Here is a 288,358-nt window from a genome sequence, read left to right as displayed (position 1 = left end):
TTTAAAAAACTGCTTACAACAATTACCTTAGTATTATCTGCCAGTCTGCTAGTTGGATTAGAAATGTAGTGAAGCTGAGAAAAAAGGATGATTTTTATTCTGATTTGATTGTAATCAATAGGTCTACATTCTTCTGCCAGCTAAAGAGTAGATAAAAGTTAGATAATTCTATCTCAGCCTGTTCCATCCCTCAAAGAGATGGAAATATTCCTCCTGTTTCTGTAAATTTAAATTTAACTCAAATTTCAATTCCATTCCATTTCAAAGCCTTCAGATAAAGAAGGCAGATTGTAGGTTTTATATAGAAATATATGTACTTATGCACCTTTCAATCAGATTATCTTGGCACATTCTCCTTTAATTTTTTTGGTTTTCTCCTTCAATACCTCTCTGCTTTGCATACCTCCTGGGGTGTAAGAGCTAGGATATATCAATTATACTTTACCTGTTTTCACTTTTCCCTCTGACTTACTGTTATGAAATCAGTAAATTAGCTATTGAGGTTTTGTATGTTTTGTTTAGTTTTATCAAATATTTTGAAAACCATAAATCTCAGATATGACTCCAAGATTAATTAAATGTCTTGCCTTCAAAATTAATAATGAAATTTTTATTTAGTGTTTTCTGGAGTGATTAAATATTGTTCTGGCCCATAAAAGTACATTGCATTTTTTCATTAACTGTGACAGATGAGAAATGCTGCTTGCAGTTGACTGTCTTTTGATGAAAGTGTAATGCAAGTGTTAAAGCTATGCTGGAATCCATTTACAGAGATTTAACAAAATAAATATTAGAGTATGCAGTAAAGCATATACATTTAATGCATAGGTAGGGGAGTTCTGTAAGAAAGGAATTGTGTGAATACTTTGGTTCAGATGGCAACTACTTCTTTGGTTCAGATGGTTAAGGAGGTGTGAAGGGAAAAATTTTTGACTATTTGCCATAGAATAAGTGTTCAGAAGAAGCGAAAAGAAATGCTGCTGAACATTAGTGACATGAAAAATAAAATAGGATTTTGGGTTTTCTTTTTGTTGTTTTTTTAGACTGTAAAGGCCAAGAGCTCATAGAGAAAACATCCCTGTTTTCAGAAGAAATGTGGTGACTAGGAAGTTCACTGGGCTCACACAGAATCATGGAATGGCTGAAGTTGGAGTGGACTTCTGGAGGTCATCTAGTCCAAGCCTCCTGCTCAAGCAGGACCATCTAGAGCTGTTTGCCCAGGACCAGGTCCTTGTGGCTTTTAAATATCTCCAAGAACAGAGACTCCACATTCCCCCTGAGCAGCCTGTGGCCATGCTCACAGTCAATAAATACTTCCTGAGGTTCAGAGGGAACTTCTTGTGTTCCACTTTCTGCTCTTTACCTGTGGTTCTGTCAGTGGGCACAGCTGAGCCTGGTTCTTGTAAGGCTGGCTCTAACATCTGTGCACTCTCCCTTCAGGTATTTATATATATTCATAAGATTCTCTTCTGAGCCCTCTTTTCTCCAGGCTGAACAGTCCCATCTCTTTCATCCTTTCCTCACAGGAGAGATGCTTCAGCCCCTTAATGATATCTATGGCCCTTTACTGGAGCATTTGCAGTATGGAGCCCAGAACTGAACATGGTGATCCAGATGAGGTCTCACCAGTGCTGAGTAAAGGGGAAGGAGCACCTCCCTCAACCTGCTGGCACTTTCTGGCCTAAGTCAGATGAGGATACCATGAGCCTTCTTTGCCACAAGGGTACACCATTGGCTCATGTCCAGCATGGTGTCCATCAGGACCCTAAGTCCTTTTTTGCCAATTCTTTTCCATCTGGGTGGCCCCCAGCACGTACTGCTGCGAGGGGTTGTCTTCTACCAGATGCAGGACTTTGCATTTGCTATGGCTGAATTTCATTAGGTCAGCCCATCTCTCCAGCTTATCAAGGTCCCTGCACATAGCAGCAAAACCCTCTGGTCTATCAGCTACTCCTCACTTTTGTGTCAGCAGCAAACTTGCAGAGACTATGCTCTGCCCCACTATTAGGTCATTAATGAAGATGTTAAACTGGACTGGATCCAGTACAGATGTCTGAGGTACACTTATAGTTACTGGCCTCCAACTCAGGCTCATGACACTAATTACCATGCTCAGGGCACAGACATTCAGCCAGTTTCCAATCTACCTCACCATCTGCCTGTCCAAGCCCTGCTTAACAGCTTCTGTATAAGAAGCTGCTATCTTATGGGATACAGCTGAATCCAGGTAAGGAACATTCACTGCCTTCTCCTCACCTACAAGACCACTCATTTACTGTAGAATGTTGTCAGATTGACTAAGCATGGCTTTTCCTTGGTGAAGCCCTACTGACTACTCCTGACAACTGCCTTGTCCTTCACGAGCCTGGAAATTGTTTTCAGGATTAGCTGCTCAGTAACTGTTCCAAGGCTCAAAATAAGAATGGCCTGTAGTTCCCTGGATCCTCTTGCTTTCCCTTTTTGAAGATAGGGGTGATATTTGCTGTTTTCCTCACTGCTCAGAGTTACCACAATGAATCAAAGATTATCAAGAGTGGCCTCACAATGACAGTCAGCTCCCTCAGTGCTTGATGGTGCATCCCATCACAGTCCATGGGCTTTTGTATGTCTAGTTCTATTCTCTGATGTGATACTCTTTCACCAAAAGTACATTATCCTTGCACCAGTCTTCTTTGTTCTCTGGGGCCTGGGATCCCTGAAGGTCGATCTTCCCAATAAAGACAGACATGAAGAACACATGGAGTACCTGTGTAATCAGGACCTCTGTCCCATTCAAGAATGTGCCCACAATTTTCCAAATCTTCATTTTGTCATCTATGTGCTCACAAAATCTCTTCTTGCTGCCTTTGACATCCCTGCCCAGATCCAATCTCACTTTGGCTTTGACTTTCCTAGCCACATGTTTGTATGCTTAAACAGCATCTCTGTATTATTCCCAGGCTACCTGCCCCTGCTTTCTCCTTCTGAGGTTTTCCATAATTTTTTTTTCTGTTTTGTTTTGCCAGGAGCATGTTGTTCATCACTAGGACAGACTACTATTGAGCTCAGACAAGGAGACTCTTGACTATAAAGCAGCCTTCTTGGTCCCCTTCTCTCCCCAAGCCCCTTATCCTGCATAACTGTACCAAGCAGATCCCTAAAGAGGACAAAGTCTGCACTCTTGAAATCCAGCACTGTGATCTTGCTTTTTCCAAGTTTCCTTTCCTCAGGGTCTGATCTCCAACATCTCACGATCACTGCATTCAAGACTCCTGTCAACCTTCACATCCACAAGGAACCTCAACATTTCCATTAGCATGTCTGCCCATAGCAGACACCCACTACAATGCCATTAATGCAGTCTGTTTTTAAATCCATACTCAGAAGCTTTCACTTTGTTCAGCATGCATCCCCAGGAAAAGCTCTATGCTCTCCAGCTGCTCTCTCACACAAAGGGAAATCTCCCCTTCCTCGTCTTCCTGGCCTCCAGGAAGTTTGTATTCCTCCACCTCAACCCTCCAGTCATGGGAGCCATCCTACCACATCTCCATGAATATTAAGATCCTGTAGCTGCACAGAGATCTAGAATTAATTTTATTTATTATCCATGTTATGTGTACGAGTGTGCAGGTGCTTTAGAGATGCACTCTAGCATGAGCAACATAAGTTGATTTCCCAGAAAGAATTTTAGGAACTTCCCCATAATGATGCCTTTTAGACACTTCCTTGTTTCCATGCAATCACTAGAGGTGGCCTCCCTTCAGCCCTGTTTTCCTAGTTCTCTGATCTTTTTCTGTCATATCACTCCAGTCCTTTCCATCACTTCCACTAAGGGTTCTGGTAATTTTCTCCCTCCACATAATTTCTAGTTTAAAGCCCTCCTTACCAGGTCAGCAGGCTGGGTGGAAAGGATGCCCAGAAAACAGCTGGAGAGCTGGCTGCTGGGCAGCTCTTAGTGGCTTCAAAATTGTTCTTCCACTAAAGAGTAAGAATATTGTACACACAAAAGGGATGTACATGGACTTTAAACAAAACAAAACAATTTCTGCTAATACTGCAAAGCTGTTACTTAAGCACACACATATTTACAGGAGTATTTACCTGACATTTCATGGCATCATTAGTGCGGTGGAGAAGATTTAAAAGAAAAAGCAAACAAACACAAAACAAATGCATCTGCATGAGTCTGCATATATGTGTAAAGATAAAGTCTCAGACAACTGAGTTCAGTGCAGGTCTCATAGCTTCTGTGACTCCTGAGAGCATGAGACTGTCTTTACTGGTGAGGACCAAAGGTCTGTCTGTGTGGTTTCTTAGACTAGCAACGGAGTTGATTCCCAGGACAGAGTGAGAACAGAACAGCCATATATGACACATCTCCTGACTGTTCTCCTAATCTCTGGCTGTTTTTAGCTCAGGGGATTTTCTCTAGCTCATGTGGTTTGGCTCTTTAGCAGCCCTCAGTAGACCTAACTTCCAAGTGCTTTTCCCATCTGTCCTTGAACTCGTGCAACCCTTTTGCATGCAGAAGAGTCTAAGTCTGTGTTTATACTATTAAACTAAACAGAGCCAGTTCACAAGTCCAAGCCTCGTCCTGTGGTTCTTGATTCTGTAAAACTGTTAGCAAGGGCTGTGGCACAAGCTGATTGTTACTCTGCCCAGAGACAAGGCAGTCTGAAGCATCAGCACACAGAACAGTCACTGGTCTCCCTCCTGTCTGGGGCAGCAAGGCAATTGCCCACTGGGGCCATTCCTGAAGCTGTAATCTCAGTGAGGCTCTGTGGTTTTGTGGTGATCTGGAGGAGATCTATGTGGCAGTTTGGACGTGACTGCTCTGCTTGAGGGGATAGGAAAGCTTAGCACTGCAGATATGTCTTGTCCTCCCAGGGCCAGAGAATGGTTTTACTTTCTAGCACTGGTATAGCTAGGAGACTGGCATCATCTTATGGGCCTCAAAGGTGCTTAGAAACTCTCTTGCCCTAGAGCCAGGAGCAGGATATTTTGTCTTGAAAGAACACGTGTAATACAAGCATCTCAGAAGTTTTCACTATATCCCAGAGACTGGTTCTCCTGATTCTTTAAGGTAAATAAGAATAATTTCTTAATCTTAGTAACAAGCCCTTCTTGTTAAACAATGAAGTGAAATTGTCAGGAGTTCTAGTGCAAGGAAGGAGTGAGATATCCTGCTCAGCTTTGTTGGTGCTTCTGCTTGCAATAGTATTTTGCACCTCAGCCTCCAAACCCCTTCACTTTACTTTTTTCTCTGTGTGAATCCCCAAGTTGGGGTGTCAGAGAATCAATCACTCAGCTTTCCTGTTGCAGTTTTTTATTACCACTTTAAATGTTATAATAAAATAATAAAAATATTATTTTATTGGTTTTGTTCTTTTATTATAATAATAAAAAATTATTATTTTATTGTTAATAAAATCCACAGGCCTACTTCATACCTTGAAGAGATTGATACTATTGGTGCAGACTCTTACATTTACAAAAGGAAGGAACCTGGATTCCTGGTGGCACAGGGCAAGTACCACATATAGCAGCATCTCTGCTTTACTGCTCTTTCTTTAACATGAGATCACATCAAGAGTGAGAAAAAACCTGACCGTGTGCATGCAGTGTTTGTTCAATGTTACGATGTGCCAACAAAGATGCCAGTCAGCTTTTTGCTACATAGATGTTTCTTAACTAAAATCAGAACCTTGTTGACCAGCAGCTCATACCCCATCTGGCTCCATGCTGCCATCAAATACTATAGCTTTATGCCTGTCAGTGAAAGACTGTGCAAACAGAAACCAGCCTATAACACTCTGCTTGTGTAAGAAGACAGTATTTTTGTTTAATAAAAAAAATTCACACATTGTGGCCAATACAGTTTTCCTAAAGAGAACCCCTGCTCTGGTCACAGCCATGCTGACAGAAGGCAGCTTTTGTCAATTCAGGTGAAGTCTTTGAGAGAGCTTGTGTAATTACTAGCAGAAAAATTCTGTTCTGTGTTGAGGCACTTTAAAAAATACATATATATACTTACTTACCTATATTTATAAATGTATAAACTGAAGATGCAGTTTAACATTGCAGTCCCCTGGCAACAAAACCTCTTTATGAAGCTCCTACCCCAGCACCCCCAGCACAGTTTGCTTCCCCTCTCAGCTGTGCTGTTGAAAATGATGGCAGCCCACCATGGAAACGGTACAGCTGCTTTGACTGAAGCTGAGTGCCCAGGTAATCCAATGCTCCCAATCTAGTCCAGTAAGACAGTTTCACTAAACCGTTTTGTATTGTGAACAAACAATATAATCTATGCTTCTGACCTACTGACAAACTGCTCTGCTCATATAGAAACAATGACTTGTTGAGAAATAAGTCAATTTTCATGTAAGGAAGAAGGCCTTTGTATACAGCTGTACATAAAATTTAGCCTCTGATTTAGAGTTTGGAGGGCTCTAAAATTAGTGTACCACAGGCAACCTCTTTAATTTCTCTTCCTTCTGTTATTTGTAGGAAGCCCATGACAAGGATTGTCTCTTTTCTTGTGTTTATACATGCACCCAACAAAACCAAGCTGCCTGGTTCAATTTCAGAACTCACTGTTATTGTTATGGGAATAATAATGAGGCCACTATTACCTGGTTGAGCAAATTGCCTTCCTTTTAAATCTCTCCCTTGTTTACATGGAAGTCATGAAAGACTCTTGTTAAAACAATCTCATATTTAAGATTATGCAATTTGTAAATAAAAGATCTGAGGGTTCAAATTTTGGTGCAAGTATGAAAACAAAGTGGTGCATAAATTCTGTCCGTGGGGGTCAATTATCTTTTTCTAATGATGTGGGCAGGAGCTCTGGAGCTTGTGGTGGCAGCAACAATCAAGAATGAAGGTAGATTTGTAAATGCCATTTTATTTATCCTATTTTAAAGAATCCCTGGGCAAGAAACTCTGACAGTTTAATCTGAATTACACTGATCACAAATAAGCTGGTCTAAACAGCAAATGCTGACTTTGCACAGTGTTTATTTTAAAATGGAGTAGTAGTTTCAAACATAATGTAGGTAATGGAGGTCACCAACCAATTTCATCTGCACATTGAGTTAGAAGTTCATGTGGGTTTTTTTTAATAAAATACTATTATTCTCTCCAGAAATGTCACATGCAGTCATATTCAAAGTCCAATAGCCATCATCAAATCCCAAATATACGAAAGCAGTGGTCTTAGCATGAAAGAATTTCTAAGGATTTCAATATTTTGTGAGCTATTTATAGGATTAAGCAGCAGACAAAATATTTAAAATTGGACCTTAGTGGGACAACTTCAGGTGATTTTTTTTTAAATTTATGTAATGTGGCCATGAAATTATCTCCTCATCGCTATTTACCTCATATTCTTCTATTGATACCCAATCTAAAATCAATCACTTGCATGAATTTCAGACCCTTGCCAATTTGATCAGGCATCTTTCTAAGTATCATTCTGTATTTAGAAACATTGGCATGGGCTCAGAACTATCCACTTTCTTTGACTGGGAGGAAAGGGAAAGGCACAGCTTAGCACTAACCTAGCCAAGCCTGATCCCCCATCAAACAAGTGTTTAAGTACTGATTCATTGCAGCAGGGAGGGGGCTGGCTTCATAAAAGGAGTTAATTTGCTCTAGGAAATAAAGCATACAGTCTTTAAGACATGAAAATTAATCACTCTTGAGTATCTGATTATTTGGTAGAAGGCTAATTGGATTTGTGGGCTAGTGGTTTTTTTGACTGGCTGATGATTCTTATTTCTGAGGCACATGGAGCTAAATCCTTTATTCCTTTGGATTTTTGCACACACTCCCGAAAAGGAGCAGAAAATACAATTTTGAAAGAACCTGTCCTTCCACTCACTGTACATAGTGTTTCCATCCACTGTCTCCAGGAATAATTGTCTGTCATTTAGGCTGCTTGTTTTCCTTCTGAGCACATGCACAACCCTACTCCAGCAATGTCCAACCCATGCATTTGTGCTAAGCTCCCAGAGAAACCTCTCCACCCACACAGCATCTGACCAGCCGTGCATGTGGCCTGTGTTTTGGGAGGTGGCTCCCTATTACCCCCACAGTTTTGTTGAATAAGGAAATTTCAGTGCTCCTGGTGTGCACCCTGATGGAGGATAATTGTTGCACTCAGCAGCTTTAGCTGCGTTTCATTCAGTGTTAACAGCATTTTACATTGAAAGTAATGCAAGGATTATCTGATTTCTAATGCTTCCGCCTGTTGTTGTATTTTATAACAATGGAATTAAATGATACTAAAAGTTTAATCCAGCTCCCATTTGTTCAGAGTACTGTAAGCCTCTCTATTCTGTACTGGACTATTGCAGTGTATAAACAGTATTTATAGTATCTAATCCTTGGCATTTAAAGTTGTATATTATTTAGAGAGTTGTAATACACTAAATTAGGGAAGGCACAGTTACCATAGCAATCAGTATTATAGTACATCATAATTGAATGAAAGGTATTGCACCATATGGAAATAATAATGCCTCCAGAAGACATAAAATACTGCCTTCATCTTACTACTACTAGCATATTTTTAATGCATGGTTGAAAATCATGGTGCTGTTGCTTTTGAAAGTGCAAAATTCACAGCTTAACAAATTATTTCCAAATGTAGATTTCTTCTAAGAACGTTGTGTTATTGTATCATTTGCTATTGCCACATCTTGTAGATCCCACAACATAGGACAACAGATGACTTAGTTCAAATGATTCTCAATTGTTTTTAATATTTTTAACATCCCAAGGAGGGAGCTGAGTGGTATTTATACGTTTAATAATTTCCAGATTTTTGAGCTGCTAGTTGGTTCGTTTGTCTGGAAAAAATATCTAATGGCTATTATTCATGTTTCTCAGTCAATGATTGTTTTGGACCTCTGGTTAGATTATTAAAGCAAAACTGCTCCATTTGTTGGGGTCTATTTTCACTTTTTGCTTACCTCTAACAGAGAATAATGAAAAAAATAGTTTTTAATAGCATTCCATTGAGTGCCTTCTTTTGGTCACACATGCGGATGTGGGACTGACTTTGTGGCCCACATTTTCTGGTGGAAAGTTTAATATAAGTGTCTATACTTGCATACATTTATCAATATGGATTATTCTATTATATATCATCTTTATTGTATTATATATAATAATATGCTATTTCCATAATAATAAGTATTTTGTGGGTCAAGTCCTTAGATTTATAGAGAGGTAACCTAGCTTAGAAAATGTGATCTAGTCTCTCTCCAAAGTGACTTTTGATTAACTTCTCATCTGAGCAAGCTTTTGGTGTCGATTGTTATAAGGCATTTTAGTCATTAAGCAGATTTAATTTAAAATTCTAAACAAGAAAAAAGTTGTAAAAAAGAAAAATTAAAGTCATGCACCTCATTCAGATGAGCTGATTTTGTGCAATGCTAAGAATTTGGTGGAGCAATGACAATTTCCAGGAGAGTATATGCTGAATGAAACAGGTAGTGTTAGCAAAAGTCTTAAGCTATGGTGGTATGTGTTATTAACAGCAAGACTGCAGTAGGCTTTTTATTGAACTTATTATTCTCATAATTGGGGTTTGAGAGACCTTGTATGTCAATAAACAATTAATATTTGTTTTAATTATAACATGCTGCTTAGGTTCTTCTTTTAAAAATCAAATAAATAGGGATAAAATTGTACATGTGGTCCATAGAAGACAGTGACTGTAATTTTCATGCTGTACTTTCCTTCGAGAGTCATTTATGAATTAGAAGCAATTTAAGGAAATTAATTAAGTTGGTTAAAATTAAGAGTAACATTTTAAATGGGAACATGAAAAGAGATGGCCTTTAGCTTCTGTCTGAAATAAAAATTCTTTCTAAGAAATTTGATTGTAGATGAGGCCAGAAAGCTCAGGAAGCATCTGCTTGAAATCACTTTTCTAGCAGGCTGAAACAGTTGTTACTGTAATAAAAAAACTATATATGATTATTTAAAAGTCTATCATCCATCTGTCTATCTATCTATCTATCTATCTATCTATCTATCTATCTATCTATCTCTCTACCTATCTATCCATCTGTAAAACTGCTGAAGTTATCATACTTCTGACCAATCTGGCTGAATTCAATGAAGATTTTTAGTGCAGAAATAGTCTAAACTGTAGACTAAAATATAGAAGTCAGTAAGGACAGAGATAGCCTCATCTTTCTGCAAGTGTGGGAAAATTTCCTTGTTTTTTGGGGTGAGGAACTGCTGTGCAATGCAAGAAGTTACATCAGATTCTGCCAGTTTTCATCCATAATTTAGAATTTTTCTAAGGCAGACTTCAGAAGTCTTCCTTCAAAATTGAATTCTGGTTTCAAACTCAGCATCCCATACTTGTTACGTATTGAACAGGTTACACTTGGAATACCAAAATATAATAATAATGCCTAATGTCCTTTACATTTTCTAGATGGTAGGGGGAGAGATGTATTCATTCCTTAAATCTCCCAGTGAAGTGTTGTGTGCCAAGGTTTACTGCCAAGTGAGGTCTAATATGCAGGACTTCGTTTTCTCTCTCCTCCTGCCAACTTTTCAACATTCTAGTTCCATTGATTCTTGTCAGAGCTATGAAAGGACAACCAAACCAGTGGGAGCACAAGGTGAAATGGATTCCACAAGTTATAGGACTGTCATATACTACCTTCCCAAAAGTAAATCCCCATGAGAGATTATTTTGTTTAACTGAAAACTAGTAGTGTTTCTTGTAGACATTCTCCACAATTACTTCTGTTCAGATATCATATAAAGACAGAATCATTTAGGTTGGAAAAGACCCTTAAGATCATTGACTCCAGCCATAAACAATACTCAAAGCCCACTCCTAAACCATGTCCCTAAGTGCTACATCTACACATTTTTTAAATGCCTCCATGGTGACTCAACCTCTTCCCTCAATAGCCTGTTCTAGCCCTTGAGAATCCTTTTGGTGAAGAAATTTTTCCTAATATCCAATTTAAATCTCATCTAGCACAACTTGTGGCCTTGTTCTCTCATCCTAAATTTTGAGGTGAGCCTCAAATGCCCACATTTTCAAATTACTTTAAATATGATGTTCAATTGTAAATAGATCACAGTCTTTTTCTTCTAGTAAACAACAGAAAATTTCCAGGGATGGTGTTGTTACTCTGGGCCTATAAAATCTACATGATCAAGTAGTTTGTTGTAGTGATACCAGATCAGTAAGTTGAAGTAGTGAGTACAGAAGCTCCTGTTTCCATATTGGATGCACTTCAAAACTCTGTTTTGAGCTAGCCTGCTAAATGTAAAGTCATTTGTTCAGACCCAAATGCTTCTAGATCATCAGGAATATTGTCAATGACTTCAGCAGCAAGAATGGGATTTCATTTAGCTCCCTTCTTTTTTTGGTCACACCCATATGTATAATGTCTTTTGTTAGGAGATGTACATGCATCATTTGTGACATTTATCCTTCTGAGAAACTACTGTATACAGAAGAGCAGAATGTTTGTTTATATGCTATGATTTGACTTTCAAAATTCTCCTAAGAGCTGACTGAGTTTGTGACTCAGAGCCAAAACCAAGATATACAATACTCTTGTGAATTGCAGAGATAGGCTTTGTGCAATGATAACCATGCTGAAATTTGCAACCAGCCTTATTTAAGATCTGTTTAAAAAGTCATGCCAAATTTCTAAATAACCCTCAGGGAGATGGAATTTTGAAAAACAGAAAAACAAGAAGCGTCAGACAGCATGTGATATTAAGCATGTGTTATCAAATACGTCATATGTGTTTCTGTTCTCTTTCTAGGTATGGGATTTTTGAAACAAAGTAATTTTCCATAATTTTTACTGTGAAATTCTTCCTTTCAGTCTATAGCAAATCTGAGGATACTTTTCTAAAGTTTTCACATCCAGAGGCCAAATTCATGCCTGAAACTATGCTCCTGCTAGAGACCCTAACTAGACCCTAGCTTCTAAAAGGACACAGATTCTCATTATACTTGATGGATTTAGGATCAGATTGCTCACAGTGGTACTACTGCATTGTTCCAATCTTCTGCCATAAAGAGATATTGCACTGGGGTAAAATAATTTGAATTTTCCAGCAAGTATTGTTATCTATGTTTGGATTTCTTTATTCCTGTTCTGTTTTGGGAATAGGTAGATATGCCCACCAAAGACATATTTGCAAAAGAACAAACCATCTATCAAACAAAACTTGCCTGTGAAGCAAGCAATTAAGCACCCAAGAGAATTTCTCTTTTATTTTAAAGTGTCTACACTAATCCTAATAAGTACAGGGAACTTAATTTAGTACAGGAAGCTACAGTTTTTGTACTCTGATTTTGACCCTTTATAAATTTGTGCATGGTCCTGCACAAATCCTATTCCAAGCCATTGTAAGGAAAATGGACTGAAAACCTTACAGACTGGTTGGACACAAATTGTGAGATACAGACTACGAAGTGCATAAAGCTTCTGAATATACAAATTAGTATATTTTGTTGAAATTATGCCCTGCACGTCAAAGAAAACAATACTATTTCTGAAGTCCTCTTAAAAATATGGGCCTGCATTGTGAAAAAAATTAAAAAACAACATAAATTAGAATTAATGTTTGAGCCATTTTAAAAGAGGTTTGCTAATCAGAAATTATGTACTACTTGTTCTCAGTCACTGTATCTATGATGGACATAAATAATATCTAATTAATTAGAAGAGGTACTCAAAATTATAAACGGCTTATAAAATGGAAAATATGAATACTGTTGTCTTCCTAGAGATTCAAATCCTAGTTGAATAAATGCAATGGTGAAGTAAATTGAAGCAGAGTGGGAACTGATGGCAGATAATGTGAGTGGGTTTCCTGGTATTAATGGTGTATCTCAGTTATTTTAAAAAAAAATGTGTGTAATATTCGGTTATTGGTGGACCTGAGACCTGCCCAGTGTGTGATCATCAGCAGGATGGGACCAAAAAGGCTTTGCCCAATGCTGGACCAAGATGCATAGTCTGAATCTAAGATAAAACAAAACCAGTAGAGTTGAAAAGAGAGGAGGTGTGACCAATATTGACAATTTACAATCAATAGTTAATCAGCTGGGACAATATATAGGATATTAGAGATACCATTCTCACCTGGAAATGATTGAGATATGTGATTTGAACTTCTGTAATTTATAAAATAGACTCCAAACTACTAATCTTTTTTTCTTTTTTTCTTCTTTTCGTACAGACTGTCCCAGAACACTTCATGCTTTTTGTAGAAGGAAACTTCTCAACACAATTCACAGCATATGCTTTTAGCTCCAACAGCAGTCTGTGATTTTAAAACTTGGTATTTTTTTTGCTCAACTTACATCCTGCAAAGGTTTTAAGAGGGTTTTTTTTTTTTCTTATTCTGAAGGCCACATGGTAAAAAAAGCATCTAGATTGACAGGTATTAAGATTACTGCTTTTTTTCTGCAACATATAGGTGACACTTTATAATGAGCTATTGTTCTACTGTTACATAGTGTCATGAAGCTGTGAGAGTGATGAATGGAGAGAAGAATCAGCTTGTGCTAAATTAATTTATCACTTATTTTCTTACACTTTTTGTCTTCTGACCTTGATTGTAAATCTATCTTAACATGAGGTATGTTCATGACCGAGTGGCATAAAGCATAGTGTATTAATTCAAAATCCAATATGCATAAAGGTCAGTTCTCCATTCACTTCTTAGCTGTATTCTTCTTCCAGTAATCTAAAGTCTTTCCACTTCACCATCTTACTGAGATTTTAAGGAAGGATATGATTTTTTTTTATTAAAGCTGTTTTTTTTTTTTTTTGTTTCTGTTTTTGTTTTTGTTTTTGATTTTTTACTCGTGGACAGAAGTTTAACTGTGTCAGTAAGTCTATCTTCAGCAAACTGTACACTTTGAAGCAGCAGCATTTCTCTTTTCATCTCTTATGACATCTGCATTTTGGAACGTGTACAATACCCAGATTGCTGACTGCAGGGTGGGTGTGGAGAACATCTGGGCAAGCAGCAATCTCTTCTCTTTTTATGAAGAAGTCCTGGGAGCTAGATTTTTTCCCTTCATTTCCACCTCCCTCTAATCCCCCTGTTCTCTTTAAATTTAATAGGATTTTGATTGCCAGATCACTATATAATGTCTAACTAGTACATAAAAGATATGAACACATCTCTGGATAAGAACTTTGTAAAAGGAAACCTATCAGCTATCTACCCTTCCTCTATTTATATTTAACAAGATGTCTTAATTAGTAAAGGGAAGTGTTTGGTAACTGTTTCTGTAATACTATCAGTATATATCCTTTCATTATGTATGTCTCTGGTAGAAAAGAAATGTCTCAATTCAGTTGACTTCCCAGCAAAGCATTTGTTATTTCTCCTTTGGTTTCCTAATTTTATCTGCTTTCAAATTCAGTTTGTTACATCACACTCAATTCAGACTGCCATCTTCAGACAAGCAGCACAGGGTAGCATTAGGGAGGAATCCAGTAGAATTTGTTCTTTTTAAACCTGTACAGCTGGCATAAGATTCTAAAGAGCTGGAAAACACCTGAAGCGTTCACATCTAGCCCCAAACCAGAAGGAGGTCTGCAAGAAACTTTCATTAAACTATGTTTTTACAGGCAGTTGACAAATAATGCTGAGATTTTACTCCTTGACTTCGAGAAAGCAGTGATTTGCAAAGTGTCTTTTCGATTTAGTATTGTATCAACTGACTTCATTCTTCCTCTGAAAAACAAGAACATATTTAGGAAATTCAACTTTCTATTTTCTTCAGAAGTTTATTGTACATAAAATTTCAAGGCTGGCAAAAAGAAAAGCAGAGATACCAAAATTAAGGGATGCTTTGTAAATGAGGATTTAGCCCTCAACCCAAGATGAGCTATGTATGTATCTCTAGATTTCTGTAAAGTTTTTTCATTGGGTTGTGGTTTTTTGGTTTTGTTTTTATTTGTTTGTTCTATTTTTGTTAGTTTTGTTTGGTTGTTTTGTTTTTTGTTTTGTTTTTGTTTGTTTGTCTGTCTGAAAAAGGGAAAGGTTTGTGAAGTAACACAAATTTTAGAATGGCATTATAAGGCAAGCTCACATTCTTGACAGTTATATTTTAGGTGCAATAACCACACATACTACAAGGAATTACACTAAAAATTTGGGATTGCTCCATCAAGTGACCATGAAGCTGAAAGTAGAGCTACTTCAACCATAGCTCTATTTTCCATGTTTTGTCCCTGTAGCAAACACAGCCACCACAAAAACATACCAAAAAGTATGAATTCAGTTAAGGCACTAGAGAAGAGAGCTGATTGTGAAGAAGGTGGGAGGATGAAGTGGAAGGGGAAATAAAATACATTCTTTTTGTGCTTCCATAATATGGGAGGACATGGGATTTGCTGAAGCACAGTGCCTCTCAGTTGTTTCTCTTCTGCTTTCTGTTGTTTAGAACTGACTGTAGAGTTTCTCCCTCTCCTCCCAGTAAAACTGAATAAACAGGAAAAAATGCAAAGGCCCTAGAATAAACAGTACATGTAAATGTGAAAATTTAGATTTGGTACAGCTTTATGAAAATTGCTACTTTGCATATTTAGTGCTTGGTCTTGAGTTAAACAGTTCCATCAATAATACTAGAGTTTGGGATATAAAGTGTAATTCAGCTGTTAGCTATAGATGCATATTGGGGGTTTTGAGCTATAGGTGCATGCTGAGGTTTTTGGTTTTAGTTTTCTTCTTTATAAATTTCTAATCTGGCTGTCCAGATTCATTGGCATCCATCTTGTGGTTGCCAAGTACAACTCTGAACCAAATTCTGTAATTCATATAACTGTATTTTCATGCAGTGTCCATGGATTAAGACAGTGCAAATCGTTGTGTTTTTAGCAGAAACTGTTAGACCAGCCTGGCCTCCAACATATCACTGTCTTTCTCCTTGCAAAGGTGATCCAGCCACACCTTTGTTGGTGTTAATTTCTCATTTACAGTGCTTTTGGTCAAAGCACTTTCATCTTGCATTAATCTTGATTAATGCTATTTAAAAATACATACTAAGTTCAACAATTGTGTGCTAAAATAGGGAAATTCCTTCTATTTTGTGACATTGAAGATATCTCCTTGGATTAACAGGAGTTCAAAATGGTGCACCACAGCTTGTGTAACATTATAAAAGAAAGTAGAGAAAGGAAAAGAAAGTCATTCTGACTGCGAGAATAAAAATTCAGCTTGATGAAAATGCTCCTGCCACAGTCTGAAATGCAAGTTACACTGGTATTGGTGTGTGAGAGATGCACAACTCTGGTGAAGGAAAAGCTTGTTCTCTTTCATTCCTCCCATCCCCTTTGCCCCATTTTACTTATGTTCTCTCAGCATTTCCTATGCATTTTTGTCTCAGTTTTGAAGGCAATATGCTATAAAACCTCACCCCAAATGAGAAGATACCTGTATACATAAAGTGTGAAAGGAAGCTGGCCTTCTCTTTCTGCTAGACCTAACCTGACACATGCTGCCAGACAACCCCAAGGATTTTTTGACTTCATCACCTACAAACAGTTATTAAAATTTACCAAAAAAATTTACAAAATTTACAAAAAAAGTAACAGCAAGTTTTCCTGGAATAGTCTGGGGGAAAACCAAACCAAACCAAACCAAACCAAACCAAAAAAACAATCTGAAACAAAACCTCAAAAATAAAACAAAACAAACAAAACAAAAACCAAAAAACCAGAACAAAACCCACAGTGAAACCAAACATGCAGGATATTGGGCTTGATCAATTCCCCCTTTGTAGATCGGCTCCTGCAGATAGGGAATCTGTAATTCAACCCTGGACAACCTGCGACCTCTTTTGGTCAATTAACAAAATGAACACAAGGACAAAAGAATACTGAAAAGCCTTGGTAGTCAACTCCCCTTCGGGGAGTTAAGGAAGGCTGGTCTGTCTTCTAAAGCATCTTTAATTACCCAAGGAAAAGTGTCTACTCTTGCACCATATTATTCACAAATAAAACCAGATATTTTTTTTTTTATCCTGCTATGTACGATGCTCCTTTCTAGGTGTTATTTGCAAGGTATAAGTACTGAATTAAGAATAGAGAAAACTGAATAGGTAATTCTAATTATCTAAAAAATATGACTTGCAAAAAGTGCAGCTTTCAAGATTAACAGCATCATGACCCTGAGCGATAACATATATACTTCTCTCTTCCACTTGAATTTTGACACATTTGAACAGCTGATGAATTAGTGGAAGGTGAGCTTCAGTGTTAATGATGAAGGGGTCGAAAGCAGAACAGTAGTCTGGCTCATCATTCCCACTGTATAAGCCAGTGAGCATTGCTGTTTTTATTTTTCATGAGGGACAAGCTTCTCTGATTGAAACACCATGTTTTTGTCCATACATACACCTCACCATCCACTTCCCACTGAGGATGCAGTAGAGCTTCAGAAAGAATGCTCACAAAATCTGGCACTGCTAATTCAGATTTTCTCAATCTGTTAAAATCAAGTTAACAGGGGGAGCAAAACATGCCTGGCCAAGTGGGAAGAGATTTGCAGTGGCCTGAAGACAAATACAAGCACTGTATTTGTATAGAGCACTGTATTTGTACAGAATTATTGCAAAGAATTTAGATGTTGGGAGTTTGGGGGAACGGATTGTCTTTTTTATCCTGGATTTGTGAGGACATTGCAATGGAAATATATAGGGAAGGAAAAGTTTAAAAAGTACAGAGAACACTTAAAAAAAAAAAAAAAAAATCAGGGAGGCATATCCGTGAAGATGGGGCAAGATACGGACCGAGTCCTGGGCCAGAAGCAACACCTTGGCGAACGCGGCTGTGGTGGCGCCCATACATTCCCCCCGGTGACCCTTGGGGACGCGGCTGCCGTGTGAGCCGCAAGCCGGTCCCAAGGTACGCCCAAGGTATAACCTGTGCGAGCGCAGGCACATGCTGCAGCCGGGAGCCCGCGAAAGGGCGCTCCTCTCCCGGCGCCAAGGAAACGCACGCGGGGAAGCGCACACGCACGGAGAGACCACTTCTCGAAACTGGAGACGCGCGACGTGGCCCTCCGGCCGGAGCCCTACCCCTCGCAGCTGGTTTCTCAGAAGCGCCCGCAACCCCCCGGCAGCGCCGCGCCCCCCGCCCGCTCCCCCGCCCTCGCAGCCGCGGGCGAGCGAGCCGCGGATCCGGCGAGGGCCGGCGCTGCGCTGGGCGCGGGGCGGGCCGGGCCGCGCTATATAGGGCGGGCGGACGGGCGGCACGGGGACGGCTGGCTGCGGAGCGCCGGGAGCGCGGCGGGCAGGCAGCGCGGGGAGTAAAACCAAGGGAACCTCGCTTTTTTTTTTTTTTTTTTTTTTTTTTTCTTCTTTTCCCCCCCATCTCTGTTTTTCCCTTCTCGGTACTTTCTCCTTTTCTGCAACGTTTTTTGGACTAAGTTTTCTTCAGACCGTCTGGGCTTGGCTTTTTTTAAATCTTTTTTTTTTTTTCGCTTTTAACTTTTGCAAAGGCTTTTTTTTTTTTTTTTTTAATTTTTTTTTTCTGAGTGTTGTGTGTGGCAAAAAAAAAAAAAGAGAAAAGTTACTGTCGAGCCAAGTAATTCAGGCGCTGTGCAGGGAGGAGCGGGGAGAAGAGAAGGAAAAAGTTGCCTTTGTTGCTAGCGAGCTTTTGGTGCCTGGATGTGAGGCGGGCAGGCGGCTGCAGAGAGCGCCGGCAGCGCGGCTCCCGCCTCCTCCTCGCCCGGGCAGGCTCCGCTCGGCCCCGCCGCGCTCCCCGGCCGCGCTGCGCGGGGGCGGCTCCCGGCGGCCCCCTCCGCCCGTTGCCATGGTGCCGCGGCCCGGCGTGCTGTGGGCAGTGGCGGCGGCGGCGCTGGCGCTGCTGGTCCGGCGGGCGGCGGCGGCGCTGGCGGGGCCGGTGGTCCGCTGCGAGCCGTGCGACGCGCGGGCGCTGCAGCAGTGCAAGCCCCTGCGGCCCGACTGCGCCGAGCGGGTGCGGGAGCCGGGCTGCGGCTGCTGCCTGACGTGCGCGCTGCGGCCGGGGCAGCCCTGCGGCATCTACACGGAGCGCTGCGGCGCGGGGCTCAGCTGCCAGCCGCGGCGGGAGGAGGCGCGGCCGCTGCAGGCGCTGCTCGAGGGCCGCGGGCTCTGCACCAACGCCACGGCGGGCGGCAAGCTGCGGGCCCTGCTGCTGCCGGCGCCGCACGCTGCAGGTAAGGGGCTGAGGGGAGGCGGGAGGCTGGGCTGGTTTTCCGCTGTTGTTTTATTTTTCGAAGCGCGCGTGTCGCTTTCTTTTGTTCCGAGTGCCGAGGGAGCGGGAGGCGGGGGCGTCGCGGCCGCGTCTCCGGAAGCGGCCCTCGCTCGCCGTCCGCCCGCTGCCGGCCTGCGCGGGGGCTCCGAGCCACGTAGCCGGGCCTGGGATCCGCGGGAAAGGACAGCTTACCTCTTCAGCCTTAGTTATGTGTATCCCGGTTTTCTTCGACGCCGATGCTGAGAAGTAGCTCCTCGCCGAAAAGGCAGAGCTGCCTTTTTTTTTTTTTTTTTTTTTTTTTTTTTTTTTTTTTTTTTTTTTAATAGGAGTTGGGGAGGGATCGCATGTGGCTTCTGCGGGTGCATGGGACTGGCAGGCTACAGAGCCTGAATGGAGAGAGAGAGAGAGAGGGTGTAATCCTCGCCATTTGTCCCCGGTGTACCTGGAAAGAGAGTGAGCAAAAAACTGGAGAGAGTGGGCTCTGAATCCTGCGTGGGCAAGTCAGGGAAGTCTAAGCACAGAGAGGAAAAGACAAAAGACAAATTTAAATATCCCTTTGGCCTGGAAAAGTGGTTGCTCAGAACAAAGCGTTAGCACGACAGTGTTTAAGAGCACCTTGTTTTTTGTCTCTGCTGCAAATAAATCCTTGGTCAAACGAAGATTTCCTGTACCTCTTCCATGTCTTGAAAGTGAGATGTTCACAGAACAAGTTTTGTTTGAAAAGGAAGGGACGGTTGGAAAAAGTTCTGTTAGCATGTAGATTTTAATACTTAAAACAGGGAAATTTGGGATTCAGATCAAGACAGCACAGTCCTTCTATGCAAGCATTAATTAAACTGTTTCCTAACCAACAGCAAGTATGTTACCATGTGTTTAATAAAAAAGTGTGTCAAAAGGCTTTCCACTATTTGCATTTTTAAAAAGCCCGAAGATTTTTCTGCCAGGTTATAGGGACTCTTTCATAGCCATTCCTTAGCTGAGAAAGTGGCACCAATGCTCCAGTTAACTGCCTGTTAGAATAATAGGAGATGCCTTATTATAATTATTTATGTGCTGCTTCCAAGCTGTGACACTTTGAAGGAGAGTTTGGAGGTATTAACTGAAATTTTTAATCTCCTTGGAACATTAAGTAGCTTTCTTCATCACATGAGCTTGGCTCATCCTGTACATTCTTGGAGTAACACTGGAAACAAGAAAAGTCTCCTTGGTACTTAGGAGTTGGTGGTGTTTAATCTAGGGATAGTGCTTTCAACAGTGGCAGAGAAGGAGAAAGAGAGAATTGTACTTAGCCAAGAGTGCAGAAATAAGAATTCAGCGGAAAACGGGAAGACTTTCAGCTAAGGGAGAACTAAGTTTTTAAATCAGTAGTAGTTTTGATTCCTTAAAAACTGCATAGTGAGACCACTACAGTTCACGTTCAAGGAGTGAAGCTTGCAAACCTGGTGTGCAGGAAGGAAGCAGTACCCAAAACCTGTATGACACATGGTGCCCTCTGCCTCATGAGGACCACTCCACTCCCAGCTGCCAAACCAACGCTCCCTGGTGCACATCTCTCTGAGCAGGATCACATCATCTCCTTTCATGCAGCTGGGTCCTGCATCACGTGCTATTCTGTTGGTCCTTCCTAGTTCACAGAAATTGCTAGAAGCTGGTATAGGGCAGAGTATATTACAGTAGGATCTTAACAGAAACTGCAGTAGGCCACTGACTTTCCAGTTGGTTTTTTTGGGCACAAAAGTGTTAAATAGTAGTTGCAACCTTGTTAATCTCTTACCAAAAAAAAAAAAAAAAAGGGTCGTTCTCATGGCAGTTCTGTTCCTCTTATGAGGATGTAAAAGCTAGCATAGCACCAAGTTTTGTGAAATGGAGTTAATCAAATATGCTTTACAGTTTAAAATGTGGCAATATGACCATTTTAATCTGAAGTGCAAGAAGTGCTATTGAACTATGGTGGCCTCTCTAAACTGAAGTGACCAGACATGGACATGGATACTCAGTGCATGTTAAGAATATCTTCTGCTTATTCTTTGGTAGAAGAGAAAAACTAATGAACTGGACTGATTGCAGAAAACCTAGATTCGGGTTTATATCATTTTAGTGACTCACTTCTTGCAAATTTCATTGAGAGTGTGGGGGAAAAATACTACTGTTTCAGAACAGGACATTAAACCACCAAAAATATGTTCAAATACCGCTGAGAGTCTGAGTTAAACCCACAAAAGCCAGGAAATTTGGACTTAGGACTTAAACTTCCTTAATCCATTTGCACTGTGATTTGGATTTTCCTAGTCAATTATGTCCATTGCCAGCAGTGGCTGCACTAAAACCACCAGTACCAAAATGTTAACTCAGAATCCTCTTCCTCTTACGTTCCTTCCCCCATTCCTGTGTATTGGCAGTGCCACTGTACTCTGTGTGTTGAAATATTTAGCATCAACCAACTATGTGAATGTGGACTTTTATCACTGAATTTCTCATCTCTCGTGATTTTTTTTTTTTTTTTTTTTGGTGAGTCATCAAGTATAATTTTAGTATTGGATGTTATCATTGTTCACTCCTAATAGGATTTCCTTTAAGAAAAAAACAAAAAACCAAGAAGGTGGTCAGCTGCTAAGACAGCAACTGGTGGGGGCTCGGCTATTACTTAGCTGTTAGGAATACCTTAACTGGAAAAATTCCCTGGAGGAAATGCAAGTAGTTACTGTTGCACTGCAGGAGTCTCCTAACAGAGAGAAATGCAGAATAGGCAAATACCCTAGAAGGCCAGGAGGACTGAACTTATGAAGTATGTTAGAAAAATGTGCTTTTCCTGACTTTTTGTGGATGGTAGTTTAAAGAGAAAATATTTTTGAAGCTGAAGATGAAAACAGTGTTTGTCCTTGGAACCACTGGAGAATGAATGGCGGGTTTTGTCCATTACCTTTAAAATGAGTTTTGTACACCCAGAAATGTCGGTTTGTTTTTTTTAACAGCAGACAAATGAGAGTGTGCTGTTCGTTTTCTTTCCCGTTCTGTGTTGAATAAAGTTAAGGGGGAGGATAAAAAGCCCCAACAGGCTAATTAGAACCAGGAAACTTAGCGGGCTAGAGTTGATGGTGCTAACGTCTTTTAAAAAAAAAAAAAAAAAAAAATTAGGGCTGCAGCCCGTAAGTGGCCGAGGCCGGCGTTGATGTGGGGGTGAAGAAGTCAGCGCTGCCCCCTGCCGCCGGCGGGCGGCACTGCAGCAAAGGCGCTGACACGCGGAGTGCTGCGCTGTTAATCTTTTCTATATGGCTGTTTTGTAAAAAAGGAAAATTAAACACATAGACTAGTGGTTTGCTGATTGAGGGAAGACCTCATCATGCTCTACAGCTTCCTTACAAGAGGAAGCAGAAGGGCAGGCACTACTGTCTTCTTGCTTGTGACCAGTGATAGGATCTGAGGGAATGGCGTGAAGCTGTGTCAGGGGAGGTAGAGCTTAGATATTAAGGAAAGGTCCTTCACTCAGACGGTGGATGGGCTCTGCAGGGACGTGGTCGCTGCAGCAAGACTGACAGCATTCAAGAAACCTTTGGACAATACTGTCAGGCACGTGGTCTGATTCTTGGTGTGTCCTGTGCAGGGTCACGAGTTGGACTTGACGAGCCTTGAGGGTCTTATCCAGCTCAAGATATTCTATAATTCTATGTTTCTATGCCCTTGCAGACACAGCTGGTAGCCAAATAACATTATTTCTTCTGCATTTGTTCTTTTTGAAGGAAATTTCAGTGATTCAGAAGAAGACAGGAGTACCAGCAGCGTAGAAAATCAGGCAATTCCGAACTCTCACAGGGTGCCAGATTCCAAGTCTCATCCACCACACATCAAAATAGATATCATCAGGAAAGTGCAAGCCAAAGATACACAACGCTATAAAGTCGAATATGATTCGCAGAGTACGGATACATTGAATTTCTCTTCTGAATCCAAACAAGAGACTGAATATGTAAGTATTTTTGTAAATAGGAAGGCATTTGCGAGTATGTGAATGTGTGCATATATATATGTGTTGTCCATATGACAAGATAAATATTTACACTAAGTAGCTAAAGAGTAGTAATTGTTGCAGCCTTTTAGTACATTTTAACCGGTAAATCACTTAACTCTGCAAATGCACACACAATCAGCAGACCAAGAAGATTGTGTTCAGGAAACACGTAGGACTAACATAATGATGTTTACATCAATACAAGCATTACTTTCACTAAAGTTTCTTAGAGGTTGAAAGTTCTTGTTCCTCCCTGTAATTGTCACATGTTTGTATGAGTGGACTTGGGACAGGTTTAATAGTGTCATCATTAAACTTGGTTGCAAGCAGTGTAATTAAGTTGCAGTAATGGAGAAAGATGTTTCACATTGAGCCTTGTGGCACTGTGTTCATACGCTGCCTGGTGCAAATCAAGGGAGATAAACTTAGGCTGAGCTGAGGATTAGGATCTTGACTAGTCAGTCACTGTATGACTGACTAATCACTGCTAAGCACCGCCTCCACTTGTAGTTGATGTTTGGTGCTACTGCCTAAATGCAAAGTCTCGTGGTTGCATGAGCTGCCATTGCTTCCTATTGACTGTGCCCAGTGAATTTGCAGGGCAGTGGGAGTGTGGTTAATCTGAGGGCAAGAATAATTTTATTCCTGGACATCCATCTGATAACGTGTGCCTTAGGCCAGATGGCTTGAAAAATGCATCTGGATATTTTTTGGCATTTTATCAGAACAGGCATGGTGAAAGCAGACATGGCTTGTCTTCAAAAGGTTTTGAAACTTTTATCAGGTGAAAATCTCTGCCAGAAGAGAGTGTGGCTTCCAAGAGAAGCTTCATTTTTAGTTTGTCACTGATGTCCAGCCATCTAGTTATGTCACTTCAGTATCTGTCTTCCAGTGTGTCCTCCTTCCAAAAATGGGAAGTAAAAGTGCCATCACTAAAAGAATGAAGGTTTGTTGCTCTGAGAAAACAGATTCTTAACTAGGATGAGTAGTGATAGTTGGGTCCATAAGCAGAGGTATATCAGTTCACCAGGGCTGCTGCTGTCTTTAAGAATCTGAAATAAGTCCATCAGGGACAGGTGGCTTTGTCAGCAAATGCTCTTCTAGCTGTGTCTGAATGTTAGCTTTTGATACTAGTCTGGCTGACTTTGGAAGCTTGCTTAAAATAAAAATTTTTAAAAAGCTGTTGACCTTTTTGTAGGCCTAATTTGGGACCAAATCTCTGAATGTGTGTCACTTGCAGTCTGCGTTTGAGCAGTAAGGGAAGCCATTTAAAGCCCATGTTTAGAAGCTGTGAGACTGGTAGAGAAAAAAAATATGAAGAAAAAAAAAGGAAGATCTTTATTGACCAAAAAACTCCATTTTAATCTCCAACAGTACTATGGAGATTTGTATGCTTTCAGACGCTCACATTAAAGGCCTTTTACATGAGCAAACTATTAATATTACCACTTGAAAGTAAACATGTCATTACTTCACTAATTAAAAACAGCACCAAATGAGTCTTTGTGTCAATGCAGCAACTTAAATATTTTTAAACCATGAAACCATGCAAAGAAATTTTTTCTTGTCTCTGCTGAAGAAGGGGGCTGGTGGCAGAAGTCAGTGATATATCCAGATAGAAGCGTAGCTAAGCACAGAGTTTGTGGGCTGTGACTCTTTAATCCTGATCCCACTGCTGACAATGACTGCCTTCTTGGCCTCTGGAAAAATGTGAAGTTCTCTGCTCTTGATTTTCTGACTGCAAAGTGGAGCTCATAACGCTTTACTCCCTTCCCTGAAGGGCTGCTGTGAGATATAATTAGTTAGTGTTTGAGACTTGCTCTTAGAAGTGCTTCTGGAAGGTCTTTTTGGCTCATTGTCCTAGAGCTAATCCTCACTACCTTGTTGTCAGCCTTTTGCAAATGAACAAAGTGAGGAAAAAAGTGACGTACTTGTCTAATGAGACTGTTGTGTGCAACTGGTCCTCTATATGACTGCATCTATTTCATTCAGTTGAAATTGGGAATTGTGCAAAGTTGAGGTATTTGATATATACGTTATGCCAAGCCACTTATTTTCAATTGAATCAATTTCATTTAAGCTTTCAAATCCAGCAGAATCACAAAAAAACAAGTGTCATTGGGGAAGGCCTGTCTAGTCATGTATTTCCAGTGGCCTACTTTCTTCTTTTCCCACTTGGTGCAAGGCCAGCTTTTCCAAACTCAAGTTATATGTGACTTACATACTGGTTAAGCCTTCCCAAAGACACATGTGACTGTGATTTCAACTGGAAATGCCAATATGTGCCTCAGCATTAGTGTAGGGCCTTCAGTCTTTAGAAATCAGTTCATCTTGAATAGAGCAGAATTGTCGGAATTATTTTTTTTGTGAATGGTCTGCTTTTGACATATTCAGCCATCTCTTCATTTTAATGGATTAGTTTGGGTTTGTGGTTTTTTGCCCTTTAAAGATTTATTAACTCTTGAGTGAAAGATGGAATTTGGGAGTGAAATTTCATCTGTGTTTTCTAAAATGTGCTTGTTAACAGGGTCCATGTCGTAGAGAAATGGAAGACACTTTAAACCACCTAAAGATCCTGAATGTCTTGAGTCCCAGGGGCTTTCATATTCCAAATTGTGACAAGAAGGGATTTTACAAGAAAAAGCAAGTAAGTATAGAGTTTTGAGCATTTCAATGAATGCATTTCACCTTTTCTGTATCTTTGTTGAAGGATCTTGCCAGCAAGGTGCATTATATATCATTTTGCAGAGGAACTAGTTAATTTCCAGTTTTAGGACCTGATCTGATAGTGGTGAACCTTGTCAAGGGGGGATAGTATTTTTATTTTTTGTTGATCATGACAACAGATTAGTTTGAGAAACTTCATACCTAGTCACACATGGGTTGACTGGTGTCCTAGATACTAATGCCCTTTGGTTTAAAAAAAGCAGTGCCTCTACAATAACCCACAGAGCTAATGTTGCAGTCACCATATGACTGCAATAGATCAATGCTTTGAATTGTAAATAGCTGCTTGAGAGTTCCTAGAAGAACTACACTGTATCATATTACATAAAGCAACTTGAGAAAGGTATGTATCTGTCCTTTATGTGCTACACAGATCACTTCCAAAATCCAAGTTGTATTATCGTGAAAAAGATACTTCTAGGAGTTACTCTGCAGCAAGGATGGCTTCTCAGCCCTTTCTGATTCTGGGATTGTGACCTTTCTTGACAAATGCTGACCAAAACTGTGGGTATTTATGCTTTAGTTGTGTTGGATTGAACTACAGCAGCATTCTCTGTTCAGAGCTGCCACTGAAGCTCATTCAGAGCTTGGGGAAGTGCAAGATGTGCCAGGTTCTTTGTTTAGTGTGTACATCCCATCTAATTTCATTGTTTAGTTAGCGGCCTGCCTCCAAATATATATTTCTTGGTATAATTCCAAAATTTTCTGAATTCAAAAGTTTCTTTAAGACTTTTCTCAAGGACAGATTTTGTTTGTGGACCATCATGTCTTTCCCTTTGGATTTATATGAATCAGCCTCTCTATCTCTGGTAACCAAAGGAGTGGTTGACTCTACTGCTAGCTAATGCAGTTCATTGGTTGGAAGTGAGAGGTCTGACCTCTGACCAGGCAACCTTATTTTAGGAATGCTATCTCTCCATTTTCTGGCTTTCAACTTTCTTAGAAACAGTCTTTCCCTTTCTAGTATTCCCTGGAGCTCTGCAATAAGCTGTCAGTGTCAGGCAGGGCATTTATAACAGGGGTGAGATTTCCAGTCTTCCTTTCTGCTATCAGTCCAGCATTGACAGTGCTGTTTGACCTTTGGTACATGCTGCTGAGCTTTTCTATGCTTCCCAGCTTTTCCTGAGCAGGTGGTGGCAACTCCCAAGCAGGGAAAGTTTCTTTTTATTGCCTGGAGCTTTGAGAAACCTGCTCAGCCATGTTGTGCTGTGTGTAAACTTGCAGAGAGCAATGCTTACATCTCAATCTGCTTGTTTTCAGAAAATGTATTGGACTGCTATGCAGAGAGAGACTGGGATTGTGTTTTGTGCCTGTACATAAAAGTATTTTCTTAGCTGCTCTAGAACAGCACATCATTTGACTGTCTTCGAGGCACTCAAGTGTGCTGTAGCTGTTTTCTTTCTCTATGTGTTATAGAAGACTGCAGGCTGGTATTTACTTTGCTCAGTAGACCTTCCTTTCATCTTTCTTTAGACACTGATGCTTTTGCTTTGTCTGCAAAAATATGGTGGTTTGCAAATAATCTCTGGTATTGTGTTAGTAAATCAGATCCACAGTAATCATGGATTAAAGTGGCTTACTTGAAAGGAGGACTGTACTTTAAAGTGCAGTCATAGATCTATCACCAAGGCAAAAAAACAAAGTACTAAGAAAAAATAGGAAAGACAGAAAATAATCTTACCTAGTATTTGTTCCTAGAAGCTGATTTATGAGAATAAGGTGTTAGTACAAAGCAAATAGACACTTTTGTCCTCTGTGTATTGTCTGTGCTGCCTGGAAGCTTTTAAAACTTCTTTAGGAAAGGTTCCTGCAGTATGTGCAATAGCCTGTCTGGTCAGCATTCTCATACATAGAGAATGAGGGGACACTTTCATACCTAGCCAGCCTTGTCAAGCACTGTGCCATTTTACACAGGTCCAGTAGTGTCAATGTTAGTTTGAGATGACTCAGGGTCTTGCAGGAGATGCCCACAAATGGAGCCCACCTGAGTGAACCTTCTACATGAAATTCACTTGGGCTGCTGGTTCTGTAAATGAACCTTGATCAACCCTGGGAACAAGCCCTCAGATATGGAACTTACAGAGGCAGCCTGCTTTTCTCACCAACAAAGTACAAACCAAAAATAATAGTTGCCTAGGAGTAAATAGAATTAACTCCTAGGAAAAAAACCCGTCAGTTTGAGAAGTGAGTCCTGTCCAGATCAAATTAACTGTCCACAAGGAATTGTGACAATTGTGTTTGTTTGGTTTTCTTTTTGAAGCATCATCATGCAGATCTGGTATTTTAGATACTGTGAGCAGATGTCTAATCTCATTAACAGAAAGCTGTGCTGTTTTATTAATTCCCTTCATGCCATTATTAGCTATGTTCAATCTGTAATTGAATTATATTTTGTTGTCAAAAAATTCAAGATAATAGGTTAAGAAGTAGACAGTAAATCCACTTAAAAATGAATGCAAGCTAGACATTTTGAATTCTAGAAACAGTTGCCAAAACCACTGTCTAGGATGAGAATGTAATAGGTTTGGGATGGTAGGAATCTGATAAATTATGATCATTCAGGAGGCACTCTCATATTCTGCCTTCCTGGCTATCTGGTCTTCCAGTCAAGTTGAATGCACTTATTTTTCATGACATTTGTGGATATTTACAAACTGACTTTTCAGGAACAACCATGGAGAATGATTTGCATACATGAAACATTTCTAGGAACATAAATTCATATGTCAGGGTATAACTTGAAAGACATTTCACACCTTTTGTTTATATATAAACTTTAAAATAGACCCATTAAAATTTATAATTCTTTGTCTTAATCATACATGTAAGGCTGTACTATTCAACTGTGCTATATAGGTATATTTATGCATAATTAGTTGATACAGGCACATTCCTACCTCAAGCATGGGAAAAAAGGTTTTGATGAAATTAGAATTATTATATGGGGCAATTACTAGAATTGCCCCATGTTTGTATACTGGAGCCAGATACCTAAATGTGAGCTGGCATCATTCCACTGAAAACAGAGCTGTGCTTGCCAGGAGCCAGAAGGGCCTGAGGTATATGTCAAGGTTGTCTGCAGTCTGTTCCTGAAGGCCATGGTTGTAGCTCCATGGAGCCCTCTGGACTGACCAGGAATTCAATGGGATACCCTATGCTTTGCTGTGCCCCATAAATGCCTCTGTGGCATTTCTTTGTGGAAGGGAGAGGGGCAGGTGGCATGGAAGATGGCAGCTGGTGTTCCCATCAGAAGTAATTACTGTCTCCACTGCTTGGGCAGTTTTCCAACTTTTTAAACTTATGAAGTCATACAGAATAGCTGGGCAGAGCCTAGAAATGTATGTGGAATACAAAATTCGTAAGAACAAATGTTTAGATCTATATGTTTTTCCATATGATCTGTCTGCCCCTTATGTAGGGAGTGTTGGCTGTTTCAGAATCAAAGCATTACTTTTTAATCAGAAGTGCTCTATTATAGACAGCATGGCTGAGTGGGTAGGAAAAAAATCACTTGGAAAAGATAAATTGTTTTCTCATAGAGTGTTATTTCAGCTGTAGATGATCTAAGGGTTTTGCTTTCCATATGGATTTTCTAGAAGTAAAAAAAAACAGTAAGAAAGGTGTTTCTGCAGATTGACTTCATGTAGTAATTAATTCTGAAAATTGTTTGTGCAACTGTTAAAAGCAATCAAAGGCTCCAACAACATGAGAATTTTAATTGATCATTTGTTTTTAGAGTGATGCAAGCCTATGAATCAGCGAGAGTTGTGTAACATACTTCATATAGTACTTCTAAAAGGGGAGGCTATGTTACTATTATTAGAAGAAATGTAGTTTCATTGCCAGAGCACCAGGCTGGCAGCCAGATGCCCTGTGCTCTTTGGGCTCCATCTGTGCCTACTTTGTTGGGAAAACAACTCTAGAACTGCTGGCTAAGTTTTCTTTTTGTAAAATTATATTGTGCAAAGGCTGTTGTTTATTAATTCCTCTGTTTTGAGCATGAAGAATTTAAGTCATTAAATGTTAATAATACTTAAGCTAGAGTCCAGTCCATTCACTACCAAAACTGAAGAAAAATTTCCCTTAACATCAGTGGATGTTGAGTAGTCATCCATGGAAATCCTGGAGAATGCATGTAAGTTCCAGTCAGGCTTTTGAGACAATAAATATAAGTTGTAGGAGTTATGTTTAAAGATTTAGTAATAGATAAGAACTGAAGTGCAGGTGACCATTTAGTTCAGTGAATTATTAATGTAGCTGTTCTCTCAGTAGGTTTAAACTTCTTTATCCTCTCCTAAAATTAAGCTGATATGTATGTTTAGCTGGATCTTGTCATCCTGCTGCTGTCCATTTTCATAGGGCTTATGCAGAAGGACTACAGATTTGTAGAAGAGACGACATTGCACTATTTCTGCATAGGGCTTTTTTACTCAATAATATATCAGAAGGGTGGATTAATTTGCAGTTATGCTGAATGTTACTTAAGTCACCATTTGCTTATTTTATTTTACTGTAAATTGTTTGAAGAATTTGTACCTAATGTGTGGCCTGCTCCCATCTCTCTTTCACAAGGTCTTGGTGAAGAGTCTGTCTACCCTGTTCCATGCTGCCACAAATTAGTTGGCTTATGGGCCAGTGTGGTGGTGCAAGCTGTTCCAAAGTGATCTCTATTCCCAGATCTGTCCAAAGTAGCACTGTCACCTGAGATACCAAACTAGACATGGAAAGGATCAGTCACTTTGAGCAGCATGTGAAGCCCAACACCTGATTCATGTTTTCTTGTGTACCTGCACATGGAAAAGGCACTTAGGTGAACAATTGCCATAGCCTCCTGAGGCATTGGGCCATGCCTATGAGACTCTGGAGAACAAAAAGTAGAGGGATAGTGGTGATGTTTACCAGATTGTACCAGCCTGAACCTCTGAAAACTTGAATTACTCTGAATGTGATCTCAGAGGCAACAATTGCTCTGCTTGAATGACAGACTTGAGAGTGTTGAGGGACATAAGTAGCACCAGTCTAGCCAATCTTCCTTCATATTGGCAATGCAACAGACAAAACTGCAGGAAACTGGGTGTACTGGTGTCACTGGGTCTTTTGTCAGTGTGTCCTGAGTAAACAGCCACCTTTCTTTGCATTTGTAGCAAATCCTGTATCACCAAATCTCAATACATGAGCTGCCAGGGAGGCTGTGTCTTGACAGTGAGGCTGACCATTGCAAACCCATTGAGATTCTGTGTATGTCTTACAAGTGGGTAAAACCCTTGCAAGGTCACAGAGCTTCATGGTAGTGTAACTGTCCAGGGTTGCATACTGAATGCAGCCTGCAGCATGTCATCCCCTTTAGTCTAGTTTTTGCCATTCTTGGTTCCTTGGGATGAGCATTATTACTTATAATACTTAAATAGACTTTACAATGTGTATTTATTGCATTGCTGCTTTGAAAGAGGTTCAGTGTTACTGCCTGTGATAGTTTCAGGTTGGTAAGCATTGCTGGAAAAGTCCAGCAGCTAACTTAAAGCTAACATGTTACAGACTAGTAGATACACAAACTTTTTTTAATAGGAAAATATGCCTGTAAAGTTCTAGTCCACCTAGCAGTTTCTGGAATAACTACACTACAGAAGGATTATGTATCTGTTAATAAGTGTCAGCTACACTGTTGAATTTCCTCCAGTAAACAGATGCAAACCAAGTGTGTTTCTTGCCTTTGCCAGACCTGTGCTTTAGTGTAGAACATATCTGCTAGATTTTTTTTCTAAAGATGGGTCCCAGTCACTAGCCTATACTGTTGTATGGTATTCAAAGGGGGCAGCTGTGCTGCCAAAAATGATAGGGAGCACTTTATAAGCCTATTTTCTGGTAGTTCTCAGTGCAGTGTTATTATAGAGTAGTTAGATCCAGAGGGTTTGGTGGGGAGAGAAGGTAAGTTTTATTGGAAAACTTTGTAGTGGTTACAAATATTCTGTTTGATTTCTGTCAGATATGGTGAGGATATTGAAGTGCAGCTATCAAAGGAGCAGGAATCCCTGCTGTCTAATAGTGCAAGTGGAGAAAACAAAATTCATGCTAACTGGGTCTTGTATTATGTTTCAGTGTCGCCCATCCAAAGGCCGAAAAAGAGGTTATTGCTGGTGCGTGGATAAATATGGACAGCCACTTCCTGGGTATGATGGGAAGGAAAAGGGAGATGTCCACTGCTATAACTTGGAAAGCAAATGAGGGCTGGGTGCCAGCTCTTCTGGCATCTGTGCATGGCCACTGGACCTCACAGAGACCTTGGAGGGGCTGCGCAAACACTGTGGGACTGCACTGTGTGTGGAGAAACAAGCTCTGCCTCCTGCAGCAGATGGGGAGCTCCAGCCCCTGTGGGTGCTGCTGTGGCTGCACCCTGCCACCGACACACATGGAGCTTCCATGGGATGTGTGAGGAGCTCTGAATTCCCATGTAAACCTGCACTGTTCACACCCAGAGAGAAAAACAAAAGGCACTTCAGAATGGAATCAGGGAGTCTCCACTGACTTTTTAAAGAATGGCCTGTGACCAATTTGATCCCAAAAGATAATGGGTTTTTTATTTTAAAGAATTTATAGACATTAAGCTTGTAAAAGTATTACAAAGAAAAACAAAACCAAAAACCCACAAGGATTTAAAGGTAAAGCTTTTTTTTACAGGTCTGATGGGAAACTTGTCTTCACGGGTAAAAAGTTTTATAGAAGTCTCAAAGAACTTTTTAAAAAAATGTATTTCTAAAATAAAGACATGGCTATTTTTTTCTGTAAAATATATTATGAATATTCTCTTAGTCTGTATTTAATATAATTGTGTTTTTAAATAAACTTTATTTAAATGTAACATGTGAATACCAAATATTACACAGTAATTCTAGTGTATACATCTGTATACAAAGAAAGAGTAAGGTTATGGAATGATTTACAAATATGTATAAATCTGTATGCATATACACTGACCTATTCTAGGTAAGAGAAATGAATTTTTGGAGCAAAGGAAGTGTTTCCAGAAGGGATTGAGTTTTATTATTTGATATAACTACAAATACCAAGATAATATTTTTTTTAATTATTTTATTGATAATTCTAATATACCCATCACTGAATTATGCCACTGGAAAGGATAACAGTCGCACTGAAGCTCTTGGTAAAGCTTTCCTCTGTCTGTTCATTGCTTCAGTTTGTGCAACAGGGCTTGCATTTCCTCCACTTACTGCTCACACTAATACAGAATATTCATGGACAAAAAACTGCCATTAGAGTACTACTCTTTGTATTTGCTTATTTATTTTGAAAAGGTGTATCTATTCTGTGTTGTCTTGGTACATTCTACCAAAGCACTTACTCTGTATGAGGAACTCCTGTTGAAAACAATGTCAACAAGACGGGGGGATTGTGGACCTTGGGTGTTGAGACCCACACGTTTCATTTAGTCGACACGCAACTGTTGCTTGCTTTGACTATGGTAGAAATCATTTGCCAGCATTTAAACATAAAAAAGAACCATTGGGTTTAAGCAGTTAAACTCACTGTCTGCCATGGTGTTATGTGTCTTTTTAATTGGAAGAGAAGTGATTTGGTTTTGTTGTGGTATGTGATGCTTTCACATAAGGAAGGCTTTATCAACTTTTTTTTTTTTTTTGAGGCTCATTGTTTAATGTACTTTGTGAAAAATTCTGTATGACAATGAAATATGGATAAGGAAAGGTGGCCTGTGAAATGTATCATCTCTCTGGAAAATAATGCCATATTTTGTATATGTATTTATTTATATATTTTATATAAATATTTTATATATTTATATAAATATATATATTCTTATATGTCTCACTATAAATGTTTGATGTCACTGTAGAAAAAAGAAGCCATCAGCACTGTAACTTCTTGATGGGTTGGGAACTCCATGAAGACTGAGGACAGTGGGTTTTTGGATGCTGGGGCTGAGTATTGTGTTGATGGAGGAGGGACTGTGGTGGTGAGGAGCCCATTCTTCTCCCACTGCATGAATTACAGCCATCCCTGTTCCTGCCAGCAGTGGCAAATGTCTAGAAACTCTGACATGGAAGGATTTCGATATACAGCTTGCTGGTTTAGGGGCAGCCTATCACCATAACTCAGATGTTTAAAGCCTTACCTAGAAATATATTAGCTGAACAGCACTATGAGTGTTCTCCACATCTTTCCAATTTCTGTCTAATGAAATGAGTTCATATCATCATTAAAACTGAAATTTTATAATCTCATGGTAAGAAAAGAATTGTACATGAAGTGATGCCTATTCCAGGATAATACAGATCTCCTGACACATGGTTACACAAAGCTTTATATATTTTTATTGCTAAAGCAAATCTAATGCCTGCAAAGATTTGTTGGCAGAATAATAAATGCTGGGGTTTTTTGTTTTTGGGGTTTTTTTAGAGTTCTAAACGAGTACCAGATCTTTTCAAATAATTTCATAGAGAGAAGAAAGTTGTAATATGCCAGTATTTGGGCATTAATCATAGATAAGAAAAGAAGAGTTGGATTCATTGAAGTGAGTTATTATGTTGCCTCTATTTTTTTTTTTTTAATGACTATCTGGTGAGCCTTCTGAAAACAAAAATCAGTTTCATGTTGAAAGTAATAGATAGCTGCTTTGCAAGGCACATTTTGCAAGTATGTAAGATGTTTTAACAGCCTGTGACAGGCTTTATGATTCAGGTATTTTATCAAGTATTTTAATTTTTCATGTTTTCTTCCTACCATTAAAAACAAAAGAAATATAGAAGAAGCTGGCTAGTAGAGGTCTTAAGTCATATATTTTATGAAAAAAACCCAAACTAACTACATCTCAAGGAGTTAAACCTGATTTAAGCATACAGTCTGTCACATGAATATTTAAGAAATGGCATTCAGTTCCTTTATTAGTATTAATGGTCTTTAGTTATGTAACAGAGAAAACATACAACCATAAGGGGAGATAAAAAAGATCTGTGTGTAAATCAGTTTTGTTATTTTTCTTCCAACAGACGTCTTTAAAACAGAAATCGTGTTTAAAAATTGCCCCAAAAATAAAGTGTCATCTGTAATTTAAAGCTTCATCCTTTTCAGAAGTTGCCTTTTAAATATTTTTTACCAGCACAGTTGCTTGCACTAATATTGGATACTTGCCATTGTCAATCTGCTGTCCCTGTCAGTTGTAATTGGTATGAAATGCAAAATAACATATTTATATATTTATCTCTCTCCAAAAAGATGACTTTTATAAAATGAAAGAATCAGTGGTGGCTTTTTCCTTTTTTATGGAGAACTTTGGGTTTGGGGATAGAAATTAAGCCAAAGCATTAGGAAAATCCCTTATGTCTTAGTGCCTTCACTGTCTTCAGCTTCAGTATTTGATTAAGTTAACAACTTCAGCTTTTTTCTAGTTTTTAATAAGCTCTTCCAAGAAACTAAGGTGATCTGAGTTAATACTAAGAAACCTCAGAAAAAAATTTATAACATAACATAACATTGTTTACACTTCAAATATTTGCATGGCAAGGCATGATAGAAGATCAAAATATGTATTGCAAAACTTGCTGATTTCTTCTTGAGCATGTTCTGTCCCTAGATAGTACATGGGTACCATATGTAGCCCAGATGAATGTTGTAAGAATTTATTTAATAAGTGTGATAAATAGCTTCATAAATCTCTGTAACTGACCAATACACAAGTTAAAGCTGCCTGCAGACAGCTCTATTATCTTAAAAACTCTGAGAAAGTTCACTTTTTTAATAGAGCTACTGTACTATAGTTTTTGGAGCCCAGAATATCCTTTTCCACCTTTTTGACATGCCTGCCTTCCAGGGCATAGTGTTAGCTATTTGTGCACGAGGAAAGGAGGCTTCATTGAATACCAAAACCACAGAATTAATTCATTTTTAGTACAGTCTGAACTTTTTATGACTAAATTCCATAGAAACCCTACATAGAAACCTACCTTATTGAACTGAGCCCTAAATTTAAGTAGTGGTTTTTCAAACTATTTGGGAAATCGTCTTTGTGTATCTCTAGTCACTCTCAAACTGTGTAAGCAAGCATGGCTCCACAGAAGAGTTTACATATTAGCAATAGGAATTTTATTTAAAGTATGAACAGTACTGAGCAATTTTCCTGGATGCCAAAGTGTATTAGTATACAAAATGAAATATTTATATATGTAGCTGTTTTCTCTGTGGTCCTGCTGTGTCTTTAGAAATCCTTTAATTCTATTAATTTCTACCAGAATATGCTTTCTTCCTCATTAGAAAGGACTCCTTTTTATTTCCCAGCTCCCACTTTTTTTTTTTTTTCTGGGAGATCAAAAAATAAGATCCAAAAAGGATATCAGAGTATTCCAAATACAAGATTTCTGTGATCAGCATCAGAAGTGACCTCATCTGCAAGCATGCAAAACAGGTTCAAGGCCTTTAGAAGAGAAATCTTTTGGTAAGTCCAGTGGACCTGGGTATCTTCTAGCTAGAACATATTTAGCCATTTGTTTATGGAGTCTCCATCCTTGGAGATACTCAAAAGCCATCTGGTCACTTTCCCAGGCACCATTCCTTGGTGGCCCTGCTTGAGCAGGAGGGGTGGACCAGTTCACTTCCAGAGATCCCTTCCAACCTCAACCATCCTTTGAGCCCATGGGCCTATGAGCCTATCACTAGCAGTTTGGAGTCCCAAGTTCCAGCATGTGAGATTGTCTACATTATGCAATGTATTGATTGAGATGATGTTACAACTTTTTTTTTTGCCCAAAAAAGAATTCTCTGGTAAAATAACAAGTAGTACAAATTTATTGTTCACCAGAAAAAGCTTTAGTTTTAAAACTGCATTTTATTTACTCCATCCAGTTCAGATTTTGCAGGAGTCTTAGAGAAAATCCCATTAAAAAAACCCTTGCTTTCTGCTTTTACCCTATACATATGTTAAGAAATGCAAATTACTTCAAGGCAGAGTGTTGCTGCTAAAAAAAAATAGAGACCAGGTATTAGCAAAAGCAGAGGGCAATGCTGCAAATCTCAGTTTATCCTTGCAGAATTCGTGTCCTGCTGCTGTATGCATTCTGGCTTTCCACTTCTGCTGACCTATCCAAATTCCTTAGGAGCCTTTCTCTGTCAAGGCTAATTTTATCCCACTGCTCTCTCCATGAGTGGGGATGGAAAGAAAGGTAGCAAGATTCTCTCTGCAGAAGGAAGCTGAAGTTTCATGCAAATAATTGCCTAATCTGAAAAGCTCTAAAGAAAATGTCATTGAGAAGGGCTGTTTCCCATAGCCATTTGTGGTAATTCCTTCTGAAAGTGGAGTAGTGCATTTCCCTCACTCCTTACAACTAGAGAGCAGAGGCTATTTTTGCCTGCTTGTGCCATATTGAGAATATTCAGGGTGAAACATGTTTCCTACGTCTCCTAATTTGCACTCAGTAGAAAACACCAAACTGAGCTTGGAAAGTTGATTATTGTTTTATCACAGGGGTGCTGCACACAACCTTCAGCCCTCAGATCCTCACACACATTTCTACAGCTGCTATTACCAAACTATCAGTAATATGTTGCTGATCTTCTTTTTCTGTTCCCTTGCTGGGGCTAAATGGTAAGGGCTCAGCTGCCAAAGCAGCAATAAACAGACAGCAATAAACTGCAGGCAAAGAAAATATATGAAAGAAGATTATTATAGCTATGATTTGCTCTAGGCCTCCACAGACATCCCACACTCAGATGCTTTTCCAAAGAACCTTTAGCATCTCCACATCAGCCTGGTGAACTACAAAGCATTGTCAGTCAGAGAGAGAAAAAAATCACCTGTCACCATTTGCATAAATATGCAATTAAAAGCCTCAGTATAGGCACAAATCAACTGCTCTTTGTCAGCTTATGTCTTGGTTGGAGGAGACAGAGCAAGAGGAAGACTGCCTGTGCTGTCTCAGCACAGCAGGACTGCAGCACAAAGGCTCTGCTAGAAGAGCTGTTGGTCAGGCACTGTCCCCGATGGAAAAGTGGCTGGTGATGAAGCAGCAAGGAGTCCAAGCATGTGCACAGCCCCTGCCCTCCCTTGCCTGCCCTTGTCTCTGCTGGGCTGCCTGTGCTGCCACTCAGACTTGATAATCCAAGAGGGAGTCTGAAAAGATGAGCAGAAACTTTTTCGAAATAAAACAGCCATGATCCGGAACGGACTAAATTTAAATTTATTCATTTAATCTTGCTGCAACATCCACCCTTGCTCCCACATCTTTCTCATGGGATGCTGCCCCTCTCCCTGCACCCTCACCATAACTTCCTTGCAGATGAACTTTGCTCTCTGGGGGCAGTTTTAAGTCAAGGAAGGAGAAAAGGAGGGAAAATAAAACCTTTGTTGGCAGAGCTATCATCAGAGCTATTTTCAAGTGCTGGTATGTCTGGGCTTCTTCTGCAATGCTGGGTTTATGGTACTTACTGGTAATACAGAACAAAGCAGCTGTACTCCCAAAAGATTCTCTCCTTCTTTGTCCCCTCCCAGTTTCAACATAAAAATGGCTAGGTAATATAGGCTGGTCAGTCAGTAAGAAAAAAACAGAAAACATGAGACCTGTCTTCAGTGCAGCCTGGTTCAGGCTAGTAGTTTATAGTGGAGTAATAGCTGAGAAAAAGTAGACCTACTTCAAAACTGTTGTCTAAAGATATACATAGAACTTGACCACCCAATTTGCAGCATGATCAGAGAGTCTAGCTTGGAGTGAGTAGTTTGGATCTTTTTTTTTTAAAGGCTTTTTATTTATTATTTTTAGTGTATTATTATTATTATTATTATTATTATTATTATTATTATTATTATTATTATTATTATTATGGGTTGAGCAGGGGTTAGACATCACTGTTGTTCTTCAATAGCAAAGCAATAATGTGTGTAGAAAAATAACATAATTCTGAAAAGTCAGTGCTGCAAGACTGTTGGTAGGGCACAAGCATCTTTACTTACGACTTTGCAGAAAAAAAACCTGCTCTGTTTAGCATTTTTTTAGGTTCCCTTGTATTATCTAGTGCTATGGGGGCTGAGTTCTTTCCAGAAGTGCATTAAATCCTGTGACAAGTCTCTGCCAAGGGCCATTCCATTTCATCCCACTTTTCTTCTCCCTGAGGAAAGAAAGCTATATATGATGCATTTTCAGTTTACCTTTTAATATTTTTCTGTGTTTAAGACTCACATTAGCAAGTGCAAGATCAAAGGAATATGTTTGTTTGTAAAGTAAAAGGCTAAATTTTCATGTGCTTTATATCTAAGTGCATTTTGGACTGGGTCTGCAGGTAGTTGTTCCCTGACTAAGTTTTCCTTTTCCAAAGCACTTGCTGTTATGGTAGAGAAGTAACAGAGATGCTGATGAGCTTTCAGTGTTAGGGTTGGCTGCCCTTTGCCACCATTTTCCTTCTCTCTCCCCTCACTTTCTGCCAGCTCTAGCTGACACAAATGTGTCTCTGCTGTTCAGCAAAGCAACGAGCAGAACTGACTCAGTATGAGCAGAGCCCACTACCAGGTGGTTTTTGGTTGCCTTTGGACAGCTTTGGGGGAAACAATGGGTAGAAAATGAAATGCAGAGGGCAGTGACCTCATTTCTGTGCTATGAGCATTTTGCAGCTGGCAGTAAGCCATGGGCAGGAGGAGGCATGGCTGGAAAAAACTCTGCTGCAGCAAACCTGACAGGGTTTTGGCAGGAAGAAGCACAAGCTGGGTAGGTAGGGTTCTCAGGTGACATGAACCAAACATCACAGATGCTCATCTAAGACCTTCCCACCAACTAATTTCTTTTTAGGTAGAGTAGGAGGAATGCAAGTGAATATGAAGGGAGGGGCAAAAATAACAAGGATCAGTAGATACCCTTTATACATCCAGCTACACAGGAGGCAACTCAAGCTGCTAAGTAAGTAACCTGTGGCACTTTCCTTGTTTGCCCACTCATTTCCACTAGGCTTGGCTAGCTGGCACAGGAGGAACAACTGGAAAAGAAAAGGAAAAAGAAAAAGAAAAAGAAAAAGAAAAAGAAAAAGAAAAAGAAAAAGAAAAAGAAAAAGAAAAAGAAAAAGAAAAAGAAAAAGAAAAAGAAAAAGAAAAAGAAAAAAGAAAAAAGAAAAAGAAGAAATCAACACAAAGAAACCCACCCAAAAAAAAATCCAAAAATCCCCAAAAAACAAACCACCAAAACAAAAAAAAAACCAAAGTGCTCCTCAAACAGAAAAAATAAAACAAGAAAAACTGAAGACCTTTGATTTTTCACCCTGATGTTTGAGGCTGATCGTAAAAATTAGGACAAAGCAAGGTGTGTGTCATCTATGGTGTAAATGTAGTCAAAGTTCCCAGCAGCATTTTTTATAGGGAAGATAAAATTTGCCTGTTTTTCCTCCTTGCATTAGTCTTAATCCCAGTATACAGAAGAGTGTGGTCCTAGTCAGACAGCTCACCCCAGAGCAGCTGAGCAGATGTCTGTCCCAGTGAGTCCTGGCAAGATGTCATAGCAGGCCAGATTGCAGATAAGGAGGCACTCCTCCCCTGCCACTTTCAGTGGGAAGTAAGGGGCTAAACACTTCTGAGAATTGGCCAGTCATTCCTGAATGTTGTGCAAAGTAACTTCTGCTCCTGGCACCTAACAATTAGAGGAAAGAGTAACTCCTAAATCTCTGCCCCCACTGAAAACTCCCAATTTCTTACAGCTAGGATGGGAACCTTCCACCCTGTAAAACATTAGCTGTCCACTGGATTGCTATTCTGCAAATAGACTATTGTCACATAAACTATGAATGTTTCCCTTATATATATAATTATCCCAACAAAAAGAATCAATTTCTACTCTTTAAAGATAAACCTTTACACGAGTTCTGTGGGGTGAGAGCAGTCAGACTACTCTTAAGAGTGTGCTGTAGCTGTGAGAGATTTCCCCTCCTTCCTTTGCCATTTTCCCTTGGCAATGCCATGACAATTGTTCAGTGCTGGCTAGACTCCCTGAAAAGGACTCCAAAACTTGCTGCTTCTTCATTATTTTGATACAATGACTGACAAGCATTTGGACATAGTGAATGTGGCGCTGTAACACGGATTTAGCCAGGTCTCACAGTAGAAAATTACAGGGATGTTAGCCATTAGTTACTTACAATACCAACCATCAACTGCTTTTTTGCAGTGCTTTCTGTGGGAAGATCTCAAAATACTTACTCAGTAGTATATCCATACTTGTAAATCTAGAGCAGTTCAATAGACCCCCATGAGACTGGCAGACATTGGTGAGCAGATACAGCCAACACAATCAGCAAGCACAACGTATGAAGCCACAGAAACGGGACAGGGAGAGCAGAGATCTCCACGCCTTCGCTTTGCAGTCTCAACAAGCAGCTTCCCTCTCCCATTTAAAACTCAAAGCTTGTGCCAACAAACAGCAAGAGGATTTTAGGCTTTCACTTCTGCCAGACTCTTAGAAAATGTTATCCCTCTTCTCCCCAGCTGTTTTCATAGGCAGGGTTGGTGCAGACTGTTTTCACCTGTGGGACTTGCTACTCCCACACCAGTTTCTCCATGGACAAAATCAGCTTGGGGCCAGAAGGGCAGTCACTTACATTCTCTTTTTCTCTGCAATCAGTAAGTCAAAGGAACATGTAGGGGAGGGAAATGGACCATATCCCAAGCCAAGAGCACCTTCTTCTCTATTTTCAGAGAAAAGTGTAAGGTTGGGTTTTTCCCAGCCTCCTTTTTATAACCTCTGACTTTCTGCGCAGGAAATGGCTCTTTCTAGTCTTGATGTTATCTTGTAAATGTATTAATGCTGCTGCCCTGGGCTTTTGAGTGGAGAAAGGAATCCAGCTTTCCTTTCCAGAAAATCTTTTAATAACTTCCCTTGGAGGCTGCTATTTTGCCCAAGGCAGAGACTTGCATGGCACAGCTGGGACTGGAGAGGACAGGACTAGGGGAATGGGGCAGGGAGACCAAAAGAAGGAAGCTCACTGAAGGGAAAAGGAACAGGCATTCAGGAGGCAGATTTGCAAGACTTTTGCCTGTTTTCCTGCTGAGGTCAGACTGTTGAATGGAAACAAGCAAAAAACAAGAGACAAAGGCAGCGCAGAAGACTTTTAATAGCTCATTTTAAATTATATTGTCAACATTGTGAACGACTTACACCTGTCAAAGGTGGTGCAGAATATCATATTGTATTTTGCCATTTATCCAGTGCATATGTTTAAAAAATAGATACAAACACTGTCCCATCAGGAGCTTCAGTACAGAATTGTTCTTTTTTAAGAAACAGTTTGGCATTGAAACAGAGGTGCAAAAGTAACACAATATGTTCACAAAACAGGTTTTAAATAAGTTTCTAAGCATGCTTTCTACTGAAATCTATTTTTTAAAATTCAGTTTTACATCTATAAATATGCAGTACAAAAATGCAAGTTTACAAGCCATTTTTCCTAATAGCTATGCCATTTGAAGTCTTAAGTTGCAACATTCCTCCAACATGATGCATATATTTAAGCACAATAATATTAAGTATTTAAATATAAAGTTATGAAGTGTTTGAGAATATAAATTAGTAACAACACAAAAATACATGCAGTGTGAAATAAATAATTCATCAGCTTTACATATGAGGTTATATATAATATTATACAAACAAAATATACAAGGTTATAGGATTTGATCTTGAAGTTGCTCACATTTGTCACTTCAACATGTGGGCAATCTCAGTGCAGTAAAAATGTTACTTTATGGGGTTACTCATGCACTCAAAATCAGGTGCACAAGACTACCTTAGTGAAATGGCTCCTGACTGGAATGGTTCCTGGCTATAACAGGCCAAACAGGAAACTTGGTGTGGAAAACTTTGGAGTTTAGTTGTAGTCTTGTGAGCTGAGATACTGTTGGCATTCTGGGTCTCCTTTAATTTCTGGAGATCCAGGAATTCTTCTGCCATTTTTTGGATAGACACACCAGCATTCAGCAGATTCTCCATCCAGTAAAGTTTCACACTAGAATATTATTAGACAAAAAAAAAAAAAAATCACAATGAGTAACTGTAAGATTACCTGTGAGGTACTGCCAACAGAGGTGTTGGACAGAATTAGGATCAGAAGGTGGGGACCTGCCATGCACAGGCTTGTTCTGAATGCAGTGGTCTGCAGAGCCTCTAAACAACACACTTGTTTAGGGAACCAAGACCTAAGCTCAGCTATCACAAGAGCAACTTCAGATTTAAGACTGTCCAGTCCTTGGTGAACAGCAGTAGAAAACAGCAATATCTTCCTGTGCCAGTGTGAGAAATGGAAGGATGGCAGAATACACAATCTCATAGGGTGAGAGCAGTGATTGACTTTTCTGTCTCTTCACACAAGGATGTTTTGGGTTTTTTCTTGGGGAGGTGCTTAAACAGGTTTCTGTTTGTGCTTGATTAGATCCCAGGTCACAGTGTCTGTGAGTCACACCGTGATGCCATGCCCAAAACCAAGGAGTCTTGGTGACACAGATTTATGCAGACCTACTAAATTTGTGTGCATGACCTGTGGTTACAGGGTGTGGCTTGAGGTTCAGAGCTTTAGTTAGTTTTGCAGATTACTCTCACTGTAACTTGCAATAGGTTTTTTCGAGGGTATAATGGAAATGAGCAAATAACCTAATCCACAGGTGACAAAAATCAGTATTTTTGTTAGGCTTTCAGAAGGTTAATATTGCTCCAAAGAGGTTTTTTTTTTTTTTTCCACTGCCTATGCAGGTTTTCCACTGCATGCAAGCTGAGAGCCCACTTTTTACTTAGTGATTATCATATATTTAATGGGTTTTGGCAGGTAATATGGCAGATATTATGAAATAATGTCAACTGAATGTATGCTAACAAATCAAGTACATGGGAGCAGACAGGGTTAAAATATTTTGTAAAAGACTTTGAGTGCACCTGTTCTGTGAAGGGAAAAGACTCCTGCCCCTATTGCACACAGCCAACAGCATGCAGCTCACCTCAAAGAGAAGGATGGGCCATCTGCTCTCACTACTAAGTATCCCTGTTTTCACAACCTGCTGAAAACTTGTGAGCTGGGGAGCTGAGGGCTGTGAAAGGGCTGGCTGTATCAGGCTAGTCACTACTGAGAGCAGAGATGGGGGGAAAAGGCACGCACCTGTTTACTGTGGTAAAATCCATTCTTGTTGCAGTTGGGCAAGTAAAATTTGTAAATCTCCCCTCTGCTTCTCTGCCGGGCCTTCACCAATTTATACAGGGCTCTGTAGAGCTCCTTCTGACAAGGACCCTGCAAGAATACCAGGATAATGAATCCCAAAATCACAAGGACATCAGCTACACAAAAGATGATCAGAATATAGACAGCAAAAAGCTGAAAATATTTATTAGGCATAAAGTCTACACCAGACTGTTTTGCATGTAGTTTTTTTTTCCTTCTGCAGGAGCACAGCCAGAAAACTCTGGTGTTGCATTTAGACCTTTGTTTTTACTCTTTGAGGTTTTTTCTGTTCTCATAAACATGAGGATTTTAGTCCTTAAATTGCCACTCAAGAAAATTTAACCTGTACTAAGTAAACACATTACTGCTCAGAGAATACAATCTCTCCTGTTATGGGCAGATGGGCGTTAGAAGACTGGTACGTGAGATCGGTCACGTTTTCCAGGTTGCCATGACCCTGTGCTCTGTTGATATATGGAGGATAGGTGCAAGACATATATAGATGGTGCAAGAACAAACATCTGAATGTTTGTTATCTTTTGTACAGGACAGAACCGTTGCCAAAGCAACATGGAGCCGTTCTGTAGCTCTGGAACCAAACCCCAAAGTTCTTGGAACTGGGAATGAAGAACTGTTTGCAATATTCACTGTTTTCAGTGAATTGGCTCTCTTTTTCAAAGTCATAATTTCTGTACATCAACAGTACCTAACATGTTTGACTCAGTACAAGACAGGAAAAGTGATGGAACAAATATTTCTACTTTTGAGTGAAAACATAACTTCTGCTTTTGCAAAACCTCTCCATGTTAGCATCTCACATAAACTGTCATATTCCAGTCTGTGGGTTTATCTGTGTCTCTGGGTGAGAAAAGCAGAAGCCTTAAAAATCACAACTGCAGCTAACAGCATATGTGCATAACAGTTAAAACTAAATCAGTGATTAAGTCCTGTCTGGATATGGAATGAGGCTTCCTATGGTAGGGCAGTGATTAGTATGTTTTTTCTTTTTCTTTTCCATTTTGTCAGTGACCATTATGAACCCAGGCCACTAACCCAGCTCCATAATGCAGGGTGCTGCTGCCCAGGACTGCTCCAACCGTGGTTCTCTGGTGCCCTCAAGTGGAACACAGACCTGCTTGCAGAGGCCCTACACCCTCCTTACCCACTAGGGTTCTGCAGTGTCGAATCCCACTTCAATTATTGAGCTTTTTGTTTTTCTACATGAATGTACTTAATAGTGCTTCCTTGTGATCAGAGAGAATTAAATTTTGTCTTGCATTGGTGTTTCATCAATAACTACATGGAAGGACTCCCTTTTATTTCTCTGTGTTTTGGACCAGTGACAAATGCCTTAACTAAACAAAAAAAGAAGTACAAGAATTTAATATAAATTCCTGTAAATTAAGGGGCCAGGTTCTGATCATAAATATGGTGAAACATTCTGCATGAACTCTGTGTAGGAGATACCCAATGCATGGCTGTTATTGCTCCAGATCTTTTGTCTGTTCCTCAAGCATCTGATGAGCACATTCTAAAAGCTGGTTTGCCAGCTGCCCAAAATACTGACATCTCAATGTTGCTGATAGAATTTTTTTTGTGAGGCTCTACTGAAATGTTCTCTGAAAGTTTTACAAAGAAAGCCCACCTTCTCTTTCAATTTCTTCAGTTCAGATATTCTCTTCGCTTTCATGTTTTCATATGCAGTGATGGAATTCCAGGGAATGGATTTATCCTGGCCTATGGGAAACATCAACTGATAGTTCAGCAGCTGATCCTGGGTTATTTCAGTGCTTTCCAAAGGCATATCATCAGGTTCTATAGAATCTGGAAAAGAATGATATTAAGGTGAACATCTTCAGTGAAATTTTGTATTTATTTCTCAAAGTTTAAAAAGATGAAGAGAAAGATCAACCAAAAGGAAAAAAAAAGTAATATATAAGACAAATCCATTATTAAGAATAAATAACATGTGCAGCATGGCAAATTATACATTGGTAGTAAGTTCATAGAAGGGCTCAGCAGCTATTCTCTAACAAGCTGGTTATTTTATGATCTTTCAAAATTACTTGAATCCCAAAGATGAAGCTGCAGCCAATCTGTTAGAAGAGAAAAAAACTTTCTTGACTATGGTGGGTTGTAGAAACTTGGCTAAATAAGAAAAGACTGAAGCTAAACTTGTAATGAATTTAGATTTTTGTCAGCATGATGTATTTCTGGTTTTATTCATGAGAGGAAATGGTCAAGACCTCATCCCATGGCATCCTGTGCTTTGTTCTTGCCTCAAAAATAAGAAAGGGTAGCAATTCACAGGAGCCAGAAGCAGCTCATGCTGGCCTGCAGTAGACTGAATAGCAAAGGACTGGCAGAAAATATTTGGTTCTGCCTGATCATGGCCTTCATGCCTAAATTAATATGGGTGAACTCTTCCACTGAAAGCTCCTTGCAATTGCATACAATTCATTATAGGATAAATTTTTTATGTGTCTAAATTACTTGCTGGATAAAGGCTATAAATAGGCAAGGGACTAAAAAACACCCTTTGACAATGTTCAAGAAAAAAATGAAGATGAGAAATTGAGGAGGGAAAGAAAGGAAGAAAGAAAGGGAGGAAGGAACGAAGCAAGCAAACTCTGGAAAGAATCAAACCAAATCGAATGCAGGTAGCTTAAATACTTGGTTTAGTCACAGTTCTCTGCCTTCCCCACCCCCTCAAGTAGAGAAACTCCACTTACTTCTACAAATGGCTATTGTTATTTCGAGACAATGATTATTTTTGTAATGCTACTGAGTTACCTTAACCACCACTTCATGGACATAGCAGTAGTGATGATGAAAACAGTAATAACAATAATAATAATTGGAAAATAATGATATAACACTTAAGAAATTGCAGCCCATTATATACTCAAAGATGCTTCTAGCACTCCACTACTCCAGGTATATTTTATTCATGAAATGAACTCAAGCACAAAGCCTTTTCATTCTCTGTCACGACTTTTAGAGTTGGACATAACCAAAACCTAGAAAGCATTTGTCCTACTCCAGCTACTGTCTGCAACCTCCCAGATACTTTACTGCAGTTATTCTGCATTGTCCCATCACTGTGCTTTGGGGTTTCTGAGCTTTCAGGCTGTGCCGTACCAGCTTGCTGCGAACACCTCAGGCCCGGCACCGGGATGCACCTCACCGGGAGCGGGTCAGAGCACGTTTCCCTGGAAAGCGCATTCCAAGCCTCCCTATTTTTCAGACGCCTGCCCAGCTTCCCTCATTGTTCCCATTCCTGGCCCCGAGATCCCGCGCCCCGCTGCCCGCAGCTCCCGGCCCCTGAGCGACGCGGCGGGGCCGCGATGGCGCCGTACCTGCCGGCTCCTCGGAGCGCATCCCTCCGGCCTCGCTGGCGGGCAGGCACGTCCCGTGCCCCCGGATGAGGGCGGAGAGCGGCCGGGGCTCCCCGGGCGGGACGTGGCAGCGCAGCCCCAGGCGGCAGCGGGCGGTGTAGACGCCGCAGGGCTGGCCCGGCCCGAGGGCGCAGGCCTGGCAGCAGCCGCAGCCGGGCTGCCGGGCGGGCTCCGGGCACTCGGGCGGCACGGGCGGGCACAGGGCGAGCCTCTCCGGGGTGCAGGGCGCGCAGAGCACGGGCTGGGAGCCGCGGGCCGGCGCCGGCAGCAGCGGCAGCAGCAGCGGGAGCAGCGGGAGCAGCAGGCGGGCCGCGGAGCAGCCCCGGCACAGCGCGCACCGCGGGCCGCTCATGCCGCTTGGCAGGGCCCGGGGAAGGGCAGCTCGGCGGCCTGGGGAGCAGGAGGCACTTCACACGCACTCGCCTTGCCCGGGCCATTTATACCGTGCTTTGCCCGGGTATTAATCTTTAACCCCGAGTTAACTATTATCTGAGCAGGAGGGCCGGAGAAGCATCGTTTCACTGGCAGTTCAAGTCCCCGGCCACTCTTCCCCTCCCCTTTCACTTTCCCCCTTTATCTATTTTCTTTCCTCCAGACATGCAGGAATGCTTTTATTCCCTCACTCCCACCTCTTTGCCCCAACACAGTTAACAAGGGAAAAATGTGGCGGGGGCTGGAGACAGACTTGGCAGAAGGGAGTGGATGAGTGGGGGCTATCCCCTCCCCTTTGCTTGTCACACACGTCTCCTGTTCTTGACTTTTCACAAAGATGTAAATGTTCAAAAAACAAGGGGAGGGGAGAGAGGAGGAGGGAAATCCCATTGAAACTGAAGCAACTGGATACATATTTCCCCAGCAACACATGCAACAAACCCTTGTTTAATTTTCGTCATGTGGCTGCAGGTTAGGAGTACACTGGCATACCGAAGAGGAGCCTCCGGGGCAATAAAGCCATCGGGATCTCGTAAGTGCTGCACACATGCACGTACGAGTCCCTGCACTCAGCCTGGGAGCGGCTGAGCACCATCTCCTGCGCCTGGGCTCGGTGTTGCTGCTGCTCCAGGGTGAGAGGAGGATCAGCCCCCAAAGCACGCACTTCAGGGAAACCAGTGTTTGTCAAACAGTTCGAAAATGAGCGAGATATCTGCTTTTCTGTCTATCCTTTCAACCCTCTCCATCTCCTCACGTATCACCTAGGGGAGGTGGAGGTGGGAAATCTTTGGTTTTCTCCTTTGCCTGCAACAGTTCTCACCCCAGTACAAGTACTCAAACTTCGCTGTGCTGAACAGATTATTTTATCCTGGTATTCACAGTATGTACCAAGCTTGAAATAGCACATTCCACTGCAAAGTCATCTAATGCAGCATGATTTTTCGTTTAGTTGGTTTTTCTGTTGTTTTTGTTTTGTTTTTCTTTGCATTTATTTATCTTTTTTTTGTAAACACATCATTTATGTGAAAGTGAAGCAGAACTGCATGTTTAATGTCGTTATTCATTCTCTTCTCTAATATTGATGCCAAAGGTTTTATTTATAATTTAGTGATTTTTTACTCCTCTATATTCATAAGTCAGTTCTTAAAAGCATTCTAATTGATTACAGACTGAAATTTTCACTTAACTACTTTTTTAAATTTTATTTTTCTTTTAAATTCCAATAGTTTTGGGCATCTCTATCTAGATACCCCAAAGTTGAAACTCATTTGCATTTTAAAGTACTTTAAAGAATTCTGATTTTACAGATTTTAAAACAATTCCGTGGACTTTGCATGTCTGACTGGGAGTAAACTTTGGCATGACAATTGCAATTAGACTTTTCAAACTCTTTCCCCCCTTGCATTTCTACTTTTTCTTGTACGTCTGTCTTGGAAAACCAGGACTTTCTTCCCATTCAAAATGAAGTGGAAAATATACAGAAATATGTCTAATTCCTCTCCCAAAGAGAAAAAGGAAGCAATACAAAGCAAAGTCTCTTTCATGAAGAAACATGAAAAAAAATATGAATGGAAAGTAGGCCAAGTTGGAAAGTGACAAAAACCTAAAGAACTCATATGCATTTGTATATGTGTATGCATGTATTCATTCACTTATCTATTTATGGATTTTTCTGTTTAGACAGCTTTTTATGAGCAGAATTGAGGATCATTGACTGTCTGCTTAACATAAGCTACTTGTCTCTGAAATTACTGTACTCCAGCCTGCCACTGTCCTGCCAGCAGTTTTTCTGTCTAAAAAAACTGAGGTGAACTGAGACTAAATAGCTTTTAATGATATATGTGAAATGATTTTTAAAAAGGATTTTTTAACTCATCACCATCATTTTTAGGTAACCAGATAAAGACACAATGCAAGAACATCATGCTTGTCTGATATATAGGCCTACATAACAGAACTCCTATTGGTTTAAAAAAAAATCTCATCCTTCCCAAGCACCATCATGTTTTCAGGTCTTTGGCAAGTTTTTCTTTGCTGTCAGGCAGCTGGCAGTTTTTTAACTGTTCAGGCAATTCCTAACAACTTGCAGACTTTTACAAGTCAGATCTTCTCCTTGTACCCAGTAAGATAAATAAAAGATAAACAACACTCCTCCCCACAGATTATAAAACACTTTGAAAGTGTTGGTTTGTTTCCTTTGTGGTTCCACTTGAAATCATGGCCCAGCCCTTTTTTCACTTGCTATCTTTTGTGAAATCAAATTGAGGAAACCTAAAAGCCTGCTAAAGCAGACTTTGTAAGATGTACTTCTGTACAAAAGGTGGACCCATAAAAATCAGTCCCTCCATATTTCATTTATGTAAATGTAATGAACATATGTTAGAACAGGTTCTGATAACCTAGGGCAGTATCAATCAACCAGGCAATGCTTTTGTATAGGCCATGTGACATCAATGAAGTGAAAGTAGTGTATATGTTTATGTAGACTCTGTTTGATGTAATACTACAACTCATCTACCAATCTCCATCTCTGACCCTGACCTTGCTTTAAAGAACACAAACAGATAAGAGTCAGGAGGTTAAAAACATTCATGATGTAAAGTTGTGTTTACTAAAGGCTTGATGGTAATTTTTAGGTGTTACAACTGTTGACTCCTAACTTGAACCACTTGTCAAAAGACACCACATGAATCCTAGGCAAGGGTTACTTTTTCTGCAAGACTTTCTCTTTGGTTTCTTAATAATTCTTAGCCAATGACCGCACTTTGAATGATAAATAAAGTTTGGGATTTCAAAATCATTTTTTTAAAGTCATATGGACTGACTCACAGAATGTAAAGTTTTGTATACACTTGGGTACAAATTTATAAAAATTCACTTTTATCCACTAATTACCAAAAATACAAGTAACTTGCCAAACAATTTCCTACTGAGACTGCGTATCTGGATATGTTTTAAAAAACCCAACTAACCAGTGGAATATCCTAATATTTTTTTAGGTAAGAAACTAATTCTGAATTTTAAGCTTAACATCCAAAACCTCTATGATGCACGTGCACACACACACCCCCCCACACACAAATGGCTTCAAGCATATGAAGAGAAACAGCTATGATAGAAATATAAACCCCCTCATTTCTTCTCTGAATTTATTCCATATTAAGAAATGCTTTATTTCAGCTGTGTGGATTTTTAGGAATTCCAGTCAATTGTGCTTAGGTTATTGATGAATAATTTGATTCACACTTTTGTTAATTGATTGATTTATTGATTTGTAGCAATAAGCCATTTGGTATTATTTATCTATCTGGATTGGGTAAATATGACTTTTAGAAACAAATTCTGGGTGCAGAGAAGGATATGTTCCAAGTTTGTGTTGCACTAACTTTTGGGTGCAGACTGACTTTTGCTATTTTGGCCCAGCAACTAATTTAGCTAAAATGTGAGAAATAGCTTATAAATAGCTAAAACTAAATCTGCAGAAACTCAAGTGAGAGGCAGTCTCATGGCAAGTCTAGCTAGGGAAGGCTTTTATGGATTTTCTGCATTAAATCATGGGTCATGAGAAAAAGAGAGGCAAAAGTAGTTAATTTCCTTAGTGGCACCCAGAGTATCTGGGCACTGACTAAAACACCTTGTTTGCAATGTGCATACATAGACCAGCCAGAAAACTATTTTCTACAAACTGTTGTGCTCTTCTGGCAAGAGAGGTTAAAGTCCTTTAGTCATCCTACCACGGGCCAGCTGCTTTTTCAGTTTGCCTAGCTGGAGAAATAATACAGAAACATTTTGACTTACTGTGATATGACAAAGCTGAAGGCATATTGCAGAGTATGAGTTCCTGTGTGGACAGTTAATATAAAAAAAGCCTTCTACTTCACTGCTTCTGCTATGGTCAGCATTACTAAACTCAGGTAAGGGTATTTCTGTGACCACCCATGAAATAAAGGCTTTTCAGTGCCTACTGTAGTGAGCTATAGCTTAGAAGGGACTTCAAAAAATGTAAATTACCCCCTTAGCGCTGGCTCTAGGCATCTAAACCAGGATAAGCTGTTTAAATCTCTTTGTATTTTTCAGCCACTGTGTCTCTCTGGGCCCAGAAACAGAAAAGAACACCACTAACCCTATGATATGCCCTTCAGTCCCTGAAGGCTGTGGAACTCCAGCCCTCACCACCATTAGGTTACTTAATGAAGTTGTTGCTACCTTATGCCAATAAAGGAAAAGGTAAATTCCCCAGGGATTTATTCTTAAAGCAATTTAAACATTATAGCACTTTCAAGTACATGTTCAAGCATCTCATGTGAAGTTTGAGAGAGTAACAGAAGACTGCCACTTACTTTAATGTCTGGGTCTGTCACATGGGTTAAATGCCAGGATTCACATGGAACTCCCCTTTCTCCCTGAACTAATACGTTGCTTTCCAGGCACAAGCATTTCTACATGTAGTAAGCAGAAAAGTAAGCAGTACTGATGGAGTAAAAGGGAGATCCAGACCCAGACCAGGGCCATCAGTCACAGCCAGTTGCACAACTTAGAGGAAAAGTGCCTGGAGGCCAACAGCCAGCAATAATTAATGTATATTGGTTTCTACCTTATCAAGTACAACAGTGGATATTCTCTTTGACAGTAGATAGACTGGATGTTGAAAGAAACTTACTGTTAAAACCCAAAACTGGAAGAGACCCTGATGTTTCAAATTCCTGATCTTTTCTTTTAAGGTTTTATGTAGACTCTGAACCTCCATGAATATATTTAGCTCTTAATACTTGAATCTTAAGTGTTATTCTTTCATCTTTTCATCTTTTAAAAAATGCTAAGAAAAAATAGGAGTAGTCATAGGACTCAGATCAGAGTAAGTCAAGAGGTCTGTTTTCTCTGGTCATCTGTCCCATGAAGTGGGAGCCAAAACTGGAGGACAAACATGCCAGAACTGTGCTTGCTAAAGGAACAGGGCCTGGGCTGCAGGCAGAGCAGAATACAGCAGCCTGGGATTCTTAGCAAGAGAGCAAGAGGGTTGTTACTGACAGCAAAATGATAAATGCTGTTAAAACACGACAACACATTTCTCTTTATCATTTAAAATTGTTTTTCACATTTAGGCTATTCACTTCTGCACTGGTTCTTACGAAAATAAAAGTTTGCTCGGCTGCTTTTGTCAGGAAATCAGTCCTTGCCTTTCGTCTTGGGGCATTTCTGATTTCAGCAGTGTTATTTGTATCAATAATAATTATTATCATATCGTTGACAGTAATACCAAGAGCATACCAACTTTTTTCAGGTTTCAGAGCCTCTCCTGTTTCCTCAGAGGTCCAAAGACACGAGTCTGGGACTTCAGTCAGTTCTAGAGAGCCTGAGGCTTGTACAGAGAGCTGAAATCAGATAAACTGCTACTGGGAATAAGGTTTGCCTGAGCCTTAGTGTCTGATAGTGTCATGTTTCACACTGGCCAAATGCCAGGCACCCACAAAAGCCAGTAACTCACCCTCCCCTGCCACAGCTGGGCAGAGGAGAGAAAAAATTAACAAAGGGTTTATAAGTTGAGATAAGGACAGGGAGAAAACACTCCAAGGGCAAAACAGGCTCAGCTTAGAGGTATAAAATGAACTTATTACTAACAAAATCAGGGGAGGATAAATAGAAGTAAAATAAGCTCTTAAAATCACCTTTTCTTCCCCAAACCCTGCCTCCTTCCCACTGACACACAGGAAGACAGGGCATGGGACTTGGGTCAGTTCGTCCACTGATATATTTGACTGCTCAGGGAGAGGAATCTTTCTCCTGGGAGACTGTGGGGCCCCTCCCATGGGAGACAGTTCTCCATTAACTTCTCCAGCATAGATCCACTTCGGGAGGAGCAGCAGTCCTCCCAAAACTGCTGCAGTGTGGGTCACTCTTCCAGGGGTGCAGTCCTCCAAGGACAGGCTGCTCCAGCCTGGAAGCAGGGACCCCTCTCTCCATCGGGTCTCCCACTGGATCACAGCCTCCTCCAGGCATCCACCTGCTCCAGTGTGGGCACCTCCCCATGGGCTGTGGGTGGATCTCTGCATCCCCCATGGATCCCATGGGCTGTGGGTGGATCTCTGCATCCCCCATGGATCCCATGGGCTGTGGGTGGATCTCTGCATCCCCCATGGATCCCATGGGCTGCAGGGGCACAGCTGCTTCACCATGGTCTCACCACATCCTGCAGAGGAATCTCAGCTCTGGCAGCTGGAGCACCTCCTGCCCCTCCTTCTGCACTGACCTTGGTGTCTGCAGAGTTGTTTCTCTCACATGTTCTCACCTCCTCCTCTTCTCTGGCTAGAAGAAAAACCTGCAACTTTGTTTTGATTTAAAATATGTTATCACAGAGGCATTACCATCATCTCTAACTGGCCCAGTTTTGGCCAGTGACATGTCCATCTTCAGAGCCAGCAGGGATTGGCTCTGCCAGACATGGTGGAAGCTTCCAGCAGCTTCCCAGAGGAACCACTTCTATGGCCCCCACTGTTACCAAAAACCAAGTTGTGCAAAACCAATACAAGGGGTTAATACAAATTGTTATTATATCAAAATCACACTGGAGATAAGATTGAATGTCACTTGAATATTTGCCTACCCACTGTATAAATAATCTCTGCCATCAAACACAAAGATCACACAGAGTTACTGGATTTTTTAAAAAATCAATTTAATTAATGTATAATCAAACAAAGCAAAAAGCCAAGATTAGATTGTTAAAGCACTTTGTTACAGATGATAGTAGAATGCCTCTCCTTACAAATAAGATTTTCTACCTTTGGTAAACCACCATGATTTTGCCTTCTATAACAAAGTCGCATGGAAAGGAATCAAGTGACCCATAGCTTGGTGATGATGGGGCAGTTGTAAAAACTAAGATAATAATGAATTATTAAGTGTGTCAAAGACTTTTCTCTTGAGGAATCTGATTAATCAAGCTGTTGTAGAAATGCTTGTATAGATATCTATAAAAGTAGGACTTAAATTTTATTTTTGTTGCTGCTGTAAATACAGTCAGACCGCTTAACAGTCAACATAACAAAAATAAACAATCCCCTCAGCACATCCTTCTTTTTAATGTAATTTTCTACATTTTTGTATATAGTACATTTCCCCTATGAGCTGATATTTTTCTCAAAGATATCTATCATGTGAAAAAACCTGTTTTACAAACTTATTAAGTATATGCAAAAAAAAGACACCTTTTAAAATATCAAATTCGAGACTTATTTTCCTTTAACTCACTGATTTTTGCACTCTGAGAAACTATATTAGCCAACAGACCTTTTTGGTGCGATGAGCCTGCCATAGTGATTTTTCTTCTCTTATTCATCTCTTCTCCAAATGTGATCATCATATACTTTTTGTTTTGGTGGTCTTACACAAGGAATTTTCTCTGTGATTTGTTTTCTTTCATCAATTTTTATCGTCTCCCAGCTGTGGCTAAAAAAATCTGCTACCAAATATAATTGTAGAGGTCAGGATACACTGTTGATTTGCATGCTTGCATCATAACCTTTGTGGTATAATTGCCTACAGTCTTAGTGAACTTTTTCTCAGCTATCCAGAGGTATTCAGGATGCCATATAGCACTTCCTTTCTCCTCTATTCCAGTTCCACCCCTTCTTTCTTCCTTCTAATTACGATTCTAATTACAATTACAGTTGTAATTATGACATGTATCCACAGTAGCGTGTAAATAAAGATTTTGATTGCAATTTCAAGCCTTCTATCTAATTGCAATGTTTTCCCTCTCATGGTGGCAAAGCTTCTTCCTGTTGCTGAGCTATAGTTTGTGCAGGTTTTGGGGTTTTTTTTTTCTTCTAGAGGAGTAACAAACCCTAAAGAATCCCTGACCTTTGTATGAATATTCTCACACAACAGCAATTTGATTTGAGTGCATGCCTTATGATGCAATTAATTGCTTGTGCTCTCTTGGCTGAGAAGAATACTTTGAAACCCATTTTACCTGGACATCTTGAAAGTGCCTTTTTTGCATCCAGTTCCTCTTTGAGTAAATTTGTCAGCAATCCTGCATGTACTTTCTTTCCTATATTTGAATTTGCATCAGCTTTCCATATTATAAAATTGAATTATTCCATTTATATTTTCCTATCTTAGAGGTATGAGATATTTCTTTTCCCTTATCGTTGCTGGCACCTCCTCTTTAGGAGAGTAAGCTTTAGGAGTATTATGGTATCTGCTCATAAAAGAGAGTCACTGCAAAAGACAAACCTGCAATAGCATGAAGATCTGAAAGTAGAAGGCAATTATAATAGGATATGCAGAGCTAGGAAAGAGCAAAAGTATGAAGTGGAGGACAACAAAAGGGGTCAAAATGGCAAAAACAGTAAGAAGCAGAAAAGATATGAAGGATATTTCCCCCCTTTCTTCTTTCCATTTCTGCTATAAAAATGAAGAAAAACAGGAAAAAAATCCCCACAAATCCACAAAGAAATGAAAAAAGCACAGATGCAGGACAATGAGTGACAATGTGTGAGAACAATGAGTGAGTGGGAGCAGTGATGCAAGATCAGTCTTATTTTTAATATACACTTAGGCAAAGTGAAACTACTTTGACAGGTAACACTTCAAGGCACTGACTTCACAGTAAGACTAAAGAAGCAATGGCTACTGCCTTGTGAGCTAGGACATTTGGTTTCAAGCTCCTATCTCACATGAGAAGGGGATTTGAAATGCAGTCTGTCCTTCCAGAGTTCTATACTGTGGGCTGCTGGAATTGAAATCAGGTAGACAGAGCTCCTATCCCACTGCTATCTGCCCATGTACCACTTCATGATGGAGGAGTGGGGCTGCTGGAAGTGCTGCAAAGCCACATGCATGAGCATGCCCAGGGGACTGGAACTGTCAGACTCTATGGGATTTGCATGCCTGTTGGGACTGACTGCACTGTTAAACACCATTTAATTGCACAAAAGCATTAGGTACCTAGATAGTAGTGGGAAGCCTGAGCAAGGTTTGGTCAGGGTGAGGATGAGCAGCTCATGTCCCCATCCTAAAGGAGGTGGTAAGGTCTGTGCCTAGCTCAAGATTTTAGCAACATTTGAAAATGCTACCCAATTGCTTCAACTGATCTAACTTTTCTGGGTGCTGCTAGGCTCAGTGTTTGTTCCTCTGTTTCTAAGAAGTTGGAAATGTTGAGGAGGGAGCTGTTTTAATAGGCATAGTAGAGTGCATCAACAGATGGAGCAAAGGGAGACTTTTGTGTTTGTATGTCTTATAGAACAAAACACAACCAACTACAGGTCAGTGACACTGTTGTGTGATTTATTACTTGTGTGATATTAGGGTTTTGTCCATAGCAGGAATGTAACTATGTTGTAACTCAGAGAGAGGAAAAAAAAAAAATCTGTTTTTATTTAAAAGTTTTCCACTTTTCCTAGTAATTCTAAAATTGTTCAGTTGTGATGAGCAAAGGAAGGACCTAGTTTCCATTTGTCTGTTACATAAATCTAAAACATGTTAAATGCATATGCTAAATATTTTTCTCTTCAAACTGACCCCCTACAGAAGCACCACAGCTGGGCAGAGCACTCCCAGCTCTGTCAACAGAAATATTACCATTGCTTCAGTGGGAACAAGGCCGAGCTCATAAATCCAGGGTGAAGACATTTCTGTCTCTTTCCTCTGTTCTTGGTAATGTTTTTGTTCTTCTCCCTCCAACATCATGCTTAGTCACCATCAGCAGGTAGGTTGTGTAATATCTATTCAGGGACAAGTGCACTGAAAACAGTTCCATAGGTCAAGGTCATAGCTTCACTCCAAAAGGAAAAATACTGCCCTAAAAGAACACTCTCAATGGGAAGGCTGCTCTGAACTTACAAAGGTGTTCATGTTGTATTCGAAAGTCAGGACAACACCAAAGCTCAAGAGCATCTTGCAACTCTGATTCACAATCATTGATGCAGGAAAAGGGCTTTTATTTTACAGAACAGGATGTCTCAGGGATTACCTTCTCTTAAGGATCTGGTGTCTGTAGCCACTAACCATTTTCAGCCTCAGCACCCAAAATCCATTCTTAAACTCTGCAATAATTAGGAAGATTTCCTTTTTAGAGGTGTTGGATTTTACAGCTCCCTTTAAGAATTTATTTTTGCTTTGCACTGTGATATTGTAATATAAATATTCATAAAGGAACTTTGCATATGAAGAGAAACACTAACCAAACAGTTTTGCCATTGTTGCCACTAGAGGACGGACATTAAAAAAGAGTGAAACTCACTAATTTCAAAGTATTTTCTTGTATGACAGAAAACTAGCCATATGATTTAAACTTAAAAACTTAATTCCAGTAGATTTTTGAGTCTGCTGGAGAAGTGAAAGGAAGTTCAAGCTCTGCAAACAAAAGAAATACTAGTTGTATTTTTTTATTTGTTTTTGGCTTATGAATATTCTTACATGTGAAGTATAATAATAGCAGTATAGTTTTCTAAGTGCGATTTGATACATGTAGTTTCATAGTTTCCAACATACTAATTTTATTAATTTGAGTAAAGTGAATGGGAGCACCATTCACCATGGTCTGTACCATATAGGCCTGGTTGAAGTCCTTTGGGATTGTTGCACACAATTAACTGTTGATACTGTGGTTGTAGACCATCAGAAACATGTTGGAAAAACTCTGAAAAACCAGTTGATGATATTACGTCTCATTTAATACTATAAGCAGTTTTATAACTTTTGCAAACTCATGAACACCTAAATTATTAAAAAAAAATACTATAGAGTAATTTCTATTTATTTTTAAACATTCTAGAGAAGAAGTAGAAGTAGTTTCCAAAACCATGAAACCCCTTGGTTTTTTGCATCCGTTTGCCTGATACAGCTTGAAAACTTGGAAAGAACCAAAGTCAGCTCTGTGTTACCATTTGGTACAATTTGTTTTCCTCAACTAAAGAAAGTTTTTGGAATACTATTGGCACCAACTAGTTCCATGAACCTGACAGGGTGGCAAGCCTTGCTCCCTGAAGAACCTTCCCATCATTTACTGTGTTCTGAATTTCAGAAATTTTGCGTTGCACTTGGAATGAAGCCAAAGATACCTTACATATTAAGTAGTCATATTCCCTGGATTCCTTTTGCTTTTAATGTAGCCCAAAGCAAGGGCCTTAGAAGGCATTTTGTAGCAGCTACGCCCCTGGCCTCCTAAGGTCTGGAATTGGTCCCACATGACCTTTCCACTTGGCCTAGCATCATGGAGGGCATCGACCTAAGTAGACAAGGCACTTTGGGGTGTGACAACAGAGTCTGAATTTTGGCAGGAGATCAGTGTCAGATATCAGAGAGTATCAGATGGGCAAGGAATCCAGCAGTGAAGAGCAGGCACTAAAGACAAAAGATGGCTGTGTCTTAGAAGAAAGGAAAGAGCTCAAGGGCAGATTGGAGAAGACATTAGATAAAGACATTAGAAGACCAAGAAACTAGATGGGCAGGAGCCAAAAGTGACTTTGAGAGGCAACAGTGAGAAAGAAAAGCAGAAGCAGTATCAAGGCTTCCTGAGACTAGGATGAGAAGCCTGAAGAAGGAACAACTGGAACCAACTATCTGGGAAGGTACAAATAAACAAGAGGCAGAACTGGGTCATTTGGATTAAGCATTGGGTCATGCAGCCAAACTAATCTGTGCTTTTCCCAGGGGTAGAGGAGGGTTTTACGCTAACCTTGCACTTGCCTGATCTTAGTTCAGCCCCTGGCACAAATCACAGATACTGATGAAATGCCTGCAGGCTCAAGGGGAATAGCAGCACATCTGCAACCATGCCTATTTTATCTCAAAAGCAGCTTGGGATATCTACGCCAGCCAGGAGCTCTCCGGTTGCCAGAGGAACCTGTGGAGGCCAGACAAGCAGCCCGGGTAACACACACAAACAAATTCCAGAACATTAACTAAACATGAAACCAAGTGAGCGTGACTTGGCTCATGACCTGAAGGACAGCATCAACCCACTGCCTGGCTGCACAGAAAGCCAGGTCTGAGGATAAGGCTCTTCTCCTGAGAAACTCTGAAGAATTTCACTTCAAGAATCATTAGCAAAAACATCCTAATTCCTTTTAAATCCTGAGAGAGGTTGTAAAACCACAACTCCACTCTTAGGTTTTGGAATGTAACACAGATGCTATTGATTGGCCTGTCTCAATGTTGGCATGGGACAACCTTCTCTGCCACCTTGGATGTGAGATATTACAAGTTACAGTTTGTAACTGTAAGGAAGGAAAAGCAAACATGTTCTTTGCCTCCATTCTTAACTGGCAGCTTTGTTTAAATGCAACCTCTCCCCTTTGGAGTAATTAGTGCCTAGAACAGCTGCAAAACCAGTATAAGCCAGGAAAGTGCACATGCTAGAGCCACACAAGCACAGAAATACGTGCATGTAGATGGTAAATCTGTTCTGGATTCCTGCTGCTGACACTCCACAGATAACTTAGAAGTGATAAACTTAGTGTTATTAAATCTAAAGATTAAATAATAGAAAGCAGTAGGAACTAATATGAATATTGTGCTTTCTGCATTAATTCTTGACTGATGCTTCAGAAAGCTCCTTTGAGCTAAATTACCATTTTGACAATACAGCTGTCAGGTAAGACATCCTTCTTGACCTCCATGCAGCAGCTCCAGATGAAAAAAAAAAAAAAAAACCAACAAAAACCCAGAAACAAACAAACCCTATACTACCTCAAAACACACGGCCAAGGATTAACTATCTCCAATGCAACAGTGAGTTGCATTTACAATCTAAGGCTGGGACAAATTGATTTTGAACCAAAACTTCAAAATAAGCTGTCATTAATTAGTAATCTCTAAAGAATGGCCTATGTCCTTGGTGCCTCTCAGTATTTCCTCATCTCACCAGGTAGAAGCAAAAACATTCCAGATTGCATCAGCTTTGATTACCCTTCAGATGAAGAGAGTCCCCTTTGGCTATCCAGGATTATACTCTATGTGGCCACTAGGACTTTGTCTAGTGACTTCTTGTTAAGAAAGATCAGCAATCCTGTAAGACTTGAATGCTACACAAAAGATTAAGGCCAGGAAGAGCTATGGCAAGATGAAAATTGATTCTTGAACATTAAGTTCTTCCTCCCTTCTTTCTTCTAGGCCTTTCAGCCATTATAAATTACCATTGAGTCTTGTGTAGAGGCTCTTAACTTATACCTGACTTCTCCTAGATTAAGAGGAAAGAATGGAAAAACAAATAAACAGCAGAAAAAGAACATTTTGGAAAGAAAGAGGAAGTCTAGCAGACACTATAATGAAGAGTGTGATTTATTGGAACTCTCATTCCCCAATGATGGATGTGACAGCAGTTATCCCACAAGTTGCTCATTCAAGCTTCTTCAATTGTCAGTTCATGTTTGACTGCCTCCTCAATGTTTCTAAGTTGACGAAGCAGCCATTCTCTTTCTTTCTTTCTCTGTTATAGAAGAAAAAAAATGTTATTTAATCAACTTAGTCCATTCAGATACCAACTGCTTTCAAAAACAATCTACACAAAGGACTTATGGCCCAACTTAATTTTGACTGAAGTCTTCCATTTAAGCAAAGAAGTTTTTAGTCTTAAAGCTGGCAAATTTTCTTGGGTTTTCAACACACTCAAGAGCAATATGGCACAGAGAAAATACCAACACAGAACAGAATTTTTATTGCTTCACACTGATGCTACAATCTCCAGAGTCTAACTCTGCTGCCTTCCTATTCTTTCTATGGGCTTTCCTCAGGCCCTTAGCAAATAATTAAAATTTCAGAAAGTTGAGTTCTTGCGCACCACAGACAAACAACATCTTCAGAACATCTATTAATCTAAGCTTTCCCCAGGAAACCCTACATTAGTCAAAAGGATTGCTCACAAGATCCATTTGCAATGACTGTCATTCTTTTTATAAAGCATTACTGTTTGGATTTAACAGAAAAAGGAGTATAATATTTATTACTTGAGTTTGAGCTATCAATAATTTAAATTATTGATTTCTTCCTATTCTTAAATATATTCTAGATAAAGATATATTAAAAAATATACTTTCCCACCAGAGTACACAGTGAGTTGTACCAGCTCACAAGCTGAAGAAAATGCTAGTTTGGAAGTTTGCATGGTGTCCCATTTGTGATTAGAAATGGTATCACAGAATCTGCCAGGTTATGACCCAGTTCATAAACAGATGTCCTCACTGCTAAAGTTATGGAAATGTTCTTTTAGTAGAACTATTCCCACTTTCTATACTAGAAAGATCTGTATATATTCTGCTTTAGTAGAAGTTTGTGTAACTTAGCTATTGAATAACTAAATGAAAGCCTTTACCTGAAGAGCTTTATCAATTTTCTTCTTTTTGGGTTTTGCTACCGGGGGATCTTTTATCCCTGGCAATCCAGAAACGAGCCAAGAAGGTCCACTCTTAGGAGTTACTGCAGCATCCACAGGTGCTTTGGTGGTAGCTTGAGTTTCTATGTTTGGGACAACCTTGTGAGGTGGCTCTTGGTTTGATTCATCAGAGGCCAACACAGTGGAAAGCCTCCTTCTAGAAAACACAAGCCGAGAGCTTTGGCTTTTCTCTTTACTTTGCTCTTGCAAGTCAAATGCTGTTGAAAGCCTTCTTGGGGATGTATGAGGGAAGTAAGCATCAACACCAACTAATGATATTTGAGATATTGATCTACTTCGATTTAATTTTGGTATAGGAGATCCATAAACTCTCTTTGTGGCATCTTGGTCCTTGATTGACTGATTTGTCAGATCTGTAAGAGATGGATTTGTTCTTGAAAGCATTGAATCCACTGGGGTGCTGTGTTTCACCATTGTCTTTCTCAGAGATCTTTTAACATTCAGAATAGAATCATCTTCCTCTGACATCTTGAAATCAGGTTTGTTGCCTTAAGAAAATAAAAAGATTGTGTCATTGTTCACACTGTGAGAGATGCAATGCAAGCTGCTTTTTAGCAGCAAGTTGTTAAATCAAATCTGAAGTTCCTATTTTCAGATATATATTCTGTTTCTACATGGAATTTTTCCTATATATAGAACAGTTTTCAAGCACTTGGAAGAGCCATGTTGAAAGCAGAAAATGAGAACACAGCTGGTCACACATCCAACACTTACTCCTCTCCCAGCCTTCTGCATGAGGGGCTCTAAGTGTGCTAGAATTTTTAAAGATCTTTCATTAACTGCAGCATCATTAAGATGCTGTTTTCTCCATCCAAGTATATAAATAATATACTTTTGGGGTTTCAGCTGCTAACACTCCTTATGTAGCTGAAAACTATTAGATGGCAGAGGGACTAGCATTGTGTAGCAAAAAATCAAGTGCTCTAAAGAGATAGGCAGAGAATTTCTGGATTCACCAATGATCTCTTAATCAAACTGCCATCCTTAATTCCTTGAAAGTGGGCTCACAAACCTCTAATTCCCTCCTATTTACTTGACATTTGTCTTAATTGAGCTGACCCTAAGCTTTGATTCTAAAAAAATATATTTTCTTTGGAAATCTATTTTCAACTGAATTTACAATGGTAAGGTTGCTTTTATTAGTAGCATTATTCCTATCCTTTTGCAAACCCCCAATAAAAGGAAACTCCACTTCTTACACTTGCTACTTTTGGGCACAGAAGCCCAGGATAAAAATATCCAATTCAAGATAGATATCTAAATCAGGTGAGCAGTTAAGTGTTACTAGTAATTGTTGAACACTTTGCTTTCATGAGGTTCCTCAGATATTTCATGCAGGGTGATTGCCCCATATTCTAAGCTGTATATAGATTGTGGCCTTGGAGGGGCAAGACAACAGGACTACCATGAAGCAGGGCCCAAGAAAACAGGGAGGTATATTTGCTTAAGTAAAAGGTAATAGTTTTCCATTCCTTGTCAATGCTTTGTACCTGTGTAGCATCTAAGTTTACTAGTAGAGTTTTAAGTTCACTTTTGTGTTTCTAAACACAAAGGCAGCAAGAAATAGAACACTGACTCTTTAAGACAGCAGAAGTCAGGTGTTTTGTGGCTTTTTTTCCCCTTAGAAAGAGATGTGCTCCATAATAATTTTTATTTGGATGCCTGTTTCTTCTCTCACTTCTTAGCAGTGCTAGCTTGTGTGACACCTAGGCAGCATTCAGTCTACAGAAACTGCCTTTTTCCTTTCCTGTTTAGACAGATTAACTTCATTTAGTCTTTATCATAGAAGCTTACATGATTAAGCTCAGAAAAGGAATAAGGAGTTTGCAGCTACCACCCCATCCCCAAACATATCATCAGCTATATATTTTAATGCTTTCTCCTTCATCATTAAATAGTAAATTAAAAGCTATTTTTTATTTAAGTTAGTTTTCAGCAATTTTTTTCAACCAAAGCTTTTGGATTTTTTTTTTTTTTATTTCACATTTCCCTATGCCTTAGAAAGACAAATATGTATAAGCAACAGTTTTTTTCTGCTCTAACACCACTATAGATAAAGGAAAAAAAAGTCTAAAAACAACAGAGAAATACAAACTATTTGAGACTATCAAATCACATCACAGAGAATGCATTTTGCAGGAAATTTGACAAAATATAGCAGACTTACCAGAACTACCAGGCTCTGTCTGATATCTTTCTTGCCTCCTTTTTAAAGTAATCTGGCTTCAGCTGCTACTTCCCTTCTTATAGACCCGTTAACCTTGGCCATCCTTTGCTGCAGACACTCCCTAATTAACACACTTAGCATTTTTTGGGAGTAGCAGGCATTGCTTCTAACTGAATAAATAACTAAACAGAAATCTAGGATTAATTAATCATAGGAAAATGGGCCAGTCAACTTATCCATGTTTATTGCTATTTAATCTCTGCTGTTTGCTGCCTACTTCAATCACAAATATACTGTAGTGGTTAATTAGCTTCACCTGGCTGCTTAAGGCCCATTGGGGATCTGCTGCAAGATAGGTGTATGTTGATGAAGTATATTGCCATCCTGATTTTATTTCTCACTGCTTTTCTTGCTCAAAAAATACATGGGAAATTAATGTTAAATCTGCTATGAAAAACCTCTTCTTTTAAGAAAACAGAAGGTTAGAATAAACTGAAAAACTGGGAGTTTCAGTGTGAATTTCATGGTGTTTGCAGCTAACAGCTAATGACAGCATTTTATCTTGAATCATGTGTTTTTAAAGTATCATCTCTTAGATTAGAATTCCATGGGTTTAAAATGGTATGGTTTAGGTGGAGGACTGTAATTTTTACCAACTGAGAAGCAGCTGGACTACACCAGTCCTGGGCTGCAAGTCAGCTGTGTGGTAGCTGACAGCAATCAGCTGTTATCACAATGCTGGAGAGCAAGAGCAGGTGTGGGGAAGCATGTGCACAGGCAGTGGGGTAGCCCCCTGTGACAAAGCATGACCTGTGGACCTTTAAGCTGATCAGACAGAGCTAATTTCATGTCTTTCTGTGGATGACCTGGGGTTGTAGAGTGCACCTAGCACAGACAGAGGGGCAAAAGCACTGATCTCGCAGGAATTTGAACTTTTGGTTCCAGGGAGTCTGGGTATTTCAAACCTAATCATAAACCACTCTCTCTTGCCACATTAATAGTTGTGCTATGAATAGAGAATTGGAGCTACTAGTTCAGTATTTAGAAGCAACAGCCTGTCAGTATATGGATGAAGTTGCTAGGCTTAAGTTATGTGCCCCTAAGGAGCTGAAAGAGAGCTTGAGAAATGGAGGCACATTACAATCACATGGATTGCATGAGTAAACATCTTGGAAATAAATAGTCTCTCCAGGATAAGCTATTTATTTCCTAAACTCCCAGGGGAAGTTCCTACAGGAATATTTTGAGAATTAAACAAAAACTATTTTGAGATACTTGTGGCTGGGAGGGGAAAAAAAAAAAAGTCCCAGTCCTTTATACACATACACCAATCTTTACCTCATTTTGAGTATTTGTAGTTAGTTTTCATACCTTGTGGCTTGGTGAACAAACCCAGCAAGCCAGCCATACTGTGCCTTGCAGGCCTGGCAAGCCAGTTCCTTATATAGTACAGAGCACAGAGTGATGTCTTGACATGGTGTCACAATATTTGTGCTGTCCCCTGGCACATAGCATCACCTCTCCCAGCAAGGCAGTGATGCAGGCAACACTGAGCAGCATGGACCTGCATGAGAAGCTTTTTGGGGTGCTGAGAAAACTGAGATAATTTCATTGGACCCCTTCAAAACCTCTTGGCCTTCCCTCTCAGCTGGTTCTTGGCACTCCTTGCTGTGCTTGTCCTCGCTTTTTGCATCCTTTCCCATGGTATTTCACAGTCTGTAGCTGCATCATCTTTATGTCTACCTTTCATGGCCTTTTCTGCAAAACTCATAAAAAACAACCTTCCCTTTTCCTAAAAGTTTTTTTTCTTGCTAAATATTCTCAAGGTACAAATTAGGAGATTTGCAAGTTGTCCTTGCTGTTAATAATGGTTTATCTTACATCCTACAGATTCATCTCTTTATCAGGTGGTGGCAGGATGTTACATAGAATAGGAAAGACATAACTGTACAGAGATAAGACAGAAAAGAATCCAATATTAATGTAAGAATCAGAGCTCAGCAGAACATCTGCAGTGATGATATTACCTTGATCTCAGTGTATGTGTAGCCATGTTCTATATCTTAACAGGAAACACCCAAACTGTGACTTGAGTGACACCTTGAAAGCTTCTTACATCTTCCAAAGCATGATATACTGTGTCCTGCACTCAGACTTATTCATTATGAATAATTTCTTCACTAAATTTACATTCCTTAGAATGATCATCTTTATCCTCAGCATTGTGTACTTGATATTTTGAGCAATAACTTCAAAAGTTTGGCTACAGCCTTTTGGCCTGTGTTTACACACAATTCCTCTCATTTGTTGTATAATGCAAGATGGCACTCAATTCTAGCAGTGTTATTATGTGTCTCAATATACATTGTGTCAAACTCTCTCACTGCTTTAGTTTTATGTCTCAAAAGATTCTTTTGTTGATCTCATTTTAGGAGATAATTTAATCTTCTTTCTAAATTTCTTCCAAAAATGCAAAATCTACTTAGGTTACTGCATTCCCTTAAATGAAACATTAATTCTTACAATTTTTACTTCCAAAACCAGCAAAAGTGGGGAATATATTAACAGCACAGTGCTTTGTTCAAATTTCAGCGCCTTCATTCCAGTTCAAATACACAAATTCACTTCAAAGACATGGAATTTTGAGGGGACTTCATCTGGAAAAGGGAAATACTGGAATTACTTTTCAGTTTACCAAGGAATAACATACATAGAGGGACAAAAATGGACACCTTTCTCCCTTTGTCTTCTGATTTGAAAGACTGCAATGTCAATTTTAATTTCTTCATTTTCTACTCGGAGGATGTTGCCACACAGTTCTCCTGAAGGAAACTTGTGTTCTGAACCAATCCTTAGCTCATATGCTTCCCTAACAAAGTTTCCTGAATTGAATATGCAATTCTAGTTTGTGAAGTCCCAAATCTTGCATAAATCTCCAAGCTAGGTGCTCTCCAAGAGCTAGGTGCAGTCTTTTCCAGGCAGAACACTAACAGGCCCTCTCCCTGCTCTTGCAACTAGTCTGATGTTTTTAGGCATGCAGGGTGATTCCACAATGAAGTATGTAGTAAGAAATAGGAGCTCAGCATTCTACTGTGTCTGATGAGCCATGGTGGAATGACTCTTGTTCAAAGCATTATAAGGAAGAAGGAAGAGCCAGATGAAGTATGGATATGGTGGTGAAGAGCAAAAGGAGAGTGAAAAGAAGAAATTAAGAGAGCAACACAAATGTGAAAATGTTTTCCTGAACTTAGACTCATGTAGAAAGAATAAATTAGAAGACAGATAAAAGGAGTGGACAAAACAAAAAAAAAAAAAAAAGAAAAAGAAAGAAAAATAAATTGTTTCCTAAGTGATTTAGAAGATTTGGCCCAAATTACAAGCTATTTATGCATGAAACTCCATAAAAATACAAATCTGATTCAAATTCTTCCTGTGTCTGAGTTTTGTATATAGACAAATCAATCAGGAGTGCTCTAGGAGTGCTGATCAGACTGAGCAGAGTGAAAATAGGAATGAAACATTTTATTTTCTAATGTGAAGTCTAAAATAAACAGGGAGCCTCATCATGAACTAAATTCTACAGAACAGTGCCTCCTTTGGGAAATTATTATGGTACAGTGGGAAAATGGAGAAAGTGATTTTGTCCCAGCAAGCTCCTTGGGCAGCCAGAGACATTGAAATGGAAACACTGCAACACATTCTGTGGACTTAACACCTTCAATTGCATAAAGCTGCACAGAGGAGGCCTGTGGAACTTTTTGAAAGACCCTCAGCACTATTTCCACTTATTTCAGTAGGAATTTCATGTCTGGACACCATGAGTTCTGTGATAGGGTAAACAGTGGGGACAGGCATTTTATATATGTGTTTGGAGACACTTTAAAGTAGAATAGAAAAGAAAGTATTAGAATAGAAAGGAATACAATATTTCAGTGGAAGGGAACTCTAATGTTCATCCAGTCCAACTGCCTGACACTTTAGGCTCACCAAAAGCTAAAGGATGTAATTAAGAACATTATTGAATGACTCTTCAACACTGACAGGCAAAGGGAATCAACCACCACTTCAGGAAGTCTTTCCCAGTGTGTGACCACCCTCTTGGTAAAGAAATGCTTCTTAATGTCCATCTAAACCTCTCCCAGCAAACGTGGCATGTGAGCCATTCCCCATGCCCTGGCACTGAGTACCAAGGAAAAGAGATTGGCACATCCCTCTCCCCTTCCCCTCCTCAGGAAGCTGTCAGGAGCAGAGAGATCACCCCTCAGCCTCCTTCTTTCCAAACTAGACCAAACCAGTGTCCTCAGCTAGCATGTCTGCCAGACCCTTCACCAGCAAAACCTTTGCTGAAACTTCCAGAAACCAAGGACGATATGGATCCTTTGTAGTCTGTTAAACAAACTTTTCAGTGCCTGAAAAGCATTATGTACAATCTTGCTCTTCAGCAATTCTAAAGTTTTTGCCTTTTGGAACACTTTCTTCACATGTTATTTATGTTATGGTGGTAACGTGAAAGTGGTATGTTTGCAAGTGTTGGAGGTTCCCATTTTTCAGTGTGGCTATGAAATCATTTACAGAAATTACTTCTTTCTGGCCAGAGGCAAGATCAATGTCTTTGTCTACAGTATCCAGGAACAGACTTATGTATGGCATAATTTGCATTCCAATCTGATCATAGGAGCACCTCATAAGGAGCCTGAGAGGAAGGCTTTAGGGAATCCTGGATAAACAGGTGTAGTGTTTTCATAACCTGTCAGTAAAAATATGGCTTTGTACTAGCAGTACACTGAGTCATGATGTGTGCTTCAGGTTATATATTTCTACATGTTTTGGTTATGACTGCTATGACTGGACCTGTCCAACTGGACAACAAATCTGATTTTGTGTATTCAGAACCATGATCTTGAAGTACTCACTGGGTTTCGTGGCTGCTCAGAAAGTCAAACCCTTATTTAAATGTCTAAATTATCTTCCATATGATTAATTTCAATAAGAGTTTGAGGAGTAATGAGACTTGGCTCTTTATCTCTGAACCATTTCAAATAGTCTTAAAAGCTTTTAATATGGGATGTTGATATAAATTTTTCAACGAGATCCACCAATTGCAGGCAATTGGAAGTAGTATTCTAACAGCCAATTTATTTTCTGTTTTAATGTAATAGTAGGACTGGAGAAACAAGTTTCTTAAGGAATATACTTTTACATTTTATAGAAAAGTTCAGTGCCATGTCCTCCCTAAGTTTAGATCAGCTCTGCCCTCAGATAGAGTGCTTAATGTCTACATGAAAGCAAGATTAGTTTGTACACATATAAAGATGCTACAATGGTAATATCAATTATAAAAGCTTAAATCATTAAAAATTGTTGTCTCTCTTTGTTAAACATGATTATAATACACAAGTAGCCAGTCTAAAACCTTTGTGGGGGATGTCAAATTGAAGAAAAAAAAAAAAAAAAAAAGTAGAAATCTTGAGGATCAATATTTAACTTCAAAAAATCTAATTACCTCAGTCGTAAGAAGCCAGGCATACTTTAATAGCAGCCGAGATCACCGACCTTGATAAAATCAATGTGTTACCACTGCCTTTGTAATTGCGTCAATGACTCCTCTCCATTACTCTCTTGTCTTTCCAGAATGCCACTATGTGCTCTGCCTGCATGTTGTTTATTCACTAGTCGGTGTCCTATACACTTCCTACGTGTTTCTGCACTCCACAAGTCAATCTGAGTTAATGTTCAACCGGGACCTTTCCTCAGTAACTCGCTGTGTCTTTTCTGATACAAGTGCTCCTTTTTAATTATGTTGGCAGAGCTGCTGAGGAGCACATAACAGTATTGCCAAAGTTCAATAAACATACAGAGTAACTATAGAGTTTGGGGGAAAACAGTCCGTGCTGCTTTCAGTGACCTTTGGCAATAGCATGAGCCCAGTTTGGCCAATGCCAAACAAATGTCTAGCTTCAAATCTCTCAGCAACCAGAAAATGATGGATTTGTTTTACTTTATTACATCCAATAATAAACTAAAAGGGCTGTGTTTGTACAGTGCAGTAACATGACCAGACTGAGTGTAGTCCTGTGCAGGAAGTAAGGCCAGGTGAATATAAATGGCTCTTTCTTGTGGCATTAGAATTGTGCAGCTGAATCCTCAGGTGGTCTAAGTTGAGGGAATGCTAATTTATTAATTCTGATAGGGAAGCTCATCTGCTTCATCTGTGATGGTGTAGTGATTTGTATGTTACCCTGCCTCTATGAAAGTCATCATTGGCATCTTCATCTTCAGAGTGTGCCTTGTAAATGAAAAGGTAAATATTCTTGATAATAATGGCCTACTTCATCACTAGCTTCTTGCTTTCTGGTTCTTTATGGCTAAATGTATAACTAGTTAAGCAATGCCTGGTTATAAATACAGGAGCAGTGTAAGCCTGGGAGACTCATATTAATGTAATATTAAAAACCAGTTTCTGTTCTCTGAGCTTTGAGCCTGGAAACCTATGCAAACTACTGCTGAAGTTGACAGCAGAAATAATCTGCACAAGATTGGATTTTAGGATCAGACCAGGACTCCTAAGCAGCCTGACTATACCTCGAGATCCCCATCCTTAAATGCTCTCTTGACAGTCCAGAGAGTTTAATGAGAGCCAAAAATGTCACAGACAATCTCTAATACGTGGCTCACTTTACAGCTATGACTCTTTTTTCCATTATAATGGCCCAAACAAGAATATGGTCCATGATTTGATACCTGTATAATTGTTTCCTTCCATTGAACATCATGTTCTGCCAGCAGAAATAGCATTAGGTGACCTACTGCTCCAGGGAATGGCTGCAAAACTGGAAGACTTTGACATAGATACAGTGGCAATGCACCAATGTACACAAAGGACAATGTACACAATGTTCTCATTTTCTATTCTCCTCTTCTGCCCATTTGAAATCGACAATATCCTCTGATAGTATTTTTTGGACAAGAACCTCAGTTTCAGTCCTGGGTAGTTTATGCTATGGAAATGCTGTCTGGAACTCCTCATATCCAAAAGTGTTACCAGAGGGGTAACAATCTAATGCTGATACTGCCTCATTCTTGAAGCAAAATGAATTCTCATACTGTCTCTGAAGTGAATTGGCTGTGTAATGGGGCATAGAAGAAAAAAATCTCCAAGTAATGACCTGAGTCATTAATCCAGAACATATATTAGCTCGTTAACATATGTGTGAGTGTACATATTTTATTCACAATTATAAATAGCTCTGTGTGTATTCACATACATAGAATTTCCCAAAACAACACTTGAAGGGTTACATATTCTAGTGTTAAAAGAAAGCTTTAAAATACCTTAAATAACCCTTAAAATGTGGCAGAATAGGCAGACTGAAAGATGAAGGACAGAGATTTTCAGTTTATTTATGTCCTTTTGACTTTAGTGGAATCATTCTGATTTACACTTAGGGAAGTCTGGCACATTGTCTTTCAGAAGGGAAGGGCAAGGCAAAAAATGGCCACATAAGGCCTCAACCACTTCTCACTAATGCAAGGACAAACCAAGAACAGTTCCACCAAGCTTCCTGACAACACTGTAATTCTGTAATTCTGTACAACTCACACTGTACTGCAAGAAAAACAGCTGGGGAGACTGTCTAGCATTTGGATTAAAACCCCTTGCATCTGAGCCCAGGCTGTTATACATCACAGGGGACCCTGCATTTCCAAATTATCTCAGGGAATATCTTCATGGACAGGAATGAGGCATCTGAGCACCTCTGCTTCTGCTCTGAGCTGGCCACATGGCAGTCTGCTGTCATTTGGCAGTGGCACAGTCAAATTACTTTGAACTACCCAAACTTAGTGACTCTCTGGTGAGGCATATTACCTGATAAAACTGTATCAGTTTTAAACCCAATTTGAAGTTATGTGATTTTGCTCTCAAGTTGGCTCTGTATCTTGCATAACATAACTGCCTACAAAATCTACACTTGGCCCAAACTGGACAATAATTTCTGCCCTGTGGAAAGGGAGAGAGAAGCTTCCCCTCACTGTCTTCTGGTCCATGTGGCTGGTACTTTGCTGTAAATATCATTGCATATTTACTTTTCTCTGCTTGCACAGTGAATGGTACATTTGGCCCAAGCTGGCTTACACCGTGGTCAATGCAGAAAATCAAGACTCACAAAGGAGCTGAATTGTTCTCATGAGATTCTTTAGTTCAAAGCAATTCTGAAAGCAGAGATGCAGCATTTCTAGAGGCATGTTCATAGCCTGAAAACTGAGAAGCTGTATCTGGACCCTCTGAGACGCAGCTTGGTATATAATAATGAATGCAACTTGTTCTATAAAACAAACAGAAAAAAAACCCAAAAAACCTCCTCCCCCCAAAAGCCAAACCAAAACCAAAATAATCTCAAACAGCTGTTTATTCAAGCAAATTTTTCCTTTATTTTTAATTTGATTCCAGAAATTATAATAGTGCAAACACTCAGTATAAAAGTTGCAATAAGAAATTTACATTCACATTTAACATTTCAGTCCATTCACTTTTTAACATAAAAATAGGACAAATATTCAATTGCTCTTCTCAATTTAACAATCCTGAAAAAGACTGGAAGATACTCTACAATAATATATTTACATAAAAATAGACCCGTATTATTAATGAAAATCTATCATTAGAAGTTACCCAGTGTTAAGTTATTGTATTGTATTATGTATATACATATATATATATAGTGTATAGCTATAAAGATAAAAAGATTATTTATAGGTTCAGTGGGCTATAGCAGTTGGAATAATGACATCTTGACTTACTATTCACTCCTTAAATTTAGGACTATCCCTTTTACCTATGTAGATGTTTCTTTGGTGATACAGTAGGCCTCCTCCTGCTCCTTTTGAAGTCAGAGGAATAGATACTAGAATAAGGCCTAATCTAAAAATTCAATAATTGTTGATGTTAATATTTTCATTAATGGGCTGTAAACAAGACTAAAAGTTCTATTGGAAACTTTTATGCCAATAAATACAGAGAAAAATACATTGGTTTTCCCATATGTCTGTCTACCTGATGCAAATAATTCTTTTTTTCCGCAAAGTCTAAGCAAATATTCAAGTTAGTTAGAAGCAATACAGAATTTGCTGCAAACATCTGCAGGTTAAGTAGCTGATCAGATTCCCCTTACCCAGTCTTCTTACTGAATGTTTCAATTCAACCAGCCTTATAATACTCCAAGCCTGTTCTTTCCTCTAATATTTTAGTATTAGTAATATTTAGTATTTTAGAGCAGTATCCCGACACAGACAACACTATTGCTCTTGAAATGGCTTTGCATACTCTTGTTAAATTGCTAGGGAACATGAATTAGGCTCCACCACTCTTTCTTACCTTGAGCAGAGTTGCTGCTCTGCTTGCTGAGGGCAGATTGAAGCCTTACTGCCCAGCTTGCTGCCAGCTGCTGGTGCCTGCACTCCCACCACAGGGCAAGCTCATGTGCCCTTTCAGGTTTGTTGTCACACATACTGCTTCCTAACAAGAGTATGGTAAATTTATTTCTTTTCCCCTAAACATCTATTATATACAAAAAAAAATCAACTTTCTGAAAATATATATTCTTTTGAAAAAAGTTTGACAACCTTGTGACAGAGGACCTGCAGAGGGAGATGGTAAAGCAGGCCTGAGTGGACAGTAAACTCCACAACAAAAATATGATGGCACTGAACAACTGAGGGTGAGTTAAAGGTAGAAGGAGTGCCAGTTTCTAAAGAAGCAGTATTTTATGAGCTGTAGGTCATATTTTACATCCAAAGAAGACTTATGTGGTGTTAAGAGGCAGGCAGGTATGTCTAGCTCCATCTCCTCTTATTGCTCTGGTATTTATTACATTTAAATATTTATAGGATGCTTAAAATTATGTATAAGCCTATAATGGACTCTCTGTCATCATGTGTAGGCAGACTAATTTTGTTTTTAGAACACAAGCTCTGTGTGGTCTTTTGCTTCCTACCTTAGGCTGCTGAACATTAATTATAAAACGTTTTTAAATCTTTTCAATTAAAAGACTGGAAAAATGCTTAGTATCTTATTTCCAAGCAGAACCTATATGCATATACCAGCAGGGCAGAAGTTAACCTCCAGACAACAGAGAGTACAATGAAGTATCAGCAGGATAAAATCCAGACAGATGTTACTTGCAACACAAGTTTTAAAGACAGGGATTTTAAGAGCTGGGTCAAATGTGACTGAATCTGCTTGAAACTGTGAAATGGGTGTCAAAATTTAATGTCTGCCAGAATTTTAAAGAAAATAGTATCACTGCTCTAAGATTTTCTGTATTAATTTTACTAGAAAAGGTATCTGTTCTTGGATTCTAGTGTTTAGACTAGTAAGCATTGCTTTCATTTTTAGTGTATTCTCTAATATTTTTCAAAGCTACTTCTCTGTAATAACCAGGTTTTTGAATGCAGAAAAGAAACTCTCCATTTGCTTTGTCTAAGTTCAGTTTTGTTCAGACAATTATACTTGTAAATGGGAGCAAGTTATGCAATCTCTTTTCTTCTTTGTTTTTCCTTATTGAGCCCTAGTAATGTTAGTGTAAATAAAGCAGAAATTCTAAGTAAGAAGAATCTCTACTATAGCAATTAAAAATATAATTAACATGAAGCAATTTTGATGGCACAGGTAATTTATTTTCCTTTACATTTAATTGAAAATTCTTGATATATTGCTTGAATGGCATTTGAAATGTAAGTGCACCCATGTGCACTAAGGAGCAAAAGACATGAGAAATCACCTAAGTAACTTCAATGTGCCAGCTGAAGGTTTTCATAACTGATGTCACTACAGACAGATCTAGGATTAAAGCAGAAGGTCAGGCACTTGAAAGTAAGACATGATAGTGTGCACAACCACAGTAATTAAACCCCACTTTAGCCCACAACAAGAACTGTTTGTTAGCTGTTTTACCACCCGCAGGCTAACCTACATCTAGCAAACCTGACAGTTCAGGTACAAGGTGTTCTGGAGAGGAGAGCATCCAGCTTTGTAAAAGGAGTCCCAAACTACCTGAAAGTATTTTCTGCAGAACTCAGCTCACTGTGTGTGCTGAGCTTTCTAGGAAACCTATTCTTCTTCAGCTTGGTCCCACATATACCTGTGTATGGCCTCCCTCTGCAAACAAATGGAGCAATCCTTGCATCCACATAGCTCTACTGGTAGCAAACCAAAGTAGGAAAGGAACTAATAAAAACCTTCACAGTGATGCAACACTTTTTGTTCCTTCAGGTTTATGCAGGTGTGTCATGTCTGATGCCACAGAAAGCATAAAATGGGGATCCTAATATAAAGAAGTAGAACCTCCAGCATGCAGTAAGGCACAAGCAAAACCAAGTCCTTTCAGGACATACACTATGCATGTTGACCAATGCTAAATCGAATTCCAAGGTGCTTCCTCATGATCAAAAAATAGGCATTAACGGTGACAATCCCCAGCTATTTCTAATAATTCCTTCTGAAATTCTGGAAGTAGTTCACCAGGACATCTTGAACATTTTTGTAAATGTGAACTGATACAAAACCTCAGAAACTGATTTGACCATGCAATTAAAAACAAGCCTTATTTTTATTGCACTACAAATCTGCTTAAGTACTCTCAGATCAGATACTCAACTTATCCAATATTTTACCACTGACTTCAGATTGCCCATTTTTTTCCTTCTTTCCTTTTTTTTATCCTTGCACCAATCAGACTGTAAATCACATCAGGCCACCCAAGCAGTGTGATATTTTGAAGAGGAATTAAAGAGCAACAGGCAGCCACTCCCTTATATGTACTTTTTTCATTAGTTACATTAATATACCTATTAATGATTTAGATTTGGCCTGAGAACTCAGTTGAGATATGGGATTAAAAGGAGAAACAATCTAAAAATTGCCTGTACAGAGTTCTGCAAAATGGCAGTTGTAAACAGGGTTGGGGTACAGGAGCAGTGTCCAGATTGTCATTATTCACAACAATTACACTATGCTGAGATGTAAAACCCACTGAATTTGAGATGAGTTAGTTTATGACTGTTAGAAACCCTTAACTACTGCAATTAAGACAATCTTCAGTACAAGGTAGTGGTTCTTCTATGCAGGTAACAAGGATATATTGTATGAACCTGCCTCTTAAGTTAGAATGACAAAAGTACTTGCAGAAGCTGTACTGCTTAGTTAACCCTACAGTCACCTGATTAAACAAATAAATTAATGGATTTCTGAGTCCTATTATAAAACTAGCTCAAATTGTAAAATGCAAATCCTTATGCAAAGCAGAAAGTATTCACAGTCCATGCCCTTTCCCCTTTGCCACAAGACTCAGTGTTATGCTCCTCAAACACTCCTTATTTATCATACAGCAATTATAAGAGTTCTTTGAGGAGTAATCCTGAGTTGTAGTGACATTGATACGACAACTTTTAAAAATGAGGAATGCAAAATACCTTCAGAATTTAAAGTTTTGTTCATCATCTTTATGGTAAAAATCAGATAAAAGGATTGGAAATTGATTTCTTATTCCAATGTTACTAGTTGACATCAGCCTCAAGCTGTGGGTTAGGCTGTGATGCCTAAGGGAGGCATCTCTGGAAGTATGGAATCAGCACAGAACCCAGATGGCTCAGAGCCAGATAAACCAAATGAACTTTTTCTAGACACTTTTGTTAAATACTCTCTGCTTAGCAATATAAACCATTTGGAAAATAAGTTAAAAATCTGACAGAAATAAGGCAACAAAATTAATTTATATATATATATATATGTACACACACACACACATACACATATATATATATATGTATGTATGTATGCATCCAGGAATATCACCTATTTGCATTATGTACTTCTCACATACAATAACTTATTATCACATTAGAAATACTCTGGGTAACGTTAATGGGCCAAATTCACCTTCTTTGCCTTCCATAGTGTTGCACCTGCATACAGCAAAGATGGATTTGACACCTGGTCCTTCTTGATGACAATACTACATCGATTGCAGTATCAGAGAATAACCACTGAATGTCAGATACTACACCATTTTGAACTAGAGTATTGGTTTGCTTTTTATATTACACAAAGTAGTTTATTGCTTCTAATGACCAGAAGGTACCTTATGAAGACAGCTTAGATGTTGATAACACTTTTCATATACCTGTGTTATGGACCTTGAAACACTGAGGTTGGCAGATCACAATCATGAAGTTATTTTTCTTCTTTATTTGCTGTTTGTATTTTGATTTGCTGAATGCACATGCAACTAGTGATTTAACTGTGCCAGAAGTGATATGTCAAAAACATTTAGGAAAACTTACTGTTTTGTTTTACTGAAGTCAGGCATGAATGGCATGCAGTAGATTGCAAGGAAAAACCAAAAAGACATCCATTTCAAAAGGATATATAATGTCCATGCACATGTAAAATGCCTCTTACAAAAATCATTAATTTTTGTTAAAAGTGTGCCTTTTTGCTTCTTTTTATACAAGTGTACATGCAATTACCTGTCCAAGCTAAAACTATTTACAAAATTTCATAGTACAATACATCTTTTAAAGTGAATAATACATGAAAGGCCAATGTTTTCTGTTGTTTTGTAACACTGTACAAGATTAAAAATAAGGCATTATAATACAGGTTTATCACAAATTAAAAAAATGTTGTTTTTTCACTGTAATACAAAACTCTAACTTGAAAGAATATTATGGCTAAATAGTCCTCCTGCCTGGGCAGAACACATACAGAATCTGGACTTGCTAATGTAAAGAAAATGCATTCTTTCTGCTACAAGCAGGAATCCAACACAGGAAAATGATTCAAGCTGCTTGCTAATGTCTTCAGACTCTTCCAAGCACTGAAATGGCACAGGTCACATACTGTTTCCCCTCAAACAGTGACACCCAGCTACTTGATTTTGCCTGACAGATAAAACACAGGCAGAAGTGTGAAAGAGATTTTGGTGCATGACCTACTCTTGGTTAGGGTGTTGTAAAATATCCAGTTCAGCATTGACATTAGGCATTGCTATAACCCGAAGCAGAACTTGGCCTACAGAAGCTCAGCTCCTGACCTTTATGAGAATATTAAACTGGTGATTGCTGCAGGCCTTGTGGGTACATAAGGGGATGCAGATTCAGCCCTATAACAAGCCTTATAACAAGCTGAAGCTCTTGGTCTCACCTAGGGAAATAAGGGAAGATTTCTGTTTGTTTGGTGAAGACAAGGGAGTGTCACTAGCCACAGTGCAAAGCAGCTACAAAAAACTATGCTTTTTACAGGCTGAGTAAAATTGATTTCTAGTCAATGTAAATGGAATATGTTTGGAAATATCTAGCCAGTAATTCAATGGAATGCCACTTTGTAATCTCAGCAGAGAATAATAATTAAAAAAACATTTGAAGATAAAGGTAGTATAGGAACACTTAGAAATTAGCTCTCAAGTCTAAAGATCTCTGACAGTTATCTGCTTATATAAAGGATGAAAGACTTCAATTATTACTATTATCTGAAAGAGAGAACATGCAAACTGATGTGAAATACTGTGCTTGCTGTTGACAGACACTGACATGCCAAAATGGCATCACTTTGTTGTAGCACTTGTATCTGTTAATTGTTTCAAGCTAACAGCCTCATAAAACAGTGAACAGAAGTGCAGGAGGCAATTCTGCCCACAAATGAACAAGTTACTATCCTCAGATGAACACTGGGGACTTTTGGTTGCTGTGGGGCAGACCCTTGATGGGGCCACAACAAGGTTACCCAGGCAAAAGTTACAGCTCTTGACCAGAAAATTAATATATGCAAGACAGGAAATACAACTGCATGCAATAAGGTGGACTCAACACAAATCCCACAGAAATCCAGGGAAATCCTTCTGATGATATTCAGAGGTATTGGAGTGGGCCACATACCATCTTAGGACAATTGTCAATAACAATTTTGCTTGCAACCTTCTCTAATTTAGTAGAAGATGTGCATTTATGAGGTTTTTACAAGTATTACTTTCGTGTGTATTTCCCCTCTTTCCATGTATAAAACTTATTAAACATGTCAAAGAATGCAGAAGAGCTGAGAGATTAAATATGTCATTAAAAGCTGTCACACAAGAACTGAAATTAAACAAATGTAGACACAAGGAAAATGGGGAAAAAACTATATGAATAGGGAGGGAAAGCATAAAGATAAGAGCACAGCTTCATTATATCATTATTTCAATGGGCACTTAGCTTTCCTTGTTGAAATGGCTGCTGAATCCTGCCTGTCATTTTACATTGTATTTGACTAATTTGTGCCTTAGCTGAACTTCATAAATTTATACTGCTCAGTCCAGGACTACAAAGTAATATATAGTTTTGCCCATGGTAAAACCAGCAACAAAAACCAGCAACAAAAACCGTAATAAAAATACCAAACACATTAATGACAGGATAATTAAGTTAATGATAATAAACTTAATGTGAGTGATAAATTGGTCTATTTGAAGATGTCCCTGCCTATGGCAACAGGGTTGGAACTAGATGATCCTTAAGGTCCTTTCCAACCCAAAACATTCTATATATCTATGACCTAAAGTCTGGAAACTAATTCCAAATATACCAGCATTGATTCTGTAAGCTAGGACATACACACCATCTTGCCTGCAATACCAAGAAGCCATCCTGGTCCACTCAACCTGCTCTGGCAGGCAGAGACCTCCTCCAAAAATGTAGAATGAGAAGCTGATGATGGACTGTGCCTGCCTGATTCTTTCCATTCAACACGAAAAATATTCTTACAAAAGTCACATGCCTTGTTTGGCTGTTGGAAAAGAGGATCAAACTTTGAAAATCTTTGGACCAAATGTAATTAACTATCACCTGCCAATAATTTAAAAATGTTAATATGAATAATCCAAATTTACCTTGCTACATGATCTTCCACTGACATTATCTGGCTGGGAATGGGTCTGGGAAGGAGAGCTGTCACAAAAATATCAGCAGAGGGGACAATTTTTTTGTGCTCACTGTCCACTTAGTCAAAGAAACAATGGCAAGATTCCTATATCTTGAGCCTAATGGAAAGAACAACAAATAAGTAATTGCATTGAAATCTTTTGGGTGGGCCAATGGATGTGTTTGGTCGATGTGTTCACATACTACCCTATCTACTGCTAGGATCTGAAGATGGTTTTATTTCATTATTATCAGTGAAATTATACCAAATTCACTGAATTCAAAAATGTAGCATGGGCTCTTTGATAGAGGAACTAAGGGATTAATGCTATTGCACATAATGCTTTCCAACTTGGTTAAATATTTAATTTTCCCTGTGATGATTTAGTTCTCATAAACCTGTTAGAGAACATAACTAAGCAGTGTGCTTTACATGAATACCACTGATTCAGTTCAGTTATGTAAATATTTGTTCTTTTAAATCTGTATTCTCTACATGTATATTTTTAAAATTATTTCAACATCTCAAAACTAGAAATAAATTATTCTAGAAGAACATCTGTGAACTGGGTAGCTCTTAGGGGAGATAAATAAATGCAGTAATTTTTTTCAGCTCAGTCAGGGTGCATATTACCTGTACAGCACAATTAGGAAGCACTTCTCAGGTTTTTATAGTCACTTTAATCATAAGACTGACTTTGCCAGGTTTGTAATGAAGCACCTAGCAGGCAGGGCACATAAAAATTAATTTAAAACTCTCCTGAAAAACGCTGGAGCCCCACAGTATCCTGATGTGGAGAACAGAAATTCCTGCAACATTTCTTTAACCATTTGCGTCTACTGACATTGTGCTGTACATACTTTTAACACAAAAAATTACTGCTCCAATGCAAAAGCTGATAAAAAGGGACTCTCTCAGAACCTTCTTTCCACTGAAATCTGTAACAAAATAGGCCCACCAAAGGGAAGTATGACAGTTAGTACATGAAGAAGTACATGTACTACTGTACAATCTATACAACTTCTGCATTCTGGGATGGGGTTTTTAGTTTGGTTGGTTGTTTTGGGGTTTTTTGGGGGGTTTTTTTTTGGCTTTTGTTGTTGTTGGTTTTTGATCTTAGCTTTTTTTTTTTTTTTCTTTGGGGGTGTTGGGTGGATTGTTTTGCTTGTTAAAAGGAAGTTTTGCATGCTTTTAGACAATGTAAAATTTTACTTCTCTTTTGGAAAGCAACTGAGGTTAGCTAGCCTGTGAATCCCCGTCAGGACAATATGGCACATGGAGCACATGTCCCTCAGCAGGATGACCTTCAACTGCTCCCACCTCGACTATGGAACTGCACTCCACATTTCACATCTGGATCATCATTTCAGTATCAAAGCATAAGCAATATGATATGGGCAGCAGCAGAGAAAATCAGCCACAATATATTCCTTTTTATGCAGATTAAGAGCAGGCCTCGCTCTCCTGGCACATTTAGCAGTGCTTCTCACTTGGCAAAGTTTGACTGTGCTTGTTTCTCAGAATTATAGCTTTCTATAATTGTACAGCTTTGAAGAGTGAGTCTGGATAGAATCAAGGTATAATAAAACTGTGGCATAAATTTAAAAATCAGTTAATATATAAAACGATGTTGGCAAACATACAAATGTCACAAAACTAGCAACAGGATGTTTGCCACCAGTACAGGACTATTCTTTGAGCTGTTTAGAATGGTAAATCCTGGACTTGAGCCACAGGACTTGTGCTATTTCTAAAAGCCTGAAATAATACCATCCTTCTGCTCTTCAGTAAAATCAGCACTGTACATACAGGAATGTTTCTATATTGCATAAGCATATTGCTGTGCTTGCAGGGTGGCTCCTCTGTCTTGCACAAAGTCAAATGACCTACAAAGAGGCAGCTAATTCTATGCTCTACCACTCTTGTATTTTTTTAATGGAGATAATACATATTGTTCTTTTGCCTAAACTTTAAGCTCTGTGGTTTATCTACTTTATATCCTAGTGTAATGGTTTGATTGAAAGCTTTTGGAAATTTTTGGAGCATGCAAGGAGAACTTAAAAAATGTATAGGGTTCTGTAATTAGCTGAATCCAGTCTTCATTAATCTGCCATTGACAGCATGATAAACACTGTTCTCATTGCATTAATTCATGCACTGGGAGCACAGTTTCTCAAAGTCTTGCTGTAGCCCTGGAGAGTCTCCAGGCATCCCACATTCCATGGCTGAATGCAGCTTTGCTAATCCCAGGCCCAACAATTCTGGCTATGACAGGAAGAGAAATCTCTTTGCTATATCACTGCAGGTGGATGTGTAAATAAATACACACTTTTATGTTCATCTCTATAAATATCTATTAAGTCTACACAGAACTGTTTGTATGTGTGTGTATATATAGATTAAAACATATATACACACACACATAAATAATTGCTTGCACATTTATCTAATTTTTTTCATTTACTGTTTAAAAATGCCAAGAAAATATGCCTCATTTCCGGAAAATCCCGTTTTGACTTTTCATAACAGAATTGCTAGCCCTTATATGTTCCATCCCAAGAGTTCATTACACAGTCCCCACGTTCTCTTTGGTTGGGTTGTAGTGGTCCTTCGTTCATGACATGGCCTACGACCTCTGACTTCTTGGTAAAAACCCAGGCAACCATTGCTCTCCAAGTTCACTGCAAGTGGCACAACCAAATCTCCCGTGTTCTATGCCTCCTTCACAGCTGGCACAGAAGGAAGATAATGCAGTGTTTGGTTTGTGTGAGTGGCAGATGCTTGACCTGCTCCATGAGCAGGTTTTGCAGTAAAGCTAGCGGCTGAGGACACCGATGGACAGCTGGTGCCCAGTTTTGTTTGAATGTTTGCTCTCCCATAAGGGTACATTTTCCGCTCTAGGTTTAAAGACCTTGTTTGGGAATTATTTCCATCAGCCTTTCCTTCCAGGAAATAGGTCAACATTTCACCTTTTCCCTTTACACTGACTTTACCCCTGCACACGAATTCGTAGCTGCATCTTTTTAATATCCGCTGAACTTCTTCCGTCACCTGGAGACAGAAAACAAACAAACCTTGTTACTTTTTTCTGTTCATGTAATTGCCCACCCCTTTCCATTTTACTTCTTGGTCATGAAATATGCAGAAACAGCTGCTCTCAGGCTCACTTAGAATTTTGTTTGAGAAGTAAAGATCACTGATAAAACTGGACTCTGAGAGGCAGAATTTCTGGTCTTGAGTTAAATAAATACACAGACAGATTAAGCTCTGTCCAACAGAAATATGTAACCAAATTGTAAGCTGTATCAGTTCCAGTGATGTTAATTTATTGCAGAAGACCTTTGGATCCCTGGAGGTTAGGCAGGTATTTTGGATAAATTACTGGAGGTGTTCATTGAGCTTTTGTGAGGAACACCATAGGTGCTAGTAAGTAGAACAACAATGTTCTCTGTCTGTGTCACCTCTCCAATCCAATGTATCCAAGCAATTTTTAGAGCTACATAAAACAAAGATGCAAATGAACAGAGATCCTTTCCTTGGAGGTCTTATTTAAGCAAAATTTCTACAGCACAAAGACTGGCATTAGCATTCTCAGGCTTACCTCCAACTGTGTGCAATGAAGCAGAGAAATCTTGTTTCTTCTGATAGCAAATGATTTATTTGATGATTTAATTCCCTCTAAGGAGTGAAGTGTACAAGATGGAAAACAACTATACCTCTGATGATGAGTCATCTGGAGAGTGTTGCCCTCTCCATAAGAACAAAGCGAGGCTGCATTCTCTAAGTGTTCTTGAAAATGCAACCGCATACAACAGGAGGTATGTAAAGTTTGCAAAATTGTCTTAGAATGCACTCACCTGAATCTTCCCCTGCACTCCAGTGCTATCCATCCGGCTGGCAACGTTCACAGTGTTCCCCCAGATATCATACTGTGGTCTTCTGGCTCCAATGACTCCTGCCACTACCGGCCCAACATTAATACCTAAAATTAAACAGCAAGTTTGGTTTTCACTACAGAGTATTATCCAAAGGAAACATGAATCCTGCAAAACAGATCTGGCACAAGTGTCCTAGCATTTTTTTTTTGTAATACAGTAATGTATGTTAACATCATAAAAATGAGTCAAGGGAGATTTAGGTTGGATGTCAGGCAGTTTTTTTCACCCAAAGGGGGACTGAGCACTGGAACAAACTCTGCAGGGAAATGGTCACAGCAATAAGCTTGGCAGAACTCAAGAAGCATTTGGACAATTTTCTCAGGCACATGGTGTGACTTTTGGGCTACCCTGTGCAGGGCCAGGAATTGGGCTTGATGATTCTGATGGGTCCCTTACATATTCTATGGTCCCTCAGCATATTCATGATTTTATGATTAAATTAATCCAAAGTGGACTTCTGCATTTTTAAAAGTCTAGAAACACAACAAAGACATTCCTTGAGATATCTTCTTGGAAATGTAATATGATAGACAACATAAAAATTTGATTCTTCTGTGGATTTTGTTTGTTTAAAGAAAGGAAGAAAAGCGGTGGTAGTGCAGAGTTTAGCTGAAAATGGGACAAACTGTTAAAGATCTTTAATTGTTTCCTATAACTTCCACTGCAATTGCACATATAAAGCCTTTTAAAGGAGGTTTTCCATGTGGAACAGAAATAGGATTGGGGTAAGGGAAAAGTGTCAGGTTGGTTGGTAGCACCAGACAACTCAGATCCCAGAGACAGTGGAAGATGACAAAAGTATATGAAAATGGCTAAAGCATAATTTTTTTGGAAACTGCAGAGCTCAATTCTACATTTCTGACTGATTTCAACATCTTGTTTGGAAGATAAAAGAGGATGTTCCTTCTGAGTGCCCTGAAGAGCTGCAGATACTAAACCCTGCATGAGATTCTCTGCAAGGGCTTTCCTAGGCAATTTACACAGAAGAATGAGGGTTAGATATTTGATCCTCTGTGATCCTGGAAAGACAAGTTATAACAGAGTTCAAAGAGAATTTGGGGTTTATAATTATTAGGATGTACAGGAGGTCAAAGATGTATTACTCTCCTATTGCTGCCTTTGATGTCTTTGGTCTTTCTCAATCTTCCATTGCTAGCAACCTGAGTTTTCCTGTTGTCCAGCCCATCCTCACAAGTCAGCCATGAAAATATGTAGAAAAAGAAGATGGAGAAAATGATCAGTGTTAGAATATGCAATGAAATGAGAACAGCAGTGGAAGTACCACTGGAGAGGAGCAGGATACATGAAGAAAGGGAAGCAGGGAAACTTGATCTCAAAGAAAACTGAGAAAAATGAGTGGTAAGACATGTAATAACATGTAAAGGATTGCATGGGAAGGGTTGCATTGTGCAGACCAGAGGACTTGATTTGTTGGAGAGAACAGGACTGGTTAAGGTGATTTGGCATCTGTGGAAAAAAACCTCCCATTGCACTTTTAATGCCAACAAAGCTTTTGCAGATGCAACTTAAAGTAATACAGTAAGACCCAATTTTCAGCAGCTTAGCAATGCAAAGCAGTGTAAGTCACAAGATTGTGTGCATTCATAATATTGTATAAAATTAAAGGTACACTTTCCTTTTCAGGGTGCACAGATTAAGCAAATACACTGGAACTGGAGGGAATTACAGTTCCTTAATACTAATGCACACCATCCAGACTGCTGACCTTTTACATGGATGTGGCTCTCTCACTAATGGAGAATTTTCAGTTTTAATCATGAGTGCAGGACAGGTAATCCTTTGCTGACAGCACAGGAAAAGCCAACGAAAAACAATCTTCTGCTTGTGTGATAAATGTAGAAACGTGACTTACCAACTCGTAGCACAAAGTCATTGTAAGACTGATAGTTGATTTCATCAAGAACGTCAAACATCTCTATTGCAAAATCTGCCAGTGTACTCAGATGGGAATAAATTGATTTTTTAGCCTAGAAACAAAATAGTGTTGCACATTAGATTTGTATGGTACTGAGATGCAGGTTAAATACTAAAGTGAAAAATAATGAGAAGTTCAAACAGATGCCTTAAGAAAAGAATCTAACCAATTTTTCTTTTTGTGAAAGGAAACTTTTGATAGTAGCTGCAGCACATGCTTTCTTTATTTCTGCTATTTTTTTCCTTCTCTCTCTCCTTTTGATTTCTGGGAAGAATGGAAAGCAAAGTTCCCATGGTAAAGTGGTTCTGTTGCTAGAGAGCTACAGATGTTTGTTTTGAGTGTGGCAGGGAATATAACCTGCTTTCTTACAAAACTACTTTGCCTGATGATTATTAATAACTATAGTTTCTGCCCTCTTGTCCCTTTGGGGCTTTTGCTGGCTCCCAGCTTCCATGGGGTGCATGCTGTTCCTATTGACAAAACTCCTGTTAGGTTTAATCCTGTGAATTTCAGAACACCCCAATGTTTTCCCATTCCAGGCAAGTTGAAGGGAGCTGTTATCAAATGTATCTAAACAAACTAATGGTTTTTGCCCAAAAGGGATCAAATGAGATGGTGAAGTATTAACCTGTAAATAGAACCCCAAACATAAGAAAATAATTTTTACAACTTCAGTCTAATTAAATTGTGCAACAAATTTTCAGAGGATATTGTGGATTCCCGAACTTAGCAAGGTTCTAACATAGTTCTCAAGATCAGGAAAGAAATATTTGCTACAAAGTAGTAAAAAAATCTAAGCAGCATATTATTGGAAAGTACAAAAGAAAGGTTTGCATATTTGTTCTGTAACTCCTGCTCTCCCCCCAGGATCTAACCTTGGTTAGTTAAAGAGAGGTTACTAGAATAAACCTTTGACTCAACTCAGTATGACTGTTCTTATGTTCTGCTCTTATTAGAATAGAAATATGAATTTTTGAACAAATTTGCAGAGTGAAAGTGGGCTAAAGGTAGGATATGGTGAAAGAAATGCAGGGTCAGTGGCAGCTTCTGTAGGGTGTTACACAACAGGACTGTGCAAGCTGGCATGAGATGAAAGCTTGCTGAGGTTTTGCCATGATAGCGAGATTTTAAAAATGCAGTGCTGAACAGTGACTGAAAAACCTGAGAAACAGGTTGCTATTTCCTTCATTCACCTCAGTTTGAAAGGGTTGCTTCATGTCCCAAACCAGGACATGTGGCTAGGAAATTTACAAAAAATTATGAAAGTCATCCTTGTGCCAGTCCCAGTTGTCAGGAAGGGTATTTTTATTTACCTGTCTGGATGTCTAGCATTCTGCTCCTTGCAGTGTGAACTAGCTACTTCTACTGCTTTCCAGAACTACCAAAACAAAGGAAGAAGCTTAAAGAGCTGATGGATATACTTCCAACAGACAAGGAAAAAACAATCAATGTCTGGAGCAGGGAGAGAGCAGTGCATGATTTTATTTGATTTCTGATCTTTATGTTTCCTCTCTTCCCTTTCTTTGCTGTCTGATGAATGTTCTGTTTTCCTGCAATGCCCTTCAGGATTGCATCAGAAAGGACTGGCGACAAATACTGAGGGTGCTGCAGGTGACAGATGCCTCTCAATAGGACTAGGGCAAACTCTCTTGAACCTGCACTGAAGAGCACCACAAGGTTAGGACCCTGGTGAAGTCAAGATCCTGGTAAAATACAGATACAATTAATTTATATTGTGCAAAAGATCTACAAAGAGCTTTGTGTGCAAAGATCTACAAAGTTTTGTGTGCTGGCCTGCTGATATAACTGGCAAGCAATTATTTATTTAAACATCAAAGTAGTTACTGGAAAGACTGCCCAGAGCATCACAGCAAAGTCACTGTGACAGAGGCAGTCTGCATTCACTGCAGTCACCTGCTGAAGCCAAGGTGCAGAAACAGGAGGGCAGTAAAATATGGGATTTAAATACTTAACTTCATTAGGGTACTGGGCTCTTAAGTGTGTAAATATCCCCAGTCAAGAGCACAATTAACCCCATCACTGCTTCCTGTTCATGTCCAAATTCTAGTATGAAATTAGTGATTCACAATCAGAGGCTGTGTGAGATTTTTTTGTCAAACCAGGCACACTCCTGGCATAGGGCAGACCAGGGGCTCTTGAGTGTCTTATGGCTCCCCATGGGCACATATGAATCCATAGGACAGCCCTGGGACTGTGTGAAACTGGCAGTGATTGTGCATTACAGGCCAGCCAAGATTATCAGACTTCTAATATACAGGTATATGCTGAAGAACTACTGGGAAACTGGCAAAAGGATGTGAGTAATTTCTATTCATTTGCATCACATGAACAGTAGGGAGACATCACAGAAGAACTTAAACCCTAAGTTAGAGTAAAAAATTATTGTCTGTTTCATAGGAAATATTTTTTTTCTGGAATAGAGAATTTTTAATAAAATATATATATATATATATATATAAAAAATATAAAAGTTTGCCCCAAGATTTAAAAGGAAGAGTGAGTACTATATAAGATCTTCTGCAGTGATTTAAAATGCATTACTATCATAAGCTCAGAGCAGTATCTTCTGTACTGGACTAACTCAGCTGACCCTTCACTCAACAACTATAAAATACAAGAGACAAACATGTTTAGGTTTTGGAACATATGCTGCCAAAGTTACCCAATAACACACTTGTTTTGAGGATTATAGTTCAAAGAGCATTTATACCAGACACAAAAGTATGCCACTGCCTGTTTGCCTCAGATCACACACTGAAAAAATTCTAAAGATCAGTGTTTTTTCCCTGTCTCATGACTCATGAGTCAAACATTTTAGGATAAACAGATTTTTAAAAATATCTTTTTTTTTTTTTTTTGTGATGTATAGATTTCTAGGAATGATACAAAGGAAGGCATCAGCTGGAAATACTTTGCAGACCAGAAGAATAGTTGTGTGATATACTCCAACATGATTCTAACCATTGATTTAAATGTGGTCTTGTATTTTATTTAATTAGCAAAGATAATTGTTTCTAAAAAGTCCACAGGGCATCTTCTGGCCTTTTTTGCTTTTTGCCTTCTAATTTTATATTACTTTGCAATGCTAAACCATATGCACTAATGTATTCAACATATGTCTACAACATATGTACATGTATATCAGAACAAGGGAGAAGTGTCTGAAAGCTCTGGGCAGATGAGGTGAATGAATTGCTTTAATTTTCATGCTATTCTTGTATTATAAATTTTATAAAATTTTAATGTTTTAGTTTTATTAGTATGATTAACATGCATAGTATACTCTGTATTTAATATAATGCCCACAGGGTTTTCTGACTTTCCAGATGCTTCTTGGAAATCTAGGAAATCTCTATTCCAAGATAGTGTGTAAAGGTAAGAATAACTCTCAGGGGTAGTGATGAGGATACAGAAGAACTGTGCCCCAGAGTTAGTGGTTTTGAAATGACTTTGACATTTTTTATTGCAGAGTATTTAAAGCAGTAAATAGAATGCTAATGGTAGAGACCAAGAAGAGCTGATTTGGAGGGACCAGGTACAGTGCAGAACTGTACCTAGCACAAAGTTCCTGCCCATGATGGGGGTTGGGAGAGGATGTTTATTTTATTTGTATATGTCAATATTAAAAAATATGTGTAAAAATTGCATTTTAATATTCTTCTGCTAGCTTTGCAGCAATTCACTACACTAGAGACTACCTTTCCCTGCATCTTACAAGGCCATGTAAGATAACAGGTTTGGAACAATACCACTCTGATTTAGAGGCTTTTATACACCAGTTTGCAGGGAATTCAAAGCTGTAGACAATGAAATCACAAGTGAAGCAACATAAGCAAATGGCAGTTTTCCTTTTCTGGCTACAGCTGTTCTTTGGATTTCAAAATGTAAAGAAGTCATGCAAGTTATCAATAATTTTACAAAATTAGTTGTGTTCCTCTGGAAATTGAAGGAAAATGATTCCTTCACATAAGACTGTTATGTAAAATCTTCTTACCTTAGTTCCTGAAGTAGGTACAAGTCCCACAGCTGCCATATATGTACTTCCAATTGTCTTGATCTTTTCAATATCCTTATAATATTCTTTGTCCATAAGCTTTGTTTAAAACATAAAACTGTTAAATATTACATAATATTTTAGACAAGCAACCACAGTTATCAGACAATATGTGCAAGTTCATTAAACCATATCATATTTGCTAAGTTGAGTCTGGCCCACTTTGAGGTCACTGAAAAAACTGCAATTAACTTCTGTTTTTGATACTCTTACTATATTAGAGAAATTTTAGGTCAGATGCATGTGCATGAAAATACAAATTTGGCATTTTGGAGAAGCCCAGTGGACACCAGCTATGATTAAACAGGAGGTTTACAGTACTGTTTCATTAAATAGTTCAAGATACACTGATTTACTTCAGATAATCTCATTGATGGTTATTTGGTAGAACTGATATGGTCAAAAGACAAAGTGTTTAGACCTTACCTCATCAAAATCAGCAATAATTTCATTTAACAGGCGTAAACATTCCACTCCCATATTATTGCCATCCAATTCGATGTAGAAATCATTGAAATTTGGGATGGAAGCAAACATCACTCCCACTTGTGAATATGACTGGTAATAAAGGTCCTGTAGTTCATAAGCAGATGCAATTTTTATTTTAAAAGATTAATCTGAACTAAACATCATTATTACAATACTTATTCTACTGCTAAGCAATAGCTAGGACAAAGCCATCAGTTTTTCTAAAGAGAAAAACAGACTTCTTAAAATAATGTTGAAAGATGTCCTCACTCAAGACCACAATAGAAAATTAACACCTAAGGTTTTAAACCAATTTAAAACAACCTAGGGTTTTTTTCTGTTTGGACATAGAAGCAGTGAGCTGAAATTTGGAGAAAGTTTTAACAGTTATAGATGTTCTATTGTATGAGAAAAATAATTACATTTTTTCAATCTTGTTTTATAAGCAAAATAAGAGATGGACCAATTTTATCCTGCAGTACATAACTGGTCTCACTCCTTCAACTCTTTCCATGTGTTGTAGAGTCCTATATAATATAATGCTGTTCTGTATGGTAAGGTTTCTGATTAAAAATTTGGAAGGCTCAAAGAAAGCAAAATCACTTTTCTGTGGTTCAAATACTGACCCAAACTCTCAACAGCAATATCATGGACATTACAGCTGCTCCAGTCCTGAAGGTTTTCAGATGGTTTTCAGATGACCAGAAGGACTCTCATAAGGCCTTCCTGAACCAATATACTTAGTCACTGCAGCCTTTTATGTTAATCTGTCTCTTCCTTGAGTACATACAATTCTCTGTTTATAACTTTAAATAGATGGTTTTGGTAATGGTAGCATATTTTCCAGAACCAAAATGGTAATACATAAGTGTCTGGCAGCTCATACACCTCACCATTCAGAACCAAATTGAGCTCATGAAATACCGTGATAAATTCCAATATCCTGCATTGATTAGGAAAAAAAAAAAAAAAAAAAAAAGATTTACATGCAAGTACTTGGTTACATTGATGTTGAATGACGACCTTCCCTTATCCTGAATTTTATTAAAATTCTTCAGAGAAGGAGGACTATATAGCAAAACAAATAATCTCAAACTAATTCTTGAACACAAGTTTTTACAAAGCTACTTTTTTTACATGAACAATGTTTTTTCAAGCCTTTTTTGAAAACATACAGATGGAAGGTGGCTCTAACAACACCCATACAGTGTGCCTTTAAATTTTATCTTGGTTTACCATATTTCTTGGATTAGACATAAGAAAGTGCTGTGCAACATGGGCCGGCAACAGGTTGAAAAGAATTCTTTTATTATCCAGCTTGACTCTCTCCATATCATCTCTCTCTTCTTCTGCCTGTTGGGATAGAGGAAAAGAAAAACCTTTGCTAAATGCAAAAAATTTGGTGAGCCTATCAAATAGCTTCCATTAATTCATCCTTTGAAATTAAAATGAACAAAATGAAGGGTAGATTGAGAACAGTTCTCCTGCACCATGCTTCTACATTAGGCAAAATCCCTTTAAATCCCTAGTAATTCAAGCTAAAGTCTCTCAGCTGTTTTCAGGGTTTGATCAGCTAAGTGCATTGGTATCTTCTGTAGTGCTCTGTTCTTTTATATAGAAGCTCGATAAGTTTACAGAGTAAGCCAGAATAATCCCACTAAAGTCACATCTGGCAACGGAGGCCAGTTACTTCCAGGTAGTTCAACACAGTGACAGCAGTATTTGATCCATCTTTCAGACAAGAGAAGCCAGTGAGAATCTCCAGTGTTTAAAGCAAATCTATGTACTTTGCAGTAAAACTGAAGCAAATCTGGTAAGACAGTAACTTCAACAGAGAAAGAGATTTTAAAATTGAGCATCCGTAAGAATGATGTACAATTTAAAAAAAATAATATATAAAAATAATTAACATTTCTAGAGATTGTTTTAATTATGTTGGTATTTGTCATGAAAATATATATAGTTCCTTCACAACAGAAATTCTGTTACTGATATGAGTGACAGCATTCAGAAAGAGTGCTTAGGAGTTAACACATCTGAGGTCCCTAACCCAAGATTGGGCATCTTATTACAAGTGCTTGACTCAGAGTTAGTGTGAGTTGTACAATAGGAAGAAATTTTAAAAATCAGACCCATTATTTGAAAAATATTAAATATCTAGGAATCCCATTTGGGACTCCTAGATTTGCAAATTCCAGCCTAGTCTTTTGTAGATTTACCTGCAAAATTACTTCTCTGGAATTTGCTCCTTGTTCTCAGTGACCTCTGGCCTCACACTGATTTCAATTGGAAAACACTGGTCAGTATTATACTCATTTCACAGAAATTGCAGCTTATTCTTTGTTCCTCAATCACACTCACCAACCATCTACTGTGATCTGATCCCAATGGGATTTTGTTTATCTAATTGCAGTCAGTGGAAGAGTGGAAGGCCAAATTCTCAGGCTTTGTTGAGCAACCCTAGTCAGAAAAGTCATTGATGAACCTGTTCTAGTCTTTCTTGGTGTCCCATTTATATCTGAAATTTGGTATCCTGATCTATTACAAAGTCCACATAATTTCTCAGTATCCATTCTTATCTAAGTAGGAGAAAACCAGCCACCTGTTGCCTTCATGTAATCTAATAATATTATTTCATGTGATTTTTTTTTTCAGGAAGCTAAGTTTTATTTTCCATGACAAAACTTAAGAAACAATGTTTTTATTCAAGTTACATATTCTGCTTTGCCCTGCAGTTTATTCTGTAATTTTAAATTTCTTTATAAGTAGAAAAAATTCTGAAAGAGAACTGATTTTGTAAGCATAAATTCTTCAGGAATTGTTGTCTTTTAAAATAAATTCTTAGCTTCTACTCTAATGTGGGTAATAAGAGACAGAACCTGTTCCAGAGGTGAAATATGAGTAAACTTTAAATAGCAATTAAGTTTTGCAAGAAATATATCTGAAGCTTTTATTCTAAGTATCTATCTCCTGCTTGTGATCTGTTTTCTTGACACTTCTTTGCTGTTTAAATGTCACATGCTCTTTTCTTAAAATTTCTTTCCCCTATTTTAGTGGTATAAATCTGAATTACTTTTTATCTAAAAACATGTGAAATGGCCTCTGGCATTTAGTTTGGCTGTTGGAATTCAAGTGTTTTAATAGGAAAAATAAAAAGATTCTTTAGCTGAAAATCTAAATCAAGCTTTTATCTCCATTTTACATCACACTGGAACATGGGAAATTTTATTCTGACAACAGCAAAGAGATTTGTGAACTGAACTGATGATCTGAATAAAGTATCCAGTCAGGTCTTCCTTATCCATTCCTCTATTTTTCGAACAAGAAATTTGTTGTTACTTTCTTCCTAGGAATGTTTAGGTTCTCAGTTAACCTACCAATACAATATGGGGCAGAATACCTTCCTAACGAACAATACTCTTTTTTGTCAAGGTGTGGAGATTTCTGGACTAATCAAAGGAATCACGTCGGGGTCGGTAAGTGGTGTAATCTGTTTGATGCATTGTTTGGGTTGTGATGTTGCTCAACCACTGGCAGCTGCTGTTCATTTCTGATGTGGAAATGTGTGATCAAATTCCTCTGCCTTGCCCAATTGTGGACCAAACTGTTCATTTTGGAAGAAATCATGGAAAGAATTCTCCAGTACATCCATCATTATGTATGGAAACAGCCACAGTTTCAGAGCAAGGAACAGCTGTGACTAAGAAGTAGCTCTTGAGTGAAGAGCTGATGGCTCAAATCAAACTATCAGTCATGTCTGAGGTGGTGGCAAAATCGTCTAAGAGCAGGGAAAAGCATTAATGATGCTACCATTGCTAATTATAGAATGCTACATTTTCAACTAACCTAACAAGTATCTCTTCCCTTTTCAGATGCAAAACTGTTAAATACAATTTTGGCTCTGAGAGGGTTCAGTTGGAAAAAATGAGATTGTGGGGAAAAGACATGAGGTAAAATTAAAGATAACAGTATGGAAAATACAGTGGGAAGTATGGTTGCTACTCCCTGGATGGAACACCGTCAGCACACCCAATTTTTCACACACAGTCCAATCTAGGGGAGACTAAATGGGGAGTGGGGTGGAGTGGAGTGGAGTGGAGTGGAGTGGAGTGGAGTGGAGTGGAGTGGAGTGGAGTGGAGTGGAGTGGAGTGGAGTGGAGTGGAGTGGAGACATTGCAACCAGGCTCTGTTGAAACCCTTGCAGAAGAGGGTACTCGGTGGTACTTTTTAGTTGATAAACCACATAGCAGCTGGAAGCCAAGGGAGATAAAGGAAGATGTCCTGCTGTTGAATCAGCAGCCAGGGCAAAATTACCTCCTTGGAATGACACATATCCCCATCCCAAGGTTATCTCAGATACTACACCTATGTTACCTGCCTCCAAGGCACCACCACCCCTCACTGGGTAAGATGTATGACTAATGTCACTCAGGCTTTGCATAAATGTAATGAAGAGCTAAGAATGAGGAGAAGACTCCATCATAACTTCTGGTAGGCTGAACCTCTCTTCTCCCCCATATGGACACATTGGGGTAAGAAGTGTACTCTATACATGCTGAATGATTATCTTTAGCTAGCTCACTGGGGATTACAGCTTGTCTGTACATTGCTTTGAATGCATTTTTCCAGTCAGATACTATCACCAGCAATCCTAAAACCTTAACTTCTCACTTTTTTTTTAATTAATAAAGATTGTAATTAACAAACTGTTAATGTAGGTTCTTCAATGGTGCTGGCAGTCAATGGCAGTGAGTAAAAGTTTGGAGACCCAGAAGGAAGTCTCCATTTTGGCATGTGACCCTGAACAGATAGTTGAACTGTACTCTGATCTAGCACACTAGTCCCTGAAGGGTCCCCATAGCTGGAGGTGCTGGCAGACTGCTTGGGCACAAGGATCTCAACTTTCCTGGGTTGTGGTCAGACTAATCAAACACTAAGGGTTTGAGAAATATTTGTTTTCATATGAAAAAACCCCTAACATCATAGAAACCCCTTGAATAATACCATGGCAATTCTGTGATTTGTGGTGGGTAATGATAGCAAACCCAAAATAGGGACAAATCATGCAAACAGCAAAACAAGGGGAGTGCTCTTACTTTTTTGTTCCTTGACCTATCTGAGGCCAAGCACCTCCTAGCTAACAGACAGAGAGGAGGACATTCTCTCCATGTATTCTGGGAGAAATTTGCCTTGGCAATGCCCTTGTGGGGCAATGCAGTGCCCTGCAAACTAAGCTGTGTTAGCTCTGCCTGACCTAGCCCCAGAATTAGAAGCAGAACATTCATGGAATTAGCAAAGCATTCCTTCTGAGTTACTTTCTCATGCTGAAAAGCAAAGGCATATGGTCTTAGACCACACACTGGGCCAATACTGTTGTATTGTTGCTGGTACCCAGGATGGAGCCTCTGCATGGACTGCACGTAACCCATCCACACACCATGCCTAACACCCTGCTTTATTACTGAAGTGATGCCTCAGGAATATGAGCTGAAGTGTACCTCCTCTGCTACTACTGCACAGAGCTTGAGTATCTATCCTCTTGCCTTGCACTGCCTAAGACAGCTCTCATTTATTCTGTTCCTCAGGAAATGCTTGGGGAAAGAGGAAATGTGTCCTTGCATCTCTCACAAGGGAGGATAAAGGAGGGAAGGAGAAGTGAAAAAACACCAGGTCTTGCCCAACAGTGAGGATTCTAAAACTACCCCATCACAGAGATAATATGGGAGAGAAGTAAGCCAAATACTGGTATTTTCTGGACATTTTTCCAGATTCCTGCTTTCTGCCCTTTGGGGAAATGCAATGAAAACTGTCCTTCCTCCTTGTGACTCATGAGCTTCTAATGCCTACTCTTGAGCAGCTGAGATTAAAGGAGGCACAGGCATCATTCTTTCTCAGGAAAAACAGACACTGGGAAGAGAGAAGGAGTACTTGGGGCTGAAAGATTAAAATAGCACAGATCACAGGTATTTACATACCTGGTGGGAATATTATCCAAACAGCTAAATGGCATTTAAGTCTTCATCTATTTGCCTCTGCTCCCATTGGTTAATTAAGGGAAGCTGCCAGCATGATATTTATGCAATAGCTACTAGCTCAAGAAACAAGACAAATTATTGTGAAAATAAACAAGAAAGAAAGCTCACTGGCATGACCAATATAATTTTTCACATTCTGCTGTTTGTTTATACCTGTTTGGTATTTGTGGCAGCTAGGTCATTTTGTGGAACCCAACTTTATTTGCAGAGCTGCAGCATTTAAAAGCAGGCCTTATTTTTGCACTGGACATGGTGACAAAGTTTAAATTTTTTTTAGTACTATGACTTTTTATATCAATCTAACATCTACTGCATTTTACATGGTTACACATGATCCTACAGTTTTTACAATGCTGATAAGTGGTTACCCATTCTCTGCCTGGGAAGTGGTCTGAGCAGTTGTATCACCAGGCAGTCTAATATGCTTAAAAATGCTGCAGGAAAGCCACTATCTAAATGGACACCACATGAAAATACAGTTTCAAGATTCAGTGCCATGGGAATCTCATTTTTGGCACCTGAAGATGGCACTACATCCACAGGGAACAAACACATCACACTGCTTTTGTAGGGCCAGGTTTTTGAGTGGAAGTGCTAAGACACCTGGTAAGTGTTGCCTGTAGATTGTAAAATTTCTTACAAATGTAATGGGCTAGAAAAGAGAGCAGAATGATATTCTAGTATTCCCAAAAGAATGCAGCAATTGATTGCATCAAATGAAGCCATATTATTGTATTATTCTTGTTCTCCTCCTGTGACAAATCCTGGGTGGATGAACAACTACATTTTTTGGTAGTTTTACATGAATTTATTATTTGTATTTATTTGTCCATTTTTTTTCCCTCCCAGTTTTGTTAAATAATTTGCATAATCAAAAGTGATTATGAGTCACAAATAAATAAAATCTCCTATATTTGCTATTCATAGTTATTGTCATATGAGGAAGACAGAGTTACTCAACAATGTTATGCAGAAAACGAAATTCTCCTCCCACTGCCTATTAAAAATATCAAGAAAACAACCAACAGATGTTTTCTGAAAATACTGTGATATTCAGAAAGGTTAAATCTGGTGCAGACAAAAACATAACAAATCAACAATAGCCTATAACACCATTGATTTGTGAATAGAAAGTACAAATATGAATGTTTTAACAACATATCATCCATTAAAAAAAGTATTTTCTCATACAATGTACATAAATTCTACTGTGTTTATCACTGTTCTGGTAGTACAACTTAGGTGAATGGAAATGGGATTAACTTGTGTTGAAACTGTAATTTTTCTAAATTAGTTTTTCTTGTTTGAAACTGCTCTTCTTCAAAGCAATTTTTTCCCCCTGATGGGGTGAAAAAAAATGTGTGAAGTGGGTTTTCCTCAGCCCTTACACAGAGCACTGAATATGTATCTCTGTATTCCTACTGATTAGTTTCAGGATACTTTCACAGTTTAAATGTAATTTAGTAGTACTAGACTGTTGCTCATGATGAAATAAAAGAAATAATCTATGAAATCCTTTTTATTGCAGCTTATGCCACACATTCATCCATCTGAGAACATTTTTACAGGATTAGCCCAACAATAAGTGTTACTAAAAGTATGCAGACAAAGTGCTTGAAGCTTCCAGAATAGTGCTTGAGTCTGAAATTCCCCCAGATGTAAATCAGCAATTGAAAAGCTTCCTAAAATGACAGGCTGAACCATATTGGAATATATTCACACAATGGGGATTGGCTACTGGGAGATGTGAATCTATCTTTAGCATTTGGCTCATGCAATTCAGTGTTTGTACAAAGAATCAGCACACTCATTTTGCAAAACACAAAATCTCCATAGGTCCTGGGCACTAAGTCAATGGTCTTTCTAAAACTTTTGTTACCATTAATATAATGGTAAGTAGGACTATGGCTGTAGGGAAACATTACCAAGACTGTTTTTAGCCTTACAGAAGGCTCCTGCAGTCCAGCACCTAGAGAAAACTGGCTCTCACTAGTCTCCTCTTAAAGGTTGTTAAATGATTAGTAACTTGGAGTTTGCTAACTACTCAAATATAGGTATTTCCAATAAGGTGTTCCCTGAGCTTTTAATACTCAAATTTTTATTGTGCTGTAGAACCTAGCAAGTTCAAAGACAATGTTCTGGAGGGTTTTTTTGCTTATCCATTTGAATAGGTAAATGCAACAACCACTTCTGCAACATCCATCACGGACTGTGCTCCTGGCTGCAATGTTAACTAGTCCTTGGACTCAATATCATTTACAACCAACAGACAGAGTGGAAAGCAGAACAGCATTTCTTTCAACATGTTATCCACTATTGTTAGCTGTACAGGAAATAGATCTTCCACTTGTAATTGAGAAGATGAAAAGTATATGCCCAGATAATCTAAGAGGCCAAGAACACAGTCATTGACATCACAATCATTTGAAATCAGCATACTGATTTCAAAGAATGATAGTTATGTTGATCCCTAAATTCTGAATTTTCTACCTAAGCTGATTTTTCCCCTTTCTCATTATTATCATGCAAACCTCCCACACAAGGTGGCACCACATACGTCTCTGATTTGCAATTGAAAATATCTGAAAATGGCATTTGCTCTTCTCAGATGAAAAGCATTTTTTAAATGGTAACTGAAGATGCTAATGGAAAATACTAAAATTCTTATTTCCTTCTTATCTCCTCTTACTGCCCCTTGGAGAAAGTGCACCCTGGTTTTAACAACAATGATGATGGCTATGTATTTTTATATAACCTGTCTCCAAGAAAACAGGAAAAGTGCAGCAGTTCAGGTGCTGCACTGAATTTCAAAATCAGGTGATCTTTTTTTCCCATCTGAAAGTTGTTTTTAGCACCACAGGAAACAGAAACTAGTATCAGTTTATCCAAAACAAGCTTCTGAGGCTGAAAGGTACAGCAGTTATCAATACTGCAGGTCATAGGACAAAAAAAAAATAAAAATTAAATGATCATGCTCAGTTGAACTGTACAGAGTTCATGGAAATTACAGAACAAGATAATCTTAAAGTATAAAAGAGGAGAACACAGTCTTGGACATCTAGTCAAACAAGAAATCCCACACAGCTTAACTGCTACTTAGAAAAAGTTTTCAAGCAGAAGATAATAGAACTAAGTCACAACTGATTTCTCCATTTTATGTAAATACAGTGGAGCCAGGGATATGTTCCAGTCAACCAGCAACACATGTATTCCAGTCTTGATGTTAAGAGTAAAAGCAAGTGCTAGGGTGATTTAATGACCCTCTTGACAAAATAGTTACCAGGGTGCAGGTGAGAACAGAATATGACCTCTGTCAGCTACAGGTAAGGATGTAAGGATAACTTCCAAATTCCACCAAATAAACGTACATATTCAACTTTCTCCTTCCCTTGGGGGCCAGTGTAAAACACTTTGGAGGTGGGAATTAGACTGCTGAGAGGTGTGACAGGAGGTAGACATATCCTGGTTCCTATGTTATGGCTAATATAATTTCAATAGGTTTTCACTGTGTGTATGATAGTTAGGAAATACATTTTCAAAAAAGAGCCCTGCACTTGGTATCTAAATAAATTTCTGATCTTTCTCTTGGAAAAACTTTCATAGTTTTTTTTTTGTATAATATAGGTTTAGATATTTCCTTTTATCAGTTTTATCTGCTTCTTTTCAGTTTACCTGAATATTGATTTACTTTCACTCCTTTTTGTAGTATAAGATAAAAAACCCAGTGGATTTAATTTTTAATCTCAAATTTATATTGTTAACAGTTTATTCCTAATGCATCTTAGATAAAAATACATTATTTGATTAATGATATACTGGAGCAACTGCCAAGAAACACAAAAAAAATCACTTATCCAGGAAAATTGAATTTTATAGTTCTGAAGAAAGCAAGCTCTAAAATAATCTTTAGCTCTAAAGATAATCCAAATAATTTGTCCTGAAAGTATTTGAAAACCAATCCAAAAAGTCAGGCATCATTCTGTGTGCATGGATAAAGTCCTGTGATTTACCTGCACTGCCCAGAGGTAGTCCAGACGTAGTTTCAAGTCCACCTGCCTTGAATGCAGTGCTAGAGCACAGGAAAATAGCAAAATAGCCAGTATTGGCTCATAGCCACGCATATAAAAGGAGCCTCCCCTTGAAAATAAGAAGAAAATAAATGGGTTATTCGAGGTCCAATACATAACACTGCACATTTTTAATATCAGATCCTTAGTTTGGAGCACATGGGTATCTCCTCATCACTTGCTTTTTCTGAAGGGGTTCATCTGGGCAGGGAGATGGGTGATAGCACATCTGATCACTGCATCACACCAACATCAACTTCTTGAGGATTGTAATGTGTGTGTATGCTTTTAATTAGGAAATATAAAAATATTGGAAAGCTCAAAAGCTTAATTGAAATTGGGATTGGTTGGGGGCTGCTGAAATGTTAAGTTTTTAACTGAGTTTTTCTGTTCCATATGATAGTTAGACTGCAGTGTGTTCAGCTGGGATACATTAGCATAAAGCTACAGAACAATGGGGCAGCAGCTGCCAGCTCCCAAAAGCTGATCTCCTGTTGGTGGATCTTGCTAGATCCTGCAGTTGCTGGGGAGAGGATGACTGATTTCTTACACATTACAGTCCTAGGGCAGCACTGAACACTAGAGGACAATTCAGAAATAAGTAGTCAATGTGTGACTATCTATATCAATTTACCCACTGTTAATATTTGCAAGATACCTACCCCACTGCTTTTCTGTAACCACTGAGTTCCAGAATAAGTATGTACAAAATTGTAACAAAAAGCAGGAGAATCATTTTTGGCAAGGAAGATACACGTAGAAATATTGCCAAGGTGAGAGTCCCCACTACACAGGAAAGGAAAGCATAGTGGGCTGTGTCACATGGAAGTTCATTCATAGTTTTGTTTGTTCCACCAGGAGAAATTATAACTATTGAGCTGCTAGAATTGGTATTCCAAACCCAAGGCATGCAGCCAACCTAGAAAAGACAGAAGAAGTGAGAAGGGAAGAAAGTTAAATACAAAATAAACAGAAATATAGTTGCTATGGAGGCTGACCGTAGTTCATTTCTAATTGGAAAAAATATGGCTGTGGAGTTCCCATTTAGCTCAATGCTGTATTAAAATCTCCTTTTCCTGCAATGCTCCACTGAGTTTTAGGAGAGAGACACAATTTGTTAATTAGATGCCAATAAGGGCAACAAATTGAAGCGTGGGCTTAGTTGAATAATTTCCCTCTCAGTGCTCAAACCTAAGAGATTATCAAACCAGGATATTCCTGCAAAATTAAGGAACTTCAGTTAACATTTATGTGGCCATACAGGTGAAAAAGGTTCTTGTACAGAGCACAGAAATAAATGTTTATTTTATTGACTATGTACATCATGTAAACGTCAATTACTAAAATAAAAGTAAAACACATTTTGAGTGAAAAACTAAACATAATCTCTTTTTTCCATCTCACAGCTACTTCTGCTGTCACATATGTTTCAAATACAAAGACTCATCTTTAATTACCCCTGTCATTTCAGTTATCCAAGGAGTTCCATTTCCTTCTTACACTGGGAAATAAAAAGTTTTAGTATATTTCTTATGGGAAATTTGGGGAAATCTAACCTTCTTTTCCTAAAGACAATGTCATAAACATATCTCAGAGCTGTTACCCAAGGAAGAGAGGAATTTCTGGCAAATAGTGCAAGTCCCTAGAGCTCCAGTTTTAACTGCAGTCCAACCTTCACCCCTTACAAAGGAAAAGGATAAGAGTTAGTAAAAGCAGGGGAGAGTGGGATGGTAGTGTGAAATTGATTTAACAGGCACCATCACATAAGCTCTGCCCTGTACTTAAGCATCTGTTTAGGAGTGCTTCTTAAGACCTTTTTATTTCATCCCAACTACTGACAATGAAATTTTATAGCATGCTGTAAAGTAACTGACTTCCTGAAGGGTGATTAAACCATGTGTTTTAGAGGGGCTTGAATTAACTTAGAAAGATGAGACATAATAAATAAAAAAAAAAGTGAGTTAAACTCATAATGGGTAACACTCTGAAATGAGATTGAGAGGGTGAAATGAAAAATCCCTTTAATGGGATCTTGTTCAACATCCTTAAAAATGCTTTCAGACTAAACTCATCCAAAAACATACACGTGCATGGGGGCTTCATCAATGATCTGCAATCCATCCAGGAAAACATCATCTGCTGCACAACCAGTAGTGGGATCTCATCACCTAGCTCTTCTGACAGATGAGAATTCTAGGGGCATTATTTTGCAGGAACTAATAATTTCTACTGATTAAACATTTCTCCTCAGGTTGCAAGTAATTTTTGTTCAGGAATGGGTAAAGTTGTGTTCTAAGTTGTAACTGAATGATCACTGCCTTGTTGGAGGTCAGAACTTCTGAATTCCAATCTGTCTCCCACCCTTGCTCAGCATTGCCTTAGGGCTTACAAGGTCTGTTTCTCATTCTACTGTCTTTAAGTGGCAACAATAGTTCTTGTTTCATTTGGTCAAAGTAAGGGTTGGATCTGTTTTACCTGATCTAATTCACAAAGGTTTTACCTGATCTAATCTCAGTCCCAAAGTAGGACAGGCAGATTTGCTGAGAAGCTAGCCTGGAATCACTGCAAAGCTGGATGCATTTTGTGCTTATGTCCACATCAGGAACCATATATACATCTGTGTGCTATTAAGGCTGTGTGTTACACAGATGATGTTCAGGAATTCCCAGAAATGTCTCAACATCAGTAATTCTTGGTTCCTCTCAGGATACTGGAATCCACAGAAAAGGGATCCTCTGCTCAGTCAGTTCATGAGGATAAGCTAGTTGTGTTCTCAGGGCAGGTCTAGGGACGAGTGAATACACAAAATACAAAATAAACAAAAAATAAAAGATACAGGGCTCATGTCTTCTCAATGGTCAGAATACATAGTTGAATTTCAGCAGAGAAGCATGATTTGAAACATTTGCCTTCTCAGCATTTCCAGTTGTGTTTCATGTGCTATTTTTGTGTGGATTCTCTCCTTTGAGCACCCTAACATGTTTAATTCATTAGCATTAGCAGCCAAGATGCTAAAATTGAGCACTAGGAATTTGTCAAGGCAACTGACTGACAAATGCTTAGGTGGAAGTTTGAATACCATTTGAATTCAAGTCCACCATGTTGAACTCTCTGCTAATCTACTGTAAAGGAAAATCAATTCAGAAGTAAAAGGAAAGTCAATTTTCAGAAGTATTGAGCACATTCACTTCATCCAACAGAAGATTTTTAGGCTCTGGATGTGAATGGATCATATAAGCAGCACAGTGTAAGCACCTCTTCTTGTTACAAAAAACTCAATATTTCAAGATCTGTCTCTCTTTTCTGATCTGCCTGGACTAAAAATATCCTCATTATTACACAGAAACATGTTCTGTAAGTTGCCACATAGAAATAGCAATCTGGTTTTGAGACCATACCTTGTCTGTCACAAAATATTAGCCATTGAATCAATAAGCAAGTTTAACATTTAAAAACGGTTTTTCCACAAAGTACATGACACCAGCAGTCTACATGATGCTAAGGTTTGATGAACAAATTTATATTGGTTGTGACTAGGTATTATCTGTGTAATTGCTAATAGCTTTGCCATTCCTAATTCAATACACAGTCTCAGGCCAATGAAAGTTCAAATTGCAGCAAAGGGGTTTAATTTTGAAGAAGCATGCTTGGCAAGTATGAATAATAAAAAAAGTAGGAATTAATCAGATGAGAATATGGTATGTGTTTAATGGATCTGCACCAGCTTGTTCTTTAAACAGAATGTGAACTGAAGTGAATATTCAAATACTCACCACACAGCCTTGAGCCACAGAGTATATTAAGATCACAATAAAAATACACAAAATGGTACGAATTTGTATTGTCAGGCACCCTGGAAAACACTAAGAAAGAAAGAAAAAAGATTTATAGATAAAATATTTAAAATATTTTAAAGTGGGGTTGTTATTTTTTAGTAGTCTATAAAGAGAAGTGAATATGGGATACAGAAATTTCACCTGTACTGCAAATTACAAAGTTGCAGTGATTGCTGTGTAGTAACTGTTATTCACTTGTTAGTGTGTAGGTGTATTTTAATGGTAATTGCAGTTTTGGGGATAATAAATGTGAAATTACTATTGCTATACATTATTTCTCACTATAATTAAAGCTCTTACAAATTTTAGTTATATGTCTACTCAGGATGCAAATAATATTCTAGGATGGCATTTGATTTTGCTCTCATGGGAAAAATACCCAAAGCAACTTTGGCCTTGCAAATTTTCAGCTCCTTTGCCTTGCAAATTGTGATCCAAGAGAACATAGTGTGATAGCATAGAATTCTGGAGTGGTATATGTGTCTTCTGTCATATTAGACAGGTTAAATGCCAGGATAGTTTTAATTACTGTGACTCATAAAAACATTGAATTTGTCAGAAACAGCAGCAGAGAATACAAATATCTGGTGGAACGGAGTCTTGTGAACATTTTGTTTATCTCCACTTTTACTCAGATTCCATTTATCACACTATTAAGTGTAGTTCTTGCTGCTATGAAGCAGAAATAGATGGGATTACCTGAGGTATATCACCTTAAAAAAAACTGAGCATATTGTAGAATAAACAGCTCAGATTATAGGAATCTGAGAAAAGCTGTGTCTCAAGGGAGAAGATACAGCAATGTCCAAAATTACACTATGAAACAGATTATTTCTGCATTTGTTCATCACCAGCATACAGTTCCAATTGGAAGGAACTTCAAGGAGCTCAAGTGCTGTCTATCTGAGTCTCAGGGCCATTTTTTCAGAGTGGGTACTCCTCCTGTGTCATTGCAGGGCATTATTTCTTCTCAGGGCCTGGACTTTGCATTATCCATTCTGTATTTATAAGATTCCTGTTGGCCTATTTTGTCAGCCTATCTAGGACCTTCTCAACAGTCATCCTGCCAGTTTTTCTCACAAAATTGTAGTAGTTTGAAAACTTGACATGAGTATATGCCACATCCTTCTCCAGGCTGTTGATAAAAATGTCTGACAGGGCAGGATTCAGGATAAACTCCTGTAGTATCCCACTTGTTACTGGTTTCCAGGTAAAGTATAACCATAAACTGCTATGCTCTGAATGGGATTATCCCCACACTATTTTACCCATCAAACTGTCCCCTTAACTAGACCAGAAACCTATATACAAATGGGGTGGAACATGTGTGGTTTTATCCTTATAAATAAAATATACAAGAATTTTGTTTGAAGAAAAAAACAAAACCAAATAAGCTGTCTACTGCTTTTTGAAGAGATAATACCCTTGGTTTGAAGATAATGCTGGAGGGTTAATAGGGACAAAGCAAAATACAGGTTCAAAGATCACACGTCCTGATACATTGCACAGACAATTTTTTTGGTCTGTATAGTACATATGCATTTTAAATGTTGACATGCTGGGCTATTGGGTTAAAATGGGAAACAAAACTAAAAGATAAGGTATGAGACATTAATTAATTAAAATTCTGACACTCAGAAGATTTATACTTCTGACTTAAAGTCATTCTAAGATTGTATCCGTACTTTTATGACAGCATGGAAATTTGGACTTCATTTTCTTTGTATTCTTTTATGTGTGAAATTTTATTAAACAAATAAGTAGTGTTAGATTATCAAAATTCAAGGTAACTGATACAGTAAAATATTATCAAAGTGTTATCATGAGTGAGGTGTTTAATGCTAAAGTATGGAGAAGCTGAGTATTGTGCAGTGTGAAAGAACAAATAAGTGCCACAAGACTGATTAAAACAGGGGAATGATTGTTTTGCATTTGTATATCCATTATCCACATCATATTAATTTTATATAAGACAATTTTTTGCCAGAAAGTTTTAAATTGTGATAGTCTAAGGGTTTATATTTCTTTGTTTTTCTAATGCCGGATTCTTATGCTATAATCCTGTATAGTATTGAATCTCTGGAGGAACCGGGAATAAATACAATTTTTCTTGACTGACAAAATAAATGGAACACTTCTTATGTTTGCAGTAGCCCCCGGGAAATGGCATTACTTCTACAAACTTTGTCTGCATTTCTACCATATATAGAGAGAAGAAGAGATAATAATCTACTCTGCCCTAATAAAAAAAGACATCATCAAAGTTACTCCCAAATAATTTTGTAAGTTCATGAATAAGGTTTTGTTCAGTACCTGATACTCTGCTAATATCCTATTTATGTTTCCATGAAAACACATTCATTTCTTCTGCCAAAGGGCACTTTTAAAAACTAAAATTAGTTTGTGCTGATCAGCAAAGCTGATTAACTGCGTAGGTGTTTTTTCTTGATATTTGTCTAAAAAGAATAAATTTATATTAATCCAATACAGATTTCTTTCATCAGGAAATTAGCCTGTATTTTTTTGGATGCTGTATTCTGATCTGGCAGACCTATTTCTCCCCTAAAACACTCAACCGTCCTTCTGCATCATTACTGTTGTGAAAATATAATTCAGGAGAATTAATCATTACTGAAGGTTTTGAAAAGGCCAAGGATTGTGTGTGCAAAACATTGTGCTTTACTACCAAAACAGCTGCTATTTTGCCAGGAAAAAATTTGAAAACAGAGGGGAAGTTAGCAGGACTTTACACCCAGATCAGCAGGAATGAAAGGATGAACCAGTGTGCTCTGCAGTCAGAAAGGAGTAAAAGTCAGGTTAAGCAGTTTATCTAAACACAGTATCTAGTGGTAGGTGTTCAGGAAAGATTTAGCAAAAAAGAAAGCACAGAATTAATGTCACTGAATGCTACACTGCTGTAACAATCACTCATGCAAAAAGCCTCCTTTGATTGATCCCTGGTTTTGAAGTGTCTAACACATTACTTTCCAAGGAACTTCAAAACACATAGGTTTCAGACTCTGGGAATCTGTGAATATTCACTGATGGCTTCATATTCCAAAGGTCAAACATAGCATGGCCAGCAGAAGGAAGAACAGTCACAAAATCTTGGATCACTTACTTGTACTCGTGTGACATGTAGATACATAATACAAGCCACTAGGAAGCATATGGAGAACACCAGGAGAACAAGAACTATGGTACTCCTAGGAACAAAACACAATATAAGTAATGCAATGCAACTCAGTAATGGATGAGAACAAACTGTTCATCTCATCTTTTGCTGGGGGTCCTTCTGAAACAGTATTTTAAATAAATGGTGGAGGATGCCCACCTCCACCTTGCAGTTATACTAACCATCACAGTGAAAATTTAGCAGTGATGTCCACTGCTCTCAAAACTATGAAATTAAATGATCTTGTAAATGGTCCCCACTCTAACCTCAGAAAGGAGATCAAAGCACCTCAAAAACTCAAATGTGTGGTGGTCAGGAGAGACACTTTCTAATTGTAGGCTAGTGCAGAATATTCAGCATGATGACCCTTGTAAGGGGAGTGTGTAACTGAATTACTTGGCCTTGGCAGTGGTGTTAACAGTTACCAGATGCCTTTCCTGTCTCATCTCTCTTTCTTAAAGATTCAGAAATCAATGGTCATTCAATTCAGACACTTAGCATGTCAAATAAAATCAGACCAGACTGTCTTCTAAGGAAACAGAAAAACTCCCTCCTTTTGAGTCTCCTCAATGGTTAGACAAACCTTAAGTTTCACAAAGATGCTTTAATAATTTTTAAATTCTTAATTTTCCCTCTTCTGATCTATCAAAATAGGTTTGTTCATACTGAAAAGAGGGGTGCAAAATATGAACTTTCTTTCTCTGGAAAATTTTCTTGGACAAGTACCTTATGGGTGTGAGCAAACTGACAAAAATTAGTCCACCAGTGTGGGTGCATTTGATCTCTGCTCAGGGGCAGCCTGGCCCCATGCCAACCATGGAATCAGGGCTGTATGACAGCACCATAGCATGATCTTCACACCTTCTTCTCCAGCTTGTGAGAACAAACCAGTCAGTCCAGAAGCCATGTGAGCAATGGATTCAGGCATATATGTATCTGTGCCCTTGACAATTACTGGGGAAAGACTGTACAGGGTTTCTAACAGCAGAAGAGTGCTCTAGAGTTCAAAACTTTGATATCAAATTCATGTAACAGTTCCTACTGATACAGGAACAGGGAGCATTCTGTGATGTAGTATGTGTACCCAGAATGGGAAGGTGGCTGGGTGCTGTTAGTGTGGATCCTGAATACAAGTGTTAATCAAGGCATCTCATGCCTTTAGAGAATTCACTTGTATTCTGGATGGTTGCATGCTAGAAGAGAATGCAGGGGACATACAACATACAACATGCAACATGCAACATGCAACAACATCGTATAAAGCAGCAATAGCTCACAACCAACAGTAGTGCTGAGTGGAACCCTGACAGACATTTGGGTTGGCATCTCAGAAGGGCTACATTGCTTTTTTTAAAAACAAACACTGATTCAGACATTAGAAGGTTCATAGTCAGGGCTTTTAGCAGCTACATTGCATATGTGCCTCCATCATTGGACAGCTTAGGTTGACAGGAGCATAGCCTTACTTTGACCACCTCCATCTGGGAATACAAAATGTGTCTGTAGTTGAGAAGCTGCTTTGCTCAAATGATGAATTGTGAGAATGGCAAGACCATTGATTTCTGCATACTTATGCAGTAATTGACTTTCCTGTGACATTTTCTTGTCTAGATGATCAACCTCCTCCTTGAAATATTGTGATATATCACTTCTCCCATTAGGGTAACATATTGCAATCCTTGTCTTGGCTTTGGAATTATCTTTCCATACCTGTAACATCTTTGGCAATCTAAATAACAGCTTAAGGTCCAAATGCTGGAAATAGGAGAAAATTTCCTCTACTTCCTAAGTTATAATTTAGCTCATGTTTGCATCTGTGTCACAGCAAGGGAAGAGCCCAAGCAGAATAGGAATTTGGATGTGTGATGCCACCACTCAGACAATGGAAGAAAGAACTTAGGAGCATTCAGTGGGTGGCTTTTTAACTAACCCAGTCCATTTTCATGACCTTCTGTGGGATATTCTGCTGGAGGTTGTGTGTCTGTCAGATCACTACTTAACCTGAATCTCTGCCCAGCTGTTTTTAAGTGACAGTAGTTTTTTGAAAGGCTATTATATGATTCTTGGAAATTCATTCTAGTTTCAACTACACTAATACACTTTGTTTCTCCTTGTTCAAAACTGCTATGTACTGCAGCTGTGGCTTACTGAAGAAGAAGGTGAAAGACTTCTTAATCATGCTCCAATTAGTCAGCAGTCATGAATCTGGAAATGATGATGTAAATGATGATTCTTTTCAGTGACTTTGAATTCTTTAAAAGAAAGGTACTATATTACAAATTAGTATTTCTGTTTTATTAATGTGAATGTAGTGTTTCTCAATCTTTCACCTAGAAATAATAGAATATAGAAGTATTATTCTAACTCGGGATTTGTGAATAGAAAAGACCATAATTTAAATGGAATTTTCAAAAGCATTATCCTGTGGCCAGTTGTATTCCCATTGAAATCACTATAGTTACTAAAAGTGAGTAAAGTTTATTATTAATGTTTTGATATTCTAATTGGAAAAAAGTTCATTATTAAAAATTTTTATACCTTACACACAATTCCATCTACCTCTAGATTTGAAAGTGGTCTAATTATTTTTTATTTAGCAATCATACACATAGAACTGACAACATATGAGGTAATTACTAATTAATCACTCAACAATAGGCATAGGACACCTCCCAAACACATCCCTTGGTTATGTTTGCTTTAGTGCAGTCAAGGTTGGAATGCAAGTTATGTGTGCATAGCCAAAATATGCACTAGGCAGTTTATGTAGGGATAGTGTTGACACCAAAAACTTCAATGAGTGCTACAAATTCAGGCCTTAATGAATCTGGATGGGTACTTTCAGTACTTTGTTCCCATTAAATTCTGTATGGTTTTTTACCTGAAGTACTTAATCCAAAGTAGCATGAACACATTTAGAAAAGCTGCAGTAACACCTTTGTTTGTAATGCAGAAATGCTTTAAATAAATTTAAAAGATCCACTGAAAGTTTAAATAAACACTGAAATGTATTTTTTTTCCTCTCAGTGCATACTACTACAAAAGAAAATAAAAAAAAAGGATCATGAAAAGTGTCTTCTGTGGACAAATGAAAGAGATAATAATTAGACTGAGGGTATACTAACAGAGAGTCTCCCATGTGAGAAGGTTCCAACCTAGGTGCCCATTCCTGTTCCAAAGACTTTAATTTTTGACCTGTGCAGGATATCTGAGGATGTTCCACTTTGAGTTATGATAGCAAAAGACAGAAACTTACTGTGGTATTATTAGAAGGTAGACAAGGCCAAATAAGGCAGCTAGAATTAGTGAGAGAACTACAGCACTGGTGAAATACTCATCCTGAAGCTGGTGGTACTGTTGAAGAAAGGAAGAAATGAAGACAGTAAATATTTTACATATACCCAGACACCCACACCTAGTCCATTCTCAGTAAGAAAGAACTGAATCCTAAAATAAAACAAGCCCCTACTTAGATACAAACATTGAAAAAGCAGATAAGGGAAGTCCACACAAGATTTTCTCTTTCACCCTGTAACTAGCAAGAACTGGTTTAGGCTGTCATGTAAGTTTATCTTTTTGAGAAAAAAAATTCAAACACTTTGAACCAGAAGAGGGTGGCTCTCTCTTTATTTACTCATCATGATAAAAGGCCAAACACCCCTTGTTGCTGCTTTCAAGAAGTCCTGTTAACTCAGCTGCTCAGGACAGGACAATAATAAGTGGACTTGGAGGCAGCTGCTAATGAGATACAACTGGGAGCAGCTACTGTCCCTGATTATTCCACTAAGCTACAATATTAACCAGAGGAAGCTTTCTAGGGGTGGAAGCACAAAAGTGTTTTCTCAGAAAAATCCAAAGTTCAATATCATTTATACTAGAAGACTTCTTATTTTGAAAGAAAAAAGTTACAGCCAAATAATAAATGACTTTGGAAGCCTTAAATCAAAATTTATGCTTAAAACCTTAAAAAAATTGGATCCAATATGGCACACAACATTCTAAATTGAAACAGTAGTGACATGAAATCTTACACTATAAAGTGACTTACAATGGAAAAATAAATGCTACTGCTGAATTAATTAAAAAAAAAAATACCACTTTTGCATTTTGAAACACATAAACCAAAGGCTGTAAATACAAATAATTTGTATTCACAAAAAAAGCCACCTACAAGGTAGGAACAATTGCTGACTGATATGCATGCTGTACATCTGGGTAAATCCCTTGCTTTCAGTACTGCCACACTGGTGTAAAACTGCAACCTTGTTGTCCAGAGATTCAATGGGTTTTTTTTAATATTTTCTAGAATTTCTGGATCAATAGTTATCAGGCTACCTATGCATCTTCCTGTCATTAACACTTCTCCAAACAGATGAGGGAGTAGGCAGGCACATTGCAATGGGACAGCAATAAACAAGTGACTCAGGCAGTTTGGAGAAGCAAAAGAAAGAGCAAAACACAGGATATATAACACAAAGTATGATCCTGACAAGTAGGACAAGACCAATCTTTCTTTTTATCCCCCTCAAGTGTTTCCATGGAAGGTGGAGATGTTATCACTGAGATAACTGAGAGACAGTCCAGTGGAGTGTCTAAAGACAGCGAGTAGAATTCAAACATTGCATGAAACCCAAACAAAAACTCCAACACTTCTGGTCAGTGAAATCATTAAAAACAACTTTAAAGGCCCTTACCTTATTTTCACGCTCAATCTGCTTGTACTTGAGGGTGATGAAGTTGAGGTCAGCCATCTCAGACTCAGTCTGCCGCGCCTCTATCAGGCGGCTGATGTATCTGTTCACTCGAGTTCCCGGCGTGTTGTGCACAACGTTGTTAGAGAAAGAGGAGCGATTCCTGAGTTTTTCAGAGGCTGTCCTTAATGCTCTCCTCTGTAGTATGGATGAGGAAAGAAGCACAGGTTTTATTGTTTCATTGCTGTTGGTATTCAAGCTCACAGAGAGGATGTGGAATTCATCAAACAGAGCAACTACAAAAGACAGAATTCTTATCTCGGTGTGAATATCACCTTTTGAAAATTCCTTACGTGAAATCCTGGAATTTTCAAAACAACTAGAAAACTCCCACTTCATTCCAATATTCTAATCCAGACATTCTTTTCACATATGGCCCTGACATTCCTCTGCCACTGAGGAAATAATCAGTTTGCTCCCAGTCAGGATGACATTACCTTACAAAATGGCTTTATTTTGGTTTGTTTTCTTGACAGAAGACATGGAGATCTGTACATCTTGAAGACAAGATAGCCAGGCTCTTCATAACACAAGAAAACTCCTACTGTCTAAGTAACAATACATATTTCAAAAAGACAGTTTACCTTAAAGCCTTGGACAATGACCACTATGACTGGACACTTGGCTCTCTTGTTAAGAGCACTTGAGTATGCCTCAAGTGCAGATCCAGAAGGAGCCATCCAACCAATCATCAGAACTAACCTGTGCCTAGCTGGCTCCTCCAAGGCTGAGATAGCACAACTACAAGATGATTACTCATAGTCCTTTCCAGCAGAAAGGATTTATCTCAGAGCATGTCTGGAAGGGATTTTAGACCAGCTGTCTCACTTTTCACAGAGAGCACTCAGGAGACAGTGAGCAGCATCTCAGCCACATTTGGTGGCAAACCTTCAGCTGGAGGCACTTTAATCTAAACCAGTACAGCTAGATCTGTTCTATGACTTGCCAGAAGAGTTTTGACAACAAAGCTCAGGCAAGTTTTACTATTTCTGTAAAGTTAAAGGAATTTTTTTTGTCTAGCATCTGCAGAGTTCAAGACAGTTCAAGACATTATGAAATAACAGGTCTACTCAGGAGATAATAAATCATCTGTCAGGAAGATGTTAAAGAAGAAAACAAAAGTTCTCTCTTTAGAACACTCAGTCCTAAGTAGTCCACTCTAGAGGCTACACAACAACATATCTTTCTATTCCAGATGGTAAAAATGATGGCAATCACTGTCTGAGTTATCTTGCAGGAATGGTAGTTTCCTTTTTTATTTCAAAAGAAATTCTTGGGAGTACCTCATCATGAACAAGGTATGAACTATAGCATCTCCTTAGCTTACACAGCTTATATATCTATAATATATAATATATATAATATATATAATATATAATAAAATATATATATAAATCCTTATGAATAGTGAGAAGGTTATCTGCTGACTGATACCTCAGTTTTCTGTCTGTGGAGAAAAATAGACCCTAGCAAAGATAAAGTGACTTTTCAAGTCTTGCTTTGCTGGCTTTACGTGTAGAGAGGAGGTTGCACCACCAGTAAACAATTCTAAGGTTACATTTTTCTTCAAGCTATCAGGTCCCATTACCTGGTAAATTTGGTGTAAGCACTAATTGTTTCAACATGAAAACTAACCTTAGGGACGTGCATTGATCAGAGATCTTAAATTGCCAGACAAACAACTATTTTCAGTGTTTCTAAACAGATAGAAATTTGTTTTCTTGAAGAAACATTTGTATCAGTAATTGGTAGGGAAATTGAGTTGTCAGAAAAACCCAATTTTGCTCTCAATAAACTATAATTAGTTAGCATATGCATTGCATTAGTTGCAGCAGAAATACATCTTCAAGGATTACTTACAATTCAAATTTTAGCCTATAGTATAAGAAGAAGGGGGAGGAAAACAGTATTTAAATAAATCTTTCTTTGCATTAAAACATGAACATGAGTGTTATTCTCATATATGGAATATATTATATTATTTATTTTTCCATTTTGAAACAGGGTTAAAATTTCTATTCTTAATCAAAATATCTGTTTCTTATATTAATTATTTCCTGTAGGTCTCTTATTTGTATCTCTATTTCTTTTTGCACAGCAGATTTACATCATGTCTTACATATGATCAAAATCCATGTTTATGTTTATGTGTGTTTATGTTTCTCAGAAATGTACGGGCTTCAAAGCCTTTAAAGACCCCACTTGTTTTACTTTATTTATGTGATGTGATGACTGAAAACTAAAGAAACCCTACACTGTAACATTGTATTTATGTTAGTATCACATAATACAAATCCATGGTGTGTTACATAAAAGCTACAAAAGCCCACAACATGCTTTCAGTTACTGATAGCATTGTAGAACTTCAGTGACAACGTTCTGGCATGAAACATTTTCATCAGACACTAAAAAATTCACACAGGGATTTTCTGTGTACATTATCATATTTATGCATACACATACACAAGACACAAGACACACATGCTTCAAAGAATGTGTGGGTTATTTTTTAAAAATACTCAAAGATAACACTAAATTATAATTGGAAGGCATTTTACATAGCCAGTTTCAAAATAAAATCTGGAGTTTCTGAAAATCTTCACTGAAACTGTGTTTTAAAGGAGCTAATTGACTTTTCTCCCCTTTTTCTGCAGAGAAAACACAAGCACATATAAAACCCAAAATATGAAAGCTTGAAGGCTTTCTGGAAGAAGATTTAGACTGGGTCTTCAATAAATTAAAAAAAAAAATAAAAGGAAAAAGAAAAAAAAAAAAAAAAAAGGGTGAAGCAATCAGTCAAGCTGAATTACTGATTCCAGTGCTCACGTGCCACCAGTCACTGGTGGAGTGACCTGTGTAATATTGCCACCTGCTGTCAAAGAAAAGGGAACAAGCAACTCTTACAGTTTTTATCCATAAATTTACAGCTGGATTCATATACAGAAAAGAAGCAAACCAGGCTACTAGTATGTAAAGCAATTTTGATGTATAGAATTATCGGGAATCCAAGAAAGCAGAATTTATATTTATTAGGGACTTTTATGTTTAGGATTTGTATTATGGACAAAGAGGAGTTTTGGCTAATCAGTTGCATTTCATATTTCAGAGAATAGAACCATCTAGAAAAACAAAATTATTCTGTTTGCATTTGTCACCATGAATTTCAGATGGGGATGGACAAAAGTTGCAAAAGAATATATGATAAAAGAATGGAAGCAGCCTCAGAAATTCCAATTCCTGTCCAATTCCTGTGAAAAAAGCCCTTAATAGGAGCCACACAGGACACCTATGCTGGCTTTTCCAAGAGCAGCTCCAAGTTTGAGGCCTTTTATAATTAAATATTTTCTTTACTGTGGGAATTAGATTGTTCTAGCTCCAGCAGGAGCACCATAAACATCTTTATCTGTTGGTACACATCACCCCCTATGTTCTCAAAGATGGTCTGTTTGATGTAGCCCTGGAATTGATGCCCTTGGAATTGGAATGAGAGTGCACTCAGCCCACAGGGACTACCTTATCATCATCCTCACACGTCATGACGTTGGAGAAAGGGATCTCTGCTTTGAACATCTTGCGACAGTGCATGAGCTGAACAAGCAGGTAGCAGACTGTCTTGAACTTCATTCTTTTGGCAGGCTTAATGTCTGAGAGAATCAGTCCAGGAAATATCTGTTGGACAGAAAAATAATATTTATAACCAAGACATTGCAGGCATTTGCACATCCTCATGGTTAGAACAAAACAATATTCTCATCAAGAAGCAGTGCTTTTTGATAAACATCTCACATGTGCAAATGAAGATTAGTTCATCTTTCTTCAACATAAGATGTAAAGAATCTGTTGATTATAAACTCATACTTAACATTCTGGAAACTATTATTTTCTTAGAAATGTGAACTATAAAAAAAGTGCATTAATGACAAACTTATAAAAGAGGCAATATTTGCATTTCATTAACATTAAAATAAATTTTTGAAAATACAGGAAAAATAAAAAGGCAATTAGTGTTTTTATTAATTGATGTTAAAAACAAATAATTTCAGTCTTTTTTCCTTATTTTGTTACTTCAGTTACAGGTAAATTCATTAAAATCTGAAGAGGATAACTTTTGCTTTAAAGATATATATATATATATATGCTTTCAAAGGAGGGTGTGAGGCATTTTGGTTATAACTCACATCTTATTTCTACAAAGTATGAAGTGTTATACCACAGAGAAATACTCTCAAAGGTTTAAGTATAATCATTTCCTTTTACCACGGAGCTCCTGGTTCAGCAAGGACAAATATTTTCTTGGTTAACTCTTAGGCAGGTAAAAGAAAAAAAGAAAAGCTCTAGCACATGCTCAGATGGTTTTTCAGGTCAGGACATTGTATCCTCAATATTTATACCAAACTTATTCATGCTTCTGCCATGTGGAAAGTGCTAATGAGAAACATGGCAGGACTCCATGCCTCCTCAGTATGGGAATTCAAGCTTGTAAAAGTGATTTCTTCTGGATCAACAAAATAAAGAAACACAGAGGATATATTCCTTAGTTTTCCTAGATACAACAGACAGAGAAAATCACTCTCCAAAAACTTTATTCAAATGCTCTTAAAGTCCACAAATGACAATGTGAATTTACTGTGCATTATTCACAATACTATGGTTTACTAGACCCGTCACTTCAATGATCAAAGAATGAAGAAAAAACTGAAAGTATTTGTTTAATGCATGTTTTCTTGGACAACTAAATTCAGATAGACAGGGCAAAGGACACTGATTATATTCTGAATGGCATCTCAGATATTGGCTTGTTGTTATGTTTATCACATACAGCCATGCACTTGCATTTTCTGGAAAATCAAGGTTATACATCACTGACCTTTCAACACACACAACGATGACCACAATGTTGCACTTGTTATTTTTCTCCTAGCAGACAGCCACATTCTCAACATGTGACAGGCTTCAAAAGGTGCTTTATTGTGCACTGGAAGCTGGCTGAAGGCAGCCAGCATCCCTGCACTGCACTGCACTGCACAGTTAGCAGCTGAAATCTAAAAGGACATTTCTGTATCTAGTGTGTAGCCACTTGTGTAAGTGGTAATTTAACAACAGCCTGCATGAAGAAATTCCCAATATGAACCTTTTCTTTCAAGGGCTTTCTGGCAGAAGACTTACCCCTGAATTGCACAGAAGATACTGTACAAGGATATTCACATACTAATTGTCCTTTAGGTATTCCCAAGGACACCAAGTAGAAGTTGTTAGGCTTGAGTATGGCAGATATGATCAGTTTTTGAGCTACAATTCCCAACAGCTAAAACCTACTTTTTGGAGAAGTATTTCACTTAAAAATCTTACTAATGTAGCCATAATTCCTCTAGAAGTTCTACATATTTTACAATGTCTCTCTATCAACCTTTTGATACAACAAAAATGAGCAACTTTCTTGAAACACCCTCCAGTTTTGCATTTCATTGCATTTTCAAAAATTTACAGGTGGACAATATCTCAAGAGATCATTAGCTCTTTCTTTGCTTTCTTTGCTTTCACAGTGGACATTGCATTAATTAAGTCAACAATTTTGATGATTTTAAATAAATGATGATTTTAAATGAATTCAGAGACGCACAAAAGCTTCCATTACAGAAATGCCACAGTATAGATGCAAGAGTGGCAAAGAATAGGTAGAGCATCTTACTAGCAAAAGATCCAAGAAGGCATGATTGTGAAAGGTGAGCATATGTGTACAACTACCTCCTCCTACAAGGATTTGAAGTCCTATGGGCAAAGAAGAATTTAGACTTTCCTCCATGAAACCTTCTTATATAATAGGTGTGTTTCTGAGAAAAACTTGCAACTTGAAAACTTGGAATGAACGCCAGACCGTGGCCCTGCCACCAACATGATTTTTCTCCAACCAAAACCAATGTTTTCATTCAGTTTCCTGACTTTATCTTCAAATCAGTATGTAGAACATTTTTAGCTCTTACTATCAACTGGTTTCTTTTAGCTTGGAAATCTTACAGCAGTTGTCTTAGATCCACAGTATGCACCCTTTATGTGTTGGAAATACAGTGATTTTTTCCAGCTGTTTTGGAGTCAAATACAAATTTCAGCTCAGGTTAATGAAAAAAAATGGAGTAGTGTGGAGATCCCCAGCCAAAGAAAAACAATGACAAACTAGTGTGAGTTTAGCAAAGGTTCACCAAAACAATTAGGGTTCTCAAGGTATGACAAGAAGAATCTGAGGGAGTTTAGTTCATTTAGCTGGAGGGAGAGAAGGCTAAGGAGAGATCTACTTGCTGTCTTTAACCACTTAGGTAGTAGCTGCAGAGAAGATAGAGGCAGAATAATCCTGAATACTAGTCAAAAAAAGCACAAGAGGCAATGAATATGGTCTGTAACATAGGAAATTCCTATTTGATACAAAGAGGTTTAGCTGTGAGGATGATCATGGCTCCAGAGGCTGCCAGTCAGGGAAACACTCAGCACTTACTCAGAGGTGGATCTAACTGCAAACCCAGCCCTGCTTTGACCAAGGAGGTCAAGAACTTGACCTCCAAAGGCCTCCATTCAAATTCTGCAAGTGTACAATGTCAGGAATATTTGTGAGCACACCTGCTGTGTAGCTGCTGTTCTTCATGGCTGGCCAAGAGCATAGCAACTCAAAGGACACTGTGAGCTGGAAACACTGATGGTTCTCAGCAGATCCATATAATTTTGTTTATAATTTTGGTTAATTTGGGGGGCTTTTTTAGTTGATTTGTTTTGTTTTTTTTTAATCAAGTGGTTTCAGGACATGTAGGTTCTGCACTGGGACTGAGGATTTTTCATTATACTACTATATGTACTTTTCTCTCACCTTCATCTCACAAATCATGTCCCTTTTTAATTCTTGCTTTTACAGCAGAACAAAACCTTCGACATAGCAAATTCATGAAATATTTAAGTAATCTCAACTTCTTCTCTACGTCTATGAAAAAGTCAGTAAATGCAAAACAGTCTGTTAAAACAGAATTAAAAAAACCTCTCCAAATGAAAAACCCAACCCCAGTGTCCTTAACTCTGCTTTTCCTCTGATCTTGGTCCTAGCCAGCATCACAGGGAAGCTGGACTGCAGCATTCCCATTCCAGCTCATTTTGTCAATACATTTTACTTTCTTTTCTTTTTGACCCTTGGCATCATTTCTAAACCTGCTCACTGTTCACTTAGCTCATAATTTTAGGAAAAGTTGGCTGTTTGCTGCAATGCAGCTGACAAATAAGGTAAAGAGCTGGACTTTTCTATCAGAGCACCCTGAAGGCAGCCAGGACTATACACAGCTTTGTGAATGCAGAAAACAAACGAGCACTGATCCAAATCCAGGGAAAACACACTTGTGTTTGAATGTCATGAAATATTCTGATAAGTATTTAACTGGTGCCCAGTCAGCAGACTGTTATTTCCCTGACTATATTCAACCTCAATGCATAAAGTGGCAAGGAAAAGAAGATACTAATGAAATTCAAAACACATTTACAGAAACCATAAATGCTGTAGCACTGTGTCTGTCTTCAGGCAGGCAGGACCATGTCTCTTGTGGTAGTATTTGTTCCATGACTATCTTCAAGACATTTTGCCCTAAGATAGATGAGCAAACCTTTCCTTTCCTTTCCTTTCCTTTCCTTTCCTTTCCTTTCCTTTCCTTTCCTTTCCTTTCCTTTCCTTTCCTTTCCTTTCCTTTCCTTTCCTTTCCCTTTCCCTTTCCCTTTCCCTTTCCCTTTCCCTTTCCCTTTCCCTTTCCCTTTCCCTTTCCCTTTCCCTTTCCCTTTCCCTTTCCCTTTCCCTTTCCCTTTCCCTTTCCCTTTCCCTTTCCCTTTCCCTTCCTTTCGTTTAGTTACCTTTCCTTTCCTTTCCTTTCCTTTCCTTTCCTTTCCTCCCTTTCCCTTTCCCTTTCCCTTTCCCTTTCCCTTTCCCTTTCCCTTTCCTTTCCTTTCCTTTCCTTTCCTTTCCTTTCCTTTCCTTTCCTTTTCCCTTTCCCGTTTCCTTTCCTTTCCTTTCCTTTCCTTTCCTTTCCTTTCCTTTCCTTTCCTTTCCTTTCCTTTCCTTTCCTTTCCTTTCCTTTCCTTTCCTTTCCTTTCCTTTCCTTTCCTTTCCTTTCCTTTCCTTTCCTTTCCTTTCCTTTCCTTTCCTTTCCTTTCCTTTCCTTTCCTTTCCTTTCCTTTCCTTTCCTTTCCTTTCCTTTCCTTTCCTTTCCTTTCCTTTCCTTTCCTTTCCTTTCCTTTCCTTTCCTTTCCTTTCCTTTCCTTTCCTTTTCTTCCTCCTATAGTTAAAATCATCAGACACTTGTCTTTCCATCCTTTTCTACTGCCCTTATGATACATTTTACTTACCACACCTCAGCTATCCAACAGGAAAGTACATTAAGGATTTTACCAGAAAATACAACATCTGTGAGATTGACTTTTAAAATTCAGAATAGTGTGACCACTTTCTTGGCACAGATGTAGAAAAACATTTTAGCAGTTGTAAAATCTCCTAAACCAATGCCTAGGAGATCAACAACAGAGAAAAATCTTATACCAGTGTCCTACATCTTTTCTTGTACAGATTCCACATTGATGGAGGAAGAAGAAGAGAGAATGATACTAGAGCACATAGCTAATTCTATCACTGACAGCCCAAATTTCAGGATTTCACACTGATGATGCATTAGCAGCTTCATAGCTACTGCAGGAGCAATCCTGAGGATGCAGAGCAACACAGAAATTGTTATTCTGCTTGTGTTTGCTGGGCAGTAGCAAAAGCAATTTATTTCCAATGTTTGGCTTTGTATATTCCAATGACTTGGGCAATGCAAAGCCTCAGGCACATTTTTTCTTGCAATGTGCTTACAAAGGTTTTTGTGAGTAGTGGGTAAAGTTTTTACATCCCCTGCATTAAATTGGCAGTTCTCCTTTTCCGTCACTGCTTGCAGTTTAAGAGTCAGAGCTCTAGCAGTCCATGAGTGCTGATAAGCATACAGTCACTTAAGTAAAAATATCAGAATCTATTTGTCCAGAAACTTCACAACTTACAAGAACTATGAAAACTTCATTGAAACAAAATAAACTGAATATTTTTAGTGCAGTCAGATGCCAAAAAAAAATCCTAGGGATCTGTTAGATTTACTGGTTCATAAGTGCTCTGTGGACAATACAAATTTTACATGATTGGAAAAAGAAGACAATATAAGACCAGTGTGGTATGTTCCCCTAGACCTAACCAGAATGATTAAATCAAATTAATTTTGCAGAGAAAGAAATTTCCCACAAATACAGTTGGAATTTCATTTTGAATGGAAATAATGAATTAATAATATTAGGTCCAGCAATGTTAGACCTATTGCATCACTCAGTTATTTCCTTCTGTAGCCTTTTAATCTGGCCAGACAAAATACAAAAAACTTCTGTTAAAAACTGCCAGTAATACATGGATTGTAGGCATTCAATTATTTATTTAAAAGCTCAGTTAGAGTATTATTAAGACATGATGGAAAGCCCCCCAAAAGCAGTTCTACTTGTGAAACATTCCAGTTGCTAGCAGTAAACTAACAAAGAAGTCAAAAGACAAACACATGTAGTTACTATGCATTTCATCTGTACAAAGCAAAAAATTCATCCTGAATCTATGTTGTTTTCTCTCTGCTATATTGCATAATTCCACGCTGGGGGGGAAAGAATGGAATCAGCCACAGGAAAGACATAAGCAGACAAAACCAGTTGGCTGGTGATAGAAAGATATAGAGCCTAGTAATTTATTATAATATAGAAGGGAAATAATCTGCTTCATGCAACAAAGCTATATTGATTAGCAGTAAGGGAGGATGCACTCCAAGACAAAAATACTGCCTTTTCCAGAAAAGCAATGAAAAATTTGTTTGTTTTCCTGTTACTCTGTGGTGACAGGACTGCAATGCAGATGTTTAAAATCTCATCAGTTTATGCTAGATGAAACAACAAAATATTAAAGTGATGTGACAGCCTTTGCCACTTTTCTTGCAGCTGTGGCATGCAAATCAGAACAAATACAGAAAGGGTGGCTGGGCATTGGAATGGGCTGCCCAGAGAAGTGGTGGAGTCACCACCCCTGGAGGTGTTTAAGAAAAGACTGGATGTGGCACTCAGTGCTGTGGTCTAGTTGGGATGATGGTGCTTGGTCACAGGTTGGACTTGATGATCCCAAAGGTCTTTTCCAGCCTGGTTGATTCTGTGTGAATCTCAAGTTGCTGAATTTCTCCCTATTAGATCATGAGTCAGAGAAATTGTGCTCAACCTTTTGAGCTGTAAATCCATCTGCAGTTGACAATAAATTATGCCACAGGTGTGTACTATCGATAATTGCTCTAGATAATTCGGGCATTTCAAGAGTTTTTACATTAAATAGAATTTTCCAAAGGATGCTTCTAAGCTGCATTTGCTTACTAAGAGTCATCAATCTTTCAGCTAATTTTTCCTGAAATTCAAAAAACCTGAAAATAATAATTTCCTCTTCCTCAAACATTGCTTTAATTTCTCTTTTGAAACAGATAACTGGTTTCTGGGTTATTTTGCTATGATTAGTTTTTGGGCAAAAATAAAACTCTGGTTTCAGCCATCTGCATTGGAATGTTTAGGGCATGATTCAACACAGCAAATCAGATAGGACACAGAGCACATATCTCTAACCAGCATCCACTTCCCTCTGGCTGGATAAAATAAGGATTTAGGGGGGGAAAAAAAAAGTGTGGTATTGACATGGATTTTCAGAATGGTCATATTATTGCTCAGACACTTCAGATAAGAAAGCAGGGCTATCCAAGCTGCAGAAAGAATTTTCTGAGACTGCTTGGCATGGCTTTTTATGCACATGGTAAGGCAGAAGAGAGAAATGCCAATCTCTTCAGAGAAACAGCTCATTTTCAAAGGGCAATACTCACTTTAATGGACTTTTCATGACTGTCCATCTTTCTGTGCTACTCAAATGTAGATGCAGATAGCATGTGATCTACACTGCCACAAATACAAGATAACTAATATATTTGAATACTCTACTGGTGTGTAACTCACTAGCACATTACAAGAAATTTTGCAGATGGTGATTTGCAGCTACATCAGTAGGAAAACTGAGGCTAAGCTACTTTGACTGATATCAGTGTTGACAAGGAAAGAACAAAGGAAGAGGAAAGCCAGATACACTCTATTAAAAATTAAATTAAAATTAATTAAATTTTAGGCAAACAGTTTGAAATTTGTAACACGATTAGTCAGGTGAGTTATCAAGAAATAAGTAGAAAAAGTTATTTGGCTGGTCTAGGCAGAGTTATAAAGTTCTTGTAAGGGCTCTGAGATAAAGACATATGGCCTAGATTTTTTTTTTTTTTTATTGAAATAAAATCCATATAAAGTAATACTTGCTATACTTCACAGAGTTAGAATTTTTTGAGACTTAGAGACTGATCATGTTTCATGGAGTATGAATCTTGTGAACATTGAAAATATTAAATTTTATATATTATATAGAAGTACATCTGTTTTTCTATCTGAATCAAAACTCCTTTAAATCCCAAATTATTTATGTGTATGGTCAGACTTGTGTCTACTTACGTAAATCAAAATTTTTCTATTTTTTCTGTGCAGTACTTTTGTCACATGACCGAGTATTAATATCCATATAAAATATCAAGAAGACATAATTGAACTTTAGAGAAAAGTGATGGCTTCTCAAAAACTAGTAACTTTACTGGGGTATGTATCAGGCAACACATATTATATAAAAAAGCACAATTGCATAAGCTTTTAACTATGAAAGTCAGCAAAAAAAGATTATTTTAATTAAAAAAATATGCTTTTAGAAATCAGATTAATTATTTAAGTGTGTTTAGGAGCTGAATGTAATCCAGTCAGTTATGCATAAATATTACTTAATAATAATAATAATAATAGATCAGAAAATGATTTGGGTTGGAAGGTACCTTAAAGGTCATCTAGTTCCAAACCCTTGCCATAGGCAGGGACAACTTCCACAAATTCCACTAGACACATCCAATCTGGCCTTGAACACTCTCAGATTCTCTGGACAAGCTGTTCCAGTGTCTCTGCACCCTCACAGTAAAGAATTTCTTTCTAGCAACTAACCAGCTCTCTTTCAGTTGGAAGCCATTGCCCAGGTGGGCAGTGAGCTGTTGACTGCATAGACTATTAGGTAATAATAGACTAATATATTCTCTACCAAAATCAAAAGTGTAACAAAACAGAAAGACTTTTTCCTCAGTGGCTGCTTAGTGGTGCTCTCACATTAAACCAGCAAGCAGATCAGATCACAAAACTTAGCTGATTCAACAGAAAATGTAAAAAATCGGAATAAATTTTGATTTATTCATATTTAAAATGTAACTGGTACATGAATGAGTCATCTTACACTGTTACTATCATTCTTGGCTAGAGTGACACTGATGAAAAATTTTCCTGTCAAATATAGAAGAATGTGGAGCATGTGTCTTCCAAACAACTAATTTTTTACAAAACTCCAAGTGGTCTTATTTTTATTACAAATTCAATGTATTCTTGGTCATCTCTTGCTCATAACATCGATTTTCATTCCACTTAGTGAGTGAGTCAGCTCATGTTAATGTCAGAGATGATATATAAAGAATAAAAACTGCACTTCAGCTGCTGAGCTTCAAGAGGAAGGAATACAATATCAAGCCAGAAGATACCTGAATTGGCCAGGTGAAACCCTGTCTTGTCTGTGCTTCATGGGCAGCCTTCTATTTTTATGCCTCTGAAGAGACAATGAATGAATGGGGTGGGAGGGAGCAGCAGGGGTTTATTTGGAAGGCAGTAGCTATTCTGTAGCTGGTGGTCAGTGATCAGTGTGCAAACACCAGGGAGGGCTGTGATGGACTGTGACAAAGCACAGTGGCTGGCTGATTGATCTGTGAGCCCAGAGGAGAAGCCAGCCAGCACCAGTTAAATCCATGAAGTGTTTCTTGGCTGGCATGCCACTGATGGACAGAGAGCTGCTGTTGGTCAGGGTGTGGAGCAGCTTCTGCCATTGCCACAGACTCATCAGTGGGTAAGATGGCATTTGGATTTATGCAGCTGATGGCAAACCCAGCACTCCTTTCTCTGCAATCACCAGCTTCTCAGCAATCTTGCAAAGACAAAGAAATGTGTGCTCTCACAGCAGTGTGCTCTCATTGTTGCACATTAAATAAATGTACATTGACCTGGCTTCCTTCCATATGTGATTATCAAGCTTCTATTCCTCAGTCACTGTTTTTTTTTGTAGCAGAACTGACACCATACAGATTCTCTATGTAAAAGTCACACTAATTCCCTTTTGTCTCTGCTTGTCTTTTTGCACTAGCTTATGGAACAATTCCCTGAAATTGCTCTATTTCCTCAATATGAGATGAAACCTGATACATTATAACATAAAAATTGAATTATACATAATGCTAAAGGAATGGAAACAACAGGAAACCAAGAAAAACAATCTAGCAGCAATAAGCAACACACCTACCTTAAATAAACTCTCTCTTGCATTTTCTTTCTTATTGGGATTGGTTAATTTAGGAAATGCTGATTTCTTAAAAAATGCTAGCCCTGATTTCAAGAAAGCCACCAAAAACCACTCACATTGACTGCCAAAACAGAATTTATCCCACTGTTTTTCCACCTGTTTTCTTTCATATTATCTAAAACTGAATTTAATCATATGCACCTAAGGAACAAAATATGAAATTGCATGATTTTCACAGTGGAGGGGAAAAGTCCCTCTCTCTAATAAGAAGATGCTTTAGAGGAAGTATAGAAAATCACTCTTGCAGCAGCCTTTCCAGAATAAAACAACAGGATTTTCAATCCCAGAATCAAATTACCCTGGGACTGGACTCCCAACATTTCCATAAAAACTCACAGAGTCATCAAAGTGAAACCAAAAAACTGATTGCAGATATAAAATTCAGGATGATCTGTTTCTCTGTGGTTATGTTTTTCTCAGACACTTGATGGTTAAAACCCTCAAATATGGAGTTTAAACAGTTTAAAAATGTGGTGTGTATAAAGACATCACTTTAAAACCTGACCAATACTTTCAGAATTGGGTAATATAATTTTCCCCTTGAAGGTTAACGTGCCTGAATTAAACTTATTTGCACAGAGTTTCAGAAGATAAGGGTGCAAAAATCTGTGTCCCAAACTCTCTGGCTGAGATAAAAGGCAATAAAGTTTCTCTTGGCCTGTTAAACATGTCATAATAGATAACTTCAAATATAAGCCTCATCTGATGTAAAAAAAGGTTTACAAAATTGAATGTGTTTAAACAACAGTTATGGACTTTCAAGATTCCTACTAAGGTCACAAGAAACATTTTTCAGTAGAACAAAAGGCTGCACTCAGTAACTGGATGAGGATGAAAGGTGTGACTATAGTCCCACCTGTTAGAAAACCACTGTCAACACCTCATGAATGCTGAGACTCAAAATATTACCACTGAACTGCTGGGCCTTCAAGAGTGTTTGAAGAGCTTTCAGGGGAAAAAAAAAAAAAAAAATCCAGCATTGTCTTAGCTTCCAGAATAACACAGAACAGTTTTTAAATGATGAAAATGTGTCACTGAATAAGCTTACCTTCCTACGATGGGATGGCACAATAAAATAGGTTTCAATGTTATGCTTCTTCAAGAAACTATTCCTTTCATGACCATATCCTGGTTCTACCTCGTAGTCCCCATTTAGGCACTCTAAGGTGGTCTTTGTAATGTGAACTTTCCTGGGGAGAAAAATTAGACAATGTTGTTTCAAGCAATGATACATTATGAGCTATTTGCTACTGAAATACACTCCTGTACAGAAGTTCATAAAGAGGTCAGTAGGTCAAATTTGCATGCAAGAGCACAGGTTTGATTTAAAAAGAAAAAATGAAAAAGGGGAAAAAAAAAAGTTTTGTTTTGTGCTTTTAGCCAAAAAGAATATAGAAACAATTATATTACATGCATTTTCTAAACTTGAGCAAAGTGAGCAGAAAGATAACTGCTAATGATCCAAATACTTTCAGATTTGCTTTCTACTTTGTAGAAGGTGTCTGCACATCATCTTCTACATTGTGTGGCTTTCTTAAGTTTTCACCTCAATGGCTGCTTGGAAAAACATCCTGCTGTTTGAAACTTGTGACATCACACTCCAAACCTCTCTTGTGTATAAAGCAGAAACTTCTTTTTCTGTTTCACTTCACATGTCTGACTCATATCATTCATCCACTCTGTTTTGTAGGCAGCTTTCTGATTCACTTTATTTTGGCAACATACCCATCTTTAATATTATTTCTGAGTTTTCTTAGCCTAAAAAAGCTTTCACATTTTCTTCTGCAAGCCTCCTTATATTTGAAATATATTTCAGAGAAGATATCTGAAAAGACTTCACAGCTTTCCTCTAATAAACATGTATTCAGATTTTTTCCACTGTGTAACTTTAAGATAATGAACACATAAAATACACTGCCAAAATTATCTAAAGCAGATGTATGCAATAAATAGAAATTCACTCATCACCACCACAAAAAAATTTGTTGGGTCCTTTGTCCTTCTGTGCAGCAATCAAGATCTTGTAAAAATCAAAAAAGGGGATGGCAGGTCCCAACCCAAATGTGAGCTACATACAGAACACCTAAGCACCTTTGCAAATTGTGTGTATTTAAATTGTGTCCAAGGCTGTGCAGTGAGTTCCAGAACACGCCCATGGGCTGGCTGCAGGTTTGTGTGCATTTGCCATTTGCAAATGTCACAGATATCTGAGTTCATAAACAGATATATCTTTTCTCTAGTGTTGGAAATCTTGTCATTTAAAAGGAGTAAAGCATCCCTCCTCCCCCCTCAAAGTATAGAGGTGTATAAGGGTGAAAAATTCCTGGAACAGCTACAGGGTTTTACTTTTGTAACATGAAATTATCAAAGTCTAGCATTCTTACTTTCCTAGTATTCCTAGTACTTTTTATATTCGTCAACTTCTAAAAATGATTTTGTTTGAAAATATTTTACTTCTAATCTAACCTATTAATCACACATATATCAAGATAATTTGGAAAATTCCACAGGATAAATCACATAATACATTGATTGCTCTTGCCAACACAATCCTTTCCATCAATAGCAATTACATTGCAAATGCCTCAAAAAAGGAAAGAAATTCTTCATTCGTACAGTTTTTTAATTTTTTTTTTTTTTTTTTTTTTTTTTTTTTTTTTTTTTTAAATTTTTTTTTGCTACAGTTCTTTTTCAGACTTACCCAGGCAGTCCTCCAGCTTCCATTACATTAGCCAGTGTCACATCATTTGACCAGACATCATATTGCCATTTTCGGAGACCCAGGACCCCACAAAGCACCCTGCCTGTGTGCAATCCAACTCTCATGTTGAGATCAACCTCTGTGGCTTCTGCAACAGATCTGCAATGGACAGCATCAGAACATTAATATTTAGATGATGGCTGCTCTTCATTTTCTCTCCTCCCAAAATTAACAGATATATTTTTATGTGACTGAACAGAAAGGGTCTTAGAAAACCTGAAATGGTACATTCAGGTACTGTTCTCTGCCTTCACTAGTTTCAAAGCCCTAATTGTAATTCCAAAAAAATAATTTTCTTGGTTATATTTTAATTACTGTTGAAACAAAATCTCAGTATTTCTAAATTTCTTGACCATTTCTGTGAGAAAAGAGGTACAAAGGGGCACAAGTTGAGATGGCCAATGTGTAAGTAATTATTCTCAACCTACTATATTTTAATTTGTTTTAATTACCGTGTTACAAGAGTATGGGACAAAGAAAATTATGAAAGTAATAAATCATTGTAAGAACATTAGAGTGATTATAAACACTAATATCTTTCCAAAGCTCCTGTAAATGTGGCACTGAAACAACTTGTAACCAGTCTTGCACCTGTAAATTAAACCTAATGTTCAGAGATTTTCACTGCCTAGATGGTAGAGGATGAGTTAACCTGCAAAATTGTTATTAAAATAATATTTTTGGTGCCACAATAAGGAAGGATTCTGCATTTCTGTGAATGAAGATCATTCCATGACTTGCACTCTTTACAAAGTTGTGAACACTGAAAAGGCACCTTGAAACTAGCAGCCTTAAATACTAAACTTCATGGAATAACACTGTACATATTTTCAGCTCTTTCTGTTAGAGAAACACCTGTCATTCCACAGTCCAGTTGCTTTCCAAAAAGTGATTTTATCTCTGAATAAAGGAAACTGACTATTCAGTATAAGAAATTATTTTCACTTGATTTTCCTAATTTGAATTTTGCAATGCATTTAATAGAAGAAGACCTTAAAATGAGACTCTAGCTATAATTTTCCCTTGACCTTCATTGACCAATTTTTTTTTTCCAAGTATCATCCAGTTACACTGGATTTTTCAGAGATGCCTTTAGAAAGACTTTTCAACTGTTCCAGAAGTTTCACTTGTTTAAACACAATTAACAGAAAGGTCAGCATAGATCAAGATGTGGGATGTGCAGCAAAGATACCTGGCCTCAGTTTAAATAAGAAACTCTTCATTTATAAAGTGCTGAAGTCCGTGCCATGTCAGCCATCACTAATGTGAATATCATGGAGACCTCTTTTTGTCTCCATAGGGAATCTGGGCACTACACATTTTTCAGTCATATTTTATGCAACAGCACAGAAAGGTTTATACACAGCTTTCTGAAAGATTAATAATTTCCTTGCCTTATTCCTACTGCAAGAGCTGCAAGTCAGCTCTCCCTTACTCAGTATCTGTTCCCAGCCAAGCCTCGAATATGACTTCAAGGAATCCTAAAAGGATTCTACTGTTACAAAGCTTTGTGCACACTGTTTGACAACATAAAAAATTGAGGAAATGAAAGACCCCAATAACATAAGCCACCTAACAATAAGCATTTTATCTCCACTTTGTACCTTGACCTGAGCATGTGTGCTGTGTCATTAACAGACTGACCTTACACCAAGACTTACCTTGCAAGCCAAAGCCCTGCAGGATTACACCTTGCCTGCCTGTGTTCTCCTGCATACTTTACAACCTACACAATAATATTAATTAATGAACCCACCAAAGTCTGAGTTTCTCTGTTCACAAATGAGTATAAGGCATTTTTTGGTTCCTCCCTCCTCTTCCATTTAAAAAAGTATGTAAAACCTCAGGCTAAATGTCTGTGAAAAGACAGTGAAGTTCAGACACTGATAAAGTCCCCTCAAGGCTTTGACATTGCTTTGTCTGACTGGGGTAAGTTTAACCTCCTTTAGAAATTTTAACAGAATAACAAAAAGCAAAAGAAAAAAGATGAGCAGAAAAATAAAACATGGCTGACCATACTCCTTGTTAAATAAGCTGTACTGTGTAATGCACCAATAAAGCAAAATCTGAAAACACTTAATGTTTTGAACAAAAAATTTCCATAACTAGTCACTTAGTCATAAATCTAAATTGAGAATTCATTTCTACATCTTCCCCAGAAGCTACAATGTGTTTCAGAGATGCTTTCATTATTAAATTTGAGTAGTAAAAAAAAGTTCATGAACAATTCATTACATTTTTTTATTTTATCTTGTAGACCTTTGTGCTCTTTATGCAGATAATTTACATAAATATACCCCACTGAGCTATAAAAATGAGGAAATATATAAAGAAGATACTTCAAATTTCAATTCAGAGCAGTAAAATGATAATGTTCCCAAAAAACATAGACATTTCTACAATAAAATACCACAAAAATCTCCACTGAGGTATTTTAAATTATAATTACATTTCTAAGAAAACATCAGCAATTCTCAAACAAGACAGGAATAGGAAAAAGGAGTTTCTCAAATAAATTATTCATTATAACTTATTCTCTCATAACTTCCTATACTAAACTTTTCCAAATGTTAACACAAAAGCAGGCCCAGAAACAAATGGAAATCAAAGATCATTTTCTTTTTAAACCAGTCATGTTTAGAGTCTACTCTGAAACTGGCTAAGAAGAAAAAAAGCTTGAGTTTCCTACAAAGCCTTTAAACTTTAGTTCCCTTCTTAACAACAAGTATTTTATGTGCTGCTGCAAGCTGTGAAAGTAATTTAGATCACCTACAGAACAGCTCCTGACCTGTGCTCCTGAGCAGTCCAGGAGGGAAGCAAAACAGCTCTGCATGCCATTTCTTATAATTATTTAAGTATTGTCTTTAGGTCTAACAATACCTGCAGAAATGAATGTTTCCTGGTTGAAGGCACAGATATGGTTTTTGGTTCAGTCAGATACTCTGCCCCAGCAGAGCACTAGGACAGACAGTCAGGGCTGAGGTCAATTCACTCCTGCCAGTTCACACATTTCCAGGACTTTTGGATGACAGGGGAAAAACTTAGGGAAGTTAATGCTTCTGTCCATTTCCTCAGGCAAAAATCACACAGGAAAACTTGATATTTCCTGTAGTACTTGGCCTAATACAGTGCTCATAACCAAGGTGAGGACATCTTGGATAAATACATGGTATAGCAGAGGCACTAACAAATATAATCATTTTAATTTTATTACTAGCAAAAGCTTGACAGTCAAAACTCATATGGTAAGAGCAACATTGAACATTTCATTTGTTGCTGTGGCACTTTAAGTGACTCTAGAGTAGAGCAAGCACTTGGTCTATACTGAGGCACTGACATAATGGCTGCAGAAATTCTCTTGGAATAGAAGCAGAATATAATAACATCTGTTTTGTCAGTTTTTAAGAATAAAAAGCTCCTCCCATAATTATTTTGGTTCTCTTCCCTTGAAGAAAAAACTTTGAAGGAAGTTTTGAGGAAGATGGATGAAATTGTGAAAATTATAATTATTTTATAATACTTTGAAAATTAAATTCTCAGATGATACATTCAGCACCACATTGTAGGATACTTAACAGTTACACAGAATATGAAGAGAATGGAATGCATCAATTTATACGAACACATTCAACACAGTCCAATCACAGAACCATCAATCAGCCATAGAAGCCTCTCTTCCTTGATTTTTCAGAAAAAAACCCCACCTCTTGTTAGTAAATGTCTCTGGGATGGACTTTTTTAATCACAGTTCAGGTGATTTTATTTATTTATTTATTTATTTATTTATTTATTTATTTATTTGTTTGTTTGTTTGTTTATCCCAGGTAACATGACAAATCTATCACAAGGGATGACAAATTCCAAACAAAAATTTACAGTGTCAAGGCCTGAATTCTACAGTAAAGTGAATAAACTTTAAAAAGACTACCAGCTGGCATCTACCTCTGCTTGAAAAGGAGAAGTTTAAAAAAAAGTGACTCTGTATGTCATGGAACTGATAAACAAAGCCTAATAATCATACCAATACAATATAAAATGCTGCATTCCAACTTCACTCTCAGAAGCTCCTGAGTTCTCATTTACTAAACATATTTTAAAACAAATTAGTCTGGGGAAATCTATCTTCTAACTTTGGTTTTTGTAAAGAAGAGAGACTAATTGTGCTTATGCACAAAAAATGCAGAATAGGTCCCTAGCTATTGAACAACCCTAAGTAAATCTGGCACTGTCTTAAAACCTTGCCCATCTTGCACTCTCACCATGCTCTGACCACTAACTACACAAAAGACCTAAAATCTATGAATTCTTTAAAAAATAAAGTCCTGAAATGGCCAGTTATCTTCTACCACAAACTCAGAATAAATATATCTAGATAAAATACTACAGCTCATCCCCTTAAAATTGCAAAGTTGCTGATGCTGCAAGGGGCCTCTGGAAATCATCTAGACCAACATATTTGCTCAGAGAACAGACAGCTACAGAAGTTTGCCCAGAACTGTGCCCAGCTGAGTTTAAATTTCTCCAAGGACACAAATGCCACAACTTTTCAGGGAACCTCTCTAACTACCTCTGCAATAAAAAGTTTTTCTTCTACTGAAATTTAATTTCCTGTTTTTCAATTTGTGCCCATTTCCTCTCATGCTGGGACTGCATGTCACTGAGAGAAGTTTGTCCTCTTGACTCCCTCTCACTAGGTATTTGTTTGCATTGATAGGAGTCCCTCTGAGCCTTCTCTTCTGCAGGCTGAACAGTCTCAGTCCATTCTTTTCTAATTCAACTCCTTTTTTAAACTTTTATATTATCATGTCAGTAGCCAATAAAGCATACTCAAAAATGGAAACATGTTCATCTCTAATAGTAAAACTGAAACATTCTGAAGAGGATACCGCTGTATCAATACCTTATTTGTATACATGAAATACAGCACCACTAATGAATTAAAGATTCATGCCAGGTTTAAAAAAGGATGAGAGCATCATCTCTTGCTTTCCAGGGATTTTAAAAAAACCCTGAACAAACCAAAAGGCCATTAAAAAACGTGTGCAAGACCTGTACATCTACTTATGTTTCTAAAGGTCAGGGCTTCCTTATAAATGGAGCATCCATATACTGCCAAAATAATACACATATTCTTTTAGGATTTTATATTTTCATAGACTATCATAAATTATAGACTAAGAGATTTCAAAGTGTTTAATCAATTTTACAATGCTTACAAGCATGATGAACTTGCATTGAATAAGGAAGAAAATGAATTAATTTAACCAAATCTTCACACTCTGAGAGATTTTTAGTATGTTTAGCAAATGAAAAGAAAAAGTGAGCAACACAGTAGTGAAGAATTTTTCCATCTTTATCCTTTCCCTCCTATGTAATGAAATAGATCTCCAGCTTCAGCTAAAACTTGTTCACAGTTCTCTCACATCCATGTTTTTTGCCTTGGCAAAACAATGATCAATGTAGACCTCTCAAGCATAAACAAGAATCTGAGCAGCAAAGTAAATTTCATGTCACATTTCTGAAAAGCAGAATAAATTAAAGGTTTAAACATTACATTAAAAAGAAATAATCAGCAGGCTATGATTTTGAGAGGACAAACATACATACAACAGGCATACATCAGGACTGGTTTTTTAGTTTACATACCAGTGTGAAAAATGAGCAGTGTTTATCACTGCAGAACAACAAATTTGACTCCTTTCATATTTTCATATTTTCCTAATTCTCATTATCTTCCTGCCACCTTTTCAGTACATGTATGTGCCTCTACACACTCAATTTGCACACTTACTCCTTACAGTGATTAAATGGGGTGGAAAACCAATGTCTGGAGTGGCCATTCCAGAAATGAGGGTCCTGTGGCCTGAATGCCAGGGTGTGACTTGGCAGGTGAGTAGTGCTGGCAGACACTGATGTTTTTCTAAGAGCACACTTCCTGAGCAGCACTCAGGAGCTGCTGCAGCACTCCTGGCTGTCACCATGCCTGGTACTTACGTGATGGTGTCAATCATGTCCAGTCCCATCTCAACACAGCAGTGGGCATGGTCTGTTTTGGGCTGGGTCAATCCTGATACGCAGTAGTAACAGTCCCCTAGGATTTTTATTCTTCTGCAATGATTTTCCTTTCGTAAAAACAGAATGGGAAAAGTTTTACTGTTTATATAAATATATTAACAGGGTAAAAATCTTCTCTGATACTATGCAATAATTCAGGGAATCTTGCTGTGATTAAATGAGGTAATTTACAGTTTGTGAAATCTGGGTTCCCTGTACACAACAGCTGGCACACACATGTGTTTATTTATTTATAAATAGACACATATATACTGGACATCAGCCCTGCATTGTTCAAAACACATGGGTTAACACTAATTAAACATATAGTTGTGAACAAAAGTTATTACCTTGCCCTCATGCTAGTTACTATAAATTCAAGATTTACAATGAGACTTCACTTCTGTATGAACCCAAACCAAAGGACTGAGGCCAAACCACCACTGAATATTGGGAAATGTTGCATTCTGAGAACTCTTTTTTTCAAATTCCGTTCCAATTCACCAGGAAAGATTATTTATTTATCTGTAAAAGTACACACATTTTTGCATTTCCTATTCATAAACCACAGTTTGCAATACAGCATGATCAGTATGACAGTCTTGCAGATGAGAAGCTAAGTCATTTTGCATTACAAACAGGTTTATCTGCTGTTTGCATGTTTAATTTCTACAGCCAAAAAGGTTTGGCTAAAACTCTCCCATTTAAAAAAAAATATACAGAAATGATGGCATGTGATAATTGCACATCCATCTGAGCAGAAAGTTCATTTCTAAACAGAGAGCACATAACAAGATGCCTTTAAAAGACCAGTGCCTTTAACTAATAAACTATGAGGAGGCATAAAGAGATGATGGTATCCTTTGTAACTAGACTATGGCAACTTCTACCCACTTAGAGTGGGTACAGAAAAAGTAAACAACCTGATTAAATGAATCAAATTTGCAAAGCTGGGATTCTTACAGCAAGCACTATGAAAAATTAGCTGTTGTGAATGTGATGGGAAGGGATTCACAAAAGTCTGATTCCTTTCCCAGCAAAGTGCAATATAGACTTGACTTCAGCAACACAGAAAGGGGAAAGAAAAGAGAGGGCAGTGACGGTGGAATTTAAAATTTCTGGAAAAAAAACGCTAATCATAGAATCATAATTGTGCAGTTTCTCATGCAGGCATATATCTTCATCCAGTCTCCTACCTACAAGAATTAAAGCCTTCCTGAGCTGACCACATTCTCCACATCATTACCCACACCAGAATTTGGGACTCAGCATTGAACAAGTACTATCAAACAAGAACTACCTCTGTTCATGCAAGGAAAAAGGCACTGCTTGGAAAAGTTGGCTGGTCTACTTATTTTAATAAATTAAGCAGCAAATTCAGATCTCAAATCAAAGAAGAAAGCTGTCTTTTTGGGTATGCTTAAGTAATAGAAAAGACTTTTCCAGTTGTGACTACTTAACATTTGTTCTTCTGTACAGCAGGATTTTAAATATATCTCTACTTGCCAATGCTAATATATATTTTAATGAATACAAGCATAATTCTTTTAAGATGACTATCACCAGGGCCCTAACACTATTTCTGCAGCCTATAGTCAAAACTGCCTCCCCAATTTTACTCAGACTTTTTTGAAATCCTTTGCTGAATGGTACTATGTAAGTAAAATAATTATTGATGCACACAAAATAATATGCAAATCTCAAAATCTACATTGGCACAGAACAGTACTTTTAATTCAAGGCTTTTGGACACTAATCACTATATTTTTAGTGGAAACCACAGGGTTTTTCACTAGATACCACTAGATTATACTGTCAAAAAAAGGCTTCCCCCCACTCCAACCCACTTTTGGGCAGATCTTGAAGCACTAGAGTGTACTCAGTAGTTGAAGCTGAAGCCTGCTTTCCAAAATAAATTAAATTTTGCCCATACTTCAAAATCTTCTATAAGGGCCTTTTCATCTTCAAATTTGGTATGCATGATTTGTGGCCAGGAAATGCCTATTTGACCCTTAGGAAAGCTATTCAGAAAAGCCATTTCAGTAATCTGGGGAGAACAACACCAATGTTAATCAATCACGGATTTCTCCTGTCACTGTCTCCTTCACAAATGGCTCATTCTAATGACTTGGTAACATCCTGGTAGACAGTTAAAGAAAGAAAAAAAAAACAAAACAGAGTTTCCTCTATTACCACTTTTCTGAGTCAATTTCTTCTTTGTGCAGTACAAAATTAAAAGAAGAAAATAAGTGCAATAGTATTTGCAGGAGAGATATTTATCTTGATGGAAGACAAATGGCTAAATCACCTGCTGGTTTTGAAATCCATATAGCCTGTTTGTTCCTTATCAGATATTGTCCCCACTATCCTGATTTATAATATACAGTAATCTCTAGAAAATTGTTTGTTTTCTTTTTCTTGATATGGGAGGTAGACTTCCAGGAAAGAGTCACAGTGCAGCTTTGAAAAAGCCATCTTTTTAAGGAGTGTTATGCAAATTAACAAAACAATCTCCTTCTCTTTCTTTATTTCCTCAGCAGCTTCCAAAAATCCTTCTCTTGTCAGTATTTTTCACATTTGTAATGCTGATGAATTCGTGTGTCTTAGTTACAAATTCCAGTCACAACTGATACAAGCAATGCCTGTTTAGAAACAACAGATAATTTGGTTTTATGCACATGATAAAAAGCACTGGAGATTGCCAGCACTGCATTAGCCAGGCAGCTTGCCCACCTGTGGTGCCTTACTGAGGCACTAAGATCCAAGTGGATCTGCAGAAATCCCTCTGGCACAACTGTCAGTCACAGGGTCAGTCAGTGTGTAGGGAAAGTCCAACTCAGAAAGCAGAGGACACTTCAAAGTTACTAAGAGCTTTCCTTTCAGGAAAGCACTTCATAGAGCAGCTTATTCTATCTGTCTGCTATGTAAAACTAGGAGGGGAGGGCCTTAGTTTCAAACAACTCTGAGGTTTTGTTGTTTTTGTAGTTCTTTATTTAATGCATTTTGCATAAAGAGTGAAGTCTGTCAATTCAGACTGAAAAACTGAAAATTCAGAACATTACCTTCACATTCTTTTACCATATAAGACCAAATGTTTGATATACCTAGGCTATGGTTATTTTCTAATAAAAAGAGAAAAGATTTTGCAGTTTGTAAAAAAAGCTTATACATATACACTTATATATGTTGCCTCAAAGAAATAATAAAGAAGGTGTCAGACATCTCCCAGCAAATTACTTAAGAATGACAGCCAAATGTTCTCTAGAACAGAGAGATCATACTGAATAAGTGCAAAGTCTTTTAAAGGAAGATCTTTCTTATATGTCATATTGCAACAATCCTTATTATCACTGCTGGAACCTTGTTTTTATTAATAGGTTATCCAAGTAAGTAATTGTTATGTGAATAGATCCAAAATGAGAATCAATTTTAGTTGCTTGTAACTCTGTCTGGTAGGAGAAGAGTTTCTTTAAAGCTTTTATTTATTTTGGAGATGGCAAATGCTAATGCCAGAATGAGTCCCTGGTCCTCCTTCATCACTGCAACAATCTGTGTATTTGTACATAGTCATGTCTCATCATGGCATGTGGTACCTATAAAAGTGAGCCAAAAAGGAAGGTTAGATAGACCACAACTTTAAAAGACAAGATTTTAAGAGTATAAACATTGAACTCTGTCTTCTCTGTAACTCTATTGACTGCAGTGGAATTGTGCCAAGGCTGAGTTTGTGTAACTTAATTGCAATACACTTTATGCTTATTATATTAATCCATTTCTTTGTCTGCAAGTCTGAAAGCAAACTTGTCTGCAGGTGTGCTTTTCAAACTTTTATTGTCCTAACCTCCTGGAATCACAATCTATGAGTAGGCAGGACTTTATTAATCCATAAATTAGAAAGACCTTTTTTTGTCAGTCCTAAAAAAACCTGCCTCATATAAGGTTCAGAAAGTTTCTTTACCATACCCAGTCAATGTGGATTTGGTCATGCTTTGCAGAATAAGAGAAAGGATTAATAAGGCCTACTAAAAGATGCATAAGTAGTGTTTCCCATTTCCCCTAACTCAGATCCTACCAGACTTGCACTCTCTCATAATGACTTTAATGACTCATAAGGACTTTAGAAATGTTAATATTTTGTTTTGCTTAGCCTACATAAATGGGAACAGGAGTTTGATCACTGCCTAAAATGCTTAGATATTGCAAAGTTAGAGTGTTAAAAAAAAAAAAAAGTAGAAAACCACAGCCCATACATGTTCAAGTTCAGCTGTTTACATGTTGGGGCCAAGGGGAAGAGATTTATTAGGCCTGAACTTACAGATGGCTTTATGGTTTCAGGGCAAGGCTTTGACATCCTTAACATCAGACTTCAGCTGTGGTGAGATTTCTGGATATTGACTGGGCATAGCTGCAAATTAGTACAGGAGCAGCCCTACACACAGGAGAGTGGAATGAGATGGGTGCATGGGCAGCATGGGAAGCAGTTCTGGAGCTCAAAACCCCTTCATGCCTCTGTGGAAGGAAAAACATTGCCCTACTCCCTGAAAAAAATCTCACTAGCTCAGTATTTTCTTCACATATTGAAGAGAAGTCATGGATAGAGGGAAACCACTAAACGCAATTTTTGAAGGCTCAGTTTTCACTGAAGTAGAATTAACTCTGGGGCAAAATGGTGAACTATGAGGGCTGAAGAAGGAACACAGATGAACTTTTAGCTCTGCTGTCAAGAACTTAATCATTGTGGCTAGGCAGTGCCAGAGAGAGGCATGGTCATCTTCCCTTACAGATGTTCAATGAGACAAAAGAAATATCAGTGCCCCTCAGGAAAGGGTTTTTCTCCCTTGGTTTTTGTCTTCTCTATTTCTTCCTTCTTGGATTATCAGTCACTTTCATTTGGAAAGCCCTGTTCCAACAGCTTCCTTTGTTGGAGAAATCCTCTGAATTGTCTTTATCAGGTAGGCAAAGGGGATCAAATTTTCAGTCCACATTAATCAGCATGGCATTATGTGTTTCAGGGGAGCTACACTAATTTATACCAGCTGTCCCTCTTATCCTCAGGGACCCAAGATATAATTCAATAATCCAGTCTAACAGTTACAGACATTTCTTAGTTACTACTGCATAAAATGACTACTAGGGGAAAATATTCAAAGCATGTCTAAAACTCCCTGAAGACAAAAAAGAACAATGAAATGCATTCCTTATTTATCTCTCTTCACAAACCTAGAACTTCATTCTGCTTCCAAAGTGGTCTTGAGAGAAGACAAAATAGGATTTACCACTGTTACCACTGCATCTTATTTCCAACGTGTATAGCATGTGCAGCATATTTAACATTTGCAGCACTTTCTGCCAAAATGCTATTAATCTCAGTAGAAAATTGGATTAGAAACCTTTGAATCACTCTTGAAGTTATAATTTACTACAGATGTGTGTGCACATGCAAAAGACTTGAAGAAAGAATTGTGTCTTCTGCTACATCCTCTGGAGATGAAATTATGTGTCTATTCAATTCCATTACAGTTGTTTATTAGATTGGAACAAAATCATAAAAGCCTATATATTAGCTATCATACAGTACAGATATATGCATCCATCCATATATATGTGCAAGTTCTGCAAACTTACCTGCACCTTTTTGCATAGATACACAGGACATGGGATAAAGGCAGATTTTAATATTCATTCTCTGCAGTACTAACGAAAGTGTCTCAGTCTGATAGTTGTGGGCCAGATACCAGTTTTGAGCTCCCCCCTTCCAAAAGATTTGAGTACAGATTGGTAGAAGATATTTGGGTGTTGTTACCTATTTCTGGCATTACTAATCCACTCTTTCCTTTAAGCAGAGATACAGTGACTGTCTTACTGCTCCAAGTGCCTTTGGAAGAACACAAAACAGTTTTTGGCTGTTATGAAAATGGTGAAGGACAGATCACCATCTTTCAAGGTCATAAAAGAAAAGGCAGTGAATTGGATGGTGTTAGTTGAAAGGCTGTATAACATAAATAAGCAATGTTGTACAAAGTTATTAAGCTCAGTGCATGATGACAGGAAGAGACTCTGTAAGTCACTGCTTTACATTTTTTGATATTGACACTTTCTTATTATATTTAATTCTCTTCCAAAGTTAAGGAAACATAAAAAAATATTTCTATTTTTTTCTCTCAGCAGTAACAGTTTTGTGCATCAAAGAACTTTAGAGAAAAACAAAACTGAAAGCATTCCATGGAAAGCACAACCGAGTGAATGTCTCCAGACTGCAGCAGTATTCTCAAAAGACAGCTACGTGCAGAAAAAGAGGAAAATGTGGGTTTAGATTGGCATGAAAAAGTCTTTAGAACTCTACCTCAATACCCCTTTGGAACTTTCAGTTTAAAACCATTTGCTCCTTTGTCCTATAGGCCTTGGTAAAGTCCTTCCTGACTTTTTTATAAGTCCCCTTTTACACACTGAGAACCTTCTTCACTCAACCCTCCCAGTCTTTCTTCACAGGAGAGATGTTCCAGCCCTCTGATCATCCTTGTTACTATCTTCTGAACCCACTCTAAGAGATCCAGGTCTCAGTTTACTAATCTGCAACTTTCATTAAGGACAGACAATAATTTCATTTACCACATTTCTTTTTTTTTTTTTTTTTCAGTAAAACAAAAGAGATCTGGCAACACGTTTTCTCTGAGTAGCATCCAAATCTATTTTAATAACTATACTGAATGTGGGCCACAATGTGAGAGATTATTGAAGCCATCTTCTCAGATAAACTTCATAATCAAATCCTAAGTGTAATAAAGTGACACAGACATTACCACCAGCTCTGTTACACTGCAGTGTGCCAATAGTGATATACACTTATGAAAACTGTTCAGCCTATTAAAAAATTCCATTGAACCCTACAATTACTACATACATATTTTACCATTTCCCCCCCAGGTTTTGAAGTGTGGGTTTAAAAATTGAAAGAACTATTTTAATAACCTTTTAATGGAATAAATCTTGCAAATGGCAACTTTATAACTAACATTAGTTCTTGTACATCTGCTAGTCCCAGCATAAAAAGCTTTGAGAATGAGCTAACTGCAAAACCCCATAGAGTTTGATTTAGCTGAGTAATGGAGACATACTTATTGCAATAAGAGTTAGAAAGACATAAAAAGAAGAGTTTCTACAGTGGCAGAAAATACAAAAAGGAAACAAATGAGGTATAGGAAGTATAGGAAGTGCCACAGAAAATTACTTGATAGGCTCTGATTGAGGAAAGCTGTCCATCTCCAGATGAATATTTGTAAGCTTTCAATTTAGTAATGTGTTTGTGAAGTCATTACAAATTATCTACCATCATAGGAGCCACATTATGCATGAAAAAATGTAGAATTATTCAGGATAGCTTTGAAAAGGATGACATTTGTTTCAAATGCTTTCCCTCAATTATATTGGCAATTATATATTCTGATCTAAGATGACCTAAATTTTGCCTACACTCTCATTCTTACAACAAATTCTTTCCTTAATTCACATGAAGTGTAATTTTGCAAAACTAAAATGTTAAAATGTTTTTAGTTCCAGACAGAGAAAACCTATGCAACAGTTATATATATTCATTTACTTGGAAATGAAAAAGGATTTTAGCAAGCATATTTTATGCAATCATCATGACTGACACAGATGATTGTCTCCTTCCTAGGTTTTATTAAGTATCCTTTCAGATTCTGTCTTTTTTTGAAGATATATTCCAGGAGAAGCAAGCCTAAAACAAATGCACTACAAAATGCTGAAAAATTAAGCTCTAAAATTCAGGAAATGGTTATTTTTCCCTATTCCAGAAATACTTTTTTCTATGCTAACTGCACAACAGGTCAAAAGAGTGTCAGTACATATGCCCACACTTCAAGCACCTGAGGCTGATTGGAACAATCCAATACAGTCCTGCACAATTTTTGCAGTATATAAACTCAGGAACAATTTGTTAATTTACTACAAGCATAGAAATTATGACAAGAATTGTGACAAAGAATTAGCATACCAAGCACAGTATCCTCTTACCCAAAATATACAGTAAAATAGGCAAGACCTACTCTCTGGGGTACTTGCCCATTTATATGTTCCTAGAGTACTTAGAGTGTGTAATGTTAATTTTTCCCCTGGAAAACTATCCCCAGGCAATTGCTTCAGCTTTGCTCCACACACACATTGTTCTTCCCTGATCCTACAGAATTACAGCATATTGACTAAGACCACTTTCATTTAAGAAAGTTTACTCCCTTAGGTCTCTCCTGAGAGATGTCTCCAGATGAATGTTCAGAACTGAATTTAAACTTTACATTACAGAATGTAAGTTTATACTTATGCTTTACAGGACTAATTTACCCATCCTAAACAGTCCACAAAACTTTGTGCACTTTATATTTTAAAAATTCATCATAATTATCTTAAAATAATTATATAGATGCAATATAAGACATAGATGCAAATAATATAGATGCAATTTTTTAGAGTGATTACTTCTAAGAAAATCTGGTTCAATGCTCAGCAAAGAACTGACCGTTCTTGACACAGTTAAGAAACATACAAGCTGATTAAAAATATTATCTACTGATTCTTTGCCTAAGGCTAATGTTTTTCAGTATCTTTGAGCTTGAACTGGTAGAAAGAGACACTTCAGTAACATTAAAATAAGTAAAGCAAAAATTGTTAAATGCTAAGAAGGCAATCAAGGAAGGATACTAAATTAAAATAGAAAGAAATAAAAATAAACTCAGCCTGACAAAGCCTGGAGGTATACATAACTGTAAATAGAAAGAACAAGGAAGTGGTGTGTACCAGTCTACCTAATAGATACCAAAAGTGCCATGAAGAAATAACAACTTTCATTCAGAATATTAAAACCCTCTGCTAGTGATGTCCTTTGAAAAGCACCTAAAATTCTTTTATCCTTGTCAGCTTGTAAATGAAAAGCCTTAGAAGTCCAAGATGCAGAAAGATGGATGCTGAAAGGCAAATACCTGAATCTCTAAAGACAAATAATTGACTCTGCATATAGATTAGATGCAGGAAGTATGTGAGAAAAAAATCTATCAAAGAAAAAAGCAATTAAAGAAAATAGAAACTTCTCAAAAATCAAACCTGCTTCATTAAAATTCAGGATGCTGTATAACTGCCTCCTCTTTTCTATTAAGATGACATATCAAAAGTCAAATATTTGGGACATGTCTAAACTGCATCAAAACATAATAGAACTTTGACCATGACAGCATAATGCAAATTATTATTTCTCATTAAAATTTGTCACTCTTACAGCTGAAGAATGAAACTGAAAGCTAGCTATAGTGTCAAAGGTTGATTGCAAGGCATCTGAAGACCTCATTCAAAGACCAGTTGCCTGCAGCATTTATTGATAATATTTAATGCAGAATGACTATCAGCAGGGCCAAATCTGAGCCTGCACAAAGCTACCCTGGTTTAATGGGAAGAAACCAAGAAACTTCACAGTAACAGCCAGAACTAAGTAAACTAAGCCTGAGCAGCAGATAAAATCCAATAAAAATAAATTCTTATGAGTTGAACTATTCATGGGCCTTATGAGAAACTTCACCAACTCTGTGTTCAGGAAGGTGGCTTGTTATTGTTGCATCCCAAGGGAATCCTAGCATGGACAAACTCACCCAAAATGCTTCCATCAGGGTGCCTAAAGACAGTGACATTATAAAACTTCAGTAACCAGACATACAAATGAGCCCTGGGGAATTCATAACAGCACCTTCCCATGTGGATTCTCTGATGTCTGTCTAGGACAAAGTCACACTCCTGCAAGAATACTAAGTAATGACACTCATTTTTGTTTATATTTTTGAGACTCACATTCCTTCAAAGTGATTGAAGTTTGCCTCAGGACCCAAAAGTTACTGAGGAGACCTCAAAATCCTATATAAAATAAGATTACCTAAGACTTTTTCTTTAAAAAACCAAACAGTGCTATTGTGAAAAAGAAAACAGAATTAATGCCATTATTTTCAGGGAGCATCTGGACAATACTCATTGTCATATGGTTCAGTTTTAGGTAGTACTGCAAGGAATGGGGCTTTTGATTTGATGATCCCCATGGGTCCCTGCCAACTCAAGATATTTTATGAATTTAAGTACTGTATTCTGACTGTCTCTTCCCTAGCTCTCTTCCTAAAGGCTCAGTGATTTGCAAGGTAAAATAACATGTGGAAGATAAGTGCTTAAAAAACATACTTTCTCTAGAGGTGAATAGACATGAAAGGACATGATAAAAGTACAAATAAAAGGTATTTTTAAATGATAAAAATATAAATGAATTCTAAGAGGAAGTAGTAAGATCAGGATTTTTTCCCCCTCTCTACTAACAGAATGCTAAAGTACATTTTCAAAGGAATTGAATGACTTTATATTGAAACCTAAGGTTCACTTTCAGAACTCTGTCATGAGTTGTAACTATATCTGAAGCTATTGTGATTTAAAAAAAAAAAAAAAAAAAAGTGCAGTATTTCAAAGAGAGCAAAACTATGTGCCTTAGAGAAAAAAATCCCCCAAAAAACCACGAACAAAAAATATCTAAAGAAACAGCATATGGAAAGAGAGAAATAACTAATGTAAAAAGCATAAACCAGCTTCTAAGTGTGAGAAGGACAAAGTTTAGCAGAACTATACTGTCAAAAAACAAAGATTCACTATTTCTACAATGTGTCAATGTGCTGAAATGCCAAGATTCAGCAAATACACACTGCCTTATATTTATTATACTTTCTACTGTGCTGATGGGGATTCTTCTAAAGCATTATATTTTTAAGACAAGGTAATTGTTTCAAGATAGGTGGTCATAAACTGCACCTTCCAGTTGACATTGCTTCCCAAGAAACAGCAGCACACAACAGGTACACTCACAGACTGCACTTTAGTAATCCTGGGGCCCTACCTATCCCTGTTACACTCTTCTTTAAAGTCTCTGCAATTTCCTATTTAATCATTCTGAACACTCAAGCACAGCACAGTTTTAAAATCAGCCCTCTGTTTTGACCTAATAATAAATATCTAGAAGCTGCTGAGATCAGAAGAGATCAGAATCCTTCTGAAAAGCTGTACTTCTCAGAACCTTTCTCTGACTGCTGAAGACACAATTACAAGTTTTCCCTTAATCAAATCACAAGGCACTAAGGAAAGCTTGTAGGTCTATCCTTAATCACACCTCACTGAAGCACAATCTGAACTAGATTAACCATAAATAGTAAATCTTCCTCACACAGCTGAAAGAAACCATGATTTTTTAATTTTTTTTTTTAATTTGAAAAGGAATTCTGGCAGGCTGAACAGGAAAACTGAGGCTTTTTTGCTCTTCTGCTATCTCCAAACTGCTTCTTCCATGATCAGCAACTGACCTTGCACCAAAAGCTGGCACCTGCCTGGTACCACTGGTGTCACTGGCAAAGGGAGCAACCACGGTAGGGCTGCCCTGTCCCTGGCTTCAGAGCCATGACACACCATAGGATACCTATTTCTATTTATATATTTATCTATATATTTCTATTTCTGTCTGCACGTGTGTGATCTTGTGTTATATTGCAGTACCTCCCTTTTATTACATGGCTCTATTTCATGGCTATGAAGACTCCACAAATGAGCATTTTAAGTTTTAAAAGAGCTTGTTATATGTCTGGTTGACATATAATGGATGAAATTCAGTAATGAAATTAAAATGAAATCAAAGTGAGGAGGATATTTGAACACTTAAAGCATTTAAGCTCTCGCAAATTACTATCTAAATGGAAGTCCATTTTTATTTCTAAGGCAAAATCTATGAACTACTCTGGGCTCTCTAGGAGACACTGCCAGTAGCTCCAGTAATGAATTGGTTACACAAATTCATGCCTAAACCCCCTAGAATTCCATTGCATCTCTGCTAAGCATCTAAGTTAATCTTCTGCTTTTCTTGGAAAAAAGGGAACACACAAGTTTTTTTGACTTGAATATCTAGTGCAAATCAGAATATAGCACTCCATCAAAGGATAACCCACTTAACTAAGAATAGGTCTTAACCCTAGCACCTTGTGGAGCAGAAGGTTTCTTTCTCCTTGGGGTCCTTGAGAACTGTTTATCAAGAGGGAGATTTAGGTGCTGAATGTCCACATGCTTTAGATCTCATGTGAAAGACTGCATCAAGGAGAAGTGAGTTTGGACTGAAAAAATGTGGATGCTATTTATGTCAAGGGCCTAAACAAATATTTTCTTTAGGCTGCTGCACAGAGTCTGAAGGCAAAATAGCTAGAGAGTAGAGGAGCATAATTTATGTGGAAGAGTTACTTCTCAGCAACGAAGGTTTTAAGGACAGCTGGCAAATAAGATAGATTTGATGAAGTTCTGCTTGGTTCAGGGGCAAAACACATTTTCAGCATCTTGTTAAATGTAATTTGAAACAAGATGTGTGACTTTTCTTGGCACAGCAATTCCTCTCATTTCCCATCAAATGGCTCTTGTCAAATTAGGCTGCTTGGAGTTATAGGCAGGGAACATTTCTCTCATTTTCTCTTCCTTAGGGAATCTAGCACAATATAAGTGCAACAACAAAAACATAGGCATCAATTTATGATATGGATCCTATTTTGCCTACAATAACTTCTCTGAAATGCTACCATCATTTCTGTTTTAAGGAGTGCTCTCTGTGAAAAATGAATTTTACCCTCTAGTTTCCTATTATCATAGAAGATTTTACACCATACAGCCAATATTCATATTTTCCATTTTTCTGATCTTTTTTCGATGAAGGATAAAAATGTAAATATTGAAAAATTTTCTCTATTTTGTGCAGACAAAGCCAATGAAGAACAATGATGGACTGCATGAAGGGGAAAGAAAAGTATATTTAAAAATAGCACTCTTCTTTCCTAAACAATTAAAATTATTGTTTTTTCTCTAGACTATTAATAAAAGATTGAAGCTTTCAAAATTCATGACATGTGGGGCTAAATCAGTCTATTACAGATTTCTAGCAAGAATAACTGATGCATCATTTTTCAGCAGGAAATGTAAATTAAATTGAAATAAGAGAGTTGTACTTACTGTAGCTAATTCATCAAATTTTCCAAAAAGCTCATTCAGCAGCTTCACCAGCTCTTGGGCAGTACACTGTGATGCCAAACTAGTGAACCCCACTATGTCTGCAAACAAAATGCTGTAAAGAAGGAAAAAGACACAGATAAATCAGTAGAGAAGATATCTTCACATTCTCGTTGCTCTCTTTCATAGCACAAATGTGACCCAAAGCACAAACTCCAAAAAGTCCTGAAATATTATCAATAAAGTGCCAGTTGCAAAAAAAAAAAAAAAAAAAAAAAAAGGAAAAGAGTTAGAAAAATGGGCATTAGTCTGGTGCTGTCAGCTGTTGTAGAGAACTCTCAGATGCTTTCAATGGCTCCATACCTACCTGGCAGAGGAGGCAAAACCCCTCATTCATGGAGTGCCCAGTGAGTACTCTAGGAGCATGGTGAACAATTTATTCTCTTTGCAGCTACGACTTCCCCAGCTAAATCAGTTTCACAGACAGTTCCACAGCCAAACTGATAAACTTTACTGTGTACTGAAAGACAGGGGTTAATAACTTGGGTGCAGTAGGTCTGTGATGTGGTCTTACATCAGCTCCCTGTGAGGAGCTGGAATCCACAATGTCAAACCAATATTCTCTGCACTGTGCTGCCTGGCTCAGGTAAGTGTCCAACTTTCATCAGTATCACCAAGGATTTAATGTCCAACAGTTTAATCTGCTTTAACAATCCCTGCTAGTCAGTGTTGATCAAGGGAGATAATTGAAGTGAGTGCAGGTTACATTGTGATTGAAAGAATAAAAATTCTTGTGTAAATCAGAAAACTCAAGAGTGTGGTGCTGTGATCCTTTCAACTCTTTAGACTCCTTCTGCTGGTAGAAGCACAGAACCAGGAACACACTGCATTTATCTCCAACACCCAGACTAGAAATGTCAAATAATTAATGAAAACACCAGTAAACCATCCCATGATATAAAGCCTAGGTATACTTGACATAGGGTAAAACTTAGTTAGCTAATTGTAAGTTGAATTAAACATTATGTACTCCCATCTGCCTCAACAAAACTTCACTCTTTAGATTAAAAAGCAATGCTAGAAAAGCAGGTCTAATCAATCTACTGTTTTCCACTCTTCATAAGCAAGTCTCAATACTTCTAATGTGTTACCAAAAAATGGCAAATACAACTCCTGACTCAGACCCTGTTTCTATAATTTCATTTTACCCAGTTGTTTAAATCCCTTGTCCACCACAGCAAGTAAGCAGCATACTCCAGCACAAAACCAACTCATCCAAAGTTCAATGACATTGGTCTGCAAACAAAACCTCTATGTTGTCATGTTAATCCTTGGGGCAGTGTCTCCACCAGTACTCCTTGGAGAATGCATTATGAAAACATTGCTCAAGATGGCCCTGGTTCAAGGGAAAAATAGTTATTCCATTTCCATGCCATTTAAGCACAACAAAAAGGCTTATTACAATAAAGTCAGCATTAAGTTAATTTTACTGATTCATGTCTCTGCTACCCTAAAAGTGAACCAGCCAAGTGATGGGTAAAGTAAAATGGATTAACAGAGATCAATAACACCAGCAAAGTGACCTGCATATTTGGCCCATGAAAGCAGCTGTGGGAAAGCTGCAAGGCATGGGAGGAACTATCACATTGTGAACAGATTTTTGGTGGGAGGCTGATTCTCTGTGACACTGAAGCCACAAGAAAACTGTTTCTTGTGAAGAAGTCTCCATGGCATGGCAAGACAGACTCCTGTCCCTAAGTGAACTGAAGACTATTTTAGAGGTGGTAAATTTACTGAAAGTCACAGGTTTTGTCTCTTTATGTTGTCAGTGGGAAAGAAAAGAGGGTGTGGGAGGATAAGTGTACTGAAGGCTTATTCTGATTTTATTATTATTTATCTTTTAATTCTGTTAATACAGTTTTCTCTATACCCTTTAAAGTTTGAGCCTGCTTTGCTTTCCTCCTAATCCTTGTCTTGCAGCAGAAAATGAGTAAATAATTCTAGTGAGTACACTGGCATTTGACCAGCATTAGACCCACTACATTAATTGGTGCATTGGCCAGGAAACTCAGATAGGTGAACCAAAACCACTACACTTAATGGGTGTTTCTGTCTGGTTTTTGAACTGAAATCACCACACCCATCTGTGTCCACCTGTAGCCTTTCCCCACACTCCCTGTACTGCAAGCATGTGGGGCAGCACCAACACATTCTCTCATTGTACAACATCTAAAAGAAAGTAGAGCAGCATCTTGGTCTGTGACATGGAGTCAAATTACCCAACTGATGCAATAAACTTTTTTATGTTCTGCTCAGGTTTTTGGAAAGTAAAGGACAAGAAATTCTTTATGAGGAGATGGCAAAGTCAGTCACAGGGATTGAGAACAGAGAAGAGATTTGAATTCTTGCTATGGCCATGAAATAATAACGGTACTAAAGAGAGAAATTGTAAGATATACAGTGCTAGAATTCCAGTCATAAACCTGAGCTGTTTCCAGGGCCACATATATTCAACTATTCTCAAAGTCCAAGTCCCCACACTGTCCCTGAAATTCCCTTTCCTCTGCTTTGGATATATTATTAACACAAAAATACTGAAAGCTTTAAATTTAGGCCATGTCTAACATACTCAGAAAAGTTAAACAAAGCAGCTACAGGAGTGACATCAGTGTTAAAGCATATTAATCACTACAGCAGATACACTCATTTAAGAGCAAAGTAGTCTTACTTCACAATAACTTGATCTGTAATTGCTATGGAGGTCCACATCCTCAGAGAGCATTAAACTAGAGTAAACTAAGGATACCTTATTTATGCATGAAAGATTCCTCATAATGGTATGGTATACAAAGGAACACTTCATAATGATTGCCAAGTAATTTTATTTTTAAAAATGCAAATGCTGGCATATATAGAAACAAGAAGTAAGAAGCTACCAATTAACAATTGTTTCTCTTAATGACTATTCAGGGATGTAACTGTCCTTTCTTTAATTCCACACAATTAAACAATTTGATTCCACAGAATTAATAATGCCATTGGGCACTTTGTGGAAGACCAGAAAAAAACCCAACAATCTTCTTTAATTATTCTTTAATTATTAATGAAAGAAGATAAATGAATGTGGAAAGAAATTGGAAACAAAGGACTAAAGTGACTTCTGCTCGCTCAGCAGCGTATCTTGCACATGACTCAAGCCCTGCTCTTCCCTACAAGCAATGTGAATGTGGTTAGGAAGGCTAGGTGGTTATTACAGTGTTGTAACAGCTACAGAGAAATAATTACAGAGGCTGGTGTTGCCTCATTGCCCAGGGGCTCAGCAATGCTCCACAATCTTGCATGGCACAGAAATGAGACTGACTAGACTAGAGTTCTCCAGATTTTCTGGTTTCCCCTTTCTAAAAATGAGGGCTATAGTTCCTTATTTCCAGTCATTAGGGACTTCACCTCATTACCATGACTTTTCAAATATGATAGTGGCTTAGCAATGTCATCTGCCAGTTCCCTCAGAGCTCACAGATTAATCTACTCAGGTCCTGTGGACTTGTACAAATTCAGGCTCCTTAGATAGTCTTGAACCTCATCCTCACTTTTTTTTCTTTGACCAGGGTGGCATGGCTGGGGCACTTGCTGTTGAAGAATGAGGTGCAGAAGTTGTTGAGAACTTCAGCCTTCCTTTTGGCCAGGGTAGCCAGGTCTCCTATTCCTTATTGGAGAGAATCCAAGAAATCCCTAGCCTTTCTTTTGCTTGCAACATACCTATAGAAGCCCTTTCTGTTACCCTCAATACTCTTGTCAGACTCAATTCTATCTGGACATTGGCTTCCCTAACCTTGTCCCTAACTTCCTGTATAATTTCCCTGTTTTCTGTCCTTGTTTCCACTTCCTGAAAGGTTCTTTTTTTGCTCTGGGTTTGCTCAGCAGCTGCTTATCCATCCGTGACGGCCTCCTAGCATTTTTCCCTGATTTCCTTCGTGTTGGGTGCATAAGTTTGGCCATAACAGAACTCCCAAACTCAACCAGCCTAGAAGTAAATGAGCCCCTAGGTGAAACAATGGTAGGCTGGATTCCAACTCAAACAGGGGACCCCAGCCAATTCCATTCAATCCTGAATGCAGAGGAATCAGTTGGTCAGTGAGCTGGGCAGTGTTGAAACCTCGACCAGGCAGTTGATCCAGTTCAGGAATTTTGAACCCCCTGTTAAAGGGGGTGTGCATCAATAAATCTGGGCTGTGATGCATGATCTCAGTGTGCTCAGTCATGTGCCTGTCTCCAAAAATGCAACCCCAGTATAACAAGTGGTGACCTGCCCACAGGATTGACACAGCTGCCACATGTAGAGCAGGGCACTCCTAATCCACCAGCAATAATCAACAAACCTATGTTTTCTATCTCAAAGCTTTGTACACATATCCTTCCACACAATACCACTATAGCTAACTACAACTGACACACAGCTTTGCATAAATATTATTTTTCCGAATATATTGGAGTATAGTAGAGCAAAATAAAACATTGATTGCAGCGTCTGAAGACAGTGAATGTGGTTAAATATCCCCTTTGTGTTCATAGCTCTAAATTATAATGAGCGGCAAAGTATTATAAATAAAAGTACTAAAATTTTCCATAAACTCAACAGATCTTAAAGAAGTGTCTGAGGGCTAAGTCTGTAAGAAGAGAAGTGTTTCATTAGCAAACTTCAGTTGCAGAGTTTTCTGACTATTTTCCACCTGTCACTTCTGTTTACAATGTCTATAAAATCATTTTCAAGCTGAAAATCACTAACAGCTATCTTTCATATCTGTTCATAGCTAAAACATTCATGCCAACTTCTCTTGAAGTCATAGCAGGTTCCTGAGTATAGCAAGTCTGTCGCTGCTATCACTGAAATACTAATTTGCATGTGTTCTTATCTTTGAACCAAAATATGACCATGGCTTTTAATATTGGGTTTTTTGTAGCTAAGTATGCAGATGAAATAATAACAGAACTGAAGTCACTTGAGATTACATAAAGGTTAAAAACTATACATGAGAAGGTATCAACAGGAACTTCTAATTAACAAAAATGGTTTGTCCTGCAGCTTCAAGGTTATGCCCTTATACTTTTTCTGAAGGAAGCATATTAATTAAGATGCATGGTCATCCCAAAAAACATGTTTAAATTAACTGGAATTGTTGATTAGCCCATGTATACTGTAAATTAACACTTCCCTTTTTTATTTTCCTTGACTAACCCTGACTCTTCGTAGTAAACTGTTTCCAAAAAGGACTTGAACTGATACATACATTATGTTCATACAATATTCATGGTAATATTCACTTGGACTTCACCATCTTACAGTAATGATGCTTACAAATGCAGATACAGATGATAGAACTGGTATTTTAGTGAACACACTTTGTAATAACTCTAGATAATAGATAATAACACTTAATTTTGTCACTTTCAATTTGATGATTAATCATAAATCCTTCAAAGAAAAATATATCATGCAAAGTAAAATCACAAAGTTATAAGGAAAATGCACATATGCCTTTCACTGCTTTATAGAATTTTCTTTGACATGATTTGATTTTACTAAAACTTAACTTGTGAACCTACAAATACATTCTAAGGGTCTTATTAAATTTTTTGAAAAGGTATTTCAGACAGCAAGATTAGCAGTAACATTTTGCATTTCATTTCAATAGTTCTTGTTAATTTCTTTTTCACATAACTCCTAAGATACTAATTTCTTTAAAATATGATTTAATTTATACAGAGGAATGTTATTATTTTAGTCTACAACTATGATCCCAAACTGAGTTTTGCAAAATGAATGCTCATGGAAATAGTGATTTGACAATCTTAGGTACATTTGTGTAGAGGCATCTGAGCCAGAACCCAGCAAAAGCTGACTCACTGGCTGGAATTTCTGGAATGCCTTTGCACTGTTCCAGGCACCCATTAGAGGTATTGACACCTGGATGTGTTTTTTCAGCCTGGAGAAGACAGGGCTCCAGACTGACATAGCAGCCTTCCAGACCCTAAAGGGGGTCTACAAGAGAGCTGGAGATGGACTTTTTATCAGGTTCTCTACTGATAGGACAAGTGGGAATGGTTTTAAACTAAAACTGGGTAGATTTAGATGAAATGCGAAGAAGAAATTCTTCACTATGAGGGTGGATCAGGTTTCAAAGGGAAGCCATGGATGCACCATCTCTGGAAATATTCAAGCTCAGGCTGGTCAGGCTTTTGAGCAACATTATGTAGCAAAAGATGAACCTGACTTCAGGACTAGATGATCTTTAAAGGCTCTGTCCTACTCAAACCATTCTATGATTTAATGATTCCAATGTCTAAGGGAAGTTTCCTAAGGATTTTTTTTTTAGAGCTACCTGGGCTATTTTGTTTGAAACACCAACAGATATTTCTAACTTGTTCTGGTATATAAATTCTGAACAAAAGCCAGGCAGCAGTACAGTGAGCAAGTTCAGGAAAGGAAACAGTATAAACAGACATTTCTCTCCTTTGTCACAGAGACAAGCTGGTTCAGCACTGGCATATGAGTTACATACATCACATTATCTCATACTCCTTGACAATCTGGAACCTTTCTGGGTAAAAGTTATCACTCCAGGACCTTCTGCATGCTGTTTTCTCCCCCATGATTCCTGCAGGCAGGCATGGCCAGCACCTGCACAGTGACTGCACCACAGCTGCACCTGCTAGACCCGAGTGCAGAAAGCCTGTGCCTTGGCTTAAGAGATTTAAGCTGCTTCCCAAGGGTGAGTATTGACAGAGCAACTATTTTCTATGTGATTCTCCAGGCCGTTCAGAAGGAGAAATCCTGCCAGGTTACACAAGAGATCTGACAGCTCACAGGTAGTAAATGTTTGTTTTTAACAGCTCTCGTTCACGTGCTTTGTGCACTTGAATAGTCCTGCTGTTTTCAATGGAGCCACTTGTATAAACAAGTACTCTGCAAAGTAAGGAGGGTTGTATGCCCTGTTTTTTATTTTCAGTTCGTTCATTTGTTTAATTAAAGTACAGCTTACAGTAAAAAGAGTATTTTAATGGCATATGGTGCCTCAGAAAGGAACCTGTAGGACTCTTTTTGCCTCAAAGATAAGTTTATTATTAATTTTATGTATTACTCACTCCAATGTTTAAGAAAAAAAATGCTCTCTAAAATTAAAGATGGTTGTTAAAAATAAAAACAAAGGCAGGCTGTTTTTTTACATAATACTAATTTACAAAAAACTACCTCACTGTGAAGTCTTTCAAGTTCAGAAAGACTACATACAAAAGTCTGTTAATAGGCATCATGATCACAGCTTTTTAAAACATTGGAATGGATAAGATAAATTAAAAAATTATTTAAGTTCTGATGTTTTCTGAAAGACAGGACAGACTAGAAATATTTGCTCATAAGTATCTGCAGATTGTGCTCTGGCTTCAGATTGAGTCTCACGAACCTCTAAAATGCCATAAGGAATCTTTTTATTAGTAGCTTTGAAATCAGGCAATGTGTTTCCTAAAATTAATATCTCTTCTTACAAAGCATCCAGGTTTATTTCACACTCATAAAAATAAGGCTAAATGAAACTGCTGTACCAGAGGCTCAAGAAATTTTTATCTGTTCAATGTTCATTTTCTTTTTATCTCTTCAATATTGTTGGAGTCACAGAATGAAGCAAGAAGTTGTGTGGTAATACAATAAGTCAGCCATATTCTTATCCACCCATGAGTTGAAACAGTTTTATGAATATCTAATGTCCATTCCAAAAGAGACAAACAACAAAATGTGTTGAGGTTTCCATACAGGGCATATATTTGAGCTGAAACTCAATTTGAAATTTTCATAATTTAATTATGGGTCCATGGAGAGATGCAGTCAGGACTAGTGAGTTTTTACAATAGATGCTGTATTATATGTATTATATGTATTATATATTATAATAGATGCTACATATATGATCTGTAAATTTCTCATCCCTGCAGGAATAAGGAAAAAAGGAATGATGAACCTTAAATTTATTAACTTAATCTTAAAAAAAGTATGTTTCCTTCATGTTACAAAGCATATTCTGAGCACCACTGAAGAGCTGGTCTGTTGGGTAGCCTTTACACATAACTTGACATCTGGTTCCCACATCTTCCATGGTCTCCTTATCTGGGACTACTCCAGTAAAATAACACTTGTAATGTGTTGAAACAGCTCATGGACTGTATACAGACTATTTCCTTCTGATAAACACAGATATTATATTAGTTATAATTATTTTGGTTTCCTGGTTGTCGAATTTATTTTCCTTGCCATACTGGATGTGTGTTTGCATATCTTGTTTTGCATGGTGCATTTGCATTAGGTTATTTGTCTCCATTTAAAACACATGCTCTCATTTCTTACTGCACAGCAATTCTGTTCAAAAACTACAAGGTATCAGATGTACTACAGATCTGGGAAGAGCTGATCAAAGGATGGCGCACCCCTCTCCAGAGGCACAGGGAGTTGCAGGCAGTCATTCAACAGCTCTTGGGTAGTTGATAAAATATTCACCAACTAATTGATAAGCCAGGACTGTTGCCATGGTTATCTGAAACATGCCAGTACTTTTTCCCAGTCCCATTCACTTCTTACAGAGGGATGTGTATTGTAACATGTTTTTCTGGGCAGTTGTATGAATGTCTTATTTTTCACATGAAACTCTGTCCCTACTGGGACGTGGGATTTATTGGACACTATTTCACTCCATTTGCATTACTTAAATAAATGGCAATACAGTTTCTTGTAAGTACAGATGATGAAGGGAGATCTGCTATTTTCAGTTCTCTTCCCTGAGGATATTACCTGTGACATTAAAATGACCCCATCTTACTTGGGCTTCATTTGCCCCAAAAGTACCTTCTTAATGTCAGAGAATGAATTCACCTCTCCAAACAGGGTATTTGGATTTAAAAAACTTTTATGAACTCCACATTGAAGCAGTGAATAAGCCATAGAATTTTTAGTAGTTATGTGGAAGAAACATGCCATGTAACTCCTGAGGTTACATTTCAAAAAAAACTTATCAAAAGAGAGGACTCAGATGCACTACAATCAATTGCAAAGTTGTTTAAGATGACTGTACACAATATAATGAATGCAGGGACTTGTGACACATGCAAGATATAAATATACTAATCATGATATAATTATCAGTGTTACCTTGACCCTGAATATAAGGGCAACCTACAGTTGTATACATGTGTTTCATAGCATTGTGAGGATATAGATACAATTTTTATTGGTATATTAAGGAATGTGATCACCAAAGGGTAGAAGTAGAAGACACCAAACATCAAAACCTGGCATAGCTGAGACTTGGTTAGTAAAACTGACTGTAATAGACAGACAGGTTATCATTCAAAGATGGAAGACTGGCAAGAAAAAGAAAAAAAGTGCAAATGGTGCTGGTGAGGAGTGCATAAACCTATGTGACATAAACAAGGATAAGTGAAGGAATAAGACAGCTCACTTAGGTTTTGAATGTGTCCTTCAGGAGCTCTCAAATCAGACTTTGACAATTGAGAACCATCAGATACTGCAAACAACACAATCATTTTCAGTATCATCTTTGGGACAGCATGCACTTAGAACCAACTTTAAACTGATTGTTAAAGGCCAAGTTTTGTATGCAAACTGATGAGATTAATATTATGCAAGATTTAACCATTAACATGAAGTAAACTACTTATTTTTAATTCAGTAATGTTAAATTTTACAGTGCAAAACTAACCTAGTATGGCAGTTTTCTGCACACTCCTATCACAGACATCTCTCATTCCCTTAGTGACAGGAATGCTTTCAGTTGCAACAACTTAGTCACTAGGAATTGGTCCTTGTATATATTAAAGCTCAATGGGAGGCAGACTAAATCTTGAGAGAAGGAGCTTAGCAGTGGATGAGGAAGTTTACTCCTTTGCTACATGAGTACACCATGCAAATCAAGGCAGCTCTGTGGCATCACAAACACTGCACCTTGTTTAGTAAAAAATGTGACACCAACTGAACTTCTTTGATGCTGCTTTTGATGTGGAAGCAAGGCAGTAGTGTGATAAAACACAGACAAGGTCTTTAAGGAATTTGTTTTGGAGGCAAAGAAGAATAACAAATGAGAATGCACTTTAAGAAGAAACATTATAAATGACAGCACTTGCATAGAGTCAACTACTGAACAAGAGCAAGAAGTAGAACTGAGCCTTAGTCAATAATGTCTGGGGGATAATGCTCATGTGATGTGGACAAATACACATTTCTTTATGTTTACATCACATTTTCTTTCTGTGTTTCTATGCTATTATCCAGGAAAATATATTAATTTAGAAGCAATTCATCTTAATATCAGAAAAATAAAAATGTGTAAAAACAACCATGCAGAATAAATACTCCTGTTCACCCAAAACATAATACAGTACAAAAGCAATGACTAGTCATTTGAAAAAACTGTCTGTCTCCTGGCACTACTATTCTAAGATGTTTATTGATTCAGACTTATCTCCTGAGAAGATTATTAAATCTTCCTGGTGCACCCATTCTTCTACTTTGTACAAATGATAAATATGTATTGCTTTTTTTTTTTTCCCTCTGAAACCTGACTGCAATTATACATCACTATCCTTGTAATAAATACTCTTAGTTCTTTAGATAATTTCATAGGCTACATCATTCCTACCTAACATTGTCATGCCTTTGAATGTAAATCTTGTGGAAAATCCTTTCAGGTGGCTTCAGGAAGTCTTCCTTCATTTCCATTGCAACATTCCTGGGCAAAAGGCTCATCAAGAGACGTTCCTAAAAGAAAATATAAACAACATCAGTTTTGTGGTATAGTGTGTGACTATTTTCCAAAAGTTATAAACTAGCAAACTGGACAACCTTCTCTTAATCTGCTTCATTAAAATGTCTGCTGCATAAATAATATGAACTATTTATCTCAAACTCTTGTGAACTGTGTGGGTGTCTTTTCTTAAGTCTTCTGCACTAAAAAAAAAAACAAACAAAAAAACAAAACAAAACAAAAAAACAAAAAAAAAAACAAAAACAAAACAAAAAAAACAAACAAACAAAAAAAACCCCCCAACAACCAGAAACAACAACAAACCAGAAAAAACAAACCTACAGCTTCCAAAAGCCAGCTTCAACAGAATATAATTGTCCATATTTTTCATTAACATCATAGCTCTAATAATAACAACAACAACTTACTTTATTCTTAGCAGCATTTATCTGTCTGGCTGGGAAAGACTTCCCAGGATCATTTGCTATTCTTTTGTGTGTCCTATTTCTTCCTGGATATAATGAAAGTGTTACATTACAAGGACTTTGACAGCTGGTTATTAAGCAGTGAGAGTAGATGATGGATTTATCCACTGTCAAATTCAGTGGAACAGTAAGCACAGTTTTAATGGCATCTTGGCCAGTGTGGCAATGTCTTTAATGAACTACATCAGTACAAAACCCTGGCTAAACACATCTTCTTGCTGTACTCACAGAGAATTTTTTAGCATGGGTCACTGACCTACATAAAAAGGGTCTCTAATATTATGGATCTTGTCAGTATTGACTATATAAAGTCCCATGCATTTTTCCCACATATTCTGGCCCATTCACAGGTACCATCTGGAAAATCTGCAGCTGCTGTTCTTAGGTGTTGTAAGGTATCCTTAGATACCTACCCAGAAAATGCTGGCCACTTAAGATGCATTTCCAAGTTTATCCATCAGACATGCTAGTTTCAGCCATGACAACAGTCTGAATGAATTCCCATAACCACATCCCATCTGATTCAGGAATCTCGGGTTCCAGACACCAACAGGTGAGGCTAGAGCAAGGAAGGCACACCCTTGGTGGAAGAGGATTAGGTCAGGGAATAATTAAGCAAACTGGATAGAAGTAAGTCCATGGTCCCTGGCAGGACACATTCACAAGCTCACTGAGTGAGCTGTCAGATGTTACTGTCAGGCCACTCCTAACAGTCAAATATAGTGACTGGGGGAAGTGATGCAAGACTGCAGAAAGTTCTCTAGCCAAGAAGGAGAAGGAGGAGGACACAGGGGACTGCAGGCCAGTCAGTTTCACCTCGGGTCCTGAAAGTGATGAAGCATCTCACCCTGGAAACCAAGGTGGTTGGACTAGATGACTTTCCAGAGTGCCCTTCCTGCCTCAGCTATTCTGTGGTTCTGTCATCTGACAATCTAGAGCCACTGTAAAGGCAGCTGCAAGATGACACAGAAGTGCATATTTTGGACCAACCACATCCTCCTTTGCTTTAATCGATATTAAATAAATGAGAAAAAATAAGAAGAGGATATCTGCAAGTATTTTTGTGTTGCTAACATGCACACATTCACCAGATAAAGCCATCAAATAATACTAAAAGTTTATTCAATTTTTTTTTTTTTGCTTTTTATTTTAACAGTTTCTTCTGGAAGACACATTGAAAGAAGTAATAAGTTAAACTTTGTAGAACTGCCCTGGTGAACTTTAAAGTTTTGTCATATATTTGTAGTGGTCATATTGTCTTGAGGCTAAGGATCATCAGCTCTCTTCCCTACTCTTCTTATGTATATGTAGCAGGACATTACCCCCTGCCACAGAAGAGCTTATCTGCTATGCCCATCAGCTGGTGCATGGCTTGGGACATTCTCCCCACCACAGGCATTGGTGAGATAACCCAAGCTGAACAGATATCCAGCAGCAGTGAGCAATCTCTGGCACCAGGGAGGTGAGATCCTCAGCTGACAATAAACATCTCACCTTGAGAGTGAGATGCAGAAAAACAAGCTTGGAATTCTTCACTAAGAAACTCATTACTTTACTAACTATAAAAGCTGCACACATTTTCACAGAGATAGAAGCCTCCTATGCACACCCTGGAAATGTGCAGGACTTCTCCCATGAATTCAGATGCAAATTCTGTGGTTACCTTCCTGGGAATTAAGAGGAAGGATCCTATGTGTGATCCTATGTGCCCCATCAGCAATTGGATGGTAAGCTACATGGAATCCTAATCTATACTATTTCTTCACTAGCTGTAATATTAGGTACCTCAGTTGTGCACTGTATGCTATCAGCTACTAGTGTTTCTTTTCTTTATCCTGTGTAATATGTCATCTGTTAAAGTCTTATGTCTCTTAAATTTGTGTCAATTAAATAAATAATTCATTTTGTAATAGACCTAATTGACCATTATTAAGAACATTTGAATGAGAGTGATCTGGGGTGCAGGCCACCTCAGAGATACTACCAGAAATCTGAGTCAAAGGCAGGACTTGTTTAAGATCTCCTCTACATTCCTAACAATGTACACCAAGAATATTGCAAAGAATATTATGGAATTAAATATTTGTTGACACTTGACAGATATAGTTATTGTCAAATAACCAAAGTATCTCATATCACTAAAAAAATTGTTTTTTGCTGTAAATTTTAAGTTGATTTAATTAAGTAAACTTATATTTCTGGAGCAGAATTGTATTTGGGAAACCCAAATTTTGGGTTACAATCCAAAATAAGTATTTTGTCCAGCAGATCTTACAAAGCTCTGTTGACTGCTACTTGTGTCTTAAATTTGATTTACTGTGTTAGAGAAATAAACTGGAGCTATAGAATGAGCTGACCACCTCTCAGACAATAGAGACCCCATACAAGAGAGGAATTCGTACTGATGGCTAAATTCTCTGGTGGTTAAGGTGGCATAAGTGATGCTGCAATTTTATACGTATTGCTCTGGATGAGAAATTGACAATGTCTGATAAGGACTAAATGTTCCCTGTACCTTCTCTTTCATTGAACACATTAATCAAGATCTTCACCATTTTGCTGAAATAGGTTAGTAAATTCCAAAACTGTTATGGAGAGAGTGGGTTTTAGGCTTCTGTTTCCTAGAAAGTCAGACTTAACCAGACAAACAAGCAACCACAAATTATACTGACAGACTCCTCCAGAGAGCAGTGCTAACTGAATAGCTCTCCTACAGCCTGCAAACACAATTGCAATATGTGAATAAACAGCTCACAGATAATGTCTGCAGTGCATGGCAAATAACATGGAATCCAGGGCAGTAATAAGAATAATTTCTGTAAAGGCAGCATTGGAGAACTGTAGAATACAGCACCTGACAGCACTGAAATGTGCACATGCCAGATGTAATAAGGGAGGCTACAAAAACAATGATTCCTGTACATGTTAGGTTGACTATAACAAGACCTGAAGGAAACATATGAAAATCCTCTATCAAATTACAATGGCTTGCTTTATTCATTAGAGATGAGAAAAAGAATAAAAAATGACTACTACTGAAGAATTGTAGAGTCTATACAAGGAAGGTTGGCAGCCTCAGACTAATCAAGTGAGGAAAGACTCAGTTATGGCTTTCTCAAGGGGCAGCCACTGCTGACCTTTCAGACAGAGAAGGGAAGCAGCAGCATGACTGTAAGGATTTGTCCCTGAAAGGGAGACTACAAAATGTAAGAAAGAACCTGCAATGCAAAGTATCAAAGCACTGAAAGGAAATGAAAAACACCATCCAGCTCTCTAGAAAGAATATAAGTCTCTTCTATTTACAGCAAAATCTCATCTGTCAAGCAAAAGCAGTATTGCCCTTGAGGTCAGCCTAAGGAATACTGGAGGACTCAGAGTTTTGGAGCAGCAAGAGTGAATCCATGTACACAAAATACAGCTATTGGAAGGTTTGGGAAGGGATTCTGCCTGGATCTTTATTCAGCAAGTCTTACAATTTTTGTCCAGTTTTTTAATTTGCTCCTGATCTGATTATAAAAATAATCTGGAAATCAGGCTAAAAGGAAAACTGGGTGTGTAGGTGTGCTGGATTTGCACACATTACATTTAGTGAGGAAGGAAGGAGACATTCACAGAAATGATTTTTTTTCTGAGAGCTCCCTCTATGTCTGGCAAAAATCAGTCAGGGATTAATTTTTAGAATTACCTACCTATTAAACCACTGAGAAGGTGTCTTGGGTTGCAGTACAGGATGTGACCAGAAATGTGTATTTTATCACCATCTCTTGAAGCCGGGTGTGGCAGTGATTCCTTATCTCCATGGCACATATTATCTGCTAATGGGCCTTTGAAACCAGGTGGGGCAATCATCTTTATCTTTTCCACAACCCATCCTTCCTCCAGGAAGAGATCATCTGCTGCTGGGCCATTGAGTCCCACTGTATGACTGATAAAATTACATCATCCCATGGGGAGAAGCTCCAGCCAGGGGGAGGAACCAAGCCTTTCCTACCTAGATAAAAACTGAGATTTTGGACAGCAAGATACCTTATTTACATTGGATCCAGAGGAAAGATGGACCTTTCCACATCATCCCTGGACCTTCAGAGGAAAACTGCACCTTCTACAGGAGCACTGCTCCAGCTGAACCACATCTGCCACTGCAGGAGGATGCAGCCACCATTTAATGGGACTGCTACCAACACCCTGACTGACAGGGGGTCAGGTTGTATTCTGACTCTGTCAGTGTTTTGGGATCATTCTTTGTAATACTGTACTTCTATTTTAATTTTCCTAGTAAAGAACTGTTACTCCTAATTCCCATATCTTTGCTTGAAAGCCTCTTAATTTCAAAATTACAATAATTTGGAGGGAGGGGGTTCACATTCTCCATTTCAAAGAGAAGCTCCTGCCTTATTGGCAGACACCTGTCCTCCAAACCAGAACAGAGGGCTGAACACGCCTCTGTGAATAGGCATTTTAAAATGAACAAAGCCTGGGGAAGCTCTCTTTCCCTTCCACTCTGGAGCAGGTAACACCAGGCAGGGCTGGGATGGGCTCTGACGCTCAGGAAGTGTCAGGGCTTGGGAAGTGTCAGAGCTTGGGAAGTGTCAGAGCTTGGGAAGTGTCAGGGCTTGGGAAGTGTCAGGGCTTGGGAAGTGTCAGGGCTGGGGAAGTGTCAGAGCTTGGGAAGTGCCAGGGCTTGGGAAGTGTCAGGGCTGGGGAAGTGTCAGGGCTGAGGAAGTGTCAGAGCTTGGGAAGTGTCAGGGCTTGGGAAGTGTCAGGGCTGGGGAAGTGTCAGAGCTTGGGAAGTGTCAGGGCATTGGGAAGTGTCAGGGCTGAGGAAGTGCCAGGGCTCGGGAAGTGTCAGGGCTTGGGAAGTGTCAGGGCATTGGGAAGTGTCAGGGCTGAGGAAGTGCCAGGGCTTGGGAAGTGTCAGGGCATTGGGAAGTGTCAGGGCTGGGGAAGTGTCAGGGCTTGGGAAGTGTCAGGGCTGAGGAAGTGCCAGGGCTTGGGAAGTGTCAGGGCTCAGGAAGTGCCAGGGCTTGGGAAGTGTCAGGGCTCAGGAAGTGTCAGGGCTTGGGAAGTGTCAGGGCTTGGGAAGTGTCAGGGTTTGGGAAGTGTCAGGGCTTGGGAAGCCCGACGGGACCCGTTTCAGAGAAGGGAGGGATCTCATGACCACCTGCAGACCTTGGGCAAGATGTTCACTCTTTCACTGCCCAGAACGAGACTTGCAGACACTTTGTTCTCTCTCTTGAGTGAAAGAGAAGGACACAGATGAAGACATGCACAGAAATCAGCACAGAGATATTGAAGTCAGGTAAGAAGGAGGAGTCAGGTCCCAAATGAGGGAATGAGGAGAGTAGTGAACCAAAATTCTTATTTAAGCAATGGAGTAGTATATAATTGGTAAATTAGACACTCTTGTTTCCCTATAACTTATAAAATGGTTATAGGGTGGAAGAAATGTTCAAATTGGAGCCATGAACTAAAGCAATTTTGTTGAAATAAGCAGATATTAAAGTAGCTGTGATCTCATGAGAAGTTTGAATGGACAGGAGAGAGATGAAGACCCCTGTTGCCCCCAGGGAAGTAGAAAGATCTCTGTTTCCAAGAGAAGATGAGAGCCTTTGCTTGAACTTCTAATCCTTAAACTTATGTGCTCCATAAGTTGACATGGTCCTCAATAAGATTTGTGGGAAAACGTCATTCAAGGAAAGAACTTTCTCATAGTTATCAGATTTCTATTCTGCCAGGTAGCTGATCACTGTGACATTGAGGCCAAGAGAAAACTGTTTCTCGTGTAGAAGTCTCCATAGACTGAAGAGACAGTCTCCTCTCCCTAAGTTAACTGGAGAGAGCTTTTTTTAGAGATGTTAAACTGACTGATTTGTTTCTGTACATTGTCACTGTGAAAGAAAAGAGGTTAGGGAGGAGGAGAAGTGTTCTGAAAATTTTATTTTGATTATTATTTTTTTCTTGTGGTTTCTGGTACTAAAGTTTTCTTTATACCCTTCAAAGTTTGAGGCTGTTTTGCCTTCCTCCTAATCCTATCTCACAGCAGGAAATGAGTAAATGATTCCAGTGGGTGCAGTGGCAATTTAGCCAGCCCTAAACCTACCACAATAATTGGTGCATTGGCTGGGAAACCTCAAATTGGCAAACTCAAACCTGCCAGAACTAAATCCATTAGCAGGATAGTGCATTGAATGGAACAAGTGACAAAACTAATGGAAGATCACTCACATTTATGGTGCCATTCATGCTTGAGTGATTGCTGCCTCTAACAGGGATGGGTGATGACAGGAAAAAGTAGAAAGAGTAACACAGGGAGCTCTAATCAATTATCAACAACTTTTACCAAAATAAAACAACACTCATGTTGCAAACCACCTAATTGGTCACAAACTATTTTGTGTTGAGGTAGCCTCAACACGTGACATATTCCTAAACACGTGGTCTAGTAGAAACAAAATGTTTCTACATTTTATTCCTTCTCAGCGGTTCACAATGTTTTTTAGGATTATTACAGCTGTTTTCTACGCAGAAAATTAAATTTTGGCCAAACAAACAACCAACTTACACTATTTTAGGAATTTGTACACTCTTCTCCTACTTTAAATCTTCACACAGCATTAAAACGGTCTAAAGTGAAATCACATGCTGAAAAAGAAATTCCTCTCAGAGATTGTAATTGTCAGTCAATGATTTTGCATTCCCTGTAGAAATCTCACTAAGAAAAGAAAATGATAGAGGAGGACCTACATCTCCTTCATTCACAACATTTTACATTCACACTCCTCTTCTGGGATTTCAAATGCCAAACCAGGCTGCTTCTGCCAATTGTATCATCCTGATTAATAATGATTACTGCACTACTAATGAAGACTTAGCTATTTTTAAAAGGACAGTCAATTAAGAAAAGCATATAAATTTCTTTTTCCCACAGCAATAGAGCATCACTTGGAAAAAAAAGGAGGAATAAACATTCATTTTGACTCCAAGGCAAGTCAAAATGTACATACCAAACCAATTAAGAATTGCTCAGTGTTACCTTGGCCCTATTCAACAACTAGAACAACTATGCTTGTGACAAAGAAGGAAAATATGCCAAGGCAGAGAAATAGATAAGAAAAAAGTGTTTCCCATTGTTAATGGACAAAAATACCTTATATTACTGCTTGGAACATTCTCAACCCCATTTACAAATACATAACCCTGGACTGCAACTTTCATTCTGGGTTGGACTCAAGGAAAAACTTTAATAGTTATTCAAGACTTGACTAGACAAAGCCACAGCTGACCAGACCTGGTGTTGCTGGCAGTCCTGATTTGAAGGAGTGGTTGGGCTGGATAATCTCCAGGTGTCTGCTTTGACCATTGTGTATGGAGGTGTCTCCCCTGGTACACAAGGACCAGGAGAGGAGGGTGCCTGAAGTCTCCTGGGCAGGCCTGAAGCCATTTTGTTATCTCACACACACAAGTGGGGCTTCTAAAATAGAAGAGGAGCTCAAGAATCACACCCTCTAGGAGTTGTGATTTCTCATTTCTGAGAAGGGAGAGGAAAGAAGCAGGCAGACACTACTGAAGAAAAAAACCCACCATCTGCATGCTCTATTCTGCCCCAACACTCTCTTCAGCATTCTCCAATTTGGAGGCTTCTCACCACATTCCCTCTTCTATCCCCATCCCTGCCCTGGACAGCCTCTCCCACCAGCATCCCAACTCTGCTTTTTGTGGGAGTCCCCAGTGTATTCCTAATACATTTCTCATGCCTGCCTCCAAATGAAGATGCCCGTCCCCTTCCCATTTTGAAAATTTTCTCATTTTACTGCTCATTCCAAACACTCAAAGTCCTTTGAAATTTTCACCTTGATTTAGAATCATTTCACGCAGTTGCCCAAATATTATGCAGTTATTCCTATTGTACAAAATTATTCATTTTGACATCTGAATGGGAAATTACTGTGGTATATTTTCAAATTCTTTCAGCAGGCTGTAAATGAACCCATATTCCCTTCATCAGAAAAGAAGGCTCAAAAGCATATAAATATCTTAAATGTTCCTCTTTTTTCTTTCCAGTTGCCCAGTGTGCAGTTTAAAGGCTCCTCACAAATTTCTACCCCAAAAACTGGGTACACTTGCTGTGCTTCCCCATGCAAAGTTGTATTCCTGTAGTTCATCATGTGAGATACAAAGAAAACAAAATGGAAATACTATTTACAGTCAGAGCAGGCTACTTTATCAAAGGAAACAGTTGTCATTTTTTTCTGAGATAAGCAATCTAGCTGAGAGAAGCAATCAAGAGAACTGCTCTTGTCTCAGAGCAGCTTGTGTTTCTCTGGTTTCTTGAATCTCATTGCTCACTGTCCTCTCATCCTACTGTACATGCACATCTGCTGGAATTCATTTTGAGAATGAAGTTACAGTCTGGAAGGGCCATGTAGAAAACTGCACTGGTCTGCATGTTTTTCAATCCCATGAGAACAGGGCTGTAGTGGTTACAGCTCCATCTCTTCCAGCCAGCTTCACTAAATTCCTCCTGAGCTGCTCCTTCCAGCCAGCATGCTGGCACTGCCTTCACCCATCAGTCTGGGCCCCACACCTGGATGGCAGAGAGTTCTGCCTTTTGGAACTTGCTCTAAATAGAACTTGGAGATTCCCAATCTCATGCTGGGGAAAGCAATAAGTCTGGGTGGCACTCCACATCAGTGTCCTTTTTCATCCTCCCTTGCACTGAACCACATTTTTCAGGATAGACTTCATGCCCATATTACCTTATTTTTGGGATTTTTATAGTGACTTTAGGAAGAAAGAAAGTAAAAAAAAAGCAAAAAAACCAAAAAAACAAAAAAACAAAACAAAACAAAAAAAAAAAAAACATGCGAGAAAACTAGGTTTGACATATTTGTTTCTTGGCTGAAAAAGCATGAATATATTTGTTTGTTATAATAACTATCCAACAATGATGACAAATAGGGAAAGGAGATCAAAAAAGAAAGGAGATTTTGATCATCTTCTCTCCAAAATTCTTCTACAATATGGAACATGAAATTAACTGAACAATTTTTACAGTCTCTCACAGATCTTCTTTTGTTATTGCTATACTAAGAGGAAAGTGCCACCATATTTTAAACCAAATTTTTCTCCCTGGAGCAGACAAACATCAGACATGGATGTAAAATATTCATAAGACTTTCTGAGTCAACTCACCTATATAATTTTGAGATTCAGCTTCTAGTTAGTCAGCAGTAACTCCAAAGTACATCCTAAATATTACCACCTGCTACCTGAGTATGATACCATGCTCAATTTTGTAGAATTTTAAAAGCTACATCTTAGTGGGTTCACAATCTCTGTCACCCTTATATTACACTTCAGCCATTTTAATCTCCTTTAAGGAAAAACAAAACAAAACAAAACAAAACAGAACAAAACAAAACAAAACAAAAGAGAGTGAAAAGAAACCTAATGCAATGCATGGAAGTACAATTTTTTGTACTACTACTAGGATTCATTTATACTTTTTGTAAGCTGAAAAACAAAAGCAGCAGATTACATTAGTGATTTATTGGAAATTCATCTATTCTATGTCCTTTCCTCCAACTAAGTACATGAAATAGCACAGATGGTGATCTTCCAGAAGCCACAAGGTGGCAATATTTCAGAACAGTCCTGAGATTCCTACTTATCAGCAAGTCATTACTGCAATAGTAATCATAAAAGACCCTCCCTAAAAGACAAGATAGCTCATGCACAGATTCTGAGTAGTAAGAGAATGGCTAACAACACAGTTATGGTAGATGATCAATACATTCTGTATGAGCTGCATGATGCATCCAGTCTGAATACACCAGATCAATTTGACATCTTTCTATGGTTAATTGATTATTTTTGTTTAAATAAAGGAAAGGAAGGATGCATCAGCAGAATAGGGTTTAATGAAGCATTGATAGTTTCCACATGGAACATAGTTAATCACAATGGAGATGGTAAGGCCTTGGGAAATAATTAGAATATGAAGTCTTGGCTAAAACAGAAGGCAACGGGCGACATGGAGTGCAGAAGCATTGGAATGGAGAGTGGGGATAAAGAAACCATAAAACTGCTTGAATATATAAAGTTCACAAAACAGCATTCAAAAAGCAGCATGATAAGAATGACAAAAACTCAGTAGCACATTGTACATTTTAGGTACCATTTGGAAAAACACATGAACTAAATAAGTGTCATCAATTGAAATGGTTCATGTCTTAAACATTGCTGTGAAGGAGTTTTACCCATCATAGCAAAATCTGTATAAAGAAACTAGAACCACAGAAGCCCACTCCTCCTTGAAAATGCCTGACTGGAACTTTGGACTGTGAGATAAGCCACCCAGATAAGATAAAGGGGACACTATTGTTCTGTCATCTCAGGTCCTCCCTTACACAAACCAGCCCAGCTGTGAAACCCCCAGCCCCACAGGCCACATCCACAGGACACTCACCTGAGTGTGAGTGCAGCTGAGGGGTGTCATAATCCATCAATGACCCCCAAGGCACTCCCAGACTTATTCCTGAGGCCTTGTACCACAGGACTGCACATGATGCAAAGGGATGTGACAGATCCAGAGTCTGCTGCAAGAGACTAGTTCAAACTAACCACTCCCTCCTCCCCTCCTCTCCCCCACCAGGGAGGTAGCTGGGCATTCCCACCCTGCCTGAGCATATATTAATCCAATGGATTCTATGATTTTCAGAGGGACCTTCACCACCCAGAAGACCAGATGGAAGGGATCAACAGGATGACGGTGGGATCCACAGCGGTGATATTTTCTTTATTCTGTCTCTGTCACTCTCTTTCTGTCCCCCCGCCTCTTTTCTATTTCTTTCTCTTCCTCTCTCTCTTTCTCTCTCTCTCTCTCATATTTGCTATCAAATAAAATCCATACTTCTGACTTTGACAAATGATCTTTGTTGCAACTTAATTTGGGCAGAGGAATTTCTAATAATTTTAAAACTGGACGGTAACCTCTGCATGCAAAGAAACCCCAGATACTCTCTGATCACAGAATATTTATGGAATATGTATATGACCCTATCCTAAAAATGGCAAGTTTGATTCCTGAAAGGGCTAGAAAATTAATAGCAGGCTAAGTTCAGATCAGCTTTGAAAATCTTGTTCAAATAGGAAAAAGAGCTGAGAAAGGTTATGAGAATAAACAAGAAAACTGAAAGCATAAAAATCACAAGCTGTCTTCCTAGTTATCCTTATATCTATTAAATCAGAGTACTCTAGAAATACATCAATAAAGATTAATCATCAGAAAGGCTAGCTAACAGATGATACCAGATATAAACTGGCAATTAATACATCAGGCAGCATCCAAACTACTGTTAGTCTTTTTACTTTCACCTTTTATCTTTAATATTCACTCCCTCTGAAAAGTCATTGGCAATATCCAATGTGTCTACAAAACTATTATAGAAACTTGACAGGAAAAAGATTATACTCATTTCAGTTAATAGAAATCTTTCTACTGGAAGTAAACTTGAGAGAGAAAAAGCTGAATTCACACAACCAAATGGTGTCTTTATAGTTAAGCCATATTTATTTGCCTCATTTTAGTGAAGGCAAATAGCCATACAGATATAATCAGACCATTCTCTAGAGCAGATAACTTGAAAGCTTCCTTGTATTTGGCAGGAAAGAAGGAAAAGCATTTCTGCAATACATTGCCAAGGACAAGTATTTCTCAACTCCAGCAGAGTTAGCTGACTAAGGATCTTTATTTCAATCATGCTTCAGTAGGATTTTAATAAGTAGGTTCTTTAGGGTATCATCATCTTCCTCAATGAAGATGAAAGTTTGTGTGGCACAGAAGAGCCACTGAACACACTTTTTAAAATCTTCCTGTGTGGAAAGAAAACATTTTGCCCCTTGTCCTGCAGAGTCAGGAAGGCTAGTTTTCATCTTCCAGTGAAAAATCCTTTCATGGAAGCACTGACTTAATTTTTAAAATGAATGCTTAGGTAGTTTGAGTATATGTGTTAAAAACAAAAAGGCATATTTAAAGCACAATTTAAAAAATTATAATTTACTCATTGAAAATATTTTCTGATTCAAATAGAGAGAGGTCTTAAAATTATCACAAAGAGCACTAATCATCTACTAATGTCATGATCAGAGGGGACACAGAAGTGCTAATGCAATTCCTAGGCTGGCTTGCAAATGAGGCATCTGTGAGCTCAGGTTTGCTAGAGGCTGAAGTGCCACACAGAGTCTGTGTTCCATCATGAACAGGACAACAATAACAATCCTGTTATTGTATTTCATTTCCTGATGTTGGGCAGATGGACTCACAAGCAGAGTCAGCTTCAGCAATAACCCTTCCAGGGTAAATGGAAGAGCAGACAGATCTTTACTGGCTTACCCATGGTGTACCAGGTTTCCTCCACAGGTACTACAGCACATCTTTCAAATCCACTGCCCTGGTTTGTTCCACCAATGGAACATCGAATATCTCGATTAGGCAAGGATGTATTCCTCAGGAAGGGAGTGTCAGAGAGCTCAGCCTTCTGCAAGACAGACACATCCCCCTCTCGTGCCCTCATTAATGCTCCAGCCCCCAGCTAGTGGAATTTTTCCTGAAGGAATGCTACATGTTACAGCTCAAGTTGGTACTGGGACTGCCTCACTCTCTGATTTTCCCCTGGCCCATCCATGAGTGTTGCATATGGGTAAAGCCTTATAAAATAAGAACTTTGTTACCCTTGTAAAAATCATGACTCAGGCCTTCTACTGTGGTGAAGTACAGCTAACAGCTAGACTAACAAGTTCCTTTTAGAAAGGAACTGTAAAAGTAGAGTCTTCTAACCGTGAGAATAATTCTGTACACATGAAAAAAAGAATGTAAATATTGTTAGACAGTTTTGATGGACACATACACTAGCAGCTACTAACGACCTGCATTGCCATAGGTAACTAACCAATTAGAATTAAACACGGTGACTTTGGAAAACAATATAAATATAAGTTGTCAAGAATAAAGCTATTGTGGATGGAAAAAGGTGTCTTGTCTGTCTCTATTGTGATACATGAGTTATGACATTCTCCTTACCCATACTCCCTCTCCAAAACCCAGATATCTCCACCTAGTCTACATATATATGAGGCAAATCTCTGTGGTCTCCTCTGAAATGGAGCCAACATAGGGAAGCAGCAAGAGAAAGGCCACTAACACCTTCAGTCTTCTTTGCTTGCTGCTGGAGCCAACAAAATCTGCAGCTGAGAGTCCAGAATCAGTGGAACTTTGAAGACACAGTGCTGTGTCAGTACCAGTGCTTCACACCACTGCTTCTGTCTGATACAGCATCACACACTTTCATTTAGAGCTGTGATAGAGAATCAGTGTCAGCACATGGTCTTTTTTAGTACAGATTTCTGCTGGTCCAGACAAAGCATGAAATTTTCAGTAAAGATAAGCTTTTTGATTGCTAGTGATAGATACTGAGCCCACTAGTGCGTGCAAACAAACTTAGGAATGAAAAAAACCCCAGGAAGCTGAAATCAATAAAAGTAATTTTAGAATCTAAGAAAAACATATTCAGTGGCAAGCAGTTAGCATTTCCTTTTTCAAAGACCATAAATGCCTTTAGTGTTGCAATAGGAAAGAAAATCATGTCATAAAACAGTAAAACGGAATAGATGTCTGAACCTCCAAAGACTAAGATATAAATATAGTTTGCTTTGAAAAATCTAGATTTTTTTCTAATTTAGGTTAGAAAAACCTAAAAGCCTTTGTCCTTTGCTACTTTTCCTCATTTTGTCTCTTTACAGAGCAGGGCAGTAGCCTAACCCATAGGAGAAAATCTCATTGCCTTCCAGAATGGAAGAACAAGGACCAATCAGTAATATGCTGAGGAAGCAAAGAGTGTATTCACCCACTTAAAATAGCAAGTGTGACTCAGATTTAGTTCATTATTTCCTTATCAAACTGGGAAATTCCTAATCAAATGTGCCTGAAGGGGAGCTAGACTCCAAATGACATAAGTCTATATTGAAGAGGTAACGGGGAACAGAAACCATGGAAAGAATTTAAATCACACGACAGACAGAAGTTCATTTAGAATGGCAAACCTGACAAAAATACTGCCTTAGAATGTATTTCTTTTGCCAGGTAATGGGGTGTAGTCTACCTCTTTTCCTCCATAGACTGTTGGCCAAAGGAAACAGGCAAAAAATCCACAAGAACACGTGTGCCAGCAGCATAAACTTTCATATATTGGAATGAAAGTAAAGTGCCCAGCTCACTGTCCTGTTCAAGAAGATAATCTGTGCTTAAGTGGTAACATATAATTTGGCAAACTGCACATGTGGCAATGCCAGCTGCTGTGACATGAGAGACCTTGGTGACAAAACAGTTGGTCTAGGGTGGAACCATCCTGTGTTTGAAGACTGCCACAGGAAAAGCGTCAAACTTTTGTAGTGTGTTAGCTAACTTTTTTATTATAGCCAAGACTGTTCTAGAAGTGAAAACAATTTTGTGAACAGCAAAAAAATACATGTAAGAGGACTTTTCTAATGACATTTTAAAGCTTTCTTTGAATTCCTGCTGCTAAGGGAAGAACATCAGTATTTACTACTGAGGTTGCTTTACTTCACAATGTGGCATCCTACTAAAATGCATAATAACATTGCATTAGTGTTCACACAGCACTTCTGCCATGGATATTGCTCTAAATTTAGAAATCAACTAAGAAACTTTTTAAAATTATTTGCCTTACAATTTAACTTCAGTATCTAATGCACTATAGCCAGTGTGCCTAATTATGATAATTTGCCTTGGCAACTGTTAGCCATGATGTTATCTGCTGAAAACTGTTAGCTGCTTAACATTATGTGGCTGTGTGTTTTTTAATCAACTAATAAGGACAGGTTTGTGTTAGCCTGTTCACACCCCCCCCTTCCTTCTCTCTAATTGAAAATACACAATGCAAGTAGGAAAAATAAATTGAAAAATTCAGTCAAACATTAGCATATTTGATTGACAGTTGCTTGAAAGAGAACATATTATAAATTTTCCATTATTTATTCCAAAACTCCTAATGGCCAAAGTATCATTAAGTCCAATCTCTGGCCAGACACCTCCTTGTCAATGAGACCATGGCTCTGGGTGCCACATCCAGTTGGTCATTCTGAACACCTGCAATGATGGAGACTCCACCACCTGCTTGGGCAGTCCATTCCAATGCTTAACAGCCCTTTCTGTGAAGAAATTCTTCCTGAGATCCAACCTGAACTTCCCTTGGTGGAGTTTGAGGCCATGTCCTCTCATCACTTGTTATCTGGGAGAAGAGTCTGACTCCCACCTGGCTGCACCCTCCTTTCAGGCAGTTGTAGAGATCAATAAGTCTCCCCTGAGACTCCTTTTCTCCAGGCTAAACAACCCCAGCTCCCTCATCACCTCCTCACAGGACTTACTCTCCAGACCCTTCCTCAGCTTCACTGCCCTTCTCTGGGCACATTCCAGCCCCTCAATGTCTTTCTTGTAGTGAGGGGCCCAAAACTGAGCACAGGACTCAAAGCGTGGCTTCACCACTGCTGGGTACCTGGGGGCAATCTCTGCCTTGCTCCTCTGGCCACACTTTTGCTGACACTGGCCAGGATGCCATTGCCCTTTTTGCCTGCTGGGCACATTCTGGCTCCTGTCAGTCCAAACATCTTCCTGCTTAGCCTGAATATGAGTACATGTGTACAGCAAAATAAAGTTAATGCACTCTTTTTTTATCTTTATAAATCCATAACAAATTTTTATCAAGAGTTATTTAAATTCATAAATATATAAATTTTCGACACCTTGTGGCATAAAATGGAATTAACGAATTTAATTGACATATTTAATTCACTTTTTTTCACAGAGTTACTACAGTTAATTTTCTTCACAGTGGCTAGTAGGGTGCTGTGTTTTGGATTTGTGCTGAAAACAGTGTTGATAACACAAGGATGTTTTAGTTATTGCTGATCAGGGTTTACTCAGAGCCAAGGAAGTTTTTTGCCTCTCACACCATTCTGTCAGTGAGGAGGCTTTAGATGCACAAGAATCTGGGAGGGGACAGAGCTGGGACACCTGACCCCAACCAACCAAAGGGATTTTCCATAATACATGGTGTCATGCCCAGCATATAAACTGGTGGAAAAAAGAGGAAGGGGGGATGATGATATTCAGTCACGGCATTTATTTTCTCAAATGACCATTACATGTGATGAAACTGCTTTCCCAGGAATGGCTGAACACCAGCCTGCCAATGGGAAGCAATGACTTAATTTCTTGCTTTGTTTGCTTGCATGCACAGCTTTTGCTTCAGCTATTAAAGTGTTTTTATCTCAACTCATGAGTTTTCTCACCTTTGCTCTTTCTAATCTGTCCCCCATCCCACCATGGAGGGAGAGAGGGAGGGAGGGGCTGTGCAGTGTGTAGTTGTGCCTGGGGTTAAACCACAACATTTACTAACATCAGAAAGCTAAAAGTTAAATAAAGTTAAAAAATAAATAAAGTTAAACCAAATAGTTATAGTAATGATCAGGCCTGTTCTTTCGTGTGGCTTTTAAACTGTTTTTACAGACTTTTCTTAAGTTCCATTTTGCAAAATAAAGGCATGCAGCTAGAGCAATAAAATTACAAGGTAGCTAATACATATGAACTTTATATAATTTACAATTGTGTGTTTTTATTGTATGTTACCTGCTTTACTATCTGTTTCTACACTTTGGAATAGCAAGTCTAGTAGCAAGGTACATCTCTCTCTTATCCTACAGCTGTAGCAATGCAGCTTCTTGCACTGACTGGATTCAGATGAGATGTTTATTCTACAAACCAAGAGTTGCCATAGATCTGTAAAATTAAAACATGTTTATTTGTTTGCTATGCCTTTCCTTGCAGGGGGTTACAAGCAGCTCCTTGACTTCAGGTTGAAGCTGAAGCCTCCACCTGGAGGTTTTAATTTCATCTGAGTAGCCCTCAGTTTTATTATTTGCTCTATGAAAGATAGACACATGGATGATTATTGCAGGACTGGAGACTAACAGCTGCTGGTCAGTAGAAAGCTTCTGGGCAATTATTGCTGTTTGGGAGAGAGAAATGTGCCTCCATGTCCCTTTTTACCTGAGAAGGGTGGAAGATGGACCAGGCATGCCATGTATTTTTTTCTGTGTAAGGTTCTAAGCAGCCACTAGGGGCAAACAAAGTGGACAGCAAGACAATTTCCAATCTCTGATTTGGCTGAGAGACATTGGTGGTCAGCCTGCACAAGTGGCCCTGAAATCCAGTAGTTCAAACTGACAGCCTGAAATTGCAACACTCCTTATTTCCTGTTTTTCCTGATCCTAGTGAAGAACAAGTAGATTTCTGAAGATAGAGTTTCCTGTGTAAGATGTAATTTGATGATGGAATAGATACAATTTTAAGCTGCCCTGTAACACAGAACATAGTGGTAATGTGGTACAGGCTCACCCTGCTGGCTAAAATTAGTCCACCTATGTTTTCCAGAGATCACACTGGCTAGCTTTTGCAGAGGATCAGGCATCATCACACACCTTTCACTTTGTGCAAAATCAGTATCACTTCCCTGCTGCACACTAGGTAATTTGACAAAAACATGCTTTTGCATCCCCACATGATCCAGGTGAAATTTTTGCTGCAGGGCGATTTGCTGATGCGTTCAGCCAGTATTAATGGTTATGGAAACAAGGCCTGTATTAATGATAAATTTCATACATCCTTCTGCAATGAAAAAAAAGATGCAAGATTCTGAGAATAAAAGGTATGGGAAGCCATGAGGAGAACCTGATAAGCATGTTGTCAGGGACTCTAGAAATTACTTCTGCCTGGGGCTGTGCAAATAACTAATTCCTCAGTTTGGGTGCAGAACTGAAAGGATAAAAACCTCAGCAAACTGTTATGCACTACCAAAATAAAATCCAACATGCTTTGCTTTATTCAAAGTTAATCTAATTTTTCCCTTTCTTCATAAGGGCTTGAATTTAAATACAATAGACAAAACCACTGGAGGGTTTCTGTAGGTGTCATCTTTTTACTCAAACCTAGGAAGTAGTACACATATCCAAAATGTGTAATGTCTAGATCAAATTGTTTTAAAGGGGAATCTGAATGCAGCAGAGAATTTGAAAGCAAGGCACCCTAAGCAGCAGTTCAAAGTACTGTGCAGTGAGAGTCATGGAATTTTTTTGACACCTTTTCCATTTCTATGAATAGTTATTAATCAAATCTCTGACTCAGTGGTGACCCAATTACTACATGCAACATTAAGGACATTGCCCTAAATTGCAGAAGACACTTGGAATGCAGACACATATGCATGTAGATATTTGCATACACAGTTCAGCATTACATAAGGAGAATTTAGCTAGCTGCACACGATCTAGTCAACATGTATGGAGGAACTGCAGACCAGCACCAAAGCTCTATTCTGTGTCCCAGAGCCAGCATTTCTGCAGTAGCATGGTGTTGAGCAATACTTCAGCAAACCTGAGTAGTCCAGCTGGAGTGGCAGTCCTGTGGTCCTGAAGACAGAGCTGGCTGTCTCAGCCCCATGCTTCCTAACTCACAGTCATTTTTAAGTGCTTCTTTCAGTTTCTTATATTAAATAGATACAAATTTCATGCATTATAGTGAAGTACACAACTATTTCTTGAAAGACAGGTGCCACCAATAAATACATTTCTCCAGTTCCAATGGTTTGAGAAACTAGATGTGATTTCACAATTAGTTTTTAAGATAGCAAATCCCCCATTCTGGAAACTTTGCTATTTTCCAATTGATTTTCCACTGTCAATAACAACTGTGAAGAAGTACAAAAGTAACATTTAGGAGTGAAGGAAAGATCTTTCTTCCTTAAAAACAAGTGGCTTGAAAGATGGTCTTTATTTTGCAAACATACTTGCATGTACTTATTAAAGTAAATAACCAATGAAGATATTTAAGGTAGTTTTGTGGGCTTTGAAGGTTTGCATGAAGTCAAATCTTTTCCCAGCCTGCCTTATATGAAATAGACACTTTTCATACCAACCTGAGCTACAACAAGTGCATTTCACCAAGGTAAATTATATGTTTTATCCCCAAATTTGATGCATGAATATGCATAAAAATGTTCTTATTGTCAGGGTAAGAAAAGGAAGGAATGTGATTAAGATTTGTTACAAGGTTGGCAAGGCTGGGGTAGGATACAGCTTGCATACATCAGGAGACCAAAGAGATGACAGGTCTTCAGCTTGGAAAGAGAGATGAGTTATGAAAGTCTACACTGTTGTGAGTGGCATGGAAGAGGTTCCTGTAGGATGATTACCAATGTCACACAGCAAGAGCTGGAAAGCACAAAACCAATTCATCAGAGAGCAAGTCTATGACAAATAAAAGGAAGTTGTTTCACACAGCACATAGTAAGAATATTAACTAATACACAGAGCAATGGCCACAAAACTGTGGGGACAACAAAACTATAAAGATGCTGAAAGAGACACTTGGAAAATGAGAGTCTACAGGTCTTTAAAGACAGTGAACCAGTTGCTTTTGAAGTTAAGATGGCCTCAGAAGAACACTGGTATCTCTCCCTTGGAGTACAGCTCCACTTCAGGAGCTAATACACCTGGAATTAATACATGGTGAGCCACATATTCCTTACTCATATCCCCTCTTAGTCAGATGGCAATCAGTTCAATCAAAGGAGCAGCAGACTCCTCCTTTTTCTGTGTTGAATACATCCCCCATTCCCCATCCCTGCTTGCTCCTTCCTTTCTTACGTGGGAAGGGGTGAAGTACTGCTGGAAGATCAGTTGGGATGTCTTAACACCAGGAGTCCTTCAGGCAGCTGGGTGACAATGCTTTTTTTGCTGTACGGGCAAAGGATGACCTGGAATTAAGGAAGTGGACACAGAGAGATGGTGCAGTGGGAGTGAGGGGAAATGCTCACATGCTTTGACCAAGCACGAACAAAAGAAACAGAATTCCAGGGAAAGGGACCCACCTCCCAGTAATTATTCTTAGCTGTTTGCTCTGCAGAGGATGGCTTGCTGCTGAGATTTACAGAATTTATAGATAATAAGAGAAGAAGCTTATCCCATGTGGATGATTATAACTATTGACTCATTATCTAAAACTTACTGGGTTCTGGCCTTTGCTTCTGGTGGAATTGCAATCTAACATTCAGCAATGCAACAAGTGGATGATGCCCCCATGAAGGCCAGTTATTCATTGTCACCACAGAGAATAGATAACAGGGTGAGCATTACAGTGAATTTTTAAACAAACAGAATCTGTCTGTTCCTTTTCTCCCCAGCAACACTTTCAAGGCTGTTTGCACGAGTTCAAAAACGCGCCAACGCAAGGCATTTACTCTTGCTCACAAAAATAGTTTTATCAAAATTATCATGTGGGACTATTACTACAAATACATCCCATGAGGAGAATTCATTGTAAGTAGGACACAGAGGAAGAAATCTCACTTACAATTTCAGCTGTGGTATCTGTCTCACACAGTCAACACTTTAACTCCAGATAGCTCTGTGTGTGTTCAAAAGTCAAGAGCATGTTCTTTCCATTCCAGTAAGAGACTTGCACAGAAATATCAGGGAATAGTGTTACCATTTTTGGTTACAATTCTCAGTGTTAAAGGGGTATGTCTTTTAGGGTAGAGCATTTGGATGAGACAAGAAAGTCTGATGAAAAAAATCAGACCTTTTTCACAAGTAATGTTGATACTTCAGAGAACAAAAATACAGGACTGATCACAAAAATTGAACTAGGTCAGCAGTGTTTCTACTCCTCTCAAAATACTCTTGAGTGTTGCCAGCTGGAAACTCAGAGTATGTTATGCCACAGCAACTGCAGAATAATTTTGTAGCCTGTAATAGTGTCTTAATTCTCACTCTGGTTCTAGAGGTATGCTAATACAGTGAGAGCAGCCACAGAAAGTATTTTGGTGGTACTTGTGACAGCTAATTAGCTTATTTCACAACAGCATTGAGTTTTACACTGTAATGCATAAAGCTAACTTCACAAGTGTAAGAGCAAAGTTTATTCTCTTCCCTGACCTGTACACTACATTGAAAAAAAATTATTATCTAGGTATACTATCAACAACAATAATGGCATTTATGTGTAATGATAATGCTTTTGTTGTGTTTCTATATGCATGGATAATATATAAAATAAGACAGATTGCTAAGTGTTAACAAGAGAAACACAAAATATCAATTTTGTTTTCATGCTGGATCCCAGAAAGAGGTTTTCAAAGGCACAAATAGCAGACTTGTATAAATCCCATGGAAATTCATTTAATGACACATTTATGTCTTTAAAAAATCTGCAGCTTTGGATTACAAAAGGCCAGAATTAAATCTAAAGGCTTTTACCATTTTTACACAGCCAGCAAAGATATGCAGTGTTCAAAGAAATGTCTACTTATTACAGAGTATCTTCAGCTCACAAAATATATTCACTTAATTCATAACAGAAACTACTTATGGACCCCCATTACTCCACACATAGAACAGACTTGCTAAAGAAATTACAAATAAGGGGCAGTAAAATCCTGTGGGGTACACAAGCTTTGTGTACCCTGACATCTTGTTTGGCATAGGTAAGCACCACACTAGAGAGGTATTCCAGTCTTATCCTCTATTATCACCTACACAGAAAGAAAAATCTAGTCCAAACCTTACAGACCAACAGATCATAGCAGGTTTAAGCCTCAGATTTTTCCCTTTTTCCCAGCCTGGAAATGAAACTCTAGGTAATTCTGGTGAGGAGGTAATATGAAAGGGGATCTTTATTTGAAAGCCTTTCAAGACAGTTATGGAAAGATGTCCACAAAAGCCCACCCCCTACAGGGTGAATACACATTTAGAGATTTTAGGAAATTAGCATAATTGATAAAAAGCACCAATTAGGAGGACAAGTGGTGATGCAATTCTCCCCCAGGTCAAGCCCCTTCTCTGGAGCCCCCTTTTCAGCACTAGCTGTACTTTGTCCAGGAGAATGTATCTCAAAGTGTTCTCAGCCATGGTTCCCAGGAAGAACCAAGATAGCACAGGGTCTTTGCATCTCCTGGGGCTTGGAGCTCTGGGATTTGTTTTGTCTTTCTGCTTAGGGAAAGGCAATGGGAAAGTACTGGAAAACTAGTCACTAATACAAGAGGTGATAGAATTACAAATATATTTGTGGAGAATACAGAGAACATATAAAGGAAAAAGAAGGCAACACCCAAATGGCATCAAGATCTGTGAGTAACAACAGCAAGGTTCACAATATAGCAATTTTTTTTTGTTTCCAAATACACTTGGAAGGCTGATTGACAAAATTGTATGAAATAAACTATCAAATAACTGAGGTGATTTTTGAGAAGATACACTGATTGCTATCACAGTTATTATTAGTTGCACAAAAATACACTATAAATATTCTTTTTATCAATTATACTTATTCAGTTACCAGTGCAGCTCCTTATGCCCAAAATGTTGACTTTTTTTATGGGTGTCATGAAGGCAAACATTTTATAGCACACTCAGGGAGAAGAAAAGCATTTACAGTGCATCTAACACCCACCCAAAACATCTGTGCAGATAAATAACCACAATCTTATATTACAATAGTACATTGGCTTTGACTCAGCCCTAGAATAGATCCCCCCTGGCACTGGAGCTGACAGGAGCTGTGCAGTCAGCCTGCACCTTCTCTGGGCTCTGCAGATGAGGAGTGAAGATGTGCAGCTCTGGGGAGGAAGACCTGAAGCAGATGGGCAAGCAGCACTTCCCCTGCAATGGAGATGCACACATGCCCTGGCACACATTTGGCAGCAATGTCCTAACCCATGGTTCACATAGCTACAGACATCTCAGGAGAAACAGAGAAACATAAATAAGGCTTAGAAACTGACCTGTTTTTCATTTTCATCCTCCAGTCTCAGCCTGTCCTCAATGCAGTTCCTGGCCTGAAGGAATGCCTTCCTCTGAGCCCTTTCTGTCAAAATCCTCACAAAGACCCCATACAAATTTACACTGACAAAAAGGATTGCATTGGCCACAAGCTGTAAGAAAGAAAGAAAAATAAATGAATATTTTAAAATACAGATTTTTATTTTACATTTCTGCTCAGCAAAGATATATTAAAAAAAACTTTTTGACACCCCTTCCTGCAGTGAAACAATTACAGTAGCTATCACAAATCTGGACAAGCAATATTGCATAATACAGAATTTTACAACTGCTGGAGTTAATTTCTTTTATGATTGTCTGTAGCTTGCCATCTTCATTCATCACCATTTCTTTCATCAGCCCATTGGCTGACCTGTCCATTTGATAAGGAGAGCAATATCATCAGTATTTATTCAAAATACCCTGAAAACAGAAATTGTTTTCTATGCTTTTGTAAAGTTAGGATAGTTTTGTCCCTTTTTTAATAGCGGAGAAGAAATAGACTGAAAATCCTATGAATGCAAAAAATGTGTGCCTAGGTACCCCAAGTTTTCATACCGTGTAGTCTGCATTTGGAAAATCTATTTTTCTTCTCCTATCCACTGTTAGCAAGAGTATTTCTGTACTTTTTGAGAAATCATCCAGAATATTGTTGATGCTATCCTGCAGCAGATCTCTCAGAAGGTGCTGAGTCCTTCCAAATGATGGCCCTCAGCAGAAACCAAGGCCCACAACTATGCAATAATCAGTGACCATGAATTACTTGGGAACTACTTCTACAAACAGTGTTTTTATGAAGGACACAAAAATTACTCAAATGCCCTTCTGGGTTTTTAAATGTTTTAACTTGTATATGTGATAAATTTACTTAACTGACTTAAATAACACAACCTCCCTATCAAAGGCAATTCTGCCCACGTTTTCCACCACATCTCTGAAACATATCTTCAGATCATAATTTCTGCAATGCAATGTGTATTTAAGTAAGAGAAAACAATGCTTTTTCACCCAGTGTGTTTTCAGTCTTAGTATCCTTATATGTCCTAGAGCCTACCACAATATCATGATAAGGATTTATGGCACTCACAAATCCCCAAAAATCAGAAATGAGCTGGCATTTAATCAGAAATGAGCTTGGCCAAGAGTAACCAAAATAAGAGCAAAGAAAGACATCACAGCAAGTAACACAATTCATGTTAAGTTCCTATGCACCTAAAATAGCTCAAAAAGACCATATAGCTGTCATTTGTTTCCTAATTCAAGGTATGAATTTCAAGGTAGTACACCTCTACTGTTTCATGGTCTACTAGTGGAAATTGGAGAGGAGACCATTTGTTTTGTTTGCACAGTATAATGAGTCAAAGTATGCCAACAATAAAATCAAATTTTAAGAAAAATAAAACCACTGATATTGTTGTAGAGAATGTTTCCTAACAGGACTAGGGTTGAAGGCTTTATGGTAAGCCAATATGCCAATATGGTAAACAAAGATCAAAAATGACATCCCTGATGTTTTTGGAGGGACTTTGGGAAATGTTCCACTCTGTGAAAATAAGCAGGAAATTTCTGATGTGCAGAACTGAAGGTAATGAACCTCCCACTTCTTGTGACCTCAGAATAGTGGGAAGAATTGAAAGACACATTCTGGGTCAGTTCTCCAGACCTTCATGGATTCACAAGACCTCTAAATTTTACCTTCAAGCATGGTTGTTATTAGTCAACAGGACATCAACAACAAATTCCCTGCAAACATTCTCACCAGCACAAAATCCAAAGTCACAATAAAAGGAGCTGTGCCTAGCACTAGTGGTACTTTTCCCCTCAGTTATCAAAAAAGAAACAATTACCTCACAAGAGCTAAAAGCAGTGAAGAATGGTGTCATAACTTCCTCCAGAGAATGAATCTGCATTCAGATGAATTTTAATCTCATGTACCACTTACTTATTTGCTACTTCTAATGATAATACAGATAGTAAAACTTTGAAGATGAAATGCAGCACATGAGCATATTATTTCATGATACAGGCTGAGCTTAAATAGTCTGCAATTCCTATCCTGCTTTATCTTACTTGATCACAGGAAACTGCTTGATGTATATCAATATTTATCACAAGTTAACACCTACCAAAATGAAATGACTGTAGAAATTCCAGTGGAGTCCTATTTTTAGAGACATGAATGTGGCCACACTCACCTTATCCCTGCATTTTATCATGCCAAAATGTAGTGACAACAGTGTATTTTAAAGCTAATTCTTAGTGCAATGGTATAAAAATAGAAAGGATTTTTAAAGGTTGCATTCAAAGACAGTGAGGAGAGCCCACAGAATGAACAGAGCTGACAGCTACAGACAGTGACCGTGTCCATACACAAAACAGCTGCTAATAACACAGGGTGAAAAGCTATCTTTTTGTGCTGATATCAGAGTGGCTCAAGACATAAATAATTACCTCTACAGACAACAACAAAAATCAGTTTCTGGGTTTCAACTGGAAGCAGTCAAAGACCATATATTGTAACAACCTGCCAACTGTTCTGGGACTATCATTATGATTTCACTCAAGCAATAGTGATCACCTGGTCTGGGGGTAACCAGTAGGTGGGTTCCTGCCACTTTCAGGCTCAGCAGGGTAAGTCATTTTCTGACATGCTTTGAACAATTTAAGATAAAACAGAGGCTTAGCTGTCAGCTCTGGCCTGCAGGGAATCAGGAAAGTGATAAAGCAAGTAAAAGATTCATAGATTTCAAAATGTGAGAAAAGAAAGTAGGGCAGATTGTCTCCTGAGGTAAGAGTTCCTTTCCTCCACAACCTGCTTCTACTTAATTACTATTTTTCCCCCAATTGCAGCTAAATGCTAGTCTTTCTCTCTAGGTTTCACAAATGTGTGCCATTTTCCAGTCCTTTCATTTTAATATGTACCTCCATATCTACACACAGACATACATATACTATATATATATATATATATATATATATACACATATATATTTCATACAAGAAAGATTGTGAGACTTGCTGTTAAAACTAAGGAACACTGAAGAGATACTAAGGCATTCAGGGCTGCTGAAATATCAAGGATTTTCATTTTAGGTCATTCTTACATTATTTACTATACTACTGCTTAGTAGGGAAAAAAGTGCTCTTATAGAGCACTATTTATAGAACTACCAACAAACCAATTTACTTGGTGCAAAGCAAAATGATTCAAAGACAATTTTATGCTGAGAGCTTTTAAACAATGTTACTCTTTCAATTTGCAATTTTAAATTTTTTTTTTTTAAGATTACAGGTCAACCAGAATAAAAAAAGGTATCAGGGTCATGAAAGAATATTTCCAAAATCACTTTTTTTGCTGCTGTCAGTGGATCTTGTATCATGCATTCTGCCTATTGCAGAATTTCAGTAAGAGCATCCTGAGCTTTAAGATTCTCTAGTTCTTAGTAGCTTACACTGCCTGTCAGTGGATGAATTCTGGCATGGTTACATGTGTGAGGATGTTATCAAAGGCACACCTCCAATACAGCTGGTCTTTGTGGGCTGCCTAGGGGCTGGAACCTACAGCAGCTGTTCCAACCAAATGTCTGCCTCTCTCTCCTGCTCTTTTCTCCATTTTTTGGGTCTCAACTTCCTTTTGGAAGGGAACTTGAACTGTGCAATACAGCACCATCCATCAAGGAGTGAGCAAATAATTCTAGGAGGAGCCATATGTAACATGCATATCCATGCACAGAGCTGGAGGAGTTTAATTACAGATCTCCTTTTTATTCCCCAGATTCATCTCCCTCTTCTTGAGTCTCCCACAGGATTACTTGAGAGACTCTTTGAAGAGTCTTTTGAAACTTTTTTTCCCTATTCCAGATAGGATTTATTCTCTCCTTTTTCTTTCAAAGCAAGAATGCTCATGTGTGAATTCATGGGTGCACTTGCTCTTTCTCAAAGAAATAGTGAAAAATTCTTCTACACATTATTATTTTCCTCTTGAGAGGACTGTTTACTCAGCAGACATTCTGGTACCAGCTTAACAGTTGCATTGTAGATGGTTCAAAATTAAGGCTGGTTTTCACTGTGGAGCAGCTTTCTGTTCCTACTAAAAAATTGTCTCAAAAATGTGGCTGTTTCACAAAGGTGTAAGTGGCTTCTGGATCACAGAAAATTTTTTTTCACTTTCATATGAAGTGGTATTCTTATGGATGGGTTTTGAAGTGCCCAAATAATCAAAGGCTAAATAATAAGATACCTCAGAAGATTCCCTCAGAAGTTCATTGTGCTTTCTAAAATGTGGACTTGTGGTGTAAGTAGGACTTCAATACTTACCACTCCCAGAATTATAATTTAGAGGCTAATATCAATATTTGATTTATTCCCAGCAGCATGAGTTCTCATGACAACCCATGAAGTAAAGAGGAACATTTAGGAGATATGGCCAACATTTCCATAGGAAAATTGAAATTTGCTGGAAAAGGAAAGATCAGTGCAATTCCTGTGTATCTGAATCCTTAGATACCTGATGAGAGGTATGGTAGGTCTAAACTCTACTTCCAGTTTTCTCCATTAATTGAATTTTACTGCAAGTAATTTCTGTGCCACTATTGCTGCTTCTGTTAGAATAATGAAACATTTACTCATTCTGTCAAAATACTTTGACAATGTAACATTTACTCATTCTGTCAAAATACTTCTAGATAGGCAATGCAATGCATTACTTTAAAATCTGAATGTCTATTGTGAGGGATGTCTCTACAGAGGGAGTCGTGAGCAGCTTACAAAAATGACTCAGTGTTTCTGTCATTAAAGCCTTGGAAAAGCAAGGCAAGACTGCTCTATGAAAATTGGTGGTATCATGAACAAGAGTTTAAACAAAAATAGTTTCTCCTGTTATGGAAAATACTACTACCATTAGAGCAGTGCTTTATTTAAAGTGCTGGACTGTACAGAGGAGAATGTACAACCAGCTCTTGATTCTGACATGGTTTTGTTTAGAAATTCATTTAATCAACTCACTTTGCAACATTTTGAGCATGCTTAATTACTAAATCTATTCCCTCTGATTGCTGAAGTAGGGTAAGAGAGAAAAGAGAACTTCTCCTTGACAGTGTCCCAAAAAGGACACCTTCCTACAAGAGGAGGCAGAAAACAATTTTTCTCCAAATAAATGTGTTACCATTTTGAATAAACATCCCTCTGTTGTTTTTGTAAAGTTTTGGTTCCAGCTGGCTCGTGTCATATGCTAAGGAAATGCTGTTCTGCTGTGCTATTCACCATGGTTTCTGTGTTCATTTGTAACCTCCTGAATCTACAGCATACTCTGAAAGGAGATTAGTGAGCAGTTATTTCAGTGATAATGAGTGCAGATGTTACTGTTGAGGAAAAGAGTCTATAACCATACAAGAAAAGAGAATTTTTTACAATATCTAGGATACTAAGTCCACTAACCACAGCCAGTTTTTCTGAAATGTGCATGCACAATGTGCAATTGCAGAAATCCACTCTGTCTCTCCCTTTGTTTGAATACCTGTTTGACCAAAGTAGAAGGCACAATTTAATTGTTTAAAATATATGCCATACACCTTTGCAAAAAAGTTCCCTCTACGAAGGCAGAGTCATTGAGAGCCATCAAAAACACCAACCTTAAAAATTCCACTTGTTCCATCTTTCTCCAAGGATATGCCATTTCAGCTTGGAAGCATTCTCAGAGAAAAGTTAGTGCACATCCCTCTCATGCTACAGACTGTTGGCTCTTTATCTTCTCCAAAGCATTTACCTCTGAGATTAAGGAGCAGAGAATTGTGACAGAGTAGCAGAAGCAGAGCTGATGGAATAATAAATTTTGAATCCTAAACCTTATGTACCACTGAAACTTAAAAAAATTCTGATAAATGTAACTATGATTATGCAAGATACCAAATATTTATTTTGGTGAAGCTGCAAAGTGGCAGCTTTCTTCTCATCAGTACCCTCACTCAAGTATATGACATGAATCTGTGGCATTAATTTCAGGCTCCTTATTTTGAGATTCTTAAATTCTGTGCCTTTCTTAGGGAATTTCTGAAAGGAACTCGCAATTCCATCACTTACACCTTTCCCAATAGGAAAAAATTAAATCTTTATTTTGATGCACCAAGACTTCTGGGTTTGGGGTTTTTTAGTGGTTTTGTTTTTGGGGTTTTTGTATGTTTTTGTTTTTGTTTTGTATGTTTTTGTTTTGTTTGTTTATTGTTTAATTTTTTGGTTTTTTTGTTTGTTGTTGTTTTTTGGGGGGTTGTTTTGTTTTGTTATTTTCTTGTTGGAAAGACAGAAAGCAGCATTTATGCACAAGAACTTTTGTTCTTTTCTGCATTTTATTGAAGAAAGAAAGGATTGGAAAAATACCATACAAAATACTTGCAGGTAACCTACAATAGAGCACTGATATATGAAATTTTAGATAAAAAGAAATAAAGGACTGGATGGAAAATACAAGCTGAAATACCTTTAAGCATAACTTCTAAATTACTTCAAACCTTTCCAAATAATGAATGACTTCATAAAAGCTGTACTTCTGGGAAAAAAAGAAAAAAGACCAAATACACAACAATATCCTTTTGCAAGTGGTTGGTAAAATTGCAACAATACTGTTTGAAACTTGCCAATGGTAAGCACTGGGCTGTTGCACTTCAGATATTAAAAAAAAGAATCTAAAAATGGTATTATTTGTCTCTGCCTGATCTCTTTGGTTTTTTTTTTTTACATAATGCATACCTACTCATACACATCAGTGTTTTTGACATCATGTGAACATTATTAGTTATTTCTCTTGGTCTCATATGTGTATGCACAACCCAAATTGATGTATGAACAATCTCCCATATATCAAACTAGAACTTTAGACAGGTAACTGGAGGTTACTTCTGCATAAAGCAAAACTCTCTCCAAAGCCCACAGAAGTGGGGCTATTCAGAAGAGAATATCTGAAGAATATTACCTGTGAGGGAAAAATAACTTCCTAGTCACCCATATGAATTTCTGGGTTGACAGAACTGGCTTTTCTCAGTTTTTCATGTGAGGCTGTGAATGCCTCTCTGAGAAGATATGTGATACCTCAGCTGCAGCTCTCTCTTGCTCCTATTGTGTACTGCACTCCAGAGTGTGTAAGGTCCACACCACAACACATACCTTGAACACAATAATATGGTCTCAGTCACTTCCATCTATGGTACCCAGAGCTACCCAGAAAATGCCAAAACATTCTTGCTAATGCCTTACATATCACATCCCATGTACTTCTCAATTCTGAGAAGATGCAGGCAAATGTTACTGACATGGTTTAGGAATGGTATTCCCCAATTTAGTGCTCTCACTGAAACACTCCAAACCATGTGAAAATACTCCAAACCATGTGCAAGCTCTCTCACTCACTCCCTCCTTCCCCTCCCAGTCTTCCTGCAGCAGCTGGAGAGGACAATTGGAGGGACAAAAAGCCAAGATCATTGGTGCAGATAAGAACAATTTACCAGAAACAGCAATGAAATAAGCAAGGGAACAGCAGCAATTTCATTGACAGAGTGCACAGGAGAGGCAAATGATTCACATGCAGTTGTTCACCACCAGCAGTACCCTCAGCATGGGGAGGGAGCCTTTCTCCTGCCCCTGGAAATGGTGGGAGGTGGTGTAGGATAACCTCTGGGTTCCAGCCATGCCTCTTGTGGCTACTGCAAACATTAACCCTCTCCTAGCTGGAACCAGGGCAGTTACTTGTATTTCTTTTCTGATTTAGCTCTTTCTTTTGCAGTGTATTTTAAACCATCACAGAATAAATAAGCCCTCAGTTCTTCAGTATACTGGAAGTGTACCAGTATACATTTCTGTACACTGGGCAGTTTGCTATGGGTTTGGATTTTTTTGGACATTGCAATTGCTACCAAGCACTATGAATAGCTGCTATGTATCACAAAATACTTGGAATATGTTGCCAAACCTATTTCAAATAATTTCTACAGAAACTGTGGCCAATATTTTTATTGATTTATGCTTGCTATTAACTTCATGGAGTCCAGATCATCAGCCTCTGAAGCTGTTCTATATCAACTCAAATTCTCAGCTTTCTCTTCTTTTCCTGTTAGTTAGTACAATGCTGTTTTGCAATTAGAGCATAGTGAAGCAATCTGTTGTCCAAAATTTACTTGTATTTGCTACATGCACTACATGACTCCTTTTCCCCACCAGAATCGATCTGAATATCTTTTTTTTTTTTTTTTTTTTTTTTAAGTTGCAGTAACCAAATACATCAAGATTGTGGGGATATGCAATCCAAGCTAGTTTGAAATCTTTAGTGGTACCATAGTTGCTAGGTGACTGGACCTTCAGATCTTAAGTGCAATTTTTCTTCATTTGAGTCCTGTACATGGCAGAGAAACAGCAGCTAGTGGCCTCAGCCTGGCGCCTGGCTGCTGCAGACAGGAAGCATTTCTTATCTAGAGTGCAGCTCTTAGGCTACAGATGCAGAATGAGGCCATGCTCTCACCTCAGCAAGGGCAGACACATTCTCAGATGGTGCCTGTAACAACCCAAAGAGCAGGAGGGTCCAGTCAGAGTGGGACAGCTCCTTCCCAGGCTCCCTTCACAGCCCGTTGTGCACCACACTTGGGAACCCACTGCTGCTGTGGCATGATCTGGTTACACACACAAAATATACTCCACAATGTCCCCTGGCAGGGCCTGGCTTTTGGAAGAGACACAGCCATGTGCTGAGCCCCTGCATGTTCTCACAGCTGGAACACACTTCCAGCTTCTCACTCAGCAGCTTTAGTTTAGTTTTCAAAGTTTTTCTGTGAAAACTCCAAAGTGCTGTACAAAGTTTTGCCAATAAACAGTGCTGGGGCAGAGGGCTATTCTGCCAGCCAGAGATAAAACATGGGTTTTCTGAGTCTGAGCTCTGTTCTCTAGTGTTCAAGCTTGGACTTGTCAAGCCTAGGAACTGTGCTGCTGGGGATGAAATGCTCTGTGCTGCACAACCACTGAACCATCTGTCTGGTACTGAAATGGTGCTCTGTGCTGTCCACAGGCTGTTTCCAAAGAGGACTTCATTTTTTCACCTGGAAAGTTGGGTACATAAAACCTTGGAAATGCAACACTAATCCCTAAAACCTCTAAGTGCCTTTTTTTAATTTTTCAAGGTCTGGGAGACAGCCATGGATACAATCAAGTTCCCAAGTCAATGTGTTCCAGTTAGGTATAAACACAGAAATATCACAGATGAGAAAATAAACAGATTCAACTCAAGCAGCTGTCCAAATATTACCCTGTAATGAACCCATTGTCAGGAAATCATGCTGAAATGCATTACTTAAGATCCTATATAGCAAATTCAAGTAATTTTTGGTCACCCAAGCAGTGTCAGGTACACAGTTCCATATCAAGTAGGGAACTTCACATTTATTCCATGCCACTAATAAAAATTTGCTCCCAAAATGTCCAGTAGTATACAGAAGTCTTCTAACAAATCACCTCTAAATTAAATTGAATGACTAAACTGTGAGGACTTGGTTCTCCCTCACTGGTGAAACACCTGGTCCTTTTCCAGATGAATGGAGCCAGATGGAGATAAGAGAAGAAAAAGTGCATGTCCTGTTGCCCTGTCTGTGCACTGTTAAAAGGAAAACATGACTGCACCAGGACTAAACTGATCTCAGTCAGTTTCCCATGCACCAAAAAGATTCCCTGCCAGACCTGACAACTTTTCTCTTTGTGCCACTTTTTTTTGGTGTCCGTGCAGACATTTGATGCAGCTGGTGAATAATGTCACTTCTGGTCAATTGTCCTGAAAAGATGAACGTGTTTGCCTTGAGGAAATCATGTTCTATTACACAGAGCCCAGTTACTTTCCTACCATTGTGCTTTACAACTGCAAGAGCTGTCTTTACAGATAATGAGATTTTCACTCTGCAGGGTCATTTAAGCTACAGTGTCTTCTGTCAGCGTTGGCATTTGAGAGCTTTAGCACTCTCAAAGTTGTAAAGGAGCAGCTTAAGAAGAGATGGAGAATGTTGGCCATTTTCTTGTTCAACTTTGAAAATTATTTTTGCAGTGAGAAGCCAGCTATACAATACGTCACTAAGAAACTGATTAAATAAGAGGCTGACAGGAGATTTAACAAAACAAATTCTGGTCACATTTGCACTTGATGGACAGACTGATCAGGAACACAAGAGAATATTCCTCTGTTTAATTACTGTAATTAACAATTTAACCAATCAGCCAATTTTTTCAAGAGAAGCCAAAGCAATTCTAAAGATTTAGGATCAAAGGACCAAATCCTACTGATTTTCAGTTACTGATCCTACAAATCAAGCTTATTGCTGGAACCTTGAATGGTAATGATTAAAAATAGTCTGTGTGCTAAGAAATGGAGACATGATTCTATGGTTGGGAGTTTGGGTAGCATTCCAAACTGATTCATACAAACTTCATTGCTGGATCAGGACCTTAGAAATAACAGTATGCCAATTTTGTGAGCAACAGAATGTTTTAAATGACATAAGGGCACGAGACTAACAAATTCTTGTGTTACATGATTGTCTTGCTGTGTGTACAATTTCTGGTTGTGTTTTAATGTAACATAATTTAAATGCAAAAGAAAAAAAATATTTTGGGAAAAACTCACAATATTGTGAATGCCAGTCATATAAAAACACAGAGTTGAACTGTGGAAATAAATTAAAGGATTAACTCAAAAACTTGAAGGTGTGACAGGATATAAATCAAGGGGTTTTTTTTAAGGAAAAGGATTAAATTGCAGAAAAGGCAAAATAAAAAAAGAAAAAAGTAAAACAATGAAGTGAAACTGAAACATGCCTACTCTGAAGAGAAGAGTAGAAGAATAATAAGAGGGCTAAAATTAGAGATATGATGCCAAATCAGTACAGTCTTGAAGACTGTGCTATTTTTTTCTTTTTTTGATGTGGGTTATTTTCCTATTTAATTTTTTTTTTTGGACCAATGTCATATTTTGGTCTGGTCTTTATAAGAGAGGATTTTGAGCTCTCTTTCATTTAATTGAAGGAGACAGGTAAAGATGATAGACTGCTATTCTTGGAATTCTGAACAAGATGCCTTTCTGGTTTGGTTTATTTGGGCTTCTATAGCTATCAAAATACTCAGAAACTCACCTCAAATTTCATTTAATTTCTTCCTGCCTAAAAACTCTCTGGTGGGTCTATTTTCTGCTTGGAATGTCTTTTCAATTCTGGTTAGCTTAAGGTTGTCCATCAAATTAAGATTGTATGACCTTAAGAGAAAAGGTGCTATTTCCATGTACATATTATAGAAGATTACAAACAGCAGAATTTTATGCTCTGGAAAAGACAAGAGTGGTATTTAACTGAGCTATTGGGTATTCTGAATATTTCTTTTTTTGATCCAAAACAATTGAGAAAGGAAAGATAATATGTTAAGCTCCAAAGCAAGTTGTTCACTGGTAACAAAATACTAAAAGTCAATTGCAACTACTGTAATATGTCATATTATGTCATATTATATCTTCCTTAACTGTACACAAATCCCCTCTTGGTGGTTTTTTTTTCTTTATTGCACAAATAAAGAAATAATAAATTTAAAATAGGACATGCACTCTACAGTGCTGCCTTCTTTTAGTACAGGCACTCCTTGTTGTTTGACCTCAAAGCTGCAGAACAAATTTGGCTATGTTTACAACAGCAAGTAAAATGCCCAACAGGTGTGCATGTGCAGTTGGAAAGAGGGGATTGCTCAGGATGCCCACAATAAGTAGATTTTGAAAGAGTTACTTTGGACCAGCTCTAGTTTGCCCAGTTTCCAGTGCAGTTTCTGCTTTTAAAGACACAGAATACATACAAGAGATTAGGCTTTTTCTTCACCTCCACCTCCTTCCCAATACAGCAAAAAGTAGAGATCACTTTTTTAAAAGATCCACTGCCCTCCAAGTCTCAAAGGACTTGTATCACAAAGACTGCACAGGTAAAGAGCAAGATGGCACATCACAAAGCTATGTGCTGATTCATGCTAATGGAAATGTGTTTAAGAGGAGTTTATAATAAAAGCAGATATAGTACTGTTGGTTATACTGTGTGTGAGAAACCTACAATATACAGAAGAGCCTGAAAGACATTAATTATTCCATAACAAAGCTTTGATGTCTAAAGGAAGGATTTTAATCTTACTTAGACATTCAAAAACTTGTCAACCATTTGAGTATTTTCTATATCTGCTGATAACAGTAGACTCCTGAAATTCATCATTATATGATGACACCAGAAATCCTGGAAATTACAAGTGTGCAAGAGGGGATTTTAAAAAAAGTATGTGGTACTGAAGTAAAGCCTCATAATAATTGTGAAGACATACAGAATTTTTTAGATCAGAAATATAAATAAGTAAATATTTTACAGTAAATAAGAGACTCTTCATTTTTTCTTTTTTTCTTCCTTTCCGTACTTAATAATAGAAATATATATGTGAATCATAAATTCTTTCAGCAATTGCATATTTGTTACATTATTTTTTATGACACTGATAAGGATTGTCCTTATTAGATTATTCTAATGAAGTCTGCTTTACTGTTATCATTAATAGACTGCTTTTATGTACATCTTGAAGTGTAGCTAAAAATAATTTTTAAAAATGTTTTATGCCAAAACCCTCAAATATTTTGTGTGATTGTCCCAATGGTCTGACAAAGTATGCACTTTAGCTCTCCATGAACCCTTCTGTGAGATCCTAATTTACACAGACTCAATAGTGATAGTTCTGCCTTCAGAACTAAATACCAGTGATCTGATCCTAATTTCCCCCATGAAGTCACCTGAAGTACTTAATAAAAGAGCATCAAACATTGAATCATGTGGTGTCTGAAAGGTGTGAGTTCAGTGAAGACCCTTGAAAATTTTTGAAGGATTTTGAAATTGGATGAGTTTTTGCAAACAGGATGAACGTCAAAGAAATAAAAGATGAGTGAAAACAGAGCAAAAGAATTGGGGAATTTTGACAAGGTGGAAAACCACACAGCTTGAGTACACATTCTTAGCAGATGAAGTAACAACAGATTATTTAGAGAGTAAGAAGAGTTGCAGGGAGAAACAATGAAGCAAATGAAACAATAAAACCAATAGCTTGAACAAGTCCAGTGCCATCTAAACAGTGTAGAAAGTATCTAGTCTGACCAAATAGGTGTATGTTGTATGGCAATAACTGGGATGAATTAAAACTGACTAAGAAAGATCATGTTAGAAGGCAGAAGTGGTTATTATTGTTGGTTTTACGTAGGGAAAATGTGACAAAAACTGTGAAGAACAACTGAATCTGTAGGAAAAGCATAGTCAGGGAAAAGGCAATGCCATACTTAAAGGAAAGTTGTGCCTGTGAACATGAAGTCTGTCTCTGTAGTATTTTCATTTAAAAATTAATCTGAACTGACACTCGTGGAAATCAGAGGATCACTTCTGTTCACTTTTAGGCATCTCTAGCAACTTCTAGCTCTATCTGGAAGTTGGAGTATCTTTCATTAAGACCAAATGCCAGGTAAAACACTAGTCAGATGAAACCCATGATGTTCAGACAAAGCTGTCAATTTTAGAGATATAACCCTATTGTTTGCATTACATAAATAAAAATTGCCCCAGTGCAATTACTTTTACTAAAACCCCAAATGCATACTCTATAATCAACCAGATAGTCTATAATAAACTAAATTCTGACAGTAGTCACTTCACATGATCTGGTTCACTTTTGTACCTGTGTGAAAATCAGAATGATAGCAGGCTTTCTGCTTTGGTAGCTTAAGTTTCCACACTGTGTTCTATAGACTTAGTTATTATTGCCAGGCTATCTACATGTCTCGAATATCTTGAAATTTATTTTAAATTCTGGATTTTATTATGTTGCATTTGCTATATTGCCTTGGTTTGGCATATTGAGAGAAAAACCCCAAACATATTTATTTAAAAGAGGAAAATTTTCATATTAAGTAACTGAAGGGTCTATTTTGGTATAATTAACTAAGCACAAGAACAAGATTCAAGTTTTAAAGAGATCTGTAAATAACTTTATTAATGCTAATATGTCTGCAGTTGTGCTCAGCTTACATAAATTATATACAATTCTACCCTTAAAGACCTGTGCTAATAGGGATATTGAGTGAGATATACTTCCACTGAAAGGCACTGTGTAATGAGTTCAGTGTAAAAAATACACCAAGTAATTACATTTTTGCCTGCCCAAATTACCCCTGTAAGTTCAGTGGATTGTAGGAATCTGCCAGCTGTTAAGCAGATACTGTATTTGCCTCAAGTAGCAGCTTTCCAGCAATGCAGTAGGCAAAATAATTCCTCTAAATCTGCAAAATCTCACAATGCCATCAAATGGACCAATATCTCTAACTCATCACCTGCATAATTGAACAATTAATGAAACCCAGTGGTTGCTGCCTCCAGTAATCCATTGTGCAGCACCAACTCACAACTAGCATCCTCTGAGGCAGGGAGCACCCTGGCTTCTCTGGGGGTATTTTAGTGAGCAGTGAATGCACAATATGGGATGGTGTTTTGAGTAATCAAGACAAGACTACTGATGGAAGTAGGATACAAGTGTAAGTGGAACAATAATTTGATCTGCAAAGAGACATTTTAGCAAAAATGAGCCAGTTTAGGGACTTATTTAGGGACTTATAATTTCTTTGTGCAGTCAAGAGAGCCAGTCACTGACTGCCTTCCAAGGTGCAGCATGCCAAAAGGTTGGACACTGCTTGTATGTCTCCTGAGGAGAGCACAGTGCTGCAAAGACACCTGCTGAGCTCTGGAAAACTCTTTATCCAGGGAAATGCAGTCTCTCTGCCCCAGAGACTTGAAACTCTCTCTTATGAGAGTTTATCCTTCCAGGTGCAGTGCTGTGCTCATTTTGCTTGTGGTTTCAGTGCTTGAAGAGATTATTGAAGCTGTGTGCTACATCCTCATTAGAGCTGCTATGAGCACACGAAATGGGGACTGGGTGGGGGAAGGCAGAAAAGCACTGTGAGCCAGCTGAAGCAGAGACTGCACTGATGCTGCTTTCTGCTGACTCTTGTTCCTGTCCTGAGTCAGCAGTCACAAGTTTAACTGGCTCAGGGAACTCACCTGACTAAAAAAACAATCCACTGTACAAATAATCTTATTTTTCAAAGTTGTACCCCTTGAGAGATCACATTCTTTTCAACAGTTAGCAGCATGAGAATCACCACAGCTTGAAAATGTGTTCCAGATAAACCAAATGAATTAAGCAAGATGCCACAGATATTGCTATTAAATCATAAAATGCTGGCCATGGTTATTTCCACAGGGAGGCTCGTAACAGTTATGAAGATGCTGACTTTAAAGATGTTTAGTTTATTTAAGATAGCTACAGTGGTGAAATAACCTAGAAAAGGGCTTCAAACATCTGGTTTGTTTAATAGCACAGGTGCAAAACAGAAGGGTGGAATGAATAGCCTTTGCTCAGCCTTCTCTTTCAAGAAGGTCCTCTTCAGGAGATTAGTCCAGAGTGTCCTGACTCAATAGCAAACCTGCATTCTGAACCTGGCAGTGATTTCTGAGATGTTTGGTTCCCTGACTGCACAGCTCTCATCCATGCTGCCCATGTAGAAAAAGGAGACACCAACTATGGACTCTGTACAGTGACTGTCTCCTGCTTCTATGTTGTCTATGGACTGGAAAAGTTTTGGATCCACTGCACTGGGTCTACATTCTGAGAAGTTCTAAAGGCTCTCCTTAAAGATGGCAATATGCAGGAATCACAGAATCAAAGAATGGAAAGTAGCTAACTCCAAAGAGAATTAACAATTTGTATCAGAGGTACAGTCTGAACACTGCAGCAGAAAGCTTTGGGAAATGACATGGAACTAAGGGTACAATGGAGAAAAACTTAGATTTCCTTACAAAAATGTAGATGTTTCTGGGAAGGAAGCTCTGAAAAGAATGTTAGATTTTCAGTCTGTGGGGAGTTTTCTGTTGGTTTGTTCAGGGTTGCTTTATTTTTTTTTTTTTTCTTTTATCCCTAGCTGAAAGCAAAGGGAATTTTATTGCTGGATTTCAACAGAGAATATGTTTGGGCCTGAAGTATTTGAAAGCTACAGAGACTACCATCTAGTCTGCAGTCATGAAGCCACTAGTAAAAAAGTAAAAGAGATGGCTACAAACAAAAAATGTTCCTGTCCCTGCTCTAAGGATAGATAGACAGACAAACAATAGACAGCCTGCCCACTCCTAAGACCTAAGACAGGTGGACAAGAGCAATACTGCCAGTTAGCTAGTGTTCATCTGAAAAAAAGCCCAACAAACAATCCAATGAGGTAACTAAAATCCAAAACCCATAAATCAACCATCCAATGTAGAGGCTGGAAACAGTATTTAGTATGAGCCAGCTAGGAAACAGGTCAAGCCAGCCACCACTTTCTAGGACTGGCAGAACTGGACAGCAGACCAGCTAACTGGAGTACATTTTGACAGGCACCTAATCACTGCAGAGATCACGCAAAAAGTTAAGAAGTGAAACAGTCAAACCCACAGCTCCCAGATGGAGTAATTCTTCACAAAAGATCAAAGCTCAAAATCAATGTTTTTAGCAGTTGCTGAAGGTTATGAGTATCATGCAGTATTTTGATGACATTTTTCTATTTAAATAAGCACCCCAGGAGAAGAGTTCAAAAATCAAATGTCTCTTGCAAAGATATGTCACACAGATCCAATTCAGCAATATTTAATTCAACTTCTGCAAAACTTTTATTAAAAAAAAATCCTCACTTTTTCCCCACATCTCCAGCTTTCTTTGTCAAACAGCAGCTTGCTCTGAAAGTTTTTACAGTGCAGTGGAACTCTGGCAAACCTGGTGAGGAATTTGGATGTGCTGTGAAACAGGGCATGACTTGGAACTATTAAGAATGCTAATGTCAGGTCCATCAACTGTGGCAATAAAGCCACTGCACAGGCTGTTGGCTGATCTGGAGGTGCAAGTAGGGGCTGCTGCACCCTGGCAGCTGAGCACATCCAGCCTGTGTGTCACTACCTCTGAAAAAACTCATTTCACAGTGTTTTGTACAGCCAGCCTGATGTTTTCATACATGCAAATACCTGATAGGATCCTAAAATGCCACTGCATGGGAAAGGACCAAGACCAACACCAAAAAGAGATCAGGGAGAAAGAAATTAAGCCAGCCCTGTAACCCAGTCAAGAGATTTGAAATAGCACAGTAGGAAATCCATGGGAGAGCAAATCCCTTTCATCCCGTGCAGTTATCCCTTGTTACATAGTTGGTTTTGGATATTGCCTTTCAAGCTGTGAAGTCCTAGACACTTCTCTGAAGAAATTAGAAGTTTGCCTGGGTATAATATGTTAATTAATAATTCTGAGTTATCTAAAATGGAAATTAGACTGCCAGATATGCTCCACTAATGATCCTTTTAAAGTCAGAACTGCATTTTCAGAAAAATTATTTCCTCACAAATGTAGGTCAGTCACTGTACTTTACTGATCAGATAACTGAAATATCTTAACCTACTTAAAGGAGTTTAAATTTAAACTTACTTCCAAAGTCATCCACTGCAAAGTGATATGTCTCTGTGTGACTCCATGTGCTGTGCATGTTATGTATACATGGATGTGTTATATATGTATATATATATCTATATGGTCCTAACTCCAACTTAGCATGACATTCCAAATATTATCATAAAATCAAATTATATACAATATAAACCATCAATGCAATAGCCCTTGATTATTCCTAACTACTTTTAATTACATTTCAACCCAAATTTTCATGCTTCTCTGCCATATTGTCCAATGTTTTACAGATTTGCAAGTGAGCAAGAGATGCTAATGCATTCATATACAATACACCTTGACATGCTTTATCTAGTTTTCTATTTAAGTGCAGCCATAGGAACACATGTAATATGCTTATGTGAGTGTACACCATGATTCTCTACTCCTGCAAATGATTCTCACCTTCCTAGAAATACACATGCTATGCTCCTAAATGCAGATGGTATTAATCAGAAGGGATTGAAATGTTTACAACAGGGATTTAACATTTTTGTCAACATGCTTCTTGTTTAGTATTAATTAAGAAATTGGCAAAATAAGGGCAGTGTTTGCCAAATTAGAAACTGAAGAACTATTAATCTACAATTTTTACACAATTTTGCTTTAAACACTTATTCAAAAATATACCCATTGCCAAAGGATTTATGATGCACCCACCATTAAACAAAGTCCAATTTTTATACAGCAACTATCCATTCACTCTAATGAACCATGACTTTTAAGTTCTACCCTTGTTTTTAACATAAGAAACCAGAGGATGTCTAGTCAGGGTGAAGAGAGTAGCATTGCAGAATTGTCTACAGTGTACTGTCCAGTTTGAGGCTGTTGCACAGGATGTTGGTCCTTCTAGGAACTTCTGAATTAGGACAGAATACAACTCACAGTGCAAAAACCTAAGTTCACAGAATGCTGAAAATATGAGCTGGTTTGGTAGCCCTTGAAGCAGAACCACTACAGGGCACAGACAGAAAGTACCTACCCCACCACTGACCTCCCATCTCAGGGGCACTAATGACTGTGGTGAGCAATGTGGCAGATCTGATCACAGAACCACAGAACCATGCAATCACACCATGCAATCACAGAATTGCTTGTGTTGGAAGGGATGCTGAACATCTACTTCCAACCCCTGCAGTGGGCAGGGAGGACTTTCACCAGACCAGGTTGCTCAGAGCCAAATCAAAACTGGCTTTGAACACTTCTGGGAATTGTCCTAGTTTTGTTCAGGGCAGGATTAATTTTTTGCTGTAGATGAGAGTGGGGCATGGCTGAGGGGGCATGGCCAGGACCCAGATATTATTATATTATTATTATATTATTTGATACCACCTCATGTCATTGCCAGGGGCAGGGGAAAGGAACTCACTTCAGAGGAAAAAGACATTCCTTCTGGTGGGAGAAAACATGGTGGGTGCAACAGTACAGTAATGTTTTATTTTGCATTAAATAATTTCTTTATTTTGAGCATTTTGTTATTAATATTGTTACTGTTCATTTTCTTACCTCATTGCTGTTTCCAGTAAGTTGTTCTTATTTCAACTTGTAATCTTTGCTTTGTGTGCCTCATATTGGTGGGAGGAGGAAAGGGAGCAGCTTGTGGTCTTTTTAGTAGGAGTACTAAATTGGAGAGCACCATTCCTAAACCAGGACAGGCATCTACAACTTCTCTAGCAATCTTGTTTCAGTCATACCACCCTCACAGTAAAGAATTGCTTCCTAACATCTATCTAAACCTGCCTTCCTTCAATTTAAAGCCATTGCCCCTTGTCCTATTGCTACACACCCTTGCAAAAAGTTTCTCTCCACCTTTCTTGTAGGCTCTGTTCAGGAGCTGGAAGGCTGAAATCCGTTTTCCCAGAAGCCAGCCTTCTCTCCTCCAATCCCAACTTTCTCAGCCTTTGCACATAGGAGACATGCTCTATCCCTCTAATCATCTTGGTGGCCTCCTCTGGACTCCCTCAAAAGTCCAGAGCTGGATGGATGAGTATGGATATCAGTAAAATACCTAGGAAAAAGCTCTATCAAAAACAACACTGAACATTGCATTTAAAACGTGTTTAAAGAAAGACTGGATGTGGCACTCGGTGCCATGGACTAGTTGAGGTGTTAGGGCATGGGTTGTACTCAATGATCTTAAAGTTCTCTTCCAGCTTCCCAGTGATTCTGTGATTCTGTGATTCACCCAACGCTAGGCATGGTGAAGCAAGCACAAAATTGTGAGTGGGTAATAGACCATAAAATAAGAGTTTCTTTGATAGCTAAATGTACCCCATTCTTGGCCATAATTTCCATGAAGGAAACTGTGATATAAAATTCTAGATATCCAAACACATATTGAAATAATGCTGACACACAGAGAAAGTACAGCTTCCTGTTCTCTAAGACATTAGTAAAGATCTCTCTTAGCTGTTGCAAACAGTTTGAATATCTGAGGTGAGGTTCACTTTATTCCAAGTGAATACAACAGCAGGGCATGGCAGTCCTCCCCTAAATCAGCTGGTTTATTGGATGCATTAATGATACAAATAGCAGGATAATTTGTTATCCTAATTCAGTGCCTTAATAATTACTGTTTACCACCAAGCATAAGACACTTATCTGTGAGGAGGCCAAGATATCTAGGAAGAGTCAAGGACCATCTTTCTGGTTTTCACCAAGACACCACCCTGTTCAACAAAATTCTGATGCACATCTTTGCTGGGGAATTTTAAAAATTTCTTTTATTAAACTTTCTGGGCAACAGTGCTGAAGAGGTATCGAAAAAAGGAAAGCAGAAGGTTTTTGTGGGGGTTGCTTTTTGTGTCTGATTAAGGTCTGTCTGACCTTCTCTTCCTCTTTTATTTGTCTTCCTGGCATTTATTTGCATGGAGGTTACTAAATGAGGGGTGGTGCTATATACAGTTGAGTGGGACACAACTATTTATTTATTTTATTTATTTTATTTGTTTTATTTGTTTTATTTGTTTTAAAATAATAGATTTATTTTAAAATAATTTATTTTAAAAATTTTATTTTAAAATAATCTACAGTCCATGTTGTCTTTATTATAGTTTGAGAAACCTTATCCTTTCAGGAGCATACAGGCTCTAATGCTGCTTCCAAGTGGAGCCAAATAAAATTACAAAATATTTTCTTCTCTTTTTCTAAAGGGAAAACATCTTCATACCCACTTAACTAATCCAGATCTTCAGTTCCCACCATAGTGTCTGACATTTTAGCACAAAAACTTAACATGTATTTCTCATAAGCTCTGTCTTCAGTCCATTGCTAATGCTCTGGAAATCCCTGGCCCTGATGCTGTATTGCTTGTGCTCATCAGTGTGATTAGGAACAAAAGCATAAGCTGTGCAGTTGCAATCACATGATAGCCCAGCCACAACCCCTCCTGGTAGCAAAGATAGTACTCATCTGTGTGTTTCTGCTTGATAAAATCTTTGTTTCCTCTCTGTATGACCTCATCATAGAAAAATATATTATTCTTGCTGCTTAGCATATATCCAGGAAAAAAAAAAAGTATTTTAAAATATTTTCAGTGTAGTAATTCAATGTATTCTGGGGATATTTGATAAATAGTTATAATCAAACATGGAGCTAAAGCTGCTGGAACTCTGATGGTAAGTGTACTCTGGATAAGGGAATAAAGGTAAATGCTTCATTATGGAATGCATTAGTATACCTTTCTCTCCTGTTTCAATAGGGTCTCATACCTCATGAAGCTCCTATCACTATATTTTACCACCACTTCCTGAGCAAACAGTTGCACAATTGTGCTGGTACCATTTTAGTATACATGTCTGATTGTTTGGAACCAGTGTTTCCTGTCTTGACCTTTGAAACAACATCTTACCACAGTCTAATAATTAACAAAGGCCAATCACAAACTCAGGAGCTCCACAGCCACAGCTGGTGTTCATGTTCACATTAAGGGAATCACCAGCCTGTGCTGCTCATGGAGACACCTGGGGGGACTCCAGGGTGGCCCAAATGGCAATGCAGCAGGAGCTCAGACCCACGAAGCTGCCACCAACCTCCTGTGCAAAACAAGACCTCAGGCTCACAGAGCTCTTTCTGAACCTTTCTATCCTATTTCAAGAACTGATGGCCAAAGTTAAAGGCTTAATTCTACCAAGGTCATGGGGGGTTGCATGATGAGGCATCTTTTGGATGTTTTGGCCTAATTGAATTCAACAGGTAAGGCACCTTCAGTGTGCAGTCCTGAAAGGCACTCCTGGCACAGCTGGAGCATTGTTGCAGCACAGCTACAAGTGATCCAAGGGTATCCACCTCAGGTGCAAGTAGGAAGCCCAATTTATTTATTTATTTATTTATTTATTTATTTATTTATTTATTTATTTATTTATTTATTTATATTATGGAACAGGGAGAATTAGACCTCTTCCTGCAGTGGAAAGGCAATCAAATCCATGTGTCACTTTAACCACCTTTGCTTTGCTTCACCCATTATATGCCCTCTGGAATAGGGACACTGGACCCTTTATATCTTTATCCATTTGTACTTCACAGCTTTTGTGTGTCCTTCCTGATGTGGAGGCTGAGAGACAGCAAGAGATTCCCAATATTCATCAAACGAAGCTTTTCCAATAAAAAAGTAATTTCCTGCCTATTCTTGGCATTTGCTTCCATGTGAACTGGTTTACATAATTACCCCAGGTTTTCTAATTGTCTGCTAGTAAAGACCTGATTGTGGAGAAGTTGTATGAGCCAGCTGAAAGCAGTCAGCCATGTGCTGACTTGAGTGCAAAGCCACACATGCTGTTGGGTGACTAATTGTCTCGAGATTGTGCAGGGGCCCTAACCTGTGCCTTGCAGTCTAAGTCTCATTGAATAAATGGATAATGCACTATTCAACACTGTCATGTCTTAAATTATTTCTAAAGGGATATTTCACCATCATAAGAGTGAGTAGAAGATGCTTTTACTTTATTTACTTTATTATTTTTATGCTTAAATGATTTTACATTTACTGACTAGTTTGGTGCTAAAACCCAAGCAGGGGTTTGCCTCTCTGTCAGAAAAGAACCAAAGAATTTGTTTCAAGCCTCAGAAATTAAAATGCTTTAATCCAGTGAAACACTGTAAGCAGCCAGAAGAGCAATTATTGAAATCTGTGCTTTACTTTTCCTTAGGCTTCTCTAGTCAAAATCCATGACACAGAAAACATTCCTACAGAAGGTCACAGAGTCTAGCCCTGTACAATTTTCTGCAGATTTTCCAATGTCTTGTGTTAATCCTCATCTGAGCAGTGTGCATGAGCACACTGAAATCAACATTAGTACTGAGGGGAGAAAATAAATGAAGACAATAGCTACTGGTTTTTTCTTTCTCCTATCACCACGTGGGGTAAGGAGGAGAGGAGATAAATATGGAAAGGGAGAACCAAAGTAAGAAAAAGTGAGGAGAAAGATTAAAAAAAACCAAACAAACAAACAACCAACTCTAAAGAAAGCAAGACATTGATGGACAGACAGATAGAAAATCATAAGAAAATAATGGAATCTCTAAACCTGTGTGAACAAACTTCATTTGAGGCAGCTATCTTAACAAATAAGCAGAAGTTCTCATTTCACTTAAAATTAGAAAAAAAGATGAAGTAACTCTTTAAAATGTACTAATGAGTATACATGATTAAAACAACCTTCTAATCTGGGTCATTGTTCTGTATAGTACTTGGATATGCATGAATGCATTTGGTGCAGAGTTATGCAAATATAGCTGAGGACAAGATCTGCTTAATTTCCAAAAATTACTGTGCCTAAAAAACCTCTTTAATTGCACAACAAAAATAAAGTTACCACAGTTTTTACCATGTTCTCTAAATCTTACCAAGACTAATCACACTTCAAGTACTTGAAATATATTATCCAAAGCTCAATTAGAAAGTCACTCAAATAGTGTCTTTTATCTCTTTTTTGGTCTTGACTTTTAATCTATCATCTTTTAGTCTATCATTACAGTCCAGTTGAGTCAATTAATACACTTCTCATATGCTACATTGATTGCACCATATAAGGAGGGTAGAATTTACACACTGTCTGTTGGTACTGTATTAATTTTTAATTAGGCAATGCAAAAGCCAAGCTTGTAATGCTGTTATCACACAGAGTAGTATGTCACAAAAAGACAGGACAACAACAAAGAATTCAGAGCCCAAAGGCTGAAAATGCTGCTGATTATTGCAAACAATTAAATTGTTCAAAGAGGATGTTAGTCAAGTGGTGTATGAGTGTACATGGAGATGGTGAAAAAAGGTCATTAACACAATCACCTTTTTCACACAGAAAGTATACATGTTGAATTCAATAGCAAAAAATACACTTTCTCATAGCCACAGACCAAATGCATTCTGTTAACCAAAGAATCCCCCTTTCCACAACTGAATGGCAATAAAAGCCTGATGAGAGATTCAGCAGTGACCTCCCAACAGGCAGGAGTGGTAAAGCACATTGCACTGAGAAGGAGCAGTGTGTCCATCCCTGCCTGGGTGATAAAGGAAGGATGCTGCTGCAGCACACTAGGAACTCTGCCAGGTCTCTGATATCACACCAGTCATATTTACAGCCTAAACCTCACTTACAAGTGCAGTTGTACCATATATTCCCATGTCTTATTTCAAATAGTCCAGATCTGAATAATGATGATAGTGGTATGCTTTCACATGATTTTGAAATTAACATGCTTAAGTGTAAAATAATCTTCCAGCAGACAGACAAATGCTTCTGCTTGAGAGAGCAGCATTTATGAAACAGCAGGCCCTTTAGTTGCCCTGGAAACTATATTTGTAAAGGGCTGTAACTTATATTGTCCTGGAGGCTTTTAACATTTGCATTAAAGCTTCAGAGAACAAGAACTGTCAAAGAGTATTTATTCACAAAAAACCCAAACTTCACTGTAAGAATGTTGAGTGGTGTATTTTTTTTTCCCTGGGAAATGATAAATGATCTTTCAAGAAGCAAACAAAAAAAACTCAAGAAGTTTGATATGTTTGCTGAAAGTCACTTAGGATATTGCACTTGCTGGTCAGGGTTACACAGAGAACTTCAAACAAAATAGAAGGCAAAAAGAATTCCTAAAAGGAAGAACAACAGTTTATAATTTTCAGCATTTTCTGTTTGCTGCTGTTCAGCAATGATCCTCAGGTTGCATCCAGAAACTTCCATCAGATTAGGACATACACTGTAATCATAGATTTAAGGAGACATCCTTAGGAAGAAAATATAAGATGCAGAAAACTAAAATTAAATATTTTATTTCAAATACTTAGTGACAAAATGGTTTTTATTTTAGGCCCAGAAGAGCCTTTTATTTTCAAAGAACTATGAAAAAAACCCAGCCTTCCAGCTATTATCAGAGCTTCACAAGCTTACCTTGTACTAAACACCTTGCAGAAAGTGCCAGCACGTTTCCTGTTGTTTTCTGACCCTAAAAACAGTCTATAAGGAAGTCTTGATGCTCATACTTAAGCAAACCCACAACTGAACTTTCTGGGTGAAATGCTTATTGCAGAGTGAAGCAGAACAGTCAGAGAGGTACTGTTTGATTTTTCTCATTTCTGCATCAATTTCTATTCTTGAAAAGTGTAAGGAATGGAAGCTGCTCCAAAATGAATCCTCTTTTGAGGGTCTGGCACAAGCAGGAGTTGATGACAAGATGAAGAAATTTATATTTATGACTTGCATAACAAAAAATCCAAAAATAAATCAAAAAGAGAGACCTTCCCCTGGTCACAGATATGCTTAGAGATGAGTTGAGGGAAGAGTTCTATGAAGTCTGTGCAAGAACACTAACAAGGAAAAGAGACAGACAGAATGAGAAATTGAGAGTCCTCTGACTCATTTCCTTTGGGAGAGAAAAACTGCATGAGAAAAGAAAGAAAATAAAAAACAGGCAGTATATTTATTTCAATAACTTTCAGAATAAATATGCTTTGTGTAGGCAATTGTACACTATAGCCCATTTGCAATATTCAAATGTATTATTCAAATAGCAAAAAGCAAACACAGTGAAACCTTCACAAACGAAATCAGACAAAGAAAGATGAAAATGGTATTTTTCACACTATTTTATAAAAGCAAGTCACTTATATTCCTCACATCATAAACTTCTTATCTATTCTTTAAATATTTTGATTTTTATGCTAAAGTATGCTTCAACCATGTGCTGCCAAGCATACTGACACAGGTAAAAGTCTATAATGCACATGGCAAAGTTCTTCTGACTCTGAGGTTTGTGAAGCTGCTGGGAATTATAATTTGTTAGCAATGGGCTACAGAACAGTTTGCCTCTTCTTTTTTGTTTGACTAACCAGTGACTTCCTCAAGCTTCCTCTCAAGTACACCCATCTTATAACTACTTCTTTTACACTGAGGAACAAAATTGAGCCCAAATCCTCTGCAGACAAACCAGTGTACTGCCTCCAAAAAGCCTACTGATAATTCTTTAGAAATGGCAAACAGAAAATAAAATAATGAGCACTTAAGAGCCATTTGAATTTTTCAGATTTTCCATTGCTTAGTGGAAGTTTCTTACCATTTTGATAATTCAACTACGATAAACTCTGGCATAATGTCATTTGTCTTTATCACACTGTATGTCATACAGAATATATAGATATAATAGATAGCCATTAAAATGTCCAAATTATGGACATTTTGTCCTAAAACCAAGATGGAAATTCATCCAAAAACATATCTGTAGTTTCCAAGAGAGATAAAAATGAAATTAAAAAAATTAATTGTTTTGAAAAATATATATTCTCACTTGTATGAAATCGTGTCATTGCTTTGGGTAAATAAATTCAACCTTTCATTTACATCTTATGCAGTTAATAACAAAGTCACTGAAGCAAATACATTTAAAAAAAAAAAAAAAAAGATTAAGTGGCTCATAAACATGCTCCATTTAACTGTAACATGAAACTCCTCACTCTTTTATGAACATCCTGCCCCGAGTCATGCAGACCAGAGGAAAAGCTTCATCTCAAAGTAATTGAAAAGAAAACATGACAGTATAGCCCAGAGGAAATGGAAATATTTTAAACTATTCCTTGGGGCATTATGATGCTTAAGATGAAGTCCTTACTTATTAAATTCTTGCCCTGGTCAACTGCAGCTGAAGTCAGGACACTTCCAGTCTAATCTGACTGACCTCTGAATTTTGGAAAATCATCTCACTTCTCTTCCTCTTAGACTTCTTCCTGTTCTTGGCTATGTCTAGCAGAGCAATACAAATTGCCTGTTGCTCGTGCACTTGGACAGCAAGCAGTGAGTTGGGAAACTCATCAGATTTGACACTTGTAGATATTACCATAACATCAATTATTAAGTAATATTAAGACATAGTGAATTTCAGCCCAGAATTTGATATGTAAGGTTTGTGAGCAATCCCTTGGTTACTTTGTGTTTTCTAAGCTGTAATGAGAAAACAGTCACTTGGAAAAAAGCACCTTAGCAAGTTTCTTTCCTGAAACACAACTGCAAAGTAAGACTAGTTTCAGGACACGGTACTATTGTATTTTATAGCACTGCATCACTAATTTTCAGCAAGCACACTTCTGTGCTTTCAATGAATTTGCTGCAAGACATCTTTATTTGAATACATTCAACAACATTACTATGCAAGACCTCTTCCTGAAACACACAGCAAGAAAAATTTAAATAGGTTGTAAATCTTCAGCTCCTGATGTGACTGGATGCAATAGTGCTGAAAATCATAGATTATTACAGGATATCATCTTGCTATCAAAATTAAGGCCTTCTTTGAGGGTCTGCTTTGTAACTCAGATATCTAGAAATAAATATAGCAATATTTAATAATATAAGTAATAGTGTAAGATAGAATCTGCCTGTTTTGTATTGGGAGATGATAGTTTCTATCCATTCTGAAAGAAACAACATATTCATATTCCAAGCCAACATGCAAAGCCCATTGACTTCTCAAAATTCCATATACTATCTTCTGTACCCAATACCAGGCCCATTACCTGCTCCAGAACTAACACATTCCATGACTCATTCACTGGAGCCAACATACTGGTTATAAATGATCCACTTCTTTATGGACACATTAAATTTTTGAAGTTTTGAGACATTTAAACATGGCAACTAGTAGGAATCCAAATTGTTTAAACAACTTTATTTGCTCCTAACCATTTTTAATTGTAACTTCTTTTTTTTTCAGTACAATTTAGCAAATTAGTTCCTCTATATACATATTTTTAGGGGGGGTCCTTGAATTACTTTTCAAGTGTTTTTGAAACATAAGAAAATAGGATATTTGGTCCTTAACAGCAATTTATATTTTCAAATTGCTTAATAAGATTTGGAACCTAAGCTGAAAACTGTTCCAGGATCCATCAAAGAAATCTATTGTTTTAACATCTATACCAAATCAACCAACATTTAGCTATAACACCAGTTTAAAGTATTTTTAAAAAATCCAAATCTAAATTAAGGCATGATTAGGTATAAAGTTAAAAGCTAGGCTGCATTTACAAAAGATGTAATCAGGCTAACACTATTCCTGCTGAAGTGTATGCAGCAGTAAATACAATGTGGCTGTTGTTACCTGAGGACCTAAACTGACAGAACAGTAAAAAAAAACATTATTGGACCTTTTTTTTTTCACTGGTTGCTCATTTCTACTCCCAGTCTCTTCATGCCAGCACAGAAACCCATGCAGGTGTGATGACAGCTTTGGAAAGCATCCATCTGGAAGCCCATCCTAGCTGGCTGGTTCTAATCCACATTAGCAGCTTCCCACTCTACTCAGAGCAGGGATTCAACTGTTATTGCGTGGTGGAGACTGGTGAGTAAGGGGGAGTACACACATCCATGAAACTACTTTTTTTTTTTTTTTTTTCGTGGTAATGATGACTTAAAATATCAATTCAGAGTAAAATTAGTCTGCTAAAAGCTGGTTTCTGGAAGTCCATAAAGAAACAGCTGGCCTTTTAGCTGTTGTTTAACCCAAATCATTCCGCTATGAGACTGCCTTCCTACTATATATCTGTTATTCCTGGAGTTTGGGCAAAGTCTAGACACTGTCTTTCAATGTTAGAAGAGATTTCTGGTTCCTATTAAGAGGACATTACCTGAGCATCACATTCATCACACCTACTAATGGTTTCCAAGTTTACTATTGAGGACATAAAAAGCAGATGTGATGACATCACCAGTTTCCACCAGGCTTCCTGACCCCTCCTCTTATCTGATCTATCTGTTATCACTTTATGATCCACGCAGAGATGAGGTTACAGCATAGAAAGCTGTGTTGACAAATGCACCTGGCTGTATTACAGAGTTTCTAAACTTACAGGAGGAAGCTTGAGTGACACATTCCCAAAAGGATGCCTTAAGTGGGACAGTACAAAGTGCTAGCCACCCTTAGGAAAGGCACAGGGACAACTGACCTAGAATGGGAGGGACTGATTAAGGTCAATGTGGCTTTTGCTAGTGTAGGACTAATGGTATTTACCCAGCATGTTAGGAGTCAAAGACTCTGTAATGCCCTGGAAGTAGGATTGCCTTGCTGTCTGCTGTTATACATGCTAATTGGAGTTGCAGAGGCCCTGTGAACTTAATTCCACATAAGACATACATACTACCTCATAAGCAGTCTTAGCAAAATAACATTCATGTCTGCCCACACACCAAGGAAACAACTTCAAGCTTGCCAGGCTTGCTGAGTTACCAACAGTGGTGGTTTATAAATAACTCACATTGTCATATCAGAAACTGGACTAGTGGCATCAGTCTTACACATTTTGGTAGATCATCAAAATATCTTTTGATACTAGAAAATTGAGCTTTACAAACTTAAATCTGAAATGTGGCTCAACAGAAGAAAAGACTTTTCCCTCATACACCTCCACTCTTGAACCCCTTAGCTACAACAAGGAAGAAAAAAATCTCATTTCCAAGGTCTGTACCATTGAATAGAGCTATCTCCATTTAGGATTGTGCACAGTAAGATCTTTGTAACTCAGCACTGTATCATTTTTAAAAATACATTTTTTTAAATTACAGCTTCAGAAAAAGGTTTTCAGCTGTACAAAGTAGCTGTAAATCTTTCATTTTTCGCTTTCTTTTCTATTTTTATAAGTGGAATGGCAGCAACTATCACACACAAGGGAAAAGGAGTTGAGATAACTGATATATCCCTGTGAAGAGAATTTCTTTGAGAATGTTAGATAATGGTTTATTTATATGTCAAATCCTTATGTTTAAAGAGGACCAGAAACTTAGCAAACTTCAAAGACATCTTCAGGGGCATGTAAGACATTTTGTAGGAAACACAATTTCTCCCTACTTTAGGTAGTACATCTTTATCCCAAGAGAATGAAATATCTTAATGATCAGTAGGTAAGCTCAGTTTTTCAATATACAATTGTGCTGAAGAAATGACACTTTTGCAAATGATGGCAAAGAGATTTGGAACAAAGGTGCATGACTGCAGACTTGCTAATGGACAAGAGAGAGAAGGTCTTGGGGCTGACTATTGTGTACTCTTAGGGGAATTAGGAAAGATCTCCCTCCTTTCTGCAGTGATCTCCATCCCAGAAGAATGTTCTCACTTTTGTTTCTGCTTGATGCTCCTTTTTGGGGATCAGCAAAAACCTGATGGGGACTGGTTGCACAAAAGCATCAGCAAGAAAAGGAAAAAAGCAAGCAAAAAAATATTTAAATGATTACATTCCCTGATGATACACTAGCAGTGCTACAAAAATATCAGTTAAGGATAAAGAATAATTCATAGCTTTACAAGTGGACAGTGCCCATTTCAGTACCTCTGTTCATTCTAACTGTAAAACACAAACTGTTATTTTTTTCAGACTATTCTTCTAAGACTCATGAGTAAGAAAAGTGTATTTTTCTTTGCCAATTGGCAAGCTAAGAAAATCCAGCAAATGATCCCCACTTTTTCCTCTTAAACACCACTATCCTTTTCAGTGATGGACACTCTAGAACCTATTATAAGAGAATTCACTCTCAGGTAGAAAATCACTTCTGTCCTACCAAAGCCATTTCAGCCACTGTGTTAACATTAATCAGTGAATTGTGAAGTGCAGTTTAGAATAGGAAACCCCTCTTCAGGCTGTGATCTCTTCAAAGACAAAAAGCAGACTAATCTTTTAAATAGTGCAAGCAAGAAGAAATGGACTATTGATAAAGCAGTTTATTTTGACTAACAGATGAGGCAAATTAACTCAGCTGCAATCTCCTCAATCTACTGCTGCCTAAAATAGAGAGAGATGCATGGAGAAGGCCAAATAAGCTGCTGTAATCTTTCCATCTGGGGGAACTCAAGCAGCTATCACTCACCACTGTCATTTACATAACTGGTGGAGGAAAGAGGAAACTCACATACTGAACACTGAGATAGTGGTCAGTTTGTTTCTCTGTTTTTAAAAGCATCATTATTCCTTATATTTCAAAGCATAAAGGAATGGCAGAGCATTCATCATAGCTAATCCAACTATGAACTTAAAATTAGGGTTCTCCAAGCCCCACAGCCCCTGCAGTGACAGCTGATTTACACTAAACCAGCATGGATTGGCACAGAGATCAGCACAACAGCTTTCAGGGTGCAGTACCAGGAATCACACAGGCCATCCATGAGGGGTAATCCTCACTTTCCAGAACACAGCACCACAGCTCTGGGATCCACAGTACCAGCTGGGAGTAGCATTCAGATCTTTGACAGCCACAACAGCAGTGACCAGGAGTCTGCAGAGACAGCCTGCAGTGGTGGAAATTTGATCCTGGTACAGATTCTGTCCCTCTCATGCTTGCTTGGCCATAACTTTACACTGCCATTACTACTTCCATGTCATTTCACAAACAAGCAGAAACTGACTTTCTATATAGCTCACATTAAATGATGCACCTGTTTAATTAAAACATCCTGGGAAGAAATTATTACAGGCAAAAAGAATTTTTGGCACATCAGGTAAATCTCCCCAAAGCCCTGTGAGATGTGGAAAAACGAAAGAAGGAAAGAAGGAAAGAAGATGGAAAGAGAGAGAAGAAAGGAAAGGAAAGGAAAGGAAAGGAAAGGAAAGGAAAGGAAAGGAAAGGAAAGGAAAGGAAAGGAAAGGAAAGGAAAGGAAAGGAAAGGAAAGGAAAGGAAAGGAAAGGAAAGGAAAGGAAAGGAAAGGAAAGGAAAGGAAAGGAAAGGAAAGGAAAGGAAAGGAAAGGAAAGGAAAGGAAAGGAAAGGAAAGGAAAGGAAAGGAAAGGAAAGGAAAGGAAAGGAAAGGAAAGGAAAGGAAAGGAGGAAGGAAAGAAGAAAGGAAAGGAAAGGAAAGGAAAGGAAAGGAAAGGAAAGGAAAGGAAAGGAAAGGAAAGGAAAGGAAAGGAAAGGAAAGGAAAGGAAAGGAAAGGAGGAAGGAAAGAAGAAAGAAAAGAAAGAAAGAAAGAAAGAAAGAAAGAAAGAAAGAAAGAAAGAAAGAAAGAAAGAAAGAAAGAAAGAAAGAAAGAAAGAAAGAAAGAAAGAAAGAAAGAAAAGAAAGAAAGTCCTTAGAAGGCATAGACCTCTTTTCAACTTCCTGTGGGCAAATTTCATAAGTCCTGCTCAAGCACAATATTCTTTTTCAGCCTGATGATACTCAAATTAAGGACATTTTTTATGTACATCTCTTTTTAAAACTGTGTTTATTAGTGTTATTTCATTTTCTAATTTTGTGTGGGTGGATAATTGTTTTCATCTTCTAAGAGGTAATAATAAGCATATTTATGGCAATTGACAAACATTTCTACACTGTAGTGTATGAATGAGTAACCCATCAAAAAAAAAAATACAAACACAATTGCCAAGTTAAGCACTCCTTAATTTTATGTGCTAACCACTGTAAAAGTCAATTATGTTTACCTCTATGAAGTTGTACAGGAGGATGCACAAACATTTTTTACTAAACCATATAATTAACATCTTGCTCCAGAACAAATACCTGAAAGGTGATGTTAAAGTGAAATATTGCTCTGTAATATTTTTCATAGCCACACACTTCTTACAACAGACATCTCTGCATGACAAAGGATTTCTGTAGCTCCTGAACCACAGCTAAAGAAGTAACTGTCTTTCTTGGGATTTTTTTGCACTTTATTGCTTGCCTTAGAGCCACACACTAGGTCTACCTTTCTGGGATTTTTCACTATTTCAAATATATATATGTATATATATATGTGTATATATATATATATATATATATATATATATATATATATATATATATATATACGTATATATGTATATATGTGTATATATGTATATATAAAGTGCTTGGTGATTTTATTTAAGGAATCAGCTCATGTGGTAAATCCATGCAGAATATAAACAGCTGGACAACAAAGTAGTAACTATGTTGTTTCCTCAAATTCCTGTAGGTATGTATCTTAAAAATTTGAAGCAAAGCAAATTTCTTCCAGGAAAAGTTTCCCAGAGGAAGAAAGTAAGAAAGAAAATCACATAATTTGGAAATTTTGAAGAAAAGTATAAATTATTACATTTTACTCATTGATAGTCCCTCATATCCATTCATCCATCAGTCAGCCAAAGACACACAAGAAGAGAGATGTAAAGACAGGAGTGTGTGGCCTTTTGCATCTGAGAAAGTTAAAGACAATAACTATCCACGATGGACAGAAAACATTATTTTATGCTAGCTAATGTTTTCTGGAATGTCAAGAGAAGGAATGCACTGCATCTAAACTGACAGAACAAGATGGTAGAAAGAACATCTCTGTTCTAGTTAGTATGGCCCATGTATAGACAAGCACACATTCAGGGCTGTGCTTAAAGTAGAGGAAAGAAATTGAAATATGCACTACCTACTTGTTGTATCACACTGGTTATGTCTAGCAAAGCACTGCACAGTTGTAATAACTGGGGAAAATACTTAGAAACCTGAATGGCAGAACATATCAGGAGCAACTACTCCCTATAATCAACATTTCATCATAGGAGTTTAGCTTTGAATATGTCCAAAATTACATGTTCTGGAACAAAAAAAAAAATAAGGAAGAAGGGAATATAAACCCTTGACAACTTATCCCACAGAACCACCAAAAATCTTGAAACCCAGTTTGGCAGCCTCTGAGCTCTGAGCTGCACAAACACAAGTGAAAACTACTTTCCCATACACAGTAAGCATGTAAATTAAATACAGTCCATAATTACTAATATTAGGTGAAATTTTTTGCTATAAACTAGAGTCTTGGCAATAACATTTTACCGTTTAGGAATGAAAACACCCTTTGGCTCACTTTAATAGCATTACAATAAAAGCAGTAACAAGACATGTGGAGACAATCTAAACCACATGTTAAAAAGGAATGCAACCATATAGACCTTTAATACTGGATTGCTCTTGCTCTTACTGCATTGCAAACTGTCAGTTAAAGAAATGTGAGCATGAAGATGGACAGGTCTGGTATTAGTTGCAACAAACAGAACAAAGAAAAAGTATTTACCACACATAAAATAAGACTACTTTAAAAATTAAGATAAAGCATGGAGCTGTAGAACAACAAAGGAAGTGAAAAGCATATTATCAACATTAACATGAACATCCTCTTCCTTCCTGTAAAAGACTCCAGATGCTGCCAATATAGGCAACAGCACCAGCAGAATGAAAGCCACCACCCTTAGAACTTGAAGAAGCAGGAGGAGAGCCTAATGTCAAAGAAAGTGGGTAGAAACTGAGTGTGTAACAGTATTAGCTTGTTTTATTATTATTTTTGAATATCTTTTTAATAGAAGACCTCTTTCAGTAATAATGGGATCTTGCCTATTAACAACAACTAAACTTCTCAGATAAACTGTTTTTGACTGTCTCCAATGTCTCCAATCCATACAATTCTTGACAGTTTCTCAAAGGCTTCCTGTTTCTCAACCATGCAGAACCATCAGCATGCTGTTCATTTTTGGAAACCCAAAAGAGTAGCAGTGTCAGCAGTCTGCAGACTCAGGGAGCCAAGAGCATACTAATCTTCGTGTGGAAAAAGATCCTTAACTCTACATTCCATAAAAAATCCTACACTTCAGCCCCTAGATAAAATGACTCTGGTCAAGACCTGGCAAAGCCTGTTCCACAAATTAAGATACCACTTCAACTAGGAAGGAATAAAAACCCCAAAATCTTCCACACTTTTAACAATCTTTCAACATGTATTAAATATGAAATTAAACTTAGAGTTACACACAGATATTGAGAAACTCTAAAAACAGCATTCCCCATCTTTGGAAAGAGAGAAAAATAGTGAATTCAAACAGATTATTAGTGGATACTTATGTCTGCAATTCTAGAGATATTCTTGATACCAGAATTTGAAAAGCATCACAAAGAACAAACTAGTACAGTCCCTCACCAATATTTTATATGCATGAAGTAGAAAACTGGAATTTTGAACTGCATATTAATGACAATGGAGCTGAGCTGTCTTTGATTTACAAGCCCTTTTATTAGACTACTAGACTCTGCCTTCTATGTGAGAGACACAGGTGTGGAGATTAACAGTTCTGTCAGTGATGTGTTCATTATTTACCTTTTAAACACTAGCAGAAATAAGATTAACTTTGGCATGACAGTTCCTTGTGATATTCTATAATACTATCACACTGACCTGCAAACAGTTCAGATTATCAAATAAACTTTTAAGTAATAAAATAATAATTTTTAATAAATTATACCAATTTCCCCCACATTATCCTTTATAGAGTCTATCAAATCCCAACTGAAATTTCTGGTACTTGTTGAATCAATAAAAGTGCTATCATACAGATAAATAAATACATGCATAAAATGAGTTTTAAATGCAGGCCAAACAAAAAAAAAAAAAAAAAAACAAACAAACAAAAAAAAAACCCAGAAAAGAAAACAAAACCAAAAACAATAAAAAAGAAAACCAAAAAAACCCGAACAACCAAACAAACAAGAAAAAAAAAAAAAAACAGCAAAAAAACCACAAACCCAAACAAACTAACCAAAACCTACATTTGTTTCACCACACTTCTGAAAAAAAAAAAAAAAAAAAAAAAAAAAATTGTGCTAGTTTATGATAGCACCATTCTTTTTTTCTGCTCTTTGTTACTCATGCTGTAATTCCTCTCTCACAAAAACTTCTGTGATGTGTGAGGGTACTTTGGTGGTGTGTGGTTTGGTTTTTAGTTTTCTAGAAATAAGCATACTTTCTTTTTTAAAAGAGGACAAAAATATTTAGAGGGCCAAAAAAGTTATTTAATGGTAAGGCATGAAACAGTGCATATGCCAGCACTGAGTAATTTCTATGAGCAGCCTTTGCCTTCCTTACCCCATCTGGTCCTCATGTCTCTAACACCCACTCACTGCATTACAATAAATATTATATTAAGATCCTTGGGGCAGGATTCTGTATTTCTGTAAGGGCTCTGAAGCACTAACATATATCTGGAATCTGTAGAGAGAAAAAAATACAAAAAAAAAAAAAAAAAAAAAGAAAAAAAAAAAGAAAAAAAGAGACAAGTGTCCAAGCTTTTAGAACTTCATTTGTAAGTTCAGCCATCTGTGGATACATTGTCAACTTTTATGGCAGGAGCACTTTGTTCCATGATTTTGAAGGAAAGGAAAGAGTCCAGCTAACATGATCAATACAATATTGGTTACATACACCATTTATGTCCTTATCACAATGTCAGATAAGACAAGCAGCATCAGCTGTGAAGTAAGCATGTCTTTGACATGATCCTAACTGGAATCAAGGTTGCCCACAAGTACTTTGCATATTTTTTTAGATTGTACTTACATATATTATATATATATATATACATTATATATAAATACACATTATATATATATAATGTGTATATACATATAATGTGTATATATACATATATACATAGAAGCTGTGACAAACTTCTGCCAAAAAGAGGATTGGTTTTACTGTGTAGAGAATTTGTACATTCAAAAGAATGCAAGTGTTAAGCATGCCATAGAGCACACTCCAGTTGAGATGTGGCACTCCTGAAGTTAGTGAGGCTTGTGGCAAAGATTTGCAAATGGGGATTCCTCAGACTTTGTGAAACAGAAGATGAGCATCTAAAAGCTCACTTCAGATAAAATCCCTTAACTTAGCTATGCCTGTTTTTTTTTTAATGGGTTGAACTTGAAACAACACGAACTGTTTGGTCTTGCTGACAAATTTCCAGTTTAACTTCAATGGAAGTTAATAGATCTGCAGTCTCTTAAACCTCAGGCTAAACAAAAATAAAATTGATTCCCAAGTTGGTTCCCTGCCCAAATCACAGAGTCCTTTAACAGAATACCAGTCTCAGTGATTGCTGCAGGTGTTTCTGCATTTTTGGATACTTCAGATATCTGTTTAAAATTTTAATTCATCCACTTGCTGGGGGGTAACAAGCAAGGGGTTGGGAGAGAGAACAGAGCCTTTCATGCTATTGCAGCTCTGCATAGAGCTGAAAGCAGATCCCAGTCATGAGGAAAGGTCCATTCTAGCCCTTACAAAAAAGGCTCAGCTAATCTCAGGCCAAGCAAAAAAAATTTGGATGATGCAGCCTTTACTTGTCTTTAAACTTCCAACCATTGCAAAGTTGTTCTTTGGAAAAGGAAAAAACCACTTTTTTGTAAGGGAGAATCCCTTCCATACATGGAGATGGTCTTCAAACCAGAAGACTTATTCCATGCCGACATGCCACAAATCAGTGTGCATTTCTGTGTGCCATAAGTTCACAGACCAGTTATTTTGCTTGACTCTGAGCTGGATTCTTCCACCTGTTATCAGCAAAGCACACTGCTTTGGGGATTGCATACAAACCACTGGAATTACTCTGGTGGGGGAGATGGTGGTGAAGAAGAAACATAGATATGTTACATCAGATGTTAGTCAACTATTTCTACTATTTCAAGCCAGTTTCTTGCTTGTTGAATAAGTGAGTTAAAACAGTGTGAAGGGAGAGTTAGAAGATTTCTTCTCTTCAAAATGTTTCACATTCACGACCTTGGTTAGATAATTTAGTGAGCAGACATTATTGTCAGCTTCTTGATGTTACTCATCTCGAAGAGCAGATGCCACACTGAGCTGCAGCTTGGCATCAAGGAGAGTCTGCCTGTGTGTCAGGGCAGCCAGGATAGCCTGGACTCCCATAAGGACTAATTGGCACTCCAGTAAAAGGAGCTATCTTCAGCCCTATTCAAAAAGAATATTCTAGTGTTTTTAGCATCCTTCCAGATGCTTTTTAGGAAGCCTCTTCGTGCTCCTGCATTTCATCAGCTCTCCCCTCTCATGGAAATTCTAAATCACATATTTAAAAATAGACCATCAGATTATCTGGGTAAATCATAAAGCTCAGCTTATCTCCCTCTTTCCCTTCAAAATATACAATTTATTTTGTCCACCAGCTCAGCAGCATGAAGCCATCAATAATCCTGTTTGTCTCAGTAACCCCACTCAGTGATTGTCCTGCTATATCTCTATTCTGTGCATGTATGTCGCACTGGTGTGTGTGCGTCTGTGTGAGCATGGAAGGATCCAGGAATTCACAGTTCTGGGCACAAAGGTGCTGTGTTTATGCCCATGTCAACTGTCCTAGCATCACAACACAGCCTTACACAGCCATGGAGAATAATATCAGCATTTTGCAGAAGTAACGCACCAAGTACCTCAATAATGCATTAAATTGTTGTTTAACACCAATCTGGATGACAGGAGCCGTGTGCTTCTCCAGAGGGCAGGCATAATCAATGCATGCGAGGAAGGACACAGAAATGTTCCAATTCCTCTTAGCCAGCGGTTCAGACGCAGCGCACAGCAGAGCCCTCAGCGGCAAACCCCGAGCGCCAGCCCACACATTTCCTACCGCCCGTCTCCTCATCCTCCTCCCCCTGCCAGCGCTGCCCATCGGGCCACGAGAGCCGGAGAAAGCCCTGCAGGGATATAAATAGCTCCTCGGGGAGGAGGGGAGAGTGCAGCAGCACGTTCCTAAAGATGCTGGCTGCAGAGGGAGGTTTTGCTGGGTTGATTCAGCGGGGAAAGGGAATCGCTAGGAAGTTCAGTGCCATGGTGGGCAACGTCTGTGGGAAGGGGGCAGCAGCTGCCGTGGGGAAGCTGAAGGGGGAATGCCCCGCTTGCCGGGAGAGCAGCGAGGTGGGGCTCCCTCTCTGAGCGTCCCACCTATTTGACATGGTTTCCTCAGAGCCCCCCCGCAGATGGGCTGTGTGCCGGCACGAAGGCTGAGACGGGCAGCGAGGGTACGAAGCAGCTCGGTGGAGGAGCTGTCAGCACACGGGGCTTATTGTCAGCGCCAAGTTTGTGGGAGCCGGGCGGTGCTGGCTGACCGGGCGTGCGGCGCTCTCGCTTGCCCCAGAGCGGGGCACGGTGTCGCTGTCAAAGCCGAGAGGTTCCGTCCCCCCAGAGCCGCCCTATCCCCCCTGCCTCCCGGAAACTTTCGGGAACTCCGGAGGCGGCCGCCTGAGGCACACACAGGTGCGCCTCGCCCTTGCCCCGGCGCAGCCCGGCACTCCTCCCGCCCCGCTCTCCCTGCCCCGGCCCCGGCCCCGGCCCCGGCACCGGCACCGCGGGCTCTGCGCTGCTGCAGCGCCCGGCCCGGCCCGGCCCGGCCCGGCCTCGCTCACCGTCCTCCAGAGCCGCTGCCGCTTGGCACTGACGGAGGTGGCGGTGACGATGAGGTGGGAGACGGACACCACCAGCCCGAAGACGATGGCCAGCAGCGTCCGGACGGGGAGCAGCGAGTAGGAGACGAAGGTGACCAGCATGAGCTGCCACATGCCCTGCTCGGGGGCGCTGGGCGGCTCCATGCCGTAGGCGCCGAGAGAGAAGGGGCAGCAGAGGAAGGAGAAGGTGAAGCTGAAGAGCAAGGTGAGCTTGACGATCTGCTGCAGCTGGGTGACCTGCAGGTACTTGACATTGGTGACGATGAACAGGGAGAGGAAGATGATGCAGTGCACCGGGTGCGAGCCTTTGGAGATGGTCAGGCTGGGGCCGGAGAGCAGCTCCACCAGGGCTAGGCTGGCCGTGAGCACGATGAGCACGGCCAGCGCCTTGAGGGTGGACGTCTGCTCCAGCTTCAGGTTGTAGCTCTGGAAGAGAGCCTCCAGCTCCTTGCAGTCAAACTCGTCCTCGCAGGCGATGGCATCCAGCAGCAGCAAGGGAGGGGGGTCCCCCAGCCCGGCTCCCGGTCCCGACGCCGCGGCAGCCGGCGGGGAGCAGCAGCAGTGGCAGCACTTCTTCCTCTTGGTCTTGACTTTCTGAAACGGTATTTCCTCCATGTCAGTGCCATTCATAAACCCGGGGAAGAAATGCTCCTCCAGGTGTCCCCCGCTGCCGCTTTGCCGCCTCGCTGCTCATAAAAGAGAGAGGGGGGTGCTGCCGGCAGGAGCCGCGGCCGCTCGCCCCCCGGCAGCCCCGGATCGCCGCGGGTCCCGGGCGCGCCCGCCGGCACCGTCCGCGCCCGCAGCCGCCCCCTCCGCTGCCACCCGGGAGCCGGGGGTGGCTGGGACGGCGGGAGGAGAGTCTCACTCGTGTTAATGTGCCAACCTTCCTGCCTGCAGTCTCGCTTTCCCCTCCACCCTCCTCCTCCTCCTCCTACTCCTCCTCCCCTGGTGCTCCAGGGATGTTAATCTCCTAATGACACCAAAACACCATCCAAAGGTTTGGAATCAAACAGAGGGAGGGGTGCGGGCAAAGGGTGGGTGGAAGCTCAGAAAAGGGGAGACGGGGATAATCAACAGGCGGCTTTCCCTTCAGATAACGCTATTTGGAGGAGCGGGAGCTACGGAGGAAAGCAAACGGGCTCCCGTGAGGTGGGCAGCATTAAAAAATAAAACAGCGACTAGGGGGGAAAAAAAAAAAATTATCCGAGCCAGAGGTCTGGAGGAAAAGTGCTGCAGAGGGGCCGGAAAGAAAGAAGGAGGCAGGGAATGGCAGGGCGATCCCCTTCCCAGGTTGGGGAGCATCTCACCGGCGCTGGGGATAGAGAGGCGCCTGCGCGCCCATCGCTTGGGAAGCAGGACACGTCCCCGCCGGGCTCCGCGGCTCGGGGGACCCGCAGAGCGCCCCGCGGTCCCCTGCCAGCGCCCGGGGCTCTCCGGGAGCCCCCCGCATCGGCCCATGGCTGGCAACCCCGGGCTGCTACTCATACATACACATATATATATATATATCTATATAGATATATTTATATATTTATATAGATGTGTATATAGATGCATCTATATATGTATATATATATATATGCATCTATATACATCTATATATATCTATATATATCTATATATATCTATATATCTATATATGCATCTATATATATCTATATACCTATATATTTTTATATATAGATATATATGTATATATAGATAGATACATGGATATGTATAGAGAGAGGTAAGCACATAGTTCTACGTAATGTATATGTGCGTGTGTGTATGAAGATATACAAAATCTACACATAAAGGCATAGCAGTACATGCAAATGTAGGGATACATGTAAATATGTGTTTGTAAATATGTAAGTATCTAAATATGTTAGTATAGGTGCATCCTGCTTCCTTTCAGAAATAAAGTAGTATCTGAATGAATAAATATTCTGATGTTGCCTGTTTTGCCTCCTAGCTCCGAAGCGGTGGGAGAAAGTGTAGTGAACGAGAAAATTTTCAGGAGAACACATTTCTGTGGGCACTTCTGCCTGTCTGGGAGTGCAAATCAGTCAGTGGCTGTGGAGGCTTACTCTTGTGAGAGGAGTTGAATATCATCCCACTCAAAATTGTACTTGGTGCCTCATCAAGAACTTGGATGTGTTGTTTTAGAAAAAAACCCCTCTTGTTCTGCCTATAATGCTCCTATCAGATACTATTACCAATTTGCCACAAAAGAATACACTGCAATATGCTTTTTTGGTAACGACTGCATTTAATTTTGGGATTATGAGGCTGATTTCAAACTCACCAAAGACTAGGGAAAGGACACCAGCGTTATTTTTAGGTTTGGGTCAAGCATTTGTAAGATTCAGGTCTAGGAAAATTCAAAACAGAAGATTAAGGTTATGAACATTTGGCTTTTCAAAGGCAGGGCAGGGATACCTTCAAGAATCCAAGAAAAACCCTACTGTCATGCATAGGTTGAATATCTAATAGCTGATTTTTGTGTCAGTGATGTCCAATTCTGGTTCCAGATTTGGGCTGGAGAGTGTTAAGATCAACAGTAGTCAGTGATTCTTTAAGATTTGTTATGGCTGTGAATTATCTTGGTACTTCACTTCAGTAAAGTAGCATTGAAAAAATTATCTATTATCTGATACATAATCTAAGGCAACATATTTTTTATATTAATATTTTAGTATTTTGTGCCAGTCCATTCCCTAAAGACTTATATGCACTCATTCTTTTGACTCTGAACAGACCTCATCAGGAAAAGAGAATTAATCAACATTGCTAGAGTTTGTGTATTACAGTTTTAAAATATTCCACACCTGGGACAATGACTGTTACTTTGTGTTCACGGGATGCAACTCATGATGGTTTCCTAGACCATGACTTAGATCCTCAAACACTGCAGAACTGTAAATACAAGTGATATTTAAAGTTCTGTAACATCCTTCCAGAAGAAAGCAAAGGGATTGGATTTGCTGGCCTGAGTACTGGAAAGAGGAAGAGATGTTTAGCTGAAATGAAATTAAATCTGACAAACAAAAAGAGGCTTCCTTTGTTTTGCAGGATCTCTCATGTGTTTGAAAAGCTTAATAAATTAATCTCCTCATTCCCTTTGGTGCATTAATTCACTTCAGTCACACATGTATTATACAAACACACACTGTTGTGTTTTTACCTGTCCTCAGCTTTTTCCTGAGCTCATATATCCTGAGGGATAAACTAATATTTCACATCTCACAGAGTATAAGAGGTGGCACAGAGTTGCCCAGCCTTAGGAACTGTTCACTGAAAGAGTTGTCACGCCAGCAGTTATCATTTCTCTCTTCTGGCTCTCAGCTTGCTGCTGAGGAAATGGAAGGTGAGTAATTCCCTACAGGGCACCCTGTGGTCTGGATTATTTTCATGCTTCTTACAGCCTCAGGTTGGGTTAGTTAGTGCATACATAAAGCAGAGAAAGATGATGCATATGAAACATATACATCTTCATTCTTGCCAGGTCAAGGGGAAGCAGTGAACTGTTGAAGCTTCATCTTCCTTAGACACTGTAGGAGTATGGAAATGCCACACGGTGATTAATGAAACTCTGCCATCCTTTATACACTGTTTCACATCACGGGGCAAATACTTCACCAAACCCTCCATAGTGAGGAGCCCAAATTTTAACACCTGATGTCACAAACACAGAGAGGAAACCTCAAAGCCTTTGTCTGAGACAGACATATTATTAAAGCAAATAACCAGCTATAAAACTGCTGGAATGCACTTGACACAGGACCATATTTTCTGACTTATCTGCTGCAGATGACAGTAGCTTTCTGGGGTTTTTTGAACTATAAACAACACTTAGTGGATTGTAGTGAACTTCTGGTTAATTTCTAAGGAAGATATGAGGTTGGTTTTGGTAGTTATTGCCCCCAAAATTCTGGATGTTGGCCAGAACCAAGTCAGTTCCTTCTGTTGGATGCTCTTCCATTTGTAATCAGATTACTCTGGGAATTAATGTGGTATTGACAGGAAAAAGTGATTAGAGACCAGTTTTATCATCTTCAGAACTGTGAAATCTATCGCTTTTTTTTTTTTTTTTTTTTTTTTCCTAAGAGGCAAATTTTCTTGGTTGTTGGAGTCACTGGAAGTGAAAAACAACTTTTATGGGGAGCCAGGCAGTATATGGATCTAGGTGACCCTGAGTACAAGTCTCACTGCCTTTTACTGGACCATAGTCTTGAATTAAAGAGCTGCTCAGTGTTTCAGTTCCCACTCAGTACCTGCTCCCCCAATATATTTTTATTTACTTTAGGCTCGTGGATTCCTCACTCAATTTTTCACTAATCTTGTTTTACTTTACTGAACTCAGTACTTGCTTTTCATATCTCATCTCCTGTAACAGTTTCAAGCATTCACTGCCTGGTACATTAGGTGGAGACCATCTTTAAAAGCAATACCTTTAATAAAATGGGAGCTCTTCAGATTCAGGACAATTCTAGAACGAAGCATAATGAAAGTTTTGCATTGATAGATTTTTTTTTTTTTTCTTGTGGTGTTTTTTTTTGTCTGAGAAAGGATTTTCATCTTTTATCCATATTTAGTATTGCTTACCTGTAACAGAATGCCATGCTCTATCATCTGAGACAGGGACAGAAATCTCTTTTTCTTCTCACTGCCTCTGACAGTAAGACTAAAGACTCTGCATAAAGCTATTGAGAAATTTCTGCAGACTCATTCTAGCAGGCACAGCTCCTTAATGCCACCACAGAAATCTGTCTAGTGAGAGAAAAGCAGTGATATGGCCAGGACAGAAAAGGTCCAGCACAAAATGGTAGGAATGGCCAGGTTTGAATATAAAAATTGAACAGTGTTTTACTCCTCTAATGGATCTCTGAAATAGATTCCCAACTTCTTCTAAATTTTGAGGAAAGATTTGAAAAACTGAAAGTATGTTGTTCCAAATCATGCACAAAATTCATTTGAAACCAATCCAGGGACTCCATTCACAGTCTTTTTTCAAGAAATGTAGAATAGATTTCTGAGGCTGCTGAAAATGCTGGGAATTGTCTGAACAGATCTCATAAGCATTATAATGACTGTTCCTTAAAATTCTTTGTGATTTTAAAGTTTGACTTATGGTACATGCATTTTGGTGCATGGAGAAGAAATGAAAGAGACCATTCTGATACATACCACTTCCACAGTTAAACAACTTTATCTGCAAGTTTGAATTCACCTAACAAGAGAGCTTCTCACTCAGCGACAAACCTGTGCCTTAGCTTCTGCTCAGGTGTAACAACAGCAGTTTTGTTCAGTTTCCATTGGACTGTACAGTGTTTTTTTCACTCAGATTATTTTAATCACTATGCTATCTGTATAGAAGTCTATCTAATTGTGCAATCTATTGCAAAGGAAAGAAAAAAAAAACAGAGGAGAAAAAAATTACCTTAAGGCCTTGACCTCAAGTCACTTGTCAGACAAGACTGCTGCTGAAGCAATTAGGACATTTGACAGAAAAATAATATGGCTAAAGTGGCTAATTTGCCAGCAGAGAAAGGGGATGGGTTTTCTCCAGACCTCTGCTGAGCAGAGAGTACTGGCATTAAGAGCATTTTAATCCTTTACCTCTCTCTTCTATTTTAAGCCTTCCAGGAGAGCATGAGATTTCTGTGACCTACTGAACTTCTATATTAATACTAATGAATCTCTTCAGTGAGCAAGCAATGTGCTTTCCAGCCAGAATGGACACAGAGCAGGTCAGCCAGATCCTTCCAGCTTTTGGCCAGTCATTCATTTTCTCCATCACTACTGTATCAACTCTGATTTATTTATTCTTCATCTAAAGTTAGAGCCATCTAATGTCAATTATAAAGGCAAAATTTCAGGAGAGAAGGTCGATGCATTTTTATGAGGAATTCATTCACTCTTTCTGTTATGTTCTCTAGTAAGCCACAGCTCTCAGGAGCTTTCCTAAATACCACACCCCATCTGGCCATGCTTCTGTCTCACCACTTCCTACTTTATCCTCCCTGTTACCTCAGAGAAATGTCAGGATTTTTTCCTTCATGAGCCTGTGGATAGTAGGAGGGTGAAAATGACACAGAAAAGGTTTCAAAGCTTCTTTAAAACAATTTGTTGTGCATTTCACCAAGGGGTATACAACAGCGATATGTATTGATTAAAAAAAATCAGCAAAACAATAAATCACAAACCAGCTGCAACAAAACCTACATGGCACTTGCATCACCTGCTTTTGTTATTTCATTTTAGAAGTGTAAGTGAGAGCAGGCTCCTTTTCAGCAGAGAATACAGAGTTCAAGGTGCCAGAGTGAAGCTGTGGATGTTGTGGTGCACCCTCAAGGAGCCAGGGAGCTCCATGCAGAGAGGAACCAGCTCAGCTGCTGAGCTTGTGTCAGAGCCTGCCAGCTCAGGCTCATACTATATTTACATGTCTGTGCAGCAACCAGCTTGTGCAGGGCTGCCACAGGATCTTTGCACTGCAGTCTGGAGACTAGAAATATCATGTTGGCCTTCAGCAGCTGACAACCTTTCCCCTGGTTTCCTTTCAGTAAGGTGGATCTTTCAATACATTGGTTATCTTCAGAATCACATTGCTGTCCCAGGCTAAGAAACAACCCAAGCAACTGTGTGGGTTTCCTCTAGTAAAGATATTACTTTATCTTTCCTAGTCAGCTTGGTTAACAGATATTTTCCGAGCCAACTTCACAGACAATATATAAAAAAATCCCAGACAACAAAACCCAACCCCCAAAATTACATAAAGCTGGATCAGTTCTCAGGCAAAATACAAATGTTTTTGAGTTTCCACAGACTTACTTTTCCAAATCCTTTCAGAAAAACCAAGGGAAAAAAAAACCAAAACTGAACCCCTCTTCCCCAATATCTTAGTACTTGTCCCTGCAGTAGAATGATGAAAATTTCCCAATCCAATTAGAAGATTTGGTGGAAATTTCTGTTATGCTGGTGATCTGATTGATCTAAGCATTCTTATAAGTCCTTTAGCTGTAAAATAAACTCAGTAGAATTCAGACCAAGGTCAAACACTCCATTCTCATTTCAGGAGTTCTGCAAATGTCTGGCATCAGGGTGCTGGCAGTGTTTAACAAGATTACATGAATCTGCTGACCCTGTTCCATGAAATCAAAGGAAGTTTTGATATTCAGTGCAGCTATATTAGCCCTGGAATTATAACTGTGCTTATTTCCCAAGGAAGGCTTCTCTCTATATTGATACTGCTGTTGCCTAAGAGCAAGACTATGTTCAGAGCCTATATTATCCTTGGAATGCAGTTTAGATGTATTTTAGAATTTGTATAAGGACAAACATTTTGGTTAGTGTAATCCCTTGAATCTCTTGAAAGAAAAATACAAGATTTATGCAAAAATAAAGACAGAAATTATAGCTGTTTATAATACACAGTTCACTCATAGCCATATTTCTGATACATCAATTTTTTAAAAAATATATTAAATAGTAATTCATATTCAGCAGAGATGTTTTCCTCCCATTTTACTTATCTCTATGTTATGTGGCACACATGTTCTTGAATCACTTATGCTAAAGCATGGTATTATAATTTATGAACTGAAAGTTTAGTAAACTTTTTTTTCTTTTTCTTTTAATGATGCCCCTATCAGTTGCTCAGGATTTTTTAAATCCCATGTATATTTTCATTATGTCAAGTTTTCCCTATTGGTAACATTCAGAATGTGCCCTGCCATGACTTTTCATCACAGTTCACTCATTAGAAGTTCTGTAATAGCTGCCTCAAGTGCCAGACATGAGGCTCTCTTCTGGACTTCTGATTTGGGCAGAGCTTCACACCAGGTTCATTTGGGAGTTTTTCCTGAGTCAGTGTTCTGACAGCTTGCATATTTCCATCCTTTACAGAGCCTCCTGTCAAAGACTGAAAAGTACATTGACAGTATGAATTTTACAATAACAGTAGAAATAAATATATTGCAGTCACTTCTTACTGGAGAAAATAATTGCTCATTTCTACTAATTTTTTTGTTTTCTGATGATAACTATAAAGCCTAATAGTTTCAAGACAGCATATTACAGACAATTAGAGTGTTCTCTGCCAGTTAGTATTTGTACTTTATCACTGAATGGAATACAGATACAGCCTTTTTCTGTTTTTTTTAAACCAAAGGAAACCATCCCCAAATCCAGTGGAATTTTAAAAAAAAAGTAACGATGCTTTTCAAATAGAAAGATAAGCTTGTTACAGAAGGCTAAGTCCCAGAAGATACTTATTAGAGATTCACCTCCTCTAACACTCCCTTGCAAAGAACAGAGTACCCATAAACAGAATGTATCAGACATTAAACTGCTGTTCCAGATGATCTCCACCAAGGGCCAAGATTCCCTCTCTTTTATTTCTAATCTATGTAATAGGATTCTTCAAGTAAATCCTGCAACCAGCAGCAACTAATTAGGTCAAATTAACAGGACATATGTTACTGGGTCTATTTTGAGTTTAAATCCTCAAGATGGAGCTACCTTCCTCTTTAAGGTAGCAGCTACTGGGTGTTAAAAGTAAAAAGACAACTTTGTGTTGTGGTGTGTTTACTATTCCTTTGGCCAGAGCCGTGCTCAACATTAAGACAGATTTCCGGTGGACTTCAAAGCTATATTTATTTTCTTATCACCTGTGCTCCCCCTTCATCCCAAACAATTTGCATAAGCCTGCATAATGCTACTTAGCTTATGCCTCACTGCTGCTATTTATAGATGAACTGGAAATTCAGCTTAGTAAAGCAACTTAATTATTTTCTGATTCCCTTCTTTCTTCCTGCCTACGCACTGTGCATGTGCTCTGGTGTGTGAAGGTGGGAAAGAGAGATCATGTACTCAAAAGGAATTTTGAGTGCTAAGTGTTACTCTTCTTATTAATTATTGGGGAAAACAAAATTTTCCAAACTGATGCAAAAGTAGGAGCCATGAGAGCAATCCCAAATACCACAGGGTTTCCAGTACATATGTGTGTGTACCTGTTGTGTGTGCATGTGAGTGGGTGTGTTTGTAAATGACAAGTAGGATTTTTCTCAAAATTCTCAAAAAAAAATTTTACATTTTTCTTGTCACACACATTGAGAGTTATGCAGTCAAGTCAGGTGCTGAAATTATTAACAGTACATCTCATACATTTCATACAGTCTTCTTTTGGTTTTCTGTGTTATTATTTATTTGCTTAACAACCTGTTTGCTTTCAAGTTTGTATTTGCAAATTAGGTTATTTCTTTAAAAACAAATTAAAAATCTCATTGAATATGGAATATCCCTGGTTGGATAGAACTCATAAGGAAATAAAAACAATACTTATATCTTAGTTTAAAAGTAGACATTTTTTTCACAACTTATTTTTTGCAAAAATTGTAAAAATATATATATATATATAGATCTGCTTGCCTAAAGAAATTAATTTTATATTTAATGAAGCTAATTTTGTAGCACCTTAGCAGTTAATCTCTCAGAAAACTTCCTCTCCTCAGCTCTGATAGCACTTTAAAGCAGAGAGAGGCATTACTCTAAGGAGACCTTACCACTGTTTTTTACTCTGGACTGAGTAGTACAAGCCTGAGTGCATTCATTATAGATTGGGTCTTATCCTATTGTCTGAAATACATCTCACTTCTCTAAACAAGGTTAAATGCTATTTTTCTTCCCCTAATCCTGTTTAGCAAGTTAATGGGTAGTCTGGACAGTTTAAGTATTCCAGTTAAATGGGAGAAAGGTCACTGCAAGATTACTTAAAAGCTATCAGGGGATGCTAATGGGTAAATGCAGTTTTCCAAAGGATTTCCTAAAGGGTTTCCAAAGGATTTTAGGGAAGGCAAGTCAATACTAACATTAAAATAAAAAATCTGTAGGAGTTTCCAACTACCATTGCAGTGATAAAATTGAGTTTATTTTTGCAAGTACATTTTACAGTTTTTTTCCCAGCACTGACATACCCTCTTGGCCTCTCACCAAACTCACTGAAGCTGAAAGCTGATGGGAAGCTTCAACTTCCTTTAGCCCCAGGTGCTGCTCATCAGCACCCAGCCTAAGAAAAACTTCCCTGACTTCAGTGGTAACTTATCCTACAAGGCTGAACCCAGAGGTTAAGGAAGCTGGCTGGTTATTTTCCAACAACTCTATGGAAAAAAACTCTACAGTTTTCAGCCTTTGCATTCATGATATATCTGTGACTGACAGATCTTTCAGTGAGATTTGCCCCTGCAGTTAGCAAAGTGCTTGCAGAGGTCTGTGTGTCCAAAGACAGATTTAACCTTGAAGAGAAATGCCCTATTGACTAAGCAAAGTTCTCACCTGCAGATTTTGGGGTTCTTTTCTGCAAGAGCACCAGGGGAAATTTTCCAAGGGCCTGATGGGGAGAAGTAGCACCAATAATCCCAAAAGTGATGATAGCACTTTCTGAGGACGTAGATAACTCAAGTGCCATCCCTGATGGTACAGAGATTTCATGCACCATCTCACAAACAGTATATGCTGGGGACTCCCCTGCTGGAAAGGAGCAGTAATGGACCTGGGAGTCCCGTTGGACACCAATCTTCCATAAGCCACTAATATGGCTTTATGGCAAAAGTGACTAACAGTATCCTGGGATGCACTGCACAAACTCCTGCCAGCAGTTCAAGGGAGGTGATCCTTTCCCTCTTCCCAGCACTGGTGAAGTCTCATCTGGACAGCTGTGTCCAGTTCTGGGCTCCACAGGACAAGAGAGACGTGGATGCACGGAAGAGAGTCCAGGGAAGGGCCACACAGATGGCTCAGGGACAGTGAGGAAGGCTGAGAGAGATGGGAGTGTTCAGCCTGAGAAGAGGAAGCTCCAGGGGTATCTTATCAATGTCTATAAACACTTGAAGAGAGGTGCAAAGAAGAGGGAGCCAGGCTCTCTCCAGTGGTGCCCACTGACAGGACTAGAGTCAATGGACAGAAAGTGAAACACATCAGGTTCCCTCTGAATATCAGGAAACACTTTTTTCACTGTGAGTGTGACTGACCACTGGCACATACTGCCCAGGGGGATGGTGACATCTCTGTCCTTGGAGATATTCAGAAGCCAGGAGGACACAGCCCTGGATAACTGCTCCAGGTGACCCTGCTTGACTAGCAGGTTGGACTATATGACCTGTAGAATTCCCTTCCAATCTCAGCCTTCTGTGATGCTGCAATTCTGTGACATATGTGGGGAAGGGACTGTTAATCACTCTGGTACAGACCCATTCCAAGTGGTAGGCTATGAGTATGTGCAAGGAGTGTCTCCTACATTTTCTACACCATGCTAAAAAGAAAACCTAAAGTAAGTCAGTCTGTCAAAGAAAAAGAAGACTTGAAAATGCATGATCTGCCCTAAAAAACATAACTAATAATTGCAAAATATGGAAGTACAGCTGCATTTTCTATTACACCTGATCCTGCAGGGTTATCTGTGTTACAAGCTTCTCATGATATTGAAGAACAATTAAAGGACCAATTGCTTTAAAGGTGCTAGCTGTTCATAATCATACCTTCAGTGAAGAAAATTCCTCAATTTCCTCTGGCAAAACTGGTTTTCTCAGAACTGGTAGTTCTGAGAAAACAGGTGAAAACCTCTGGTCCCTAGAAAATATGCCAGAAGAAAAAAGGAATGGAAATATTATTTTAGCACTCCATGTTCACACATCAGTTTAAGATTTAAGGACTGTAACTTGTGTATAGGTTAACTTGATTGTCAAATCACTCATGGGATCTGACCTAGAGTGTAAACATTGTGCTCATGAGCAGAGAAATAATCAAACTGAGCACTATCAAGTTGACCTTTACAAATTCTGAAATATCCCACCTGGAAATTATTCCACAGCCTATCTTTCAAAAGTTTTAAAAGTGTAATCATCTGATTTTGTAGCCTTTGCACTTTACAGAAGAGTGAATATTATTTATCTTTTAAATATATTGTGATACATGGCACTTGTAAATTTTCAGTATTTCTTCTCTCCCCCTATTTATTAATCCCCATGATTAAGCTAATAAAACAAGTAAAAGAAATTAGATGTGAACAACATTAGATATATTCCCTCACTATGTCTGAAAAACATTTGTTTTTGTTCAGTAACCAAACCAAATCCTCGTTTCTGCCTCATGTTACTGCGTTCCTACTATTTCAGTGAAATTTTTCAGAGACTCTTTTATATTTAATGATTCTTTTCACCTTTTATAGTATTTCAGTTATACACAGTAGATGAAATGCCCTCCTAAAATTTCAGTATTTGAAATGGTTCAATGTGGCTTTTGAACAGATTTGGAAAACCTATTTATCATCAAGAAGAACTTTTTTTAACATAAGGAGTTTTATGCATATATTTATAGTAATGAGTACAAGCTATTATGCCTGTCATAATACAAAGCAGATCAGCTGGTATTATTTTCATAAATATTTAAAAGCTAGCACACCTACAGTGTAGGCTAGGAGTATTATAGTAGAGTCACTAAAAAATGGAAAATCTATGTTATTTTCATCTAAATAAACTTTGTTATAATAGAAGTGGACATGAGACACTTGGGCTTTATTTTGAGTTAGCAAGTTAAATTCAAGTTTAAAGATCATTAGGATAAAAACTTGCTACATTTTTCTTCTCTGCCTTTTAAACATAATTTAACTAGATCAGCTTAGTCACTTGTAGTTTGGAAAAAGTTCTTCTGATACAGTGTAGAGACAATTTAAGTGAGGATTCAGACATACCCCATGTCCCAGGAGGCTGCATTCAGGGTGCAGTCTTGGGCATGGCTTTGATCAGCCTGATCCAGCTGAGCATGTCCCTTTCAGCTTTAAAAGTCCCTTCCAACCCAAACTATTTTGTGACTTCTTGACTGTATGTTCCAGCTGATGATTCTAATAAGTACAGACAATATCAAACTTGGTCTCCTCTATCCAAAGGTGAGAACAACAGTCATAACTGGGATTCTGAACCACAGTAGAATTGTGGAGGGAAATGTAAAGCATATTTAGAAACTAGTAGATTGCTCCAAAAGCACTTCCTTTTCTATTTTCCTTTGCTCTTTCAGTTTTCTTGTGTTTATAAAGTTCATGTGGCTGGATTCATCATAAAATTTAATTTTACCTTAGTCAAGAAAAAAGAGGTTGAGCAGCCTCTTGGTTGCCTTTTTAGATGTCTCCATCTATTGCTCACTTAACTCCATAGCCTTGGACAGGAAAACACATTTTGTTCACAAAGATGCAACATATCAATAAAGGGAACAAATCCCTTTTTCTTCCTTCTGCTTTGCTGTCTCCCATAAGAAACTAGAATAGTCTGTTGGGAGATTTTCCAGAGGAACAACCTTATGTATATTTAATGTGGTTGCTAAATGGTATTGCATTTATCATTTGTGAATCACTGGAGCTTGCATCTGTTTCTTTTAGCTGGGACTGAAAGGGTTATTTTAATGGCCTTTTAAACTCCCACCTGGCTATTTTGTTGCTTACACTAATCTATTTGTAGGTTCATTTGTAGGTCCATTACCTCATAAGGGAGGTAAAAGAATATATTCCTTTCCACAATCCACCTCAAGACACTGCAGCTGTCACCCACATGGAATACACAAAGGACTCACAGCAATAAGCAACTAGTTCAAAGTGGTGAAATGGTGGAATTCCTTCAGTCCTTAGAGTCTACATCCAGAACTAATGAGATGTAAAGGAAAACAAAATGTCCTAGCTTCCTAAGAATGATGTGAAGTCTGAAATGTCTCAATAATAGTTTTGTTTTTTAGTCTTGTCAAAAACCATGTAGAATATTGTTTACTCATACAAAAAAAGTTAGCATTAAATTATGGCATTATTGCAGATGTTACCCTTTAGGATTAATTGCTTGTACTTTAATAATACAAAAATTAATACCATAGCATTAAAAAAAGGGTTTGGGTTGGAAGAGATCTTTAAAGGCCATCTAGCCCAATCTGCAGTGAGCAGGGACATCTCTAGATCAGGCTGCTCGCAGCCCCACCCAACCCGAATGTTTCAAGGACTGGGATATCTACCAGGTTCTGGGGAAATATGTTCCTGTGTTTTACAGTGTACTCTCATTGTAAAAAAAAAAAAAGTCTACCATAAGCACATTTATACAATCTTTTTTAAAATTCCAAATTTAATTTATTTTCATTCTATTTAACCACACATTTTTACCTCATGTACTTCCACTTGGCAATGAGCAACAGCCTGGAAGATGGCACATACTTTGACTAAGAGTTTGTTGTGAAACCATCCAGTCTTGATTTGTCAGAAATACAAACTGGTGAAATGGCTCCATCACAGCTGAAAGAGATACTGAGTTAGAAGTCACATACAGCTTTCCTGCTTGTTGCTTTGGGTAAGCTTACACCTCATCCAAAAGCATTGCTGTTCAACGGCCCATAAACATAAAGTACAGCAATGTATGCAGCACTGCACTTAGCACTTAAGCAGTATGGTGAGTCCTCAAAGCAAAGATTTCCAAGGATACAAAAGCAAACTTGAATAATAGGATTTCTGAAAGTGGTCTGATTTAACCTCTTTCTGTTCCTGCTCAGCCCTCACCAAGACTAACCTTTTGCTTCAGGGAAGATTTATTTGCAATATATGTTAAAATTGCTTATCTCTTCTACTTTAACCCTCATCTGTTTGCCTTCTTCTATTTCCAGTTTATCAGCACTACTTTGAGAAAGGTTCTTTTTTGTTGACACAACTGGTACACGTCTAAAAGATCAACATTTCAGTAGTTTTTGAACTGAGAGACTGCCAGTGTTATTGCCATAACCACATGGACAGAAATAGTTGAGCTAACACACGTCAGAAGAAAATGCACTGAATTTTTCCTTTTCAGCTGCATATAAATCTCCATCTCTGAGGTTTACATCTGTTCTGCCATTCTGATACAGAAGAATTTATTTGCAGAAGTCTACTTATCTTTAGAGAGAAGAGAAAGGTCCACATCCTTTAAACAACAGGTGGCTTGCCAAGAAATTATAAAAAAAATTCTCAATGTCTGTAATACTAATCAAACCAGCAACCTACACAGCCTAAAATACAGGTAAACAGCCTTCAAGGCACAAAGTATACATAATTTATGCAAAACTCAAATGAACTTTCCATGAAACTGTAAAGACATCAGGAAGAACAGGAAGGCTTCTTCAGAAATGCTTTCCATAGTTTAGAAAGATCTAAAGAAATTCACATGTGAATGAGTGTGTTATACCTCAAAAATTTACTGGGTTTGAACATTGAAAGAGTAGGAAACACTGGAACTGCAAAGGCAGCAAACACAGAAAACAATCAGGAATGGTGTCATGAATAACCAAAATGTTTGGCCATACGTTCTAAAAGATGAAAAGAACCTAAATAAAGGAATATGAGTCTCCCAACTAGTAAAGCAAAACATTGCTGCATATTATTGGAAGCACCTGTGTTTCAGAAAGGCATTTCTTTTCAAGAAAAAGTGTAATAGATGGAAATTAGCAGACATAAATCACAATGAAGGGCACTGTGATGGTGGTTGCTGAGCGAGGCTCTACAGGTATCAACTTTACTTTTTATGATTTTGAACTATAATAGACCATAAAGGAAAAGACTCAGAGACAAAAATCATCAATATGCTGTTTGTGTTATAGCTGGTAAAACAGTGCTCCAGAGCCTAATGGCAGCAGACAAGGTCTATAAATCTTGTCACATATAATGAAAAGCAAGAGTATAGAGATGTGAGCAAGTGGTTAGAGTAAATTTAGGTCATACATACTTCAATGTACTTTAAAGGATGCTATCTGCATGTTCCAACACTATCTCCTCCTTAAGTTGTCCCTTATCAGTTTGCAAGAGCTAATAAGGGTCTAAAGGAATATTCTGTTAAAATATTGATTTTGTAGAAAAAAAAATAAACAAGGAAGAAAAAGGGATTTCAAATAATCTGCCTCCCTTTTTCATATGTCTATGCTGTTTAGAGTCAAGTAGTGATGGTAGAATTACTAAGTGTGAGGTTTGCCATAAACACATTGAATTAAATCATCCACTCAAGTCTGGTCATATTGTGGTCAATTGCTATGTGAATGAGGAAAGAATTAGAGATGTATTGAAAAAAACAGAACTACAGGGAACTAAAACAAATGCATCAGTTTTTTAAAACCTTGTCAATACCATTATTCTCTGTTCTTCTGACTGAAGAATTTCTGATGGTATATTCTTATAATTGCAATGATTTGCACTTTATTCCTTAGAAACTCAGCTTAAGAAGATAAGAACAAATTGAAAAATATCTATGATGCTTTTAAGAATCCAGTGTTCTGAAAGGTAAACAAATCTCCCAATATGGATAAACTAAAACACTGGGAAGAGCAATGGCTTCCCTAATAGCACCTCTTTAAGTGCTGGAAAACTTGTGAGTAAAAGAAATTTTAGAATCCTCTCTGCCAAGTCACCTTACACAGGGAAAACCTTTATTTAATTTATACCAAGGAAGTAACTTACCTTAATTTAAGTTTTGGATATAGGGAAATTATTTTTAAAATCAATCTGTGATTTCACAGGTAGTGGTGGGCCACTGCTTGATCTTTCTCTGCATTCCCTCAATATAAAACCATGCATTTTTCAGACTCCCACAACAACCTCTCAGCCCATTATCTCAGGTTGCATACCTAGTTCAACATCACTTTCCTGGTTTCCAAAATTGCTTCCTGTTTCTATCAGTTCCTATGCACCCATGCCTTTACAAGAAGCAGTGATCTAGAAACTATGTTTTTAGGCAGGGCAATACAGAGAAAGGGGTATATATCTATGCTGGGGTGGATCAGAGACAAGAAGAATAATGTGCAATATGATTCATGCCACTTTTACTGTATGCTTTCATAACTACAAGTTATTCAGTGAAAGGAAGGAAAAATTAGAGTTCATTAATCTTTGGACACTTGTTTGATATAATGACAATTCTTGAAATGCACTCACTAACACTTATTACCAGCAATAAAGAGATGGTTTTGCTTCATTTTTGTATGTGCATATATTACATGAAAATTATCAGAGAGATGTGTCCTTGCCTATTAAGCTCACATAAAAAGCTTCAAATAACAAAGCAGCCTCTCTTTAGAACAGCAGGGCTTTTTTCCTTTGGCAGAGATCTCATTATGCTATTATTTTATCTATAATTAGATGTATCATTCTATTAAGAGCTGACATATTGGTTGATTTGTTTTTTATTAATTTATCAGAATATAAATTACTGACAGTTTTCACATATATTTCTACTGGCAAAGACAACAAAGAGATCCACATCTATTCCTCTCTGAAATTCCTCCTTTTCTCCTCTATTTATGATATCTTTTAAGATCAGCATTGTTCAGCAATGCCCAAACATGTTTTTTCTCCCATCTTCCTTTCATTCCCCCTACTGCACACATTGATTGGCACATTGAGGAATGAAGCCTTCTTTCCTCTGCTCACAGCTATTTACTTTTGGTGGTGCTTTCAAGGTCTGTCTGCTCAGAGTACAGCAACTGGAATTTCGTGCTGGTCTTGCTGAAGACAAGGAGAATTTGGCCCCTTTCCAAGATGACATTTTGCACCATGTCTTGGCTTGAGACAATTTGAAAGTTAGACACCCTGTAACATATTGCCTGCCCCTATGGTATTAACCAATTCCTTCCCTCCAATAAGGAATGAATATGAGTAGATATAACTGAAAAAATAAGTTTACTGACAAGTGGAAGAGAAACAGGCAAACATGGCAGAAAACAATTACTAGATCCAAAAATTGCCAATTGCACAACCCTCACAGGAACAAAGAGACCTGGAATGGTGGGATAATCCCTTTCCCACACAAGATGGGCTCTGCAGCCTCGAACATGGCTTGAAAGAACAAGGGAAAGATGGAGGGAAAAAAAAAAAAAAGGGAGAAAAACCCGAGGTGGAGTATCTCCCTTGAGCAAGGTGAGACAGAGTGTTCAGTTCCTGTGCTTCCATCTTTTAAAGGGACCCTGGTAACCCTCACCTGCCCTGAGATCCCAGTTGTTTTCCAGTCACAAGTGTCTTTTTAGGACAGTAAAACACAGTAACAACTTTGGGCATATATTGGGAGTACAACAATATTTTGGATTATCCACATCAACCACAATCTTCTTAAAAACCTCCCTTGAGATGCTAGGGCCAAACCAGAAATAAAGGACTTAATTGGATCATATGATAACATGTAGTAAACTGGACAAATGAGACTTCATTAAACCTGAATCTCAAATGTGTTACATCTGTCTGACAAAGAAGTAAAATTACAATCAGAAGCAAGCTTTGTTGCCAGAAGAAAATCAATACACTAACTTGCCTACATTACTGAAAGTAACTTTCTAAGCTGCATTTTGCAGGGTTACAGTGCATACAGAAAAAATTACTAGTCAATGGCCATTTTGATTCACTGATATTACTAATTTGCACTAGCTGGCACACATCCACATTAAAAATCTGGCACATAATTCTAAAGTGAATCAATAAAAGGAAATCTCTTTCAGAATGTTATGATCTCTATAATTTTGATAGTTTATCTTGAAAATGGACCTTTAAAATAAGTCTTTGACATCAGGAAAGAGCCAAATTAGCATAGTCCAAATCTGGATGTCAAAACTGCAATCTTTGTTTCTCTCTTCATTTTCACTAATGAAAACTGCAAGTTCTAAATCTTAAAAAGGTTCCCATTTTTCCAGACCAATCTTACTGGAGCAGAGCCATGCATCTTGTTCCATATCAGACTGAAGCAATAACAGAAGAGTCAGCAAAGTGTTCAATTAATTGACTACTAACAAAGCTAAAAGTGTCAATGGTGTCCTTAATGAGATGGAGCTACAGCAACTCATCTGATGGTCAGAGGTGAGCACCAGGTTGGAAAAGACCAGTAAAATATCTCTGAAAAGGATGATCAGAAAATCACAAGGTAACAAGGTCAAAGTTGAGTTTTCTGATGGCAGCTGAAGTTTTCCTTTCACAGTAGATTCACAGTGCCTCCTTTTCTTTCAGCCTCATTCAAACTGAAGAACATTTCATTTCCCATGCCTTGAAATGGTGAGATGTATAAAGTTCCTTTGGGAAATTTCATGACTTTGAGAGACAGTATGGTTTGCACAAATGAAAAAAAAAAAAAAAAAGTGGCAGATGTAATTGCACCACTGATTTTCTCTTTATCCTTATGAGGTTAAAGTCTTTCTGTGTTCAGAGTATGGATAATTTCTCAGGTAGGCTGTACCTAAAGCCTTATCTATAGGCTATGCCTCTTGTGCACACACAGCTGTAAATACAAGGAGTCTGTGGACAGGCTAACTGGGGTGTCTGTAGACAAGGAAGGAAAAGGTTTGCTCAGGTTACAGGGTTGCTACTGTAAATCTTGGGAAAGAATTACTACTAAGCAATTCAAGCTCAGGCATCCACATGTTGGAACCAAGCTGAGTAACCAAAGGTGAGAAAGTTTTATGGTCATGGAGGTGAAGTTTTGATTTTCAGAGCTTTCATATTTTCTCCAATATCTCTTGACTAAAAGTGTCTCTAATTTTTCTCAAACAACTCCTTTGATATCTTTTCTCTCTAATACCTCCATTTATATTGCTGTTTGCTGTCCCTTATGATCCAAGGACAGAAATCTGTTAGAATACTTCTCTTCAATATTATTAGAGGGTATTTTGTAAATGTCCCCATTTGTTTGCAATTTTATTTTGTTCTGGACATAAGGCCACATGCTTGCATTATTTCTTAGGACGTAAAAAACTTGCCACTTGTTGGCTAACAGATGTCATTTTCCCCAACATTGGTTAGCAGCAGTCATTGCATTCTGCATAAACAAAGGCACTGTAAATCTCTTTGACCTTGGGGTTTATTCTTCATAGCATAGGTGCAGTTTAGGGGGGTGTGAATAGGGGGTTGTTTCCCTGGGAAGAAGGAGTGTGTGTATGTGTGTATGTGTCTGATTTTGATTTGCCCTGGAGTATTATGACTTTGTGTTTCCTGCTGAGGACAACATGATGGCTTGCAGCATCAAGGCTACAGATCTTGTCTCCACTGACACAGTGGGGAGATGAACCTAGAAGACTGCCATCTGTCACATGAAATGGTATCTGTAGAAATGGTATCTAGAAGTGCTATCTGTAAAAAATGGCATGCTGCTATCGACCACATAGTTAGCATTTCACTTGGAGACAACAGAAATCAACATAAAAATAATTTGGTCCAATGTCTACTGCAGTCAGAAGTACCAGAGTGGAAGCTACAGTAACTCTGTTTAACTCAGCCACAGACACGGTCAGGAGTCATAGAATGGCTTGAGGTGGAAGAGACTTTAAAGATCATCTAGTTCCAAACTCCCTGCCTTGAGCAGAATACCAGTTTGAAAGCAAACCAGTGAGAGATTCCAAGTCAGAACCACCATTTAATAGGAAAATTAAAATACAGGCAGAAAACACTGGCTTAAACTGACAGTCAGGCTACAACCTGACACCCTGTCAGTCAGGGTGTTGGTAGCAGTCTGATTAAATGGAGACTGCAGTCCTGTTGGACTGATAGGTGTGGTTCTATTGAAGCAATGATCCTGCAGAAGGGTCTGGTCTTCCCCTAAAGCTCCAGTGGTGGTTATGGAGCTCTTGTCCTCTGGAAATTCAGTAGGAAAGGCTGCCTGTGGTGTTCCAAACCACAGATCATATCCAGGTAAGAATATGGTTGGTTCCTCCCCTTGGCTGGAGCATTTAACAATGGGATGATGTAATTTTATCAGTCATGCAGTGAGGCTTGATGGTCCATTAGCCCATAGACCCAGAGGGAATTACCAGGGATGAGCCATGGAGGAGATAACACTGCCCACCTGTTTTTAACACCTTATGAAGAAGGCAATAGAAAACATATTTTTTGGTGACATCTTACATTGTAACCTAAGACAGGCAGGGACACCTTTCAGTAAACCAAGTTGGTCAGAGACCCATCCAGTGTGGCCTTGAACAGTTCCAAGGACAGGACATGGACAATTTCTCTGGGCAACTTGTTGCAGTGCCCCACCAAACTCATCAGGGAAGAATTTCCTCCTAACGTCTAATCAAAACCTACTCTCATTTTGAAGCCATTCTCCCTTGTCCTGTCACTATATGCTCTGTGAACAGCCTCTCTCCATCTCTTGCTGGCACCATTCAGGTATTTCAAGGCCCTAAGTAAGTCGATCTGAAGCCTTCTCTTGTCCAGATTGAACAATCTCAATTCTCTCAGCCTTTCCTTGGAAGAGGTGCTTCCTCCCTCTGATCATCCTGGTGGTCCTCCTCTGGACTTGCTCCTTCCTGTACTGGGGGTCCCAGCCAGGGATACCAGGGGTTGCCCCAGCCCAGGTGCACAACCTTGCTCTTGGTCTGGTTAAACCTCATGAGGTTCCCATGGGCTCACTTCTCAAACTTGTCCAGGTCTCTCTGGATGGCATTGCATCCGTCAGGTGTGACAACTGCACCACTCAGCTAGGTCTCATCTTAAAACTTGCTGAAGGTGCACTAGATTACTTTGTCTATATATCAATGAAAATACTAAATAACACTGGTCCTAATACAGGCTTGTTTTGGTTTGACCCTGGCCAAATGCCAGGCACCCACTAAAGCCACTCACTCACCCTCCCCTGCCACAGCTGGGCAGAGGAGAGGAAAACATTAACAAAGGGTTCATGAGTTGAGATAGGGACATGGAGAAAACACTCCCAGGGCAAAACAGGCTTAACTTAAAGGTACAAAATGAGTTTATTACTAACAAAATAGAGGAGGATAGTGAGATGTAAAATAAGTCCTTATAAACACCTTCCCCCAACCCTCTCTCCTTCTCAGTGACAGTGCAGGGAGGCAGGGCATGGGGGTTTTGATCAGTTCATCACCCAAGATGATGAGGGAGAGGAATCCTTCCCTGTGAGATCGTGGGGTCTCTCCCACGGAAGGGAGAAAGTTCTCTGTGAACTTCTCGGGTGTGGGTCCACTCTCATGAGCAGCAGTCCTCCCAAAACTGCTGCAGTGTGGGTCACTCTTCCAGGGGTGCAGTCCTCCAAGTGCAGGCTGCTCCAGCCTGGAAGCAGGGACCCCTCTCTCCATCGGGTCTCCCACTGGATCACAGCCTCCTCCAGGCATCCACCTGCTCCAGTGTGGGCACCTCCCCATGGGCTGTGGGTGGATCTCTGCATCCCCCATGGATCCCGTGGGCTGTGGGTGGATCTCTGCATCCCCCATGGATCCCATGGGCTGTGAGTGGATCTCTGCATCCCCCATGGATCCCCATGGGCTGTGGGTGGATCTCTGCATCCCCCATGGATCCCATGGGCTGTGGGTGGATCTCTGCATTCCCCATGGATCCCATGGGCTGTGGGTGGATCTCTGCATCCCCCATGGATCCCCATGGGCTGTGGGTGGATCTCTGCATCCCCCATGGATCCCCATGGGCTGTGGGTGGATCTCTGCATCCCCCATGGATCCCATGGGCTGCAGGGGCACAGCTGCTTCACCATGGTCTCACCACAGCCTGCAGAGGAATCTCAGCTCTGGCACCTGGAGCACCTCCTGCCCCTCCTTCTGCACTGACCTTGGTGTCTCCAGGTTGTTTCCCTCACATATTCTCACCTCCTCCTCTTCTCTGACTATAAAAAAATTGTACCCCACTTTGTTTTGATTTGTTTTTAAATATTTTATCACAGAGGCATTACCATCATCTCTTATTGGCCCAGCTTTGGCCAGTGACATGTCCAACTTCAGAGCCATCAGGGATTGGTTCCGCCAGACATGGTGGAAGCTTCCAGCAGCTTCTCACAGGAGCCACCTCTGTGGCTCCTTCACTACCAAAAACCATGCCACTGCACAACCAACACAAGGCCCCAGAGGGACACCACTTGTCACTGATGTCCATAGAGTCTCTGTATGTGTCCATCCAAAAAATTTCTTATCCATCTAACAGTCTACTCATCAAATCCATCTCTCTCCAATTCAGAGAAAAGGATGTTGTGGGGAACTGTGTCAGAGGCTTTACAGAAGTCCAGATAAATGATACCTGGTACAGAGAAGTACCAGGTGTACTGGTGTTCAGTCATGTTTATACAATTCCATTTTACATCACAGCCATGGGAGTAGCTTCAGCAGGTGGAATGCCATGTCCAGAATTGGAGGTGTGGCCATTTTGTCTGGCTCACTCCAGTGAAGGGATCTGAGGACATGGCATCCCATGCCTAGCCATTGTTTTTCCTGCACTTCCCATCCCTCTGAGAGGTTTTTGCAGGACAAGGGGCTGGGAAGAGGCAGTGGGGCTGCTGCTGGGGTGTGGTGCTGAAGCTCTGAGAGGCAGCCAAGGCCAGTGGGGCTGGGGGCACAGTTTTGCAGCTGTCATCAGACCATTTCCCCACATCCCAGTGCGACAAGGACATGGAGCAACACTGCCAAGACTAACCAGATGAGCCAAAAAATTGAATTCCACAGGTAAAGACACACCCATCACCACCTTCCCACTGCTGCCACAGAGAGGGAGCAGAAAAAACACCACTGCAGGCAAGCAGCTGCTTCAGGCAATGCCAGCACCCCATCTGCCACTGGAATCATCCCACAAGCCCCTGCCATCCCATTTTTGCTCTGGGGGGGGCTATGCTGTCCAGGGGTGGCAAATGTCTTGTCTTTTGTTCCAAGGGAAAACATCCTAACTTGCTTGTTATCATTCCCTCTTTCTTATATTTTCCTTTTGATTGCTGTGTTTATTGCTAATTTATTTTTAGTAAAATTGTGGCTCCAACTTTTTTTAATCTTTCATGGTTTTGGTTTTGTTGTTTTCTTTTTCCCTCCACTGCTCTGAGGGAGGGAAGGAGGGAGGGATTCATGCCACCTTGGCCTTTTGCTGGCCATAAAACCATCACAGTCTTCTCTCTCCTACTGATGTGCTCACTCCATCATAGATGGCACTAGTCTGGTCAGGCAGGACTTGCCCATGGTGAAGTTGTGCTGTCTGTTCTATGTCACCTGATTGTTTTCCATGTGCCTTAGCATGGCTTCTAGGAGGATCTCTTCCATCCTGTTTCCAGCCACAGAGGTGAGGCTGACAGGCCAGCAGTTCCCAGGGTTTTCCTTTCTACCATTTTTAAAGATGGGTATCCAAGGTGTCCCCTTTTTCCAGTCACCCTGGGACTTCACCAGACTGCCATGACTTTTCAAATACCATGGAGAGTGGCTTGCCAGCAGCATCAGCCAATTCCCTCAGGACTCTGGGATGCATCTCATCAAGTCTGGGCTGCATCTCATCATCAAGAATACATAATTCTCACAAGAGTAGGCATCATCAAAAGTATGCATTTGAGAATATTGGAAACACTAAGGAAGCAGATTTTTCAGCAGCCAGAGATCTTTTTTCCTGGAAGAGCTCAGCTTGGCTACACTCTGTTTAAGCATCAGAAACACTCTGTTCACACTTGACATGCTTGGAATGAGTTTAGGAGACTTACAGTCCTTATGGCAAGGGTGGCATTTTTCCTTTGGGAAAAAAAATTACTTTGAAAAGAAATCAAAGTACTAGGAAAGGTTTTAATCTTATTTCCTAGTCAAGATACCGTATCATCCTTATTTCTTTAAATATATGCTATTTAACATAACAGTCTATCACAGAGAAAACCTGGAGTGATCTTTCTGAGTATGGAGAACAGTTTGTCTTATGACAAGAACCATGAAGACAGTGATATTCCTCAGTGAGACCCAGTGAAAAGTGATACATGCAACAGAATAGGAAATCCCAATCTTTCTCATTACTGCCTTTGGAGAGTTAGGGAAAAAAATTAGAAAAAGTAAGAAGTAAGGAAAGCATTTAACTTACAGATTAACCATGGTGAAAAGGAGAGTTACCCAAAGCCAACAGAATAAAGCCCAAGGATAAGGATGATTCAAAGTGAATGTGTGGTTAGGACAAAGCATCAAAACACTGAAAGCCTGGCTCTCAGTTTGGAAGGGGACCAAAAGAAGTGGAGGGGAAGGTCTGAGGAAGTTTAGCCCTGAGGCTTCCTTTTAGGTATAAGCTGTTTTAAATTGTGAGATGTTTGCTAGTCATGCAGGAGCTGCACAGACACTGTAGATATTGGCCAGAATATAAACCCAGACAGCTTCTGTGTTGCTGAAAATTTTTTAAGAACTCTCTCTTATTGGCAAAGTTTCCTTTTCCATCAATTCCTTCATCTTTAAAAGCTGACTCTCCACTGCACCTCAGCTGACTCCCCAGTATTCAAATTCCTTCTTCAGTGCTCTAAATTTGGAGTAACTACATATAATTTTACTCAGTTTGGAGTTGAACCTTGTGCAGGCCAACACACAAAATCATCAAGAAAAATTCAGTTCCTCCACATCCCACCCATTCCCCCAGGAGACAATACCTGCATCCTTGCATTCAGCATATATTTCAGTAGAAGGAAAAAACCAACAAGTCTAGTTCACTGACATCACTAATCTACAGTGACAGCACAAGCCAAGCAGACATTGGCAATATCTATTCACTCAGAAAACACTGAAAAAAAAAGGTTATGGATAGAGGAAGAGAATTTAAGAAGGGAAATGCTGTCTAACATAGTATTAAGTACTTCTCTTCCTTTTTTGCACAGCAAAGTCAAAAGAGTTAACATATCACTAAAATATGTTTTCTTTTGAATAATAAATACCTTTCTCTCAGCTTCTGGCCTGGAAAACTGGGTTCATTATATGCAAAGCATCTTTCCAGTGACTGGCACCTGCATAATGCATTCCAGCATGTCTGTTTGGTGCAGGGATGACTGCCACTACTGACTCACATGAAGAAATCCACTGGGACCCTGCCAACACTAATACATTAACCACTGATCAGCAGCAGCATTTCACAGGCTGGCTACATTTGGGTTCAACACAGCAGTAGTGTGTGCTAATAAATATACCTAGGTGCCATGAAAACACAGGTTATGGAGACTCCCAGGAAACAGTGGACCAAATGCTGCATGTTTCTCTCTGATTAATCTGCATTAAAGCTGAAATAACAAAAACTAGGCATAAACTTTGTTTTCCTAATTGCATTTGATTAACAGAAGAAAGTTCCCTAAATAGCAGGAATAAACCCTGTTCTGTGTTGTACACTGTGCCATAGAGCATGGGCAGTTTAGCAGTAGAGACAGCATATCCCAGATATTCCTGGATAGCAGAGTAAGTTTGAACTTATTATGTAAATTAGAACCCTGTATTTCTTTCAGTTTATGGAAAAGACTAAGATAATTCAAAACAGAAAACAGGAGCCTTCAGAGTCAGATGTGATCCTCTTGTCACTGTACACAAACCTACACTGAGCTTTTGTCACATGCATAAAGCATGTCACAGATGCTCTTGTTTGACAGCATAATGTAGAATGATGGCACAGACCTGAAAAAAAGATTGACAAACAATAAAGATATGCACATATGTATATGTATCAAAACCTTTGTTTGTTTCACAGGGGCTTGAAGTAGTTCTAATGACATGATTATTTTCAAAAACTTTCTCTTTTTTGCATAATTTTATTATTTTTCAGTACCAAACCATATTACCATGTCGGTGCCTTTTCTTTTTTGGGTGAATCTGTTGGTGTAATACTCTGGAAGAACTACAGTTGTGTGAAGGTGCTCCTCTGTAACACAGTAATCAGACTTAAAGATGAAGGTAAAAGAGCCAAAAATCCCTCCTATTCTTGTAGTCAGTGTGAATCTGCATCATGGCATCAGCATTTTCAAATATTAAACTGTGACAAGCCTCACATGAATTTGCGACCTCCAATTGATTGGTAACTAAAGTCTCATCAGTCTAGCCCTGGACACAACTTGAAAAGCAGCATCACACACATGAATGCATGAATGTGCCTGCTGGATCTTCAGCTGCACCCATTAGTACCAGAGATAGTCCACATGTAAGGCAAAGAAATAGATCTGAAAATGGTAGCCAAAGAGGACAAAAATTATCACTGGCATATAAAGATTATAGCTGGCTACCACTATTCCATTCACTGTCCTGCATCTCATTCAGGTATGGGTACCATCTGGTATTTTCATTTGTCCTGATTTTTAGTTTGTCAGTGTGTTTATTCACTATTAATTTTAATTTTTCTAACATCTTTGGGAATAAGGCCTCTATCTCACTCTGTTTTTCATCTGCCTGCATGTGCACAACCTGCAGTAATTTTGTAACATTCAACACTTTTAATGCTCTCTGGGGCAAAAGGCTCCATTAACCCTGTAGCTTTGGGGGAGAAAGGCTCCCTGGTGTAAAAAAAGAAGAGTTTGATTAAAATGTTTGTTTGAGAGAAAAAAGCCTCAATATAAGCCCACATTTTAGTAGCCATCAAAGAATACACAAAAGAGAGAAGAAGCTCAGGCAGCATGTACATCTGAGGTGCACAAGTACTTCCAGAAGTACTCAGAGTCAGCACTGTGCTCTGAATTCATCACTCAAATGTTTATTAAAGTCTGTCTGTAGTACCTTTATTAACCAAACAGTTGTAAAAATGAAACAAGGTTCCTTTGAGGAGACCTCTGTTCCATAGAATTATGTGGCTGGTTTCAGCTACAGTCTGATCCCTTAATTCTTCATCAAATTACTCCCCTATCTGCTTTTCAAATTTTGCCTGAACTGTTGACAAGCTTTAATTAATTGAATCATTTTTTCTGCCCTTTTTTAGTGTAATCACAGCTATAGCTCTTCTCCAGTCTTCCAGAATTTAGTAATTTAAGATTCATGAAAGTATTGATGTATTTCCTAAAGAGGCTACAATTTGCATGAAAATTTGAGGGATTAAGTTACACATCATTCCCAAATGCCCATCTTGGACAGGGATTTTGTATCTTCTGGAACTACAAAATCATCAGAACAATGTATGTCACCCTTACAGGCCAAAAATACACCCTCCTGCTCATTTCAAAGAGATGTCTCTGTTTTCTCCATCACTGGACCAAGGATGCTAAAGAAATGTCCACTGTTGATAATACATCAAGTACCCTTACCCCCAAAAAATGATGAGCTGTTTATGCCAGTACAGTGAGTACTACCAATTATAAATTCTTCCCCTCTGCCTCCAATCTGCTCCCCACTTGCTCTGAATTCTTGCTAAGTTATTCAGTCTGCCTGTTATCCAAACTAAAATGTTTCCTTTCCTGACACAGTGTTCTGAAAGGGTTGCAGTGACACAACTAGCACAAGCTCTCCATCCCTCTCAGTCAACCTTTGACAAGAGGGGGCTGAGCTCAGGAAAGATGCTTTTGTTAACACTGACTACAATGCCATGGGTTGCAGCACAGCATGGAAGTTTTGCACACTGCTAACTTCACTGTACCAATCTGTAAACATGCTCCTTGTGTTTTCTTCCACTTTAAGACCATGCTGCTACCATATGTTTAAGAGCACAGTGTGTTCCCTGAAGGCAGCTGTTCCTTAATTTTAAAATTTTGTCCGAATTTACTCAACTGCTGATAGTACAGAATTAAAAGAAAATATCCACACATAGAGAGGTTCACTGTAGGTGTTTTCTGGTTACCTTCTCCAAAACCTAGTTCTTGCTTTTTTACAGAAAGACAATTCCATGATATTGTCTGTAACACAAAGGAGCTTGGTTACAACTACCCCTTGCTTGCAGCAACCTTTCTTTTTAAGGATTCTCTTACAGGATAAGTGTCTGTGACACTGGTTACCTACTGAATTGGAACAAAACAACAGAATATGGATATCAGCTACTTTATTGCATAGCCCAGCACACTTACTGCACAGTCTTGGAAAAGATGGCAGAAAAAAAAGCAACAAGAACATTCTTTTCCCCTATGTGTTCTTGCTTTGGTTCCTAGGTGTGATAAAATTGAGATCTAGACCAAATACTGTAAATTCAACCCTGATTTTGTTTGTAACATGAATGTTCTACCTCAACCCACAATTGGGCACAGAAATTAAAGATGGAAGTAAAATATTTTCTTTAAAAGCACGTAATTTCTATTACATTTCTAGCACTATACTGTGTAGATATTGAATAGAAAAGATTTATGAAAAGCAAAGTTCCCTTGCTTATTCCTCTGCATCACTTTCTGTGTTCCAGCTGATGATAAAAGATGTTGTGGAGAAAACTTAAAACAGTACTTGCTGGCTGATCCAGAAAGTTGTGCAAAAGATAAAACTGTTGACAGGATTATAATATTATCTGTATATTACTAATTCCAGAGCTGTAAGGATTTGCCTTTCAGTTTGGACTACCTGCTATGAAAAGAGAGAAAACACAAAGGCAAAAAAAATTCTTATTCCCCCTTTTAAGTTTTTTTATAACCAGTGTGCTATAAATCTTAAAGCTACAATTCATGGAGTTCAGTGACTGCATAAAAATCTTTACATTATGTTTTATTCAACAACAACAACAACAAAATAGCCTTTTTAGTCTCAAAGGAAGTGTGCAAACCTGCCCTAAATTCTCTGCAAATTGAAGTAGGGAAATGGCAATCAAACAACAATAGCAGGAAAAAAATAAAAAATCACTGATTTGAGTAAAATTTCATTATTTAAATTCTCCAGGCTGGAAGCACCCGTAAATATCTTTTTCAGCTTTCTTATATGGAAGCACAGGTAGTCTTTGCCTCCTTCCTTCCAGTCTGTGACTGTTGAAGCCACAGTCCTGCTGATGGTGAGAGAGATGCAGCCACAGGCTGTGGTGTGGGCTGAGCATCCATCTCACCTGCATGGACCAAATGCCACATGGCTGGTGTCAGGGAGAGGCCTCAGTGTGCTGGCTGACATCCTCTCCCAAGCATCCCAGACTATCCTTCCACTCTGGGTTTCTTTCCTTGGGTTAGCATGGGGATCAACTAGGGTGTTCTTCATACAGACATGTACACAAAATGGTGTTCCACATCAGACACCAATCCAGCTTCCAGGGTTATCAGACAGTCAGTCACCAGCAACAGCAGCTGATCTGCCTGAGGACCTGCAGAACACCAGTTCAAACCAAATCACACAGACCAGTGAATGTATTCAGTGCTGGCAGAACCCTCAACAACCTGAGTAAAGGGCAGGGAAAAATATCCATTTCCAAGCAGTCTCCTACACAAAGGAGGACTTAGCTAACTCTCTTTGGGTGACTACAGACTTTTCTTGAAAGTACACTTATATGCTGTAACAGCAGGAGTGCAGTTTAGGTGTCTTGTTCTTTCCTGTGAGAATCCAAGAGTCATTGCTGATTTGCATACAATGGAGCAATATTTTACCAGCAGTTCTACAGTGGGACTTATCCTTTTCTCAGGGCAGGAAGTGGAAAAGCTGCAGAGACAACAGAAGTCAGGAAAGGAATAGAAATGTCCAGATTCTGATACCTAAGTACAACTGCAAATATTAATACAATTATGCAATTATCTTCATAGGAGCAGAAATCCTTGTGTTAGAATCAAGTGCCATAAATTAGTTTAAGTTAGCATTACATTTTGGAGATTGGTCTTCTGAGTCATTTGCCCTATTAGAAACAAGCAATAGTCAGTAAGGTTATGGGAATACAGGACTTTGTTCAGAATTTGTCTACTTCAGTTTGCTTCTACTACATATTTTCATCTCTTCCTGTCAAAAAAGGTTTAGTGGAATAAAAAGGTTCTGATTTGAGAGCTATTGTATACAAATTAATAAAAATGAAAACTTACTCAAAGAGTAGCTTGATTAAAAAAAATCTTGCATATTTTGTAAATGCCTTTCTTGTTATTCTAAATTGAGTACCTAATCCTTTCCAGTATTCTTGACCTCTTCTAATTCTCATTCAGGCCTCAGAATCTTCCTGCATGTTTTCTAGCAAAAAAAAAAAAAAAAAAAAAAAAAAAATTAAAGGTACTAATTATATCTAATGAGGTACTAATGAGCAGTCTCATGAGCTATTTCTGAAATATGGGCACTAGAAATGTAAGTGTAAAGACCTGATCAGGAAATTTTTATACCATTACTCAAGAACAGCTGAACTTGGAGGATTTCAGGTTTAGGCAATGATCTGGGCCTGTTCTTTTTCTTGTTCACCTTATTTCCTTGACTGTTTGGCAAGCTGGAGGGTTCTGTAGCACTTTATATGACTAGATGAATTTTGCAAGGTTTCTGAAGAGGGACATTAGGCATGACAATGACTGTCACCACTGCCACTAAGGGTCATTGGCCAGGTGCCCTGTTTGCATCTCTTCTGTGAAAGCCTTTTATCAGCTCTGTTCCCAGAGACAATCTACCAGAAAGCCACAAAACATGCCAGCAAGCTTCAGTCAAGATCTTGAAGGAAAAATCTCCCTATGTTTCCTACCATAGAACTGACTCCATTATATCACAGTAAAACACCAGAAACCATTTCCTAGAATAGTACTTCTATCCCAGCTGGTTCTTTCACTAGAATAGGAGGAATAGAGAGAGAAAGAAAAATAATCAAAACAAACAGAAAATATAACCCAAATGAGCTACACTATAATGGATCTCCAAACAGAGAGGAAGCAAGTCTTCTCATTTCTTCTTCATTGCAGCAGACAAATTCAACCTCAAAATACCTCTTTTCCTTTTCCTATAAATACATCATGTCACAGACCACAAAGGTAGGAAGATCATAGTGGGATTCTTTCTCTTAACTTTCTTCTTGTCACCTTCCCCTCCACCCTCCTTGCTTGTACACTGTATTGCTTGCTGCTCACAGAGAATTGTTAAAATTTTATTTCCTACCAAGTTCCACTCTACCACTGACAGATGACATATTTGCAACTCAAAATGTATCTACAGAGCGGACATCCTTGTTTAGATCCAAGTTTGCCACAGTTCATTAGTCTTTTTAATTGAAATTATGTAATATTTAAGCTCTTCACTTTCACAGTATTATCATAAATTGTGGTTACTGTGAATCTCCAGCTATATAAATACAGGATGAGCTAGGGAGTAGTTTTTGCCAAAAAAAACCAGGCAGAGTTTACACTGGAAAGGAAGCCCAACATGAATTAACACTCTTAGATTTTCACCAAGTTTCCTCCCAGAGACTGAGATTATAAACCACAGTTTTACAACTGAGATATTTCTGGCCTATTTCAACTGAAAAATAGCCTCTACTTTGGGAAAACACATTTTTAAGGAAGATGTATGAGAAGTGAACAAGTACAGAGGAGGAAACTCAAAGGCCTAATGAAGTGGCACATACACAAAACAAAACAAAACAAAAGAATATGAAGATGAAAGAAGAGAAATCACAGTCTCTGTGAGTGCTTCAGGGGGGGGGGAGGGAACAAGCCTCACTCAAACTCATGACAATGGGCCAAGAAATAACAGACCTTAATCAATTTATTTTAATAATATTCAGGGACTAGTATTACTAAATCAAGGACAGACACCTAACCACAGTTAGGAGCTATACAAAATGACAGTTCCTATTCTACATAGATTACTTCTACTTATAATCTGACAGGAGGGTTATGGATTAGGAGAGAAAGTTATGCATGTGTACTGTACTAAAATGCCCAACCTATTTTCAACAAACCTAGTCAACATGTTTTCACAATACAAAACTATACATAGCACCAACTCTGCCACTAAAGGAGTAACTAATTTTCAGAGTGGTCTGAGAGAGATCTAGACTCCTTTTTTTGCAAAATGTAGTTGTATGTAAGTCCCCAATTAACTTTTTCAATGAGACTTTTAAAAGGGCTTACAATGGTTCATGTAATCTGAGTTGGACACAGAGGAGAAATACTGACAAGATATTCTCAAGAAGTCAAAACAACCTAAAAGTTTACTGGGAAACTGGAAAAATCAAAGAAGTTTGGCAAAAGGTTTAGTACAACATCCAATCAACATAAAGCACTTCTCATAGCATTAACTTGGTCCATCCAACTTAGAAAACTTTAAACCCATTTGATGTTAATTTACTCAAAGTATCCCAAGTAGAAGGAATTAGAAGAAGGAGAGAAAGCCAGAAAAGATACAGAAAAGGAGACACATAGCTACCAGCTCCAGTGTTTCATGATTGGCAGGCACTACAGGTGAGGGGCAGTTCACTGCCTCCCTAGGACAAGGCCAGACCTGCCCTTTCTCCAGAGATTACTTGGCCTCAGTGGTTCTACAGTCCTCATTTGTCCCACCTCTCACACACTGTTCTGCTAAAAATGTATCAACTGCAATACAATTACTCCCTTCCTTGTTTTCTTTCATTTCTTTTCAAACAACTGGTAAATGGACACTGGAAATTAGACTCTGTTCTCCTGATTTTCCACAAATCCACCAACCCAAAATGAGCCCTGTGTAGAAAGTTCAGATGCTGTTATGGAATATGTCCATGGATATTCAGGCGTTCCAGCAGAATGTTGCTTTCAAATTTGAGCTCAATTTGAGATCAGCCAAATGGTGATCATAACACAGAGGCATTCTGGCACAAAAATGTAGAGAGCAGTACATGAGGTTTACTTACAAGACAAATGGAAAAAAGATCTTTCATCAGTAACAGTTATAAGACAGCTTTTTTCAAGCTGTTTTTCCTAGCAAGATTTATGCACATGCATCAACTTCACATGCAAGTTTTTAGAGAGGCAATGAAAACTAGTAGATTTGTCAACCTGTGATCATGCTTTCTGTTTGATAGTTAGATTTGGAATCTCTATTTTATCAGCATTTCTGCCTAGACTTGAGGAACAGAAGGCAAAAAATCTCCTATGAATGAGAAATCAACTCCCACAGCTTTCTAAAGGAAGCACAGTTTTCTGAAGAAAATAAACTATTAAAGTTGGAATTAGCCCAGCTTGCTCATATGAATCTGAACAAAATCTTTCTGGTATCTTGCCAGGCTTTTATGAAGTACAGAATCAACCTCAAACCTCAGCAGTTGAAGTGAGGGGGCAGATTCCTACCTGCCCCTGTGTCAAGGTGTAGAATTTGATCAAGTTCAGGAAGCTTTATTTGTTTCTGCTACCACTCTGTACTCAGCAGCATGAACAAATTGGACAGAATTAGGAAGCATCTCTGTATGCATTTGTCTTCCAGTCCGTGCTTATCACTCACCCAAAAAGTTCTCAAACTTAAGTGAAAGTCCAACTGATATCAAGAAATCAAAATATTTAATATATAAGGCTGAGTCTGAGTTATTTTAAAGTGTATTTTGCCCACAGAACACCTTTAAGCAAGTCAAAATATAATTATTTTGTTAGTACTAAGCTGTCCTTGTAGAGCTTAAATCAAAGAACATTGAGAAGATGGATTTAACTGGAACAAGGCCCAGGAAATACTGACCCTCAGAAGCTTCCCTCTAAATAGTTGCTGTTTCTGGAATGGGAATTTAATCCATCTCCATCTTTTACAGTCATACATACCAATCAAATGGAAGGGATTCAGAGCTGTGCATGTCACATCTCTGCCACCACAATATCAAAGCCTCTGGCCTCCTGCATCTCCCTGGAATTAGGGCTGTAACTTCAGCACAAAAGCAAAAATTATCATACCCAACAGGAAAACTATCAGGCCTCTGATTAACCAGTGCCTCACTGCCTTGTTTTCAGAGTTTTCAAGTAGGTATTCCTGTTGGTATGCATGCTTGTAAAAAAAAATTACAGAATGTAAGAGAGATCTTTTCTCACTGTCTGGGTTTGAGACAATTTAAAAAGGTAGATACTCTAAAATGAGCTACCTCCCCTTAGTTTTAACCAATCCCTTTCTGCTAAAAAGGAGAAATGAAATAGAAGTAGATATGAGTGAAAAAAAATAAGTTTTCTGGCAAGCAAAACAGCAACAGGAACAAAAATTAAACAGTCACTAGATACAAAATTACTAAATCTCACAAACTCCCTGAGAACAAAGAGACACCCAAAATGGCACAAATACCCTTTCCAAGATGATGCCCACCACAGGCGACCTCAGTAGGGAGACAAAGAGAAAATGGCACCTGATCCTCTCCCCAGGACAGTGCCCTCCATGCAGTCCCACAGTCTGGCAAAGGGAAAGGATGGTGGACAAACCCTCCTGGGAATGGAGGAGCTTACACAGCATTTCTAGAGGCAAATGGAATTGCCAGCATGTTTGGGGACACTGCCACCACCCTTCACTTCCTCCTGCGCCCACAGGGAAGAGGAAGAACCAGTCTGTCAGCACCCTACCCCAAAAACCCAGCTCTGGCCATGGCACAGGTCTTAAAGAGACTGTCAATGTGGGCAGGGGGCCACAGAGGGATATGGAATACAATAATATTTTGGGTTACCCATGACTCTCATTTATATCAATGTAAATAGAAATATAATGCAAGACAGGTGGGGTGATCATGAAATTAGGCTGAGGGGTGCTTGGGTCTTTGGCATTCCACACAAGTGGAATGGAAGATGTTATTAGGTTTTCTGGGATTAAACTAGTTACAAGCAAACATATAGCATGGAGTCTATTAAAGTAGCCCCTGGTCTGCAACACTGCTTAATGTTAAGAGGAGCATGAGGAAGAGAGGGCAATGAAACAGCCTTGTGTAACAAAAGGGAGGAAGGAGAGTAGGAAAGACAATAACAGACACAGGGGTAGGAGGGTCTGCAAACAAGAAGAAAAATGCTAATGCAGTGCTTTGGTGCTCTCTGTATTAGGTTAGCAATCTGCAAGCCATCACTGCCCATACCTACTGGATACAAGTGATGTGAAAAACTCCAGTCTGTGACTTTTTATCTCCTCCTTTTATCCTCAAAGATAACTTCTTTAAAGCTCTTTAAAGATGCTTGTGTTTCACTAGCAGTGTAAGGAAAAACAAAGTGCTTTTTTTATTCCCAGGCATGCATTTAGGGGAAGGATACCAAACTCCCAGTCTGCAAGCTGCAGCTGTGGAATGGTGTCTTTCAGATCCCACACTTTGGTTCCATCTTTGCCATACTAGACAAAGTCATGTTAAGACCCTGGTAAGCAAGAGTACAAAGTGCAGTGTTTATATAGTGACAAATGTTACTCTGGAACACTCTTCAGGTATATCTAGAAACAAGATACTGATTTATTTCACTGCTAGAGATTTCTCTTTTAGTCTTTTAGACACAGAGAAAACAATCAAGGGGATAGAAAGCACCAAAAGAAAGGTGGGTTTAGATCAAATTCTTTAAGACAAAATGTGGAATAGACTATTTCACTACCTGCAAAGATCACTGATTGGGATCAGGGTGTGAGGAGCATACCAAGGCATGAAGGAAAGAGCAATTACTCTTCTTCAAACATGAGCAGTTTCATTCTCTCATCAGCCTCTGGTGAGCCCAGCACTTGTACTTGCAGTGCAAGTTCTTTCTGCAGGGCAGGACCTGCACTGCAGAACCTCACAAGTATCTTCATATCACATTAAAAGTTCATGTCATGGCTCAGTATTCTGTCCACAATAGAGTGAAGTTACATTCTCATCAGGCTGTGGATCACATATTTGCTTCTGTGCTAACTGATCTTAATTCTCATTTCCCTCATTTAAGTACCCATAATCAGCTGCTTTAATATTGTGCCAGCAAGACAGCTGCATAAGAACTGATTCATTTATTTTCATACCTTAACTTTAACTAATAGCAAGCTATCACACAAATGCCACTGAATTAAACATCAAAAAAATCATGTTATATTCCTTAGGAGAGGAAATCAGATCACAGAATACCCTTTTTGTTGGCCAAGATAATTAGTTTAGAGCTTTGGTAGAAGATAGAGAAAGATGTCCTCACTGCCACCTCATTAGACAGCAACCCTCTCCTGTAGGACCATGCTCTTCTCCATTTCATACATGCAGGCACAGTTTGTACTGGAGTTTTGGTTTTCCAGCATCTGGAGAATATGGGAAAAGAGGGAGAAGAGGAGGAGAAAGAAGTGTGGAGAAGGGAATGTTCTAAAAGAATGTCTTTTATTTTTGGAACATAAGCAACAAGCTCTGGTGCAGCAGACGTGGGAATCCAAGTAAGAAGGCCTGGAATCCACTGACAGCTTCTGCCCTGTGTGTGTCTGCATGGCTTTGAGCAAACCAGGTTAACATTCCTCTTCTTTTGCATCCTAACTCAGAGGTGACTTCACCTGGAGGTTCAAAGTTGTGAAAGCACAGTTAGGGGGAGAAGGAAATGAGCCATTCAGCATCAAATGAAGGCAGGCATGGCTCCTCTGCACTGGGGGCTGCTGGCCTTGGTGCTGCCACTGGCAGGAGGATGCAGGAGAGATCCCTCATCTCCTGCTGGCAGGAGCCTGGGAGGCAGTGGAGCAATTTTAAAGGTTGCTCGATGAAGTGGCAGCCAGAAAGCACATTTCAAATGACTGCCTTACTGTATTAAAGGCCTATTTTTATCCAGCCATATAAGTTCAAGGACATTTCTTTTGCAGTTTTGGAGCTCTCTGCTAGCTCTTTGCCCTAAATTATTAAAAGAGAAGACTGAGCTTCCTTCTTACAGGCAAGTGCAATAGGATTTGGAATGAGTGGCATATGATTTTTTCAGGAACAGGTACCTAGAGTTCTATCCAAACAGCCCTGGAAAAGGCCATACCAAGGTGGCTATTGGCAACACCACAACAGGCTGCTTCACAGCTGCCTCTTCTGTCATCCAGGCTGCAGTGCCTTGGAGAGTGGAGGACTAGAGACAAGTATGAAGTACAGTACAGACAGCAAGCAGTCATGTATTCCTGCCAGAGGACTTTGACAGATAAGAAGTCCAGTCCTCCCTCTACACCCAAGGCTGCAGCAGTTTGGATGGAGAGACCTGAGTGTTCAGAGAAGGCATTACAGGTACCTGAGACCCACACACAACCTGCACTCATGCATTATATCTGTCCTAGCAGTTGGCTGGAGAAGTCATTTGAAGCATTTTTTTAAATGCTCCCAAAACAATATGGGAAAACATCTGCTTACTTTGATGCCTTTAATGTGCAACTCCCTCAGCTTCTCCTTTTCTGATCTTTTGTTTGCCCCAATGCTGCAATGTGGATCACTACTTTCTTTTTGAAAGGTGTCTGATGCAGAGGTAGGCTATGCAAAACCCAGATAGCTCCTCCTTTTTTCCCCCCTTAACTTTCACACTCTCCTTGATTTCTCTCTTAGAACCTCCAGAGAAGTGTTCATTAAAGTTCATATTTCCTTTTTTGAATTTGTGATTTAATGTCACACAAAGACTAGACAAAACCATGAGCAGCAATGGCCTTGCCTCATGCTTTGAAATATTAGTACAGTAAGGCCTCTAATACATTTTCATGAAAACACCTTGCCTTGATAAAAATTAACTCTTTATGCTAAGTATGTGCCATCTCAAGCTACATCCAGCAAGGGTAACTTTACAACATGTATAACATAAGACACTTATAATATTTTGCTTGACTGGATATTGACACATTGATTTGCCATGGAGCTGGCACATTGAAAGGGCAAAAGGACATAGAGCCTGTCACTTTTCCCTTTCCTTTCTCAATGTGGTGTTCATAAAAGATCTTAGTTTTGAAGCAGAAAAGAGTTGAGTTTTTTACTTGAATAATGTCAGCACCAACTTTTGTCATAATAGACATATATGAGCATCAGAAATCAGAAACAACTGGCCTGAACAATGTATCCTCCAATCTACCTATAGAAAGGAAGGAACAGAATTTTAAAAATAACAATGACTGAATGGGTGTGGAAAATAATGTGTGAATGTATTTCTTTCATCTTGGACAGAGATCTCCAGACATCCACATCAACCAAACAATCTACTTTCCTGTATGTTAGTAGGAATGAGCATAGAGATAGATTGTACCCCTCCAAAAATAGGGGCAAAGGGTAGTATGATCTCAAGTCAGAGGTCATACACTTCTGTGGTTAGGGATGAGAGGAAAAAAAATCTTCATTGAAAGACAGAAAGATGGTAATCCTATAAAAAAGCCAGCATATCCTTTATAATTTTATGCCAAATATAATTGTTAAACCATCCAAGTGAAGATTAATTTTCCCTAAGCAGAATACAGTGGGAATGAATGCATAGATTATTTCAGAATAGGTGCTGTGTCAATTACACACTTTTTCTTTAGCCTGATATTCCAAATGTGCCTCATTCCCTTGGCATGGACTTAAAAATTGGTTGAAAAAGTGAAATGAAAGTCACTGAGCAGCTTTCAATCTCCATAAATATCTATGTCTTGTTGAAGATGGGAACAAGAATTCATCTGTATGATTTGCTTGTCATCCAAATTATGCTCAAGCAGCATTTTTTTATGGGGAAACACTAAGGGAGACATGTTCTCAAGCACCAATTTGTGCAGTCATCTGCTGCTAATTATCTCTTCTGTTTCTGGGGTACTTTCCATGGGAAAGAGTCCAGGTACCTTATGGACATAATTGAATTAAATTTTACAGTAGTTCTGTTAAATAATGAAGCACTAGCTTTTCCAGCTGAAAGTAATGAAAGTTTGAGTTATTTCTCCAGATCTGATATATTTTTTACACAGTTCATCCCATCTGGTGAGTTAATCTCAGGCTATTTTCAACCTGTTGTCACTACATTAAACCCAGGAGCTTTGTGCTGATGAAAGAAAGGTGGCAGTCTCTATCTGAATATATCAAATGACAGAGAATCCATCAATTCTTTCAACATTTCTTCTTCTGACTAAATACTACATTTGCTAAAAAAAAAAAAATATATGCTATCTTGAATTTATAAACCTTCATGTTCCTTGTCCTGACAGATCCAAGAAGCCTTTGGTAATGACATCTCCCCATGGAAACAGAACTGGTTTCTTGGAGACCAGGTGGCCTAGTTCACCAAGTGGTCTCTTCCAAAACCTTTATTCAGCAAATTCAGTTCCCAATATTCCTGCTACCTGTGTGAGGAGTGTTGTTTTACAGGAAGGACTTTACATTCTTTCTCCTTCCACTCATTCAAACTTGATCTGGAAGTGCCAAGAATGATCCCTCATTTTAACTCTGTACTTCAGTTACTATTAGTTTGACTGTACCCTTGAATGCAGGAATTTAATACTGTCACCATATCTCCTCCAGATTATATTTTTCAAGTCTTGCTTCTTAAGATAGTATTTTCTTCAAAACTTGAATCATATTAATATATTTTCATAATTTTCTGCAACATTTCAGTAAGTTTTTCTCAAATTCTGGCATAGGAATCTTATAGGTTACCTCAATATTATTTAAGTCAGTGCATTTTCAACTGTGTCTGCAGCAATAAAACCATCTCTTTGCTCTCCTGCTTATTCACTGAAAATGCTCAGCCCAAGCATTACAGTGAAAGTTAAGGGCACAGAGAAAAATTTTCCATCTATAGCTGTTTAATCATGCTATGTCAAATTCTTTGAAATTTTTGTACTGTAAATACTATTCATATTAACTGTCCTATTTAGATAATAGAACTACCCACTGAAGAAAGAACAACTTATTTGACTAAGAATTATAGACATAGCCCTGCTCTAAACAATATGATAACATACTTCCATTTTTTTTTTTTTTTTTTTTTTTTTTTTTTTTTTTTTATGTAATTGTAACTGAAGGTGTTTATTTTAACAGTAGCTTCCTGACTACAAATAGACAACTCTCTTTATTTCCAGCCTATTTGTATCCTGTCCTGTAAGTTTACATAACATCCTGCACTAGAACCAGTTCTGACTCCCAACAACAGCCCTCTTATACTGGTGTGTGTATATATATATATATATATATATATATATATATATATATGTATGTATGTATGTATTTTACCCAACTTTTTGGTTATAGAAAAAATTTTAGAGGATGCCAGATAGAAAAATTTATGTAATAATTTTAAGTGATAAGTGTCTTAAACATTTAGATACCCCAAATGCTACTCTCTTGAATATATGGAAAGCTTACTTTTAAGCATATTTTAAAATCTAATACACATATGGAAGATATTTCTATCTAAAAGATATTTCTATCTGAAGGGACATTTTTCATGACCTAACTACGAAAAGCTAGAGAAAATTGTTACAGAAAACATAAACCCTGTACTTTCAAAGAAAATAAGTATCAGAATAAAAAATTGAAGTACAAACCACAAGAGCATTATTTAATTGAGATATATAGAAGGAAATGCACTTATTCTTTAGCTGTTTTTTGGAGCTACAAGCACAACAGTTCAATAAGGACCTTTTTACTCTTGCCTAGAAGTCTGAGAGAGATAATGAATTGACACAATAGCACTTTATAGACACACATTGCTTTCTATCTGTGCTGGGATATGAAGGTTTTGCTATTTCATGGAAAATTCTGATCCATATGATCTTCCTACTCTTCTGCTGGCAGTTGTGCAAGATTTTGTGAAAGTTTGAGAATAGAAAAAGGAGAGACACAAAGGCAGACATGCCCCCCTCTGTTCATCTGCTTAGAATCACTGTATTAAGGTCAAAGCCCTGTGACTGCCCACAGATCTCTAGTTCATTGTGGTGCCCATGTCCACATGCTGGTGTACAGGCACTTCATAGAAGTATTTGATTATGTCAATATCCCAGTAGGGGTGCACAGGTTTGCTCTTGTCTTGTGGTTATGTCTTGGGCTGTTGTTCTTGATCAAGGTATTCCCTCTTCAGCCTCCTTCACTTCTTGGGTGGTCACTATGTCCTTTCCATACCAAGCTCTGCCAAGCCTGGCTATGTCCCCAGCTTCCTTCAAATACAGTTTAGAGCTCTCTCAATGAGCCCTGCTAACTCAAGGGCTGTGCTCCTTTTCCCCTTTGAGACAGGACCCCATTTGTTGCTAGAAGGCTCAGTGTATAAACTGATTGATGACCAAAACCCCCCAAATTCTGCTGGTAACACCAGTCTCAAAGGCAGGTATTCATCTGCATTGTCTACCTGTTTCTTGCTCCGTCATTCCCTGCAACTGGCAGGAGAGAAGAGAGTTTGGAGACAGAGGAGCTATTGTTTCATTTCTTTACTGGACTTATTAATATTGCACAGTTCAAATATTCTACTGTTTATTAGTCAACCTCAGTAGAATATCTATATGATGAATTAACTTAATTGGTCTTCTAAATTGTTATTATGGGAAAAGAGGTGTATGTGAGACAACTAGTATGGAGTTCCATAGCACTGCACATGTATAGAATCACAGAAAGGGTTGAGTTAGAAGAGACCTTTAAAATTATTTGGTCCTAGCTCCTCTGCTTTGGGCAGGGACACCTTCCATCAGATCAGTTTGCCCAAAGGCCCATCCAGCCTGGCCTTGAACACTTCCAGTGTTGGGGCATCCACAAATTCTCTGGGCAACCTGTGCCAGTGCCTCACCATCCTTACAGGAAATAATTTCTTCCTAGTATCTAACCTAAACCTACCCTCTACCCTCTATCCTCTACCCTCAGTTTAGTTTAAAGCCATTGTCCCTTGTCCTGTCACTACATGCCTTTGTAAGAAGTCCCTCTCCAGCAACCCTGCAGGCTCCTTTAGGCACTGAAAGGCTGCTGTAAGGCATCCTCAGAGCCTTCTCTTCTCCAGGATGAACAATCCCAATATTTTCAGCCTTGCTACAGAAGTTTTCTATCTGTCTAATAATTTTTGTGGTCCTCCTCTGGCCTCAGTCCAACAGATCTATGTCTTTCCTGTGCTGGAGCCAGGTGCAGTGCTCCAGGTGGGGTCTCACGAGGGTGAAGTGGGATAATCAATATATTTGTCCTTCTGTGCTGTGAGCTCACATGTTGAGCTTCTTGTCAACCAACATCAGAAGTGCTTCTCCTGAGTCATGGTTTAAGCCCACTGGAAGTGAAGTCCCATCCAACTGGTCCCCTCCTCCCAGCCCCTCTAGTGAGAGAGACAAAAGGCAGAGTTCCCAGGTTGAGATAAGAACTATTTACAGGAAACAGCAGTGAGATAAGAAACAATAAGCAAAAATATTAACAACAAAGGTATAAAAAAGAAGGTGATTTGCATAAAAAATCTTTTTTTTCCCCAAACCCAAGACAATGAAAACCAGTGGTGGAAATTCCTTCCAGTTGGGATAAGTGTTACCCTGCCACTCCATTTGCTGCTTGCTCCCCTGGAAAACCAACAAAATGGCAGAGAATCCTCTGCATGCTATCTGTTTCCTCCAGGGTCACCTTCACCTTGGAAGTGAGAATCCCTTATCTTGGTCCCCTGGCAGTGATATAGAATAACTACACGGACAAGCCCACACTGCCCCAGGGTCTGCATCCACAGGGCTACTGTGGACAATTATCCCTGTTCTTGGCTGAAACCAGGATACCTAGTTGAGGTTTATGAGGTTGGCACAGACACCCCTCTCCAGCCTGCCACAGACCCCTGGAAGGGGAGCTGGCTGTCTCACACCTGGGTGCCATCAACCCCATGACTTCTCACATATGGTGGACAGCAGCTAAACCACTTCCTTAGCCCATTCCCTCAGGGCCTGTGCATGCATCTATCTTGTGCTATGGACTTGTGCTTCTTCAGATTCCTTAAATGGTCTCAGACCTGATCTTCTCCTTCAGGAAGAGCTTCTACATTCTCCCATTTCCTTCCTTTCCTTTATGTGATTCAGTAGGAGCGCAATTACTAAAAGTGAAAATGCCTTTGTTTACAAAAAAAGCTTCACTTATTGAAGAGAAACTGTACAGAAGTCAAACAAATGGCCTTATTGACTGCTAAATAAGCTTGTTCTTTTCACATCTGGTGGGAGAAAGAGAAACACTAAAAACCGCCGAGATTCTAAATACAAAGAGTCCACTGAGAAATTATATTATTTGTTTATCTTTATATGGTGTTGTCAAGACAATATTGCAAATTATCTTCAAGGATTTTTTATAAATCCTCCTTCAAAATAAAGAAAGACACAAATCCTAAAACAATCATTTTGTCCAATTAAATCAGTTATGAAGTTTAACAAAAAAATAACATGCACTATAACTTTTCTCTCTCACTCTTCTCTCTCTCTCTTGATTTCTCACCATTCCAACTACAAAGACTCAGCTTGCTCAGATGAGCAGATGTTTCACATTGTGAGAAGCAGACCGTGTACAGCATGTTCTAGAAGCACCATGCACTGTGCTCAGGTTTCCCTTTGGTGCTATTTGGATAGTGAGACAAGGTTACACTGATCCTGTCTTTCTTTCTCATGTAGCTTTCACTCTGAACTTGGCTAAACCATCCTGAAGAGTTTGTTCTGTCTTCATTAAGAACTTCCCATGTGAGCAGCTAGGCATTAGCTGTTCTTCCCACTTTTTCCCTAATTTTCAGTGTGACTCTCCTTTTGTATGGAGAGAATTTATAACCACACTACTCTGTTTAATGAATGAATGAACAAACAAATAAATAAATAAATATATACATATATTATCAGAAACAAGATCTGAATAAAATTAACCATGGTGTCAGTATTTGTATCGTTTGAATAATTACACACTTTGTCAGTTTCACACTTTATAGTTGATCCTGGATTCACTTTAGCATTAGACCACTGCACACCGTAGAATAATATCAATTAGAATTAGAAAAGAATTGGTGTAACATCTTGCTTAGGTTTGCACCTGAACAAACAGCAGGTCCTATAGGATTATTCTATCTGAGATTCTATTACAGCATTACATTCCTTAGATCCTTTGAAACCCTTACATGAATTTTAAGAACCAGAGTTATTAAATGTCTATTGGATGGAAGCAATGAGGAAAAAGAAAAAAAAAAAAAAAGTACCAGTATAAGAATGTTAGATATTATGATATCTATTTCTATTTTTCTGTTGTTGCAGAGAAAGGAATACAATTTGGTGTGCTCAAAACCTACAGATCATTTTTTGCTTGGTCAGTGAGTTGAACTAGTTCATCATGAGACTTGCTATGTGCCTTATTGCAGATGAAACAACTTTAAAAACCAGAAGTTCAGAGATAAATTGCCTATTCAAAAAAATTGAGTCTGTTTTGATTTATGGGTAGACTGGAGCTACTCCTGTCTAGGGATTGAATTAGACAAACATTTATCTCTTCTCCATTCCTCCCCTTGGCCCAGTCCTTCTGTCTTGGTCACATGGTCCTAACCTAGCAAATATTTTAGTTCTCATTCTACTCAAGCCCATGAATAATGAGAACATAATTTATTTGTTTTTATAAGCAAGCAAGCAAACAAACAAACAAACAAATAAATATATAAACAGCTCTCTTCTGAGTTAGTTGTCTCTTGGGATAGTCTGTTGAATTGTGTGTTAAAAGGAAGTGAGCACCAGTTGATTCAAGACAGGTGAAGCTCTGGTTGCTGTGGTCAGGGATTCCAGAACACAAGCTCTTACAGCCTTTAGAGATGTGCAGAAAGATCCAAAACACACCCAGCATTTATGCTAAGCTCATCTCATTATAGGTCAAGCCCAACAATAGGACTAGATGGCAAGCACAAGTCACAAGCTGCTGGCTCTGTGGAGATACATAACCTTGGTAACAACCACATTTCATATTTTTTTGTTTGTTTTATGTATTCTCCTGTTTGCTCACTCATATCTAGAAGCATTGATTTTTAATCCAGACTGACTGCTATAGAGATGCATTTCAATCTACTTTGGAATAAAATTTTAGTCTTTATACTCAGCAATCTTCTACTCCACAGGGGGCTGAGAGATCATGTTGGCAGGCAATAAGGACTCTCAACATTTTGGCTGGCTATAAACAGTGAAATTTAACAGAACAGTTGTTCTTCTTCTGTCTCATGGTGAATTTTGGTCACAAGTAAAAATCACTCATGTTTATGTTTCAAAAGCACTAATCCAAACAGTTTTTGATGTGCTACAAAAAATTTACACTATGCCAAAGTTGCTTGCAAGGTATATTAACAACACTTCCTATGGGAAATGTGAGTTTAATCACCCAAATGTCTGCCTGTGCTGCAGTGAGAGGTGGCTGGAAAGGTAAAGTTGTTTTTTTCCAAGCTGTACAGCTTTTTCCAAGCTGTACACATGTACACAGCTCAGAGCTCAAAGCCTTTGAGGAAATTAGTGACTTACTAATAAAGGAGATAATTTGACCTTGGTCATTAGCATATGTCTCCACTGGTGAGCTGCAGCTGCAGCTCAGAAGACTATTGATTTAGGATAACTTTTAGAGTGCTTTGTTATCCAGTGGTAAGTACCCAGGGCAATTGAAGACAAAGAGTAATATAATTAAACTCTGATGCTGTGTCACAACACCTCTGAGACAAAAAATTCTCCCTGAGAACTTCTATTCAAGTAAAAAAGAGATGCTACTTAATGAACTTCGTGGGAAAACCACAGTGGTCATAAGCTGCAAGAGCAGACTACAAGGAATTGTAAAGAAAGGCAAGTAAAGAAATGCTGCTTTAAAGATGTAGAAGCAAATCTGTCAAGATAAATGCAGAAAAAAGGAGGAAAATATCTGTGTAAGAAGATGGGGAAGATCAAAGGGCACAACCATCCATGTGTAAAGCAGTGTAGTTCTACTGATATAAAAGGAACTTCCCAGGTTACCCAGCTGAAAAGATTTGCAATTAAAACTCTCATTCCACTGAAAAAAACAGCTGTATTTTTAAAGGTGTGATTATTTTCCTCCTTCAACTCCCATAAACCCTGTATCAAAAGCAGCTGAAATAATTATGTTTGGTTTTGAATGATTGCACAAAAGCCACTAATACTTCACCATTACAGTCCTAAACTATGAACTTCATACCAGCTTATATATTCTCCTATTGCCCAATATCAATATTTTTTTCCCATTTTAACAGTAAATTATTTGTTAAAATCTTATTGGTTTTTATTTAAAGGGTAGCCACACTGAGTTACCTACAGCAGCTTGGGAAATTCTATTTCCTCACAGTTCAAGACTTGTATTATGTCTTGAGAGCCTAGTAAGTATTACTATGTATTTTTTCTAGCAGTAAGCCATAGCAGAGAGCAAGAATACAATAGCTGCATTTGAGCTGCCAGAATTTCATAGTTATTTTAAGAAACTGAGTGAATATCTACCATTCCTGGTTCTCCTCAAGCCTCTGTTCAGGCCTCACTGCAACAGAAGAGAGTTTGAGGGGATTTGGAAGCAGGAAAGCCTTTTTCAGCAGAACACATATGCAAGGGCAGAGATTATTTTTGTGAAGGTCAGAAAAAACCTTGCCAGAGCTCTGCTTAAAATTGCCAGTGTCAGACTGTCTGTTTTAACAAAATACTTCTTGGGTTCCCTCAAAACTTCTTGCCACAGCTTATCACCTCCCAATGAACAATCCCACACTGAATCCCTTGCAGCTTTAGGCTGAATGCTTCTCAGTGTCCCCTTTCACCATCTGAAAATTTTAGTGCTTTGATGCTTAAACAAGGTAAATGGCAGTTAAGTCACTTGATACTCAAATACAAGCTAATGAAAATTATAGAAAAGCAATATAGTATGCTTGAATGTGTGGGAATTCTGTGAGGAAAAAGAGCACTTTCTGTCTTCCTGAGTGTACTACAGAAGAATAAAAAAAATTGCAACTATTATGCATGGGGAAAAATAAGATAGGTGCAAAATCCCTGGAGGTGACTGGGGAACCATTATAATAATTTTTGTTATATAATTATATAGTTGTAGTACTACAATAATATTCATCAGTGGTGCAGTTTAGCCCTGGATCTTTCACCAAGCCTGACCACCCTTCTCAGAGCAGTGCTAAGGCAGAGACATATTTTGGGTGTGGAGAGGGAAGGGTTATTTAGCACTCATGTGATGTTGGTCCTTGGAGGGTGTTAGGGTTCAGCTCTGGCATGGTTTAACCCCAGCCAGCAGCTCAGCCCTACACAGCTGCTCATGAGTTACCTCCATGGAGGAGTGGCAGAGAGTACTGGAAAAGTGAGAGTGGGTTGAGGTACAGACAGTTCAGTAGGCAAAGCAAAAGCCACACAAACAAGCAAAGCAAAATAAGGGATTAATTCACTGCTTCCCATGGGCAGGCAGGTGTTCAGCCATTCCCAGGAAAGCAGGGCCCCACTGTGTGTAATGATTGCTTGGGAAGAGGAGCACCATCACTCCAAAGGTCCCCTCCTTCCTCCTTCTTCCCCCATCTTTGGATGCTGAGCATGGTGTCTTAAGGTCTGGAATAGCTCTGTGGTCAGCTGGGGTCAGCAATCCCAGCTGTGTCTCTCCCAGATTCTTGTGCATCCCCAGCAGCTTCGCTGGTGTGAGAGGCAGAAAAGGTCTTTGCTCTTTGTGAGCCCTGCCCAGCAATAATGAACACAGCTCTATGTTATCAATGCTGTTTTCAGCACAAATCCTAAACACAGCCTCGAGCCAGCTACCATGAAAAACATTAATTCTGTGTCTATCCCAGCCAAAACTGCACAACCCCAAAGAAAGCCAGTGCATGCACCTGAGACTGCTTGGTGGTGTGGAAGAAAGCATGGCAGGTGAGGAGGATTAGCATATTTATTTCAAGAACAAATATCCAATTAAAGCTAGAATACTTATGTAGAGGTATTTTGGATTTTAACATTATACCTTTTGGGTCAAATAATCTCCATGGAGGGAAATACACTCTGGGTTTTCATCATCAAACATATTTTAATATAAGTGCTGTATGGCTACATATCATAACCACTATAATATTGCTATCTGTTAGAGGTGTCTGCTGAGATAATTCTACAATATTTAGTTTCATTCCAATAAAGAAAATGCATAGTTTTCTCAATACCATGAATAGCTCTGTGTGTGGGGGGGGCTAACAAAAGACTATGACTTTCTAGTCCAGTATGTTTTATGATAGCAGTTACTCTTAGGCAACACCCTTGCCTTCCTTTTATGTTTGTGGTTATTGACTATTAGTGATTTTCTAAAAAATGAATTTCCATACCTGACAGACAGCCTTTTTGAGTGTTAATATCCAAAAATATTAAAGGAAAACACTAAAAGGCAACATTAAATTTAAAATTTGAAGAAAACAACAATATATCATTTAAATTATTTTTAACTTTTCATAATATTCTTTTAAATCTATGAACAACATGGCATTCTATGGTTATACAGTCCAATAAATGTTTCATTTCACAGTGCTTCCAATATGTTAAGTAGTAATTATTCAATTGCTGACAATTTATCTGAATCTTAGCTGACAGTTACCAGCTACCAGCATCTGAGTTCACTGGCCAAATTTGGCACATGCACTTTGTAACATCATTTTTACACTTTTATACATTTGTCAGTCCTTTCCCAGCAGCTAAATTACCCCACAGAACTGAAGCTGACTCAGTGTAGGGTTAATAAGGTGGCACTAGGAACAGATGAAGAGGAGATTATTTTAGAATTATTGTTGAGGTAGGCAACAAAATCAAATGTATGTGATTTCAGACAGACAACCAGAGTGTAAATCTGGGTTATTTCTATCATCCCTTCCTAGCAGTAAAGGAAATTCACATTTGTGGAAGAAGCAAATATGCTAGTTGAGTATGTTTTCAAGCATTACTTGTGTGTGCTTTGCATTGTCCTAATAAAAATTAAGAGACCTGTTCTGCATAGTTAAACAAACAATAAATTTCTTTCTTTCTCTTTCTTTCTTTCTTTCTTTCTTTCTTTCTTTCTTTCTTTCTTTCTTTCTTTCTTTCTTTCTTTCTTTCTTTCTTTCTTCCTTCCTTCCTTCCTTCCTTCCTTCTTTCCTTCCTTCCTTCCTTCCTTCCTTCCTTCCTTCCTTCCTTCCTTCCTTCCTTCCTTCCTTCCCTCCTTCCATCTGATACAGTCTGTGGTGAAAATACGTGAACATGAATAAGAGTTGCATATAAAAGTTCCTGCAAGTTTACAGAGCAAGTAACACAACTGTGATGCTGAATGTGCTCACTTGAAATGCATGCACTTGAAAAATTAGCTTCTTTTTCTGCAAATAATACTTCAAAACAATGTCTCTGTTGTGGTTTAGAAACGTATAAGATCCCAAATAAAAAAATCCAAAAGACATGTCTAAAACGATATTTAAAATCAGAAATTAATCAGATTGACAAAAAGAAAATAAAAATTAATGTTTCTCTAGATCATTGAGTCTGTCAAATAGCATCTGTGATCTACACGAAATAACACTGAGTATTTCCTCACTGGCAAACAGCAGAGCTGAGCCTTTTTTAGGAACACTGTGATTGCAAATGCATTTGGAAGTCTGATTTCTCTCTGCTTCTTCCAGCATATGAGGGCAGTCATGCAAGGTACACTGAATGCTGACAGGCAGAAAGATGGCTGGCTTTCTCCCTCTCTCCCCCAAAGCATTTCACTCTGCTGAGAGTCTGTCACAGCCTTTTCTGCACAGCTACACACACTAGGATGACTGTAAGCATGCAGGATTGAGTGCAGGTGGGTAAATAGAGTCTCTGGCTTTGCCTGGTTCTGCTCAGTCTCCACTGCTGCTCTACCTGTCCACTGCCCTCTGAAAGCCTTTACTCTCAAAGACAGGATGGCTTACATCTGACTTCATTTGAAACCCTGCTGCCTTTCTTTCACCAGACTTGGCACATCTGAACTGATCCTTTGAGTTCAATGTTTGTTGACTGAAATTTTTGTCCTGCACAGATAGCAGCTGTGCTGGTGATAGGCATCATAACAGCACTCTTACCTTGCTCAGTATATCTTTTTTTTATTTCTATTGTATGTTTTATACTCAGAATGCAAAGAAGGATTTTTTTTCCCCCTAAAATATTTGGTTACTAAGAAGATATAATATTTTGTTGTCATCAATGCACACAGTAGGGAAGAAAGAAAATTAGAATTCTTGGAATTCTCAACTATCTAGTAACTAGTCTCTTCATATAACCAGGTGCACAAAGCTGAGGTCTGGTGTATTTATACCTGCCTGTCTGATTTCTAAATGTTAAGTGCTTGCTTGTAGGACCTACAAGAGCTGGTGTGAAATGACTCTGCATAAATATCCAACATCTGTTCTTTTTAAAGCCTTGGCCTCATAAACAAATTAGAACTTCCAGCAGGTTCATACACAAATATAATTCAAGAAGGCTTCCTGAGAATAGAAAAAAATGCAGGTTGTTTTTGTTTTATTAAAATTCCCCCAGTTCTAGGCTTCAGACTTTACCAAAACACAGTTTTTAAAAGATTAGCAGCTACAAATAGATGGAAGGAATAAGACACAGACTGCCATGGGTGTACATATTTTCCATGCATCACTCTGAAAAGCTTTAGCATTTTTTGAAGATTAATCAGACTAAAATTTTCTTTTCATGACAGGTAGCTCCATCAGGTGTCCATTGCAGAAAGCTACTTAGAGCCTTCTGATGTACTGCAGGTCTTATAGCTACAGGCAATCATTACCTGTGGTGAGCAACATAATCCACAGCCAACTGCAAAGGTGTTTAGCACACAATACCAGAACAAGCAGCAAGACCCTTAAAACTGCTGGGGCTCATTTGCCATAATAACAGCTCATACCCTGTGACTGCAACTTAAAAATATTCCCTTCCTTGACACATTCTCCATGCAAAGTTTAATGTACCTGTTTTCTGGTGAATCTGAATTTATTTGTCCAAATGTGATAGGTTTTAATCCAATACCATGTAAACAAGGCATCAATCCACATTCTGCAAACATAAATCAAGAACAATTCACATTCTATTATGATATTAATATACTTCTTCCTGCTTTTCATGTGTGTCTGTATGTGCAATTAATTCTAGCTCATCTCCATTTACTAGAGGCTTGAATGGTGGCTGATAGGAAATCCATTCAAGCACACATCACTTGATAACATTTAACAGGCAGCCTATAGAGTTCAGATTATCTCATCTGTCATTAAAATCCTAGACTTAAATATTATGCTCAGATCCACATGCTTTGCAGTGAACTTTATGGGAAAAACAACAAACACAAAAAAAAAACCACTAAAGAAACAAGAAAACTTAATAGAAAAACAAAAACAATTTTCTATATCCAGATATTTCCATATGCTGTTTTGTTTCCTCTCTGTTTATGATTGATAATGAAACCTAAACAAGAATGAATACATTAAAAGTCATATAACCTTTACAGTAGTTAACTTCATGTTGATTAACACATTATAAAAATGATTACAAGATGTCTCTGTTGCCCGTGTGGGCACATGAGAGTAAAGTTAGAGAAGGATTTGATTTAGCAACTAGGAAATTTTAAATTATTATTTCCCTCAAATATATAAAACAATTTCCCTTTTCATTCCTTCTGAAAGTTCTAAGAGTTCACAGGGAAATATATTTCCTGAATAGAAAAAGAAAAAAAAGAAAAAATAATAATATTAAAAGAAAATTATAAACTAACGAACCAACCAAGACCCAAAAATTAAAATCAGAAGAGTACAGGAGATTTCTACATGTGAAAGTTCAACCACTTGCACTCTGTGCTATAACCTCTTCAAGAAAATCAAGGTGTGGGGAATGATGTTTCCCATTACACCAGCTACAGATCTTTAAGATGGACAAACATGTCAACTTATACCCACTGTGACCTCCAAAAACTAAAACATCATATGAGAGGAGGTTGCCAGTGTGGCACTGAAAAAGACAGTTATTTTTTGGTATTTCTGAACATAACTCATACTTTAAAAAGTATTTAGGAGAATTGTGGGTCAATGACAGTAAAGCAATACCAATATTTTATATGGGACTTTAGCTTAGAAGGAACTAACTCTAAGGAAACAAAATTATTTAGTTTCATGAATGTGTAAGTCAATTACAAATGCAACATTTATTTTGCAGAATTGAATTCTGTTCACAAGTGGGAGAAAGTTAATAAATTATTACTAGAGTTTATGGAGCTATACAGGAAGATATTAAATTGGATGTACAGGAAAGCTGAGCTATTCTGCTGGTGTTCTGAGACAGAAGACACATTCAGTGAAACTCAGGGGTGCAGTCTTACTTCTGAGCCTGAAGCTCCCAGTTTAGGAAAGGGTCACAATATTTTCCTGTCTCAAAAAGATGTTCTGCTGATTATGACTTGAGAGTGTCTCCATACATTACTGAAAAGCCCCACAGCATACACAACTGCCTGCTCCACCTCTGTCCTCATCTCTTTTCTAGGATGCTCCTGCTCCTGTTCTCAGCTCTGCTGTTTGCTTGACTGCACATTACAGTCAAAGTAGATTTGAGATCTTTTAGGACAGCTTTACTCTCAGTGTGGTGCATGACCATTCTCTGTCTATGACTATCAATATAATGTTTGAATGCTTTTCTGGCTTCTTGTCCTCAATTCATATTTGTTCAGGGACAAGGAGCAGAGCCAGATCAAGGGTTTGGGATAAAGCCAGAGAGAACTTGATTGACTCACTTGATTCTAACTACAGTAATATCCATAATAAAGACTAATGCATTAATTAGCATTTTAGAAGACAAGAAAGGGTGGAGATATTCTTCACTTCATCCTAGAAAACAAATCCACAATTAGCTTTTGCCTTCATCAGCTTGTGTATCAGCCTATGCTTTAGCCAAACCCTTCAATTTTAACAAATGCAATAGTTCTGACAGGATGCTTTCTGGATGCATGTTTGTGTGCCAGTGATTTAGCGGCACAACAATGCAAGGTCTGGCTTTCATCTTCATGCCAGAAGCTTCTGAGAGTCATGGTAAAGACCCCACTACTATATTTCCTTGGGAAGGCAAAAACAATTTCTGAGCATCTACTTGTTTTTTAAACAAATTTGATTTCATACATGAGGTAAAATATGGTCACTCTCACAAGTAGTGACAGAGACAAGCAGAAGTGCTTAACACATTCCTTGCCTCTGTCCATAGATGATGGACCAAGGGGGTTTCAGTGCCCTGAGCTGGAGGACCATGACCACCAGAATGATCCTGAAGTTGTGTGGGATGTGCTGCTCCAGCAAAAAATCTGTGGTGCCTGATGGGATTAATCCAAGAATCATCCTCAAAGAACTAGCTGATGTCCTTGCAAAACCTCTCGTGATTTTTGAGCAATCTTGGGAATCTGGAGAGGTTCCAGCTGACTGGAAACTGGTGAATATTGTCCTGGTTTTTGAATAAAGCAGATATAGACAGGCTGATGTGAAGTACGAATCTCAAATTCTCCACTTATCAAAACAAAACAAAACTAAACTAAACAAAACCTTACAAAGAAGGGGAACTTCTGATCACACTGTATGTGTCTCTTTAAAGTCAAGTTTTTTCTCATCATACTTACCTGCAATGTACTCTTTTATGACATAGCAGCACTTTCACATTCAGATTAAAACCCCACACCTTTCTCAAGTCCTATAGACTTTGAAGGCAAGATTCTGACTATGAGTCACCATTCATAATGAACATTTCAAAAGCCTGTGGCACTATGATGTGCTCTACTTCAAGAACTTCATGTCCATATCAGTTACAGGCCACAAAACTGTGTAGTCTGCATGTACATGTACAACAGGCTGGAATGATAAGGAAATAAAGAATATTTTACACAAATAGACATACATGAAAAAACTCTAGAGAAGGCTTCATGGCACTTTCCTCTGTATGTATTGCAGAAGTTTTGATGAAAGTAATTGCAATACTCTAAGATCTGCTTAAATAAGAGGCAAGGAAGTCAGTGGCTCCCTGAAGCTTGGAAGACTTTAGTCTCATCTCCTCATACACATTCAACCTCTCAGCAGTCTCAAAGACTAGGCCTTTTGTCTCTGTACTTCAGCTCTCCCACTTAATAAAAAAGATTTTTTTATTCATGGATATACCTGTGATAAAACTATTCAAAGATTTCAATAATTAGATATCTTAACTGAGTCTTAAATATGTTAATTGCTGGATAATGTGTTTGTAGTAGATCAGCATGTATTTTGGCCAAGCTAAATATTTCAGGAAGCTTTCTAGGGTCTTGGATTTAAAAAAATCTAACTCCCACAATATCTAGGTGAATATTTAGTATACAGCTTCTCTGAGCACCTGCAACAGACAAACTTCCTAACAGAAACTGAGCAGGCATAATGGGCATAAAAATGCAAGCTTCAGACAATTTGTCCTTTAGCTCCCCATTTTGCAAAATTTTTGCAGACCTAATTGCACACACCTTGGCAGCCTAATGGAATTTGTGCTTAACTCTCTATGCTAAATGCCCTTATGAACATACTGTCCTTTTAGAAATAGTTATAGAAGTACTTATAATAGAAGATAAACTTACACTTATTTTAAATGATCCTTCATAGATCATTTAAAATACATGTTTATCTCTTAATTAATTTTAAATGCTCCCTAGTATGTTGTAACACTGTTCTTAATATGGAGTATATATTGTGCATGTACATCTTCATTTGAGAGTAAAATAGAAAAAGAAATAAAACATCCAGGAGATGTTTTGCCAAAGTGAAAGCATTTATTTCAATAGCATGTCAAACTGGTATGGAGATCATCACAAGAACAGAGTTAAAATACCTGGTACTCCAGACAAAGGGTGATTTACTCTGGAATTAGGCAGACCCCTCCAGTACATTTCTAGAAATGTTCAAGCCTTAAGCTGGCATGCCCCATAGTATAACAGCAAAATGCTGAGGACCCAGAATTGTCTCTACAATATTTCTTCTCTAGTACATTCCTAAAATCTGCAGCTAGGGCAAGGTGCAGAAAACCTTAGCAATACTATTTCTGTGATATCCTGGTGATAGTAAATATTAAAAAGAATCTCACCCAGCTGCGCTTCTCTCACAAGCTAGTTCCATTCAGAGAATATCAAACATCAATACAAGTAAATATTCACAAGGTGAAAGCAGGCATTCTTGCCAATACAAGAAGTAAAGGTTCCAGTTTTCTCCTTTTCTCTAAAGGCATCCTTCAAGATAAAAGTAACACTAAAGAGAGAAGAAAACTGAAGGTGGCTGCAGCAAAATGTGCTGTGGAACATATCACAAGTGGTGCATGTCTGCCCTTGCTATACAAATTTGCTGTGATTTCCTCCTTCCCACTCCCATTTGTTCATCCCATCCTGAGGATGTCACACTGCTGCACTGTGCAGAGGCAGCCATGGCTCCCAAAGGATGCTGAGAGCCCAGTGCTGACCATCAGTCACTGCACTTTGCCTGTCTCACATGCAACCCTCTACCTGGGGCTGTGAAGCTTTCATTTTCCTGGTTTAGTAATTTCCAGTCTAGAATAAAGCAATTCATAACTGAGCATCTGCATGTGCTTTTTAATTATGATGATGTATACTATAAAAAAGATGAAACTATTCTAGGCAATAGCTCCATAATTATGCTATCCATTATTGTCCATTATATCCATTATTGTGGTGGGACTCCTAATTGAGAAATTGCCAGAAATTAACTATTTGATTTCAAGAACCAATGTTAATTTTATGTCAGTGGCAGATGAAATGTCAATGCTAATTATGAAGTGCAGAGAATTAGAAAGGATATTCAGTTATTTGTCCCTATTGATAATTATTTATGACTATTTGATTATTTATCACTAAAATTTTGTTGTCTAATCATTCCATTTGCCACCAAAAAAAGTGCTATTTTCATTGACTCAGCATGATTCATCATCCATGTTGAATAGGGGAAGAGAAAATGGACACAAAATCCATTAATATCTACAACCAGCAAAACTGGAATGTTAATCTTATAATTTGCTCTGGGTGATGCATCTTTGGACAGTCAGGTCTTTCAGAGGACTCTAGCTGAGTAGAAAGGCTCCTTACTGAAAAGCAGAAAGCAAAATGAGCTGAACAGTAAGGTCTGCTTTGCAGCAGATTTTACTTACACTGCAGAAATTGCAGAGTATCAGCACTTCAAAATTATAAACATGTGCTGCACCTGGTTCCTAAACAAACAAAGCACAACATAGGACTCTCCCTTGATGACTTATTTTTGATGAAATCATTGAGCCAAGGCAGAAAGGTTGAATTACAAAAGCAGCAGCCTGAATAGACTCACTTATTCCTGCTACAATTACCTTTTCTCAGTGAAGGTTGCCTATTTTATCAATAGCTCTGTCAACATTTTAAAACCTTCTCAGAGGAATTCAGGTTGTTGAATGTAAATAAGCCACCTGCTTTCAGAGATAAAAACAAGATTATTTATTTATTTATTTATTTATTTATTTACTTACTTACTTACTTGTTTATTTAGAGTGATAAAGAAGAGGTCCTGCACACGAATGAGAAAACACCCCCCATCTTTTTCTTTAGCCTCTGTTTCTGGTAATTCAGATGATGCTTTAACTGAAAAATAGGTTTCAGTAAAGGAACTCAACAATGCATGTGCTTACCCATACAACATCAGATGGATCATGAAGCCACCCAGAACTTGCTGTTTTGTGCATGTGTTGCCCAAACTGTTCACTGCAGCACAAGGGATCTCTAGGAAAACCATGAGAGAGTCTTATCACAGAAGATGGCAATACCAAACCTCTCCTTTTCAAGCAGTGCTGTCGATATTACAAGGGAAGTGTTGCCTTTCATAATACCCCAGGGAATGCAGATGCTCCTTTGTCACTGGGGCTGTGCACTGGATCTCCAGGATCTACTGCTCTGCCCAGAGCTGGTTGAAGGTTGGGAAATATGGGGCCCAGCACAAAGCAATCTCTTCTAGGGTGTAAAGCTATTTGAGTGTGAGAAATGCTCACACGTGGTTTTTTGTTTTGGTGGACTACACCAAGCTCCTCTTTCCTTACCTCTCAACATTTCTTGTTGCTATAAGACTAAATACAGATTCTAACAGAAAAGGAGTATGACAGACTCATTAGCATAAATATCCTTGTCATTTTAACCTTGTGCTGTCAGAGCCTGTCAAGCTTCATCTTCCTGCTGCCTCATTTTATTCTTTCTCATATCTACACTCATATCTAGTGTACTAGACTCATATCTAAGTGGGCAACAGGGTAGATTTTAGTTTACATTTCATAAGCCAAAACTTACCTCAGTTTTCTGGAATTCTGCACGTTTTCTAGAGATCCATGCTTGACTATAATTTATCTGCAAAAAATGAAAATTTTATTTTAACTTTTCATTGTATTAGGATGTACAGCATAAAGCAAATATATATATATATAAAAGCATATATATATATATTATAAAAGTATATATACATATACTTTCCATAAAAGTATATGTATATAAATATATATATATATACATGCACACATACAATTTTATACTCTGGGGCAATTTCTATCTGACTTACAGTATGTTTAAGTAAATGACTTAAACAGTACATTTTGCAGTGTGAAGGAATTTCATAGTCTTAACCTCTCCAGTCTCAAAGCTAATCTCACAGCTCCCAGTGGGAGCTTTGCCATTGACTTCACCAGGAACAAGCTTCATATTTGTAATAAAGACATCCATAAGAAATCATTTACTATGTTTTTAAAAGTTCTCCTATTACCTTTTATACAAATTAAATAACTTATATTTACTGTATTCCAGTATAAAAGTTTAATTATCTCCCATTTATTATATTATTTATTATATTATTATAAGATTATACAATAATCTTGTAATCAGTAAGCAAGACTTACATGTTTCTTCACAAGTGTTGGAAACACGCAAACAACAATCCTACTATCCTTAAATCAGTGAGAATTAATTGAAACACAGATTTTGATATTTCTAGCATCCCATATGGTCTGGGGCATGTTCAAGCAATGTGGGATCATTTTACATAAGTTACATGGGAATACTGTAAAAGATAACTATAGTGTAATAGAAACCATATTTTATTATAGATAACAGTTTCAGACAAACAACTTTTTGTAAACACTGTGGATCAGTTTAGGTGAACAGACCAGTCATTGCAGAAGAGGCCCTTGAAAGAAAAATGAGCAGATGGTTCCTTGGCACATAATATATCACAGTCTTCTCATCTCATGGTGGTGGGAGATTGGGAGAGGGAGACTGAGAAAAGAAAAAAGTGTTTTGAAGGAAACCAAGTACACAGATAGCTATTTCAATTGAAAACTACATGCAATCATGTTCAGAATTTCCACTTGATTCCAACATTTCATGGAGATACCCACCCCAAATATTTTTTTATGTAATTCAAGAACTGTAGCATTTCAAGAGTAAAAGAGAATGAGACTGGCAATTAATCTCGTTCTCTGAGGTTGTTTCCCATGTGTTGAAGTAGTGTTTTTGAAGATATGCAAAGGCATGGTAAGGCAATTAGGCACATGCCATACACAGAATCTGAGGCATTTGTTAAATATCACAAAGCCAGTCCAAGTTTCTGTTATGTCCAACCACTAGAAAGCAGTGACTAAGGTAAAAAACGATGCTCTCTGAGCTACACATGCAGCTCCTATTTACCTGCATATTACTTTCAGAGACATAATCAGAAGTCAAGTGGTATTATGAAGATTAAGAGTGCAAAGGAAGAAGAGTGATATTTATATGAGAACTACAAAATCTAGCCAGATTTAAAAGGTGAGAGCTTTAAGGTCTGCTTTGACATGCCTTGGTAAACTTTTTGGCTGGTGATCACAGACACTTTTGTCATTGAACCATCATGGCTTTCTATTTTGTTTTCTTCTCCCCTCAACAGATACACTTAACTAGGAGAAGGAGATAAAAAAATATTAAAACATTCTCCCACAAATGTGTAATTTTTCTAGATGAGCAACAAGTCTCAAATCTCAGTTTTATCTGGAAAGTGTTCTAGTAGATGTTCTTAATTGATTTTTTTGAGATAATGGCACAGAAAGAAGAGCTTTGACTAAAACCTTTTCTAGCATAGGAAAGACCAAATATTTAATGATATCCACTTTTTTTTTAATTTATTTTTTTTTTAAAGAAACCAATGGAACCTTAGCTAGTGATGTCTTATCTATTTACAAATTCTGAAATATTTCTTTCCATAGAAAGATGGTATGCCTGAGAGGACTTATGGCAGAGGAGGTTTGAGAGACATTAAAAATGTAAAGGCTTACTTGAAGTAGGTCAAAACAGCAATCAGTCTGAGTCTTTAAATCAGATCTCCAGCCTGATTTTCAAAATTTCTTTGAAATGGGTGAAAAAAGGGTGATAACTAACTTTTCCACTGAATTCCAATATTCAAAATTTAAAGCTTAACATGCCCATTTCAGGCATTGTCTCAAAGACATTTAGATATATTTCCTGAGACACAAATTTTGTAGTGTCTCAAGGTGCAAGAATATCATCCTCCAAACACATTAAGCTGTCCTCCTCCTCCAGCTCAAGCAGAATTCAGAATTCATCAATTATGTCTGAAAGATCAAGGACATCTGCAAATCATGAGCTGGCATGCAGACTCACAGGGTAACCAGCTTTGCTGGTCTCCTGACCTGCAGGCTAATGTTTTGCATAGCCAAGAATCAGAAAATGTCCCACAGGCCCCAGGGAATGAGTTTTGGGTCATCTCACTAGAGGAGTCAGTACTCCATTGCTGATAGAGGAGTAATTTGGGAGGGGTAAATTGGCTCTGCAGCCTTTTTGCCTGCTCTGGACTGGTATTTTAGATTTAGTGAATCCTGAATTCTGTGTACTAAGTCTGCTAACTGCTGGGTTTTTTTGACTGTTGATATACAAGTTCAGCTTAGCAGTTATATCTCCTGGGTGAAGGATTATAAAAGCTAGAGGTGCTTCCCCACCATTGGTGCTCCATTGCTCTCAGTCTCTCCCACACTCACTCAGAGGTAGGAAAAGCTTCTTGTGGCATCTTTTACAGAACTTACTGAAGACTCACCCCCAAAATAAGATTAAAAAGTCCTTTGGCACAAGGGTTCTCAATTGAGGGAGTTTTCAGAAATCATCAGGCTATCTAATATACATTTCAAAAACAATGAAACCATTATTCTTTTCAGAAACAATTGAAGATTCATCAATACACCATTTTGATTCATCCATACCAGCACTTAACCATCAAATAGGAGTTATTTCCTTCCTCTCTCTGCTGGATACATAACTATCCACACAGGATCAAAGAGCTTCAGCAGGAGAGCCCTGTGTGCACTGTTCTATCAGCAAGGGATCTGTAGCCAAAGGTAAAACATATCCTGGCTGTCAATACTGAGGGAAAGGAAGCATCCCACTCCAGGCTGCACTTGGCTACTCCAGTCACACTTTTCCCATATATTCTTTCACTGCTTATTTCAGGCAAGCCCCTCACAGGAAGAGTGCAGATGCCTTGGGTTTGGAGGCTGCATGCTGGAGTGAGGTTGGTATAGCCAAACCACCACGGTTATATTCGGTGTAAAACCAAAGATTTCAACTGCCAAAGGAAACTGGAGCTGTGAAATATGACTCAGGGAGAGTGTAATTTAATCATCAGAGTGCCAGTTCTAGGAAATTCCCTCCATGTAACAGTGAAACTCCATGGCTGTGTCTCCTCACTGCAGACAGGTACATACAGTTTCTACTGTGAAAAGAAAGCACTGAATTTCACATCATTTTCTGCACCTGCATGGAGTGATGGCAGCTGGAAGAGAGTGTGGAACAGCAACCAAAACAAAATTAAAAACTTCTGTTTGACCTAATGAGTGGCTAAGACAGCAGATATTTTGAAGAAAATACGTTTGGCCTGAGTATGCACATAGAAACAGCTTTTTAATTTATCACACCAAGTGGAGATACAGCAAGTCTTGCTGAAGGGCCAGATGGCCTGGGTTCTTAATTGGTATATGCAATTTGTTGTTCTTGCAGAATAGATCACTCTCATCTTCACATAATGAGAGATTTTTCCACAGGTTTCACATTAAATTACTGGGAGCAGGCAGTGAGAGTACAGTTGCTGTGGGTGCAATGGGCTTTTCATTTTATTTATCACTACCTTAATTTCAAAAATTCTGCAACAAACAGTCAGCCTAGAAAAAAACAAGTGCCCTTAGGCATTTTCCTCATGCTAGGTACTGCAAGAAGTCAGGGAGAAGCTATCTTTCAAGAAAAAGGAAAAAAGATTGTGTCCTTAACTTACTCTATCTCCACTTCTAGGTAGACTAAAAACCCTCTCTGAAAGAAAAAAAAGAACAGGGAGCTTAATCTAAACACCAGCCTCATTCTGAATCTGGGAATCTGTGAGAGCAGCATTTTTTTGATTGACTGACACTGAAGAATAATAGACCTTTCAAATGTTTTCCAATTCAGCATTGTTAATTTTTTGGGCTCAGAATTTGTGTATAAGGTAAGACAGGGTAAGAAGAACAAATCTCCAGCTCCTTGCATATTGTTCCTAGCTTTTCAGATCTGTCAGAGTGTTTAGAGCCTAACTACAGCACAGATGATAAAAAAGCCCCATGCCACCTGAAATACTACCATTTATCACTTATTTCTTGCCTGCCTTTCCTGTTATTTCAACAAAGTCTTAAAAGACTATACCCAGTAGCAGAAGTTGACTGCCTCTCATGAAAGAAGGGAACTGAGAAGGGCTTTTTGTGTTTGCCCAAGAAATAAGCCCAGTTATAGTGCCTCCAATGGCAACTGCAAATGTGAGGTAGTAAAGTATATTTCACAGCTAATGGGTGGTATTCCTATAGGTGCACAGACTCAGATGTGGAAGAAAGTCTGGCAGCACAAGCCCAATGCTCATCAAAGCTAGCAGAAGCCTTACATCAAATTCAATATATACTAAATATGGGGATCTTTTTGCTGCTATTGCTCAAGTAGTTTGCACTTTTGCTCTTTTGGTGCACCAATGGAATTCGCCCAGCCTCCCTCTGACAAAATTTCCTAGATGAAATATCTACTTTCACATTCCATTTTTTGCCATCCCAGAATAAAACACCTATTGCTGAAGGTAGCCCTGAAGATATAATTAATACCTATATACACTGAGGAGTATTGTAAATAAAGAGTATCACAAGGACATTGTTAATACATACCAGTAGTGGTACCTTAGGACGGATCATCTTATTTATTTCTAAACAGTGCAGATCACCCTTATGATGAGAGACTTTTGTTAAGATCTTGCTAACTTCCACTGTAGAAGAAACCAGTAGTTAACTCTCTCTCACAGTCTTCTTGCTTGATTTCAATAGCAAAAGCAAGTTTCTTATGATTGGAGTAAAGGGATATGAAGAAACAAGAGCAAAAGTACAGGAAGTTATAAGTTAAGCAGAAGAAAATAATTCTGGTTTGCTTTGGTGTCTGCTTTTTCTTTCATACTAAGTAGGAAAATGAAAACTCTAAAATGCACATAAACTGATATAAAAATGGGTATGTACTTTTCCTACTTGTATCTTAATACTCCCATTGTTCCACAAAAATAAAGTTTTTAGTTTAAGCCATTCTTGCATACACTCCAAAAACTTCAAAAGGAAACCTCATAATTGAGCTTGGATGTTCTTTTCTAACAGCTGAATGGCTTGACACGGTTATCTCTACAGTGCTCTTTTACAGAAAGCTCTTTTGTTCTGCTCAGTTTAGCAAGACAGGATATATATCTTGTCTCTGATAGTTCCTGTAACAGTGAGCTGTCCAATTCCCAAATTGTTTCTTCATCTTTACTCACAAGCAATGTGCATGTAGATGGTGGCAGAATATGGATGAGCCAAGACACAGTAACATTCCAGATTTTCTGCAACCTGCATATTCCTTACAATACAACAACAGTGGAAGTCATTGCTATGTTTTCTATGCAATAAAAAGAAAAATTTTCTGATCCAATATTAGAAACTTTATTTTGCATACAGATGCACAAAACCTAACAGATAATCTATTCTTGAGCTTTGAAAAAGATCTGTTGCCATACGGAAAGGAAATGCACAAAGAATGAGATCCAGATTAAGGAAATCTCATTGAGATGTAAACATTGATATGAATTCTTATTCAGATTGATGATTCCTAGGGGTACTGCTCAGCTACTGACATACCTGGACATATTTGACTCTAAAGTGTTAAATCAGTTTTATCTAAACATTTATACTGGTCATGCCCTATGCGTATCATCATCTTGTCTTTTACACAGATGCATTCTCAATCCTGGAAAAGGAAATATATTCCTTAAAAAAAGGTTTTGTCGTGTTTCCCAAAAGTTTCATTAAGACACTGTGGAAGTCTAGAGAAAAGGGTCAGCAAATAAAAATGGACAAATGAATAATTATGTGAGAAAGAATGTGTAGTATCTTAAATTCCTCTCTCCAAAACAAGTAACAGAAAATTTTTGTGGACATTAACCTGGCTGGCACATTTTAATTTTTTTTCCTCTCTATTGTGCCTTTGTTCTAATGTCTTTTAGACCCTCAAAGCTGTGTAAGAGCATGGATATTTCACTATATTTATATTGCAGAGTTAATGGGTGATCTCAAGAGAATATACTAAGTCCCACAAACAGTGCCTGTAATTATTATTCTTACTAGATTAACTTGCATTTGACTTCATGCATCTCCTTTGTGCTTGCAGAGATACAATATCAAAATAGTCACTGACAGACCAAGTCTTTTCTAAGAGAGTGGTGAGACAGAGGAACATGTGCCCCAGAGAAGCTGTGGATGCTCCATCCCTGGAAGTGTTCTAGATCAGATTGGATGGGGCTCTGAACAACCTGGTTTAGTGGAAGGTGTCCATGGCAAAGGGGTTTGTAACTAGATGAACTTTAAGGTCCATTCCAATCCAAAACATTCTAGGAAAAACTTTAATTGTGGTATACTCAACACCTCCAGGACTCATTCTTGACTCAAAGCATTCTCAAGTATTACCTCCCTTGTGCTTCTGAGCAGGTACTAAAGGCCCAATTTTATATACAAATATATTGACAAATGTATGTACATATATATGCATGAGAAAATGTGCACACATGTGGACAAATAATGCAGATAATAGGTCAGATACAGATGTGAAGACAATTAACTCTATAGCACGTTCTGCCGTTGCTTGAACTCTACAAAGTTTGAGAACATTCCTCTTTGGAAAAAGCTGGCTTGGGAACTTAACAGCAAGAAAGTCTTTCAACCTTTAGAAAAAAAAGGGGACAGCAAATTATTCTTCTGTCTTGCAAATTTTAAGCTTTAAAAATGTTAACCACTTAGCTTCTTATTCCAGAAACATGAAGTTTTAGGCAGTGTTGTTGTTGCTCTCTGGTAAAATGAATATATTTTACCATAAAGTCTTAGATTTTAGCAACATTTTCACACTTTATTCCTGGGAATTCCAATATTTATTTGTATAGCAAATAGCACAGCTGAGACAGCACAAGAGCAAAAATAGCACAACTAGCAAAAAAAGCTGAGATACCCAAATCCTGCTTTGCCTTAGCCTTTACCAACAAATTCTCTGAAATCTTTCTGCCTGGAGATAATGTTCAAGGAAGACACAATATTCCAGGAATGGAAAAGGATTGATTCACGAATTGCTCGATAAATTGCAAGTCCATAACTCCTAATGAGATGGATCTGGGGTGCTAAGAAAGCTGCAAGGTGTCACTGTCACACTCTATCATCTTTGAAAGGTCATTTAATCAGGGAAGGCCCACAAAGGCTGAAGAAAAACAAGTATGGCACTCATGCTCAGAAAAAGTGTGAAGCATGACTCAAGGTTTTGCCTAACATTCATGCCCATAAAATCATGGAATGAGTATTCTTGATGCACATTCTGGGCAAGGAAGTGAAAAGTAACTGGAGTGTTAGCCAATGTTCATTTACCAGGAATTAATATTACAAAATCAGCCTGATTGCCTTCTAGATGAAAGGACTAAATTTATACATGAGGAGTGAGAAGTGAATGTCAATTACCTTGACAAGACCAAGGTTTTTCAAGATGATCTCTCAGATCATCTTTAAGGCCAAGATAGGTTGACTACTACATGGAAAAAATTGGTGTAAAAGGGTACTGGACACTGGTTAAAAGCAAAGTCCCACAGGAATCTGTACTGGTTTAATACATTTATCAATCACCTGGAGGAAATGGAGTGCTCTCTCATCAGGTTTGCAGAGTATTCCAAAGTGAGGTGAGCTGTGAAGTATGCACAGAGACAAGGTGCATCTGGATGGCTGTGGAGCAACTTCTGGTAGCAGATGAGATACAACAGATATAAACTGAAACAGGAGAGGTCCATTGGATGAAACTTTTCCCCTATAAGGAGAACAAAAAGTGGAACAGTTTTACAGTCTCCAGCCTTAATGGTTTTCAAGACTCAAGTGGATAAAGCCCCAAGAAAGTCAATCTCAAGTCAGCAGTGACCCTGCTTGGAACTGGAGGTTGGATTAGAGATTTTCCATGGTGCATTCCAGCCCACTGTGATTCTGTTTGGTACCTACATATGGCTGTGTAACCACCTCCACCTTTGTACAGATACACACTAAGTCTTTCTGCTAAAACCATAAAAACACTGAAAGACTGTATGGTCTCTATAGACACCCATTGTCAAATATAATCTACTGACCTACATAGTGCCAGAAAAAAAACTGTAGCTGCCATTCCCTTTTTTTTTTAAATTCCCTCTTTGTGGAATAAGAATTTTACAACTAAATTAAGCTGTCATTTTCCCAAGGAAATATTAAAGAACACTGAAATCTTTAGAACTGAGTAAAGAATTCGTGTTCAAATCAGAACAAGTTTAATGGAATTTTCTATTCTTAACAGCAAGGAGGTTTTTACTGAATGCTCTATTTTTCTCCACAGAGACTGTGTCAGTCATCTGCTGCATGAATAGAGTAAGTAGGGAAAAAGGAGACATTTTGCCAGGAAAAGATGACTTATGAATACAGAACTATGATTAGTTTGATTTTAAGAAATTAACAGTAATGAGGTGGGTGAGATACTTTTATTAAACATCAGTGACACATTTACTCAGCTACAATCTCTTCCTACAGACCCACGTAGCTCAGGGACCCTACTCACTTGCCTTTCC

General features: G+C 38.4%; 3 protein-coding genes across 3 annotated transcripts; 1 reads left to right on the top strand and 2 right to left on the bottom strand.

The window, feature by feature from the left end:
* Positions 1-18,329: 18,329 nt before the first annotated feature.
* Positions 18,330-35,066, top strand: IGFBP3 (insulin like growth factor binding protein 3). Its single transcript, XM_056485101.1, has 4 exons — positions 18,330-19,203; positions 22,979-23,205; positions 25,775-25,894; positions 32,071-35,066. The coding sequence occupies exons 1-4, from the start codon at positions 18,819-18,821 to the stop codon at positions 32,194-32,196; spliced, it is 858 nt and encodes a 285-aa protein (XP_056341076.1). The 5' UTR covers positions 18,330-18,818; the 3' UTR covers positions 32,197-35,066.
* A 6,993-nt stretch (positions 35,067-42,059) lies between these two features.
* Positions 42,060-47,984, bottom strand: IGFBP1 (insulin like growth factor binding protein 1). Its single transcript, XM_056485423.1, has 4 exons — positions 47,529-47,984; positions 45,815-45,993; positions 44,110-44,238; positions 42,060-42,969 (listed from the first exon to the last, which is right to left on the bottom strand). The coding sequence occupies exons 1-4, from the start codon at positions 47,917-47,919 to the stop codon at positions 42,832-42,834; spliced, it is 837 nt and encodes a 278-aa protein (XP_056341398.1). The 5' UTR covers positions 47,920-47,984; the 3' UTR covers positions 42,060-42,831.
* Positions 47,985-80,585: 32,601 nt separating this feature from the next.
* Positions 80,586-223,180, bottom strand: ADCY1 (adenylate cyclase 1). Its single transcript, XM_056484082.1, has 20 exons — positions 221,721-223,180; positions 182,454-182,603; positions 158,951-159,069; positions 148,254-148,365; positions 135,129-135,256; positions 129,075-129,233; positions 127,422-127,563; positions 116,311-116,466; positions 112,741-112,935; positions 111,303-111,400; positions 107,993-108,077; positions 104,809-104,898; positions 101,698-101,954; positions 100,979-101,105; positions 92,170-92,286; positions 90,892-91,038; positions 90,406-90,504; positions 86,328-86,442; positions 84,374-84,498; positions 80,586-83,567 (listed from the first exon to the last, which is right to left on the bottom strand). Exons 1-20 carry the CDS (start codon positions 222,387-222,389, stop codon positions 83,229-83,231), a joined length of 3,429 nt encoding a protein of 1,142 aa, XP_056340057.1. The 5' UTR covers positions 222,390-223,180; the 3' UTR covers positions 80,586-83,228.
* Positions 223,181-288,358: the final 65,178 nt, after the last annotated feature.

Source organism: Oenanthe melanoleuca, chromosome 2 (genome assembly GCF_029582105.1).
Source record: "Oenanthe melanoleuca isolate GR-GAL-2019-014 chromosome 2, OMel1.0, whole genome shotgun sequence".
NCBI classification, from domain to species: domain Eukaryota; kingdom Metazoa; phylum Chordata; class Aves; order Passeriformes; family Muscicapidae; genus Oenanthe; species Oenanthe melanoleuca.
Note: the sequence above shows the minus strand (reverse complement) of the source record. Positions and strands in the feature narration are given on the sequence as shown.

Excerpts from the sequence above, each read along its gene's own strand:
- IGFBP3 (XM_056485101.1), top strand. The coding sequence starts at position 18,819 with ATGGTGCCGCGGCCCGGCGTGCTGTGGGCAGTGGCGGCGGCGGCGCTG. Across the intron at positions 19,204-22,978 it reads GCCGGCGCCGCACGCTGCAG|GAAATTTCAGTGATTCAGAA; the intron begins GTAAGGGGCTGA and ends TTCTTTTTGAAG. Across the intron at positions 23,206-25,774 it reads CCAAACAAGAGACTGAATAT|GGTCCATGTCGTAGAGAAAT; the intron begins GTAAGTATTTTT and ends GCTTGTTAACAG.
- IGFBP1 (XM_056485423.1), bottom strand. The coding sequence starts at position 47,919 with ATGAGCGGCCCGCGGTGCGCGCTGTGCCGGGGCTGCTCCGCGGCCCGC. Across the intron at positions 45,994-47,528 it reads GCGCTCCGAGGAGCCGGCAG|ATTCTATAGAACCTGATGAT; the intron begins GTACGGCGCCAT and ends ATTCTTTTCCAG. Across the intron at positions 44,239-45,814 it reads TGAAGAAATTGAAAGAGAAG|GGTCCTTGTCAGAAGGAGCT; the intron begins GTGGGCTTTCTT and ends GTATTCTTGCAG.
- ADCY1 (XM_056484082.1), bottom strand. The coding sequence starts at position 222,389 with ATGAATGGCACTGACATGGAGGAAATACCGTTTCAGAAAGTCAAGACC. Across the intron at positions 159,070-182,453 it reads AGGATGAAAATGAAAAACAG|GAACGTCTCTTGATGAGCCT; the intron begins GTCAGTTTCTAA and ends ATTTTCTTTTAG. Across the intron at positions 104,899-107,992 it reads TACATGTCACACGAGTACAA|TGTTTTCCAGGGTGCCTGAC; the intron begins GTAAGTGATCCA and ends TTTCTTTCTTAG.